This window comes from Synchiropus splendidus, chromosome 18 (assembly GCF_027744825.2).
Source record: "Synchiropus splendidus isolate RoL2022-P1 chromosome 18, RoL_Sspl_1.0, whole genome shotgun sequence".
NCBI lineage: Eukaryota > Metazoa > Chordata > Actinopteri > Syngnathiformes > Callionymidae > Synchiropus > Synchiropus splendidus.
This window is the reverse complement of record NC_071351.1, coordinates 7,302,087-7,505,348: the sequence shown is the minus strand read 5'-3', so window position 1 is coordinate 7,505,348 and position 203,262 is coordinate 7,302,087. Positions and strand designations below refer to the sequence as shown.

Here is a 203,262-nt window from a genome sequence, read left to right as displayed (position 1 = left end):
CCCAGCTGAGGCGCCAGACGGAACCAGGTGGAACCACACGCGGATGGACCGAGTCTGACCGGCGTGGACGGTAAGATACAACGCCGCAGCGTCTTAAATAACATGAACAAGTGTTGCGTATCATTTAAAGTGGCTGAAAGAGTTGACGAGTTCAAGCTAACTGGCGGAGTTGACTGGTCGCTGGAGAACGATAAAACTGTTGACGCTTTTCTCTCCATGAAGGAGTTAGTGAGCGGCAACTGGAAGCTTTAAGTAGCTCAAATGTGTTACCGTGTTTGGTTCCTAAAGTTCATTGATATGTTTTCATGAGGCTGTGAAGTGAGCCGTGACAATGAATGAAATTTTGTTGAAGTTATTTAGCGTCATATATGTCAGTTTAACAATACTCATTCGTATTGTTTTGACTTTTAAGTGAGTGACACATTTTAGCAACTTCCGTTCATTTATTTTTTTATTTGGGTTTATCAGTTTCCACACCCATATTGAGTCATTTCTTTGACTAAATCCATCTTTATCATCCCTCAGAGGCCAATATTCATACTTAAAAATTACATTTCTGTCTTCTCCTTTTATTCGTTTCCCTAAATTTATTTTTTTTAATAAAATGTGAATCCATATGCGCAAGCAATGATGTTCCTGTCCTTGTTTTATTTGAATATTTTCAACTTTTTACAAAGTAAAACGCTTTGTATTAAGCAATATATATTTACAGTAGCCTACTGTTGTCCTCAGCTTCCCTTTAGTAAATGAACTTAGTGGTTTATAAGTGAATCCATTCCTGTAATTTTCCTTACAGATTTGAACTGGAAGACATTTGCTGCTCTGCTGCACGACGACGACAATCCAATCCTTTATTCCGAAATAGCAGGTGAGATAATCTGCACTGGTTTGGCTCTGGAGGTCAGTTACATGGAGACGTATGACGTGTTGACAAACCAACGTGCACTGGCTCACGCACACCCAGACATCGACCCATGAAGTGTCTGCTCTGAGTCTGAATGAGCACGATCGATGCTCATACTTTAAAGTGGCAGACAGTTTTGACCCTGATGCAGTTGCTTCAGCACACCATTTTCATGAGTGGTAATAAAACAGTGTCCTGCTGGTGTTTGTTGTTGGATGAAACACTGTTTATCGGTGAGCACTGATTTAGTGTGTGTGTGTGTGTGTGTGTGTGTGTGTGTGTGTGTGTGTGTGTGTGTGTGTGTGTGTGTGTGTGTGTGTGTGTGTGTGTGTGTGTGTGTGTGTGTGTGTGTGTGTGTGTGTGTGTGTGTGTGTGTGTGTGTAATTCCAAACCTGTAGTATTCACCGTTCGCAGTGTGTGACCGGGAGCTTCTCCCCTATAAGCAGCTGTCTCCGTCTGTCTGTCTGTCTGTCTGGCTGCGTCTTCTCTGCGTCTCTGTTGTGTGGTCAAAGTTATAAATAAGAGGCTTGGGTTTTTGCGTGTGTGTGTGTTGTTTGAGCAGCTGCTTGGGGGGATTGTTTGTCTGTGCGCAGGTGAAGTTGCTGTCCTCTAGCTGTGGCTCTCAGATCAGCACTTACCACCCAGCTTTTACCTCAGTGGCTGCCGTTGTTTGTCCCAGATCAGCGTCACCTGTTTCAGCTCTATCAGCTCGATTCCTCAGTCTGAGACCCTGGTTCTCAACACTGCCCACTGATCTTTCTGGTCAGGCCTCTGTTTTACCCCTCTGAAGAGAATATTTTTCACATAATCCAGAAAACAAACCCATGCAAAGATAGCAATTTGCAGCCACTAATAAACACAAAGTGACTCAGGAACCGTCGTCGTCTAAACCAACACGTTCTGTGAATTCTTCCCCAGTTATTCATTGCTTTCTTAGAACTAAAATAAACAGTAAAAAAAAACAGCGTATTGCGGGAGCTAAATAGTAAGGGCTGGAAGTTCTAAATATCTGAAAGAAAACGCTTTTATGCCCCGAGAATGTGTGTGTTCCCATCTAGACGGGAAGTAAAGGGGGAGGTGGTTCATGAGAAACTGACCCTTGCAGACCACCAACAAAGGAAGTGACATCAGACCTCTAATCCCCGTCATTTATGGGCACACTGCTTTCTGAGGCGCTCATGAAAAGTACTGTGTTGTCGTTGTAGTGTTAAATATTGCGAACATACAGCAGTATTTATCACTTGGTGAAGCAGTTTCTGGATTTCACATGGAGCTAGTTGCATGCAAATTGACTTTCTCAGAGGCAGTTTCTGCGAAATAAAACCCAGCGGTCCCATAAGTTTCCCGTCACGTCTACTTCAAGTGGTCTATTTCTTTGTCAACAATGTTAAAAAAAGATCCCAGGTTTGCCGCGTCAACTCTACGGGAGGTAGTAACCGGGTCACACAGTCAGTTCAGAGGCGAAAATAGACGGCTGTCTGTCTTGTTCCTGTCGCATCGATTTGGACCTCTTGTATTTTAAATGTGTGCTCGCTGTACACTCAGGATTCCATTTCCATATCCTGGACAAGTGGGTCAGGAGGTGTTTGCTGTGGTTTGGGTTTTTGTTTCTGAGTTAAAAGGATGACCAGGCACTTGTCAATGTTGGGGAAGAACTGCTGGGCACCAATGAGATGAAGTTTCTCGTGAATTCTGTTTGACAGTTGTGTTTTAACACGTGTTTTTCTGAGAGGATTGTTCATTTTGAGGCGCTCTTGGACAGCATCTAGTGGCCCTAGATGCTTGGCAGACCCCCCCTGGCGTATTCCAACTCGCCTTGTCGTGTCATGACAGGAACTGTCCCAAAGTTGTTCATAGCATGCGCTTGACCTCCAGCGCGAACGCTTCCCCGCTATGTTAACAACCTCGCAGAATGGTAATGAGGTGCGAGCTGCCGAAGCCTGGGCTTGGAACAACGCATGCTTCGAGTTCTGAGGATGTTGGGGACGTAAATAGCTGGAGGTGCATTTGTTTCCATCACTCGTGGGGATTATCGGTCTCACCACGACACAAACGCGCCTTTTCAAATGCGGTCAGACACACAACAGTGTTACTGGCGGAGCAGCCGGATTGTTTTACCGGCCGTTTTCATCTGCTCCGAGGTGTTGAGCTGACATTCACTGTGGAGATAAATATGACAGGCGTGGACAAACAAACAAATGGACGGAGATCATGTCACAGACAGTAAAGATGGTGACTATATTGCTTTGCTGTGAAATCCTGAGTGTTCTGCCTGTCAGAATGATGGTGTCATTCTGCGCAGTTCTGATCTGCGCTTCACACAGGAGCCCTCCCTTCAATGACTCTGGAGTTATTTATTTAGACTTTTTTTTTTGCAGAATGTAATTTGCAAAGCGACCTGAAAAGAGGAGGGCAAGAGATTGGGGATTTGTTTGTAATATTTCTGAGTGAAATGAAGTCAGAGAAGGCGAGGGGGAGACCAGAGGGGCGTGTCAGGGAGTGAAAGACAGCGAGGACGACAATGCCTCAGTTGCTACCAGTCGAATCAACAGCTTCTGGGAAGGACACGCTGAGACACACACACACACACACACACACGAATCATATCCGAAGAAAAAAAGCACTCCCTCTCTGACATCTGCACATTTGCCGTGTCACCCAGTCGAGTCAGTGCACACAGACCCTGGAGGGTGATGGAAGGATGAGAGCAGTAAGAGCTGCGGAATTGAACATCACCAACACATGTTTGGCCTCCGGCTTGTTTCCCAACACATGAGTTAGAGAAACTTCAGTGTTATTCTCTGCTATGTTAAGCAAAGAGCATCTCTCTGTTCCAACAATGGCGGCTTTATCTGAAGAAGAAAGCCTCGGTTAGTTGGCGCGAAGACCACATTACTCATAGATGAGAGACCTCCAATTAGAAGAGCCTGCCATAATGAGGGTGAAAGACAATTCAAGATGATCATTACGTAACGTCTGTCACTCTGGCACCCCATCATGTTTATCTCTTACCCCCCATCCATCAACACTTCACATTTCCGCTCCAGCTCTCAGTAACTCTTTGCTGGAGGAGACGTTTTCTGCAAAAGGCGACGTTGATATTAGGAGCGGTTTGGAAATCTACTGCTCATATTGATACATACTTTTGACTGGTTCTATTTTTGGATGCAAACTCGGCAAAGAGTGGAGCGTAAAAAAGGTGTCATATTAGGTGATATATTTTTAAATCTATATATATGGTATATTACTGAATCAAATGATGGACCCATACATACATTTAAACAACAAAATATTGTTTGTTTTGCATCAGTTTGACAATGGCACAATAATATAATAATATTTAAACCTTATTTTGTGTGCGTGTGTGTGTGCGTGCGTGTGCGTGCGTATATATATATATATATATATATATATATATATATATATGTGTGTGTTCCCCTATTTTAAGTGTAAAGTACCATTTAACCATTTATATTAAAGGGATAATAAACCCAGTTCATAATAATAATAAATATTTTTATATTATTGTGCCTCTGGAAAAAAAATGGTGCCGTTTTATTTCAATAAAAAAAGTAAAGTATGTTTTGAAATACCGTTTATAAGAGTCACTTGACCTTATTTGACCTCCTAGTTACACAACCCCTGGCAATAGTTATGGAATCACCAAAGTTGGAGGATGTTCATTCAGTTGAAGGCAGATCACAGACATGACAAAACTAATGTTATTTCAAATGGCAAAATTCTTGCTGCAAGAAACACTCAAAAAAAAAAAATGTGGTAGTCAGTAAGAAAGAAAGAATTGCTTTTTTAGACTAAGCAAAGGGAAAAAATATGGAATCACTCCATTCCAAGGAAAAAAAATATGGAATCATGAACAACACTTTACCACTCAGCAAGAACTGTTTCTACAAAATTAAACAACTGAATGAACATCCTCCAAGACTGGTGATTCCATAATTTTTGCCCGGGGTTGTCGGAGTTTATTATGTGATGTGACCGTATGTAGATGCCAAAAAGTAGTTCTCACCTCATCATCCTTGTCCTGTCACGACAGAGCTGCTCTCCAGTGTCGGGACATGTGAACTCACACATGACTAATCCAAGTCTGCGCTGCTGTGCCATTGGGTTTGTTGTTATTTTAAGCTTTGTATAAATATTAATGCTACTGTTTGTGTCTTGGTGAATCTGGTTCATGTATGGACCTCCTTCCTTCCTCCCCCCCCCCCCCCTCCTCCGCCTCCTCTCAGCGCTCCTCACGTTGGGTCACGCTGGCCAATTCAGACAAACACAGCAGCAGCCAGAGCCAACACAGGAGCTGAGATGGGAGCGTGGAGGAAACAGGAGAAATGACTGACAAGATCAATCTCACATGAGGATTTGGGGAAGGAGGCTTACTGCTATTTCTGACCCGGCCTTGGATTAACTGTCAATGATTTCTCTGTCTTTTGGGATTATTCCTGAGTTCCACACCAACGATGGGCGCTAACAGAGACGGGAACAAACATGGTAATAGTTGATATTTGTTGAAGCTGAAAGCGAGTGGAATGACCCGCTAACTTTGACTGAAATGTCGCGACGTATCTGCTGGTGAAAGTTGAGGTGGAGATTTTTCTGTTGGTGTTTGGATTGATGTGACTCGGGGACATGGCTGAAGTTCCAGGATTCATGTTCACAACAGAAAATACTGACCCTAAAATAATCTCTTACTGTAACTGTGTGTTTGCCATCATGGAAATAGCCTGACTGTCACTGCTGGCTGGCGTCGCAGCCATGACAGGACATGCAGTCCAACGGTGCGCCCCGCTCTCCTGCTACATAGCCCCTCGTAGCTGCTGCTGCTGCTGTTGTGACTCAAGGTGAGGGTTTCAGGTTACTGAGCATTAAGGCCCATTTCACAAACCCGCCACTGTATCTGCCTGCTTCCTGGATCCCCTCTCTCTCTGGCATGTGAGTCATGCAGCAGCAAGAACTGATCCAATGTGAGGAGATGATCCTGAGAGCACAGGAGATGTTGGGGTGTGTGTCAGATGGATTAGAACAGGGAAAGTCAAACAGCGGCGCGCTGCACTCCTGAATGGACGTATTGAACGCAGTGTCGCGCCCCGGCCGTCTGCACCGAGGGTGTGTTCCACTTGTAAATAAGGCTGAGTTTGTTTGGCACAGACTGGAAGGATGTGATGTAAGCGTGTGGATTTTTTTGAAGCCAGCTCTGGGGTTCATTTGGCGGGATGTGGCGCTCTCCTGGGATTCACCAGCTCTTTCCCCTGGTGACCAGTGGTCACTCTAGTTTGAGGCAGGGCTGTCTGTGCGTCGATGCGTCGTGTTGCTGTTGGTGTAAACGCACACACACTGGCCGCGGTATGGCCATTGAGAATTGGTTGTCATTGAGGAGCCGCAAGAAAATATCACCTTCTCTGGAATCATAAAGTATATAAAGTCAAAATATGTTCATTTTTGTTCCTTTCATTGGTTCCTGACTGTGGTCCGACTCCAACTGGCCCAGTTTTCAAGAACTGGAGCTCTCGGTCAACTGCTTCATGGTTTATGCTTCACATGTTCCAGGATTATGTGTCATAATTTTAATATACTTTGGGTCAATTATTATTTGGTTTTGCAGCCTGCGGTTTCAATGTTGCTGCTCACTTGCTGCATTACAGTTTGTGCGACATTACTTCAATTTGTTGAGCTCTACAAAGTTTGATGGGCCTTGTTGTGAGCATAGAAGTATTTTTTTGAGGCAAGAATTCCTGATTTTTCATGTGGACTGATCTGCAGTAGTGCAAATCTCATTATTTTATTCACATTTCTTGCTGGCTACAGCGTCACTGGAGCCTCATATAAACTATACGTGCAGCAGCTCACGTCGGTGCCTCGGGTGTGAAGCGCTCACATGTTGGTTTAATCCGCAACTGTGACTATGTCGAAGCAGATGTCAATTACAGATGCTGGTGGAAGCTGCACTTTTATATAATAACATGACGCGTATGGACCCGCTGGCTCATTCATAATTCTGTGACGTGTCCTTCATGACTTAAGAGCTGCTGCTTCACAGCCACGTTCGAACAGCCGCGCCGATCAAGGCTGCCATGATGAGTGTTTGCCCTCCGCAGGCTGATCCCAGTCGAGCTGTTAACTATACCGTCTGGTCCATCTGGAGCCCCAGTGGTCATGTAGTCGCTCCTCTCATCCCGGTGTTTACCACCGCTGATGTCATTTGGCTCGCGTTTCACCACATCAGGTGAGGTCAATAGAGATGTTGCTTTCATCTACTCCCTGAGAGTGGTTCAGCTGTACTTTTATATTTGATGTGACTCATCTCTCTCTTCCTTTATGTGAACATTTAAGATTATTTATCTGAAATATCTCATCCTCTTCAGCAGAGGTGAGGTTTGTCCTTGCTAAACCAGACTTTTCCACAACTACAGAAGCCAGAATGTCAGTGGGGAAAAAAATGACTTCATCATTGGGAAGATGATGATCTCAAAGCTGACAAACTTCAGACACAAACACAGGAAGCAGCTACTTCCAATGCTTGTTTAAAGTCTTTATCAGTCTCTTCGTGGGCTCTTCTTAAGTTCCCCTACTTAAGATTCCGTTGTATTTCTCAGGCTTTTATGGACGCAATCCACATTTTCCTGTGGACTCATCTACTGGGGCTATTTAAAATGAAGAGATTTAGTGTCGCAGTGGCCTTTGTTTTTGAATATATTTCCCAGCACTGGATTTGTTTTTGCTTTAAAATTTCTCTTCTGCACCATTGTTGGCTCCGGCGTCTGGTCATCTAAGGTGTGCAGCCACCGGTGCTCCCGAAAAAAAAAGGTGTAACCCTGCCTGGCTTTGACCAGAGCCTTTCTTTTTTCCAACATGAAATGCTCAGTTCTGATCCAGGCCGGAACTAGCTTGACACGCGGTATGCACAATGACTATTTCTGTTTCATCATGATACTGGGCAGAGATACTTGGACCGTCCGCGGCTCCCACACTGGGACATCTTATCCACAGTAATGTGACCGTTTATTTCAGTGGCCCAGTGGGAGAGGGCTGCTGTTTATACTGAGCTGCGCCGATTTACAGTAGCATGAAAGTAAGCCACGGTTCCCAAACTGCTTTGAAATGTCAGGAAATGGCTACAACGCTATCATTTAGAAGTCAGTCTAGTTTCAGTCTGCAGTTTTTCAGTCTCTTTCTAATAGTGAGATGTGTTCATGCGTACCTATAGTGTCGTCGTTCCTTGAGTTCTATGCTGTAAGCTGGTTTTACATTGAGTCTGAAGGTCAAAAACTCCTCTCTTCTCCCAATGACATCTGTGTTTGCTCTGACAATAGAGTCTCTGAGTCACAGTTCGGCCCCCGGAGCCTCATTACCCGTGATTTTAACAGGCTGCGAAGGCGGGCGAACAAAAGTAACCGGAGAAGAGGATGGATTCTTCTAAAATCATTAACACCTCACATTAATCTTGCTCTATTTTTAATGAGTTATGAAAGCCCTTGGAACTAGCGCCTACTTTGCGGATAAGCCTGAAGTGATTTTAATCCTGAGGTCGGGCCGTTCCCGGTGCAGATGACCCCCGTGCTGCGTCCATTTATCTCCTGCAGATGGTCTGCAGCGCGTGGATATACATTCACCCCAGCGGATCGCTGCTGCAGTCTTTGCCGGGCTAAATAAAGGCGAGCCTAAAAGCGGGTTTGGCGGTCCGCGGGTTCAGGTCAAAGGGAATGTGAAACAGTAAACCCGCTGGCCTTGAGAGCTCCCCTGTTTACTCCAGTGTGTTGTGGCCGCTTCACTGTGCGTTGTCATGTTTGTGTTCCAGTTGGAGAGCGTTGAGGAACAGAGCTGTGAAAGCACCTGATGGTTTTTGTTTTGCTCCACGTCATTGAAAACGCATTTTTAATGTATGTTTTATCTTGTTTTCGCAGAACCCTGAGACTCTCGAGGGGTCCATCCAGAGCGTGCTGTCAGTGTTGTACCCTCCCTTCGAGTCAACTGCTCCCGTACTCCTGAGTCAGCTGTTCCAGGTGATCGACAGTCGCTATCAGGGTGACGCTCTGAAGTGTCTGCTGGACTTCCTGGTTCCAGCCAAGCATATTCTCGACACCGTCCAACAGGCTGCGTGTGTAAGTATCACCTCACGAACATATGAGTTGCGTTTGTAATAGATTTAACAATGTGTTTCCGTCCTGCTCCAGGCTCAGTACTCCAATGTCCTCTTCGTCTGCGAGGGCTGGCCCCTCTGTCTACACGATAAAGTCGTAGTCCATCTTGCCTCCATCAAACCGCTGTGTCTCCAGCCTGGTGATTTCTACCTCCAGGTGGCGCCATTCTGTGACCAATCTGCCCGCATCCTTGTCTGCAGCCTCCTGGAGGAGGAGGAGGAGGGTCCCTGCTCTGACTTGGTTGAGGAGACCCCAATCCCAGAAACGTTGTACCCTTGTATCTTCAGCCTTGACTGGTTAGTGGAGCTCAACCGGGGTCGCCATGGGACGCCCCTTAGCCAGTGCCTCCTGTCCACAGAGCAGGGTGTGGTGAGAATGCCATGGGAACAAGTGGCTCTGCCACGTTTTTTGGATGAACCAGAGTGTGCCCGGAGTAGCATGGCATCTGCCCATTCTTCCTTCTCTGGACCGTCTCCGTCTGTTCCTCGCTTTTCCTCTCCAAGCTGTCTGTTTCTCAGTCCGTCGTCTTCTTCTGAGACCAGTCACAGTTCATCCTCAAACCCGTCCGCTTTCTCTGTGCAGACAAGAATCTGTCCGGCGAAGCACGGCATCGCTGTCTCCCTCTATCTTGTAGAGAATAGCACCAAAGTCGCCAAGGAGACTGAGGCGGCGGCAAAGTCTGACTCTCATATGACTGGGACCTTTCCACACGCTTGGACAAGGTCAGACTCCGCCGCAAGCGCCAGTGAAAATCCGAAAAATACAGTAGCGACAGGCAGAAGGGAGCCAGCTGGACAGGTCCCCGCAGAAGGCGACTATATTGATGTTCTGCAGGCAGCTTTGCTTTTCGGGGGAGCTGACACAGTAGCTGAGGGACAGCAGAGATCCAGTGTTGCGCTTAGGCACCAAATGGAAAGGCAAACACAAAGGCATCAGCACGCACAGATGGAGCCCTCACACAGACAAGCCCCTCCCCTGTCACCCTGTCAATCACGATTACCTTCCACACCTCATATGCACATTCGCCACTCGGAACCGTCTGCCCGGCCCGATGTGTGCGTGGAAGCGGGGCCGCCATTTCCTCTCCATCATTCCTATCCCCATCATGCTGAGCGTGTGGAAGCCCCACAGTGTGTCAGAGCGGTCCGCTTCTTAGAGACGCCCTGCACCCCGTGCATGAAGAGGAGACAGGGGGCAAAGGTCACCAAAGCACAGGAGCTGAGGTGCCGATATAGAGACTCCTACCAGGCCGCCCTTCAAAACCCCGTCAACATAGGGCGGAACAATGAGAGAGACATGACGACTGTTGTGGAAGAGGACCCAACGTTCCTGCAGTGTGGTCCCAGAAAACCACAGAGCGAATCAGAGGACGCACCGTGTCAGGCTGGAAGGGTTTGGCCTGATTTTGGGGCGCATAAACAAACACCCTCAGTCAATGGATTCATCTGTCAAGAGTCCGGCGAGCAGACTGCTGCTCCATGTTGGAAGCCAGAAGACATGACATGTATGGATCACGGCAACAATAGTGCCTTGAAACGTGAGGGTCAAAGAGAGTTCACGCACCAAACCTCTACTGGGCCCCTTAGGGAGCCTCCGCCTGATCATTATGACCAATCGAATGGTCACTGTAAACATGTGGCCAGTTTAGCAGCGCCACAGGGAAACCGTGGTTTTGCTGTCTCCAGCAGTGCTGCACAGCCAGATTTGATCCTCACACCACAGAATAGATCGACCGCTTTGGGAAGAAGCACCAGTGCTCCCGAGCCCCAAGAAGGTCCACACGCACAAACCAGTTCAACTGGAGTGACCGCCGACTTTTCTCAACCGCAGAGCAGACGGGAGTCTGTGCCAGACGGCAGGTGCTCGTCTCTCTCCACCGCTGTGGTAGAAACCTCAGAGAAGTGTGAACTGGTCATTGTGGAGGGTCGAAATGTCAGGAGACGGGAAACTGCCGACTCCTGTGCGGAGATTCCGCAGCTGCATGTGGTCAAATTTAAAAAAAGCACGGCCTTCAGGCTGGTTTCACCCAAGATCAGCAGAAAGAAAGTCCCTCTTGCAGGTAACCTGCTTGTTTTGTCCTGCTCTCTTTCACCGCTAGTCCTGACATCTGCTGACCTTTTACAGACGATTCTAAAGCAGACAAAGTGGACCCACCGGGATGTCAGTCGCTTCTGGGACCGGCTCGAGTCGCCGACATGCAGGGGAACCTCCAAGCTTCCACTGCACGCCCCAGGCCCAATCACCTTCCCCTGGGCTCACCGGACCCCAGAACCCACCCGCTCTATCTGGGAGTGGCTACTTTAACTGGTAAGCATTGTTTTTTGTAGCCTAAAAATAAATGAGTAGCAAGAGCAGTAGCAGTCCGATAATGTGAATACAAGTGTGCAACCGGCCGTAACTTTACCTCCTGTGAGTCTTCAGGTGGACGAGACAAGACGGGTAGAGCTATTGTGGAGATTTATGGGGACCACCCAGGGTGGAGGTCAAATATAACCAGTCAGGAACTCCAGCACACGCTGCTCTACTTCTACACCATCACGAGGTACGACGCGAAATCCTCCTGCCAAAATACAGACAGGTCGCTTCAGCAAGTTTACTGTCCGCAGGAGAGAAGTCCGAGTGTCTGGAATGACACTCCTTTTTGATGCGAGGAAGATGAACCCACTTCCACAGTTCTATAAAGCTCTGATGTCACTACAGGTGAGAGGAGTTGTGGAGTTCAACGGATGTATATTCATTTTTCACTGTCGCTCGTGAAGTTGTTTGTATTTGCAGGAGCAAAATCCTCAAGCCGTCAATAGTTTGGTTCTCATGGTGGACAAAGGAAACCGCTTCAGACCTGAGACCTGCCCCGGCATCCAGGTGCTCATTTTGCTCCCAGAATTTCGATTGTTTGCCTCGCAAATCATAGTGAAGTTATTGAGCTGCGTTCCTCTCCAACAGACTGATGTCGTGACCTCACTGAAGTCTTTGGTGAAGATCGTGGAGGAGAGTCAGCGAAGCTCTCGCCTGGAGGGAACCCTCTCTCCGAGCTACTGTGACTGGACCGAGCTGCACCAGGTGGGACAGCGGCAGCCTCTGTCGTCATGCAGCGCTGTGGCTGATCACTGTGCGTTTATGTTTTTAGAAACTCTTCCCGTTTGTGTGCGACCTCCATGAAGCCTCAGGTCTGCTGCTGAGAGCCATCAGGAAGTTGGAAGAGCCTCACTGTGTGGACTCGGTGCAGGTAGTTTTCATTGATGCAACGATATAATAGTGAGTCATTGATGATGAAATGTGCCATCAGTCAGTGAAGCAGTGCATGCTGAACCAGAGGACTCTCATGAAGGATGTTCTGGAAGACAGTCGACTGGTGGGCCTGCAGAGAGAGGGCGGGGCCATCCTGGCTCGACTGAGGAAGGAAAGTGACTTCAAATACCCCGACTGTGAGAACCTCAGGTCTGCTCTCACTTTGCTTTCTGGTTTGGTCTATTCATGTCCACTGACCTGCTTCTCCTGAATCCAGCGATGCAGTGGACTCGCTGACAAGCTTGTACAACTTCGTGGAGGAGCAGGTTCATGTTGTCGTTCAGAAGTCCAATGAATCCTTGGAGCATCTCCAGTATCTCCAGCAAATTCGAGAGATGGAGGGACACTTCACCCAGGTATTTCCTGGTGTCCTGTTGTTCACATCAGGCTGCTTTGGTTCTGACGTTGGTGTTTCCCATCAGATGCAGCAGTGGTTTCAAGTGGAAGGTGAGCACCACCTGCTGGAGGCCCAGTCTGTGGAGGAATCTGGAGAGCAGCTGGAGCAGATCCTCAATAGCTTCACTGCTTTCCTTATTGAAGCAAATGTATGTTGAAATTTGACTTATTGTTCTCCTTATTTACATTTTTGTCACGCTACTCCTCCCAGAGCTTTCGGCGTAGAGACCCAGTTTGAAAGCCAAAATGTTCGGCCGGATCGGGAATGGCGTGCTATTTTTTTCTCTGACCTAGGTGCCAGAATTCCAGAGATATTCCAGGTTTTGTGACCAAAACAATTTGCCTCTACTTCAACGGCTCACAGCTCCCCCACACTTTGGGCTAGAAATTCTGTGAAAAGCTCCAAACGCGGCTGCACTCGTCCTCTGTCGCCTTAAAAAACAGATCATATCCAAGTAGTGTTGTTTGTCTACAAAATTGAGCCGGAGATTTGGCAAAAATGGAAAAGTTAGAGTGAGCATTCAGGCTAGGTAGAAGGGAGCAGAGCACTCGAAATCCGGTCATGTTCGACTTTCTAAACTGTGATAGTGGCCAAACATTGGGACGCAGAAACATAAAAATCTCCACTTTTGTAGTCGCACTTGTCCTCTCTCGTAAAATGTGCTCAGAATTACTGTAGCACTTTCCAAATTGGTGTGAGAGTCGCCAGCGCGAGGTAAAACCCATTTTTGCCCCATTGAAAATGCATTGGAGCACTGTGGCTGCTGAGGAAATCGCGGCAAAGTTAGTCGCCATCCTTGCCAAACCATAGACTGTCGACACATGATATTCGGCTCAGTTAGACATGAAAGCCTCAAGATTCTCACGGTGCACTCGGTTTTTCCCTGTTTATTCATAAACAGCAGCGTCTAGTTGCTAGTTTACTGACCACCCTTCTTACCTGTCCTATCACCTGCCAGGATCGCCGCCATCATGCCATGACTCTAGCCTCTGAGGCCGAGCGACTCCAGCAGGCCGGGCTGGAGTACCCAGAGACCGAGGCCTTCAGGACGCTTGTCTCCTCCTTCAGGTCTGGACTGGAGGACTTCCTGTGCAGGGCCGAGGCTTGTGGCCGGGAGCTGCAGATCATGGTCAACGTGTGCGACTTTTGTGACCAGGTCATTGTTGATCTGATTTGTTATCATGTTCAAGTGATTTCAATGTCAAGCTGTGATCCATTCGTATTGATGTAGTTGCTCATCTAGTGGCAAATATTTTATTTACAATCACTTTTCTTGTTCTCCTGCGACCAGGCTTCTGCTCTGGCTCAAGAATGCTGTGACTACCTGGAACATTGTCCATCGAGGGGGCCCAACACACAGGACTGTAGTTGCCATCAAACCAGGACCTCCCTGCAGGACCAGGTTTCTCTGGCTGGTTCTGAAGGCCAGGCTGCTTGTACAGCTGATGTTTCTGGACCAGACAGTCACAACTCCGTTCTCCAGTCGTACCTGAACAAGTTCCTTCAGTTCAGTGCAGAAAGGTTTCAGGAAGTCAAGACTCAGGCCAGTGCCCTGCGTGGCTCCAGGGGGATGCAGGTTTGGAACTCAGCCTGGCTGCGCTGCCAGGAGGCCCAGCAGCTGCTCCAGGAGAGGGTCCAGGAGGAAGACTACCACAGAAGGTCGAAGTCCAGCAACTGCTGCGAGCGTCATTATCTGGATGTGGTGAGCACCAATGCGCAGACGGCGACACCTGCTGGCCAGAGTGCGGTGGTGCAGTCAACTCCAGGACCTCAGCATCCTCAGTGGGAAGGCTTAGTATCCGGAGCTGTGGATTTAAACAGAAGACCCCTTATTGAAGACAGTGGCCCAAACGTGTCCTCAAGAGCTGACAGCAACAATACACCTGCAGAACTCAACCATACTGGAGGAAATGAGGGATCAAACGCCACTCCACCGACCCCTCACAGGTGATGATGACTTCTGATAGGAGCACTGCAGCTGGGCTGGTTGTTTTTGAGAAAATAATTTGACTACTGCAGGTCGTCGAGAGGAGCAGACAGGGAGGCTCGGAGGAGACAAGCGATCCGAGCCCGAAGTGAAAGAGACGCCGCCGCCCTCTCGCAGTCGCACACGGTCGGCTGTCAGTGGTTTCCCTGGAGTCGCGGCCTGAAAGCCAGAACTGCGAGCCAGGACCCGGCTCCCACCGAAGCAGCGGCACCAGCCACGCCTCCGGAGGAGCGAGTGCGGTCTCCGTCGTCCTGTTCGCAGCACGGTCCGCCTTCCAGTCGGGTCCTGCAGGAGGCGCAGAAGTTCCAACTCTCCCGCCACGGCAGCTTCTGTTCCGAGGACTCCTGCGTGAGTGACCAAGGCGCTGCAGGCGGAAACTCCGCTGTGCTCTGCAAACACTCCAGTCTGCCGGCTGGGCGGTACGAAGGCGTGTTCGGTGTGACGGGTCCTCAGGAGGGCGCCAGCACTGCCCTGTAAGTGCCCCCACGTGGGTGGTTTTCCTCTAATGTTCAGATATTCTTCAGCTCTGTGGTCTCCTTGCATCCCTACTGAACTGTGTTGGCCTCTTTCGTCTCCTAGCTTGCAATGAAAAACGTCAGGTAGAGTTCCTTCTGCCTCCTGGTTCATAGATTCTAGGGAAACACCGATGAGTTTTCCTTATTTCCGTGGCAAAGCATGCTGTCTGTTAGCATCTGCTAGCATGTGTTTTGAAGTCAGCATGCAACTTTTTCTTTTTTTATCTTGCTATTTATTAAAGGCAATATTTCACTCTGGTGTGCAGGCGGCTGCAGAGGGTTTTGGAGGAGCTGGTGTTCACGGAGAGAGAGTACGTGCGCTCGCTCGGCTACATCCTCACCCACTACCTCCCCCTGCTGGACAGTCCAGACGTCCCTCAGGACCTGCGCGGCAAGAGGGGAATCATTTTCGGAAACTTGGAGAAACTGCACGACTTCCACAGTCGATACTTCCTCCCCGAGCTGGAGGCCTGCCAGCGGGAGCCTGTCATCGTGGCCCGCTGCTTCCTCAGACACGTGAGCGGAAAATGTCCTTCTCTTCCTGAAGAACTCATGATGAATGTGTCCCGTCTGTCTGCGCTCAGAGTGAGAGTTTCGGCCTGTACGCTCTCTACAGCAAGAACAAGCCTCGCTCCGATGCCTTGATACTTCACCGTCGCCATGACGTCTTCAAGGTAAAGCTGTCAGGATGGATTCTGCTGTTACGGGTTTCTGAAGTCGGTGCTTGTTTGTCTGCTCAGAAGAAGCAGCAGGAGCTGGGTGACCTGATGGACCTCTCCTCGTACCTCCTGAGGCCCATCCAGAGGATCAGCAAGTACAGCCTGCTCCTGCAGGACATGCTGGCGCTGGTCAGCTCCCGCCGACACAAAAGCCACCTGCCAGACTTGGGCTCCAGGTCCAGCGTGTCCGGGTTGGTCCCCGACTTGACGCAGGAGATCCACGACGCTGCCGAGCTGGTCCGCTTTCAGATGCGTCATGGCAACGACCTGCTCACCATGGACGCCATCCAGGACTGTGACGTGAGTGTGCCGGCGAGCCGCCGCCCTCTGAAACCCCCGCTGGTGATCTCTCCTCCCTCAGGTGAATTTAAAGGAGCAGGGGCAGCTGATTCGCCAGGATGAATTCACAGTTCTCTTCAGGAAGAAGAAGTGCGTGCGCCGGATCTTCCTCTTCGAGCATCTCATCCTCTTCAGCAAAACCAAGAAGACCGACGTGGGAAACGACGTCTACGTCTACAAGCAGTCCTTCAAGGTGAGCGGCTCCGCTGTCGGAGTGTCTGACAGCAGCTGACAGAACTCCTCTCCTCCAGACCTGTGACATTGGGATGACCCACAACTCCGCCGTGGGCAGCCTTTGCTTCGAGATCTGGTTCCGCCGGCGGAAGAGCCAGGACACGTACACTTTGAAGGCTCCCAGCATGGAGATGAAGAAGGCCTGGACCGCCGATCTGGAGCGGATACTGTGGGACCAGGCGGCTCACAGCAGAGGTGACCTTAGAGCAGGTCAGAGCGTCCTCTAGATTCAGTGGTTTCTCAAGCTTTCGTTTGGCCGCAGAGCTGCGCATGCAGGAGAGAGTCTTCATGGGCATGTGCCGCAAACCTTTCATGGACATTCACCCGAGCGAGGCGGCCATCCGTGACCGGGCCATCGCTGGAGTCCAGCCTGGGAGAAGTGAGTTTTTTTTTTGGTGTGATGCCTCTTTGTTGTCATTGTTTTCACTAAGTTTTGCAGTCATTTGCTTGCCTCCTCATCCCTCGCTCACGCAGCTCATGCTTTCTCCTCAATGACATCTGTGTGCGTCAGTCCCTGTGGCGTGTTGTTCACACAGGAGTGTAGAATTTCCACGGCCGCACTCCATCGGCTCCGGCAGCACGGCCTCCACCACCATCAGCCAGTCCTCCTCCTCCTCTGGCCGCGGCTCGCTGCCGCCCGCCTCTTACGCCGGAGCTCAGCTGCTCGGAGCGGACGCCGGCCCGGCCGTCTTTTCCTCCCCTGAGCCTGCGACGGACAACGAACTCAACCATCTGCATCAGCACCTTCATCATGACTGCGATCGATGGAAAAACACTCGGCGCCCTCAAGGTATTTTGCCAAAAATGCTTCTCGTTTCTATTGCACCAGCGGGGAATACTGTGGCACCACCTAGTGGTGGAAGCGGCACATTGTGATCATGTGTCCTGTTTTCCAGTGTTGGACACCAGTGACTCCTCAGCTGAGTGCAGCCAGTTCAACCCCTCGGACGGCAGCGTCCTGTCAGCTCTGGGCGGAGACGTGACAGACTCATCCTTCGCCTCCCGGAACTGCAGGTCTTGTACACCACTGTCCCGCACACCGAGCCTCAGGATCAACGGGTCACCAGCCGTCACGAGGAAGAGAGCCGTCGCCCCCACACCTCCACCGCTCACTGCAACTCAGGTACAACTGAAGGAGAAGGTGTGAGTTTACAAACACAAACGTCTGTGTTCAATATGTCTTTTTTTTTTTTTTTTTTTTATTCCAGAGCGATCTGATCGGCAAGTCCACCGAAGTTTAGATGCCAAGGGTGAACGGTTTATATGATAGCAGTTAAATCTGACTTGAGCTGTCAGCACTCATGTTATCGCCGTACACTGCTGACATTCCTTCAGACAGAGGTCATCTGAGGTCGCCCCACTCATGGCTGCTTCGACCCACAGTTTTGGGAAACACACAGGTGTCAGCTTTGACGGCTCACGAGGCTGTGTGTGTTGTTTGAGGTGTGCTCTGTGTGTGTGTGTGTTTTAAGCTTTTCTGTCCTTGTGAGGACCAATTTCCAAACCCCACAAGGTGAAGCCTCAAATGGAGGTCGAAGACTTCTAAGCAACAAGGTCATTTTAGTAGGTGTGTGTTCATGTGGTCGTCTGTAGCGGCGAGAAAAAGTGAAACTATGAGCTGTAAAAACATCTGCTGTAAATATTCAACACCTTGACTGATGCAGGAAGCAATGAATGAGAATTGAAGATCAAATAGAGCCGTTGAGAGAGTTTGGCTCGATGTTTGGTGCCACTGTTTCTTATTGATCTTTGAAATGTTTGAATGTTTGCATTATTTATGACACTTTTATTGGAACTTTATTGAACTCTGTTTCGCCACGCATGTGAGACGGAAGAGGATTTCTGATCAGGGAGAGACCACTCGGGTGGTGAGGGTCCACTTGTTGTATTGAAACGTTGTTGGAAAAATATAACTATTGTCACATTTCTGTCTGTCTCCTGTCTTTTATTTACGTTGAGTCAGAATGTAACAATAAAAATCATGTTTTTTTTCAATAATTTAGCATTAAAACAAGTGTGTAACACCTCAGATCTGAGGAGGCACTTGACCTTGACCGATCAAGGTCAACCGATGGCTCCATCTGAAGAAGCATCAGAGCAGTGTTGGAAACATGTCACGGTCTGAAGCAACCATGTTCATCACTGAACATAGCTCCTTATGACTGAAATCTCAAGGTCACCCCAAGGGCAGACAGCGCCACATGCTGATTACTCCCTTGAAGGGCCCTCACTCCAATCACAGCAGGAGCGAGAGCCCTTGAGGTGGGTTGATTTGAAGCCGAGGGCACTCGGAGTGAGGGCACACACACGACCGGCGCCGACCCGCTTCTTCCTCCGAGGAGATTGTCAGGCGCAAAATGGACAGCAACTCAACCGTGGACTCGCGTCTGGCGTCTGCGTTTCAGTTCTTCAACTGCTCCATCCTCATTGTGACCCTGCTGCTGGGGCTCCCGGGGAACCTGTGGGTGTGCTGGCTGGTCTTCAGAACCAAGAGCCTTCAGAACTGCAACAACGCTCTGCTGGTGAGTTTAGCCGCCAGCGACCTCCTCAAGTGCTCCGTCGACACGCCGCTCTTCCTCTTCTCCTGTCTGTGGTCGGGGAAGGAGACTCCGGGGGTGGTGTGCAGCGTGCAGCAGTTCGCCTACTCCCTCAGCAACTGTGTCCAGCTGCTGACCCTGGTCAGCATCAGCGTGGAGCGCTTCCATGCCATCGCCTTCCCTTTCCATGTGGAGAGGAGGAGACTTCGCGTTTCCTTGTGGATTCTCTGCATCTGGACCTGCGGGTTTCTTTTGGGGGCAGTCTCACTCTCCCTCTCGGGGAGGTCTCCGTTCCACGTCCTCTGCAGTCCACACAACCAAGAGCAGCAGTACTGGGATCCCTTTGGACCTTATGTCCTGGTGCCACTCTGGGGATTGTCTCTGGTGGTCATCGTGATCCACTATGGTAGAATATTCCAAGTGGTGCAACAGCACCGAAAGAAGGTCTTCTGTTTGGGAATCGAACCCAGTCAGGCGGTGTCCAAAGACGTCTGGGCGTGGAGGAGCGACCAGCGCCCCCATCTGCAAGCACCGCCGCTGCTGCTGGTGGCAACAGTGGGGGACTCTTGCACCGGAGCAGCTGGAGCCAGACCCCCGGAAATCGTGGGGGCCGTGTGTCCCCTCAACCCAGGGTCCAAAGAGAGGAGGAAGACACACATGGAGGGGAAAGTGGCTCAGCGGTTCGGCTACATCATCATAGCCTTCACCCTTTTTTGGCTTCCCATCGTGCTGATGTTGCTGCTCAGGGCCACCAAGTGGCGCCACACGAACAGAGTGAGTTCATCCGGATCATACGGGAATATCACTGACTCAATAAAGCAAAGAAACGAAATCTTGAAATCTCGTAAAAAAATGCAAATAGTTAATATTGAAGTCAAAACAATTTCACCCAATTTATTTAAAAATAAATACTAAATTGATCTTTTTTTTCTTTTTTTTTCGGTTGATATGCAACGGAATTTTTTTTTTTTTTTTTTTTTTTTTTTTTATATTTTTCGGTTTCATATCAATTTTTGATGCACTCTGCTTCCTAGCAACTGAATTTCCTTTCATTTAAAATTCAATTTCCAAAACCAGAAAAGCGCTAAATAGATTTTTGCCTCCATAATTCAACGCCTTTTTTGAGCATTTCAAACGCCACTGATAGACGCTGTACTGCAGAGGGAAGCACCGTCCCAGAAAAGAACTTTGCTTCTGAATTGTTTCACTGACAGATTCCCGCAGCACCGTTATTTAAAACTACTTTGTGTTCTTTCTGCTGCAGCTGCTGATGGAGCTGGAGACGTCGGCCATGGTGCTGACCTGCGTCCAAGCGGCGGTCGACCCTCTCATCTACACCTTAGTCACACGACAGTTTCGCTCGGAACTCCGCAAGATCTTCTCCTCCGTCCGCCGCTGTCCTCTGAAACTGAGAATGTGAATTTAGCCTCCGACAACCATAAAAAACGAGACACATATAGATGGTTTTCCACAGTTAAGACACAAGACAAGGTCAGAAATAATGTCCAACACCTGACAGGACAGCAGTCGTCTCAACAGCAAAGAGTCCAGAGAGGAGAAGACGACAGAGAGAAGCACCGTCACAGACCTGTTGCTGTGGTTTGATGCGCATTACAAACTTGAAATGACATTTAACGCCACTTTACTAACACAAATGTCGACAGGAATATCTCGTCTTTGAATTGACTGGATCCTCGCGAGCTGCTTTTTTGGGGTTCAAATAAGGTGAGCGCTGTCATCATATGTACCATTTCATTTTCATCGTCTGAATGACTGCCACTTCAAATAAGAGATGTATTACACTAAACCATTAAATACCGAAAAGCTGAGTAGATTACCGAACTTTTTTGTTTTCATTTTGTCACATTGCAACTGGATATCGCTGGGTTTGTGTCATTTCTGATATTTGGCAGAAAGTTACACGATCGACACCATCTAGAACACTAGAGAATCAACACTATATCCAGTTAAAACAAAATGTTGTGAAGTCTGAATTTGTGTTTCAGTCAAGAGCTGCTTCCCCACTCGCCGTGTCTCCATGACCTTGGAGAAGGTCAGCTCATCCTGATCTCACTGAGGACTAGCGTACATCATGTTTACTACTCACTGGATCCACTTTCTCTACAAGTTTCACAGAGTGCAACTATTAAACTTTACACCTCCAAGTGGGGTGTATTTTCTAGCTGCTGTGCAGCGAGAGAGCTTTCGCCATCCAGCTGCTCTGTTGCTGAAGTTCTGTCCTTCCTCCAGGAGCTTTTGTACAGAGGCCGGGCGGCTGCTACCTTGAATGTTTTTGCAGCCGCCATTTCGGCAGGACACCAAGAGAGTGAGGGACCTGACAGCTTTGTCAGTTAGCCAAAGGTGCATGTGGTTTGGGGAGGATCAGACGTCTGTGACGCTTCATCCGAACCCAGTTTTGTTACTGCCTCTTATTGGTCGCAAGTACTGATGCTGAGGGTGTTTTATTCCCCGCCTCATCAGACTGACCATAAAGCTAGGATGCACCTGTTGTGTCCGGTGCAGGCTCCAGCTTGCTACGTTAACTTCCGACTGACTGACTCAATCGAAGTCTCAAGCCGAGGCCAGTGCCTCGAGGTGGATTAACCAATAGCGAAGGCCTGCTGCAACAAGAGAGAGGACGTCCGTTTCCTCCAGATCAGGAGGTAGAAGCAGGTGTGGGGGAAGAGGAAGAGCTGGGAGTCCTCCGACGCCTTAGCGTCACCAGGTATTTGCATGAAAGCTCTCCGCATCTTAACCCGGCGGATGAATGCCAGCGCCACCTATGCCCTCGCTGAGCAAGATTCACAACCAGAGGGGCGGTGCCAAAACAAGTTCAACAGGCCATTGAAGCTCCACACTTCTCAAGTCAACTTCTACAGTCGAAGAACAAGATCAAACGCAGTACTTACTCTCGCTGAGTATCAGTACTTCTTCAGTGCGTGAAGGAAAATGGAGCACTGTTATAAGCAGTTGGATATTTTGCCCCTGGCTGGGTGGCGAGTTCTTGGGTAGCAAAGTTGGGGACCAGTTTGGCGACATTATAGATTTAGAAGCTATGAGATCTGTTCCACCTGAAAACTTAAGTGTCAGCGGAACAGTCACTGCTCTTGACCTGATCACTGCACAAAGAGAGACGCTTGAGCTCAGAGCATTTGGAGAAAGCAAAGCTTCGCGCCTGCACAACACATAAAAGGCAATAAAGGAAAATCACAGTAAATATGCTGCACACAAACTGGTCGTGAGCAGTGAACCAACAAGTGACAAACTCATACAGACTCACCCAAAACAAGCTGCGGCAGAAACAGTCAAGAAGCCGCTGTCTGGCATCCAGGAGTGTGAGGAGGGGGAAGTGCTGAGTGCACAGGTGAAAGCAATTCATTCATTCAATGTGGGGCCAAGTTTCCAAAATCATCCGCTGGGAAGTGGAACTGAGGAGCTGAACACAAACGTACATGTCTGCAAACAAACATCTGTGTTGCTGTGCAAAACAAAATATCATTTTAATGATGTTTTCATTTTATTTTGTGGCCCACAGCCTTCTGTAGTTAGCACGTTTGATTCTGACTGAGGATCTTTCTGGGTCAGTGCTGCTCAGGCAGGAGCTACCATTTGAATTCATGAGCTACCTTCAGAGCACGGTAGGTGGCGCTCTTCGTGTAAAATAATTCACATATGAGAGACGCAAGGTTTGAAGACGTATGTCAGGTAGTGGCGTCTCTTCTCCACACGGGGGCAGCGCTTGATCGTTCTGACACGCCAGTCTCGACGGTGTTACGTCATGTACCTCAACTGTTGTCATTTCTTTTGTTCTTTGGTGGTTTTATAAAAGATGTAAACATGTTTGGCTTATTTAAGACTGCAGTGTCCCTCACTGTCGGGAAGAAGAATGGGTTGAAGATGAACTACAGAGGGCTTTAACAAAATATATTTCTTTATTCAATATGTGCCTGACAAAGTTACACTCATAGAAAAACTTGTTCTTCACCCGTGCTGCTGCTGCTGGGAGTCCAGGTAGCACAGACACAGCTGCTCCTTCCCCACCAGGACCAAAGACTCTCCGCTGCAGTGCCACACCAAAGACTGGACCTGGAAGTTCCCTGCGGATCAGAGAGACACGCTAACTCGACACCCGCTCCGTTTAGCTGCGTCAATCGAATGCCTTACCCTCGTGAGGAATGTTGACCGACACACAGCCGGCGGGAGACCACAGGTGCAGTTTGGAGTGACCGGTGCAGATGGCCAGACGGGGGCGCTGAGGGTCCCACTGGAAGCAGCGAATGGCAGCGGTGTGATCCAGAACTGCCCGCAGGCTCATCTTGTTCATGTCCCACACCCACACCGCCGTGGCCATGTTGTCTGAACACAACCGCGACCGGCTCTCAGACACAGTTCATCTCCAGCTCACAACGTCCTGGAAAACACCTCACCGTTTTTGGTGGCCAGAAAGTGGCTGTCGCAGCTGAAGGCCAAGGATGAGACGCCAATTTTGGGGTTGGCTCGATCAGGATCTGGTTTGACACTGGAAATGTGGACAGGCTGTGCGCAGACTTCATCTGTGGAGAAAGGAACAAGTCAGGATCAGGTTTGCAGGAAGACCAGAGCACCACTTACATTTGGTCAGCGTGCTGCAGCGCGGGGCCGAGGGCCGCAGCGGCAGCTCTTTGCTGACCGGTGCAGGAGTAACCAGCTCCTTGTAAACGGTCTGGAACCAATGGATGTTAGAGGGGAGTTTTTGGAAACACAGATGTTGATGGAGGTTTTACTTTGCAGCCGTTAATGTTGGCAGGATGATCAAACTGGGTGACCTTCTTCCAGGTGACGTGATTCAAGATGCGGACCTGCAGGTTGTAGAAAACGCTCAGAGACACAAACCCTGTGAGAGACCAGGCCGTCCAGAAAGCCATGGCCCAGTGGGGCTACCTTCTCATCGTAGCTGCCGATGGCCAGGAACTGGCTGCTGGGGCTCCAGGTGACCGACTTGATCCCGAGTGACCACTCGTAGGCGCTGTAGGTGGACAATAAGCGACCATCCAGCGAGTACAGCAACACCTTGTACTGCAGAGAGAGAGAGAGAGAGAGAGTTCCCATTAACTCTCCATCCAAGTGTGACACCTGACAGAGACACAGACGAAGACACGCACCTCCAAGCAGCTGTCCCACACTGCCAGCACACAGCCATTCGGAGACCACTCCAGCCCACACAGGTCCTGCGTCTCCGTCTCAAAATGCTGCCCGGTAGAAACCATGCGTGAAGCTTAACAAAACACGACTAAATGTACTCACTAAATGACTGAAAATCACCCGCAGCAGATGCCAGTCGTCGCACACAAACACGCTGACGTAGTCCTTGCAGTCACGGCGTTCAGCCAAGGCCATGTAGCTGCCATCTCTGGTGAAGTCCATGCCTGGAAGACAGACACACGTCTCCAGTGACGGTGAAACCGAGGCCGCTTTCCTTCCCCAACCATTCATCAGTTTACGGCCTCATGAGTCCAGACAGCTCAGAGCGGGCGCAGACTTTGAGACATGCATTTAAAAAATGGGGAGAGTCCCGGACAATCATTCTTCAGAGCCGCTGACAGGTCCGCTATGAGGAGCATGTCGGTTTACTGACGCAGGCACAGCTGCCGGAGCGCACCGTCACAAGGTAGAGGACGGCATGTGATCCTGAACCCGCCGGCGCCCTGTCCTGACTTACTCCGAGAGGTCCAAACAAACAAGGCTTACCTTTGTGGCACGCTTTGGGATACTTGATGTAGGACACCGCTTTAGTGCACAAGGACCAGACGGTGATCCTCAACTGTCCAGCACAAGAAGTTTAGAGACACAAGAGTTAGAAAACAGTCACAACAAAACACAGACATCCTCCTACTGGCCGAAGTGAAATGCTTGCACGACTGTGAGAACTTAACAGCAGCAGAGCAGCTAGCGACTGGTCCCATTAATGAGTGGGGCAAGCACAAGCGGACCTGACACGTGGGCCACGCGTGCACGTGCTCCTGTCACACCAACGCCAATAAAGACAAGAACAACCTTCTGAGATTTACACGAGTTTAGAAGCACATCGCTGCCTGCCACTCAAAAGTGTGGGACGGCTCTAAAAATGATTGCAGCTCTACAAAGTCACATTTGAGCCTGAGCTATGTCGAACAAGCTTGCATCATCTCACCATGTCCACACGGACATTTGAACCAGCGTCTGTCACCGAACAAGCCTGAAATGTAGGTCGGACTGTTTGGCCAAAACCGTGTGGACAGCGTCCTCCGTGTTGCCATGGCAACGCACTTGCAAACACACAAACACCGATGGACCTCTTACACGCAGATCCAGACCTCAGCCAATGTATGACAGTGGTGAAGGTTTGCAGGTCCGGGGCACAGCACAGGCAGGAAGAGTCAGTGGATCAAGAATGTCGATCATCCACTCCTGCTGTGCGACCGATGGGCCGACGCATCTGATGCCGCGCAGATCTGTCAGCAGGAGATTAGACTGACGGCGTTCCCCACAGGACCCATCTCAAACCGATATAGCCCATTTCTCCTGTTACCGCCGAGGAATCGGATCCGCCGAGCCGACACGTACAGAACCATTGTCGCGGGCAGCTGCGTCTGCTTATTCCAAACAATGCTTGGCCAGCTCCAGAGGGTCGGGCCAAGACGGCCGCAGCTGATCTGACACCCAGCGATTCAAAAACCATTAGGGAGCTGCCCGCGACTGAGATCTCTTATGCATCGCTCATCTCCACACCACTTGGATTGAGGCGTATCAGAGCAGCGCTTTGTGAGAGCTCGAAACTCACCGCGAGAATTCAGAAGTCAGAACCCGACTTCAGCAAAGCAGTCAGTTCTGGTATCATTCAACTGCAGCTTTAGTTGGCGACTTTGACAGCAGCTCCAGAAAAACACCGACAGCGAAGCAGTTCCACAAACACAAGCATAGTTCACACCACAGGCAGCTGTCCCTAAACAAGTTATTATAGCTGGCTGTTTATGAGCAGAGATGAAACCCAACACCAACACCATACGGCACAGCCTGAGCAAAGGGTTGAAATAAAGTGCATCTTTAAAACTCAGAGCAAAACTATAAAATCTCTTCTTGGCTTGGGCAACGACGGCGGACTGACATAGTCGTGACAAAAGGCAGAAGTAAACACACTGAAGAGGCTCCTATTCACACCCTCGTATTCACATCTACTCAGGAGCGAGGCGATGCTTCCACACCGCCCGACAGAGAAGCTCAGACTGGGGGCACCCTGCTGGCTGTGAATCTGACTCCAGGAATCATCTGACAGGTGTCGCAGCCAAACACAACTGTGTCTGGTCTGCAGGGGGCACAGAGTGCAAGTGTCTGTGGCATTTCTGTCTTGTGTCTGCCTGATCTTCCAAAATAAATCAAGAGGAAACGCTGCAACAGCGCCTTCCCTGCGCAGCTAAACGACTCATAACACTGTGCAGTGAACAGCACTGACTAAAACGTGATTGAAGAACACGATTTCACCAGAGTCACTGGACACGCTTGGATGACAGGACGCTAACAGGAGAGCGACTCTGAAGTCGGACTTGAATACAGCGGCGAGTGGGGGCGTTCAAGGAAGGCTCTGGTGTCTGGCTATTTTCAGGTCCTCCTTCTTGGCAGGCCAGCAACAGTTGGGACCAGACAAGCATACGCATCGTTTGAGTGCAGATGAACGCACGAACCAACTTCACACTTACATGGAACTCGGTGGTGTTGAGAATGTGACGTCCATCTGGACTCCAGCGCGAGGCCACCAGTCCGATCGAGCCCTCATCAATCTTACAGTGCCAGTCCGGTTGCTCAAGAGACCACACCTCGAGAAGAGAAAAGAGTGGGTGAAGGATAACCACTCCGGCAAAAGCAAGTATGAGAGACTGGCGATGGATCCCGCTTCAGAGGTAAACAACACAACGAAAACACACCACACACCTTCAAAAACATACCTGCACAAGACCTCTCTTGTACATGGCGCAGAGGATAAACTGCGAGTCAGACGACCACTCCATGTGGGATATCTGGTCCAGACAAGTGTACAGATGGAGAATCTGCAGTGTTTCCAGGTCCCGCACCACCAACCTGTACTGCACGCAGGTGGCCTGAGCGGCCAGGGATACAGAGGAGCACAACATTTAACAGTGACACCACAGGAATCTTTTCATGCAGCAGGACACGACAGAATAAGTTGGAGTTCAGCATGTCGACACCAATTCATTTTAGTCTGGGAATAAAACCTAAAATACTTACCAAGTACTTCCCATCTGGCGAGAGTTTGCAGAGTTGGTTGGTTTGCTTGAAGAATTCCGAGAAGTTCATCCTGCTGCTTCTGAGCACAAGGTTCGGTTCTTTTAAGATCTCAAGTGGTTAAGTTTGGAAGAGAATCAAACTTCGAAGTAGTGGGTGAAAACATAGAAGCTTTGATGAAAATACACACACTAAACATTCCGGGAACCGAGTAAATAGTTTTTTTTTATTTCAAACGTAAAATGGTAAACAGTGGATAGTTTTCCATTCAGAACTCAATGCAATGAAAACTGAAGCTGCTATAAACAAAAGCTAGCATCGGTGGCTAGCAGCACGTTAGCGTTGCGTGTACTAACCTTTGTCACCGCCTGGAAACGAAGTCAAGCAACTCCATTGGGTGTCCTGGGTCCGCAACACCGTCTGGTGAATCGAGAATGTCCTCCTCGCCACTTTTATTTTCAAATAAAAGCCGGTCTTTTTGGTAAAACGGCGCTGCTGCTCGACCGATGACAAGCAGGAGACTTTGACTCTGTCGTCCAATCGGCTGTCGCGGGTGTTGCATCATGGGATATGTAGTCAAAAAACGAACTACATGTGCAGCTCAAAAAAATCATTTGTCATTTAAAAGGGTTTATGGTTATGACGAAAGACTCGTCGTGACTCATCTGCTTCTAACGTATCAAACGATACATTTTCTTCAAATTCTTTCTGCAAGTACCCATGGATATCGAAATGGATGAAGAGCGGCAATAAACTACGAACCACACGAATAATAATAACAATAATAACAATAATAATAATAATAATAATTTCCCTCGTGTAGACGATGACGAACACAATAAATATCATGAGTAGAATGGAATTAATCCACAAGGTTCACGCATGGTTTGATAAGCAGTTTAACAGATTCCTATTACAATATAATATAATAAACAATATAAAAACCACTCCAGTCAGTGACGGGGTTCCCGCGACAGTGGGACCAAATCGCGCCGCGCCCGCTCCACTCCCGCCGCCTCCTCCGCTCCCTCCCCCTCCTCCTCCCCAGCTGAGGACCCACTTCCCCAACATGCAAAGCTGCTCCTTATCGCTCACTAAAAGTCAATCATCTTCAGTTTGTTGTCAGCCTCGGTTTGTTTTGGGAGTCTTGATCCAATATTTTTTTTTATGGCGGCTCGCTTCTTCATGATTCACTACACTCAGTCTGGATCTCAGAGAACCGTTACTGCTGGAGATCTGGAGTTGGAGAACAGTAAGGTATGTCTGCGTGATTGACATCGAAATACTCTGTAATTACTTGGTAATAACTTGGTAATAACAGATAATAGATCAGATAAGGACATGAAATGATGGTCCAGATGGGATCGAGCTGACAGTCCACCTGACTCTGGCCTGGCTCAACACCAGGTTTATTATTCCAGAAATGAAAACATCACTCATGAACGGATTCAATTTTACGTTTTATTTATTTATTTATGTCAATTCTCGTCGAGTTAAATGTTTATTTGGTGGCTGCTATAATTCGACTCTCAAATCCACATGAAATAGATTCTTAACAACTGCATAATTAATTTACATTCAGCTGGGACGTTATTCTAAAGTCCAATTTCTCGTGGGAGAAGAATATGCTTTGTGCATAAATGTGTGTGTGTGTGTGTATGTTTCCATGGGTGCTGTCACCTGGGAGTGGGGCACAGAACATAACAACGTCTTTATAATAGTGACACGAATATATCACATTATTCTTCTGCTCGCAAATGGAATCCACAGACTATTCGTGTTCATTCTGAAGTTACCATAACGCAATACAAACGACTTAATAATAATAAATAAATAAGAAATGCAACAATTCTTTACGTTTAGTTTGAGAGAAACAAAAAAATATCATATCATAACGTCGGAGTTTTAGATTTATTTCTTGTTTCATTCCCAGCATTTTTGGGTCGTGATGTTTGTATTAAAAGGCAACTCTTTTTGTTATGGAATTCATGTAATTCTCCTGAAATATATATTTTACCGAACGGAAATCTCAGTGTCAAGGTGCTTTGTGATTATTTGATGAATAAGTAGTTAAATGTAAATGTATTCATTCATGACAATTACAGTACGTTTTCTCAATTTTTATTTAATGTTCACTAAAGTCTTGTCTTTAACTGACGCCGTGATCGTAACTGTAGGTGAGAAATAGAGAGATTTTTATTTATCAAACAAACGCGAATTCAACTTTGTAAATACATTTTTAAATTGAAATGGATTCAAAGCGCAATACGTTCAACATCATGCATGTTAAATGTAAACCCTTTTTTTCAATCATGAAAAGGCTATTTTTAAAGTTAAAAACGCCTGAACGTTTAAAAGTAGTTTTCGATGACGATCAACGCGTTGATGCGCTCGGATCTGTCATGGTTTCTTCTCCCTCTCAAGTCCATCCAGCACCTGCGTTCACGCCTGCTGACTATTACGCTGCATGACAATGACAGACGTCTCAAAATCGTTCCATCCTTCGATAGATTTGAACGGTGATCGATGCCGCTTGCAGGCCTTCGACTCAGCATCGTCAATTCAGAGATTAAAATGTTAAATCTTGAACGAAAAAGCGCGACTTCTTCATGAATTAAACGACCTCCATGTGGACTTCAATTGGCGTTTTCCGTGGCGGGACTCGTGGCGGTGGCCGCGGGAGCGTGTGGTTTCATTGTTCGCTTATGAAATCCAGGTTCACGAGGTTCAAACATGTGATGACTTTCTCTTTATCTTCGATTGATAAAGCACTGAGAGCGAAGTGAGACGTAAACAAGACAGATTTCGAAGAGGAAAAACACAAAACTGCGGTCTGAAGTGAAGCGTCATACTCTCAAGAAAGGTTTTTTTTACTCATATTAAATAACTGAATGGATATAATTCTCCTTTAAATTGACTTTGGGGCCCTTTATTTTTCATGTTGAGGTTTAAACACCATTTGCTGGATCATATAGTCAGCATTAATATTCCTGTAAACATTTTAGAAAACTTAGTGAAGTTGGTACATTTGTTTTATAGGGAGCCATCGGGTTTTACTTTCCGTTCATATGGTATTTTTGGCTGTGTGTGAGTGTGTGGGGAGAGCAAGAGATGGTGTTGGGCTCCTGAAGCGGGCAGGCCCAGACAGGCCCAGGCCCCCTGACACTCTGCCACCTCGCTGGAACTACATTGGTGCGATCACACCTGGATAAAGGTGGAAATTAACATCAGGATATCCAGTATATGAAATTGTGTTTGTCTTCGTTGTTTGACATTCTTTGAGAAAATGTCATTTCCAATGGTTCCTTTGCTCCTCAGAGTGGTCTGCACCCCGCTGGATTACCCGACTTCTAAAATGTCCCAGTCGGTCACCACTGAAGAAGGAGGCACCTACGAGCATCTGTGGAGCTCACTGTGAGTTTGTGCACGACACCTGACCGTCGCAGTGAGGCGACGGAGGCTGGCCTCAGAAGGCCTCAGAAGGAGAGAGCTGAAGATGATAGCAGGGGCTGAACATGTGGCTGACGTCTGCTGGTGCATACATGAAAATGATCTACAGATTTCTGGGATTTGAAACTAAGCAACACAACAGCTCACCATAGAACCATTGTCAAACCCAACTATTTCCCAAGTGAACCCCGGGTGTCCTCTTGTGTCCACAGCGAGCCAGACAGCACCTTCTTCGAGCTTCCTCCAGCCACCCAGCCGGACCAGAGGTCCGTTCCTTCCACCTGCACATCAGGGAACCACAGCAACGCTGCCGAGATCTCCATGGACGTTTACCACATCAGGGACATGAACGACAACGTGATGGTGAGAACCAGCTCAGTGTTTGTCTGCACCATATTAGAGGAAGTCAGTGGAGCTGGTGGATGGAGTGGGAGCTTCCCCGCAGCCCAGATTCCCTCCACAGCGCAGTGATTTCCCTCTCTTCCTCTCCTCTGGGACGCCTGAGGTGGGGGGGGCGGTGCTAATTAAAGACCAAAGGTGGACCCCTGACTGCTCCAGTGAGAGACCATCTGTGGACTGGGTGTGTCTGAAGCGTGCACACACAACATCCAGTCACAGTCGCGCTAAAGTTGGCCGTGATCCACAGTTTAGTTCGGGTTCAGATTTGTCTGTTTCAGTCTTGCAAGACACTATATGAGCAGAAAGTGGGTTGTTGCCTGCCCAGGGACTTTGAAGCGTTATAGCTAAGTCACTGAGATGAACGGAGTCGTTCAGTGCAACATATTAAGCCTGTTATTATCATTTTATTTTCATTTTGTCACCACTTCAGCAACTATAAACTCAAGTCACAACTATATTCCTGACCAGCTAGATCATCTTTGACACTCAGAGTAGAGCCCCTGCTGCAACCCTTGAGGAGGTTGTCTTGGACTACAATGTGCTTGTACCTCCAGGGATGTCCGAGGATCCCCAAGCCAGAGTTTGCTGACGTAGCTGGGACCTCAAACATCCTCTACAATAGATGACATTATTTGAAATACTCAGGAATTCAGTGCATTCCCACGATACCTAGTCACTTTTCCATGCGGGAACAACCGGAAGGAGTTGGACATGGCACTGAACCGACCAGCTGTTGTGGCACGATAAACACGTCCAGGATATTTCAATTATTCTGAGGACCAGAGAGCAACCAAGTGGTGTCTCCAGACTGTCCAGACGGTGGCGTTCTCTATTTTGTGTCAATACCACAGAGGAAGTTGGAGTTGGAACATGTTTTGGGCACGAAAATGGTTTTCTTGTAGCACTGAAGGAAGCCTTCAGTTTGTACTATATATATATATATATATATATATATATATATATATATATATATAAGTAAAACCAGCATCCAGTTGAGTCAGTACAGAGCTGGATTCATTGAGAGTGAAAATAGTGTCAAATTTATGGTGAACAATAATCCAAATTTTTGTTCAAAAGCATGGTAGGATTTCATCCTCATATTCTTCATGCAAGCACGTTTCCTCTCACAAACAGATCTGGGCGTCCCCCACCAGTCCAGGCCGAGCAGGAGCTTTTGAAATTAGTCAGCAGGGGGCGACAGTCAAACAAACTTTGCTCTCCAAGAAACACTCCTGCTGCTAAACCTGCTCTTCTTAGCGCAGTTCATTCGTAATACATCACACTAAAGCCACTTCTCCTTCCTCTGTGAAGAGGAAGTGCTTTCAAACATCCCATTAGCAAATTGGTCTGCAGGTGAACTGGCCTCAGGATGACTGACTGGTTAATACTTCTCTGACCCATTTCACTTCGGCTGACAAGAGTGTGTTGTTGTGCAGTAGTTATCCTCGAATCTTCAACTTTTAAACCTTTAATGCTCAGTTTGAATGGCAGCTGCCCACAGGGGAGAAAGGGTTTAGGGTCTGAGTGGTGGAGTTCACACACACACACACACACACCAGTGTGTGTTTCATTATTTTTGTGAGGACCTCTCTTTGCCAAAATGCTTTCCCTCGCCACTTCACTTCACTTAACCATCAAAAACACATTGCCAAACTTAACCAGGGCTCTGAACCAAACTTAAACCGAATATAATAATAATATATATTAATACCTAATAATAAACTACTTTTACTCAGGTTTTACGCTCTAAACCTTATGAGGACAGGCCAAAATGTCCTCACAAGAATCTGGATTGTCAAGAACTGGTACTCACAAGTATCACTAACCCTAACAATATGGTGCACACACTCACACACACACTTACTGTCCTGCTGACACGACAGCAGCATCACACGATTTCTGACTTGAGAATAGATGCGCGAGGGCGATTTCAGAAGCGTAAACTAGTCTAAATCTCTGAGAGGAAACTCATGAATGAAGAAGACAATAATAACACAATGACTGCAGCGACTGTCGAGAGTCAACAAGGGAGTGTGTTGTTTTGAACCCGGCTACCTCCACTGCTATACCTCGCACTGTTTGTCCCCACGTTTGATCAATGTACAGATCCACAGGCACACATGTGTAGATGGCAGCAGCAGAGTCTGGGGCGTTGACCCATTCTGCTGAACTGTGACTGTGCATATCCTTACATGACTGATAGGTGGCCTGTTTAATCTCTGATCTGGTGGACATCACAGGTCCATACGGCTGCGACACACAGCGCTGTTAAACCCGGGACGATGAATGCCCAAGTGACAGTGGATTTAACCAGTGTAACATAACAATGAACAAGGTTCATTTCTTTAGAAATAGAAATTCCCAACTGCTCATATTGCTGTGTAAATGTGCTCTATGTGTTGGATGAGAAGGTACTGACAAGAATCCGGGTCCAGTTTTTGGGACTGCTGATGTAAATGGAAGTAAATCTGGATAGCCTGGGGGCCTCCAGTGAAGCCTTTGTCAGCACTCGAACTACACTTCGAGGTGGACCTCGGACAACATCTTACTGAGATTGTTGTAACCCTCACCAAGCCATGGGCTTAGAAGGAGAACAATAGAGAAGGGCTTTGCCATCTGGAGAGAGCGGGAGGCAGCCCACTACCAATCCTGGGATAGAATCTGTAGACATCCAGATCTTCTCATTGCGACATTGGTGGAAGCACTTTTAGATGTTCTAGAAGATGCTGCAGGAGGGCAGTCAAATAGTCCACAGTGGCAGAGCTCCATCCAGAAATACGCAGGGCTTTGGGTGTCTTCAAAAAGAGAGGTGAGACGGTGTGAACAAGTTGTTGAGGTGCTCCTCTGTAGGTGCTGGGACAGAGTGTTATAAGTTGGAGTCCAGGTCCTGTTTTAAGTTGCACCTCTGCCACAGAAGTATGCTGCGAGCTTCCGATATCCAGGCTGTGAACCCGGGCAACTCATTGGTTCACGTCTGTAGATCGACTTCAGGAACTGTGTTTATTCCAGAGGAGCCTTCAGCTGTGGTTTGGATCACGTCAGACACATTGTGGTGGAGAACATCTGGACAAGTCATGCGTTTGATTTCATGGTGTCTTGCTCTCTCCCTCTCTCTGCCTCCCACCCTCCCTCCCTCCATCAAACCAGACAGTGTTTACTTTAGCGCAGACCTTCACAAGGTGTTTGGGAGCATGTGTGTACTTGCACCCCGGCATTCAGGTCCATGTCCAGACATGCCGTAATTAAGAACGCTGTGCCATTTTTTGGGTTCCCATCCCTCTTTCCCTCTCTCCTTCATCTCAGTCTACCGTTTTTCTCCCTCTCTCTCTCCACGCCAGTCCTCACCTTTGTCCTGTCTGTACATGTGTCTGCTCGCATGTGTGTGTGCAAGGCAGAGAGTGTGTGGCGTGTCCACTGATGCACACCTCACTTGAACTCTCTGGTCGGGCGATGGTCCCACACTCTTCTGGCATTGCTGCACTCGGACTGCTGAGTTAGAGGATGTACTACGTCAAGAAGAAGGTAAACTTTTCTCTCTCTTCTTGCATTGCTGGCGTGTGCTGTGGCAGTGGTGGAGCTTCGTCTGTTGGAGACACATGCTGGATGCAGGGGGTCGACCAAGCGGCTTGTGTTTGACTTCAAACTGAGGTTCAGTGGCTTGCGAGTGTCGCGTGTGGAACGGGACTCACACAGGCAGCGTGAACAAGTGTGTCACCTCAGAGGAAAAGAATGAGTGGCGGCACAAGAGGGGAATGGCAGGCAATTAGGCAGAGCACCGATTATCCCCGTGTTTTACAACGTGGCTCAAAGGCCTCGGGGTAGCAACTGTGTGCGTGTCTGACCGACGCTGCCACTCAAAGACTAACTGATAGCTCGGACTAGTTCACACGATTTGGACCCAAACTGAGGCCAAACGCAGCTCACAACTCACCTCACATGTGCACAACAATTCAAACCACGTGCGACTCTGATGCAGGAGCGACATTCAAACGCTGCAATATTGTCAGCAGCACTGGACTTCACACGGACTTCACATTCACTTCCAGAAGAATCCCGCTCCCCGAAATCGGAAGGACATATTTACCATTTTCTAAGGTGCCGTTAGATGATTTTGTAGACCATTTTTTGGGTCACAGAAATATGCACGAGGTCAGTCGCGGTGCCATCAGAAGAGACGAGAAGTCTCGATGGCGTGTCAAGGTCCCCGCGGTCAAGTGAGGGGACAAGTTCTTGTTGGAAAATGACATTTTACACGTCATGGCGTATCGGCTCAGCACTGTGTCTGGGGGCTAAGATCTCCCAGAGTTTCAGCCTTAAAGGGTCCACACGACCCGCAGCTCTTCCGCTGTAACCCGACCTTCCTTCCTACGAGACTCAGAGTTGGTGTTTCCACACCACCTCCACCTCACCTGTGTCCTCCCTCTGAATCTCTCCTCCCTCTCCGCCTCCCTCATTCCCATTTCCTCTCTTGTCTCCACAGTCCCAGTACAACTTGCTGAGCAGCAGCATGGAGAGTTTGGGGAGCCGGGCGACCTCCGCCAGCCCCTACAGCTCTGAGAACGCCTCCTCGTCGGCCGTGCCCACACCCTCGCCTTACTCCCAACCCAACTCCACCTTTGAGGGCCTGTCGCCGGCGCCGGCCATCCCTTCCAACACTGACTACCCGGGACCACACGCCTTCCAGGTGTCCTTCCAGCAGTCCAGCACTGCCAAGTCTGCCACATGGACCGTGAGTACAGACGTCTCTTTCTGTCATACATCGCGGCGCCAAAACACACCGAGCATATCAAAGTAAACAGGAGAAAGCGGAATCACCCTCGTGGTTGCAGTTTACCATTTTGATGCCTTGCTCAAGGGCGCCTCTGCAGTTCCCAAATGCAGCTGCTCTGCATTTTGATTGGTTCATAGGTGACATCAGTCATGTAACTTCTGTTTAAGGAGTGAGTCAAACCAGTGTCTCCTTGGACATATGAGTAGCTGAAGCTGAACTTGAAAAATATTTTCAGAAAAAAAAACATAGTTGTTTGCTCAATACAACAAGCTGCAACATTATTTTTTTATTGTTACGTGGCTCATAAAAAGCACAAACCTCCAGGTGCTTGTGTGTCTGCGAGGACCTGCCAGTCCCTGGTCTGATGGAGTGAGGGCCTCCGTGTTTGCTCGAGGTAACCATGCATGCTGGGCTCTTTCAGTCAGCCCTTATGGATGTAAGACGATCTCATTCTGGACCTTAGAGTCTGACCTCTGCCCTCTTGCTTTTCATTCCGGGAGTCTTCCTTCCTTGGGTCTTAAAGCACTCAGGGATGTCACCTCTGGCGCCTAGAGTTTCACTCTGTCCACACCTAAAATGTATCCATCAGCTCCCGGCTCTTCTCTCCTTTGTCTTCCTCGGACACTCTCGGGACAGAAACCTGTGGCGGTGTTATGGAAACTTTCAACTGGGGGAACACACGATACACCCTGATCGGTTTGGTGTCAAAACCTCTTGTGCAAAGTTTGTCATCCGTCCATAAGTGTCAACATCGTCCTCACCTCGCACCGAACCAACCGTCACAAAGATGGACGCGGTTGTCCTTCCTCAGACACTCATGTGCTTCAGTCACACATGCACAACCTGAAATGTGCATGCGTTTTCTTACTCAACTCTGGTCAGGAGAGGAAAGGGAGGACCACAGCAACAATCCACAATTTCATTTTTCCATGTTCAAATTTCCCAGCGTGGAAGCCCATGTAAGCCAGTGTCCATCAGTTGGTGGGACGACAGTATCTTGGGTTAGCTGGTTGGAAACCTTTGCATCACGTCTGAAACATATCGAGAACATTTCAAAATTCGCCAACACCTTTCTGGATGGATGAAAGAGTCAGGTCGATGGCTGAGTAACCTTCCCCAAACATTGAGGTTCTGGCTAGCTTCTGTCACATTGTCTCTCCTCAGACACCAGGAGAATTAGCTCTGTCGAAACACACCCAAAGAGGCTGTTAATCCGACAATTGTTCACGTCAAGCAAAGGCCTGGCACCCGACGGTGATGAGGCAGCAGAAAACCATCCTTGAGAAAACCTGTCATTATTCAGATTCCTCCGCTGCTGCTGGGATTACAGCGCCAGCGAGGGACTGCTGATGGATTTTATGAAGCCTAGTGCTCCACTGTGGGTTCATCATAACTGTTATTCAGACTCAGGAGTGACTCCAGTTCCTCAAAGTCTTGAGGAGAGATTGTGAGAAGAGGCTGAGTCAGGGACTTTCCCATCAGCAATGCAGGCACTTCACAAGGTTGAGAAACCAGGAGGAATGACCAGGTCGAAACACGTGGACCGGTCCAACTCATCCGGTCTGGATTAAGGAGCGAACACAGTCTGGGCTGTTTGTGGCCTCAGGCGATGTAAATGATTTGGTGGACGGTTCCTTTGCTTCGTGCGCCTGAGCTTCATTGATGAACATGTGTCTGCGAGTCTCCCATAAATCTACTAAAGCCTGTGTTTAGTGAGTCTCACCATCTTCCCGAGACCTCCAGACTCGCACACATTGGTGATAAATGGACGGAAGCTCCTGCCGCTGGCGCGTCTCTTGAAGATGATTCCTCGGCTTAGGTGCCTGGAAATGAGATGGAGAGTCGGCCCTCTCCTACAGATGGTGGTGAGCGTGTGTGTGTGTGAGAGAGGATACAGTAGGTGACAGGAGAGGGAGGGGAAGCGATGCTTGGAGAGCAGGTTCCAGCATGTGCAGAATAGCGGCGCGTCAGAAGCTTCTCTTCCCAGCTATTAGCTTCCCTTGGTTAGGACGCGGGTCCCGACATGCCCGGGCACAATGCATCCGTCCTTTCTTTTCTCTGTGTATCATCCACTGCCACATCACGGCCTGGTCCAGGAAGATCACCACAGGCAGGAAAGTGTCGCACTGTTCAAGCTTTTTAGGCAGGCAACCTAAACCCTCCATCCACAGCTACAGTAACAGTAACCACAGCCAGCTCTGCTCTCAGACGGCACCAGACAGTGTCCAGCCAACTCATGTCACGGGCCGTTCTCGCGTGTCTCAAGACAATGCTGGTGACCACAGGTCGTCTCTTGGCTCAGCTCAGCATCCCGTCACCAATCACAATGAAATAAATTAAACTAAGAAATGTCAAAGAAAATGATGCAAAAATTGTTTGAATATTTGAAGAAAACATGTTATTCCGAACATTAAAAAAAAAAGAAGAATGTAATCCGAACGGAGAGGCAAAGCGCCATGCATTAAGAAAAGTAAAGAAAATTAAAACCCACAATTTCTTCAAGTTTTTTTCTGTTTTCTTAAAGAAAATGCCCCGATAACTGCAGTAGAGAATATGAATTTAATATCTGTGAGACGCATCATCTGTGGTGGACAAGTACACATTTGATTTCGGGGCTCAGTTTGACCCTGAAACTGACCCATTCTGACCATATCAGCACCCACCTGTTTATTTCAACAGTTGTCTAAAGAGTCTCTGCTGCAGAATGGGGTGCGATCGAGTCGCCTCTCATCGAAGGAACTTAGGACAGAAGACTCGATTGAGCGAATTCCAACAGACGTGCACAGGCACCATTGTCAGCGCCAGTGTATGTGTGTAAACACGTTCGATATTTGGGCAATTAAGCAAATTTTCATGGGGCAAGTCGGCGCTTGCATATTGCCAGAGATTTGGCAATTATCAGACCCGTCTCGGGAAACCTGTGGGGACCTGCCTGCAGCGGCCTGCTGAGGAACCTCGGGACGGGAGCCACATTGCTTACAGTTACAGCTCCAAACTACGATGGCATGAATCAGCTCCACTTCATAAAAGTTTCAACCGGAATGTTCATTCCACACATTCTCCAGCTTTGTGTGGCGCTGTTTCCAACACACGACACACTTTCTCACATGACAAATTCATTTGAAAAATTCATAGTACTAGTCATGGTTAGAGAGTGCTACTTCGAGCAGGAGCTGATCTGTTTGGATGCTGTTTTAGTGTTTGCTGCGGTAGTTGCTGAAGTTGTCATAGTTGTTGGTGTACTTGTTGAAGTATTAGGTCTCAAATAGTGAGCAGCAATATGTATATAGTGCAAGCGGAACTAGCAGAAGTGGGAGTCCAAAGTTCAAGTATGGAGTGTGGTTGGGGTTTGGAGGTGTCATATGTGGTAGTGGCTGGAATTAGAAGTATTTTGGCGTTAAAGTAGATGCGGTAGTTTTTTTAATTTGTGGTCAAACAGTGGCTGCAATACCAACAGTGGTGGAAGGAAGTATTAATATATTATCTATACAGTAGAAGTGTATCTGAACAGATTGAACCTGAAGAAGCCAGTAAAGTAATTGTATTCGTATTGTATTGTAGAACTAGTTGCAGTTTCACGTGCACATGTAGCGCCAGCCGTACCACGAGGGTGCAGCGAGACCATCTCTGTTGGTGACATTCAAACACTAGAAGTACTTTTTTATACAGAAAATTGGAGGTAACGGCAGCGGCCGAACTTCACATCTTCATGGCAAATGTAGTTTTGTTGTCAGACTTGCTAAAGCGCGGTGGTTTGTGCTGCTTTCTGAGCATGGTGAAGCTCCCTTCTCAGCACATCCACTCAGGCTTCTAAGCTTGTTTTCCAGGATTCAAAGATATCGTCTGACACGCCACAGAAAAGGCTGTGTCAGCAGATGCGCCACTCACGCCGCTGCCATGACTGCAGTGTACCTGAGTTTCTGATGGTGATTTGCAGAGTTGGTGGACAAGTCGAAACACTTCACCTGCAGCCTGGCATCTAGGAGGAAAGCAGAGCGGAAAGTGAGGCGCATGCATTTAAATGTAACCAGATCGACTCATCACCAGTCGAGTGCAGCATGTTTAGTGGTGATGTTTTTTTTGTTTTTTTTCATCGAAACAAACCACAGCGGCTTGTAAAGATGAGCTCCTTTTGTTTGGCGACAATGAATCACATGCTCCGTGACAGGTTGTTGAAAGGTGTGAGGATGTTCTCAGTCCTCAGATCAAGAAAATCCGATCACATGAGATCAGAACCAGTTGGTTTACTCCATTCACCATTATGCATCTGTTGTGAAAGTGTTTGCCGTCTTCATTTCTGAATGAAGCTTTTAAGGGGCTGTAGCAGGTTACTTTCCAGGGTGTCCATCATGCACTGTTTCACAGTCTGTTCAGAAACCCTCACAGAAAATGCGAAAAAAGAAAAAAAAACATAAATGTCAATGATGTCAACATCAATTCAACAAAAACATGAGCAGAAAATAACTAAGTTAGAAGAATGTTTTGAGCAAAAATGAATTATTTTCTTTATAAAAGATGGTTTTTAACAATAGATTTAATTCATCATATTATGTGGAATATTATTTGTATCTTTTGCTGTATCTGTAGTGACATTCAGAATAAATATTAGATGGATGAATAATATGTTCAAAGAGAGCGTTGAACTGCCGGTGTTGCTTGAAGAGACAAGTTTGTTCCATTGCGTGTTCATGGTGTGGGGACTTTCTGTGTGTCTTTGAATCACACCTTCCAGTAAGTGGCATCAGTTTCATCAAACCAATGGTCGCAGCTGACCTGTGAAGAGCATTCAATATCTCACCTGAGTGAGGTGGACAAGTCCGGACCTGAGGTACAGTTGGACCTGGGCGAGCACCTCTGACCCGTAGTTCTCAGAAGGACAGGGCTGCAGGCTGTGTCTCGCATTGTTTCAGAAACAGAGCTGAGCCAGAGGGCGAAACCTTTTAAGACACGGTGCTTTTGAGTCTTCCATCCTGGAGGCAAACTTGGAAGTGAACTTGATTCTCCTCCTCTCCAGTACTCTCCACTGCTGAAAAAGCTCTACTGTCAAATCGCCAAGACGTGTCCGATCCAGATCAAACTCTCGTCCTCTCCGCCGCACGGCAGCATCATCAGGGCCATGCCCGTCTACAAGAAGGCGGAACATGTCACCGAGGTAGTCAAGCGCTGTCCCAACCACGAGCTGGGACGAGACTTCAACGACGGTAAGGATTCTATTCGCTGCATGCCGCCGCTACCTTGGTGTTCCAGGTGAAGACCCCTGCTTGTTCTTCAGGTCAAATCGCACCGGCCAGTCACCTGATCCGGGTGGAGGGGAACAACCTCAGCCACTACGTTGATGACCCGGTCACTGGACGACAGAGTGTCTATGTTCCCTACGAAGCTCCGCAGGTTCGTGAAGCCACCGCAGACACGAGCCACTATCATCAACCATCAGCATGACACCTGTCAAACTAGCTTCACTGGCACTTAACAGCTCACAAAAACATCAATTTGAAAACATAACGCATCACAGCGATGACAGGAACACATCTGCACCAGCCATTCCTTATAAATGCAACGTGGCAATCCATGGGGAATGCAAATAACAATCCTAAAAATCCAATTTAAAAAGCATTTTAAATAAAATGTGAACTAAAAGTTCACCGGGAAACATCCCAAAAATCGCAGGTCAAACGTGTGACATCAACTCCAAGTGTGAAATGGAAATTGGTGCCAGAAACCAGTCAGTTATTGAAGTATGTCAATAAAACCTCATTTCCAAGAAAAAGATACCAGACAAGTCCGCGCAAGTTCGCTGAGAAAGATCATTATCACATGATGCTTGCACCTGCGGACGCGTCTGCCTGTGTCCCTGTGTTACACCACAGCGGCCTCCAGTGGTGAGACTTGAGAACAGCCAAACCAGAGTAAAGCAGCAGTGAGGCTCGAATTGTTGAGTGAAAGACGACTCTTGACTGTCAAAGTACCGAAGAGGATTAGGGCCAGAGAAGAAAAAAAAAAAAAAATTGGCAGAATTCTGACTTTAAAGTGAGAATTCTGACTTTTTTCTCAGAATTCTCACTTTAAAGTCTGACTTTAATCTCAGAATTCTGACTTTTTTCTCAGAATTCTGACTTTTTTTCCCTGTGAATTCTGACTTTAATCTCAAAATTGTTACTTTAAAGTCTGACTTTAATCTCAGAATTCTGACTTTAAAGCCAGAATTATGACTTTATCTCAGAAGTCAGAATTCTCACCTTAAAGTGACAATTTTGAGATTAAAGTCAGAATTCACAGGAAAAAAAGTCAAAATTACAAAATAAAAGTTAGAATTTTGAGAATAAAGTCAGAATTCTAACTTTAAAGTCAGAATTCTTGGGGAAAAAAGTCAGAATTCTGACTTTAAAGTGAGAATTCTGACTTTAATCTCAGAATTCTGACTTTTTTCTCGGAATTCTGACTTTTTTTCCTGTGAATTCTGACTTTAATCTCAAAATTGTCACTTTAGAGTCTGACTTTAATCTCAGAATTCTGACTTTAAAGCCAGAATTCTGACTTTATCTCAGAAGTCAGAATTCTCACCTTAAAGTGACAATTTTGAGATTAAAGTCAGAATTCACGGGAAAAAAAATCAGAATTACAAGATAAAAGTTAGAATTCTGAGAATAAAGTCAGAATTCTCACTTTAAAGACAGAATTCTGGGGGAAAAAAGTCAGAATTCTCACTTTAAAGTCTGAGATTGAAGTCAGACTTTAAAGTCAGAATTCTGAGACTAAAGTCTCACTTTAAAGTGACAATTTTGAGAAAAAAGTCAGAATTCTCACTTTAAAGTCAGAATGCTGAGATTGAAGTCAGACTTTAAAGTCAGAATTCTGACTTTAATCTCAGATTTCTGACTTTAAAGTCAGAATTCTGCCAATTTTTTTTTCTTCACTGGCCCTAATCCTCTTCCCGAGTCAAAGCCACACCCACACGAACGCTAAAGCTTGGGATGTTGTGGCAGTGACTTGTGGAACCATCAGCAAAGAGGCGCTCACCATGACCACGACGAACATTTGTGGCTGTGCTCTGCAGGTCGGAACAGAGTTCACCACCATCTTGTATAACTTCATGTGCAACAGCAGCTGCGTGGGGGGCATGAACCGAAGACCCATCCTCATTATAATCACTCTGGAAACCCGAGAGTGAGTTCACACGTAATTCCCCTTCTTCATCCAACCTTCAACCATAGTTTTTGGGATGACTTTGACGCATGAGAATTATTATGCGTCTGTCCGCAGTGGTCAAGTGTTGGGCCGAAGGTCATTCGAAGGTCGGATATGCGCGTGTCCAGGAAGAGATCGCAAAGCCGACGAGGATCACTTCAGGGAGCAGCAGGCTCTGACCGACAGCGCGGCCAAGAGCGGCAGCGCCAACAAGCGCAGTGAGTTCAAGTGGACGGCAGGAGGGGAGCCACCGAGAAACACTGTCTCACTGCTGTGTCGCCTTCAGACTTCAAACAGAGCCCCACCACGATCCCCAGTCCAAACTTGAACATGAGGAAGAGGAGGCATGGGGACGAGGAGGTTTACTACATCCCTGTGAGTCACATCTCAGATGAAAATCATTTTTCAACTGATGTTCAACATATGTGCCGAATCTGAATAAATATAAGTTGTTGGTAAAAGTCGATGCAAAGTAAAGAAAAACAAAATAAAATAGCAGCCATTGACGCTGACGTGTTCGTGAGCAGGTTCGAGGTCGGGACAATTTCGAGCTGCTGATGAAGATAAAAGACAGTTTGGAGCTGGTGGAGTTGGTGCCACAGCAGCTGGTGGACTCGTACCGGCAGCAAACACAGCAGCAGCTCATGCATCGACCGTGAGTCTCACACTGGTGACCGCTCGCTCCCGAGCCATTTGCGTCTCACTCACTCTCTAACTACTATTTTCAGGAGCCATATATCGTCACCCACGTCGTACTCTTCGCTGTCCAACATGAACAAACTTCACAACCCTGCAGGTCTCAGCAAGTCCCCCTCCAACCAGCTGGTTGGCCAGCAGTCACAACAACATCACCCCGCCCCCCACATGGGTGAGTTCATGCCCGACATGCTCAAGTCCACCCAGCGCATCCGCGGGTGTGTTTGGGATGAGACAGAGCTGATGTCCTGCTCATGCTTTCATGGTGTATTCCTGAGATTTGTCAGGAGAAATTCATCATACCTGGACTGTTCTTTCTCTCGAAGGCCCCAACATGATCAGCAGCCACCACCTCCAGAGCAACGGCGACATGAACGGGGGCCACAGCAGCCAGACTATATTGTCAGCCTCACACTGCAGCCCACCCCCTCCATATAACCCTGACCCCAACCTTGTCAGGTACCTCACCCTCCACTGAAAATATTGCTTTGTGTCATTTCTGAAACGCAGAGTCAAGCTGCGGGTCAGTTCTCAGTATTGGGTTGCAGGCGGTCTGTCAAACAGACGTCTGACTGTGGAAGAATCACCATGGCCCGCTTGAACCGGACGCCGTATATATGTCCGGTGTCTGTGTCTATCACTCTCAGTCTCACTCTGGGACACAGCCTTGCATTTATTCCAGCTTCAGGAAGTTGCAGAGTAGCTCACGTGTGGCAGCACGATTGAAATCCAACAATCCAAGTCAATAACTAAAGGAAGTTTGTCCGCTAGTGTTGAACCCCCAGACTCATAGCAAAACCTCCCCTGCACTCATGCGTTTGGAGGGAAAGGATGCCGCGAGGGTTGACTTCATGTCATGCGGCTTCACAGCCAGAAGCTTTGGATTGTTCTTTAAGTTTTCAGTCACTGCATGGAGGCTTTCTTAGAAATCCACTGCAGTGAGTGACTGAATCCATGGCTTGAACTGGGGTCGGTCAGCATTGTGTTACGAGCGCAAACATGACCGAGCGGCTCTTCTGTAACCGTGGTACTCTACGAAGTTTTCACCAGGACACACAGGAGTAAAATAGCAGCCTTGAAAAGGTTAGCAAAGTTTAAAACTGCCTGTCTCAGATGCATCCTGGATTCTTTGTTTTTCGTCATTTACTATTTGTTAATATGTTTCTTTCTTTGTTTTCTATTCCTTAATTTGTTGTACGCTCAAAGTGCACCTTTTTTTTTCATTCACGTTTGTACAACAACAAATCGACTGTATTTATAATAAAGGTTCTTGAATCAAGTTTTGTCTTCAAATCATTTGAAGTTTGGATTTGGCTGTTGTTGAATTGAAATCTTACACCGACTCTAAACATTTATACACAGCCCTGCGTTTCTCCCCATGCAGTTTTCTAACGGGTCTGGGCTGTCAGAACTTCATCGACTACTTCACCTCCCAAGGCCTGCAGACTATCTACCACCTTCAGACTCTCTCCATGGAGGTAAACAACCAATGCCTCTCCTCTCTTCTAAACTCAAGACTCTGATGTGAAACCCACCCAGACACTTTGAGGGTCAAGTACCTCGCTGTTTCCCTGGTGCCGCCTGAGGTGCTGTGACACTGACTTGTCTGAAGCACCTCAATTTCTCTCTGAAGAAGGGTTTTGGTGTAAGGATCTGATAGCATCGACACTCCACCAGCTTCTTGTTTTAGAACCTCCAGGTCTGCTGCTTCGCTCTCAAAGTGAGCCGTGTCGATCCTGACAAACGTTTTTAGACGTTGATGGTCACAAAGGTGGCCAGAGGTTCCGGGACCGTCACCTAGAGCGCGAGAAGAAGTTCATGTTTATCACTTCATGCTCGCAATTGAGGGACAAAGGCGTCCGAAATTGAACAAAACAGTGGAAGAGGTGGCGAGTTCTTGTTGACTCTCAACAAACGCTCGCTGGTTTACGTTTTACTCCTCTGTAAAGCTCTCTCTTCTTCTAACTTCACCAGGATTTGGGTGCGCTGAAGATCCCGGAGCAGTTTCGCATCGCCATCTGGCGAGGTCTTCAGGACATGAAACAGGGTGCTTCCTTGCAACTTCCCACCCCGACTCATCACCATGACTACCACGGACAGCAGCTTCTGCGTTCCAGCAGCAACATGGCGGCTTCTGCCATGGCGGCCATCGGGGCTGCCGGCGGCGAGCTGCAGCGTCAGCGCGTGATGGAGGCCGTGCACTTTCGCGTCCGCCACACCATCACCATACCCAATCGCCCTGGCGTGGTGGGACCGCCCGGGATGGCCACGACGACGGACGAGTGGGCCGACTTTGGCTTTGACGTACCAGACTGCAAAGTGTCTCGAAACAAACACTCTATCAAGGAGGAGTTCATGGAAAGTGACGTCCACTGACTTCCCGAAGGACAGAATGTTCCACAGCTTTTGGTCACATCTCCAGTCAAAAGACAGACTTTATATAGTATAGTATAGAGAGAGTGACTTGTGAAGCTCAAGGCCCATGAGCCAAGTCCTTTTCTGTGGGCGCTTTAAAGATGTCCAGGTCGCTCACAGTTCAAGTCAATACTTTGAAGCTCACCTCCAACCCACGTTGATAGAGTGACCTAAGCATTTACCCTTTGCATGACTGAATCCTCCCTGCATTTCAGAAAGAACACAGCCAGGAATACATTTTAAAAAGGCGTATAATACATGCATTTCATTTGTTCTTTGACAATAACTCGACCAAACAGAGAGTAACTTTAGTGACTGGATAGTAGACAGACGACAATAGTTCAGTCTACATTTGTCATTTCAACAAGTCAATTTGGGAGAAGACGTGCAGAATCATCTCGGCAGTTATTTATTGTCCGTCATCTACATAACATGTAAATAATCTACACTGGACTTGTTGTACTTGAAGTGGTGTTGACAAAGTTAGGATTAGAAAAAGACGGTTGCCACTTTTCATATTGTTTAATGTGAGGACCTCAATTCTTTTTTGACTGACGTTTCATTGTCCGGAATGTTCTTGCAGCTTTGAAATGTATTATAAGTCTGTCAACAATATGTTTGTTTCTTTTGTGTCCATACAATTTCATGACCATTGTAGAAAAAGAAATATCCGTGTTTTAGACAGTATTAAAGTAGTAAGTCCTGAAGTGCATTGGTCAGTTGAGAATCATGTGTTTGACCCACGAACCTATTTTTAATTGCTCTGTTATGGCACTTGTTCAGGAAAACGTTCCGGTGACATTCCAGTCTTACAATGTTGCATATTGTCTTGAATTTTGTGGCAACAAAAGATTTTCCCGTTTCACTCAACCACTGGTCTGACAAGGAGCACTTTAATACTAATATATTGACAAGGCTTTTTTTGTGCTTATGATCAGTATTATGTATTTTGATGTGAATGTTCCATTTAGTTTTTTGCAATTTTGTGCCCACTCGTTTGTATATTTTTGTATAAATTATAATGTGTACCTCGAAATTCATTAGTCTCCTCACATTGTGAACGTTTGCCGAATAGATGTAAAAAAATAAAAAAAAAGACATATCAACACTTTCTCATCTGTCCTTATACTAAAATAATATCAACCAATTTTTTTGGTTTTTTTTTTTTTTTTTTTTTTTTGAACTGCATCATAACGCCTCTCTTCATAACGTATACAAGGAAAAGATACAAGAAAATGGACGTGGAATGGAATGGATCGGAAGATTTTGGTTTTTGTGTAGGACTACACGTTTAAGTCGCAAAAAAAAATTCAATTTGAGTTGCGACAGAGAGCGTAAATGACTCTAAAGCAAAGTTAACTTCGGTGGTGGTGTTTCACCATGAGCGATCGGTGATCGATTACAATGACTTTGACGTGCTCGATTGCTCGCGGAAGCACTGACGTGTACACACTGGAACCGTGGCTAGTGTAGCTAGCTAGGTAGAGCCGGTAGTGACACAACGGCCGTTCCAGGTAAGACAGCGATGCTTTTCTTCTGTTCCCTTTCAATTCATGAAATACACCATCGAACGCCGAGTCGTACTATTTTACTTGCAATATGGAGCAGTATTTCTTTTAGTGATTCGGCGCCCTGTTCCTCAATAAAAGGCGTTTTTACTTGGTTAGCTTGTAGCTTCGATACCGTAGCCAACGCTTTACCGGAAGTGAGTTGTCAAATGTAGCACTGCACGCTGGAGTTTGTAGTTCGCCTTTCGCCTTCCTCTGTCGGAAGCTAAAGGAGTCGTTGTGCATGAAAAAACTACAACTCACTGCAGCGGATTTGACCCCATCTTTTTTGGGCGATGTTGGAAATGTAGTCCTACAAACGACCTCACTCGGAAAATAGAACGCGCGAGACTCAATAAAAAAACTACACGTCCCATTGAAATAGCGAAATAGGCCGAAGTTCAACAAGAGAGCTAGGTAGCCTCCAAAGCCTCATCGAGAACTAACGCAAAAATAAGTCGTTTTACACGATACATACGTCGGTGATGTTTGTGGGACACAACGACGGGTTTGGTTGGACTTTTAAACGTAGTCAAGAGTATAATCTAGGCGATGAAAACGAGGATTTCCCCCCCCGACTTCTTCCAGTTGACTGCTAGTGATCGCTTTAAGATGGAATATAATATGTATATAAATGTAATTACGGTTTCAATTTCACACCGTTTTAGTGAAGGGCCTACAAACGCTACGATTGAAATGCGAACTTGCAGTAGTTTCGATGCTAGGAAATCGAAAGTGCTGTACCAAAGGTGGTCTGCTGGATATGTATTTCCTGAGTTGTACCCCATCGTCTAAAGGTTTGGTCTGACATCAATGTTTGATGACGTGGAGATCATGACACTTTGGATTTAGCTTCAGAAGGTTAAATATTTGTAGAATTGTGTGACTGATTGTCTTCGTAATGCATGACTTATAAGTGTTGCATGGACACTACTTTGTATCCTAAACAAAACATGCGATAGTAGCCAAAATGTAATAGAACAATGCTGTTCCCAGCAATGATTCTAAAATGAATGGCGGAGCCTCGAACACAAGATGGGATTTTCGGTGTTATGGCCCATCGAATAACCCAGGACCAGTGTTGTTTTGAAGTTCTATGAGTCACAGTTGATCTCATTTATATATATGTGCGCACACACAACGCCACATTGGTTTCATCCTATACTATACCAAGGTAATGTTAGGTAGTTTGATGTGAAAATTGGTCGATTTGTAGTTGTGTTTTCCGCCAGAAAGTTGTGTGATAGAATGACCATCAAATGAATATGCCATCTGCTCTGAAACAAAACAGCTTTTTCTGAGCCACTGACAATTTCTAATGCTGGTCTCCCTTTTCAGAATGTCAGAAGGGGACAGCATTGGGGAGTCAATCCATGGGAAGCCATCTGTAGTCTCTGCCCTTTTCACAAGGATCGGACAGGTAACTTGAGGGTCAAGTCAGAGCTGATGACTCATGAAAAGATCTGAAAAATTCCATGTATTTGCCTCCGACGTAAAAAGCTCACGGCTCTAAATGGAACCGACAGCCTACCTTTTTTTAAATTTAGCGCACTTGACAGAAGCATCCACCAGCCGAGAGAAAGAAACAGAGTGACACGACTTTCTTTGGTCACGTGATGCGATTGTGCCTCAGAAAGGTTGTGGAAGTCATGCAAACAAAGGAAGGCTGCAAACAAATATCCACCTGCTCAGACAACAACTGACTAATGGAGAGCTGATGAAGTGGAAGAGGTTGTGTGCTGTGATCCTGTCTTGGCCATTGCTTAAGTTGAATGTCGCGCTGACTTAATGTCCGATGCTCATCTCTGTGTTGATGCACGAGGACGTGAACCGTCCGTTGATGGACCAGTTCGACGGGTCGGTCTGATCGATCTGATCTTCTGAGTCACTAGAATGTTGTTGGGCCACTTGTCCATTAGCATAAGGGTCTTTTCTTAATGCAAACAGCGCTGTTTACAAACCAACAATCCGACCAGTGAACTGATGCTCCATTCATTTGTGCTTGTGCGACAGATCTATCAATCATGGCTGGACAAGTCCACGCCGTTCTACGCAGTGCGATGGGCGGCGACCCTTCTACTAACTGCAATATACATGATCAGAGTGTACATACTACAGGTATGGAGGCGGCGGCTTTTGCTTTTTTTCCTTGGCATCCTTCGAGAGAAACTGTCCTGTCTTTAGTGTTTAGCTAAGACCTGCCAGAAGAGGGAGCTGCAGTGATTTGAGTTGTTGCTGCTTTGTGTTTCAGGGTTGGTACATAGTCACATACGCTTTGGGAATCTACCACCTCAATCTCTTCATTGCGTTTCTGTCGCCTAAAGTGGACCCCTCCCTGCTTGACGAAGGCAAGTCGACTTGAACTGCGCCGTCTTGGAATGCAGGATTATGTCGTGAAACGAAAGTCAAGTCCGGGCACATTGCGTGGTTCAGTATCACGAGTTTTCACGCTATGATTCACCCGTCTGTCCTGCAGATGAGGGCCCATCCCTCCCCACCAAGCAGAACGAGGAGTTCCGTCCTTTCATCAGGAGGTTGCCGGAATTCAAATTCTGGTAAGGTTCTCTTTCAGGCTCTGTTTCTTTTCCGCGGATGTCCAGGCCGATTGCAAATCACATTCATGAGATGGAGGTCAATGTTTAACATAAAACCAAAGTGGCTCGCTTGAACTGCTGCGATCCCATGGACGCTTATGTCTCGTCTGGTTCTGCTTGTGTGTTTGGGCCTCTAACACGCGTCTTCTTTTCTTCGCCAGGCACTCCGCAACAAAAGGCATCATCGTCGCCATGATTTGCACATTTTTTGATGCCTTCAACGTGCCAGTGTTCTGGCCCATACTTGTTATGTACTTCATCATGCTCTTCTGCATAACCATGAAGAGGCAGATCAAGGTAAAGCTGGCGAGGCCGCGCACGTGTTCTGCTCGAAATCAGGTGCTTTGTTCTCAGCTGAACTCTGTTTCCTCCGCAGCATATGATCAAGTACAGATACCTCCCCTTCACGCACGGGAAGAGGACATACAAAGGCAAGGAGGACACAGGGAAACCGTTTGCTAGTTAGATTGCCACTCGCTGCGGGAGGGGGGTGCTTGGGTTTGGGACGATGACACGACAACAAACAAAATAAAGATCACTGATCCACAGCTGGCTGCGTTCTCAGAGCAGGATAGACGTGTTCTCCAGAAAACTGCCTTCATCAAGTCACCCTTTCTGTTGCTCTGTTCTGGCCTGCATCCGTTCTCACTAGTCTGAAACTCGGTTCTGCCTTTTGCCTTTAACGCCCCTCGACGGGTGAGGGGGCGGCTCTATTGGTCTGTGTATTGATGATTCCAAGTTTTACCGCCCAAGTATATCAGCCATTTTTTTTTTTCTATCTCATTTTTTGCTATACATAAAAGTCAGTAGTGTAGAGTAACGCTAGAGAAAAGAGATTAAACGTGAAGGAAACAAGAGTATTGCATTGTCAACGCAGAGATTTAAAGTCACAGTAAAGTAAGTGGCAGTCAATCGTCTGACTACTTTAAGCTTACTTGCAATTGATTCAATAAAAGGTTTTTTTTTCCTTGATCGACTTGTCGAGGTCACGAGGCTGGCTCTCTTCCGAGCCTGTCGCTTTCTGAGCTCAGTATTTTTGTTTCCAAAAGATAAAGTCATTCCGAGCTTCACGGGTACTGAAAGCTTCTCAGCTCAGTCTGCCGTGAACAAACCAACCTTCGTCTGGTACCAGAATGATTTGACAGTGAGTGAAAACATGCAGTATCTGACAAGACACTGGCAGACTTGATCTTGAACTATTATTGGGATGGGCCTCTACCTGGCAGAGGGACGGGATCTTCCTGGAGGATCCTGGAAGACCGAGCTTCTGCCACCTACCTGCAGAAGACCAAAGCCAAACGGCACCATTCTTAGTTACTGATAAGGTCCAAATATGTCAGTGTCGTCTGGTACTTCACTGAAGAACCCTCAAATGTCTTTTTCTTTATGAGCAGCAGCGGCATTTTTGAGCTTGTGGTTGAAGCCACCTGCCCCTCGCTTCCGCGCCCATTTTTAGAGTCTGCCCACTTGCTTTCCTGTAGCTCTGCTGTTGTTATTATTTGGGGGGATTCTTACGCCAAACTCTGGCCCTCACTGAAGGAAGGGATCAAATCATATTCCTGTAAAAAGGTTGTCAGGAGGATTTGTATATATATAAATATATTTTAAAATATAACTTTTCTTTTTTTTTTCTTAGATTTTTTTTTCTTTAACCACAAAACTATTTAAATTGTTCATTTGAAATTCATAAAAAAAAAGAACTGCTTCATTTGGCTCTCGATTTGACGGATGATCATGTTCCTCATTGCATGTTATTGTTTTCTTGTGCGACAGTCAAACGAAAAAAAGATACCGACAAAACTTGATTTTATTAACTTAAGTGTAATTTTTCACTCCAAATGCTATTAAAGAGACTGTGTTCCTTGAAACAGCGAACGTGTGTCCGACTGGTGATTTGGGCAATGTGGACTTGTGGCCGTCAGTAAAATGGTGGTGTCATTTCCTCTATTACACAGATGCAGGTCTAATAAATGAGAACAGTCAAAGGTCAGGCGACGGACAGTCCTGAACTCCTCAGGAGGAGCGAGTGCACGAGTGATGACGCGCCGCTACTGGCTCCGAGGCTGCAGCGTCCCATTGCTATCCAATAAAATGGTTTGACCTCTGGACTCAATGGTGGATACCTTTTGTTCTGTTCGACTCGGAAATCACCAGAACCATACGACTACTTGAGGTCCTCATTGAGGCCGACACGGTGTGGAGAGACACGCATCTGAAGATCAGTTGCGAAACAGTTTCTAGCTCGGATGTGAACAAGGTTGTTGGTCAGAAGAGCAGTGGTTTACCTGAAGACTTGATACAGCTCTGGACTGTAGAAAGACCCTTCTCCTGGCTCCCCCCTGGAAGAACTGAAGCGTGTCCATCTGGTCTCTCTAGAAGACAAGACAAAGCTTGTGATTTCAACTCTGAAATATCTGTGTGGATCCAGAAAAGATCAAGAGTGGAAACCAGTCTCAAACTCCACCCATCAATGATGGTGCAGCTGGATATCTAACAGTCTCCACCGCCCTCACCAGAAGGTCAGGGGGTGAGAATAAAGGTGGGGGTGCTCCAACATGTCAAACTGAAGGACCCGCTGGAGGTTTAAATACCAAACTCCAATGCTTTAATAAATATTTATTGTATAGTCGCTGAAAATAAATCTGCAGGGGCACCACAGGATCCCATCCGATAAAAACTTCAGACTAGATCTTGTCCTCAGTCTGCATCCTCCTTGGACCAACAGCGTCAGAGCTCAGAAGTGATCCTGATTTGCCTTCTCCCATCCATCAAGAGCTTGGTGGGTTTGAGGCGGAGCTCACACGCCACAGGCGAAGCGGTGAGTGACGTCGCCGCAGGACTTGACGCAGTCTTCAGACGCTCTTTGCATACAGCTTTGTGAATCCCTGACAACTCCAGAATGAGCTTGTTATTTTAGGTGTTGCCACCGCGCTCTGTTATCTTCTGGCCACTTGTAGAATGAAGCGCGCTCTCGCCGCTCTCCAGCTGCTGGGATACGTCTGCCACGCCGTGAGCGAGTGCACCTTGCCGGCCTCAGAGTTCCACCTGGATGGAGATTATCTGATCGGTGGAATCTTTAAAATCCACTATGTCTACCCAGCAGTGCCGCCTCATCGACGGCCGGAGAGCCTCCTGTGTTCCAGGTAGACGACCAGGCCAAGATCAACTTCCTGCTCGACCTCTGACTTCCTGTCTTTTCCACAGCCAGCTCTTCAGCCCCGAGGATTATCTGCGCTTTCAGGTGATGAGATTCTCCGTGGAGCAAATCAACAACTCGACTGAGCTGCTGCCGAACGTGTCTGTTGGCTATCACATATTTGACCACTGCCACAACGCAGAGAACTTCCCCAACGTCCTCGACCTGATCTCGGTCAACGGCTCCATCAAACCGTGGGAGGAGGTGAATGGCAACGGGTCGGTACCCCCCGAGGTCATCGCGGTGTCGGGTCCGTTTACCAGCACAGACACCCTGACGACGGCTCCGCTCTTCATGATGGACCTCTTTCCTCTGGTAAATCTGTGGCCCTCCCTCACACCAGATGGCCCAAGTTGAATTTGAATCGTTCTGAGCGACAATTCCGCGGCGTTGTATTTTTGAGGTGCAGTGTGGGTTGATAAGGCTGCAAGCATTGAGGTTGAAGGTCGCAGACCAGTGGTTTGTCTTTTGTTGAGAGCAATTGTTTTTTTTGGGTAAATAAAGTCTAAAAATGTCCTTCAATGTTTTTATGATAATGTCTTCTGGTTCATTTTGTTCTCAAAAATTGAAGCGGGTATTTCGATACCTTTAAGGAGCACAAGTCAGCTGACATTTTTGTTGCACTGCGGTTTGTTGTTTTGGAGTTGTGGTCGCTAAAGTTTCAGGTGGCGCCGAAGAGCTGACGCCACTGTTTTGCAGTTCAAATTGAGGGTTTGCTTGGTGTTGACTGAAGTTGTCGCTCTCCCTCCAGATCAGCTACGGAGCCGCCAGTTCCGTCTTATCGGGGAAGGCCAAATACCCGTCGTTCATGCGCACGGTCTTCTCCAACAAAGAAATCATCACCGTCATCGTCAACATCATCCAGCACTTCAAATGGCGCTGGGTTGCTTTTCTCCGGAGCGACGAGAGTTTCGGCAACAACGGCCTGGACCTGTTCGTGAGCGCGATCCAGGGCACTCAGATCTGCCTGGCCTACAGCAAAGGGCTCCGGTCCGATTCCAATTACACCCAAATATTCCAGCATATCGAGCATCAGAAGATCAACGTCATCATTGTTTTCGCGCCACAGCTGGCGGCCGAAGATCTGGTCGGCTGGGCGGTGAAGCACAAGGTCAGCAACAAGGTCTGGCTGGCGGGAGACACCTGGGCGCTGAGCAAGAAGCTGCGGGCGATGGAGGGCATCGACCAGATCGGGACGGTCATTGGGATCTCTCAGAATGAGAAGACCATCCCTGGATTCAGCGACTTCATACACGCCACCAGAGGCAGGAGCTACGGTCCACGTCAGCAGAAGTCTTGCAACCAGGTCTGTAACTGCAGCAGCCTGACCCCGGAGCAAATCCTGGCCTCGGATCATTCCTTCACCTTTTCAGTCTACTCCTCCGTGTACGCCATCGCACACGCTCTGCACAGGCTGCTGAACTGCAGCGGCGGCTGCCACAGAAACGCCACCGTTTATCCATACACGGTACGCGCAACTCGAGGAACATTATTCTTAGTTTTGGCAGTAGCTAGCAAAAAGTTTTCCAAATAATAAACCTAAGGGGACATGACCAAAATAGAGATATAGCCATCCATCCATCCATCGTCGTCCGCTTAGCCGTTGGCGGGTCGCGGGCGCAGCAGCTTCAGAAGATCAAGCCAAACGCCCTTCTCCCGAGCGACATCCACCAGCTCCGACTTGGGGATCCCGAGACGCTCCCAGGCCAGCGTAGAGATATAATCTCTCCACCTGGTCCTGGGTCGACCCCTCGGTCTCCTCCCAGCTGGACGTGTCTGGAACACCTCCAAAGGGAGGCGTCCAGTGGGCATCCTGATGAGATGCCCGAACCACCTCAGCTGACTCCTCTCAATGTGGGGAAGCAGCGGCTCTACTCCGAGCCTCTCCCGAGTGACAGAACTTCTCACCCTATCTCTAAGGGAGACGCGCCTGCCATCCTCCGGAGAAACAGCCGCTTGTATCCGGGACCTTGCTCTCTCAAAGCTCATGACCGTAGGTGAGGGTCGGGACGAAGATTGATTGGTATATAGAGAGCTTTGCCTTCTGGCTCAGCTCTCTCTTATGGACAACAGTGCGGCAAAGGGATCGCTACCCTTCCCCTGCTGCCCCAATTCGCCAAATCCCTAATCCCCTCACATGAGAACAACACCCCGAGAAAACTCAACCTTGTCCACTTGAAGCAAGATCTCAGTCCCAAGATCTCAATCCATCCGTTTCCGGTTGAGAACCATGGTCTCGGACTTAGAGGTGCTGATCCTCATCCCAGCCGCTTCACACTCAGACGCGAACCGATCCAGCGTGAGCTGTAGGTCACGCAATGATGAAGCCATCAGAACCAAATCATCTGCAAAGAGTAGAGACTGGATCTTCAGACCACCAAACCAGAGCTGCGCCTCGAAATCCTGTCCATGTAGACCATGTAGCAGAAATAGTAATATTTTTTTTATTAGTTTGAAGTGACGTCGTAACTACTTCCTGAGCAAACCACCGTACCGATGGCGAGTCAGCGTCCGTGGGAAAGTTTCATTGAATGTTATTTCGAAATTGGACTAAAATATGAGGACACACAGTCCGTGCTTCGTCACAAGGTTTTGGTCCTCCTCCATGACTCCTCCACTTCTCGAAGCAGAATCAATACATTTGAATGCCGTGAGATGTTGCATAAGTATTGCAGCGTCTGCTGGTAGTCGACAAAAACAGCCGTTCCGTAGTTGAGTTTCTTCTTTTATTTCACTCAAACACGGTGTTGTGGTCTCCAGAAAACAGAAACAACTGCAGCCCCCCGCTCTCCTCAACAACTCCCAAAAAACAGAACCGTCTCTCACCCTCCGCGTAATAACAGTAGCATAAAACCAGAACGTCACAGTATTGCGAGATCTCGCAAAACTTTTGCAAGTTCTTTTTTTGGGTCATGTCCGCTTAGGGGCTCCGTACTAACCTAACCTGACTCAAATATTTCATTGCATTATTTCATTTGACCTGCTTTTTAAACGCAAAGTTTAAATGTATATAATATATATATATATATATATATATAATAAATTCACTTTCACCCTTTTCCATTTCATCGCGTCACATCACTGTCTCTCTCTCTCAGGTCCTCGCAGCTTTGAAGAAATCAAACTTCACTCTTCTAAAGGACAGAATTAAGTTCGACCCAAACGGAGACCCGCTGTTTGGCTCCTACTTGCTGGTTCACTGGAACAAGAGCTTGGATCCGGATCCCATCGGCTATTACAACTTGGAAAAAAGGGTCCGCTTCTATATCAATGACAGCAAAATCGAGTGGTTCACGAATGCGGGCGTAAGTAATGAGCATGTGCAACACAACTCCCCTCTTCCTCCAGTGTCCACTCATGTCACCCACAGTGCCCGCATTAGCACGTGCTGTCGACTTTTCAGAGTAAAATCTGATGCTAAAATATTAGCGTTTTGCTTTCAAGATTTACCACGTTGGTTCTCATCGACTGACTTCCTGTCTGAACCATCCGCTCTTCTGTGGTGCATACGACACACCAGGCCTCAAACGCTTGTCTTTGTGGTGGATCTGTGGTTTTGCAACATTCAACAAACCATCCCTCTCCTGACGCCACTTTCTCCACCAGCGGAAAACACTCGCTCTCACTCACTCACCAGACCTGACTCGGCAACGAAGGAGGGAGTGACTCACGTTTCTCTCTGCAGGTGCCGACGTCACTGTGTTCTGAAGAATGTTTGTCGGGATACATGATGAAGCAGGATGGAATCCACAAATGCTGTTTCACCTGCGAAATGTGTCCTGAAGGAACCTACGTCGACATCACAGGTAACAAGGGAGGAAAACACCTGTCAGTCGCATGAAATAGCTGTCAAACGTGACACATAGATGCGTTTGTTGGTGGTGGATTCGATGATGCGTCAGCTTCTCAACTCTTCAGAAAAGCTGTTTGGTTTCTAACTGTTGCAGTGCAGTATGAGACATTTATGAGATGCCTTGAGGGCGACTTGTCTGTGGGACTCACCGCTGTCCACGTCTGTCTCCCTCAGAGGATCCGTACCAGTGCAGCGCCTGCAACCAGACGCAGTGGTCAGCAGCTGGAAGCATCTCCTGTAACCAGCGGAGGCTGGAGTTCGTCCCCTTCTCCGACCGATGGGCCATCCTCATTCTGTTTGGAGCCGCGGTCCTGGTGGCCCTCATCCTCGCCGTGTCCGCCGTCTTTGCCGTCAACTACAACACGCCCGTGGTGCGGTCCAGCGGCGGACCCATGTGCTTCCTGATTCTCGCTTGCCTCTTCCTGTCCAGTCTGAGTGTCAGCTTTTATTTTGGCGAGCCGGCCACGTCCTCCTGCTCGCTCAGGTTCCTGCCCTTCGTCTTGTTCTACACCGTTTGTCTGTCCTGCTTCGCCGTGCGGTCCTTTCAGATTGTTTGCATTTTCAAGATGGCCAGCAAGTTCCCCAACCTGCAGAGCTACTGGGGGAAGTACCACGCTCAGTGGCTGCTCATCGCCATCACGGGTGCCACTCAGTTCTTCGTCATCGTCGTCGGCTTCGTTCTCGACCCCTCGACCCCTGAGGCCGACACCTCCTGGTCCCAACAGGAAATCATCCTGAAGTGCGTGTTGAACTTCAAAGGCTGTGTGGCTCCAGCGATGCTGCTGTCATCCCTGTGTGCTCTGTGTTTCGTTTTCTCCTACATGGGGAAGGACCTCCCCAAAAACTACAACGAGGCCCAAGCCATCACCTTCTGCCTCATGCTGCTGACCCTCACCTGGGTCACCTTCATCACCATCTTCCTGCTGTACCAGGGCAAACACCTCCAGACTCTCAACGCCCTGGCCGTGCTCTCCAGCCTCTACTCCTTCCTGCTGTGGTACTTCCTCCCCAAGTGTTACATCATCCTCTTCCAACCAGAGAAAAACACACCGCAGTACTTCCAGGGTCTCATCCAGAACTACACCAAAACCATCAGCCAGTAGTGGTTTGGTGGCGGGAAACTGTGGCACAGTAGCGCTGACTTTGGGCTGCATCTGGCGCCACCTTGGGGTCCAAACATATCGAGTTGCAAGCAAGTTTGAGCAACAAAATCGACAGGTTTCAGTCCAGCACAACAAAAACATAGGTGTACTAACTGTTGTTTTCTGATTAAAAACTCCTCATGATAAAGTGTGTGTGTGTTGCTTTGTTCGGGTGATATTTCAACCCAAACTGCTCACTTTAGCTTCACAGCCGCCCTCAGAATGAGCATTCAAAGAATCCCAGGATTTAACGCTCTCGAATGACCCACCAAAATATTTTCCGTCCTGTCTCCCCCTTTGTCACTTCAGATCACAACGTCATCCAAGAACATCATGGTCCATCAGTATGTCTGAACTTTCTTTCCAGCACAAAAGACAACTAAAAAAAATATGATAACATGAAAATAAAATTGTGTTTTAACCATTTCAATTCTCAGATATCTCCATGCCAGAGAGGTTCTAACCATGGTGCAAAAGAGAATAAACTGCAGAACAAAAAATACGGATTTTTTTTCCCTTACGCACCATTAACATCTGAACTTCATGAATCAACATGACTTTTTCATTTCCACGGAAGCTGCTGACCTGGACGCAGTGTGTCGGTCTGAAGCCACATGCAAACCGTAAAGGTTTTCAGGTTGCAGGCAAATGCAGCCAGCAGGAACTTTAAATCAAAATAAGCAGTGGAAGTGGTTTATGGGCACAGTTCATTTGTTGAAATGTGGCCGGTTGTTTTCGCATGATCGGATCACCTGGGAGAGTTCACGCCGGGTCGGAGGGAAGAGTTGAGATGACAAGCGAGTCCTTCACACCCACCAACTCGGAGATGACACAAGAAACAACCTTGAAATGTAACTGCATGTGGATAAAAGGAAGCTGGCAGAATGAAAACACTGAGGTTCACTTTCACTTCCCGTTGCTGCTTTCCTTTTCCTCTACTTCATCAATGTCCCCTGGCGACTGAACTTAAGTGTCACAGACTCGGAAAAACGTCCCTCGCGATGACTGAACTGACGCTAGTTTCAAGCTCTGGTCGCAAACCAAACAAAGCGGAAAACAAACACCTTATTCGATCTAAATCTGCGGCGGTGATATCAAAGCATTTGCATCCTGATCCTGTTCATTTCCCTGCAGCCATGTTTCTGCCGACGGCACCTCTTGGCATGTAAACCATGAGGTTTGCCGTCCACTGGTGCCTGACTCTCAATTACAGCATTAATCCAACAACAAAAGTAATCGGCCGGCAGCCATGAGTCGGAGCGCAGACTGGTCGCGTCTTGTCGGGAGCCTGCTGAGCGCTGCCTGTTGTTGTTGCGCTGTCGTGGGGTCGGAGTTCCATCTGGATGGAGATTATATCATCGGTGGGCTCTTCAGCGTCCACCTGGCTGCTGGACCTGTTTACCAAAAAAGGCCAGAAGTCTCAGAGTGTTCCGTGTGAGTATCTTTGAGCCAAAACTTTAGCCCAACGCTAGTTTGTGTTTCCTTCTCACTCAGGTGACTTTTGAAAGAGGTGGTTTATGATGTGTCCAGATTTTTGGACTTCACAGAGGGCTATTGGGTCCAGTAGGGTGCAACTGTCTTCATCATGCAGGCTTGACAAAAACACGTGACATTCTGTCGGGATCCGTCCACAGCTACCCGTTCCAGCTCTCCCACTACCGGAGGTTCCAGATGATGCGATTCTCAGTGGAGCAGATCAATAACTCCTCCCACATCCTGCCGAACGTCTCCATCGGTTATCAGATATTTGACCAGTGCGCAGATGCGAAAGATTTCCCGGGGATTTTTGATCTGGTGTCTGTGAACGACACCGTCCATCCCTGGTGGTCCACGAGTCAAGGTCGGTCCAATGTCATCGCGGTGTCCGGCCCGTTTTCAAGCACCTTCACTCTGACCACGGCGCCACTCCTGATGGTGGACCTGATACCAATGGTAACATTTGCTCTGATTTATCAAAGAGTCGTGTTGCAGGTTGACTCAACAAATCTGTTCCCCCAGGTCAGCTACGGAGTCACAGGTTCGGTTTTCTCCAACAAACTGAAATTCCCCTCCTTTCTACGAACGGTCCATCCCAACCAGGTGACCATCAGCCTCATGGTGAAGATCCTGCAGCACTTTAACTGGCGCTGGGTGGCGTTCCTCAACAGCGCAGATGATTTCGGGAGGGACGGCCTCGACTTGTTCACCAAGTACATCAAAGGCACCAACATCTGTCTGGCCTACAACAAGGGCCTGACCGAGCACTCCCACTTCCCCTCCATCTTCAAGGAGATCGAGGCGGCCAAGATCACCGTGGTGCTAGTCTTCGCCCCGGAGGTGACCGCTGAGAACCTGGTTTGCTCCGCCATCCAACACAACATCAACAAGAAGGTTTGGATCGCAGACGAAGGCATGACCCAAAACAAGAGACTGCAGACGGACCCCAACATACACAGCATCGGGACCGTCATCGGAGTTTCCCAGGCCATTGTGACTATTCCAGGCTTCAGCGACTTCATTCTCGCAACTAAAACCCAGACTCTTGTGGAGGACGACCAGCAAACGCTTTGCAATCAAATCTGCAACTGCAGCGGCATCACCCCGACAGCCATCATCAACGTGGATCCCTCTTTCGCTCTGGGGGTTTATTCGTCCGTGTATGCCATCGCGCACGCCTTACACAACGTGCTGGAGTGCGAGGCAGGACGCTGCAACACCAGCATCACCGCCAACCCGCAAATGGTGAGTGTCCTGTCTGCAAAGATCCTTCCGGATCTGAATGATAACCTGACGTTCTGAGCCACACCAGGTCTTCACCGAGCTGAAGAAGTCCAACTTCACCCTCCTCAACTACACTGTACGATTCAACAAGGACGGCGACCCCATGTTCGGAGCCTTTTCCGTGTTTTACTGGAACCGAAGGGGCGAAGCCGAGGAGCTGGGGCAGCTGGATCTGTACTCATCATCGTCCTTCACCATCAACAGCAGCAAAATACAGTGGTTCACGGACGAAGTATGTCTGAGCCAACAGAGGGAGACCTGAAATCTTCTCACCATCATCCTCTCTTCCAAGGTGCCCACCTCACTCTGCTCCCCGGAATGTCCTTCTGGATTTGCCATGAAGCAAGATGGAAGCCACCACTGCTGTTTCTCCTGTGAAAAGTGTCCGAACGGCACGTACGTCAACATCACAGGTACGGAACGCCAGGACTAGGGTCATGAAGGAATTCTGTTTGTCAGACGGCCGAACCAAAACAGTCAAACTACAGTAAATGAAGTGCCACTGTGTAGACTTTACTGAAATGGTTCTTTCTAGTTTAGCAGTGGCAAATATTATCTGCTCGATTTGTCATAGATTTCTTCAGGAGAACGTGCATCAATTCAGTGATACTAACACTGCATTTGAATGTTTTTTTTGTATTTTAATTTTACTCTTAAAATGTGTCTTTACATTGATAAAATAATGACTTCAACTGAGACAAAAAATGTTTTGCAATTCTTCTCTTTTTTCTTGAGTAATTCAGCACAATAAATGGGGGAAAGTGATATTTTTTAAAAAAACATATAACAAGTGACAATGCTTTGAATTCAGCTTAGAAAGACAATTGTCATTGCTGATTTTTTTTTTTTTTAATCGGTCTATGAAGTGAGAATCCCGCCAATTCAGCAGCGAAGGACAGTTACTCTGCAGATGTTTCATGAAATGTGGCTCAGCAGATAAATGTAGTTTTATTTCAATTGAAGAATACAAATAAAACTGTTCAGAAGAGCAAGGGTTTTCTATAGAACTAGATGCAAGAGACTTGGTTCCACATCATAAATGCAGACTTGCATTGAAGACAGAGCAAAGGGTGCAGCAGCTGACAGACCTCTGGAAAAATACCAGCTCCAGGTAGATGCTCCTCTGACTCAGCTGTCTGTGTCCTTCATGCTCACCAGAGAACCCGTACAAGTGCACCCGGTGTCACGAGACAGAATGGTCACCAGCTGCCAGCACCGCCTGCATCCCTCGCACTGTGGAGTACGTGCAGTTCTCCCACGGCGCAGCCTTACTCACCATGTCTGCCATGGTGCTCTTTGACGTCCTGATCGTCGCCGTCGCCGCTCTCTTCGCCGTCCACTTCAACACACCCGTCGTCCGCTCGGCCGGGGGGCCCATGTGCTTTCTGATCTTAGCCTGCCTCTGCCTTTCCGGCCTCAGCATCAGCTTCAACTTCGACGAACCCACCACGTCCTTCTGCTTCCTCAGGCTCTTTCCCTTCAGCTTCTTCTACAGCATTTGTCTCTCCTGCTTCGTGGTGCGCTCCTTCCAAATCGTTTTCATCTTTAAAATGGCCAGCAGGTTCCCGAAGCTCTACAGTTTCTGGACGGCCTACCACGGCCAGTGGGTGCTGATCTCCGCCGTGTTCACACTGCAGACGTTCCTGTCCATCATCGCTTACTCCATCGGGCCGACCACACCCTACCAAGACATGTCCTCCTACGAAGACAAGATCATCCTCAAGTGCAACTACGCTGTCCAAGCCACCACCGTCGCCGTGACTTTGCTTGTATTGTTGAGTCTCCTTTGTTTCGTTTTCTCCTACATGGGGAAGGACCTCCCCAAAAACTACAACGAGGCCCAAGCCATCACCTTCTGCCTCATGCTGCTGACCCTCACCTGGGTCACCTTCATCACCATCTTCCTGCTGTACCAGGGCAAACACCTCCAGACTCTCAACGCCCTGGCCGTGCTCTCCAGCCTCTACTCCTTCCTGCTGTGGTACTTCCTCCCCAAGTGTTACATCATCCTCTTCCAACCAGAGAAAAACACACCGCAGTACTTCCAGGGTCTCATCCAGAACTACACCAAAACCATCAGCCAGTAAACTGCCGCAGCTCAGCACGTTCACAAATAAACATCAGAAGTTCATAACCTGAAAACCAGCGTGAGAGAGAAATGCCAGGCGAATGTGCTCTCTGCTGGATAAAAACAAAGACAGAGCAGGTACTTCATGTCATCACTTCTCATGACTGCAAGTTCTAGAACACACAGATTAATGATGTTTCAAATGCTAAAAAAGGCGTCCCACTCTATATATGTATGACTATAGCAGTGGGTGGACATGAGCTGCTTGGCAGAGGTCTGCACTTTCTGGAGCTCTGGAGGTTTTCGCAGTCCCCCTTTATCAAACGGTGTATGAGCAGCAGCAAACTGATGAAATGCAGTCATTTTGACACATAGATTCAGAGATCTTTTCAATTTAAAATAATATGGAATGTTACTGTTGATATACTTTTTATGTGTATATTTTTCTGTCTGAACGCAAACCAGTGTGGACAGACCTCAGCACTTGGGGTTTCTTTCTTTGGTCCAGTGGGTTGTCACTTGAAACTAAACTTTCCATATTCCATTTTCCAACTCCACCTGATTTATTCAAATTCACCCTTGACAAATATTGGAATCAGTTCTGAGAAATGTGTCACTTTAATCCATTTTATTAAAAAAATAAAAAACATTTCCAGTATAATCTATGACAATAAACATTTTATACAAGACAGTGCAATATTGGTCAAGTCTCTACCACGGCCTCCACATCTGTCCGCTCACATCTTCTCTCCCGGAGTGGATCTTCTTGTCGACAGACAGTGGCCTATCTTGTTTGGCTGGTTTGGACCGTGTGGTCTGGTGACAGGATGAAGTGTGAGGTTTGATAACTGCAGAAGGTGACTTCAGATCTGCCGGGAGCCACTCTGTTCCGCTCTCCATGGTGCTGGAAGCTTCTCGAGCGGTTCCTCCGCTCAGCTTGCCGGATAACTGGGTCAACATCTGGCGGTCCCGACAGTTGAGGTTCTCAGCCATCATCAAGTAGTGGTGGAAGTTTGCAAGGCAGCTGTGGAAGCCGGACTGGAGCTCCGACGCCGGCGCTGAAACTTTAAACAGACGGCTGGATTAAACAAAACATTCAAAGTGGAAGCACACTTCACTGAGGTTCAAGACTCACAGGTCTGATTCTTCTGCAGGTTCTTGAGATGTTTCACCGTCAGCTCCAATATATCCGCTTTTTCCAGTTTGCGTTTTCGAATCTGATGGAGAAAAGTGATCATGAATACGATGTTCATATGTAAATCACTGTAACTTTTTGTGCAATAAATATTGATATTGTGTTTCCTCCATTTTCTTGAAGTTGCGTGCAACAAAAGAGAGACAAAGTAAGAGAAAGGGTTGGACTCACGCTGCTGCTGTAGGAGCTCTCCAGGAGGGACTTCAACTGATCCAAACACTTGTTGATGCGAGCTCTCCTCTTCTTCTCCATGAGCGGTTTAGAAACCTGGAAAATTAACCAGGATTAATAATCCACACTCAGATGGGATGAAGAAACTTTGACAAAGCCAGCGCTTACTTTGGTTCCAGTGAAGGACTTGTCCTCGCAGTCAGTCGTGGCCACCATCATGAGCGCTGCAGAAGTCACCGTGAAGTCAGCGAGTGAATGGGAAGACCCCCGAGTGGCTTTATAAGCAGGCACCCACTTAACATCTCAAAGCCGAGAGTCCCGCCTGTTTGCGTGGCCAAAGTGAGCAACAGCGACGTCATTTGACAGCCAAAAGTGAAGAAAGTGGAGCAGAATAAACTTCCCAGAGGAAATAAAACTACTTCAACTGTCTTTTGCTTCTGCCTTTAACCACTATGTGGAGTTTAAAACAGTTCCGAATAACAAATTATTCTTCTTTCCCATTTATTTTATCTCAATATTTGACTTTTCTGTGCCACAGTTTTGACTCAAATGTTTTTATTGGGATTTTCACACAGGACTTCAGACAAAACCATGGAGCTACACAACATCAGAGGAACATTTGAATCTTGAGATAGTGGACTATTTTGGGGGGCACCATGTGGGGTAGACAAACCGATGAAAAATAGCGTAAAGGCAACATAATGCTGGATCATACGCTGCCACTTGCTCAACAGTCCTCTGACTATTCAGGCTTTTATTCGGGGGTTTCACGCCAGCGGGGCGAAGGCAGCACCGTGGTAATTCCTCCGTGTCAGCACAAATTTGGATTTTCTGCCTCGGACACGACTCTCTCACCTGACAGAGTCTGGGTGTCTCCCTCCCCCCCAATCCAGAGTGCAACTGTTGTGTTTAAAAGCCCCGCAGATGGACGTTTACACAGTTGAGATTGAGAAATTAACACTTTCGGGTTGGGTTTTGTTCAGGGTTTTTGTCTACTGGTTGAGGCACCGAGGAGAATCGTGGGCCGCCCCTCGTCCACGCTCCCTCGCCCCCTGATTTTCCACACTTTCCATGAAAGAGGCAGCGTCTTGGGAAAGTCAGAGCAGGAAAAAAAAGAGTTGACCAGTCCACTGGTCAGCTTTTACGCACCATTTTAATGAGTCCCAGCAGAAGGAGGGCTTTTGAGTCCAAACAAACCAAAGAATTTATCAACTTGTGCTGAAATGAAGGTTTATAGCGGAGGACCCTGTGTCCTTTCTGTGACTGGTCCATGTCATAATCCGCGAGTGGGCATCAAAGAAACCGCTTTCACTTTCTCCACCTGCTGGTTTCTGCACCAAATATGAGTGAATCAAACTTCTTCTTTGGAAAAATGTTTGGGAAATTTCAAAAAGGATAAAACATTAGACACATGAGATGTTCTTTAGGTTGTACTTGGACACAGTCATTTCATGTAACATGTTGAATGTAGTCATATTTTTGGATGAATGTTTCATGATCTTAAACGCTAATAACCAGAAAAATATAAGGGAGCATAAAACTCAAAGCAGAGTTGAAGAGAAGGACAATATTATTCTTGGACATCTAAAATATTTGCGCCCTGTAACTTGGAAGAGCTGAAGATGAGGTTTTTTTTCCCCCAGAAACTTTCTGGCGACCTTGCGCGTAAAAGACCAATAACGTCCAGTTTAATTGACCTAAACACGCCGTGTCTCCTGCTGCGCGCGTGGACGCCGACGAGCATGTAAAGTGCGTTTTCTTGTCGGAATCTGAAGCTTTTAATTGCTATGAAATGTGGCTGAAGTGGCGACGCTGGTGCTGATGCGCACTCCTTTGTCTCCTTTAGAGTCTCCGCGGTCAGAGTTTTCCACGCCTGCCGGTCACGCAGGGCCCCGGAGGCATCACAACAGCAGCGTGTCGCCTGATTTGGGGGGGAATTCCCCGCTTATTATTCGCTATAATTCCAATTAGTGTTCCTTTTTCACCTCGGCGGGAGTCGCTTTTATCAAAACACTCCTGGAAGACCGGGGCAGTAAAGTGGTTTCCCTCCAAAAACGCTCCTGCGCATGAGAAAAGCGCGAGGAGCGCCTTGGGTCTCGATGAAAGCTGCGCTCGTTAAACAACAAGTTAAGTGCCTGCTGGTTAAAAGGCGCAAATTCTGGTGTCGTTTTCACTCTCCAGCCTCAGCTCATCCATTCAGCGGGCCGGACCTTTGTCATGGATGCGCCGCAGCAGCAGGGAGCCCAGTGCGGCCGCAGTCATTGCGCTATTGGGGAACTTGTTAACAACAATTAGTGCGGCAATTATGCGATTACCGCAATAAACTTAGCGCTTCCTCACGCGCATTAGCAAACCAAAGGAAGGAGCGGGAGCCACGCAGGACGATCTTTTATTTTCATGTTAGGTAATAAGTCCTTTCTGGAGATAGGAACAGAGCAAGAGGTGCTGTTTTTCCAAGTGGATGTTTGTGACCCTGCGACCAAACCTAAACTCTCCAATATGCGCTTTGAATGAAGAGGACCTCCACACATGGTCCCTCTCCTACACGACTCCAGGAAACATGAATAAGCAGCCACTCCACGACACTCGGAAGGAGCGTCTTCTTCGCTTATATACTCTACTGTCCTGTCCTTCTTCGGTCCTTAAACCTTGGGTGGGTGCAAGTAACTGCCACCTTCCGACCGCATCCATCATCTAAGACCTTCAACTATAACCCTCAAAATTCAGTCAGGTACATCAGGATGACACAATGTTTCTTTGACATGCGTAGGAATATAGGAATAACATATTTAAACAATGAAAAAGATATACATATTGAAAGGATTAAAAGGAAGCATTCACTATGAATAAAAAACACAACAATACTTGGAGTTATTACGCATTATTACAGCAACATTTAGCCGCTTTAAGGTCTCTATCTTGACCCAGACGCCGAGGTTCGGTCGTGTCTGGACTCTGAATGAAGATGAGATATGCCAACAGGCGCTCAGTTCGGCACAGTGAGCGGAGCAAATCGATGATCCGCCTTCCATTCAGGTGGCTGCTGGTGTGACCAAAGGCACTTTTGTGCGCGACATCAGCGCCACAGAGCAGGTACAGGTGCGCTCTTTCTGGAAGTACATGAGCGCCGTGAAGCCACGCGTGGACCCAGCTCGGATCAAACATCAATGAGAGAAGTGGCATCATGAATTTCTATAGACTTCTCCTTTGGTTACTTAAAGGCTTCTCACTTTGGTTTTGGGGGACAATAGCGTCTGTTCTTCAGTGGGCGCGGGGTGAGAAAGGAGCAGCATTAACATCGCTGAAGCTTTACTCAGGGGCGCAAATGAAGTGACTGCAAAGTAACTTTATAACTCGCTGGAGGACCGAGCCCTTTGTGGCGCTGCGAGCTGAAAGACACCAGCGGGACAAAAGAGGGGGCGCTATTGTTGGAGACTAAAGGCGCCGGAGCATTGATGCGCCTTCAATTGCAAAACATCTGCCATTTATTCTCTCAAACACTTGAGGCTGATTTGAATGAGAATCCGGAGCCGGAGTTGAGCGCACCGTCCGAGTCGCGCGTAAAAACAACACAGCGCGCAAGTGGAGGTGATGGATCTGCTCGGAGATGAAGACGAGCTTCTGGAATTATGGCCTTCTACCCTCGTCCATCACGAGTAGTGTGAAACGTCACATTCAGAAATAAGCGACAGAAAGCACGTGCACGCGCAAGGAGTCAATGAAAGTTCTTCATTCCCTTCAACAGTGATATTGTTGAATCCACATCCAAACATCATTTCACTGGATCAAGAGACCCAAGTCTCCCGTCAAAAGCGTCTGAGCAACTGAAAGGCACCAGTTGGGTTCCAGTTTTCCCAGGCTCGGCTCTTTATCCGGCCCAAGTGGAAAATTGGAGAAACAAGTGAAAGGCTTAGGGGGCGTGTCCCCAATTATCCTCGCTCCTTATTTTGCCGCACAGAAACTCGGACTCATTATCCGGGAGCGGAGTCGCTGATCACCAAATAATGGACGGTATCAAGAGTAAAAAAAAATATATCATGTTTGCTTGAGCTCCTCAGAAAAACTTCTGACGATGCGCACGTTTTTATTAATACACAACATTCCTAAAACAATTCGACAACTCACATCTCTGTTCTTCAAATAATAAACTGCCCAGGAAAGTCAGACTTAAAAAAAAAACTCGAAATTTATGTTTCAATGTTCTATAAAGATGACCAGTTGGGGTTCTTTCTTGAAGGCACACTACCTTTTTGCGAAAATTAATAGGGAATTTATTTTTTTAAGTGAATAACAGGAAGCAATAAGAGCAAAAAGTCTCAAATAGTTGGCAACATTTGTTGGACTTCCATCATAATTCCACATTTTGTTATTGAAACATGTATTTAAATTGAATTTTTACTTCGAATTTGTGACTCAGAAAGCGTCATGATGCGTCAAAATGCGATTTTTGTGAGTTTAAAAAAAAAATAGATGAGCCATTTTAGAATAGTGTGAGGCCAGTATTTTATTCTCAGTCAATAAAATTCCAGCGGATGTGATGTCAAGTCACCCAAATGACAATATTGCCGAGGCACCAGCGTGTGTGGCGACTTGAAAATAGGTATGAAATTGTCAATTTGTCGTCGCCTGGTCCTGCGCTCCCGCAGCGGCATATGCCTCATGCCAAGCTCCTCTATTGACCAATTGGTTCCTAGTGTCACGGTCCGGCCTCCTCACCTCCCGCAGGAGCTTGAATGGCAACAACAAAATGGCAATTTGGTCGCAAACCTCCCCCCCGCTGAAGGACCCTTCCGTGTAACTTGGAGACTTTGACTTTCATAAGCAGCGATCGCCGTCAGTGACATTAACATTTTGGCTCCTTTAAAAAAATCCCTCCGGCACCTGTTCACCTCTGCGAGTCTCATCGGGCGGGCTGGGGGTTTTGGAGGGGGGCGGGGGACATTTGAGGATGGCACCTCGCAGCGAGGAGAATCGCTTCAAACGCCCACTCCTCCTCCTAAAGTCTCGGAGAAAGGATGGGAATGTGAAAGAGCGCTCCTTCCTGCTCCAGTCATGGATGAAGACAGTCAACAGATGGGCCTCTTCAACCTCACGTTTATCAGAATTAAAAGTAACTTTTCCATCTTATACTCATAATAACTTTATTTATTTAAAAAAAAAGGAACTTTTTAACAATTTTAAATCGACTTCAAAATTATGTTTTTATTTTTATTATTAATATTTTTTATTATTATTAATATTATTTAATTTGATTGATAATGTTGTAAATGTGAGAAATGAACCAAATTTGTTAAAAATGTAACACAATTACAAATTTAACTGTTGGAATATTGATGGAGTGAATTCGGGTCCCAGACTTCAGGACTAAAGATGATTCTGCTTATTTATTGGCTCGCTCTTTAGCGCAGCTGCAGATATGAGGATCAGCTCGGCAGGATTTCCTTCCTCACGCGACACCGAGACGTTTGTTCAACCTATATGTAAGAGATTAATAGTGCAGCAAACATGACACTAAAAAAGAAAAAGTTGATCTGAACTCTTGTCACAGGAGCCGTGACGAGAATCTTTCATCGCCATCTAGAGGACAACACGAGTATAACAGCAGTGGCAGCAACAGTTTCAAGTACTGGATTGATACACAGTATTTCAAGTTCCGTTAACATGAAGCTATTGGAGATTTGTTTTTAAAATATGTCCTAAAATATGGAAGACTGTCCTGCTGACACACCGACTGAGCGTTGGGGATCCGCGGCCCCATCTTTCTGAGGCTAACTGAGGGCCGTACCATGACAAAAACGTTGGGGTTCAAATTCAAACTGAGCTGCAAAATCGCGGAAACGTTTCAACCGAAGCATCACAACACCGCAGTTCACAACTGATGCCCCCGGCCCGTCAACAACTCCCCTGTTTCTGCTGACTGAGCAGAAATGTGGGGATGTAATTTTGCTGCTGGAGCATCATGGGAATCCATCACCATGACAACAATGGGCTAATGCCCTGCTGACTAACCGCCAGAGCTTCACTCCCTCTAACTCTTCTTCCTCTTCAGAAGCCTAAATCACCACTCGGCCACTTCCTCTGACAGGACACTGCTCGTCTCTGTCAGCACACAAACACACACGCACACACTCTTAGTGAGGGCCGTCATTGACATACATGAGCATCACCCTTTCCCCAGCCTCTCCCCCGGAACCCAAGCATCTGAAGCACACCTGAACCAGGACTCTCAACCAAACTAAAAACCAACGCTATTTTGTCGTTTTAACCTTCAGACTGAGGCTTGACAAAGTGAGGAACAGCCAAAATGTATTACAAAACTGTCCTCACTCTGTCATGCAGGTTCAGAAGTACAAGATCACACACACACAAGCAAGCACATCTCCACAACGTTTTTTAGCAAGGCTTTCTGCGACTCTGTTGGAGGAGCACATGGGGCAGACCCAGGATTTGCACCTTGACTTTACTGCCCCCTGCAGGTGTCCTATAGGGACTGTTGACCCCAGCAGCACAAGTGATGTGTAGACCAGTCAGCGGTCATGTCCACATCCAGCGAGGTCAGCCCACATTCAGTCAGGTGTTCTCCTGAAGAGGACTCCTGAGTCACCAGGTCTCACCGATGTTCCGGATCCGATGCCAGTTGGTCAGGTTCTGACCTGACTACAGATGAGTTCACGTCATCAGTGGCCATTTTATTTCACCAAGTTGTCAGCAGTTTTCCACACAGGCTCCCATCTCAGGCAGAGATCCAGGAGGTGACGCGGCTGTCATCGGGCGAGTTACAGAAGATTCATCTCAACAAGGTCCGTCTCAGACGTAGGGAGGGAGCCGACCGGAGGGAGGGGTGGAGAAGGATAAAAAGAGCAGGGGACGGTCTGGCTCTTCTCAGGAGTTCTGGGAACCTCCATGAGTGACGTGGGCCGTGCTCTTGCTCCGGGGAGATCCGTTCAGTTCTGCAGAGATGACGGCGTGGACAGTCTGGAGCCTGCAGGGGCTTCTGCTCTGCCTCCTGCTGGCGACGCTGAGCGGCTCCAGAGGGGCCATCATCACAGGGGTGAGGAACCACGCAGCTCCAACTGCAACTTCTGCTCCACTTTATTCAAATTCTTTTAGTCATATTTCGAGGAATATAAAAATTAAATCCTTATATTTAACTTCAAATGCATATATTTTCAGCTGAATATTAATGTGTGTTTGTTGCATCCCGGAAAGGCTATTGCTTGTTTAAGAAAACCATGTTTTTTGGTGTTTTTTTTGGGATGAATTCACCCAAGGATGACAAATTTGGATTCTAAACGCATTTACAGTCCGATTCCTTACATTGTATCAGTCCGCCAGATGTTTCATGTTTATTAAATCGTGACATCGGCAGCGTCGCATCATGCTTTTTATTTAATTATTGAAATTGCAGAGCACACAATTGATGGTCACTCACACATTTTCCACCACATGTGCCCTCAGAGGGGTCACAGGAGGGTGGAGCTTGTCCCAGCTAGTTGGGGTGAGAGACAAGGGACACCCTCCTGTCCACCACAGGACACACTAACACAGACAATTTACAAACCTCGAGCACTTGGGTTCACTTCAAACCCAGAATTGACAGAGCCCGGAATCGAACCAGCGACTTGCTCCATCCAAGATCCCTTGAAATGGATTTAAGATGAAACCACATGAGCTTTGAAACTGTCCCTCCAGTTTGACTAACATCAATTCACCCACCTCATGGTTAAATAGGAGAATCCTGTCCATCATATTTCACCGCTAAACGTGACTGCGCGAGGCCACAGGTCACGCGGGAAGTTGGTCCACAATGACTGAAAACCCGAGCGGGCGATTTCCCAGGTCTTTTGGCTTCAACGAGAAAATAAGTAGCAAATAGCGGAGCTGCCTCGCGATGATAAATTTGTTCAATGAGATTAGAGCTGGAGTCTGGCGAGCGCATCCTGGAGACGCGGGAGGAAACTGTCGCTCTCTCAATTGATATGCTTCTCTAACCAGGTTAGGAGGCGCGGGATGAAAGAGCAGTCAAGGTGGAAATAAAAGCAGCTGCTGATGGAGTGTTCTCTCCACAGGCTTGTGAGAGAGACCTGCAGTGTGATCTGGGCTCCTGTTGTGCCGTCAGCCTCTGGCTGAGAGGTCTGAGGGTGTGTGTGCCTCGGGGTGTGGAGGGAGACCAGTGTCACCCCTTCAGCCACAAGGTGAGCTCTGACCCATCACTCGCTGGGGTGAGGTCTGCCATGACAGAAATGAAGATGATATCTGAAAGAGGTGACAGCTTCACTGGAGGAGCGGCCGATAACTGCCGCCGATATTGATCCAGCCCGGCCTGAATCATGGCCATGGATCAGCACGGCGCTCCTCCTGTCATCCACTGCTCATCTACAGTATGGATCTGTCCGTGACAAACAAGACCTTGTTCAGTTCAGTCTGGCGAAGATGACCACCGAGCTGACAGCTTTAAAATCAGGACCGACTGATGTGAGAGGTGATAATCTGATCATAGTGAATCTGATTTTAAGAGAGAGAAAGTACAGGAAGAAGCGATGGACAGGAAAGAAGGGCGGTGAAGAGGAGAGTCCAGGCAGGGCGGAACCAGTGGAGGTGAGAGCAGCCATGATGGATGGCAAGGACAAGATCAGAAATGAGTCTGTCACAGGGACAAGTTTGGAGACCGAGTTGGGAAGAACAGATGTTTGGACAGGAGGAGAGGAATAAGAGGAAGAAGGAGGACCATGATGAAGGTGTGACGAGAAGATGACTGTGGTGGAAACCACCACGGAAACAGAGAAGGAAGCTCAGCATGAGCACCTCCTCTGGACATCACAGGAGGTCCCAGATGTGAGCCTCATTTCCCTCTGTCTTCCAGGTTCCATACCTGGGGAAGCGCCAGCACCACACCTGCCCCTGCCGCCCCCACCTGGTCTGCTCGCCGTACTCTGACAACAAGTTCCGATGCACCGATGACTTCAAAAGCATTGGCTTTTAAGGGCTGCAGACATCACCAATGCACCAAACCTTGAATGTAAAAAAAAAAAAAGCACTGTGGGGTGACACCCAGCACTTTCCCTCCAGAATCAGAGTGGCTTCATTCTCTCACGTTTTATATCAAGAGGCTCCAGACATGTGAAACTCCTCCTCTGATATCATTAAACTTGTAACCTCCATGACTAGGCTCCTCCCTTCCAAGTGTGTGACGTTCTACACGACAGACCACTCGTGGTCACCTTCCGAAGACGAAGCCCGCTGTAGATGAAAGTGCACCAGTGCAACTACGCTCGGATAAATCTATAGTCCTAAACATAAGATTCTGGAGACACACGGGTAAATTACAGCTGCGGCTGTAGGCCTGGTTTTAGGACCGGTTGAGTGTGAAGCGGCCGGGATGAGGATCAGCACCTCCAAGTCTGAGGCCATGGTTCTCGACCGGAATAAGGTAATAAGGTTTGCTCTCTCCGGGTCGGTGGAAAGTTCTTGCCCCAAGTGGTGTAGTTTAAGTATCTTGGGGTCTTGTTCTCGAGTGAGGGAAAAGGGGAGCGTGAGATTGATAGACGGGTTGGTGCAGCGGCAGCACTGATGCGGTCGCTGTATCGGACTGCTGTGGTGAAGAGGGAGCTGAGTCACAAGACGAAGCACTCCATTTACCGATCGATCTACGTTCCCACCCTCACCTATGGTCACGAGCTTTGGGTCATGACCAAAAGGATGAGATCGCGGATACAAGCAGCTGAGATGAGTTTCCTCCGCAGGGTGGCTGGGCGCACCCTGAGAGATAGGGTGAGGAGTTCGGTCATCCGGGAGGAGCTCGGGGTGGAGCCGCTGCTCCTCCACATCCAGAGGAACCAGCTGAGGTGGCTCGGGCATCTGATCCGGATGCCCCCTGGACGCCTCCCTGGGGAGGTGTTCCAGGCATGTCCTACCAGGAGGAGACCCCGGGGAAGACCCAGGACTCGCTGGAGAGATGATGTCTCCGGTCTGGCCTGGGAACGCCTCGGGATCCCCCGGGAAGAGCTGGAGGAGGTTTGTGCGGATCGGGAAGTTTGGGCTTCCTTGCTCCGAATGCTGCCTCCGCGACCCGACTCCGGATAGGAGGCAGAAGAAGGTGAAGGTGAAGGCTGTAAGCCTGTTTCCAGTCGTCCAACTGCACGTTTCACGGCCCACTTTAGAAGAAGATGAAGCAGAAGAAACAGACTGGAGAAGGAGTCTGAAAGTGCGCAGTCGTGCGTGCACCAGTGGTGTTGGGTGAAAACCTGGAGCATGGAGCCGTCTGTGCCACAGCATCACCAGGCTCACCAAAAATGAAAGTCAATGTGGAGACACTGGTGCCCACTTTACGGTGCTTATCAAGTTCACAACTCACAGTAACACAACAGAAAAAAACAATCCAACGACTCCTGACCTCTTATCTGTTTAAAGTGAGTCACGCCCAGTCATGGTTCGCAGCTCCATTTTGTTAAGACTCATGTCCAGTTTAAAATACTGAAAACAATGTGACACAACTGGCTGCTTCACCGACATGTCCCCAGGTGTATTCTGGGTATCGACGTGTGGCGCGATGCCGTGATGGTGTGAGGCACAGCAGGAAGCGTCAACATTCCACTGAACTTCATGAGGTGGCTAAGATGTTTCTCGCCGATTTAATGGCCCAAAGAGAACAAAAAGATTGTGTCATTTCAAATGTTGCCGTTTTAAAAGACATGAAATGGTGGAAAAATGAGTCAGCGTTATTGTTCAACATCACTGGGTTTATACTCCAATAAAAGCAGATGATCCATGGAGGATCAACCATGTTCCTCAGGAGACTGTTGCTCAAAACAGTGACCTCAGCAACCTGAACGCCTGACCTGGAGCGCCAACCAACCATCGCAGCGAAGTGACTCACTCCGCCGTGCCATAAAATGAGCGGAGGATTTTCCAGCTCTCGCTGGAGCCCAGAGCAAACACAGGCGTCGCGCTGTGACGTCAACATAAGGCAACAAAAACAAAGGTAAGCGCCAATGAATACAGTGAGAAGCTGCCACTGGGCTGCCAGAACCATCACCATCATCTGGCGTCATCACACTCCGCTGCTTCCAGGCTCTTAGGTTCAGCCTTAAGAACATAAGGAAAATGAAAAATCCATCTATGACATGAAGGATAGATGAGTCCAAAACATTGTCAGCTGCTGTGTGAAACACTGAAGTGTAAGATGGTGAGATTTGTGATAAGATTTGAGCTTGAACTGCACGATCATACCAGCACTGACCCGGGCGGGAGGGTCGAAAATGAGACGTCTGCTGGGGTTTTGAACACACACACTTGGTCACTGCACCTCTGTCACAATCGTAGATCATTGCATCGAGCAACAAATGGTTTTATTTAGTTAAACCAACCACCAACCGATGGCTTTTATTTCCGTCACAGTGTGATGTTTGGATGTGCAGAAGCAAAGTCGAACCCCCGACTCCAAGAACGCGCTGGGTTTCCACAACTAACAGTGACGCTTTTGACCTCATTCAGTACACAGTTGCTTTTGCACCAAGCCTCACAACAGGGTTTTATGAGTCTAAACCAGCGGTACTTTACAGATGAAACCTCAAACAGCAAGAAATGCAAGTGGAACTTACATGTCAGTGAAGGGTCCGCAGCCTTCGGCGTCGGCCTTGGAGACTCAGGAGTCACAGTCAGATGAGTCGGAGATGAGGACACTGCTGTTGTCTTTTGGGAGTTACTGGAAAGGACAAGAGCAGACATGAGTCTAACAGAGGGAGAAGTTTGGAGATACAGATAGGGAGTTCAGACGTGAAATGGACCAGGAATGGTGAAGCTGCGTAACAAAGGAGGTCGCGGGTCAGACCATGTTTTGGTCCGAGCTTTGTCCTGAAATGTCACCGCGATAAGAATCAGCAGATTTTATTCCGTCTCTAAGAGAACACGACACTTCAGAGGTGACACCAAGTTCATCAACGCTCTCCAGGGAGCTGAAGAAAAACACGAGGGAGCTTCTTCTTTTTCACACTGAAATGTGGAAGGAAAGTCCACTCAACGTGGGATTGTAAGCATCAGTCAGAGGAAACCAATGGACTTGAGAGTGAAACAAACTGATTCAAAACACACAGTGTGTTCTCATTGTTCGCATAAACACTCCAAATAATGTACCTGTCCTCGCTGTCATTCACAAATCGCTCCATGCTCCGCAAAGTTCCATCAGCAGGTGAAGACAATCAGCAGCACATGACGCCCCCTGCAGGACGTGGATGGACAATGCAACTCGATATTTTGACAAAAAAAAAAAATCAATGTGGGGTTCCCGCTGTGCCAAAACACATTTATTTTATGTAGATTGATGTCTTTATTTTTGCTCCATGTGATACAGCTTTGTCAACAAAGTAAGAGAGGCAGCTCAGGTGACAGCCCTGTGGTCACACTGGCCTGAAGGAAGTGGTCATTTCAAACATCAATTTTTAGAACAAAAGAAAAGGGAAGGATGAGTGCGATTCAGCAGTTCGTCGTCTGTCTGTGGTGGACCGCCACAGTGGAGTACTCCGCCACGTCCCGCTCGCCCAGCCAGGACTCACAGCTTTCGTCTTCAGTCCTCAAATCTGGGTGTAGCTCTGGCTGTTTGGGCTTGAAGTCCACGGTGGCGTAGACTACTGCTGGAGTGTCCTGGACAGAGACCGGATTGGTCAGTGAAGAGGAAGTGAGTGAGTGGGTCACTGCTGCACCTGCCTTGGGGGTGTCCACAGCTGATGAAAAAATCACACTCTGAAGAAACATCCGCGATGTCGTGCGAGGATAGTCACCACCTTCCTTTGAGCGCCTCCTCCTCCTGGCGAGGACGCAAACTACGGAGCCCAGAGACACCGCCACGAGGGTCACAGCGACAGACACGACGGCCACCAGGGTCCAGTGAGGACTCCAGCCCACTCTGGACAGAACACGGGTTACTTGGAGAAACGTGGTGCCTGAATTGAAAGGAGCTCAGGAACTCAGCGGGAACCTGGAGCTGTGGTCTTCGTGAGCCTGAGCTGGCTCCGTGAAGCTGACCGGGACGGCTGTTTTTTGAGCAGGGTTCCGATGATACGGAGACGCTGAAAAGGAACAGATGAAATGGTAGCAGCAAAACTAGACTCGATCCGTTCCTGTCAGTCGGGGAAAAAAACCACGAGGTGGAGAGGAGAAATCACAAAGGCCCAGACCTCGGTATTGACACTTTACAAACCAGACATGCAACGCATTTCCAGATCAGATTCATTCACTACATTGAAAACCTCCTCGCGTGGAACAGCCCAGTGATGTCTCCTCAATAGCAAAGGTCAAAGGTCATTTGAGCATCTTTACACTTTACACTAGGCTGTAATTCGAGCCTGTAATTCGAACTCAGCGTCTGTGTGAGTCAGAATCATTCAGAGCACAGCGGCAGTTTCCATCACACACACGTGAGGAACCAACTCACCGATCACTCTGACGTGGTAGTCTTGGTAGAGCGTATGCACATAACACCTGTAGTAGCCGGTGTCCTGAAGGCGCGCGTGAGATATTTTGAATTCGATGGAGGTGGCCGTCTCAGTCTGGGTCACCCTGCCTCTCAGGGTGTCATGAGTGAAACCAGAACTGTCCAGCAGCGGGAGGTACAGAACAGGAAAGAGTCTTCCACAGGACTTGGTCAGACCGCTGAACGACGAGGGGAAGTCCAGTCTGAGCGTGAACTGACCGAACTCTGTCACCCACAGTTTTCCTTCAACAAGTGCAACTGGATCTGGAAGTAAACGGCTCTCAATGATCTGCCACTTCAGCCAATTCATCATGTTTTTCTCACCTAACAGAAGGAGAAACACAACAATCCACTTCATCGTGCTTCACTTCCACTCGGCGGCAGAGAACTGGTGTGATATATCTGGCTGCTGCTCTTGGCTGAGCTATTGAGGAAGTCACTTCAGACTGAAGGAACCATGATGATGTCAACAACTGTTGTGTCTCTTGGTGACACAACTAAGACGAACGATGTCACTGAGACAGCAAAGTTGATCACAGTCACTTTTGATGAACCCCCCCCTTCTCTGGACATCATGGAGCAGGACGTGCTGATTCAGAAAAAGGAACCCGTTTCAAAACAGTGAAAAGTCAAAGATTTTTTTATTTGTCGTCTGCCAGCCACCAGAAGACAAGAGCAAACATATTTACACATCATTGTCATCACCACTTGAAAATAAACACCTGCGTCCTGGACTACCATTCATGAAGAAAAACAAGAGCGCTGTCTCCTGGCAAACCGGCGACCACTCTTGAATTGTCCGGCAAATGAAACGTGCTGAGGCGGCCGGAGCACCGTTGAAGTCACGACGACTGGTCAGAAAGGTCTAACCGAGCTACTCCTCCCCGTAGGTGATGACGTCGTAGTGGATCCCCTGCTGCTGCATCTGCTCCAGCTGCTCCGGAGTGGCTTCGGTGTAGACCGCTTGCGTCACCGCCGCGTCTGCCACTGCTGCAGACAAACACCAGCTTTCATGAGAGCGCAACAAGAGTCCCGGGGAACGGGTTTAGAAGGAAAGTGCTGCAAGCTCCAGGATGAAGTGCAGGCCAAAATACAATGTTTGGAGTTTCTTCACTCAATATTGTTGCCCGATATTTACTGTTCAATAACACTGACTGCGACGATCTCAGTCAGACAGCAGATGGCAGCAGCTTGACCTGCAGCACCTGCACCTTCTGAATAAGAACTGGTGTTGCGACCAGCAGCGCAACAGAACAGGACAGGAGTGTAAAGAACGTAAGGTCTAGAAATGAGTTCGTGCATCGAACCTGTGACAGCCGAGTGAGCAGCCGCCTCCAGATCTTCTGGACACACGACCTGTTGCTCCGCTGTGATGGGCAGATACAGCGTCTGACCGTCGTGACTCACTGCGATCTGGAAAAGAGCCGACTGAGTTGGCATTTCTACTCATCAGGGTTTCTCAGGTTGTGATCGTCCTCACCTGCTGCTCGCCCACGAAACCTCCTTCATGCTCGTACTGGATGATGTGACCTTCTGGCATCTGGAGGTGAAAGAATAGGGAGAACATTATGTGGTGTGCAGCGACGGAAACGGAGAGCTACTTTCAGAAGAGGAAGGCTGGATTTCAGATTTGTGGTGAGCTTCAGAAGAACTACCTGAATATGGCTGCCATCTGCCAGAACCATGTACTCCTGAGGGATCAGGTGTGACACTCCATCCTGCGAGATGATGTACTGGACCTGAAACATGAAGACCTCAGCCAACTGGTCTCAGCTAAGAAAGGATGATGGTGGACCTCTTGTTCTGTTAGGTCAACAGGTGGCGCCAATGAGTTCAGGTTGGCTGAATAGAGGCTGCTGAACAGTGAACATGTTTAGTCTGTGAGTGTGAGAGACGGCTATCGAACCTCTGCACACTGGTGCTTCATTTGAGTCACATCCTTAACACCGGTTCATTGGAACCTAGTCAGAATTATTGTTACCCATACTAATGAGCACCTGACAGCAGGGGTCAGAGGTCGTGCAGCGGGTCATTCATTCGTGTGCCGTTTGGGTGAAACTGTCAAAACACGGGACAACACACACACGCCACTCTGACTTCTCGGTTACCTCAGTCACCTGGTTGTCCCCAGTCATGAGGTGCTGGACTGTCTGCCCATCTATCGTGGTGATCTGCTGGATGTACGTCCCCTCCTCCTGGGGGAACACGGCCATCATTACAAGTCCAAACGACCTTTGACCTCTCAGGTCGCAGGCCAACTCAACGCCCATGATGAGCGATAAGAGCACACCTGGTCTGACAGCGCCTGATCTTGAGCGACAATGATGTGTTCTTCTGCCTGCATGTGTTCGGGAGCCATGACTGTCTGAGCCTGCAGCGCTGTCAGACACAACACAGAGTTTCAACAGTTGTTTTCCCAGCACTTCTCTTTCAGGATCTCAGGTGTCCTACTCTGCAGAGTGGCCAGGGCCTCCTCGTCGCTGTTGACTATGATCGTCTGAGGCGGAGGCTCCACTGCCTCCTGCTTTATGGTCACAAGGTTCAGGTGGTGCAGACGCTCCATGTGGAACTTGAGGTGACCATTGCGGTTGAACCTGAACCCATGAGATCACAAGGAGCGGTCAGCCAGGGACATCAGCATCCAGGCAGTGTCTGCTGCCCACTCTCACACCTTTGTCCACAAATTTTACACGCAAACGGCTTCTCGTTGGTGTGAGTCATCATGTGGCGCCGCAGGTCTTTCTTGTTCTTGGAGGCGAAGGTGCAGGACGAACACTTGTGAGGTCGTAAGTAGGAATGCTGTTCCATATGTGTCTAGAAACAGAACCAGATGAGCTTCAAGAACATCAGGAAATGCTGCGGGAGGATTGAAGACACACCTGGACCTCCGGCCACGATGAAGACTGGAAGTCACACTCGCGACACTTGAAGGTATTTTGATCCAGGTGCGCCCTCTTGTGGTTCTCCATGTCAGAGCGGTTGAGAAAGGTCACCATGCAGATCTTGCAGGAGAACATCTTGGTGCCCTGACTGGCAGTGGCCACGGCAGACGTGGAGGCCAAGGCGTCGCTGCTCAGCTGAGGGACGACAAACACGAGACTCAGCGAGATGAATCGGACTGGGACGGCGCTCGGTTGTTTACCTCCACCTGCTGCTGGACACCGTCAGACAGAGCTGAGGCCACGTAGAAGGCGTCTTTGCTCTGAGCCTCAGGCGCTTCCACGGTCTGAGTGGTGGCGCCCTCTACAGGACTGTGACGGAGCACATGGAGCATTGAGAAAACTCAGTTTATCAAAGCACGGGGTCTTTAAAAAGCCATACGCTGCACTGGAGAACTCCTCAGCGGCCTGCTCCACCACGCCGAAGTCTCCCTCCCGCTCATAATCTTCTATGGCAATCTGCGTGACCTCGGACCCCGACGTAGCAGCCTCATAGGCCTCTTGTACGACGGTGCCGCCGTCCTCCGTCACGTGGACCGTCAGGACCTTTTGAGGCTGACCAGGTGCTGCAGATACTGCCGTCCACGTGCCCTTTCCCAACCCACCGGCTTCGGTACCATCATCAGATTTCAGCACTGCCACCTAATGAACCAATGAGGAAACTCATGTTGATGTTGCACAAACATACAAAACAAAAGAAAAACACCAACTTGAAGCGAGTTGCCGACAAGCTCTCTGGCGTTGCTCATGTTCAGCAGCAGGTCTAGAGCATTCTGGGCGGACAGATCCAAAGATGCACCTACAAACAAACGTCATCTCACTACTCCGCTGCATCGTCTGCAGAGTCAGGTTCATGTTTCTCCAACCTCACCTTGCTCATAAATGATGGTGGTGTTGCCCAGAGCGTCCTGCGACACAGAGGCACTTCCCATTCCTTGGATAGCTTCTAGTGTGGCAGAATCCACTGTCACCTGAGTGGAACAGCATGACTCATGTCAGCAATGTAGGAGACCGCGCTGGTCTGGCTGGGCCAATCAGAAACTCACAATGGCGTTCTGTAGGTTTTGAGCCTCCTCATTGTTTTGTTTGAGCTCCTCCATCTGCTGCAGGGTGAAGAACGGCCTGCGCTTCCGGATGAGCTCCTCGGGGTGAGCGACGCACCACTGTTCAAAGGCCTCTGGGTGGCGACACTGGACGTGAAGGCGCAGGTTCTTCCTGTGCTTCGTCATGAAGTGGCACATGTCGCAGGAGAAAGGTTTTTCTCCTGGAAAGAGTTGTGAGAACAGTGTGATGCGCACACTTGTGACACAAACCAGAATAAAGTCAGCAACAGGAAGATGCTTGGAACGGACCAGTGTGTTTGATGGCCATGTGAGAGACCAACAGCTCCTCTTTTGAGGTGGAGTACTTGCAGTAGTCGCACTTGAACGGCCGGTCGTTGGTGTGAGACAGCTGATGGTTCAGCAGCAGCCTCTTGTTGTCGCACGTGTACTCACAATACTCACACTTGAACCTGGAATGGGGCGGGGGGGTTAATTTCTGGTCAAATGAAACCAGCTGAGCAGCTTCACCAGTTGCACTCAGGAAGTCAACGAAAAGTTAGACTCACTTGCTGTCCCCGATCGTCTGGATGTGGGTGAGAAGGTGCATTTTGAATGTGTATCGCTTCTTGAAGGATTTCCCACACTAGAAAACAAACACACATATAGCCATTGACTGAATAACTGCAACATTTGAAACAGGACGAACTACATTTACGCTCTGACACGTAGGGATCAGGATTAACTTCTTCAACATATTGAAGACACAGTGAACTCATTTTAATAAATAATAAAGTCGTGATTGTAGTTGCAAAATGTGCTACCTTGTCACACATGTGTGGTTTCTCTGTGCTGTGGGATTTCATGTGCTGAGTCAGCCTCTTTTGCACGGGATAGACCCGGCTGCACAGCGGACAGGGGAATTCTGAGGCCTTCGGAACCTGCAAAGACATCAGAGCCTTTAGAAAAAACAAATCAAGATAAAGCATTTAACAGTTTGTCTTCGGCCGAACTTCTCACCGATTCCTTTGCTTTTGTTCTGTGGGATAGAAAAAAGAAAGAATATATGTTAACAGTTATGATCTCCTCCTGCTGATCAATGAGGCGGACTGAAGAACATACTCATCTTTGGAGTGAACGGCAGAGTGTCGAACCACGTCCTTCCGGTAGACACTTGTGTAGTCACACTCCTCACACTTGAAAGGCTTGGTGCCCGCGTGATTGAACATGTGCTCCTGTGAGACAAACACCTTCATGACACACCGCTCATACGCTGGGCTCCTCTGCCAGTCGCACCTTGAGCGAGGACCAGCGTTTGCAGTGGTAGCTGCACTGGAGGCACTTGAAGAGCTCCGGGTTGTTGCCTTCATGAGATTCCACATGGAAGCACAAATCTTCAGGTGTGAGGAAGCGAGAGCCGCAGATCCAGCAATTGTGGGGCCTCAGCAGCGGCTTGAGGGACTTGAAGTGTCGACTGGTGGATGACAAAAGAAAGATTCAGGTGTTTGTGTGGTGGAATTAAACCTATTCGACACATACTTTCGGTTCATGTACTTCTTATATTTCTTGCGCAGGAAGCGCTTGGAGGGTCGTCCTCGCTTCCTCGGGAAGAACTCCTCCTCGCGAGGCGAGTTGGACGAGGGGTCTTTGTTCTCCGAGTCTGACTGGCTGATGGCCGTCTCGGCCATGTCTCCGTCCGTCACCACAGCACCACCGTTGTTGGTCAACCCCGAGGAGCTGGCCTCCTCAGGAGTGCTGGCGTCATCAGCCAGACGGGGCTTCTTGGCGATGCTTTCGGCTTCTGTAAAGATGATTTTATTGCTGCGAATGAGCAGCATTTACAAGATGCGCCTTACCTTTATCATCATACCCCTCCTCCAACAGCCTGTATTTCCTCGGGCGGCCGACTTTACGTCGCGGACGGGCTTGTGATGAAGAGGAAATGGAAGATGTGGTCTTCTTCTTTAGCATAACTGGTGGTCTCCCACTTCTGTCCTCCTCCACAGGATTGTAATCGCTGTCCACTGGTTTTAAAAACACAGAAGAAAATGGATGTCATTTGCATTTCTGTAACTGTTTCTTCAGTTTTAATGACGTGGCGATTTTAACATGACAACTGAATAAAAACGGACCCTCAGGATCATCGATGGCACCAGCATCGACCACATCGTCATCCTCTTCCGCGACCTTGGATTCCGCCGCCGCCGATGCTGCGTTTCTCTTCTCGCTTTCTTCCAGCTCAGACTGACGACGCGCCAGAGTTTCAAGCTTCGGTGGTCGTCCACGCTTGCGCTTGCTTGGCAAGGTTTCTAGACAAGTGAATGAAAAGTCCTTTTAAGCCACAACAGTTCTTCATCTGTCATCTACTGCACAATCTCACCAGGGTTCCTGCAGTGTTTGTCTCTCATGTGGTTGATGAGAGTGTCTTTGGAAACGCTCTTGTACGGACACATCTTGCACTTGAACTGCTGCACAATCACCACCTCTATCATCTCTTCCAGCTCAGCCAAATTAGGGGTCCGCTCCCGCAAGCCTTCTGCCGCCGGCTCACTCACAGGACTGACCCGCTCTTCCAGTCCCTGGGACCCATCATGTCTGGGTGAGTGCCGGGAGGGAAGCTCCGGATCCATGATGGGTGTGTACGTGCCGCTACTGCTTATGTGAGGTCCCGACTGGCTCTCGCTACACTCCATCGCCTCTGAAAGTCCATTTGAACCGGCGGTGTCTGCCACGTGACGGTCCGAGGAGGAGCTTTCGTCAGTGTAGTGTGAAGTCTCTGGACCGTTACTGCTTTCCATGTAGTGCTGTTGTGAGTGCTGCGGTTGATCTGGATCCTGCTCCTCGTCGTCGTCGTCATCATCATCTACTCCTCGGTACCGAGAACAGCCAGGCTGCTCAGAGTCTGCAGCAGTCACACAGTCTCCCTGATAATCAGCACTATACTGTCTACCAGTCTGAGTCCTGTGGTCGGCGCTGCTGTCAATGTAACTGCGGGAATGATGCGACTGATCACCATCGTCCTCTAAACACTCCAGATACTCCACGCTACTCTGACCTAAATAGTGGCCCCTACAGTTGGGGTTCGAATCTGCACCGCTGCACTCCACATAGCCAGGCGGATCCTGGTTACTGTTGTCCCCACTGTAGTCAGCGAATCCAGACCGAGAGCGCGTCTGGTCCGGCTCCTCGCGCGAACACTCTGCATAGGAGGATGAGGAGGACTCTCCGGTTTGGTCGGGCCCGTCCACACTGCAGTCGACGTACTGGGAAGGGTGGGAGTGCTGAGGCTGGTCCGGTTGGCTGTTGCTATCCTCCGCGTGGTAACCAGAGTGTCCAGGCTGGTCGTCCGGTTGATCAGGCTCCAGGTTGCCATGAAGGTCTCCTTGGTCCAGACAGGTTGACGTGGGACCCTCCGCGAGAGCGTCGATGGATACACGGTCTGAGAGAGCTGACGAGGACATCTGGGCGACCATAGGAGCACCTGCAGCACAGGGAAGCGCCTTACATCAAGCATGAAAGATGGAAACTATTTCCGAGTTTTTCACTGAGTAGAAATACCATCGTCCGGCCCTTGTAAGATTAAATATTCGGCATGTCCATCTTCCGCACTGGTCACGGCGATGCAACCTGGTTGGAAGAAAGGAGCAATAAATACCTCATGGTACTGCATGCAGGGAACTAAACATGAAACTTCAAATCACCATTAAACTCATTACTCCCACTCCTACTTGAAATTGCTCTCTGTTTTCTAGTGAATAAAATAAGAAATAGCAATGAGGGAGAGGGGAGTACCATTCATGATGTCAGGTCCAATGGTGGACTCGATGATCTTGTCTATGGCTGAGCCGAGGTCCGAGGATGTGGAAGCGGTTGAATCTGAGACCATCATGGCTCCTTCTGAAACAGCGCTGGAGTGAACCGACATGTGCGCTGACTCGGACACCAACACTGACTGAGTCACTGTGGAAACGCTGGACACGCTGGTGGACTGGGCCACCGAGGAAGAGTCTGGGAGGTGGACGGATGACACCCGGACATCGGTGCTCGAGCTGGTCTCAGGGATGAAGACCTGGATACACAAAAGTGAACGCAGCTTACCTCTGGCACAAAACACATTGTGGTGTATTCTTTTCACATCACTGATTGTTTTTAAAAAAAGCCTACCACCAGTCCCTCTGAGCTCTGACCCACATGGCAGTCAGACTCTGGCGCCTGCGTGTGTGAGGCAGCTGCATCACTGCTGTCTGCAGACATGGCCTCAGAAGACTCCATCCCGAGGCCACTCTCAGAGGGCTCCTCCATCCCTGCAGGTCCAGCATCACTGCTGCTCTCCACCTCATTTTCGTCTGAATCCATCAGTGCCTGAGAGAAGACTGATCTTAGAGTTCCTGTGCTGTCATTTTGAACAGACACCAAACAGTGCATATTCAAAGTACATTTCAATGTGGTGGCTCAGAAAACGGTAAAGATGTGTCAACTCATAAAAATAGTAATATCGGTATGAATAAAGAAACAAGTATAAAGAAGTAAAACAATACTGCGATCGCAGTCCATTGAATTACCGTAAACATTTTCACAGAAAATGCATTCAAATGATACGCAGGTTAGAAAGGGTGGTTGAGAAACGTAGTTACACGAAATAAAACGAAATACTTATTTAAAAGAACATGACTTATTTTGATATATGCAGCTTGTGATAAACGTATTCATCTTCAGTCACAACCACCGATGGCACTGGGCTTCAAAGTTGAGACAAGTCAGTTGAATGATACAGTTTTTATGTTTATTGTTCGATGAAAGCGCTTAACTCTAACGTGAAACACAAATGTAACTTGCTTTTCATGCTGTGTAATGCTGTAACTTCATCACGGAAGCGTTGTTTTTGAACAAGCTAACCAGCCGAGTAAATATAAACTCGGAGTTACGGGTTTTATCGCGTAACCGACAGCGCTATTAGCCGTTAGCTCACGGTGTTGGTTAGCTTAGCTGCGATGCTTATCATCTGCAACTGTTGGAAACTCTATCCATTTAAGTGACTTCAGGACGGTGAGAATAATGGGAACAAGTCAGGCGTGTTCTGGGAGACGTGTTCTCGGTGGAACAGGATCCCTGACGTGTTGCAGCGCTGTTTAAAGGGCCCAGCTGCCCGCTACCCTGCCTGCTCAGCAGCGACCATTTCTTTCCAGTCAGGCACTCTCAGACTTCTACTGGGGACCTCAACGGCGACAGACCGCCCAGACGCTGCCCCGAAATAAATTCAAGTCATTGCTCCACTCCGCGCTAGAACCGCTCGTAATTTTTTTTCTTACCGTGTTTCCGTGAGTTCAGACGATATCCTTGTCTTGTAGGCTTTAAATAACACTCGATATTCTAGTCGGGCGCCATGAGAGTCTCTCAGCTTCCTGTCTGTCGAGCCGGATCTAATTTATTGTTTTTATTTTCGACACAGTTTGCAGACCCGCGTCTGCTTTTGTTGATTTTTTTGCTCTATGAGCATTCGTTTTTATTTGTGAATTTCCCTTTATGAACTTCGGTCCCTATTGTTAAATGTTGTTGAAGACACGCTGGACTATTGTCTTTGGAGGAAGCCGTGTTACGCAACGGGTTGCGGAGTGATACGCCACGACGACGAGTGCCGAGACGTCGATCATATTTATATTATTTGTGCTGTGTTTAGAATCAAGAATTGTGGTCCAGTCATTTGATACAACGCTCCATGTATGATGTGCACTGATCCACAAAGTATAATAACGTTCTCGAGACAAGAGACGAGGTGTTTCTCAAGGATGATTTATTGTATCGAAAGTTCAAAACATTTAAATAATCTCTGTCATGCATGGTCATCCAGTGCAGGTCATTGGCGTGAAGCCATTTTCAGAAATATACACATAGTATACAACAGTCAGAAGCCAAAACACAAAAAAATACTAAGCTTTAAACGATAAATACGAAAATAAAGTGTGTTATTTTTGGTGTCTGAACCTGTCAGACAAGAGGAAACATAGCACATCTGGACTACAGTAATGAAAAATGTTTGTAGTCATTGCCAAAATAATTTCAATTAAACTTTAGTTTTGACTAACTAACTGGATTTGAATGTTCATACAAGATGTCTTGTGAAGCCCACTGTGTATTCTGGAGTGACAACCAAATCAGAGGGCATCAATTTCTCACTGCTGACAATCTAGAAATACTATGTTTCATTATTCTACAAAAAATATCCTCAGAGTTCGTATCCCGATACTTCACTGATCTCTGAATGCTGTGGCTCTAATCCTGGCCCAGCTCCCTTTTTTAAAATCATTCCTGCGTTGGTGGGCCCAAAATATTGGGCCAATATGATCAGAAAATTCACAGATGACGGCACTGTTGCAAAGATGCATGAGCTACATCCTCCACTTGCCCACACATGACATGTACACAGGCACAATACTTGTGATATCAGGCTGCCTGACTCTTCAATGGCAGGGTACCGTGTCACAACCATGTTTGTCCCTGCTTGGCCGTTTCCTAAACGCTCCCGCTGGAGGAGTCGGAGCACTTGAGCAGGTCGTACTTCACGTAACCCACACGGTCCACCTGGCGACGGGAGTTCATCCGCCAATAGAACCGGTCCCTGCAAAAGTAGATGTGGCCTGAGAGCAGAAACACTTCAGTTAAAATGTGTTTTTTTTTTCGTATTTGTAACTAGCAGAAATGAAACCGTGTGCTCACTTTTGTATTGGAAGACATCGTGGGCATCATTGGGGACCCCTCCAAAAACAGCATCTGTGAAGCGGGGGTAGCCCTTGTCGATGGACTGGCCTTTAACGTCGAGCCTGTTGGATCGAAGGCAGTAAATACCTCACCATTGTCCTGCGTCCAGACGGGATGACTCTGCACTTTTATGAAGTCTCACCTCCAGTAGTTTTCTCCACTGAAGAGCAGAACTTTGCCTTTGCCTCTCTGCAGAGCTCCCTCCACCTTTTGAACACTGCTATCAAGACCAAGCTTCTCCAGGCTGCGTGGACCCAGGACGCTCTTTCCAGTGTAAACCCAGAACCTTCGCCCTGAAACGGATCAATCAGAGCCGGTCCGTAAGATCTGCGTCGCACCAGAGGCATGCTCACATGACTACCTGAGAAGAAGTACAACTTCTTGGTGAGGAGATCTTCAAAGGAGGCGTCTATCACTGCGGGCAGAGCCGGCCACTTCTCAGAGACGGAAAACGGCCCCTTGAGGCCGCTGTTGTTCAAGCTGGACGTTCTCCAGTACAACCTGAAGAGCCAGATGATTACTACATGGAGTTACAGGACCAAACAGAGATGATCCGATGAGACTGACCCATCTCTGAAGAAGTGCAGCTCCTTGTCGATGACAGTAATGGTGTCAAACTTATCGATATTACAGGCATCCTGGGTGGGATCCACAGGCCGCGTGGTCGGGTCAACGGGTTCAGGTTCATCAGTCGGGTCTGGGGAGGAGGCGGTTGTGGGAATAGGGCCTGGAGGGGTGGGATCCGGGCCGGTCTTGCTTCCTGTTCCAAGTATCAGACGTGAGACCAGTTTTTAAAAATGTAAGTGAAGATGTGGGTCTCACCGTAGAGGTACTGGATGCCTTCAATATCATCGGGGTGCAGAGAGAAATCCTCCATGTAGGTGTACATGGGGTACATGAGAGCCTCCCGGATGTTGGAGTGATCCAGACCCAGGGCGTGTCCGAACTCATGTGCAGCCACCAGGAAAAGACTGTAACCTGTGACATACCGACGATGAGTCTTCATATGGATGGTAGCGTGAAGAAAGGACTGCCCAGGGAATGGGCAGTCCTGGGCGTGGTGATGTATGCGTCTATTATGTCGTCTCTCTCACCCTGGTCACGGCAGAAGCCCCACTTCTTGTCGTTGTCGTAGTTGTTGGTGGTGCTGCACCACAACTTGCCGTCCCCTCGGCCCTCGCTCGTGCAGGAGTCGTACGACTTCCCCAGGAAGACAAAAGGGAAGTGGCAGGGCTCGCCAGCTGAATTCCCACCCGTCACGGCAGAGTCTGGCAGAGGCGAATGAGACCAGGTTCAACGCCAGCTGAGAGCGGCTCCGGGTTTTCGGTCTCACTCACCTTGACTGGGACAGAATCCAAACTGCTTGTCGACGTCAAAGTTGCTGGTGGTGGCGCACCAGCGGTACCCGTCGCTGCGGCCCTCTGTGGTGCAGGTGTCGTACTGCACTCCGAGGAAGACAAAAGGGAGCACACACTCGGCTCCGTTGGCGTTCCCTCCAAACGTGTACAGAACTGAGGAGGAGCAAAACCGACGCTCAAGAACTTAAATGCCACTTTAATACACTCGGTCTTCACACTCACGTTCGCTGGGACAGAATCCAAACTTCTGGTCCCTGCTGTAGTCAGCGGTGGTGGCGCACCACGGCAGGTTGTCAGTGCGCCCCTCGGTGGTACAGCTGGAGTAGGATTTGCCCTCAAAGGTGAAGGGGAAGTGACACAATGCTCCTTCTGCATTCCCGTAGCGAGTCTTCACAACTGTAAATCATGGATGGAGGTGATTGAACGTCATGCTGGAGCGGGTCTCAGAGCAGAGTCCTCACCTGGGCCTTTCCCAAGCGTCCAATTTTCATCATCGTCGAAGTGGGCGTCGCCCTGCAGGCCGTCACCGGGGGGGTACGCATGAGCGAGGAGACCGTCCTTCCCATCGAAGGGGTACGGGTCTCCATGATCTGAGCAAACAGAAGCACATTTCAAACGGCGCACAGAGAGAGAGGGTTCCCTCACCCCAGCAGACGTGCCAAGGTCAAACCGAGGTGATGGTTTCGAGGCCAAGCCGTACCAGCACTTCCAAACGATATCATGATGTCGGCCGTCCCATCAAAGAGGCGTGTAAAGGTCAGAGGTGTCACATCACTCCACACCTTGAAGGCTCTGGCAAATGCATCATCAATAATGGCGCTGTCCATGTCGGGGGAGTAGTTGACGATCCTGCGGAGGAGAACAGACGGACATGAGTTGGAGATGACATCAATTATTCACCCATTCCTCGCACGTACCTGTAGGTGACGTCATTATGGTCCCACTTCAGGTCTCCGTCAAAGGTCTTGTAGTTAGCCACGTCAGCCACCCCACAGCGAGGCTGTTTCATGGCAGCCAGCGTGGCCTTATCCAGCTGCCCGGTCTCTTCCAGCCCCATCTGCCGCTGCATGCGCCTCAGAGCTTTGGAAGTGGACTGGAGGCCGCTGCGCTGCAGCGGGTTCACGTAGCCAAACTTCTGCAGATAATTCTGGAGAAAACAACACGGTAACAGGGAGAATTACAGGGGGGCTTTAATACAGATTGAGAAGACAAGGAAGGAATGAACCATCTGCTACTCACTTCTGCCAGCTCCACATCACTCATGTCACTGACAACATCTCCGGGGAACTTGACATGGACCGATTTGAGGGGATGGCTCCATCCATCCTGCAGGCTCATTCCCAACATTAAACCCACAATGAGAACACAGCAGCCCATGACCGTGCTTTTAAAGTCAGAAACAAATTTGAAAAAGCAGAAAATGCCGTGTCAAGGAAAAGCTCTTTTCCTCCTCTGGTCCCTGGTGGAGGTGGAGGACTATTTATGCTACCTCAGGTCTTAGTCACTTGACATCATCCCGCCTACTTCTAACCTCAACCCTCCCATCTCATTTTGAAAGCAGAGAACTTGGGGAATTTCCAAAATATTCACACTCACCATATATGAAGAAGTGGGTCAATAATTGCCTATTTCGGTCATGAGGGGAAAAAAAAAAGCGATAAATAAAAAAATAAATATTGAGGTTTGTGCATGGAGCAAATACTGTTAACTGGACAGTTTTGGCAAAGTTTGAATTACTGTTAGCAGTTTGCCAAACTTCATTTTCACAAAGAACTCCATTAAAACATGCAACAAAGAACAAACAACAAAAGAAAAACAAAGAAAAAATAAAAACCACTTGTTTAGCTGTGTCAGGTGTGTGACTGTCCTGTGTTGTTGTCCAGGTTGATGACCTGCTCCGATATTCACCGCCACCAGCTGATGTGCCCCTCATGAGCCAATGCAACACATCAACCAGGCTGCTCCATCTTTGGTCATCACTGGCCCCAGATAGAGAAATATATTTCTGTCCACTGAAATGACGCTCATCATGGGACCGGCCAGCCAGACACTTCTGCTTACGTGGGTTCTAAATAAAGGTGTTAAAGCAGGCAATAAAAGCTAAAAATAGCTCATTTGTTTGACTCGATTCCACAGTTGAGCATGAAAAGACATTTTTTTTGGTGAATACACTCTGAATTTACTGAACTAATAACATCACTGTCTGACCTCAGCTATGTTAACAGCCATGCTGGATAATGCCCAAGAATTCTGAGTCATTCTATCACGACAGTCAACTGCGTTGATCAAATCTCCAACACTGTTTTATTTTACAATACCGTCTTGTTATGTCTTGTTACAGATGTAGTCACTTTTTTTACATGAATATTTTTTACTTTTTTTTAAAACATAATTTATATCAATATTTTCATTGGAATCATACCGATAAACAAATCTCCAATCGATTCAAAAAGAAGATGCAATTGAAATGTGACAGGAAAAGTGAATGCCATGGTTTTCAGCTCAAAGAACAACACACTTCAGCCAACGTCCAAAAGAATTGAATTCCTGACTTCAACAGAAAGAGGTGATAATACATCAGTGGGAAGGAAGACAATAACAACCCGAGCAAAGCAATGCATTTTTCAACTTTCAGTAGCAGGTAAACATGAACATTTCCGCATCAGTAGAATCCCTGTCTTCTGCTTTAATTTGGGAAATGCATTGCAGACTGAGGCAACAGTAGCTGTAGACGTTTGCTGATGCAACAGGCTCTACTGGCATCACCCACCACAATGATTCAATCTCAGTTACAAATCTCTAGTTTACCACTCAAGTTTTTTGCTTTGTTTCTGGAAAAGCGGAAACCCGCCGTTGAGCCATCATCACGACTTGCGTAAGAGCTAATTCATCTGCAGAATAGCACCAGAGACCTCTTTGTTTTGGACTTGTGGTCTGCTGAATTGTTTGCCGACTTGTCATGACTCACAACGGCGAGATGCGGACTCCAAAACTGCAGATGGGGCTTTGTAAATAAGCAGACTGCTGACGCTCTTTTTTTTCTTGGCAAACATGTTTTGTATCTTGCTCTATATTCAGCTGCACAGATGTGAAAACACATCCAGTACTCATACGCCCCAATGACCACATACTTTCTAGACAACCGTCCAGGCAGTTCATTCGAAAAAATGTGGTGTAACAGCGCCATGAAGCATTTAATCCAACCTAAAACCAATATGGGAAGGAGACAAGATGATGCCTCGTGCTGATCATTTCACTGGAGCGTGTGTACATGCGTGTACTTGGTCTGACGGTGTCACGCAGTGTCTCAGCTGCCGTGAAAATGGGCAGATTAAAAGCATCCAAATGAGGGTGCTGTTGTGATCAAACATCGCATGTCGACTCGCTATTTTAATCGTGAAAGAGGCGCAACTGTAGCATGACAATAACAGGATTCAATTCACGCCGCACCACGCAGCCAGGGTGACTTGTCGTTCTTCGTTCACTCCAAACACCTCCAACCACACTGACATCTTCCAGACACATCCATATTTCTGTTCATATTTCAAGAAACTGTAAGTTAGAAACGGCGGTGAAAAAGTGCTGACACCAGCCTCTGACGCAGTTACTGTGCTCTGTCCGACCGTCACTGGGTTATTTCTGGTTATATAGGGCTCCTCGGTGGATCTCCACACTTCCTTTGAAGACATCTGCCAGCCATTTCACTTGGCGTCAAAGGCTTAATGAACACGGCTCCATGCATTTTAACAAACGCCACATTTAAATTGGCCTCACCACTGGAGAGACGTCTGGCACAGGCCTTGCATGGCACCGCGCCACCAATGCATTGTGGGCTGTAGGGAAAGGTTATGTGAGCAGAGGAGCAGGCCAACAGCATCACCAGGCTGCTGCGTGATGTCACAGCGGAGTCGACACCATCCAAACGCAAGAGGCCCACAAATGTTCCCCGTTTGTTCCCAAATTCTGTGGCACTTGTCAAGCCTTCTATTTTCTTTCTAGTAAGCAGTTGAAATGCTAGATTAACTTCCTGTCTGCCAAGTCCGATGTGGTCGCTGGCAAGCGTCCGCCTTCAGCAACCAGTTTGTTTACCTTGTGGTGGGACAGTGCGACTGTGCACGGCTGCAGACCGTGACTCTCTTTGATGTGGGGACGGGGCTCACCAGGTCCAGGTACTTTACCCAGTTCTGCTGACTTTGCTAAGAGTCCAGTTATTCTGGGTGTGTTTGTTCTTGTAACCCACTAAACTTACTGTATGCGACATGCTTCCAGGAAGTTCTGATCCGTGTTCCGTCGTTCAGCCTCCATATTCTTTCACTGAAGCGCTCCACCCTCCTTTGTTTATGATGCTGCCTGCTTCAGTTGTACACACTTGAGCCTTGTTTACTGGATGTTCAGTGTCGCACACAACTGTGGATCACCCCATTGTATCGCACCTCACTGGAAGGCCTATTTTTCTTCATCCAAAACTATATTTAAGGAGAAAAAAAATGTAGTACCACACTTTTTTTCCCCTCACTGTCCATGACTATAAACAGTGAAAACATGGTTATAAATATGGTTTTTAACATGGCATGTTATTACACTTTACCTACTTCTTTGGAACACAAAGCTAAGATGAGCTAAGAGAAAATGTTTCCATGGCAATGTGACATCGATGTGTGCTTCAAGCGTATGTGTTCAGTGGGAAAAAATTTTAAACCTAAAAAACAAAAAAACATACAATTCTGTCGATAACCTAGTTTTCATTTGGATCATTTAAAATGCTTTTTGTCATCCTTTCTAGGTCTATTTATTAAGTTGGACATTGAAATTGTATGTGACATTTAAGGCACAGATGGCAGAATAAAAAAATTTAAAAAAACTTGCTTATTCTGAATCAGATGGCGAAGAGGAAAATGATATCATTCTGAATCAACAGGCAAAACAAACAATAAATCACCATTTCAACTGAAGTGCCGTCACTCATCCCACTGTCGGAGTGCAGCTGTGTTCAGCGTTGACTCACATCAGTCCAGCTGCCCTGACTGATCCACATCTGGACGACTAGTCACCGGGAATTTCTTTTTCAGCAGCGGATTGATCATGAACGCTTGAGCAATAAAATGGTCCTGACTTCTGTATTTGCACTCCTCCAGGACACTCCACCTCTGCTCGGCTATTTCGATGCCTCCGCAGGGCAAAAACAATCCCACGTCACAGGATTGTGACAGAGGACTGCAACAGGATATGACCAGAAGTTTGAGAACAAGTTACGACGTTCGGTAACTGAATATAGAGTGGATTATTCCGGTGACGTCTTGAGTAACCTTGAGACACAAACATTACATAAGAGTTGCTGTGTGACGTTTCCCATGGATAACTTCGCAAGAGGACGATGTGATAAGCTTTTGGAAAATGAAGATGCAACAAACTCCACGGGCCCTTTAAGTGTTTCAGACAGGCGAGTGAGGCGAGTCGGGGGTGAAGCAGTCAGCCAAGAGTCCACGTGGGCCTTGGTGGTTTATAAACGCGTCCATAATACAATATAAAAGTGCTATTTGTAAAAGCTAATATAATTATATAACATAACCAGAGAGAGAGGTGGGTTTGGCCACAAGTCAGGAGGCTTTTAAAGGGCCTCTGCCGAGGCGTTGGTCCATGCAGCCGCAGTTTCTGTTGACTTTACCGACCGCCGTTGTTAAAAAATAATCACTACCAGTCAAAGTTGCCTTTACAGACGTTTCAAAACACAGCAGGGAGGGGAAGTGGCCGAGGCACTATTCTTCACTTTAATACACTCCAAGAAAAGAGTTCATAAATAACGGAAATATCAGAGATATGCTCCAAATAAAAAGCTCCGTCTGTCAGTGGGATCATTGTGGAATTTCCCCTCCTGATACCAGCAGCTGATCGCCAAAGGGAAGTGAGTCAAGATCAGCACCTCAGCACTTTGCTCCAGACTTGTCAAGGCGTGCCAATATTACCACTTGAACGTGTTTGCTGAGGTTCCATGTGGGGTTTCTGAGGCTGTGGCCGCAGAGGACTAGATAAAAGCAAACCTAAATGAGCTGTAAATACAGTGCTCTTTTCCTGGAATGAAACGTAAAATGCTTGTATCCATGCAGAAGACAACCACCGGCAAGATGTGTCAGGACAGCTCAACAAGACGAAAACCGCTCTCAGCTCTAAGCTCAGTTTCAAATGCATGTACATACACTGCCCGGCCAAAAAAAAAAGTCGCCACCAAAAAAAAGGGTCATACACTCTAATATTTTGTTGGACCGCCTTTAGCTTTGATCACAGCACGCATTCGCTGTGGCTTTGTTTCGATAAGCTTCTGCAATGCCACAAGATTTACTTCCATCCAGTGTTGCATTAATTTTTCACCAAGATCTTGCATTGCTGATGGTAGAGTCTGACCGCTGCGCAAAGCCTTCACCAGCACATCCTGACCAACTGACCTATTTGCTGAGTTAAATCCAGGTGGCGACTTTTTTTTTTGGCCAGGCAGTGTATGTATAAACAGGGACATGTAGAGTGTTGAATGCTGCATTAACATACTAACCTTCGGTGAAGCTGTCTGCTGGAGTGGAAGGCATTGAGCATCTTGAAGGTTCCTCAGACACAACAGTTAAGGAACCCTGGGGCTCAGATAGAGAGCGACCCCCACTCTGCATAGGGAACGTCTCATTGGTCCAGTCATGGCTGACCTGACCTGATCACACGAGGAAAGATAGTGTTAGGAATCAATCACAACACAAAGCACACGCAGTTATCTGACCAAATGTTATGGTTAGGTTACGTTTTCGACTGCATCCCTTTGTTGCTGAAGGGTTCTTCCGAAAGATGTCCCCGTCCAGTCACATGGTTAAAACATTCTTGACAAAAACACTGTCCTCTTGGGGACCTTATGTCTTCGTGGGGACCTTTTGCCGGTCCACACAGGTTCGAAGCTGAATTTGAGGATGAAGACTTCAAAATAATGTGGAGATTCTAACTGGGTTCCAGTTAGGTTCAGAGTCCTGGGTCAGGTGAGCTATGTGTTTTGGAGGGTTAAGTTAAGGGTGAGAGGCTGGGGAAAGGGTGATGGCAATGAGAACCTCACAATGTCCCCACAGGGATAGCAATACAAGTATGTATGTGTGTGCGTGTGTTGGTGGAGCGTTTTCACGCGACTGCCACCTGCTGTCCGACTGCCCACACGACTTGTATTTTCAAAATACACAACATGCAGAACAGTATCAGTATCGCAGTATCTGTAGAAATGGTGGAGGAAGGCGCAGCTACCGCAACTTTCTAGCTGTAGCAGTGACAGGAAGCTTAGCTAAACTAGCTAAGCTCAGTTTAGCAATATCTTGTCACCAAAACAATTTACGCCGACATTTAAGTGACTTAAAAAACACATACAAGCCAATACAAACGATTCAAAACAGAGATAAACCCACCTAATTTGACAGCTTCTTCGTCAGCTTCAGAATTTTTATACACCCGTTGTCATATATTATCGACTTCACACTTTACTAGTTAGTTCCGGTTTGATTGCTTTCAAAATAAAGGCACAAACACGTATCTGTTGACAAAAACAAACTGAATTCAATTAAAATTTAAAAGGATATCAGATAGTATATTTTAATAAAAGAAAGAAATTAATAAAACTGATTTAGTGTGAACATCTTACACATCTTTACAACTGTAAACAAATTGGTGACTCAAAGGCCTCTGAATGAGCTAACTGACGCTGAATTGACCATCAGACTCATGAAGAAGCAGATGTTCCCACAGTTGGACTCAAACACGACTCACACAGTTTCCAGCAGGTGGCGATCCGACACCAGGAGAGTCGCCGGAGAGGCCGAGCGCGAGCAGAAACTAGAGCACTGGCTCAGGGACTTCCTGTCACGCGGAAGAGAATTTATGCAGCCAATAAACAATGACGGCGCGCGCTCCTTCTGTGTTCAGTGACAGCGTTTATTGCAGTACAATCCACATTCGCTTTTCTTCGACTCAAGAGGAGTTTCATTTTTAACAATTGCGACGTAAAGACAAAGAAAAATATAAAAGGTTTTGCGACGGTGTGTTACGTTTAAGCCACCAAAACTCTGACATCCTGGTGGGAAACAACTGACCTCTGCGGACGAGTGGAACAGCTGGTGTCACCCAAGGCACGATGTCGGTCCCTTTTCATTTTCAAAACCATTGATCACTGATAACTCATTGAGTTTGGCAGATAAACGTTGGTGAAGAACACCAGCAGCTGCTTTGGGAGTGAAGATGAGTCCACAGTCGCAGAGCAACGGCGAATGTGGTGACAGTCGATCTGTTTAAACGACTCGCTTCATTTGTCGCCGTACGCACCCATTCATCATTCAATCTGCTTCCAGCTTGTTTTCCTTCCAGTGATTCCAGGTCATCACGCCATTTGGACGCCACGTCTTTCCACACTGCCAGAGTGGAATTGATGTTCACGATCTGCCTCATCTCAACGCAGATGCTCCTCCAGCAGAGGCAGAATCGCTGGCCTTGTTTTCATGACTGACTGCACCTTCCAGACATTTGGTGTGGGAACAGCACGTGAAGAGGCTTGTGCCGTCAACCACGCCACTCTGGCTCCACGGCTGCGCTCCACAAGTCGTGAGACGGATTTTATACATGGCTGTCGGCAACTTGAATCCAAAAACCAAACACGTCAGCTGAGAATATGGAAACATAACTGGGAATATACGCAGATGAAAACTGCAATAACATCAGAATTGGGAACCAAGCGACTCAAAAGTGGGTATTGTGAGGCAACCCTGGTCTCTCTGACTCACCAGTGACGGGTGCCACTTCCTCACATCCAACATCACACAATCCAGCAGTTTGTCATGAAGCAGACACATGAGCTTGATTCGCGAGACGGACGTCAGCACTTGCTGACCAAAACAAATGAAGTCAAACTATATATTCGGATTTTTTATTTTTACTAACTTACGTATTTTCTTTTTACAATGTTATTTACATTTTTGCTTCCAGTACTTTCACCTCTTCCTTTTGGTTTGCAGTCCCTGTATATGACTTAAATGCCCACCCCTGAGCTCGCGGTGAATTTGAATTATTTTCTTTACGAACATAGTATCGCCACACAATATTGATAATGCGGGCAGCAGCATGATGTCTAGAAGAGATCTTTTCAACTTTTAGCGTCCTTGTTGTGATGATGCAGCGAAGACACAGACTGCTGCTGAAACAAGCCGCCTGACTTCCTTCCCCCAGAATCTGCGGTTAACATCCACATTAGCCTGAAGGGCAGGAGGGGGCCGTAGCGAAAGGTCACCTCTACTCGGGCTGACAAACACTCCTGTAGCTCCTGTGCAGTTATTTCTATCTGAATTCAATAGAGCATCCTTCCCTGAAACGCAGCCCTGGAAGCTGCCTTGACCAGAATAGCCTTTAATGTAGAATCTCACTTGATACTTTTAGTGAATGGTCCAAATATTGATCCGCCCGACACATGGCAGGACACGCTTCCGTGGCGGGTCTGTGCTCCTGCCTGGAGGTGAATTATAATTGTGTTTACTGTGAGCGTCCCCACACACCTGCACTTGGAATTTTGTGAGTTCATTTTTGAGGACAAAATTGTAGTCGTAGCCATGGCAACACACCCTTGCCAGGACAGGGTTCTCAAAAAGAACCATTTGGTTTGCAGAGATAAATACCTTCCCTCCAGCCTAGAGTCCAAGCCTTTTTGAGAAGTTCAATGTGTCGGCAGCAACTTCACCATGTAAATGAAGTGCTTCAGTGCTTCACTGAGCATTTCCATGAACGTAGATTTGAATTTTATTTAGCCGCAAATGGCCCCAGGGCCAGACCTTGGACGTCCCTGTCTTCAGAGGACCAGATACAAATGTCATCTCTGCAAGTCACTGTCTGTCCTGCAGGTAGCAACTGCAATAGTTGTGTTTTCTTCTCTGTCTTGGCAAAGGCCAATGATGGTATTTCAGTTCGTGGTTTATTTCGGAAAAAAAAAAACAACTACCATTTATTTTACTGTGATAAATGAATATGTTGGTCTACACAACTAATCCACTTTTTTTTTGGATTGGTCTTGGTCTCTGCACGCTCCAGTCTCGACACAGTCTTGACCAAAACACATTGGGAAGATATGGACTTCACATTCATAATTTTGACTTACTTACTTACATCAAAGTTTCCATTTGTTTTTGCAACAGTCAGTCAAAACTCTTGCGATGACGGAGTCGCACGTGAGATGAGAAGGGTTTGGAAGGACTTGGTGAGAAACTATTTACCACTTGCATCTGGAAACAGAGAGCAAGCGCACGCTCTTCCAGTCTCAGAGCGTGTTCACCGCTACATTTCAAAGGAAGGATGTCACGGCGTTTGAGGAGAAGTAGGTTATTGGAGCTGTCACAACTCTTATCTAAGAGCAGCTCTCTTGAAGGAGAACTCCGACCACGGCACAGATCCGGGCTTAAGAAAAAATAATTACATCTGAAGGAACCCGATGTGAAGTGAAGACTTGATCCCCTGAGGAAATGTGTGCCTGCCCCTCATGCTATCTTACTACCACAGAGACAAATCCACCACTGCTTGTAGTACTATTTCAGCTTTTACTGCAACGACACCTAGGGAGGAACAAGGTGGTCTTATCAGTATTTTAAGCGAGGTACATCAGTTGTGTGTTAACACAACACGTGCAGTCAGTAGCAGTGTAGGCAGCAGTGCTGTATCTGAAGCAACAATAGTGACAGTAATGCAGTACGTTTATTATTGTTACGAGCAGGAGTAGCATTGATGACATTAAAGGTAACAGCTGAAGCAGCAGTCATCGCAGTAGTACTAGTACAGGTGGTAACTGAAACTAGATTAACAGTGCCAATGTACTTTTAACAGCAGTGCAAGTCGTACAGTTATATGGAAAGAACATGGGTGATATCAACCTTCATCTAGCTCTGTGAGTACTATAATGTTGAGTACTAGTACTCAGTTTTAGTGTAAAGTAGCATCACAAAGAACCAACTAGGGGGAACAGCTAGCATTGGTGACTTACCTTCAAAATAAGATACAAGACGAGGCGTCGTAGTTGAGCCCCTTCTGATGTTTCCTGGTTGGTGTTGCACTGCAACACCCCACGCTTCCTCACACGTTGTTAGATGCAATGGACAACCAGAGAACCACAATGACAAATCCTTGTTGGAGCTTTCCTGAGACAGGAAAGACTTTCGTTTCGTTGACTATGTTGAGGATTGAAGTGTTTCATTTTAGAAGTAGCAGTGCAAGTAGTAAAGGGGAAATGAATGGTACAGTCAGCAGCAGCAGTTATGGAAACTCTGCAGGAGCCAGCTCCACGCCCGTTGCAGCAGCGCCAGTGGCGACTGGATTGTATGGATGGCAGCACAAGGAAACTCTCCACAAGCCTTTTCTTGCTGTGTTTTCGTTTATTTGTGCCAATATTTCCTCTGGAAGCTGAGATGTTGCCACACACTCATGATCCGTTTACGTTCGGCGCAGCTCTCCATCGCTCAGCCGAGGAGCCGGCGAGCTTGTCCACGCCTTGCTTCCATCAGCAGCCTGTCGATGGCTCAGCCTGTGTGAAATATGATTGTGCGTTCATGAAGCAGCAATTAGCTGAGGGCCCACAAGGATCCGACGATCAAAGAGCAAAGGCAGTTTGGCATAAACATTAAGAGTATTGATCACGGCGTCTCTAAACAGGTCCGACGTGCCTCTGCATCATCGTGATGAAGAGTAACGGCATCGCAACAGCAGAGTCGGTTTTTATTGATTTCCTTGTTCAAGTAAGCCGAACATCTGGCTGCTGGATTGAGTATAAAAGTCTAAATACACGGTAGTGTTGGAGTAATACTTGAAACAAGAGCAGTTTAAAAGACATTCTATTACACTGTTAATACCGCAGCAGAGTTTACTACCTAAAATACACCCTGGTTTCAAAGGAGCACAAAGAACAGAAGGTGAGAAAAGTTCAGCCCGGGCGAATGAAATCCTGAATAAGGCCATGGGAGCCGGCGTCCGGAGTGGCGAGCTGCGGAGAGTCTGGCAGAGAGCGTGCTCCCAGAACCAGCGCCTAGCGCGGGTGGCCAGGAGCTGCTGCAGCAGCTTGTCTTCCTTCCTCTGGAGGAGCTGTCAGACTCGGCACGCAGCCTTTTGTCTCTGCCCAGCTGCTGGTTTCTTATCCAGCCCATCGTCTGGTGTGGAATAGTGCCTCCTCTCCGACAGAGGCGCAGATGAAGTCCCTACTGTGAGATTGAGACGCCGAAGGATAGAAGAGTCCTGAGTGATGTCTCCTTCAGGGTGTTCAGCGCCGCCCGTCCAGGCAGCACGGGTTCCACAGACATGTGTTGCACCTGTTTCACAGTGTAATCCAAGAGAAGGTCCCGCTCCGAAGCGGAATCTTCTAACTCCATATCCCGGAGGGCTAGATACACGGATCCGTTGTGGCTGCAACAGAAGCTAACTACTTGACTGGCGTCGCTTTATTCAGGTTCTCCTGAGGTAGATGAGTGTTTCAGGTGTCACCGCGATGCAGTTTCAGATCGTCTCACAACAACCCAACTGAATGATATGTTTTCTTCATGGATCACGAACGACTGTACATTGAACAGAGGGCTCCAGCCTCAGCCTCCTATTTACATCATCGAGTTTACATTCACGACCCTGAAAAACCCAGCCAAGTACGAACAAGCAGTTGAGTGGAAACCTCTGGTTCACGCCCGACCCGATCTCTGCAACCAAGTCACCACGAACGCAGCACGATGTCAACACTGCAGTCAGAACGTGACTTAAAGCTGAATGTTACTAAGATAGAAATGAAGTCCTGCGGTCGGAAGGACTTCCATTATTGCAGATGATGGCCTTGCCGCCTCCCTCATTCTTTTACCTTGACATTGTTCAGCTCCAATAACGGAGACTGTTCCTTGTGTGGTTCGGCCCGACGTTCCGGAAGCTGCTCATGCAGAGGAAGCGGCTGCTGCCGCGAGGGATCAGCCGTCTCTCTTTCCAGCCGAGCTTCCAGGTTGGGCATCTCCTTCCTGTCGCTGGGCTGGATCTCCAGAGCCGGCGTGTCCTTGCAGCAGAAGTACTGCTGCCAGATTTTTCTGAAGGCTGTTCGGAATTTCTTAATGCGGAAGGCGTAGACGATGGGGTTGACGGCGGAGTTGCCGTGCGTGAGCAGGATGGCGATGTAGAGCAGGACGATGGGCTTCTCACACTGCGGGCAGAAGAGCGTGATGCAGTTGATGATGTGAAGAGGAAGCCAGCTGACGGCAAACAGGAAGAGGACCAGGGCCAGGGACTTGGCCAGGTTCAGCTCCTTGTCATAGTACTTGTTGGGGTCGGAGTGACTGCTGGTGAACTTTCTGCTGTTGAGCTGCCTGTGGATCATGTAGAAGATCTCGGCGTAGATGAGCAGCATGAGCAGCAGGGGGGGCAGCACCCAGCCGAAGAAGTTAAAATAGACCATGTACTCCATGCTGATGACGTTTTCAAACTGGCAGGTGATCACCAGGTCGCCGCTAATGGAGCCGTTCTCCTGGAGCCGCCGCAGGTTGTTCCAGCCGAGCATGGGCGTGAGACCCACCACGAAAGCCACCGTCCAGCAGATCACCACCGCCAGGCCAGCGCGGCGAGGGGTCACCACTCGTTTGTACCTGCCAGGGAGGAGAACAGCAATGAGCCCCGACACCGAGTCTGGCTGGTTCCCTCGCGGTTCCCCAACCTCCTTAATAACCCGGGTCAAGCCTGGCACCTCCACAGTCATCCATATGCATTTGAAAGTCCATTTCCTGTGATAACTGTCTCAGGAGAAACGGTTTTATTCACACGTTTTTCTTCGATTCACACCCCAGAGACCCATAAAGGACCACCTCATCTAAACTTAGCTGCCTCATTACTTGCTAATGATTCTGCTGGAAGCTCCACCTCGCAGTCTCCTGATACATATTTACAGAAGAAGATCCTTCTAGTTGGCAGAGCGATTCTGCCCTGCGTTTTGGGGCTCCTTCTTTAGGGGTCTGAGCGTTTTAAAAGCGTGTTATTGAAGTCGCACCTCACGGTTTGCACCATTCGAACGTGTACAACCGCACCTGTAGTTTGCCGAGATGAAGCGCAGTTTGGGTTGTTGCCAGTCAGACCATCTGTTCATTCATACATCCGTAGGGATGCAGTGAACACTTGGCCACCGATAATACACGTCTGAAACGCGACTGTCAAGTTAAAGCCAACATGTCTGACATGTCAAGCACTCAGCCACGGTTACAATGGTATGACAGACATCTTATCTTCAGGTAGCCAGCGCTTAGTCCTGGTCAGGGTTGAGGGTCACTGGGCCAGAGGCAGGACTGCGGGAGGAAACCAGATTACCCAGGGAAAACCCACGTGCACACGGGGAAAACATGCAAACTCCACCCAGAAAGGTCCAGATGGGAAGCCTCTTGCTGAGAGGCAGCCGTGCCAACCACTGTGCCCCACTTGGCAATGAGCATAATTCAGTCGCTCTTCCAGTGTTTCTGGTACATCACTCGTCCGCATGTTTGGTCGTTCATTCATTCGCACCTTCATCGGTGTGACTTATCCATGACTAACCCACGACCCTGGATTACATAACAAAGGAGAAGAGGCGAAGAGCTCACCTACCACTACTGGACTGTGTGCACACCTGGGCAGCTGGGACAGTCCCAGAAATAAGGTGGCTAACTGCGCTGTGTCGGGGAGGGTGAGAACGATCGAGCTCTGCAGCATCAGACCAGGCTTCCAGCCCATAATCCTGTCACCACCACAGAGCCTCCACTTTGCCTTTGGAGACACTTTTCCATCTCAAATCCAGCTGACATTTGAAAACAGACAGGTGAAGCCTCAAGAAATGTCTTCCCTTCAGCACCAAACTGTGTAGTCTGAGCTGAGCTCAGAGCCCAGGGGGCGCTGACGAAGACAGGAGCGACCGAAAGACTCCAAAGTGTCAAGTGGACAGTCTGAACAGGAAGGCAGAGGGAAGGAAGTCATTAGTCTCCAGCACCATACAAAGCCTCATGATCTGAAGTCAGAATGCCGTTTCAAGCAGAGATGACCGGGTGGGCCGGCAGCAGGGCCAGTGGCTGAGGGCCGCTAGCACACAGAATACATGAATGTGAGAGTCACATGACCTTCACAGAGGTCAGCCTGGTGCCTAAACCTGAGTGTTGCCTGATGTGTGCGTGGGAATGGGGCGGGGAGGTATGAGACACCTGGTGCTGTAAACATGAAGCTGCGCCTCCGTTTCCACCGATTCAACAGACTCTCCGTGTCTTAGAATCTGTTTTATAATCTGTCTAATATGTGTCTTTACACGCTGACTTCAAGTGAGTCTCCAGTGAGACCGACTGATATACGCTGATATACATGCTTCTGAGATGAACAGCTGTGAAGATGTTCCTGTCTCTACTGGCAGGCAAAGACGCCTTATCTAGCTCTGTCTTCTGTTTCAGACAGTCAGGCGTCTCGACCAGCAGCCAGACTGAGTGAAACCAAAGTTCATCCAAGCGAAAAAGAAGGATACGCGACCAACTGCTGTTGCCACCGGGCATATTTCAGAATGATAAACAGAGTTGGACGGAGGCCCGGCAGCGCCAAAGTCTCACCGGCTGGTCGATGTCTGTTGCAATACAAGCAGAGCGTGAAATATCCATTCCAACTTTGGATTGAACCACATCACAACTAATCCATGTCGGACTCAACCATTCAGCGATCGGCTGGGACGCCGTGTGCCAAAATCACCTTCTTAATGCACCGCCCAACAACCGAGTGTGACCCCGTCATGGATACATCAATGAGGAAACACTTCAGTGGGGACCAATGACTCGTCCATGCTAAAGTCTAAAAAAAAGTTTTAGCAAACACATCTGTCAAAATCCTCCTGTAACATCTAAAAGCCATGATATTTTGCCTTGAAAAGGGAAGAAGGATTTGAATATGAACAGAGGTACTTCAGAAATACATCCGTTGCTGCTGAAGGGATAAACAAACAAAAGTAGGGCTTCCTCACTGTTCTCCACCCAGAGTCTGAGGGAGTGCTCCTGACTTGGATTTGACTCATCTGAGTGAGTCAATGCGACACCTGAGCTGGCTGCAGCTGCTCTCAGTCTTGACCAGGTTTAACTGAGCTTCAACAGTACAACATGAGGACAGTGGTATTGGGAAGGAGGAAGAGGTCAGAGGTGCTGGACTGCTGAGTAACTGATGTACCAGCTGGAATATTAAAGACACTTAATAGGACGGGTCATGAGCTTTGGGTCATGACCGAAAGGATGAGATCGTGGATACAAGCGGCTGAGATGAGTTTCCTCCGCAGGGTGGCTGGGTGCACCCTTAGAGATAGGGTGAGGAGTTCGGTCATCCGGGAGGAGCTCGGGGTGGAGCCGCTGCTCCTTCACATGGAGAGGAACCAGCTGAGGTGGCTCGGGCATCTGATCCGAATGCCCCCTGGACGCCTCCCTGGGGAGGTGTTCCGGGCATGTCCTGCCGGGAGGAGACCCCGGGGAAGACCCAGGACTCGCTGGAGAGATGATGTCTCCGGTCTGGCCTGAGAACGCCTCGGGATCCCCCGGGAAGAGCTGGAGGAGGTTTGTGCGGATCGGGAAGTTTGGGCTTCCTTGCTCCGAATGCTGCCTCCGGGACCCGACCCCGGATAAGCGGCAGAAGAAGGTGAAGGAAGGATGGGATTAACTCATAGAGCCACCCATCCATTGCTTAGCACTTAGTCCTGGTCAGGGTAGCGGTCACTGAACCAGAGGCAGGAACACACATATACACACACCGAGAGTGTCCAGTTAACCTCGCCAGCATGTCTTTGGACTGTGGGAGGAAACCAGAGTACACAGGGAAAACTCCACCCTGAAAGGTCCAGATTCTAACCCTGAACCCTCTTGCTGAGCGACTCATAGATACTATTTGCTAAATAGTGTCTATTCCTCCTCATGCCGGACGTGTGTGTGTGTGTGTGTTGTGACAACGTCGACATCCTTCCTCCCACTACAGGATCGTAATTGATGCAGACTTCTTCCTGTGAGAAGACGAGTCTAAAATGTCACAGATTGGATGCGTGAAAAGCTTTGTGACATGTCCACCACGGTTCATTCACAGTCTTGTTAAAAAGTCATATATTCTCTGGAGATCACGGCAGCTCAGCGTGGGAGTGACGTTGGTTTCCTCATCAACACCACCTCTTCGTGTCCCTAAATGTGGCTACAGCCAAGTGCCATGACAGTGAAAGGCAATACTGCATGTAGAGGGAGGACTTGAGAGGTGAAACGGAAGGAAGGAAGGAGATAAAATGTGTGAATCACACTCTCGAATGCTTTACTGGTGCATTCACATCATGTCAACACCCAAATGCGGTCACTCAATAATAACCTCGCAAATGTTTCTTGGGACCTTTGCAGACGAATAAAGACGTGCAAACTTTCAAGCATCAATTTGTAGTGTTCATGTAGAAACACTTGCTCACATTCAGTTCATTCAGGCGAGGAAATTCTGGCTCCTAAATGTAGGTTTGACAACTGCAACACGACTGTCCCGGCATGAGACACCAAGGAGCGGTGTTCGGCGAGCGGTGTAAAAATAGACCAGGCACAATTCCAGTCGGTAGACTGGGGTTCTTGGAGGAATGGGTGTGTTCCAACCTGCGTAAATGTCAGGACACAAGTGGAAACTTTCTTCAGCTCATAAAAATGGAAGGTCGCAACCTGACTTTGACTTTAAAAAGGAAAGAAGCCTGTGTTTATTGGTGGCGTGCGATCGTACGCACGGCACTTGCTCAAGAACATGACTCATGGTAACTGAGAAGAAGAATCATCGTGATGCTGCACACAGCTGGATTTTGGGAATTAGCATGCCGAGTCAGTGCAGAAGAAACAGCACAGCGATATCACAGGATGAAGAGACTCATTGTCCTCCTTCCACTGCCCCTGTTTGAGCTCAATTATGGCGGCGTCAATTCAAATAAGCCTGGTGAAGCACTGTGTAAACGTACACCGGTCAATACCTCACTAGAGTTTAGGGAGATAAGCCTGTGCACTGGACCAACAGCCTCACTTCCCAGTGAGGAGACAGATGTTCCCATCTTGGCAGACCAACACAAATGATCACCATGAGTCGAGATCAACCAAGTGATCACCTGTCTACACAGTGGGACTGATACTGTACGGACACAGAGTCAATGTTTATTTTGAAGTGATTCGGAAGGCAGTGCTACACTTTGACAGGGATCCAACATGAGCCCCTCATTTGAAGTGGAATTTTAATGTGTGCTATTTTGGTGTGAGTCTGTCACATCGATCATTCTGGAGACACAGGCAAGTGTGGCCCAGGGGCCACAGCAAGCCCTCTACATGCGGCCCTATCATTTGAATTCTAAATAAATCAACAATTTTAGGACTTTAGGCTTTCTATATATTGCTATATTGAAATGCTAGAATGTTAAATATATATATATATAGTATATCTCAGTCTTGACCAGGTTTAACTGTGCTTCAACTGTGCTATATATATATATATATATATATATATATATATATATATATATATATATATATATATATATATATATATATATATATATATATATATAAAATCTTCATTTAAAAGCATTGCTTTATGAAAATAAAAGTATATATATAATATAAATTTTGTAATAAATGTATATCATGTTGCTAAGATACGATTCATTTACATTCATTTTTTATAGAGAATCAATAAACAAATGATGTAAAAAAAAAAAAAAAAAATTTAAAACAGGACAGTAAGTGAGTGACATATTTGAAGCATATAATGCCATGGTGTAATTACACTTTCCCCCTACTTATATAATATTTAGCCACAAAATGTAAGTTACATTTAAGAGAGTCTTGTCACTTGTTTTCTTCTCACGTATCTTTTGGCTTGATGGCCCCTCATAACAGTCAGTATGATGTGGCCCCTGAGGAAACTGAATCGCCCACTGCTGCTCTCGAACTTATCTAGATAACACACGTCTTTGCTGTGGTTTCAATCTCTATTCGTTGCTGTATGTTGGGGCGCTTCCTGCGTAAAACCATAGTCTTTCGGGTTGTCAACTTGATCATGACAAACGGGACGTTTCACGGTCTGCTCTCATGTTGGTGCTGAGCTCTCAGGTAGATCTAGAGGTCATTGAAGCAGCCTGACAGCGAGGAGGTCACACACAGCGCGTCAGCCTCGACACGTGGCGCGACGGAACCTCATCGTTACCTGGTGGGAATCTTGACCCGGAGGTAGCGGTCAATGGCGATGGCCAGCAGGGCCAGGATGGAACTTTGGGTCAGCACCAGCACCGTGCAGGCCACCATCAGACAGCTGTAGAAGTGAGTTTGCAGTCCGATGCTGATGGTGATGGCCAGCGGGATGACCAGGGCTCCCACCGCAATATCCGCCAGAGCCAGGGAGACGATGAAGCAAAACGTGGTGTCTCGCAGCGATTTGTTGATCCTCACCGCCCACACCACCATCACGTTACCGATCACCGACGCCAGCGCGATCACAACCTCCATCCCGATGTAGAGGGACTCGGCGGAGACGGGCGCCCCGGGCATCCTCGCCGCCGACGATGCCGAATGTCCTTGGCGAGAAGAAAAAGGGTGGCAGCGTAGACCGGCGCAGCTTAGTTTCGCCCCAATGTCCTCCAGAGAAGTTGCCTCAGCAAGGCAGAAAGGGAATCCATTCGGAGGGAGACAAGCCGGAGAAGAGCGGACCCCCTGTTCGGAGCGCATCCACTCGGGTCGAGTCACCTGCTCCGGAGCGCAGCATCCTCACATCGCGTCCACACACACACACACACACACACGCACACGCACGCACACAACACCCGGTCCACCGCCGATAAACAGGTGAGGTGGACGAAAGCGCACACTTGCCTTTGCGGCTCCTGCGCAGGCGCCCCCTCCCACCGTCAGTAAGTGCGAGATTTCCCAAAATAGCCGCAGGAGTCTCTCGCTCCTCTCCGCCCCAGAGTCTTTGTTTCGCCCGACTCGCGTCAGGAACACGTACCAAGCGTTGGCTCGGACCGTCCCGGGGAAGTTCCTGAGACCGTGATACGCGCGACGCTTGCGATGCGCACACACACCTTTCTGGACCTTGCTCACTGGGCTTCAGGTCCGATAAGAGCTTGCAGCAGGCGGCAGAATCGCTGATAAAGCCGTTCCAAACCAGCGTCACCGCGTATTCATATTTCTGTGGGTGATGATAAAACACAGTTCAGAATATTGCGCAGCCAAATTGTTACAAAAAACAATGCAGTTTGGACTTGTACCCTGCTGAATGACTGAATGCAGTGGATTTTGTTTTGCTTCAACACAGATTTCATTTTTCTAAAACAAATAAATAAATAAATATTTATTAAATTATTATTTTTTAATTTTATAATATTTATAAAATAAATAATTATTCATCTTCATGACTTTCTCTCATTTTCAATTGCTTTTTTCCGTGGACAGCAAGTGTTATCAAACCCGAGGCCTGGGGGCCAAATACCGCCCGCCGAGCCATTGAATTTGGCCCGCGAGTGCTTTCATCTCACAGCACGACAGGTTATGGACTCGTGCTTGTTTGTTTTTGGCCTCTTATATGAATTTGACAGCTACGCAGATGCTCCCAGCGACACAGGGCAAAATGCGGGCACAACTTGGACAGGTCCATCACACACAGACACCTATGGTCCATTCAGAGTTATGAATTGAATGCTGTACACTGTCAGACTGTGGGAGGAAAACAGAGTCTCAAAATGGATTGAGAAATTAAAGCGACATGGGAGGACCCCATGAACCTTGGCTGAGACCACAGCCTCCAAGATATTCCTTGGTCAGAGTGGAGGTTGAATAATTTAACTGAAAAAACAGTGTAAGATAAGATCAGCTCTACACTGAGGCTCAGATGACTGAGCTCCACACACCTCTCTTTCTGAGAAAGCATGAAGACTTTCTTCGTAAGCACCAGGTTGTCACAACGCTGGAGGAAAAGAGTGGCGGGTCAATAATATGTCACCACACCGAAACACAAGCAGCAGACCATAAACTACACGGCTGCCATCTTGAGTCTCCCTGGTGAGGGTCAGAGGTCATCTCGCTTGAGCTGTGACTGCGGGAATGGCTAACAAGGACGAGTCATGTGCAGAACACAGAAGCTCACTGGACTGTGAAGAGCCAGAGCTCCAGGTTTGGGGAAGTGTTTTCGCACGAGAGGAAAATGTGAGATGGCGAGACGGCGGGAATCAGAGGGAGATGAAGGCGTCCTCCGTCTGTGGGCAGCGCCGCCGTTCCAGCCGTCCGCAGGGGTCCGGAGGACGACGCTGCCATATGCTGGTCTCATATGTTCATCTCATTTTATCAGCACCCGAGAGGCTGGCGACACGCTAACAAGAGCCAGGAAAACGCTGGAAAAGGTTCAAGGTTCAGATGGTTTTTTCATTCTGAAGCCCTGGAACTGGAGGGGAACGCGTTGGATTTCATCATATTCTCAAGTGTGAATCAACCCCACGATTTTTAATCGACTTTTTAAAGCTATAAACTCAATTTCCTCACCCATTTTTATTTATATGCGCATGACAAAACAAATAAGAAGAATCATAAAAATAACTGGGTTTCATTTTGTATTTTTATATTGTGTATTTATATTTTTTTTAATCTTATTTTCTTGCATAGTTAATTGAATAGTTTGCTTGTTTGCTTGATGTCCATTATTTAAACTAGTTTTCCCTTTATTTCCCTTTAATTCTTATTTTTTATTACGAAAAGGAGAAAAACATCGCTTAAAAATTACTTATTACACTCAATCAAAACATTTGCAGCAAAACAAAACATTCATCACTGCTATGTGAGGAATGTGACTCATATTTTGTCAGTTCCGATTCAAGAAGACCACGGACCACAGCAGTAGCTCAGCCATCTGTAAAGGAAAGACGCTCGCGAGCATCAAGTGGACGTGGTATCACTGTTGGCTCAGTGTGTCTCCGCTGCGTGGAGAGGAGCAAACACAGTCTTCACCGACAGAGTCATTGAGGCTGTGTGTTCTTGCTCCGGGTGAGTGAGTCTGAGCGTGTCATCCGCTCCGGCGAAAATATGTCCAGACTAATAGCTCTGACAGCCCTTGGGCAGGAATCTTCTCCAGCCTTCCCAGATAAACGTGTGAGGATGGATCTCAAACTCTTCGGAGTCCCATCAGACCCTCGACCTCAGCTGCAGCCAGTGCTGCTGTGAGACATGAGAAGCTCACAGTTTCAGCAGGGTTTGACTCTGAATTCAAGGACAGCGTTTCTGGTGAAGGAAAGAGCCGGTCTCCGAGGGGCCACTGATCCTGACAGCAGCAGGATTACTGCGGCTGACAGCCACGGAACCTTTTCCTCCCCTCAACAATTTCTCTCAGAGAAACTGTTTCGCCGTTAGAAACAAGACGTGAGGGACTTAAATCGTGCGGCTCTTGCACACACACGGGCGGCGGTGAGATAAGACGGATTTCTATTTGTCCCAATCGCTCAGAGGACCTTCAGCAAGAATGTAAGAGCAGAAAAACACATTTATCACACAGTCCTTGAGGAGATTCGACAAACCTGAGTAATCGTTGTGCTTCCTTGAATGACAACATGGCAAATAAATGACAACAAAGAGGCGGAGTTTGACAGAGACAAAGGAAAAGATCCAATAAATCAAAGACAAAATGGACTTCGAAACATCCGAGTGAAGACGTATTTGCTGGAATTACAATTCGAGCACAGGTTTTTAGGGCTTCATTATTTTTCCATTTTTATCCAGGCAACAAAAAGAATCAATTATTCAGCAGTATATTAAAGTAAGTTATATTTCTCTCTGACTGCAAAATGTAAAGTGCTCATCCTGCAACATTGAAGAGTGTAAATTAGAAAAAAAGGAGGCGTTTGTCTCAAATATTGATCACTGTTGACTAAACCGTGACAAGGTGCGGAGCATATGTTGGAGTGACTTTGGAAGGAGCGTCTGTTTCTGTGTGTGTGGGATGAAAAGCTCGGAGCGGTGCTGCCAGCTGGCTGTGCCACGCACTCTCCCTCCCTCCTGAAGTGACAAATCATTCAGCCTGTCCATTTGAAGTTGTGAGCGAGGAGGTGTCTGCAGGTGGCCCATCTGTCCGTCATCTGACGGCCTGCCTCTCATGGGAGGGAGGAAATCAGTGTGCATCAACTGGAGGAGAGAATTTGGAGCAACTCTTTCCTGGCACGACCGTGTCACTCCCCTCTTGGCTAGATCTGAGCTCACTCTCCAGTCTGGTCAGAGCAGACGGTACATGAGAGCTGTTGGAACATGTTTCTAAAGTGAACGTAAAGAGCACAGAATCTTTTAGCTGACGTTAAACGTAGTTGTAAAGGAGCAGTGGCCCAAGATGGAACCTTGAGGAGCTCCACATGCAATGGCTTTGGAAGACTGGACTGCAAAGTCATGAGGTTGAAAAGCAGACCGAGCAGAAGGAAGGCTAGTAGCTGGCGGACACCCTGGAAAGCTCATCCATCGGACCATGAGACACAAGACAGACAATTTAGAGCAACCCTTTTTTGGGGTAACTGTGAGGGCACAGAGGAAAGTCTGAACAATTCAAGTTAGAAATGAGCAGGGTTGTCTTCATCTGGATGACAAGTGAGGACCACATGAGCAACAGGGCTCCGAGATCAAATAAACGTAGGTTTTTGGCGACCGATTTTGGTGGGGTGGGGTGAACCTCCTCAGACAGCAGGGCACCCCAGGGACACCAGCCTCAGAACACCTGACAGGAGGTCCATCCTCAGTGTGGAGGGGCTGCACTTTGAGCCTCTCCTGGATGGTGTTGCTTCGCACCCCGTAGCGAGGAGAGTCCCAGACCCCCGGCAGCAGCTTGCATCTTCTTGAAGCCCATGCAGACCTCAGATGAGACTCTAACTGACCGGTAAATGGACAGCTCCTTCACCTGGGGAAGGCTCTCATCATCAACCCAGACAGAACGTTCCAGCCTTGTCCGACTGAGCGCTACGGACAAAGCTGATCCTCACAGCACGAGCGGAGCTCACCAAAGCCAAGACCCTCTCCTCCCTGGCGCGCCACTGAAAACAAGAAGCTACAGTATCAGAAGCAGAAGTCATCATCCTGCATGGAGCGCAGCCCCCCTCCTGCTCCTCATGATCTCAGCACTGATGCTCTGAAACAGAGAGAACAAAGGTCTCCCTTCTAGAACTCACCAGTAACACACACGTGTGTTTATCCCAAACAAGTCCTCCACTTCATAATGAGCATCAGCATAAAGCCAAGTGCAGCGGGAATGAAATAATGACGTCTTCGAAATCGCTACTTCCGTTTGAAATCCTGTTCCTGTTTTCACTGACTGCCGGAGACGCAGAGCAGAGGAAACATAATTAGACGGAGGAGGAGAAGAGATGGATGAGGAGGGAGGATGAAAGGGAAGCGGTGGAAAGAGTCGGCGGGTTAATGGGAAAACTCTGAAACTCATGTGTTTCGCTGGAAGCCATCGGCTGTGGATGTGGGGCTGCGTTCGTCCAACTGTGGATGGGAGGAGAGGAAGAGCAGAAGTGGGTCAGATGTGAAGCTTCGGCTGCCAGTCAGGATCCGGCGTTGTCATGGGAGAAAGAGTGAACAACTGCTCCTCATTCCTCCGAGGAACCTCTTTCACTTGACAGCCTCCCGACAAGTCGCCTTCATCGTGTCCTCTCAGCAAAACAAACACACACACAGACGCGCGTGCTTCACTGAAGACCTCTTCACCTATTGATTCCTCTGACCTCCACAGTTATCCTTGAATAACAAGTGGGTTTTTAAGACCCTCTACAAATATCCCAGAATCAAAAATCCCAGAATATTTATCAGTGGCTGTCAGTCTGTTTCTGTTGCGTTTTCTATGTTAAATCACTAAAAATACCAAAATGCAATGGCAATAAAACAAAATAAAAATCGTCATTCTTTGGCAGCTCCTCTCCGTCAGGAGTTTTGACACTCAAAACAACTTTGGCGACTTTGGAACAATTCCCCTTCTCTGCATTATTGAGGACATTATGGCGAAGAAGTGAGAATGAATTCAAGAGCCGTCCACTTCTCCGGGCCCTGAGTGCACTTCATCAGCAGCGCGGCGCACATCTCCTCATTTATTAATAAGATTAATCCCCACTTCGGCGGGCCACTAGCCGCTTCATTTTAAGAGCAACTCTGCAAACCCTCGGCGGATCTGGGAGTAACATCCGACCATTTGACGCGACTCAACGGAAGAGGGAAGATTAAATTGAGCGAAGTCATAATTCTGGTCTGCGTTGATCGTCTGGGTCCAGACAAACAAAGACGTCATGATCACGCGGGAGCAGGTTTGCAGAGAAAACAATGAAAGTTGGAGGCATGATGATAAAGATGATGGGGTCAAGGGGGCAGCTGAGCCAGCAAGAGCGCCACAGCTTCCTACTTCCCACCCAGGTGCAGACTGACCAGAGACAAAGACCAGCAAGAGCAGGTATCAGCGGATCTTATCCAGACTGATCCTGATCTGAGACCTTCTATGAGCTGCTATAAATATCTTGGGGTCCTCATAGACAATAACCTGGACTTGGCTCGGAACACTGAGGCCCTTTGCAAAAAAGGACAGAGTTGTCTCTACTGCTTAAGGAGGCTGAGGTCCTTCAACGTCTGCGGGACAATGCTGAGGATGTTTTATGAGTCGCTGGTGTCCAGTGCAATTCTGTTCGCTGTGGTTTGCTGGGGCAGCAGACTCAACAGACTCAGACTCGCAAAGCTGGTGATGTGGTGGGGGTGAAACTGGACTCCTTGGAGACGGTTATGAAGAGAAGAATGCTCCTGAAACAAAGGAGCATCCTGGACAACATCACCTACCCCCTCCATCCGCTCCTGCTCCAATACAGAAGCACATGGACCGACAGACTGACACTACCCACCTCAAAGACCGAGCGCCACAGGAGCTCCTTTCTTCCTGCGGCAATAAAACTGTCCTTGTCCTTGCATCTGCTATGCTCTTTTGTATAGCTTTTTGCACTTTTTCTTTCTATTTCATGGTGATATGTTGTGTACAGAGCATGTTACGAACATAACTTCCCTTGGGATTAATAAAGTTTTCTGATTCTGATTCTCCCAGAAAGACATCTCAGCGCAGACCTGGCTGAGCAGTGCAAACCACTTGTATTTGAAAGTCTTCTTTCCACACACTCTGTCACTTCTGACACTTTGACACGCTCAAATCACATTTCTACAGCTGTCACACAACTATTATCTGAAATCACCATCATGAATATTCACCGCAGCGCTCGATGGCGAGGAGGATTTCTCAACCGAGCGGTCGCACGCTTGGCTTCATGCCCTTGAGTGGTTGGTAGAAATTCATGGCGATTGCTTCCTGACCAACGTGGCGGCGACGCTAAAGCTCTAGATGAAATGCTTTTCTTCGCGCCTCATGGGCAGATGGATCTCAGCCCCCTCATCACCTCCCACCTCTCATATGTGATGTTGGTTTCCATGGCGACGGCATCAACGTGACAACAAGGATCTTGCTCACGCTGGAGAGCCGTCACTCTGCTCATCAGGAGTCACTGCTCTCTTCAACAGAAACAACCGTCCAAGGTAAACAGACTCCGCTGCTGAAACAATTCAGCCAGAGAGAGGAGGAAACTGGAAATCCCAGAGAGCCTCGCCGCCTCCAAACCAATCAATGCCAATTCTTGTCAGGAGACAAACTGCTGACTGGACGCAGTCCGAAAGCCAGGCCAGGCATTACCATATTCATGTTGGAGAGGCCGTTGTGCCTTCTTTCCTCCCCAGCCGTGGAGCATCTCTTCACCACCAACACCAACAACATGCATGTGTTCCAGCGGCGCTGAAAGCAACTGAAGGGATCCTGAAGAACATGGGCATGTAGGATCTGTTTGCTCCTGAGGCGCACAACATGAATGAATGATGAACACATTCACAGATGAAGAACAACAGCACGTGCGCGCTCAACAACACTCTGACGCAGCTGAATATTCAACACGCGAATCAACCTGCCTGCTCTGGTTCCCTCTGACGAAACCTCTGCTGCAAGTAAAATAGCACATTGCGTAACTGGAATTCATTCGGCAGCAGAGGTTTGATGGAGAAGTATTTTGCTCCTTAGAATGAAAGCCTTAGTGCAAACCGATCTCTGGGTTCCACTTCCCCTGAACTTGCCTATGTCTTAAATGGAGAACTTGAAAGATGCGACTGTTATTGTCGGGGAAACAGCAGCAGAATAGAGAATTGAAAATGACCTACATTCACGCATTGGACGGAAACACGACTAATCCTGGCCTTAATCTAGTTTATCAGACCGACCACAGGCCTGAGTCTGGAACTGCGGCGAGCAACAAAACACATCAACACAACCCAGGGATCAGTCTTAGCAACATAAAGCCCATCATGTGGTCGCAAGCTTGACAAAACAACTGGGAAAAGAATTCCATTCATGGTTCTCAGTCTCTTTTCAGCGATGTGGCCCATGTCAAACCCATGTCAAAAAGCAGGAGAGCAGCAAGAAAGAAAAGAAAACACAGACAGACTCAGACTCGGCCGGAGGAGCTGGGGTGGAGGTGGGTTGTGCTGGCCAGCAGGATGAATCGTGAAGCAGGTACCAAGTGAAAATGACATTGACCCAAACATCGAAAAACAAAATGTATGCTCAGAATGACTGTTTCGGTAAATATGGTTTTAGAGACATTGTAGTTCAGCAAATAAAACGTGAACGACGGAGAAGTCAGGTCTTGTTTTGGGTCTTGAATCTGTGGATGTGCATCATGATGTCACTCACTTGTAGACGTTCTCAGTCAGGTCGCTGTGTGGAGCGGAATGCTAAACACTCTCCCCACAGAGGAGACACAGTTTTGCACTAAGTATTCTCAGCCCACGTGTGCCGTTGTCCCGGTGCTCTTCATTACCTCGCTGTAAATGCGCATAACTAACCAACGACAAGGTCACGGTCGGCTATCAATTCCACTCTGACGGATCAACGCGTGTGTCGGGGGTCTTCGCTGGAGGGCGGCGTTGGTCCCGTGCATACTGACGACTCATCATGTTTGTGACCTTTCACAAACACAGAACACCTCATCCACTGCTGACCCTTGTCTAGTCCCATCAACCCTGTGGTTCGGCTCACAACCGTTCCAGTTTGATCTATACATCTAAAACCTCAATTTCAGTTTCAATAAATCCAATTTCATGTCCATGATTTTCAGCAGGACCATGTCCAGCACCACATGGCGGAACCAGATCCACGAGGTGCTGCATGTTGGGTCCTCAACAGCAGCAATTTCCTCTGTCCTCAGGCAAACACAGATATGCCGGTCATTTCCAAATAGCCACTGAAACGCAGCAGCTAAAACGTGACATCGAATTAGCCACTGCTGACAAGTGTGTGCTTCAGTCAACTCAAGGTTTATGGAGAGCAAAGACACTTCAAACAAAGAGTCGCGCAAGTGCGATGCTGGAAGAGACACCTGCTGACTGATGCATCTCCTGGACGACACAGAGTGCACAGTCCTGCTGGAGGTTTTAAGCAACAGAGGCTCTTCTGGATTAATATTCCATCCCTTTTTCCTTGCATCTTTCTTCCGCTCTCTTGCGCTAGCTGTCTTTTTGTGATCCTGACAAGACTTCTGCTCCATCAGGGTACGGACCGGGCCGAAGCTCTCGCCTGGGGCCCTCCGAGACCAGTCACAGGTCACGCCAGCCGTCACGCTGAGGAGGCTGACAGCCAGGCGGCCGATTCAGCACCGAGAGGATTTGGATTTTCTCCTCTTCCTGCCCTTTCAGATAGAAAACTGGTGCGAGTCGTCATCGATCGGCGCCAAGTCTTCTCATTATTTTTAGCTTTCTATCTTCAGCGCCGGCGTCACGTGGCGCCCTCCGTCGCCGTGACACTCTCCCTCTCTTTCACCTCCCTGCTGCTGACTGGAGGAACTTGACTGGCTAATGTGAGCGCCGGCTGTGAGCCCTGATCGCTGTGGAGCCGCTGCTGCATTCATTTGATCTGTTGATGCAAGCGTCATGCTCGAATTGGTTGATCCCTCATTTGTCCTCTCACAACTCTGGTGACACGTCTGTGGCTCTGCACGCCGTCACCAAGTGACGCCCTCAGAGGCCACCTCTGACTCCAGCTCCCGCGACATGAGCTGAAGGACTGGTGGGCCTTTTCACAGAGGGCTGACAGTTTCAAGTTCATTCATTCACAAATGAGTCCCCGCCTCCAGTCCTGTTCCAGCAAACTCAAATATGAATCATCATTGTAGAGTAGGTTAGAGACGTTTTCGCTCCGTTTCCAACATGCAAATGTGAAACCACCTCCTCCCACCACCGCCATCACTGACAAGCTTTCTTTTCCAGTGACCTGCATGGCTATGTCACAGATATCGACAGCTCCTTCACTCAGTCTTTTGATTCTTTTTTGTCCGGTAATGTGCCTCACAAACGCAGGTGTGAAGCTGTGAAAGGTTTCCTCCACAGGGAGAGCTTGATAGAAGTAAGTGGCAGGCGCTGACATGGACAGAAGTGGAGGCAACATCAGCCAGAAACACAGCTGCAGTAGAGAGATATTGTCATGACGTCAGTGAGCGCAGCAGTGAAGCTCTGACTCCAGGAGTCATCTATCCCACGAGAAGGCCCTCAGTCAAGTGTGTGCTCCCTGAATGCACTAACAACAACCACGTTTCATCTGTAAATAGCTGCCGCCCATTTTTGCTCCCGGACTTCGAACAAATCGGAGTCCGAACAAAAATTTCGAGATTTTTTTACTTCTGATTTCGAACGATAATCCAGAACTCGAATTCTGGAAAAAAACATAACGTGCGCGGACCAACCAGCTGACCCACGACGCACTTTGTTATTGTGTATAACTCAGCCTCTGTATGCAGACGTGTCCCGTTAGCTACATTTACTGACTGTTTCTTCTTCATATTGAGGTGTAAAACCTTTCCTGTCTCCACACTGGACCCTGGTAGAGTGTCACAGGGGAGGTGCAGGGTTTGATGTCCTGTTGTGGGCTGGAGCTGGGACAGGGATGAGGCGAGTCTGGGACAGAGCGTGACTTGGTTTATGACTTTGTCACAGCCAAACTGCACAGAAGCGCACATTCAGAGCTGGACACGCACCGGGCACCTCTTCACTTCTGGAGAGACGTCACTCACTCGGCAACCCCTCCCACATGCAGCGGCCACACACATAGAGGAACAGCCACCTGCAGCAGACACTCTACATTCACTCCTACAAAAGACTATTTTAAGGCTTGGAACGCATTAGTTCTTTTTCCATTCATTGTAATGGGAAAAATCAATTCAGATTTCGAACAAATTGCTTCTCAAAAGGCCATCTGGAATGGATTGTGGTCAAGAACCGAGGTACCACTGTATATACAATTCCCACATAACCATTACAAGAGTCTTTTAATTCCCTGCCTGACACTGCGGCTCAGAACCTTGCTCCACACATGCAACAAGATCACGACAGAAGGTGCAAAGACTCTGTCCCTGGAGAGCGACGAGGAGATGCTGCTCAGCAGCTTGGTGGAGGACTCGGCAATGGAGCAGGCAGGACGTGTTCCACTCACGACTGTGGTGCAGGCAGGGCAGATGTATTTATAGCGCACAATTCACACACAGCTGCAGTTCAAAGTGCCTCACGGAAGAAAGGAATCCATAAATATGTGATGGGGATTGCAGAAGTTCATTTGGAGAAGCAGGACCCACAGAGCAGGAGGAGTCGGGATTGAATCTTGGAGAAGAAGAGAAGAAAGACTGGAGCAATTGACTAGCAGGGGCAAATCCACCATCAAGAGAGAATCCCAAATGAGCAGATGCGGTCTAAAAACAGATGCCAGAGGAGAGGAGAGTAACACAGGAGAAGATTGAACCCTCGACCAGCAGGTGGAGGTGTTGATAGTGGACACAAATCCGTCCATCCTTCAAGTCTTGTTTAACTTTAGGATTTAGGAATCGACTCAACACAAAAAGGTTTGGAGTTACGCATTGAAAAGAAAATGTCAAAACCAGTCGGTCACCCTGGGGGGGAGCTATCGACCTGTTCTCACACTAACAAAAAACATCACAAAGGTCAGTTCTTCTGCTCCCAGTCTCACAGACAAAGACCAATGATGAAGCCAACAGTGACACCGATCAGAGTCAACCAACAACAAGGTCCATTGATGATGATGATGGATGGATCTTTATCACAACCATCTCCCTCCAGCGAGCGGATCAATAAGAGCCGAGGCAACAGGGAGGGCACAGGACTTCATTGGGCAGCAAATGCTTGTACATGGAATATGCACATTCAAAATGATACCAGCCGGTAAATCGATAAGCTCCGGGGATTGTTGGTTCGAAGAGCCGACCTCTGACTTCAGGAAAGTCGCAGCACCACGCAGGACAAATGCACGGTTTTGTGTTACTGAAATGGTTGTTGTGCTGCGGCACAAATCCAGACATGAAAAATCTATAGACATAAATGCTGCCATACAGTGAGTGCTCTTGATCGCATGAATATTTAATGCTCACATATGCTGCTCTTGAAATAGTCGAGCGTCAACACGCCAGCCGAGGCGAGGCAGAAAGGATGTTGGATCACATATCGCTCGGATCAATACTTGGACCACGCAGAGTCGATAACTGTCTTTCATCATTTCCTCTATTTTTTCCCTCTAAAAAGTGAGATTAAGAAGTGAAACCGGAGGTGGCTGCACAGCAGGCTTCAGGTGATGAGGGACGCGGGGCAGAAGAGCCATGATCAGCTGCAGGAAACCATCAGGCTGAGGAGCGGCCGGAACCTGGAGTGGATCAGAGAGAGTTTTGAAACGTTCTTCCATATCATTGGACTCATAATGTTCAGTTCTAGTCTGGAAACAAACTGGAAAACCCAAGGAGAAAACATGGGTTCGAGGAAAACTCATTCCAGATTCAGAATTGTGGCTGCACTTGTTCCGCTCAAGGTGCTAATGCTAGCGCATGAGACAAAAGGTTGGTGCTTTCATGTCTAACCGTATGAAGGTTCTGCTCCAGTTCGACACAATTAAAGCTGCGACTCTGCAAGACGCTGATGCTGGTTCAGCACATCATCTCTGCTCTTCCTTGCTGGGTAACAGCTTGTGAAATGAGCTGAGGCGTCGGGAAGTGTGTATTTAGTCCCATAGAAAGTCACCTTTAACAACAGTCCTGTTCTGACCACTGCATTCCAAGTCAGCACCATCACTTCCTGTTCTTCTATGAATAACGTGCACCTCATATAAGTCTAGGTTTCAAAGGACAGGTCTGTCCCAGTCAAGCAGATTTGTCTGAAAGTCAAAGCGATGTAATAGCAAAGATGTGTGTTACTACTTTGTAATAAGCTCAATTTAAATGAGCTACAGGATTTCAAGTTTTAAAAAAATAAAGAGAGAAAAATCTATAAAATAAAGAAATATAACCCTAAAATAAAGTTTTTCTTTCAAAATGGCTTTGAAAAAAAATCAGAATTATTCAACGAGAAGCCATTAAAAAAAACATCAAGTGTTAAAAAGAAAAAACTTTGCACAAAAACATTGTGGTGAAAATAAGCAGAAGAGCTAAATCCATCGCTGCTCCCCAACAATGGGTTCCCAAAATGACTTTTACAGATTCCTCCAACTCCTGAACTGGGGCTGAGAATATTTTGTTTCATCAGTTTGGTTGTAATGTCCAATCCAACAATGCTGCGCATCCGCGCCAGTCTCCACCCCGAGTCATCATAGTAAAGCAGCAGGTAATGACTTCCATGGCGCTGCCCAATTCCCTGGTAATGGGGCTGCAGCGTGTCGCGGCACCAGGACTTGTTGTTCTCTCACGTCTTGGCAGAAAAATATTGTTGCTGCCGGTGTTTCAGAGCGAGCGGCACGGCTGCTTCTGAAATTGCCCTCACTTTCCAATTGATTTTTCAGACTCCTGTGCCCCCCAAAGACGGCGAGTCTGAGCTGGGGTTGCAGTGAGGCACCAGCTGGTGCTTGAGCCAGAGAAGTTCTCAGCCCAGTGAGAGCGCAGAAGTCATGGCCCTGCAGCTGGAGAGCAGGCTCGCAAATACCAACTGATAACACTGACATTTTTCAGTGCGCTCCCTCTGCTTCATTGGCTTTCAAGAGAATACTGACCGATGGTCCATTTCATGGCAGATGACTCATGTTCTCCTCAGACGTCCTCAGATGATGAACCACTTGCCCCTCAGCTACCTGGAATATCTTGGTCCAGGTTCACCACTAACTTTCACTGTGTGTCGGGTTCCAAAGTGAGCATGAAATCCACCTCAAATTCTCATCAACACTAACATCCAAGTATTTATTTCCTGAGGAACACCTGCTCTCCCACGCTGCCAGCACCAGCACCAGCACATCTGAAGTCAACGCTTTCATATGACAGAAAAAAATGGCATGACTCACAAAAAAAATGGTCCGTTTGACACTGGACTCATCAACTTTCATGTGTCTATTGTGACAAAACATATTGAGGAATTTCAGAACTCTTTTGCAACCCTGGGATCCGGGACATCATCATCATCATCGTCCCCCCTAGAGCAGAGGTAATGTCCAAAGCACCTGCCTTTTTTTCTTTCTGTTTGTGTAGAGACGATGGCCTTGGTGTCTTCTCAGCGCGACTTAAATCTGCAAATGTACATCGGTGGAAATTGAGCTCTGAAAATGAGCAGGTCAAATGAGCCTCTCCGAATGGAGCCAGCAGGTGCTGCAGGTTCCAGGCAACGCAAGTGGGAGCCATTGGCGGTTAATGTCCGGACTCAGGAGCCACTTAATCCACGACTGTGTCGTCCCTCTCAGAGCACAGGCAGTTTTGCTTCATGACATGGTCCTGTGAGGACCATTAAAGTGGACACCCGGCTCGGCTCATGCCTCCTATCGGGGAGCGGAAAACCCTTCCTGCCGTTGGTACCCCGGTGGTGTGTGCTCTTCCACTGGGTTCAGTTTGTGCAGAATCGCAGGTGTGTGATCCAGGAAGAAGAGCCAGGTGCAAAAGCAATGCAACCGATGGCGTCAAGGCACTGAAGTTGACGGGTCAAGTGCATATTCGATGGCTTCTCTTTCTGGTTTGGAAACAGAAGTTTGCTCTGTCCAGACAGGCAGGACAGACTGGGGGACTATTTCAGGGTCACCCTTCACTGTGGGGGGATCGTAATATGAATTATTTTCAACAGAGCAAGCGACATGAAAGACTAGATTTGGGAAGAAGATCAGACGTGAGAATGCAAACAAACAAAAGCTCCCTCCTGAAGTAAGAAGGGGGAGCTGCAATGAAAGGAGCTTTCAAGTGAGTCAGCATGAATAATTTTCACAAGTTGAAACCCCATTTTTGTATCAAAGGAACTTCGAAAGTAGGTTATCCAAAAAAAAAATCTAATGAAGGTTTGGGCCAGGTTTGAGTGAAAAACACTGAAGTGAGAGAAGCACACGAAAATAGCAGATGGAGGAGAAGCAGAAGACGGACGGATAGAAGAGGCCTCTGACGGAGGACGAAGAGCAGATGGTGACAGAGAGGTTGTGGGTTTGATCCCAGCTCCAGAAGGTTTCGGTCAACTCCTAAAGGAGGTGCCAAAGTTAGTCCTATCAAGAGCCTTTGAGGCAGAAGAACCGGGGGAGCACCGTCCGACAAAAACAGAAGACTCCCAGTCAGCACTGGGAAAAACTTGAGAACAGGAGAACAGCCAGCACCAGTCTGTCTACCTCCCCTCACATACTGTATACTCAAGGTCCAGTCACACAGGATAAAGCCATGGCCAGTGGCTGCAATAAAACATCAACGTGGTGCTGAACACCAAGACAAAACTGTAAAGGGGACCTTGGAAACTTGCCCCTGAGCGTCGGAGCTGCATGTGTAATTCTGAATACATTTCAATAAACAAAGAGAACGCAGGGAATTTGATCTAAAAATACCACCACTGGCTTTTCTTCTAAAATAAGAACAGTGTAGGTCGAAGCAGAACCGGGGGGAGGTTCCACTAGCTGCCTAATCCCACGGGGCGGAGCGTTACACTCCGACCTGGTGATTTTTAAGAGATTACAGTCAAATGCAGCTCAATGAATGAGCCAAAAACATTAGAGATCAATCTCCAGCGCAACATGAGAGTGAAAGGAAACTTGAGACAGACAGGCGCTAATCCGCTTCCACCCTCTTTCGCGAGGTCACCAGGGAAATTTTTCAGCTCTCCGATCGGTTCCACAACTCTAGGATCCTCATAGTACTGCAGTTATACTCTGAATAAAGTCCTCCAGAGCTGCACTTCTTCTCCAGAGCAGTACACCTTCCTCGGGTCTTGAGGGAAACTATCTGTCAGATGTTTCAGCAAGCAGAAGCATGGCTGCTTTTCCCTCAGCGCCCAGTCAATGCTTTGATGCTTCAGTGGCGAGTCCATTTCTATTCCAACCTATTCCATTGCACCATGACTTGGTGAGCAATTGTCATCCATTCAGTCTCCAGGAAGCGCCACTGAAAAGCGAAAACTGAAAAAAAAGTGGACTGGTACCAGCAGTAATGATGTGTTTAACAAGCACCTGCTGCCTCGTGCAGATGACTGACCTGATGCCTGGGTTCTTATCGGGCTGCTATTACTTTGCATAAACACTCTCCCAAGCTCAGAGGGGACGTGTGTGTCGGTCCAATACACACGGGCCCAGGAGTGTGTTTGCGTGCGGGCCCTTGTGCCTCATTAGCAGCAGGCTAGCGTGTTGTCCTGACGCTAATCCACCGCACCAGGTCGGCCTCATTCATCAGCAGCTGCTTGGTGCCAACCTCCTTCCAGGATGCTGGGAGCAACCCAAGCCAGCAACATCCGATAACAAGCTGGGCTTCTCCAGGCGAGGCCGGCTCGCCGGGTCCGGTTTCACACGCATTACACACTCCGGGAGCACTTTGCTAAATCTCCAACGAAAGCATCATTTGCCCAGCACATTGATGCGATGGAGCAGACTGCTGCCATGTCAGGTTCCTTCTTCAGGGCAGGCACAGGTTATATCGGGGTCCAGTGTGCAGGGCAGCGCTTAACACGGAGCTGCGCAGGAATCATACGCAGTTGAAGGTGGAACAATGGAGGGAGAAGGCAGAGGCAGGAGGACACCCTGGACAGGCATCCAGATCAAACCAGACCCTGGAGCAGCCTCTCGGAACTCGTGTCCCTGGAAGAGTGGATTTCACAGAAACACAATTAAATTCATCCTTTTCTCAGAGCGAGGGAGGAGGGGGGCGGGGAGGCTTTCACGCAGCCTCTTAAAACCACACTCTGTGCAAGTCTGCCGGGGATTTTAGGGACGCGCCGCTAATGAACTGGGCTAAACAAATCAGAGGCAAATAAATGGGGACAAACATAGAGGTTTGAGGTGGGTGTTCTCCCGACGGCCTCGCCACACCCAAAACCACACAATGGATGACTTGAAAATCTTCATGTGGGGGACCAGAGTCCTGTCCAGAGTGTCCCCTCCACTCCTTCTGCCACTTGAATTTTTTCCTTTTCAATCTTTTGTGTGCTTTTCTTTTTTAGCTTTAAGATATACACTTGAATTATTGAAGCGCTGACCTTTCAGCTGCTGTGAGGTTTAAGATCAGAGGATGAGAGGCTTGCTGCCAAGGTGATTTCACAATGTGAAATCTGTGGAAGCTTGATAAGGTCAAATGCATATAACCAGCTTCCTGCGTGTTTACAGCAGGCATTAAAAAGCTGAGCTCTGAGGATCTCAGTCGGCGCTGCCATCTGTCTGCAAAGCCCAGGAACTTTTGGCTCCCACCAAATCTTTCACAGTGGTAGAAGTTGAACACCAAAGTCAGAAAAACAAACCGCTCGACAAAGCACCGCACACTGTCGGCGAACAGGAAACACAGACCAATAAAAGAAGCACAACAAGCCACACACAGGAAGGAAAACAAGCCAAGAACAAAACCCTGAGATCAAATAAACACAGACGCACACAGCAACGTGCTAAAACCATCATTCCTGATCAAAACAAACACAAGTGCAACATCAAAATCGGCAGCAACTACAACCCCGTGTTTAGGGAAAAACCCAATCACGACAGGAGAAAATCCACACTAAAAATGGGGGCAAACAACAGGCACAAACACACCTCTCTAAAAATCCAAACACACTAGTACCCTAAAGTAGAAAGTCAAGAACTGCAGTTTTTGCTCCACCAACACTGGCGAGGAGTGGTTTTGCTGAGAAGTGAGAAGCGTTCGGAGACTCCCCAAAGATCCAGACGTGAAAAAAGCCACTGAAATAAAAACTTTATGTGCTTTTGTTAAAAGTTCTGTTGAAACGCTTGACAGTGTTTTTAACCACGGAATCTTCAGCCACAGCTCATGTTTACTCCACGAATGTTCAAGCATCAACAGCCTCCACGGCCCGCTCACAGTCACGCTTCTCCGAGACATGGAACATACATCCTTCCGACATTCCCTCGGAGGTTGGTTGTCATTAGTAAGTTGCTGACTCTTGATAGTACAAAGCAGCCGGCTGTGACCATCACAAGGTACGAGCTGAGTGGGGGAGCTCTCTTCTTCTCCTCATCCACACCATGTCTTCCTTCTCTCTTGTAAAGTTGGGAATGTGAGTGATCAATGTACCGGAGAGCCTTTTTTACAAGACTGTGCAGGTGCCGTGCCAGTTGTGTGCAAATGTGAGGGGGGCGACTGTCAGCCGCTGTCACCATGGCAACCCTCCCATTACACACCACTCCGTTAAATTGCCAAAAAAAATGGCACATATCTGCGTGTCATCCTGGAACCTTTGATGTGACTCATCTGTATTCATGGTTGTGTACGCCAGTGTTCATATTGCCTTGAAAAACAACATCATGCTTGGGCAGACATTGAAGACGCACTGAATTCAGCATGGAATTGGGTTCATCTGGATGGAGTCATACGTTGAACAAAAGCCAGTCGACAGAGAACAATTCAGTTTTCGGCTTCAGAAAGTGGAATACAGCACTTACAGTTTGGCTGTTTCATCAGCACCAGGCACCTCCTGGGTTCCCGGATCTCCCTGTGAACAAAGACAACCAGGTCCACGTCAGAATTCTACATTCATGATTGATATTGTCCAGACCATAAACGAAAGTCCAAATCACTTTTTGCAGCAGATTAATGGCTTTTAGGAGCGGAACTGGGTTCGGCTGCCAGTCCCAACCTGAAGTACTGATCCGACCCAGGTCGCGTTCAAGTAGAACCACTCATGAACAAAGTGCTCAAATGTGGTGAAAGAAATGTGGTGAAGGTGACGTCACAGATGCCGCCGGGGTCTTGTTTTTAAAGCACTATTATTATTATAAAAAAGCATTATAAAAGCTCTAGAAAAATGGACTGTTCGATCCTCTTCCCTCTGGCAGGAGGCTATTGTCATCCAGACCAGAACCTCCCGTCAGAGGAACAGCTTCTTCCCCCTCGCCGTCAAACTGGTGAACTTGCGATCAGCCTTTGTGGTTTATTTATTTTGTGATGTGTTTGTTCATGACAGCACTTTATTCCAAAGCACTTTCCTAGTTGGTGGGATCCCCACAGACCATGGCAATAAAGAGAATGCTGCCCTCTGCTGGCCGGTGGCGTACACTGCCGAAGAAAGCAACTCGGTCCGACTTTAATTCCTTTTATTGAATCAACGTTTATAAATAAATAACGGGATGTATGGGGGCTACTAAATGAAACGCTTCATGTTTGGAAGTTTTTGTTTATTTTTTATTTTTTTGATGTTAGTTTTAAAGTCAGGGGTGGAAATGACGCAACGTCACATGCACGTTTTCCTTGTTATTTATTATGGTTGTATGAAGGTATAATGACGTGGCTGACAGTGTTATTATGGTCTGGCCCCGCCCCTGATTCTGATGTTGACGCCAGAGAAGAAGCCCGTGACCTCCGAAGGCTGGCGTCCTGAAACTCGCCCGCGCCAAGCCGTCCGTTCCCGGGTCCACCATGTCCGTCAGACGCGTCCTCAGCCGCGGCCTGGAGCTGGGACGCTCGGTCGTCCAGCTTGGATTCGCTAAATCAATCGGCCGGGTCACAGCGAAGTTCCGAACCGACCGCCTGCGTGCAGGCCCCGCGCTGCGCTCTGTCCAGCCTCGCGCTTTCCTGCCCGCGCGATACCGCTACTACCGCGTGTCTCTGCGCGGCGCGGCTGCTCAGCTGCAGGCGGCCGCTTTCAGGAGGGGCTTCGGCGGCGGGCCGCGGAACAGGGCTGCGCTTCTGGCTTTCGGTCTCGGCGTGGGGCTCATTGAGCAGCAGCTGGAGGAGGAGCGAAGCACCAGCAGGACCTGTGAGGAGATACAGGTGTGACGTCATCATGTCTATGTTTCGCGGTGATTCGTCCAGTCCAGTTTTGAAAATTCAGATTCTTGATGACTCGTGGCCGTAATTCTTAAACAATGACTCTCATGATTCTTCAATAATGTCCCTGAACCCAGGCAGTCTTCAGGCAACGGAAGTTCCAGACCCCGCTCAAGCCCTTCCGCCATGGATACAAGCTGGACGACTATGTTGTCGGGAAACAGATCGGCAAGGGTTCAAATGCGGCGGTGTATGAGGTGGCTCCTGAGGAGGAGGAGACGAGTCCCGGTCCGTCCTGCTGCTCGCTGAGAAGCTTCCCTCTGGCTCTGAAGATGATGTGGAACTTTGGGGTCGGTGTGGGTTTATTGAATGCGACAAAAGCAACCGCTCCTCAACACGTCTGGTTTGCAGGCAGGGTCCTCCAGCGAGTCCATCCTGAAGTCCATGTCGCAGGAGCTGGTTCCCGCCGCTCCTTCTGCGCTGAAGCGGGAGCTCCTGCCGGACGGGTCGGCATCCTCCACAGCTGAGGGAGTCACTCCCCGCGGGGCCTAACAAAGCCTTTCCCCCTCTGCTCCTCAGGCACTTCGGAGTCCTCCCCAAACGTCTGTCGCCGCACCCCAACGTGATCCGCGTGCACCGCGCCTTCACTGCTGACGTCCCTCTGCTCCCCGGGGCACAGGAGGAGTATCCAGACATGCTGCCGGCCCGCCTGAACCCGGCCGGCCTGGGGAACAACCGCACGCTCTTCCTGGTTATGAAGAAGTGAGTGAGGTCTTCTAGGCTGAGAGTGAATGTGACGAAGGTGTTGCGTGTGTCTGCAGCTACCCCTGCACGCTGCGTCAGTACCTGCAGAGGTCCAGCCCCGGCCGCAGGCAGGCCACCCTCATGGTGCTGCAGCTCCTGGAGGGAGTGGACCACCTGTGCACGCAGGGCGTGGCTCACAGGGACATCAAGTCCGACAACGTGCTGCTGGAGTTCGACTCAGGTCCGGAAGAGCGAGCCACATTTGTCCACTTTGCCCCTAACCGAGTGTTTCCTGCAGCTGGATGCCCTCGCTTGGTGATATCTGACTTCGGCTGCAGTTTGAGTCGGAGCGACCGCAGCCTGCTGCTGCCCTTTAACAGCATGTGGGTGGACCGAGGGGGGAACGTGTCCTTGATGGCTCCAGAGGTAACAACACAACCACTTGCTGCGTACGTGTGAGTGATTTATTCATTGGTGTGGCACCAAGGTGGCGTCCGCGGTGCCCGGCTCCGGTGTGGTCATCGACTACAGCAAAGCCGACGCCTGGGCTGTGGGGGCCATGTCCTATGAGATACTGGGTCAGACGAACCCTTTCTACCGTCCCGTGGGCCTGGAGAGCCGGCGCTACCATGAGCATCAGCTCCCTGCGCTGCCACCCAGCGCTCCTGCTGACCTGCAGTTGGTCATTCAGGTTCTTCTGAGGAGGAACCCCAGCCAGGTCAGTGCTCCTGATGAAGTGGTCCAGAAGCCCCGATGGTAACGCGCTCATCTCCTCAGCGTCCCAGCGCTCGAGTGGCTGCCAACATGCTCCACCTCAGCCTCTGGGGGCGCCAGCTGCTGGCCAGTCGGGACGGCGTGGCCGTGAAGAAGCTGGTGGACTGGCTGCTGTGCCGGTCGGCGGTGGCTCTGCTCAAGGGCTGCCGCGGACCTGACGGGACTCGAGTGGAGGCGGAGCTGCAGCGCTGCTTCCTGTCCAACCTGGAGCTGGAGGACCTTCGCACGGCAGTGGGCTTCCTTTTGCACGGGCAACACCAGCGGCAGGCCAGTCTGCCGCCGGCGTAGACAAGCTACTGCAAATAACTGTGGGTCTCCTCAACAAATAATAGAATAGAATAAGGATCATTCATTTAAACTACTTTTCATTTGTTCTGCTGTTGCAAAGATGTTGCAATAACAGAGAAAAGAAGTACAAGTAGAACACATGTAGTTGAGAATCAAGGGGTGGCGTCACTGATAATGTCGCGGATACATGCATTTCTTGTATTGGAATGACGAACACTATTGCACACCATGGTGTAGTGTAGTACTCTAGTGACGCACGGCTTCCTAGTTTCATCCCTGCTGTGTGAATAAAGCACTTTTCTAGTGAAGTCATTTTTGCAATGTTTTGGACTGATGAGTGAGGTTTCACAGGCGTTTGAAAGTGCTGGTTGTTGCCAAATCCCAGTATTTTTGCACACGAAGAAGCTGCTAATAAGCCCGGCTCTGGTTGGAGGTTTGGGACTGTCGCACTTTATTGTTATTGTTTGGTTTGCAGGTGACATTTTCTGTTTGTGGTGCTTTATTGTGCACTGTTGAGCCTCTGATGATTAAACCGCTGAACCAAATGGGTCTTTTTATCCGTGTGTTTGTCAGTGATTTGACTTCTATTTTTCACTTTTTAAATCCACCGCTACACTTCCTGGTTTTCTTGCTTCAGCCGCTGGTTTCCACTCACTCTTAGCAGTATGTTAGCTTCGTTAGCTACCTGTCTCTGCCATCACCCGGAAGTACATGGCGTCAGGCTCGTTCACACCGAAATGGAGCGACGTATTTCAGTAAAACTTTGGGGGCGTGCTTTAGATGAGCTAACCTGGAAGTAACTCGGTGATGGTGTGGGTTCTGTGGGTCCTTTTGGATGAAAATAGTTCTGGAAATATTCCCCGGTGCGTCTCAACTTAGAGGAGGCCGATCACGTGACCGGCGTCAGCGCAAACGTCAGACAACAGACTTGAGAAAACACATCGAAGCACAACATTCACGTGACCAGGGCGACAGAATGTGGATTGACCAACGTTTGGAAGGTGCTCTCACCCTTGGAGCGGCCCTGTTGACGCGCCGCCTCGTCTTCGCGTCTCCTTCACGCTAGTGCCACCTGCTGGCCGAGTGCGCTCAGTGCACCCGGGACATTTCGAACGCCAACATGTGAGGAAAAGCCAAATACTCACTGACATTCTAACCTGGACACCTGACGGAGCGCACAAGGCAGAAAACATCACCGACTTTATTCCGTTAGATCTGTTCCTCAGTCACTCAGCCCCGCCCCCGTGACGTCATCAGCACGTCCCCTGTCTGCGTTCACGTTCAAACATCACTTCCTGCTCCAGCGGAGTCATTTCCTGATGGTGGCGCTGTCGCTGCGCTGGTAGAAGAGAACGTAGGCCTGACTGCTCTGGAGCTGCTTTGGGGAGACCGGCGTCACACTGGGGGAGGAGAAGAGGGCAGTCAGGACCGCCAGCAGGGGGCAGTGTATCAGCCATGACGAGGGGAGGTTTGGGGACCTGGAGTCGTTGTAGCAGCACCAGCCGCTGTCGTCGGAGCAGCAGGCCGTGTAGTGGCCCATGTTGACCGTGCCCACGTGGTTACAGACGGCGTACAGGTGGTACAGCACGGGACCTGAGAGGGCGAAGGGGGGAGAGCGTCAGGGCTTGGCTTCCCCGTCGCCCCGCCAGCCGTCGCGCCTCACCACAGTCCATGGGTCCGTACGGCCCCAGGTCCAGGTCGGTGACGGGGAAGGAGACCTGCACGGCACTCTTGCTGATGGACCAGCGCGAGGTGGTGAAGCGGTTCAGGTCTGATGCGTGGGTCAAGCGTCCACCACACTTTGGAGAGCGACAGAAAGAGTCGGAGCGCTGAAGGATACGGATGACGACGACCTGGGGGAACCTCTGGATGGACAGACGCTTGGTGCTCTCCGTGTGGCGGTTACACCTCTCGCACATCTGAAACACACACACATGTTGACACCGTGGCTCGCAGGCCTCGGGGGCTCCGCCCACTCACCGGAGAGTTCTCCTTGTCCAGTTGCTCCTCCTGGGAGAAGAGGTCCAGACACTCCTTGAGGGTCACCTCCCCGCCGCAGCTGCTCTTGGGGACGGGCAGCGACAGGTCGCAGAAGACGTCGAAGGTGTTGGAGTGGTGGGAGCAGACGGAGCAGTGCAGGGAGCTGCGCAGCTGCCCGGAGAACAAGTCTGCGGCCCAGAACCAGCGTGAGATGGGCCCGCCGCGCCACAGCAGGCTGCCGTCCTCTTACCCACGATCCTGCTGTCGTCCTTCTCCAGGTGCTTCTTCCACAGGGCCGCAGACTCCTCGGAGATCCTGGAATACAGAAGGACTGCCATCACGCACTGCCACGCTGGCGCCCCACTGGGAGGCCACGGTCACCTGAACCTGGCGAACTGCTGCTCGGGCTCCTGGGTTGGCCGCCGCACGCACGGCCTGCGGTTGATCTCCGCGTGCAGCCGCTCCAACAGGAAGCGCAGAAACTCCTGAGCGTCCTGCTGACTGAGAGCCGAGACATCATCAGCTCCATGTACAACCTGAGCCAGAGCCGGCAGACCTGTAGCCGCTGAAGTGAGGCACGGCCTCTCTGAAGAGGTTGTAGAAGCGTCGAGGGTTGACGTCGGCGCCGCAGTCGTTCTCGCGCCACAGGCCGGACAGCACCTGAGAGAAAGCTGCGACAGGACGGGAGGTGAGCGTGCAGTGGCGCTGGAGCAAAGGCGGGTTGGAGCCTACCTTCCGTCAGCTTGGCCTCCTCCCTGGAGAACTTGTCGTGGCGGTAGGACTTGAGGAGACAGTAGTCCCGCAGGTCCCCGGTGTGGGACAGACACTGCACGATGGCGTTCAGGAAGCACTGAAACCGACATGTCATTCCGTGTCGCGCCATCAGGATTTATTTTATTTATTTTTTACCGTGTTGCCAATGTTCCTGAGGCCGAGTCGTCCGCTCCCCAACGTGAGCTCTTCCCCCTGAGTTAGACACGAGACGTTTGTGTGAGTAGGGGGCGAGAGGTCCCCCGTCTGTCAGTCCGAGCCCTGGTGAGGCTCTGCAGGACAGATTTAGTCGCCTTATCTTGTTAACATAACAGGACTGAAGGAGGTCAGCGGGGGTCATCATCCTATTAGGGAGCAGGAGTGCTGACATGTGCTGAAACACGTGTGTGTGTGTGTGTGCGTTTCTCCTCCATCATCACAGGTTCATTCACTTCCCTGTCCATCCCTCCATCCACTCTTTCAACCCTCTGTCAGTTATTCATTCATTCATCCAACCCGATACATGAGCCAACTTCAGTCAGTTCTTAGGCCCAAAGTATTGATTTTTTTCAATCTAAAAATGGTGTGGAGTCATTGTTCCGACCTGCTGTGAACAGGTCGCCGAGGTCCCTCGGAACATTAGTCTCAGACTTGAAACAGAGGCAGCGGTCAGTAGACGACCAGCGTCTGAGGAGGACGCGGCCTGGCTCACCTGGTTGTCGGCCACCAGCAGCAGGCCCATCAGAGAAGTGTAGAGGACGGAGCGGGAGATGTCAGCGGACTCCTTCTGCAGGCCCTTCTGGCTCACCAGGGTGCGGCACAGAGCCTGACAGGAGCCCTCCACGCCAGCGCTCTCAGCGCCAGGCATCACCTTCCGCTGGGCGTCGTCCTCGGGAAGGGTCGGGGGTCACCACCCGGCGGCCATCCGGCGCTTCCCTCCACCGTGAGGAGGAGTGAAGTCAGAGTGAAACACACACTCACCTGCCGAGCAGTTAAAAATGCATGAGGAGGCGGCTCCTGTTCCAGTGTGTGAGGCCGCTCGCCATTGGTCGGTGACAGAGAGCGGGAGGGAGGATTATCGCCTCTAATCTCTGCAGAGCTAAGCTTAAACCTCACAGGAGTGTCGCTGCAGCGACAGTTGACACGCCGCCCTCGCTGCTGGGGATTGACTCTGGAAACCACAAGATCAGACGTGGGGTTACACACAGTTACTCCTCGGACCTCGGAATCGAACCCACTACTGTGAGAGACGGCGCCAACGAATCAGACTGGAGGACGCGTGAGAGGAAAACAAGTCACTTTATTGGAGGGAGACACCTATTCGTCTTCCGCTGCTGCTCTGGCTCAGGAATGTCACTGAGTCCAGAAGTCAACACCAAGCTGGGCCCGGTCAGTCACTTAAATCCATTGATGCCAGAGTGAAGTTCACTTTCAACGGCGTCACAGTTTGAGCGGCCGCTAGAGGGCGCCACCGCTCACCAGATGACTCGGTGTTTTGTCACAGGAAGAGGGGGGGGGGGAACCTGAGGTCCGTGATGCCACGAAGCTGCGCCGGTCAGTGGCCGCCGCGGTCGCTCATCTCTGTGTCGGAGCTGAGACTGAGTTCGGCCATGTGGTAGAGGGCGGGGTCAGGGGGCGGGGCCACCGGCGACCTGGCGACGGTCCGGTCTCTGGACTGGACGATGGCCTGTCGCAGGCTGCTGATCCACTGCTGCCTGCTGAAGGAGTCGTTGGCCTGCAGGTTGTAGGAGTGCGCCTTGGAGCGCCCCCTGCTGCTCACACGGAAGCAGTTCCTCACTGAAGGGAGGAGGACACACGATGGGGCCACGGGAAATCATACAGGAGGAGCACGGCACGGGTCAGTGTTACCTCGATCGTTGCCCCCGGTGAAGTGGCCCCTGAAGCTCCCGCCTCCAGCCTCTCCGTCGGGAATCTCCTCCAGGTTGAGCAGGACGTTGGGCAGTGGCTGTCGGTACACTTGGAACACGCTGCCTCCGTCTCGGTCCTCCCCGGCCCGGGTCAGCACCAGCGCCAGCTCGAACAGGAACACGTGCAGCCGCTGGCGCACGAGAGCCGAGGCGGTGAGGAGAAGCAGGCGGAGGGGCTCCAGGTCCCACTCACCTGGCCTTTGCTGCTCTTCAGCTCGCCGTGGCAGTAGAGGAAGCGGGACTGCTGGATCTCAGGGAGCCTCTGGTTGCTTTCGGAGTAGTTCAGGGCCCGTCTGTAAAACTGACACTCGGCCTCCCCAGTCTTCTCGTTCACCTCCGTCACGATGCTCTGGATCAGCTCCAGCTGCAGAGAAGAATCTGACCTCAACAAGCTGAACACGACAGCGTCAGTTTGAAGGTGTAATGTCTCCTTGTGCTGGTTCGGGTTAGGGTTAACCCTAACCCTGTGAAAGGAAAGTTCAAGAGGCTTGTGAGGGGAGTCTGAGTCGTACAGCATCAGGCAGCGTGTCCTCGTCCGGGTGCTCTGGAGGCGTACACTTCTGGATCTCCTTCACCAACAAGGGGTACTTGACCAGACGGCTCCTGGGCAGATCCAGGAAGTTCCAGAGGTCCAGTTTGCGGCTGAAGGAGGACTCCTGGCACAAGCGCAGGAAGTGCTCCACCCTCTTCTCGCTCTTCTTCTGGTCCAGCAGAGACTTGGCGCCCACCTGGTTGCAGCAGTAGGTGACGTAGGCCTCCAGACACGGGAACTGAGGCGGGACAAGCTGACATGAGAAGCTCTGTCGTCGGGCCACTTGGTCCCCGCGGTGACACTCACCCAGTTCAGCAGCGTCGGTGCCACCTCTCCCACGGTTTTCTCTGACCCTCGCAGACGCTCCAGGCGGCTCAGAAGATCTGGGTCAACGAGAAGGAAGGTCTGAACTTGTGAAGGTCCTTAACCTCATCTGGAGGGTCACCTTGGTGAAGCGGGATCAGAGAGTCCAGCGTGCCGAAGATCTGTCCGAGCTCGCTCTCCGTCAGGATGTCCAGCTTCAGCATGGGCTCGTAGTAGACCTGCAGCAGGGCAGTCAGGCACGAGCTGAAGCTGCACTGGAGCCTGCTCACTCACCTTGGTGACCAGGCTGAGGTCCGCGATCAGCTGTCGCTCCCCCTCCGTCAGCTCATAGATGACCTGCAGAGGAGGACAACAAGGGTCACCTCCAAGACACCGCCATGAGCGAAAGAGGTTCACCTCTTGTCTCTTGATCTCCCTGGCAGTGAGGTCGGGGTTCTCCACCGTGTCGCTCCAGCACTGGCTGTTGCGTCGCCGGGGGAAGGACGAGGCCTTGCGAGCGCGGAGCGGCGGCGTGGGCAGCGGTCGCACGTCCGTGCGGAAGCTGATGGAGCGCTGGAGACACACATCCAGGAGACATCAACCTCAAACTCACCAGGGAGTGCTCTGCAGGAGCGGCTACCGAGATGGACAGGCCGATGCGCTTGAGAGCCGGCGTCTTGACCGGACTGATGACTCCGGTCACACTGTTGGACTTGGCCACAGGTTTGACCCGCTTGTTGCTGGGCTCCTGCAAGTCACACACTGCTGAGCTCAGCGTGCCATCGCAGCAACACTCCATCATCTCACCTCTGAATCTTTGACTTGGCACACGGCGTCACCTTCATCCCCGTCTTCATCACCCTGGCATGAGAGGGGGAGGAGAGCAGAGAAGTCACTGGGTGCAGCGTTTCCGGTGTGAGCCTTGTAAAGAGGAAGAAAGTGCGAGTAGTGAAACGGAAAATGGCTGCGTGTTTTTTTCCTCTTTAAGCAGAGCAGCGGTGCAGCGTCATCACAGCGCTGATGGGTCGACCCACATTCTGACATCCAGCCATTGCATCTCTGCTACTGAGAATACAAATGTCAGGTCATGAATTTCAATATTCAGAAGTGATCTGTGGGGATGCCAGACATCTGCCCACTCAAAGAATTGATGGCAGGGAGTCAACTAGCAAGAAGAAATGGAGATAATGGAGCAGGGGAGGTAGGGAAGAAGGTCACAGAGAGAGGAGAAGAAACCATGAGTCAGTGAACTTTCACACTGGCGCAGTGAAGTGAGGGCAGAACACCTGACTGGAGACACACGATCAAGCCCAGAGTCACCATCTTTCTCCTTCTGCACTCAAGCAGCTGAACTTGCGGTGGAAAAGGTCGGTCGACTAACTTCCGCTTGCCGCTGTGAGACGACAAACTCACCTCCGTGATTCTGATCACCAGGTCTGGCATTTGATTCTGCTTCCTCTTCTTCTGGAGGATCAAACAAGTGTGAGAGTTAGTCGTGTCTCTGGCCAACACGGGCAGATGAGGAGGTCGGCGGCTCACAGCGCTGTGGTCCCAGTTGTTGGCCTCGGCTGACTCTCTCCTGGTCACAGCAAACAGGGTTCAACACAAAACACCAGGCTCAAATCTCAACATCTCCTTCGGCAACTGACCAGGAAGTCCTGACTTTGCTCTCCTCCACTTCCATCCTCGACTCAGCGCGACATGACACGTCCAGATATCATTTTAAAACGGTGCAACAGTGCGTTTCCGTAGCAGCGGTGAGTTTGTTTGCCGAGCGTCAATGTCATTGTTCTTCCTCCTCCTCACTTTCTTCCTCATCTCACACTCAACCACATCCTTCAATCAACATCTGCCCTCTTGCAGAACACGAACGCATCGCAACCTCAAACGCTGCAACTGCTCTTCCTCCAAGCAGCGGTGACAACCAGAACCTTTTATTTAAAAAAAAAAAAATAACTGACAGCACCAACAGTCCTCAGTGATGCCTAGCAGCATGTGGTGGAACCTATTCTGACACTGGTCTCTCCCTTGACTTCAGTGTTCACAGTGATGTGACTTGGTCCCACGTAAGAACAAAGTCAAAACTCGATTTAACGTTTTACAACAATACAAAGTAATTCACCCTGGGACTTTTAAAATCCCAGGTAGCAAACAAAACATTGACGATCCACGTTTAAAAGAGGGGGCACTAGAACACCGGTTGACAGCTACATCTTCAGGAATGTGGCGGTGGACCGGACAACCCTGATGGGTCTTTTGCAACAACCGTTACAGCCAACTGCGCTCACTTCCTTCTGACACATGACAGGATGCACGAGAGGAAATTGTAAGTGCTCAGAGGTAGTGTGATAATGGGACCTCGCGAGTCTTCCGTACCTCTGTGAGCAGACTCGTCTATGCAGGTCCTCTCACACTTCAGTAGTTTGACACTTCTAATGAAGATGAAGAGACACACAAGTCAGACCCCTCGGGAAGTGAAGAGGGGACACGAAGGGCAAACTCAGGTCGGCAGGTTGCAGGCTGGTGACCTACCTTCAGAACAGCAGGAAAATCAAGACGAGGAGACGAGTCAGTGTTTTATCAACGTTTATTCACTACCACACTAAGTGCTCCCGACAAACATCACATCTCGCTCTCACCGTCAGCTTGGAGTCGAGTAGAAAGAGAAACACCGTTCATCATCTACAGGTGAGTGTGGAAGAGAACTGCCCTTCAAATCAGGATCGGGGGAAACAAAATGTAAAGAGAATAGAAAACAGAGAGCTCCTCCAGAGACGCAGGGTGCCGCTCGAGGACCGGTGGGTGGCGGCCGTGGGAGAGACGATCCAGTCAAGATTTTAACACTCGTGTGGGTGAAGATTGAGGGCAGCGACGACGTGTTGGAAATTTGGGTTTCTGGGCTTTGAAACGAGGATCGGGGGTTTAACACGGTGGTGCGCAGGAGTGTGACGATGCTTCAAAGGGACACTAGAGGGGGCTGTGGCGCACCAGAAAGTCTCCGATTTTGTGATGATTCTGGACACGTACATGTGTCCCCTTCTTCCCGCCGCACCCCCGCAGCTGGATCCTCAGCACACAGACGGGAATCCTCCAGTCAGCTGACCGGGGCTATTTACACTCGGACCCTGTAAGGCCTAAACAAACCGAGCCCAATACAGCTGACCTGGGTCGGCCCCCTCACCCACCCCCCGAAGAAATCAACTCTGCACTGAAAAAACATCGATCCCCCTCTGTGCCCCACCAGCCCCCACCTTTGCTCAGACGGGCAGGTGGGTGGGCGGGTCGCTCAGCGGATGGTGTACCGGACGTAGGGCACCTCCACGTCTTCATCCGACAGGTCGTTGCAGCAGAGCTCAAAGACGAGCGCCTTCACGTGCTTCCCCAGCTTCTTCTTAGACACTTTGGTGACGATCTCAGTCATCCTGGTGGAGCAGAGAAACTTTAGAGCCATGGAACAGGACCGGAACAGAAGAAAACATCATCATGAAGTCTTGTGTGAAGAGCAAGTACATTTCTACAGGCCTGTGTTTAGCCTCTGAAATCTCCACAGAACAGAAAAGGACTCACGGCATGACCAGTCTCTCGTTGAGCTTGGCGTTGGGCATGAAGAACGAGTAGAGCATCGACACTCCCTGAGAAAGCATGGTGATCTCCAGCTTTTGCTCGTTCTAGGAGGAAATTACAGAGGAAAGTTGAAGACAGTGCAGCACACAAGCAAACAGGCATCCATCAACAGTTACAACAGTGTAACTGGAAACTGTCCAAACCCACTGAATGAATAGCTAGGGGGCGCTACTGCCCGAGTCTTGACTGCTAGGAATGAAACCAAACATCACAGATCATACCAAGGACTCTGCGTCCAGGAGAGACGAGAAGCACCAGGAACAGTACGAATCATACATGCAACACTAATGCGTGAGGAAGAACAATACTGCTGAGAGGCTATTCACAGTTTCATCCTCAGAAGAACCTACTTTGAAGTAGTCCAGAAACTGCTGAAGGGTCATCTCCTCTCCGTTCGGTTGGATCCCTGTCACCTCGAATCGATCCCACAACGACCATTCATTCTCATAGTACTGAAAGAACAACAACAAGGTCAGACTTTCGACGGGCACAAATCAAAAACCTCAGCTTCCTAGTCCTGGCTAAACTCAGGGACAGTAGTGAAAATTGTTCTCCTCAGTACACACGCCGACACTGTCAGCGTGAGAAGGAAAGCTGAACGCACTTGCACCCAGACCAAAAGAGTCTGGTACATCAGTATTAGCATGGCTGGATCATCACAGGAGACAACTGTGCGTCACTTCTCCACGATACCTTGTGTTTGGGAGCAGCGATCGGTTCAGAGAAGGCAAAGAAAGGAAGGGCCAGGTTCATGAAGCCGTTCTTGAAGGACTCCAGTTTCTTGTGTCCTTGCACGATCTTGAGGAGCTCCAAACAGACCAGCCCCACCACAGCGGCTGTTGTTGTGGCGATCGCCGGGATGATCTTCCCTGCAATCAGTTTGCTCTGCGTGGAAGAGAAGAGGGAAGATGTTCACACTCCGCCAACAAGGAGGAGACAGCTTCTGCTTCCGGGAGGACGCACCTTGTGTCTGTCTGTGGGTGGAATGTCGTAGTTCTCTGCTCTGAGATTTGAAGCAGCTACAATGAAGTCCATGTGGAAATTATCATCATCGTCCTGTTGGAACCAAAAGAAAAAGGTGAATCTGGTTTGTAAAGCGACGTATATGTTTTGACAAGTAATGCTTACCTTCTCAAAATCGATGGGGCAGAGTCTGAACTGAGCGGTGTCGGGGTTCGGCAGCTTGTCCTTCAGCTCCTCCAGTCGGGTGTCATCTGCGCGGCGAGGGACGAGAGGTTTGAGAGGAACAACGATTTAAGCACGACGAGGATGAAACTGACCAACAGAGGAATTGCTGTTCTGCAGCTCCTGATCTGAGACGTGGATCTTGACGCCTGAGCGCGGGGTGAATACCGGCACCTGGACCCCCTCCAGGATCTTGATGAGAGCATCTCTGTCTCGGCTGCCTTGCAGGCCGTACGTCTGAGCAAACAGGTTGGCACCAGCCAGGACGTAGTCCATGTGCAGGTCCTAGAACAGGACAGCAGTCAGCCCAGACTACTCCCATCTCACAACCCAAAATGACAACTTACGTTACTCGTGCTGAATTCTAGGGGGTGAGGACATCTCTTTGGACCCGACCAGAAGGGGGCACCAGAGCTGGTCAGCTGAAGAGAATGAGCAGAGCAAACATAAATGAGGGTAATGAAAGAGCTCCGTCAAGATTGACCTGACTCAGAGTAGAAGTGTTTCTCCTCAGCACACACTGAAGACATCAGCGTGAGAAGATGGGTTGAACTCACATGCACCCAGACACTCGCCTGGCGCATCAGTATTAGCATGGCTGGATCATCATAGGAGACTTCTTACCATTCACCTGTCCACATTCTATGCTCAAATCTTCCAGAGACTGAAACTATTCCACCCACACATCAGTGAGAGGCCAACGTTTATCTTCAGTTGTGTTGTCGTATAACAACTAAAACTGTTAAAGCGAACCATGTCATGAAGTTCACGTTGGTACCTGGTCTGGGGGGAAGTTGTGCAGAAGTTGGCGGATGTTGTTGCTGTACTGGACTTGCCAGTGCTTGCGAGCCCAGGCCACACAGTCAGCCCAGCTTTTGGGGCAGTCCCGGACCAGATTGTTGAAGACAGCCTCCAGAACCTCAACAGGCTGAGCACCAGGAAGTTTGAGAGTGCGCTCCATGAACTTGGGGTCTCTGAAACGCCAGGAAATGTTAACATTTAACATGTATTCTGACGAATACATTCAGACACAAACATCAGTGGATCACTACTAGATCCATACAAGAGCAGCTCGACTCACTGGAGGTACTGCATTGCGCTCTCTGGTGGCTGTTTGAAAAGTCCTTCGAATTCATCACGTGCCCACTGTGAAGGAGGAAAAGTCATCGTCATTTCAAATGAAATGATGCTATTTGTGCCTGCAGAGAACAGCTCTTCCTAGCGAGCGCTGTCGTGTTGTTTCCGCCCACAAACCTGCAGTGTGTGCTCGATGGCATTGGGGAAGTTCTTCAGCGTGCAGATGGGGATGGACTTTTCTGGCGGGTCCTGACTGGAGCTGTATGATTCGGTGATGAACGGGATCACCACCTGGACGTTGCCTTTTGTGCCAAGAGTGCCAGACTCCAGAAGAGGTTTCCGGTAGTACACACACCGTCTGTCCATATACATGCCTGCAAAGCGAGCGGAGAAGAAGAGATGAAAACAGAACGACCACATATACTGGACCCTGAAAACAAAAAGGCTACTCACGAGCGTCAACATTGTCGAGTGCGTTCGCCACCCCGTCGAGTCTCTCAAAGAAGTCGTCGTCATAGAACTTCTCTGTTTCGGGGCCGACCCGGTTCTGGTGCCCTGTGATCCGGATTGATGGGTTCATCTGTTTCACTGCAGCTGCGGCCGTATCACTCTTCATTTTCTGAGAAAGGATCAGTCATGTCATCAAAGAGCTTCAACCGATCTTCAGCTCTCCTTCCTTCTGACCCGTCTTCAGTTAGGGTTCATATGAAACAATAGTCAGCCGCCTGCCTCTAACAATGGGGGTCACGTCCAGGTCTGATTCTGTGTTCAACTGTGCATATGGCGCCTGACTTACTGTCACATCAGCTGGTCTGAAGAGGAACTGTCTGTTCAGGTTGGACTTCTCGATGGTGTCCATGTCTGTGACGATGACCTCACCCTCTCCGGAAGCCAGCCCGATCATGGCAAAGTTTTTCAACAGCTCACAGCCGATGGCACCGGCCCCCACCTAAAGCGGCAGCACTCGCTATTGTACGCTCAACAACAGGACTCAAAAACGAACGTTGATATCGCAGCTTACCAGGAAGTAACGCTGCTTAGCCAGAAGATCCTGGAGCTTGGTGCCAAACACAGCTATCTGCCCATCATACCTGCACTGCCTCTGAAAATTGAAGAGCAGGACGTTTCAGACTTCAGGTTTCGTTTGCAGCGGCACAAGAGTGGCTGAGCGACTCTCAACACCTACAGGGGCGCACTCCTCCTCCGTGGGCATGACTCCATCGTCCTCAGCAAGGCACTCCAAGGCATCGAAGTACAGCCACTGCATGATCGGCATGAACTTCCCAGTGCAAGCCTGAGCAAGACCATCATGTCATCTACGAGCCATAAAAGCGATCAATTTGATCAAAACTGCAGGCAGATCTTGGCACCTTCATCACTTCCTGCGCAGCTAGTCCACCAATGAAAGCATTAACCGGTGCCAGATCTCCAGCGGACACAAACGCCAGCTTCTTGATCAGAGCTTCATCCAACTGATCCAGTTTTGCCGAGCCAGTCTGGGCGGCGTTCAACTCATTGGCCAGAGCAAGCAGTTCATCACCATCAGCCTGACAGAAGGAGAATGAAGGCATTATATTTCTTCCCTGAGAACACTTGGCGATGAGGATCACTGATGATTGTGATCAATTAAAACGATCCAAGTGTTTCCCATACAGCAGTGGCGACGTCACTCACCTGGTTCCAAGGAGCCGGAAGGCGGTTGTGTTTCGCCTGGAATGCATGAACAGCCTGGAAGCCAAGATGCAGCTGACCTGGACGGTCAAACTTGGCAAAGTCGGTCATGACAAATTCTGGCTCAGCCATGGAAGAAGAGAGTGATTTCTGGGCACAAAGACAGGCCTCGGTCAGATGGCAAGCTCACTCTGATAAGACCATCAAAGGAGCCAAAGTCCACACTTATTCACTTAGCAGCAGGAACTTACAAAACAAATGCTCTTGGGCACTTTGACCTGGGAAACTATCCCTCCTCGAACGTAGTTTGAAAAAGCAGCTGTGTCACAGATGCTGAAAGTATATGGACCTGTAACGTGGAACCCAGACATGTCAGTGACACTCTTGAACTGGCTGATAAGACAGGAAGTCAACTCACCGAGGACCTTGATCTCAACTGGCTTGTGGCCATTAAGCTCTGTCATTCCCTGAATCTCACTGAAAGAGACTTGGTCCCCAGTCTCGAAACCGTGACGGGCCTCATCCAGACATGTCACAACTCCAGGATTGTCCTGCAGAGAAAAGTGACATAACTTGAGCAACACAACTTGAACAGAATGGATATCATTACAGGGATCAAGAGTACGGGACATGTTTCCCATGCTCATGCAAGCATCCAAAAGTGGTGACTCACCAGGTACGTCCTATCTTACAGAAACTCACCTTTGTGATCATTGAAATCATGGCACTCAGAGGCTGCTCCCCATTAGTGTCAAACACCACCATGTCATCTCCGAAGTCGCAGAAAAGCTGCCTGTAAAACAGTGCAGAGATGAAATCAGAAAACAGCAGAATAAGAAAATGTTCATCCTTGGACTCATACCCGAAGAGACCACGAGTATCTGCAATGATAAGCTTGATTCCTTTCTTGTGGCAGAACTCCCCAAGGTTCTTCTGCTCTTCTAGTGAGGAGATTGTAAGAACCACTACCTGCAATGCACAAACAGATGAAACTAAACCAGCAGATTCAAATCAAGGCAGCAATATAAGGCTGTAAGACACAGTACCTGGAACTTTAACAGGTAATCCTCCGTCAATGTTCCTGTGTAGGCAGTCACAGGAACATAGTTGTTGAGCTCAGCCAAACGAGGCTGACTAACCTCAGCCCGGTTCTTTCCCAGATCCTCCTCACGGAGGTAAAACTGACAGAACAAGAAAAAGCAAAAGCAGTCAGAAAACATCCACCAGAAACTCTGAACAAGAAAGGTGAAACTGCTCCAACTCTTCTACAGAAGCACATGCATCTGCCATGTACTCTGTTCTTTCAATCGGCTACAAAGCATGCTATTTAAAGAACGCACTTCCTGAGACTGCCACCTGGGCTGCAACCAAAACAACTAACACAAGGTCACTAGAGGACAAAGAACACACAGACAGCCAACACAAAGTGATGCTTTTAACCACAAATGAAATGAAACATTTTTTGCTGAATCACAGCAGGCCACACAGCCTCCCTGTAGATCGAGGGAGCCAAGAAACACCCAACCATATTTAAACAACGCAAGGGGCACGAGAATTTCAACGAAATAAATAGGTTCAATTATGCACAATAATAACCGTCAGACATTGTTTTGCTCAAGAAACAACCTGACATAGCATCAAGGAGAACTTTCATTTGACAAAAGAATGCAGCAGCATGAACAAATAAAATCCGAAATTGAGATTATGGACTTCAGCTTTAAATCAATTCATCCATGAGGTTTCACATAGTCAAGAGCTGTGCACTTGAAGAACAAAAGACCGAAATGAAAAGGGACGAAAAACACCAGCGATGATAATGGCCAGAGAGACCCCCCACTGAATGATATATTAAGTCAGTCATTTGTGGTCGGTCGAGTAGGCATCATGAGAGCAATTCAAATTGAGCTTGAAAAAGACATGGAACATACCTGAGAGGAAAGGTCCCTCCATTCTGCAACACCATCGTCATGAACAGTGACACTGCGAACCCCACCAAGGATAACATTCTTGGCAATCTCCACTCCAAGACCTCGCATTCCAGAGATGAGGACATTGGAGTTCTGCATGCGCTTCATCGCATCATGGCCCAACACATAACTGTGAAAAGAAAACAACCCATTTGTTTAGATTTGAATAATTTAGATGGATGGACACACAAGAACGTAGACATCGCAGCATCGGAGAACGCAATACAGTTAGGGTTTCTGTTTTTTAGCTATTTTATTCAGAACAACAATCTGCCAAATACAAAATATATTGACATGTACAATTCAACTAAACAAAAAAAAGCACATTTTCTTGAAATATAGTCAAAATTGGGAAACTCACAGCTGTCTGGAGTACAGGCCTTCATCAATCTCAGCATCATTGCCATTCTTAGCCATGCCCTGGAGAGACAGTGAAGCACTTTTAATCAGTTAATGGAACCAGCTTCAGCAGTATGGGGTGGGTGGGTGTGTAAGCACTTACGTTGGCAGGTGTGTGGGACAGATCAGTTCTGACAGAGTTGGAGGAGGAGCAATGGGATCCCGTCTTCGTCTCTGATCCTGACAAGCGACGCTTCTTGGACAGCGGCGAGCTGGACATCTGCATTCCACCAGACATTACACATTTTTAAATGGGTTGCCAATAACACAGTAACAATAAATCATGATCATAAACACCTTGTGGCAAACGTGACTAGCTGAGCACACAAACTTAATTTAACCTTGCAACTTCAACTCTATGAATAATTCACCGCCATGTTTCCTCACTGAAAGCCGCCAATCCTCTCCATGATAGAAAGGATTTCTATCTAGGGAGCAGCTGGGCTGGCTGCCGTCCAAAAACAAATCTGTTCGGAGGAGAACTGGAGCTAAGAAGAGAAATGAAAAGCAGCACTGTGTGTCCCTTCATTACACACAGACAGTGCAGACTTCTTTATGCAGCCCTGTTGTCTGTTATGGCACCACTGATGGCGACCATCATTATTTCAACAAAAACAGCTGAATCATTAAAGTCCACTGCAGTAAACTGAGCTGCATCTCACAGCAGACTGCAGGTGTAGACACAAGCAAAACCCTGTCAACTTCCTGTATAATTCATGAAGGAAACAATTACCAACGATGTCATAAAACATGCATCAACTACACTAAAGAAAAATGCCAACCAACAAGACACAACTCAACTCGACTTCAAAAACTTCTCCGCGAATTATCCGCTGAAAAGGAATCGTTTTCAAACGATGACTGTCCAAACTGAAACCGAAAGGATCGCGGCACGGTTAGCTGTCATTTTCAAAAATATATAATAAAACATTTGGGAGTAAGATCGTAAAGAAAACGGCAATTGTACACGCGAATCTGATCTCACCACCTGCGGCGAGAAACGGTCGCCACCCAACTAAATCAGTGACATGAGTTGGGTCCACTTTGAGCAGAGAAGGCGGAAAAGGAGGTGAATGTGTGAAGCGCTTGGCCGCGGCCTGCAGCAGCCCCGGTGCGGAACACAACTTTACGAGCTTAGCTAGCGGCCGTGACACAACCTGTTCGGAAAACACAGCGATAGCACCCTGCTGCCTGGGTATCGCCACACAAACCTCACATATCACAAGAAAACTGACAGTCAGTGTCATGTAACAGCTGCCTTTCCCGACGAACATCATGTCTGCAAAGCGAGAGAGAAGCCATTACAGTAGTGCTTCATTGATTTCCCTGCTCTCACCAATAATCCTTCTCGGGCCCTTCCCAACGCGAACCCGCGCCTCTCCCGCGACTGTCAGCGGCAGCGAATGGGTTCCAACTCGGTCGTGGCGACAGAGAAAAGGACGGCGACGGCAAGGGTGAAGGCGGCGGGCTGTTAGTGCCGAGTCACGCTGCTTATGTCGGACAGTCTCGGAGGACTGGAGCTGCTGCGGACGGGAACAAAACCAAAATGGCAGCTGGGCAGAAAGGGGCGGGGGACGCAGTGACGCCACAGCTCAGAGAGCGTGTGAGAGCAGCTGATTGGACAGCACGACTTGAGGACCCGCCCAGTCAGCGCTTGACGACACATGCGTGTTTCACTGTACAATGAACTGCAAGACCTCAGCAAGAACCGAAAACAATGAGACTTTCAGCAGCGCAAAAAAACACTTGCAACAGTGCTGTCACTTTTGTCTAACAGCTGATGAGTACAGAATGCGAACGACAACAAATTGAAAGACATTTTTACATTGTCATTTTACAAGATTGGACCGGGTCTTGGGCCAAGCCTCTGCAGTGGTCAGTGTCCACCCGGAGCACCAAACACTTGACAAATCTGACAGGTCAGACTCGACAAGACAACCTCTCCACTCAGGACAACACTACTGAAGCAATGTAATGCACAGGGCTTCATAAAGGCTTTATTCAACCACTCGAAAAATATTGTTTCACACCCCGAAAATGTTTGACAACTCCAGCAAGCCGCTGAATAAAAAAACAGCTTCTTGTTCTGAAAGTAACAAGTCAATAAAGGTCTGAGTCAGCCATCAGCGAGACACGACAACACTAAAGAAAATCTGATCATTACAATCGGAGCAACAATTCCGTTCAGGCAATACTTTGTGCTTCCTGAGCAATATCCCAAATGAATGAGTGGACAAACTGACCTGCTGGTTTACGGACTTGTTAACTCGCTCTATTGACAATTTAGGAAATTCTACACCACGCAAGTGTTATACTAATTTATTTTCTTTACCCCCTGGACTTCCTTTTCAAAATTCAAATAACAAAGGCAGCCTGACATGCAGGACATGAAGGACATTAAAGTTGAAAGAGCAGGTTATTTGAGAGTTTTGGGGACTACTTAAGATCTTTGCATGGCAGCTGCCTGAGAGTGGTCCTCATGGTCTGGAGGAGTCAGAGGTTGTTTCTGGTCATGGAGGCTGAACTGAGAAGGATGCGGCCGGGAAGACCAAGGAGATGCCACTTCTCCGGGATGGAGATAGGCATGCAAGATAAGCGGACTTCACCTGAAATAATGGGCTGATCACGCTCACGTATTCCAAGTTCTTTCAACTTACAAGACCTGTTTAGACTCAGAAACACAACCTGTATCGACTGCCAGTCCTGCTGTCTACTGGACTCCTACCACCCAGTCGGGTGCAACAGCAGACGGGCGACAAGCCAGTCCGGGATGCTGAGGCTTCAGTCCCATCGAGGTTAGGGGTGAGCATTCCTTGCTGAGGAGGAGTATTGGGGGAGGGGGTGCCTCGTAGATGACAAAGGCCCAGGAAGAGAGGGCCGCATATTCCCGGTTACACGGGCAAGTGGAGGTGATGCTCATTCAAACCTCCCTATTGAAACCCATTCCGCCAATGATCCACGAGTGAGAAACGATTGAAGGAACTGGGGCTCCAGGCTACAACTCTGGCTCTGCGCCTCCATGAACCGGTGACAATCCGAGCGCATCCAAAAGGGAGCCGAGCTCCTAGCGAACGGTTCGGGAAGGAAAGCAACACAAGTGGTCCACCCAACATCCATTGTTGCAGCCTGCGATACTTGAACGCGCTGCATGGAAACGGCAGTGAAACACCTCGAACGGGGCAGCAATGAATCGCTCGGTCGCACACGGGCTACACTCATTCAGGGACGCCCGAAAAAGTCACGCAAAGAACGTCTGCGGAGCACAAGGAACGACTGCGTAGTTGCTAGCATGTGTGCGGCTAAGCGCCCCGGCTATCGTGCCACCCAGCGACTTTTCCCTCGGTGTTAGCTCAGGAGCTAACGTTAGCCGGGGGCTAACACCACCAAGACGTACAAAGTGTGCACAACTCACCACATCCGATATTGGCCGGCCTGATCTGGAGTACTAAAAAATTCGGCTTGTGCTTAAGCAAACAAATGTGAGGAGGCAACGACGACGAAGGCAGTCTGGAAAGTGTGTCAGGCTGGCGGGCTGGGTGAGTTTTTTTTCCGCTGGACGGCGAGCAGCCCGGCTGGTCCAGAAGCGTGTTCCCCCCGACCGACTCTGGAGCGCAAAGCAAAGCAGCAACATGTGCACGTTACTGGCCATACCACCCTCTCCACCCGGAGGGGTGGCGCGAAGATATCGCAGAGGCGGGTGGCGCAGTAGCATCAACACGTTCCACCATTGTCCTTAAAATACCCTGGAATGTTGCGTTTTCGACATTTAATTCACGTTTATAGCAATAACTTTGCGCTAGTTCTTGCACCCATTTCGCTGCGTAATGGGCTCGTCTGAGCTGCCCGCATGGCATCATGGAACTTGTAGGCAAACGCACAAACTCTTCAATGAAACGCTTACTTAAAGTGAACGCAAAAAAATATGTATTTAACGCAATGAATGACCGATATGACGCATTATACATTACTATCTACAAAAAACAAAGATACCATTGACTTGTTATGGATTATTTTGAATGTTTAAAAGCAGTTGGAGAAACAATTGTGTAATTACAAAGTATTATCCCTGTGTAGCACTAGCTGAGCTGGTAGGGGTCAGAGAGTTTTCCTGAACTCTCTCAGAGATTGGGTGAGGAGGTACGCCACTTGGGAGAGACTCTGAGTAGTGCCGCTACTTCTCCACCTTGAAAGAAGCCAGATGTGGTGGTTCGGGCTTCGAATAAGGACGCCTCCCTTTGGAGGTATTTCACCTGGGTGGAGACAGAGGGGCCGACCCAGGACTCTTCACTGGCCTGGGAGCGCCTCGGGATCACAACCTGGCGACGGATAAGTGGGCTTGGATGGATGGATGGTAGGGGACCTCTTGGACACACACTTCCAGAGCCCCCCAAAATATATCTTTAAAATTGCAATCCACAAGGTCTTGGTACGAAGGCGAAAACCACCTCCTCCTCCATTTATAAGGGAAAAGAACGCAGAGCAATATTAACTGTGTTTTATTGAAAGACTTGCAGACAGTACAGATCACATGAGGGAAGAACAGACAGCTGCAGTAACTGTACACATGAAGTGGAGAAGGAACGTACAACATAAAGAGTCATCTATATCTTATGTGCAATGAAAATACAATAGAATGTTGGGAGGAATGTGTCTATTTTTAATATACACTATCGAACTAGGGAGGGCTTCAGTCTTGTTTCGAGTGAACGAACGTGTCGGTGGTTTGTGGAGCAGACCTCTACTTCACAACAGAAAATAAAGAAACACGGTGAACCACAGTCGACTGTACACAAGGGAGTTCTGCAAGTGCGAGTGAAGCAAGACGATGGATCGGCCATCTATTTACACTCCTGCGCCACAGTAAAGGTTAAAAGAGGTCGGTGCCCAGAGGTTGCATGGATAAGACATTTAATGAGCTGCTCTCGAATCGTTCCTCTTCAGCTGGAAGTCAAGTTCTCTCTCAGAGGAAGAGCTTCAGATCAAGATGTCAAACTTGATAGTTCATGCAATTCAGAGCCCCCGGCCCATCCCGGCCCTCGGTGACTGGCTGGAGCGAGCGGCCCTCCTCTGTCCGTCCCGCTCCTCACGCTCGCCCAGGGCTGCGGCCTGAGTAGGCGGTGACGGCGGGGGGTAGGTGGGAGGGGGGATGGTGAGGCGCGGGAGGGACGGCATCCCTGGCCGGGGAGAGGTCGGGAGAGGCGGAGGGGGCTGTTGCTGCGAGGTGCGCGAGCGGCTGGTGGCGGGAGACACGTTGGCGCTCCGGAGTCGGGGCAGTTCTGGGGGACAGTCACTGATCTGCTCCAGCAGCGAGGGCATGTCCCCCTCGATCTTCTCCAGCACTGCTGCCATCTGCTTCTCGATCTGCTCGATCACACTGTCCATCTGCCAGTCGCCTGACGGAGGATGCAGCCCGGTGCCGTACATCCCCAGCCCCCCCCTGCTGTAAAGGGTGCTGTACGGACTGCCGTAGCTCCCCGCCAGGTCCGAGCGGTACGGTGTGACGTGGCGACCCAGGCTGGCGGAGCTTCCGGCAGCGTAGCAGGCCTGTCCCACAGGAGGCGCCACCCTAGTGACAGCAAACTCAGCACTGTGTCTGTCCGTCCTCCTGGCGTCCCTGTCGCGCCTGGCCCCAGGGCTGCAGTCCCCCCTCAGCTGGACGCCGGTGCTGAGCGCCGGGGAGACGGGCCCAACGGCGGAAGCCTCCGCCACAGCTTCAGGGAGCTGAGTCTGACACCAGCTGCCGTCACTTTCCACCTTAGGTGCCTGCGGTCGCTTGTCTGGTGAAGCCTTTGGCGCGGACACCCCAGACGGCTGAAGAGCAGCTGCGGTGCCGCTGGATTGTTCGGGTGCAACTTTGTTCGGAGGCAAACTCGCCGGCCCCTTTCTCGCTCCTTCGCTGCTTCTCTTCACCTCGGGCTCTTCCTGGGGCGAGGCCTCGGGATGGCAGGCAGGCTCTGACACGTCTGGAGGCACCACTCTGTCCACCTTGGACTTGTCTTCGCCTAGCTCCATCGACGGCGGCGTGTTCTCAACCGTCACCTCTAAAGACACGCTGCTCGATGTCACCCCTTCCTCTCCCCGCCCCTCCCCTTCTCCTGCCTCCTTTGTCCCGTGGGCTTCAGCGGAACTGTCCGTCAAAGCCTCCGAGTTCTTCAGCCGCTGCATGAAAGTGGTGACGCGGATGGCTTTCTGTAAGGCACAGAGAGGCAACACGTCAGCAGCTAGCATCGGCGCCTGAGGCTGAGCGACACACCACGCATGATCCAGTCATGACCAAAGCAAATGTGAGTCAGTGCGGAGAGTCCTGAAGTGTCCAAGTTTGAATCAATCTCAAGGGCTTGGTTCAACTCCCCCGTGTTTGCTGTCTCGTGAGTGCTACTGTCAGCACTTAGGGTCTCCACCTCCACAGCCTTCGCGCTGATGAATCATGACTTCAAGTGAGTCTCCTCTTGATCATGATGCCTCAGCCGATGACTGGTGTAATCGAGATATGAAATGCTTCAACAGTGACCTGTAACACCCAGGCGGGACTACAAACATGGCGGGAGTTGTAGGCAGAATGAGCAGACTCCTTTGGGCGCGCTCGCCTGTCCTGTCCCAAAGAGTCGCAGAGTTCAAACAAAGGCGTCAGAGCTTCCAGCATCACACGTCTTCTGAACCTTTGTTGGACACCTGCTCGAGCTGTCACCAGGTGGCTTCCAACCTGCTGCTCCGCTCGTTCGGCGGCATTCCACCAGAGGTCAGAGGTGACCCCGGGCTCCCACTGAGCATGACAAGTCAGCATGAGATTGTTTCAAACCCTGCGGAAGAGACGTGTTAGCCACACAGAGGGGATCACAGGAGAGGAAGGACAGAGGGCCACACACACAGCTCCCGCACAACCTTTCCTTCCCCTCCTCATCGGCTCAATGAGGCGGTCAGAAAAGGTGGACCACGCTAGTGAGGAGAAGCGGAGCAGTGTGAGGATGGATCTCTCCTGGGACCAGTGAGTCCACAGCAGGCAGGGCCAGAGCGCGAGAGGAGCGGGTCAGCGGCCCACCGTCCTCTCGTGCTCCGTCCCGCCGCCCCCTCTCCCGCACTACGGTACCTTGAGCTCCTGGAGATCACATGGGGGAAAAAGAGAAGAGGATTGCGGCTGTTAGCGATGCCGCCGAGTCAGCTTATTCATCGATAAGTCATTTGCAAAATTGAATCTCAGCAAACCTGACTCTGAATCACTGAAAATGAAGCGACTCTAGTTTATGATCATCTAAAACGCTGACTCCAGATCATCGTTATCAGAGGTGCCATAAAACATGGATCCATACCCTCCACTTGGCTTTCGCAAAGTTCTTCTCAAACTGGGCGCACACGCCGTCCTTCAGGTTCTTTTCCGATGCACCATTCCCAGCAATCCTGGCAGAGCATACGTATGAGGAGTGGGGTACCGTGTGTGTGTGAGACAGAGAGATCGCTACCATTCATGCCACAGAGCATCCTGGGCGGTGATCCTCAGCATCTGGTCCACTTCCATGAGGCGGCAGACGAGCTCTTTGGCTGAGAACACAGAGGAAGCGACTCACATAAAGGATAAGAACAGACGCTCACAAAACCTGCATTTGCTGCCATCTTGCGGCCGAGCGTCGTACCTGCAGGCGAAATGTCGTCCCAGTAAGGGGAGTCGAACTCGAAGTCACCAGCAACGATGCGACAGAAAATGATGCGATTGTGCAGATCAGTGTTTTCTTCCTCGGTTTCATCGTAGAACGGAGGGTTTCCCGATAAGCTGGAAAGGGACACGGAAAAGTACCATAAAATAATGCTTGTAATTGTGTATTATATTTTTTTTTCTCGTAATATTTGTACTGAATTGTTAGTACTTCTCAACACCAATGTCTCGAGGGTTATCTATATATATATATATATATATATATATTTTTTATATCTTTACACTCAATTCTTTTTTTTTATTTGATTTTTTTTATTTATTTTGATTTAGACAATTCAGAGATTTTGGGGATGAGAACATGAGCGGGTGGAGAGTGCTGACCATAGAGACTCACAGGATGTACATGATGACGCCCACCGCCCAGCAGTCCACCGGTCGGCCGTACCGGTGCCGAGCCACCACCTCTGGAGCTGAAGAGCACACAGACAGAGCGCAGCTCATGGACTGAACCCCTCCAGTTCACCCCTCTCAGACGCCCTCGCCTATTGATGTGCCGGGCCCGAGCACCGCTCTGCACTCCAGCATAACCCCACTTTAATTTTGGAGCGGAGGACGACCGCCAGGGGGTTGAGGAGTGGAGGGCGCCGTTTTATTGAGTCTAATAAAGTGCAACCACTTCCCTGTGACGCCGTGAAGTGAAGCGACACGACCGAGTCTCACCCACCGAGGTACTCTGGTGTTCCACAGGGCTCTGTGATAGGTCCATTCTCAAACCTGGAGAGGTAGAAGTCTCTCAGAACGACTTTGTTGTGGTTGTTTTCCGTGTAGTACATCAGGTTCTCCAGCTGCGGGACAGGATATGATGAGTTCAACAACAGACTGCAGTGTTCGAGCTCCAGATTTGACAGACATGGACCATGAAAGCGTCGATGCTGGAGCGTATCGGAGTGAAAGCTGCACTTTCCTATTACTAACACAGGTAATGCATTTGTTCCGAAGTATCTCCCACACTTTCAGTTCCTCTCTTTACTATGTAAGGTCACACAAATGATGAGGCATCCATGCATGGCGTCTACTGTTTGTTTTACAAGCCATTTTCCAGATGTTGAATCACATTTGGGATGACAGGTTCCAGTACCCACCAGCAGAGGGAGACGGGAGGCAGCGGCAGACACGAAGATCACAGGGATGAAGATGTGAATGTGTTGATGCGAGCTGCCTCGCTGGAGACTTCATTAAGTCATAAAGACGGTGTTTACTCCCTCGACATCAACGTTATGGAATGCGGAGTCATTAACTTAAGATGGTCCTCTAATGCGTTTACGACTGGCTGCAGAGCTAAACTCCAAATCCACAAGCAGGGGAGCGGACAGAGAGCGCGCCCACCTTCAGGTTCCTGTGCACGATGTTGAGCGAGTGCAAGTACGCCACGGCCTCCAGCACCTGCCGAATCACGTTGGACGCGTCCTTCTCTGTGTAATTTCCCTGATCCTGGATCCAGTCGAAGACGTCGCCTCCTGTGGCGCTGCAATAGAAACATCTGAGGTCAAGCTCAAGGACAAGCGAGTCTCCTCATCTCCAGTTTGAGTTCTGTTTGGTTCAGAGTCTTGGTTCAGGTGAGCCATGTGTTTAGGGGGAGAGGCTGGGGAAAGGGCGGTGGCCATGAGAAACCTCACAATGTCCCCACAGGGATAGCAATACAAACACTGTGTGTGTGTGTGTGTGTGTGTGTGTGAGTGAGTGAGTGAGAGAGAGAGAGACAAACGTCACAGCAACACTCACAACTCCTGGATGATGAAGTATTCTTTCCTGGTCTCAAAGGTGTCGATCAGCTGGAGGATGTTCGGGTGGGTGACCCTGAAACACCAGACAGTTTTGGGTTTCACAGAGTCAGAAGACGAGGCGGAGCAACAGGCACCGTGCGATGGAGGACACTCCACTGTTCATCCATCTGTGACCTTGACTTGTACGTACAGCTTCAGGATCATGATCTCATTCTTGGCTGCTTTGCGGACCTTCCTGCCGTCCTTCTTGAGGAACTTCTTGCAGACGAAGACCTTCTCGGTCTGTCTCTCCTTGACCAGACACAGCTCGCAGAACTCCTTCCTGCAGGCAGAGAGAGTGGGTCAAGCCTCGATAGGTGGAAGCACAAAGTTTGGATTGGCAGATTTGTTGTGACGTTTAATATAGCTGGGAAACTAAAATGGGAGCAGTCGACAGCTAGACAGGATCTGGACCCTTCAACCAATGGCCTCGGTCAGGGAACCCTGGATCATGTCCATCACCTAATATCAAATATCCCTTTATCAGTTCCAGAAGTGATGGAGACTGAGGTCCTCATAAGAATAAGCTCGAGGATCAGTGAGAGGGGCTCAAGCTCCAGAGCTTGTCCTCAGGCGTCTCTTGTGAGGTGTTCTATTCTCTCTCATTCCGCTCTTTAGATTCTTCTCCCTTACATTTCCTTTGAGCTGGCCCAGCGTGTGTTATGTCATCGGTGCGGCCAGATGTTGATCTGCCATGTGGCCTCTTTCACTGGTTGGTGTTTGTCCCTGTGTCTGTCTGTGTGTGTGTGAGAGCACCAAGCCTTGACATGCCACCTTCTGGTGAGGACATTTTGGCCTGTCCTCACAAGGTTTAGAGGGTGAAAGAGTTCAGAAAGGTTCTAATGAGCTTCTAGTCGGGTTGAAAGTCCTGGTTCAGGTGAGCCGTTACGTTTCAACTCCATCCCTGTTCAGTCAAACAGCTCAGTTGGATGCGGTGCCTTCACACCAGGGAGAGGAGCAGAATGTTACTCTGTGGAATATTTGCTTTCTTCTGGCGCTCCATGTTTCCAGGGAGCGTCGGACATGCTTTCTCTCGGCCTCACATTGGACTGATACCGGAAGCTCATCAGATGTTCTTCTGTGGCCTTTTTCCGTGGCAGTTTCAGGAAGGAAAAGTCCAGGTTCTTCTTGAGTCTAAAGGACGTACAGTCGTTGCACAGCAGCGTCGGTGCTGCAACAATACAGCCAGAGCTAAGGGCAGTCTGAAAGCGACCCAGTACGATCGAGGGTCAGCCGACATCACAGGGTCACCAAACATGTCACACCATGGATCCAGATACTGGGTTCTCCTGCTCCTAGCTGTTACACGTGCAGGGATGCTGAACGCTCGGCAGCAAGCTAGCGGGAAATAAACGTGAATATGACCACAACAATAATCCACACACTTGAGGTCGAAGGTCATGCCAAGACTTGTCGGTACTTACGCTCGCAGAACCTGTCCAATCTCATACTTGTCTGTGATGTCAGAGAAGGCGTCGTACGTCCGCCCATCTCGCAGGGCAAGGCACCCAAATGGCATGACAGCATTCACCTGGAGAGAGCAAGCAGTGGTGAGCACGTGACGCCTGGCTGTATTGAAGATGGAAGGGCCCGCAAGATTGGCGCTGACTGGACAAGAACAAGAAAAGAGGTCCTGGTGAAACATGATGAAAGTTTCCGGCGACAGTGAGCTGCTCTACTCTCCACGCCTTCTGTCCAACGCCTGGAAAGCTCACATGAAACTTTATCGAGAAAGATCAGCTCTCCTGACCTGAGTGACCCCGGCTCCATCCATTCACACATGCTTCCATCCACACCTCCGTGACATCACCCAGCTTTCTACCTCACTGATCATACCAGAGGTTTTCAAACTGGTGGCGCGCCCCCTAGGGGGCTAGCATGAACACTTCACTACTGAGCTACACCCAGCAGACGGCGCTGTTTTCACCACAGAGCATGGTACAAACACCACCACAAGAGGGAGGTTCAAAACTGTAACACTTAGTCACGCCTGCATGAGAGGACCACCCACTGAAGGCAAAGCGGAGGACAGTGGTGAGGACAGTGGTGAGGACCATGGCTCCAAATACCACCCGCTGACAGCATGAGGCCGAACCACCCAGCACATTCATCCCTTCATCGCCCCATGGATCCATCTGCCAGTGGTCCTTTGGCAGGCACCTCTAACTCCAATCCCAAAGTGTTTTCTGTTGAACATCGACTTGCTTCAACAGCCGACTAAAAACAGCGCTCCGGCTCTTCAACACCAAAAACAGACATGATGTTGTGATGTCTCCCCTAAAATAGAGCTCAGCCCCACAGGAGGTTCCAAACGCCCAGGTAGGAAAACAAGAATCCAGAAAGTGAATCAGCAATCGATGCCGTCCTCAGGCAAACCTCACCCACATCCTCTCTCCATCAGCACAGCCCTGCTCCTTTCCCGTCTTCACTCAAGTTAACACCTTCCTGGCCAGATCACCGTCTCCATTGTTTCCATTTGGTGGAGAAACTCTGGCTTCCGTTGGTCTCTCGGCCTCCGCCGAGCGACAAATCCCATCCATCCCAAGCGCTGATGTCGTGGGAGGGGCGTGTGAGGCGCCGCTTCTTCAGGACAAGCCAACAGAGGGAAGGCGCGATAATTTGTGGTGAGAACGAGGATGGGTCTCGGAGGGAGAGACATTAGGAGGCAGCTCATTACAGATTATGGCAGCGCTAATGAGCGGGCCGAGCGCCGATGGATCCTTTTTAATCAAATAATTATTACTCACAGACGTGGGGAAACAAACAGGTGTTTCAGGCTGTGGGGCGGTTAGAAAACCAATGAGCAGCCAGCGCTTCCACACCATCCATCATGAGAAGCATTTGCTCTCATTCTGAGCAAAGCTCGGGTTTGTTCCCTCCAACTTCAACACAAGTGACGTGGCCTGCAGCAAGTAGGGCCCATCGGGTCGGCTCGTCCTTGCAAGCACCGACCAACGGCACGTCTGTCTGTCTGTGTGTGTGTGTGTGAGTGTGTGTCTTTGTGTGTGAGAGAGTGTGTGATTCTGTGTGTGTGTCTGTCTGTGTGTGAGAGAGTGTGTGAGTGTGTGTCTCTGTGTGTGAGCGTGTGTGTAGGTGTGAGTGTGTGTGAGTCTGTGTGTGTGCGTGTGTGTGTGGGTGAGTGTGTGTCTGTGTGTGTGAGAGAGTGTGTGAGTGTGTGTGTGACTCTGTGTGTGACTCTGTGTGTGTCTCTGTGTGTGTGAGTGTGTGTGAGTGTGTGTCTTTGTGTGTAAGTGTGGGTGAGTGTGTGTGTGTTTGTATCTCTGTGTGTGGGTGAGTGTGTTTGTTTGTGTGTGTGAGTGTTTGTTTGTGTGTGTGTGTGAGTGTGTGTCTGTCTGTGTGTGTGCATGTGAGTGTGTGTGTCTGTGTGCGAGTGTTTGTTTGTGTGTGTGAGTGTGTGTCTGTGTGTGTCTGTGTGTGTGCATGTGAGTGTGTGTGTCTATGTGCGAGTGTGAGTGTGTTTGTTTGTGTGTGTGTGAGTGTGTGTGTGTTTGCATGTGAGTGTGTGTGTCTGTGTGTGTGTGTTTGTTTGTGTGTGAGTGTGTGTGTGTGCATGTGTGTGTGTGTGTCTGTGTGTGCATGTGAGTGTGTGTCTGTGTGCCAGTGCGAGTGTGTTTGTTTGTGTGTGTGTGCATGTGAGTGTGTGTGTCTGTGTGCGAGTGTGTTTGTTTGTGTGTGTGTGTGAGTGTGGGAGTCTGTGTGCGTGTATGAGTGTGTGTGTCTGTCTGTGTTCGTGAGTTTGTGTGTGTGCGCGGGTGTGTGTGTGTGTGTGTGGACCACAGGCCAGAGGTGCTTTTGAACTATGATGGGGGTGGAGTGGTCCAGTACGATGTAATCTCAATGCTGGCCCTAATCTCTAATCTGGATTAGAGCACTGAGATACATGATGTGTGTATGTGTGTGCGCATGAAAGCCCCAGTGAGTGCAAAGGTCGATGTGTGCGAGTGCGGGAATGTTGAGGTGGCTGGATTACGTCGGCATGACAACGTTCCCATGATGACTGTGAAAGTGATGCAGGCTAGAAGGGAACAGGCTGTGGCCAGAGAAGCGCGGCACCTGCAGCGTTCTGTTGCGGCGGCGACCTCAGCCGTTCCCTTGGTCAATGACAGAGAGCAGACCTTCTTTCTACGATGCCCCTCTAGACAGGTGACAGAATGCAGTCACGCCGCAGAGGTGCATGGCTGGTGAAGATCCAGGATGGTCTCGCCTGCGCCATCATCTAGTGGACCTGAACCACTGGTCAATACTAGGCTCTATTCTCTGGCTCCACCGCCCAAGTTGAGCTTGTTGAGCAAGGTCGCTCTCAGTCTCAAGGTCTCTGGCTTGGTTCCAGCGTGACTCGACTGCAGATGACTTGGCCATACACGCAGCAAGAAACAAATATTTCACTTTGATAAACTGACCAGAGCTTCTGTGTTCTGGACTCCCGCCTGTTTCATGATGACCTCAGAGTCACAGAACAGTCTCACCTCCTCCCACCTGAGTCAGGAGGAAGCTTGAAGCCGACACGGAGGAGCAGGAAACACGTGGAGAGAAAGAGGCAGGGAGATGAGAAGGAGGAGTGGGAACAGAAAAGAGGTGATAAACAATGCAAAGAGAAGAGAGAGGCGCTGCGACAAAGTAAAAAGGTAGATGGAGTGGAAGCGCAACTGAAGAGGCAGACCTCTCAACCCCAGAGAATCTCCCAGGTACCTGCGTGTGGACGTGCATGTCTCTGGCTCTGTTAACAGCTTCACTTCTTCAGTTGGCGGTGAGTTGATGAGGGAAGCTCCTGAAGAGCGGTTGCTGCGTCACGCAAGAGAGTTCTCCAGTAGCAGACAATTCTTGATCAACTGTGGGAGTCTGCTCGCCTCAGGACGAGGCCTCGGCCGACGTGGTGGAGTCTTTCTCCAGGGAGGAGGGAGGAGCACGTGCAGGAGTGAGGTCCAGCTGCCCTCTGGTGAGCCAGGCCAGAAATGCTCGCTGCTGATGCATGGAACTCCAGCCAGTCCCCTTCAAGGTTCTATCCAGGTGCCCTCATCTCATGAGGTCTGACGGAGGAGCATGATGAAGCTGGATCTAACGTCTGCTAACTGAGAGGCAGGTGTGAAGGCGCCTCACTCTGTCTTCACCACCTCACATCTGCTGCGTGTCTGTGTGTTTGTGCTCCTTCACAAGTGTGAAGTCTTCGCAGCAACGAGGCTTTATGTGACTCAAATTCAATCGGCAATCGCTCTATCAGCTCCAAGGGAGAGTGTTTGAGAGGTTGTCGTGTCAAGGTTATTCTCAGTCTTCGCCTTTCACAGACTCGTTTTTTCCAAGCGCCATCTCGCTGCAGCCGAGGAACATGAAGGGAAACCTTGTCTGTCGGTGCTCACACGCTTGTTTGTAGCTTCAGTTCAGCGGCAGCCATGGATGTCCACCTCTCATGCTTGTCCTCGCCTCTCAGCCAATATATCAGCTGTGACGCACCACATCGCAAAGCGCCTCGATAATCACATTTAACTCTTGTTCAAACCTTGACGATTCAGAGTCAATATCCTGCCATTTTTCAATCAACTTCAAATGTCAACATGAAAAATGGAATGACGTGGACAAGGTGCGGGATATGGATTTGTTCCAGTGCTAAGACATGCACTGGTGCAGCAACAACTCAGGAGTCCTTTCCTCCATATCATCACCTGACGGTCGGTGATGGACAGGTGAAGGGAGATGAAGAAGAGAGAGCAGGCAGGACGAGCCAGAGAGGAAGACACTGAAGGTGAGAGAGGAAGAGAAATGAGTCTGTCCGAGGGACGTGTGGACTTGTTTGGTGGCAAAGTGAGGGAGGCAAGAGGTTCATGGAGAGACAGTGCTGGACCAAGGGTGCAGCAGACAGGTGAGGTCAAAAGGTGAGGTGAGACAAAAGACGCCCAGACAACAGTGTGAACAATGCTGGACGCGCTGCATCAGGCGGGCTCCTCGCCTTCACTTCCAAGAAGGTAAACATCTCAGCGCTGATCTCCCTCCAGCGTCTCAGAACTTGAGAAGATAAAGCCCTTCATGTCCGTCAATTAAAAATGAGAAATGCTGTGTAAATAATTTAGAGCCTGGTAGGCTGCCGAAGCCGATTCATCCGTGGCATGGACTTGACTCTGGCACGTCAATGACGTGATCAATGAAGACGTTGGCGAGCCCTCCAGTGCCCGGGGACGCTCTGAACTCCTCAGGTCCCATCTTCCAGAGGTCTGCACCTGAGCCACTGACACGCCACTGGACTGACAGACACAGTATAGTTACGGCTCACTAGACTCTTGAACATTCCTCTGGTATAACCTCCGAGTCCCATCAGATGAGCCACGTGGAGACAAGCCGACAGAACCATACAGCGAGCAGGTACTTAAAGTTAAGAATAATAGACGGCGTTCAGAATCCGAAAAGCTCAGCGATGAAAGATGCATCAACATTGAACAGGATTAGCAACGGCCATGGTCGCTCCTCATTGGTTGGCAGATCGGCACCAGCCCTTTCGCCCGTGTCTAACCAGATATGACAGCCACGCTGCTGATGGGTCCCCAAGACGTCCATCGATTGACTGGACAGTGTGCACTGGCAACCTGAAGCTTCTCCTCTTGATTCGATTATAGTAGGATTGCACTGAGCAAGTGAAACCTGCTTTCACGACACCAACATGTGTAGATTTACATCACAGAGTTTGAGCTATGGTCAGCACTCGTGTCCGTCATATGAAGCCAGGAGAAGAAAAGGAGCACCCATCCAGGCTGGGATTCCATGGTCACGTACCATCCAAGTCTCTCCTGGGAGGAGAATGAGTCTTCCGCTCTCATGCAGGCACGTATCATGTGACTGGTCTCACCTGCTCAAAAGTCTCAGCGACTCATTGTGTCACTGTGAGATCTGCTGTGATTCCGAACCCAACAGAGCCGCAGATTCCACCAAGGTTGCACTCTCCTCTTCACCTTTCATAATTGATCACTCTGAGTGATTGAATCTTCACTTCCTTTCCTCCGTCTCACAGGCCTCCCGTCACAGAGTAGCTCAGTAAATGATCACCAAAACCCAACTTCTTGTCCCAGTTACGACAGGCGCTGAACCGAGTCCCGGGTGACAGCAGTGCCCTCCACCCCAGCTGCCAACGTTGGTTGAAGCCTAGATCTAGATGGCCAGACACGGAGGTCTCCCAGGTCACTTCCTTGTCAGGTCTTAATCCAGGACCTTCTCTGGAAACACTGAGAGAAAACCAGAGAAACTAACTACTATGGACAAGTGAGAGGGGAGCAGCGGCTGGAGGCCGGAAAGTGAGGGCCTCACCCTTACCAACAGGCAGTGGTGTAACATGGCTGCCCAAAAAAAGCCGGACAACGCTTTGAAGGGAAAGATGGAGATTAAGAATGAAAGAATTAGAGAGAGGTGACTCCAAATGATGGAGGCAGTCCTCTCAATAGCAACGAGATCATGGAGACAAGCTTGATCTAAAGCAGAGTTCACCTCCAGCACGGATCCAGCTCCGCTCTCCTCCTAATACACCATAGCTTGGTCTATTTTGGGACATCATGTTCCTGTCCTGGTTATAATGGGTCGATCTGGGGCCTGGAAATACATCTGGGGAGCGCCGCGGCTGCCAGGAGTTCAGCAACTTCTCAGGGAAAGTTCCAGCAGAGAGGAGGTGCATCTGCAGCACGCTGAGTGAGTGACACCGTGGAGCAGCTAAAAATAAAAAGTGCAGCGGCTTTTCCATTTTCTGCAGTGATAACACACCATTACCTGTGATCGTCACCTCTCGTGCTCAAACTCCACACTTCGCTTCAGAGTGTCGGATTCCACACTTCGGTCTTGCATTCTGTTGAGGAAAGGAAAGGGCCGAAGCCCTCTGACGCATGTCTTTGATTTGACATTGGTGACAGTTGGATTCAAGAAATGCGCCTCACATCCCTAAAAACTGCTGTGCACAAGCACGGAAGCACTCACTCAGTACAGTCGCAGCAAAACCTGCATACTACAGTACAGCCAACCACAACGACTGGCCAGGCTTCTCTCTCTCCAACAGCCCGGACCCAATCTTCGGTGAAACATCCGAGAGCTTCAGGTTCCTGGGCTGCCCGTCTGATGTGGGAATGATGGCAGTCTGTGTGTGTATTGTTGTGTTGTGCTTCACAATACGTCACTGCAGAACTCCAGCTTGATACTGCAGCCGGTCTAAAGCCTCTTGACTGGGTTCAGCTCAAACAGCAAGGAACCCTGTTGGCCGTGAATGGAAAGCTGAAAGATTAGGTCCTCATGTTTGTTACTGACCAAGCCTTCCACCAGGATGCTGACTCAGCCATTTAGAGCGCCGACTGAACCTTGCACTTTTGAATACAGAATCATCAAGCTTGTTTCCAGGTAACCAGCAGACGGCTCCTCGTCTTATTCAAGGTGCCTGGAAAACGTTTTTGAAACGTGCAGTCGACTCCAAACTCAAATCTTAGGAGGCAAAATCCGGAATCATTTTATTCATAACTTTGCTTTTCATTGACTCCCACGTCTCACCAACAAATCTCATCACGAGTGAATGAGAAACATCACTCGGAGCTTGTAATGTGCGTGTCTCCAGGCAAACTCAGCAACAACACAGCGGCCGTCACAGGCAGAAGTTGCTCATGAATGAATGCACACACTCGCTTACGCTACTTCACCAAAGTGCGTGTAGTGACGCCAACCCGAGCTCACCTGCATCAACCAGTCTCAAGAGACAGCACAGTGATATTTCACATCACCCTCCTGAACTTTCTAGTCAAAAAAGTGACAATCAAATTCATTTATTCTACAGCGAGTGCGAACCTTCAGCCGCATGAACCGACTGAATTATAGATGACTGGTGTGATTGAGAAGCCAAAGGGAGGCAGGATGGGCAGAGAGACGCCAGGGCCGAATCAATCCTCCTCAACATGGGGAGGCTATTTTGAAGCCTTGGCTTTTCATGTGTCAGGAGTCCACTCATCTCTTATTTGGTTGTCAAGGCGATAACTTCAAATGAGCGCCGTCATTTGCTGGATCATTTGGACGGACAGGTCCAGTCCATGGAGGTCAGGGAAGACAGTGAACCGCGCCAGCATTTCAGAGGCATGGCAACATGATCTTTGAGCTCCAGGTGTAGTAGACTGTGCTTCACTCTTCAGCTTGATATGATCAGTCACATGGTGTTGGTGAGTCTAGTGGCTGCTGTCACGTCAAGTGTCAGAGCAGAAGCAAGGAACTGGAACAGCTTGAATGAGTCACCTGTCCTAATATGAGCGAGGGTCAGCTCCTCAGTTACACACAGTAACAGGCCGGACCAACAGCGTTTCTGATCTCAGCTGAGCTCACACAAAGAGGAGCCCTGGTTGGCAACACACACACACCCAGCCAATAATGTCTCATTTGTCCTGTCCAGCATCAATAGGATCTTTACATGATGCATTCATCTGCTCCATGGTTGCCACTGATGCCGCGCGAGCGCAGGCTTCAATAGTGGCCTTGAAACAGCTCCAAACACCTCCAAAGCTCAGCTTTTATCACATCAAAGCCGCTGCAGGGAGACAGAAACAGCTGCGATGCTGCGGTTGATTATCAAGTGATATTGCCTGGTACGATGGGGTCCGGCCTCCAGGGATGACGCCATGTCTGAGTTAGAATCTAGCTCCACAAATGTGTCTTCAACTGAAGCCTTGAGATCATTCTTTTTGATCCCAGCCCCATATTGTGCAACACCAGGAGCACTGAGAGGATTTCATTAAATTCACATTGTGCTTTTCACTACTTGTGATCTTCCAACTCTGGCAACAGCTTGGCCGAGCGCGTGGGCGCCGTGTGATGAGAAGACGTCTGCTGGAGTTGGAAGCAAATCAGCTCATCTGGTCTCACGGGAAAGTTGGAGTAGGAGAGACGGAAGGTGAAGAAACAGGGCACAGGGAGGGACGGGACTTGAGTCTTAAGCTGGCCACATGACACCTGTTGCTACTGAACAAACACAAGACAAGGAGAAGAACTTGTCCGTCACCCGCAGCACACTGCACTTCCCGCTCACAGTGAAGAAGTCGGTCAGAGGCACAACTCTGACGTCACCACACAGTGTTCCTGGTTGGAACCACAACGCCAAACACTGCTGGCGGCTGACACTCGCAGACCATCAAAGTTGGCTAAAGACCAAGAGCAGGACCAAATCAATGCGCTCCAGGGTGTGAAGAGATGAAGACTGGCCGCTGATATCATGTCCAAGATTTGTCAGCCAATTCCCTAAACCAGAATAAAAGCATGCAAAAGAGATTGTGATGAAATCAAAAGAGTTACTTGAAATAAAAAAAAGAATGATAGAGTTGGATATGATACAGACACTTGGGATATAACACTGACAGAGCACAAAGGTGCGTTGGCCGAGGTTCCCGTGGTGGCGAGCCGTGGATTAGAAAAGGACGAACAACACTGATCTGTTGGATCCTTCAGCCTCCACTTAGCTTCTTCTCCTTTCCTGGCCTGTCACCGTGAAATCATCTCACCCATATTGTAGGGCATATAGATGACCTGAGGTTGAACTCATCGACAACCTCAGATGCTCTTCTTAGTCGCTTCTTAGCAATTCAGTCAATATTCAGGACAAAGCACATAACCCAATAGGTCCCGGACCCTTGAGTCGTGTGTCTGCTGTGCTGGAAAGTGACTGAAGAAAGTGCGAGTGTCGCCCCAAACTTGCATCCAAACAGCCACACGGCTGCTCTGTACACTCACGTTCCAAATGTCCAGCAGCACCTCCGCCCGGACAACTTTGCCAACAAATAAAAAGAGAAACGACCAAGTCAGCAGATGTGGCAATGATCTACCTTCAACATTTCGCTGAAACTGAAGAAACAACAGGCACCATCTGTGTTCACAACTACAATTGTCACAGAAAAACTGGATCGTCAGACAAAATGACTACAACAACACAGCAGATTGTCCACTGAAGATTTCGTCCTACTCCCACGTCCCAAGAGGCTAAATACTCATGTAGCTGAAGCGTTTCCAGAAGAAAAGTGGACTACCTTCTCTGTGGTGTGATGGTCCTGCTCCTGTCCTCACAGCCTGACCACATGCCGCCACCCTCCCTGCTGCACTCGCTAGCACGGAGGCCGTCTGACTCCAGCTCCAGCAAGTCTCCTTGATAAAAAACAAACCCCACACGTTCTTGCCACAACTTTCCCCAGTCCAATCCACTTCACTTCTTTTTGCCAGCTCATCGTAAAAGACAGACAGCTGAGCTACTTGTTTTGTTCATGACGGCACTTTCCTAGTTGGTGAGCTCCTCGCTGACCTGCTGCTGGGTCAAGCTTTCATTCCAGCTCAGGTTTGGACACATCCAAAAAGTCTCACCGGGATCCAGTGGATTTGATATGCACAGTAAAAAGAGAGACTTGGAAACACAATCAAATCCTGTCTTGTGATCTAAGGGAGGATCTGTAAACGGTGCACTCATAAAGGCCTTGCAACACTGCGGCGCCGCGGCTCTGGGCTCATTCGATACCTCCGAGGCACGTTGGCAGAGCTTTTTGACAGCGAACACAATATTAAACCTCGAGCAGCGGCAAAATCATAGAAAGCAGGAATTCACAGGCGCACGCTGAAGACACAGCATTCACTGCATAAATGCATGAATAATTCCAGCGCAGTTCTTCCATTAGGATAGACTTGTGATCTGCCGCAGCCTGGGTCATCCCACACTGGGGCAGAGAAGTTGAGCAGGAATGACTGTCGAAGAAAGGTGTCCCTCTCAGGACTGGGATTACGATGGATGAGAATGGCAGACAGCGGATGTAAGGAGTGCTGAGACTCCTGTGAGAGAGTCGGCGCTACGTGTGCGTCTGTGTGTGTGTGTGTGTTAGTCAAATATTCAGTGAGAAAGACGACTTTGCTCCCTGCAGAGAGAAATGGGAGGCAGGGATGGGCGGAGGAGCAGAGAGGAGCAGGAGAAGGCCACACTGACCTGAGCTTTGGATGAGAAACATGAAGAAGCTTGGTGTGGGACTGCTGAGGCTGGCTCTATTTTGAGGCATGTGTGGGTACACTGCTCTCACCTTATACCTGTGGAGCGCGCAGGTGCATGGAATCAAAGTCGGCGCATCAGACGTGGCGCAACGTGCGAAATGAAAAATAACGCAGCAACTGGGACAAACACTTCCTGTTTGTGAGCAATTTGCCAAGCTGATGACAAAGTCAGACCTGTCCGAGTCCTGCAGGACCTTCGTCCATGCTCTTCCACCTGCTTCCTCACTCATGAATGGTGGATTGGAAGCAGGATCACAGGACGATGAAGCTACAGTGCCAGAGCAGCGCTGTAGTTGGACACAAGCCTGGTGCACGTGGAAACCTTGGAGATGACTATATTTCACACACATGAACAGTGACTTCACCACTTATGACGTAAACCTCCCAGAGAAAGAGTGTGTTTTTAAGCCAACCCCCTATGAAGCTATTATTTACCTGAATGATCTTGACCAACAGACCAACACAGCAGGCCCATCTCAGTGTCTCACACACACATTGACACCCTGAGACTTCCTCGCCGGAACTTCCTGACTACTAACTGTGGCGCCCCGGGTGGAGTCAGCTGAGGTCATTGAAGCAGATGTAGGGGCGTCACATGACCTCACTCTCTCCCAGGAGGTGACATCTCCACCGTGTATATTTGAAATCATCACATCCCTTCTGACACTGCCAACATGATTTGGCTAATGTGGGCTTTTAATCCTCGGCAGACGCTTGTGTCTTGCTCGAATCTCTTCAAGAGAAAAAGCATTTCAAATGTGTCTGGGTTTGTCAAGGCTAGCGATCAGTGTTCTTGTCGAGACACATTCACTCAGGTACAATCACCTATTTATTTGGATTCTGCTCTGAGACATTTCCACTTCTGCTGGAGAAATGGTACCAACCTTCTGACCTCTGCTGGCTTCTGACCACCGCTTCCTGCTGGAGCCGACGCAGGCAAAAACCCTGTTCAAGACTGGGACCAACACTCTCTCGGAACTACCCGAAGAGAATACTTCCACAATGTTACGATGCCTTCAGGGCCCCTTCTCCAGCAGGAATAGTTTTACTCTGCACCTGCCAGACAAACACCAACTGCACTACTTCCACGCTCCTATTAAAAAAAGCATGCTGTCAGAGCTACTGGCTGCTGCACACCAAAACGCTCCATCAATACAGTGTGGAGGTAATGGCAAGCGTGTAAAGTAGGCGGCTTTACTGTGGAACCAGGTCAGAGCACAAGCGGAGCCAGCCTTGGCTGGTCTCCTATTTCACGGCTTCTCTGGATATTTTGGTCTCTTCACCTCAAATAATTTCGATGAGGGTGACTGGGCTGGAGGAGTTGTTTTCACAAACAACCACAGTTTCAACCGGCCTGGGATTAAATCCAAATTTTGAAAAGTCAATTCAACCATCCGTGAATCAACAGCTTCCACAACACTTGCCAAACATGCGGGGGGGGGCACTCACGACCTCTCCCATCACCGTGTGGTTGTCCGCTGCAATTGAAACCCACTGGAGGTTGAGAGGCTGTGTTTCTCCGTCCGCTGTGTTTCCTGATGCGGCCGGAATGTCAGAGCAATTCGCAGGCCAGGGCACCTTCAGGTGCTGGGATCCAGACTTGGTGCCACCTTCTGGGCAAGCTTCTGGTCGCAGAAGGCACTGGATGGACCAAACAAGGTCTTAACAGCACGGGCAACAGAGAGAGCTCGTGTTTGACAACGCTCTTTCTCAACGTTCAGAAACGCAGCGGCAGGGGAAGCTTTGATTCAATGCATCAACATTGGATGCAAAAGTCCACCTGTCGATGGTCAGTCTGTCGTCCCTGAAGAGCCAGTGTGTTTTTTCCTCCTGCTGTCAGCCTCGCAACACTGCTCTCACTCGGCACATCCTTGTTCACTTTCATTTGTTGCACCCAATCCAAAACCAAACCACTCTTCACAAGGCAATAATGCCCATCGCAGTTCAACAGTAAACAAGAAAACCACTATCCTCCTCACAGCAAGGCAGTTTTCAATACCAGCCTAAACCATCGGGTTGTTATCAGTTTGAAGCCGCCCTGGTCATTGAATCTGTTTTTGCATTGGAGAACTAGCAGAGTGCTGAGATCACCTCAGCGTTCAAGAGAAGAAGATGAAGCACCCACCACGTGGTGACACCAGGAGCAGAGAGAGAAAAGACACGTGTGACTGGCTCCATCTCCAGCAGCCTGGCCTCCTCACTGGTTTGCATGAGCCTTCTCTGCAGACAGGTGAGACCAGAGTGACCCGGAGTCAGGCGCAGCAGCGCGTTCAACAGCCCTGAATGCCGGCACGCTCGAGGATGAGCTTTTATTAGCTTCAGTCTGAGCGTTTTTCATTTGAGCCGTACAAGCAATGGATGCGAGAAAGAGTCTGGGAACAGGGAGAGGGGCTTGTTGAACAGAAGTGAGGGTTAAAGAAGCAGCTTTTTTATTTGAACCGGCCCGGGTATTAAACCCATCCATCCTGGGTGAGGAGGAGACGGAGACCATCTTCGGCTGCAGTCATCTTTCACCTGTGGCTGCCAGAGATCTCCGCTTGCATAATGCCACAGCAGAATAAAGCCTCCATTATGACCAGCTGAGCCAATCAATCCACATCTGTCCTGACCTCGTTTTCTTCGTCCCCATCTTTTCTTCAGTGTCATCCAAGCATTACACAGAGCTTGGGGTGCTGACGCTGGTTTCTAATCTGTGTGTGGATTTTCCCGTCTCATTCTGGTGGTGTCGAGGATTCTGTACTCTAAACTCTTGTGGATGCCAAGCTTCTATTGTCTCTCAAGCTGCTTTAAAAAGCAAGGTGGACCTGCTGGGGTCGGACCTCAGGTCGGTGGAAATCTAAATGCAATTGCAGCCCTTTACTGTGGAAGCACGGCGAAAGGTTTCTGGTTCCATTAGATCCGTCGATCAACAACCAGCTTCTCTGCCATTTCCCGTCTTCTAGCTGATGAATTTTCCCTCTTTGCATGCGTCTCCATCTCATTGGCTAATGTGCCGTGACCCCTGCCGTCATGGAGGCGGCGACCCTGTCACCCCACACGCGTTACATTTCCCCCTGCCTCACTGTCGCGTCTCTGCATAGACTTGTGTGGACATAACTCTAGAGCCAGGGCGTGAGGCCAGTGTGTCCAGAGATTATGTTCGGAGGATTCACGTCTACACCAGAGTCAGCTGAGCCTCTCACACACATGAAGTTTACCAAGAGCCACCAGGATGTAACATACACACAGCAGCCCACAGAGTAAATCATGCATTGTGTATCTGCTGGCTATCTGCAAGAGCAGTGTCATGTGCCTGAGCTTCACCAAGGGAAATCCAACCACCTTCATTCTCCTCCTGAACTGCACCACCGGGGTTAAAAAATATATCATTAATAAGCCGTGTTTCAATACATCTATTGACCCGTCATTGGACATTCAGTTTTTTTACACATGACCTGCACGTTGTTTTTTTTAGGTCACTAGCCATTGACGGACATTTCCCACCAGCCCTGCGTTGGTCAACACTTTCTGATCTACGGAGACAAACACAGTGATCGAGGACACAAGAGGTCACCACCGTATCGCCCTGGGTGCCGTCACAAACCCTTCTGAGTGGGGTAGGAATGGAGATTGAGCCAAGCCATCGTGTTGTTTTATTGGAGTCATCGATAAGGCAGTGTCATGTTGGAGCCACTGTTAAAGCAGATTGGGCTGTGATGCAAGAGGCGCTGGTTTGTGTGGGGGAAGCAAATCATGAATCCCCAATACAAATATAGAAATCAGTGAGTGGCATAATGACCGGATTGATACCCAGGCTTTTATGTTTTATCATCACCATTACAACACTAAGCAGGATTACAGCGGGTTTCATCTGTTGCTGATCTGTGTAGCCGGCCCACTTTCCAGCCCAGTTTGCACACGTGAGCCAAGAGTGTGTCCAGCTATCAGCCTGCAATAAAAACCCAATTCTAAGGTGAGTTGACTTATTACATGGGAGATGGCTCTTGGTGGAGTGGGCCACCTCGCCTCAAGGGAAAGAATGGCCACTTTCATTTTTCCCTTTCAGTCCACAATAGTCTAATGACACAAATAAATAAGGCGGAGGTGTAAAATTGCCTCGAGGAAAAGACCCATGTGTTCCAAAGATGAAAAGGCTCAGGGGTGCAATGGTGCAGCTGAAATGACAAGGGCTGTGTGTCACTTGGTTTGACTTTTATACAGGTAGGAAATCGATGGCAAGAGCCGCACTTTGTAGCTGGAAAAACACTTCCAGATTTGTTAGTGAGGTCCCACAGTACCAGCCCATATCCGGTCATTTTACAACACAGTCCAAGCTTTACCTTGGTTAGCGACTCAGACAGAGCGCGAGATGCCATGGTGCCACCAAAAAAGATGTCTACGGTGCAGATAAGATTTCTAAACTTCGCAAGACTCCCAGGCCACTGAGGTCTGGTGAATGTTTTTGGGGTGTTTTCTTGAGCCAATAAAAATGACTCCAGTGTTGGATCTACATGACTGGCCCATAATATCGTTCTTCACCATCTCTTGGGTTCTGATTCCAGTCACCTCCCACCGTGATTGGTGGGTGGCATCCCATAAATTATTGGTGGCAGAGACGGACCAGACAAAAGACAGACCGAGGAAACTCGAGTTGTTTTTTGTTGTCTCAGTTCCAGGCCCTTTCCCTTCAGCCAATCTTTTACGCTTCATGTTCAATACTCCAGAGCCGTGAGGATGGGATAACTCATTACTAATTCATGGTTGCTCCCAACCGTACATTCTACATTTATATAGGAAGCCTTGAATACGGTAGAGTGCAGTCAATCTTTGAGTTTTAAACAGCAACCAACCCTTCAGAGAAAGAGAGGGCGATTGTTAGGCTCCACATGGGCATTTAAAACAAGCGGTCGCTGAGCTGAGGAAGGTCAGGGATCAATGGTGATGCCTCAAACCAGCTTCTGAAATTATCCTTACATGAGACGGAAAAGGAATTCAACGCAAATGCTTTTTCACCTGAGGTACAATGTGCATATCATGAATGTAAAATGAAGACGTATGCACCACTCACAGACGAATTGGTGCATCCTTCTGCTGCAAGCGGAAAGAAACCATTGATTTAGGGGTCTCATTTGTGCCCAATTCCCACACGCCAAGCAAAAGCTCCAAGACTTCTCATTACATAATCAATTTCTTTCTGAGTAAATAACTCATTCAGCTACGTTTCAGAGAGAACTTAAACAGTCTACCGCCTTTTTTCTGAGTACCAAAGCCTTAAAAACAGTCCGAAAGTGGCCTCAGTAAACATGGAAGTGGACGGTAAAATGCCTTCACGCGGCTGAGAGAGCAGCAGCGGCCAGCAAACCAAGGAGTTCAGTTTTGCCGTAACAGGTCGTTGCAGAATGTGGTGCGAACAAGAACTAGCCAAGCGTTGCCCAAATACAAAGTGGCAGCCAGTCACTGGAACAGAAAGCAGCTGGAATTTGAGCAAACAGGACGTAGCTTTTTTTTTCACATTCCCTCACATATTCTTTTTTTGCAATGATCCGTGTTCCAACGGAAGCTGAACCATCCCATTCATTAGCATCAACTAAATTGATGTGAATAATTCATCTGCATAAAAAGTTCTTTTCGCTGTTGCCTTGAATTCCACAACAAAAGTACAAGCAATAATTGAAAAACAAGCTGCTGCACAACAGATTCGTCTGCACCCAGCAAATTTCCAGATTTGAATCTCAGCTCTGCGTGGACTCCGATCTCCCGGGAGCCAAACAGGCTCATTGGCACATTTGGATTTATCGCGATAATTAAAGTTTTGTGATTTGTCCCCGGCCGGACTTGCGTCCTTATTTTGCCAATGAATCATTCGGAGACAAAGGTGCTGAAATATTCTTCGGCCTGTAAGTGGATTATAAAGTACCTCCTGACACAAGCTGTCACCACTGACTTCACCTCAGCTTCAGTGTCTTAGATCTGCATGAAGACAAGCTCCCAGCAATGGACTTACTGTATGGTGGCGCTCTTGAGCAAGTGTTGACAATGCAGTGGGTTTTGACTCTTTCCAAGCAAGTGTATTTCTATTGTTTATCACTAGGGGTGGGAATCCATTAAAAGAATTAATCCAGTTAATTATACATTACAGAATAAAATGATGGGCCCATACATACATTTAAACAACAAAATATAGTTTATTTTGAATCAGTTTGACAATAAATATATTCAAGTTTTTATATCACCTTATTAAAACTAAAGCTCTTTTAATGTCTTGAAAATATTTGTAAAAGAATTTCAATTTTATAAGAATTTCAAATATGTCATTGTGGAATGAAAAACATCCCTGAAAAAAAGCAAACAGATGCTTTTATTTGCTTTTGTTCTGGGATTCCTCCATGTTTGTTGTTATTGTTATTGTTGTTGGACCAGAAACTCCTGCACTTACAAAGGTTCTGTGTTGTCTGGAGAGCAAACTGCTAAATTAAATTACATTAAAATGACAATTTTCCCACCACTATTTATTACATTATAAAAAACCACTGCTGGGGAATTGAGCGATGAATGACGAAACATCTGTGCAATTCTCTCTAACTCATCCAATCGCGTTGCTCGCATGATATTATACCCAGTTGAGCTGAGACAAGACGTGGAGTCAAACTCTGCTTTCTCGAAGTTGCTCTCTGTCGCAGCAAGCCTAATGCAAAAGTAGCTGAAAATAAGCTATCGTCTTTTGTCTGGCTGAGTGCAACACGATGCCACGCCAATGTGTCTCCAACAGTCTGCTCATGTGAAGGCTGAACGTTGCTCAGATGTATTGGAATGGCAATTACTGAGCACTTATCTGAGATCAGAGGCTCTACAGTAGATACTAGCTCTGAGACCCATCAGCCAAAGTGAGGCACAGTGACTAAGACAACGGAGTGGAAGTACATATGCTTGATGTGAGTGGAGTCATCCCCTGTTGATGAAGGCACAGACCCAAGCCCTCAATAAGCAAGCTGGCTCTGGGCTATGAGCAGTGAAGTGGTTTCTCCACACTTTTGGGTCTTAAAAGTAACACTGGATTCGCAAGGGAAGCAGTTCCCAAGCAAGTGTTGAGTGGAATACACACATGGAACCTGCTGGAGCAGGTGGACCCAAGCTCTCAGCTGGCTTCCGGAGGGTTCATGGGTACTTTCTATGCTTCCATACGCGCACTGCCGTCTGCTCTGCTCAGAGTTGCATCCATTTCTCGTGAGGATTGGACTCTTTCGCCCTTTTGTGAAGCGTTGGTTCAGACTATCTATGAAGAGCATCCCTGTACCGTAGCTTCTGAAAGGTACTAAGTGAATTGGCCTCAAGATCCGATATGGGTTTTACAGAGATGCAGCCATCTTATGAGCTCCATCAACCGTGACCTCCCAATGAAACAGCAGCCTGGTGGCGTAAAGAGGTCATCACTTCATCGAAAACACAAACATCTCCGTGTGTGGTGTGAAACCCGTCCTTCTAAAACAAGATGGATGAAAGTAGCTCGGTAGGTTTGAAGGTTGCGAGGCCACAGCTGGTCGAAGTGGTCGTGTGCGAGAGAGGGAGCAGAAGGAGGGAAGGACGCGAGAAACTCACTTCGGCAAACAGATGCTGCGTGTGCAATTTATCCTGGAGCTGACACTTACATAACGTCAGACGGCTGTTTTCAAACGCTCAAATTTGTGGATGATTTTGCTGTTGTTGTCTTACTAATGGTAAACACTTATTCATTTCTTTCTCATTTTCCAGACAGCACTTGCCGCTAACATGGTTGACAGCCACAGCATTATCTCCAAGCCCCTGGGGCACATAAGGATCATTAATGGCCGACAAATGTGGTGTCACAGAGTGGCTGCTGTGTTACAGTGCACTGAGGGTTTTGGGGAGTCACAGTGATGGATCTACACAGCCCACAGTCTCTCGCAACCCTCCGAAAAAGCTCACACTTTTGAAGATGGAGAGGCCTCTTTCCAAGACGCTTCGATTCTGCCGCACCAAAACTCCTGGGCTGCCATCACAACTCCGGCTTACGTTCGACTATAATGAGATATTGATGTTCACATCGCAGCAGCCTCTACACAAACAGGGTGTTGGCTTACTTATTGATCAAATCATAAATCTGAAAAGACCAGGACGACTGTTTTGTGCACTCCACTTTTTATCAATATCAAAGCATGCTCATGCGTCCACGTGTCAACGCTCCAACCACAAGAAGCCGCTGCACTGCGTCATATACAGATTTCTTTTTTGTTCCTCAAGAACAGTTCAAGCTGAAAAAGAAAACTAAGAGGAGTCACATGACTCTGAAGAGGATTAGTTCAGCAAATTCAAGCCTCTTTGTCCACGGGTCTATCCATCTAAGGATGAATCCGTATGGTAATCAAAGCAGGTCTTAAAACAGACGAGGATGAAGAAGGAGTCAAAGTTTTAATTGAGTTCAGGCCTGGTGATGCCTTTACTGACACCAACTTTGCTGCGTCACTTCACTTTGTTCTGAGTTACACACCAAAGTGTGCAGGTTAAGCAACAAAGCAGCTGGAGAGTGAAACCTGATATGTATCGTGCACAATGATAGAAAAAGCTGATGCTTCCTATCACTTTGATACCTACGATTGACAGCCGCCAACTGAAGAATCTGAGTCCTGCTTATACAGTGCTGACGCCCAGAAACACACCTGAGCAGCCAGCGCACCGCGGGCTGAGCCGTTGTCTGGCCCAGACCAAAACTGACTTTCCCTTCCATTTACAGGACTGTGCTGTGATGTTGTGCACCAACGAGCAAAGAGCATTTTGTTCCTTAGGCTGCAGCTCTTCCACAAACTCCAAATGAGGTCTCGAGAGACAGGTTCAATCAGAGAACACCAGAGCAAACAGGTTGGCTTCAGGGGGGACCGCGGTAACAAAGACGTCATCGTCCAGGTCATCCGATTCAAACTGAGGAGGTTCACCGAAGCAACATGCTCAGACCACTCAACTTCTAGTTTGCACCCAAAATTGAACGTCTAATTCAGCCAGCGAAAGAAACCAGTATTCAGGTATTTTGGCGTCTGGTTTCATAGATGAAAGGAATGTCGTCCCAGGAGGGTTTGGGGCGAGCGTGAAGGCACCAGAGTCTCAGATGTCTCTGTCAGATAGAGGCTGTATTCAGGAACCAAGTGCTTCCTCACTTCAGGTCTGGGCTCCATAGTTATCTGCTGCTCATCACCTCTGTGATGAAAGTATTGACGCTTCATGATATGACACAGAGAAGGGCCTTATGACAGAACAGCTGCTCGTGCATGAGACCTCCACCATGTGGAGACACACAGGTAGATGATCTCGATGCAACATGGAGCTCATGATTGACGCCCCGGGTAGATGAACAGTGCTTCAACATGAACATACGGAGCTTGAGCAGTTACACATCTACAGCGCATATTATCCCATCTTTCTTTATTTTGCTGCGAGAGCACGGCCGTGCCCCTACTGGCCTCATTAACTTGTTTTATAGGAGCTCGAGCAATTTGATAAACGCGTAGAGCTGAGGAGGCGAAGGGAGAGAGAGCATCGGCGGAAACTAGCACAGGCGCTTCAGTACTGCACCCGAGAGGGAGAGGGAGTAAAGGAGGTTGTTGAATTGAGAAAGTGAACTGAGTCCGAGGAAAAGAGGCTGAGGACGATAAAAGAGAGGGGGAAATGGATAAAAAGGATAGATGGCACTGTTTACACGCGCAATGATCTCGGCGTAACACTACCAGGCCCATTTTATTGCAAAAGACGACGGCGCTGACTTCTCCACTGCATTACTACACACACACACACACACACACACACACACACACACACACACACACACACACACACACACACACACACACACACACACACACACACACACACACACACACACACACACACACACACACACACACACACACACACACACACACACACACACACACACACACACACTAGCTCCGATGGAGGAATATTGTAGCCTAAAGTGATGTGAAAAGAGCCGACAAAAGCCAACAACAGCTTGTGTGACTGCACGCCCAAGGGAGGTGTGGTGACTAAACCTTACGAGAAACTATCTCTGAGAGGCCAATCGCTCCTCAAATATCAGATACTGTGTCCTCACAACCCACCTCCCCTCAGCTCCTCCTGAGTCACGTGACCATCATCAGGTTGTGTGCGTTCCTGGCTCACAGTATGAAGCTAATAATACTTAGCCCATACTTCATCAGAAATATATACAGTGCTTCCATTTGTATTTACATCGAAGGACTTGTTTTCCCTTCATCTGTGTTGCTGTGGCTCTTCATTTCCTCAGATATTAGCGCGGGATTCTGAATGTATAATTATTCTCTGAAGGTCAGAGGAACTTACAAGGCTGAGCTGCTTTCAATAGGAACACGAGTGACTCAGAGTCAAACTGGGGCCGCTTCGACAAGACAGTGGAAATATTCTGATCTTTCGATGTTTATTGGTCAAGTGTTACATGGCATTTCAGTTGCATTTATCAGAGATGGTTCAATTTGCCTTGCTATAGTCCAAACATTGTTATCAGTGAAATAAATCCTCAGTCAAACATACCTTTAACATAAGGGCAGCTCTGCTTCGAGTGTCTTCCTGACGCGTAGAAGACGGTGATGTACAGTCGAATGAGCATTATCAGTGCGTCGCCTACTTTGCAGTCTCACATTACCATGCGGTGAGATGGTCTCCCATTTAAGAGATGCTGAGCCTCTTTTCAGCCCCTTCACCACTGACTTCTGGCTAGTTAGCCAGCTACGCTAGGATAGTTAAGAGTAGTGAGTTGTATTAAGTTATTCAACTTAAAACCATGTTATACACAGTTATTTTTAAGACGGTTAAAGGCAGAGGAGAGATGGTTTGGACTATGTCCAATCACTGATGTGGTGAAAGAGGATGAAGATGATGGGGTTTGCTGTTGAGAAGAAGAAGACGCTGACTGATCTGTTGGCCAGGCAAGTTACAAGGTCTTCCAATAAACACGTGTCTTACTTTGAGTTCATTAAAAAGATATACTGATGTTCCATAAGCCCTGGCTGCTAAGAGGATTCCATGCTCAGTCTCCCGTCATCACTTGCTGTGACCAACAACTGTGATATGAATGTAAGCCAATAATGCGATAGAACTGGAGTCGATTCTGTCCTTTCAAGATGGAAATCTGCTGCTGATTTGAATTTGAAATTCTGCCCTTTGTGTACAGAAAAGTTCGCAAACAAATCAACAAGTTCGGGCAGCCAAAAACACTTTCTCTTCTCGCTCGGCGCCAGATGGAGAAAGCAAGTGCAGCTGTTTTACACGCGCCTCATCACCATCATCCGGAGCAGAGCGGCAAAAGAAAAACATTATCTCTGCGCATCGCTACTTAACGCCAGCGGCTCTCCTCTCTCCAGCTGCTGACGCTAAATCAGTTCTCCCCACTTTGTCCTCCGTGTCTCTTACCTGGAGTGGTCGCTGTGATGGAGAACTGTCGGAGCGTGTGTGCGCAGCCTCTTATCCAAAATGGAAACTCTCCGTGCGGCTTGATTCTTGACTGGAGGGAGGAGAAAGAACGACAGAGATGAGGTTGTTAAAGAGGTGAAGTGGAGCGCGGCTGTAGCACGACTGTCTGTTCTGTAGTGTTCTGACTCCCTTCCTCCCTCTCTCCCTCCCTCCATACCTCCCTCCCACTCACTGACTGACGGTCTCCCACCCAAGAGAAATAAATAATCTTTCGTGTCTCTCACTCACTCCATCTCTATCTCCATCTATTTCAGAGCGAGATTTTTATTTTTTTTTAGGCAACTTTGTGTTCAAAACTCCCCACCAAACCCCCAGTACTGATGTACTCACTGACCGTCATGACATTTCTGTCGGTCCGGTGTGCGGGCAGCAGATTGGGAGTGGTCAGGATTAAACCCTGGGATTATACCTCAGTGTTCATCATTTCATCCCAAACATGACATCAGCCTTTGGCCCAGATGAAGAGAGAGGGGAGGACAGTATGGCAGGGAACCTTTCCCCTCCCAGAATGATGAAGCCCACTGAGGAGGCAGGAGCGTGGCTGAGAGTTGTGTGTGTCTTCTCCAGGGAAAGTGTGTGTTTGTAGATATGCAGAGCAGCTGATGTCCGGTGCACGAGCCTCCAGACAGATGGCCGATGTAATGACGCAGGATCTAACTACAGGGTTCCTATGACTCCACCAATGATGTCTTTGGGAGCTCGTTGTTCCTGGTTTTGCTCCTGTGTGTCCCGCGTTCAGTGAAAAATAGGCTCATTTAAGCATCGACCGATGAACAGAAAGTCACAGGCATCATTTGCCACGTTCCTGGACAAATCTGCGAGAGACATTCACGACTGGAAGATAATCCTGCCCTGACATTCCAAATGAGCTTTCTTTTGATTGATTCTGCTCGAGTCAACTGAAGGGGTCCAAGAGTCGACTTCAAACGTTACACGCCCACTACACTGGACTACTGACACAAGACACTATTTCATATTGGGCAGCAGTCATTGAAATCACACCAAATCCTACACCATCTCCAACACAGCTGCAGTGCTTTTGGTGTTTAGAGGCTAAATTGATGTGAGACTTGCCAAAGCAGATGCTCCAATGATACAGCAGGGTTCCAGCTGCGCTGTGTCGGGGGGTGCTCCCTACCTGCTCTGTATTCTCCACCAAAAACAACAATGGCAGGAGGCAAGATCTCGGAACGCTCAGCATCTCACACACATGATGATGTGACCCACGACTTCGGCTGTCACTCACATTATGGCCCCTCGCGCGATGTTAAGAGAACACAACTTAAAATGGTGGCATGAAAGATGCATGCTCCGTGGAAGGTCCGATATAACTGGAATACCAATGATCCACAGCTGAAAATCCCAAGCAGCAGATGCAGTAGATGGCAAACATCACGTGTCAAGGAAAAGTGCCTCTAGCAGGCAGAAACCTTAGGAGAACCAGACTGATGCAGGCAGTCCTGCTTTAACTGTCACTGCAGTTGAAGCTGTTGGCTGCAGCGATGCAGTATATCGTGATGGGACTCCAAAGAATATCACCTGGGATACCGGAATAAAATATTTGATTCAGCAATGTGAAACAAAAGCTGTTTTCCAACAACACAAAGGAGGCAACAGCCCAACTTTGGTGAGGACAATCGTGGATGGGTTACAATGGTAAAGGAAGGCACAAGGAAGGTTACATATTGAGAATTTCAAACTGTTAAATCCCGCTGATCAATACAAGATGGACTCTGATGGAGTGACAGCAACAGCATTTCGCAGTCCCCACTGCCAGAATCCAATCAAAAGAGAAAAGGTGATGACCATGGCAATGTGAAAGAGCGGCAGAGCCACGCAGCCGCCGGCATGAAAGTAAACTACACTGCAGCTTGGTGGAATAAGAGCAAAGATCCTTGAGCCATTCAGAGCTGTCAGGATTCAAGGCCGGCAGCCATCAGAGCCAGCGCTCTGGCACATTTCTGCCTCACTTTGCTCTCACTTGACGCACACTTTCATAGCTATTCTTGGACTTTGCTGCTCAGTCGTTTGGCTGGAAGCACAGGAGCATGCGCGGCTTTTAAGACAAGGATTGGTATTTGTCAGGGTTGGAGTGTGACACCGAGCCAAGTCATGAGTCTTACTCACCCAGGCTAAACAATAGTATCCACACTGCAGTCCCTATCAGCAGCACTTTGAAAGTGAAGGCAGAGTGGGCTCCACAAATGTAGAATGCAGCCCATACAACCTTTCCTGGGTATATTTAAACATCTGGCATAAGCTGCCTAATGCTATTAACTGCTCCTCCTGCCACAGTGCATCTGTGTTGGTGTGTGTGTGACACACATGCACTTGCTCCCTATGTGTTTGACTGGATTGTCTCCAGCTTCCTATTGTCGGAAGCTCACCCTCCCGCACTCCTGCCTGGTTGTCTCACCATCTTGCTCTCTGCCACTCAGCTTCGCTCCTTGGAGATGTACACAACCCATTTTTTGGGTTCCATTTTTCAAGTTGCCAGGTGGTTCTGGCCCAGACAGAGATTCTGCGACACTGGGAACACACTGCGCCATGTGGTCATCGCACAACTATTGATGCCGGAACCAACCGACAACACAATTTCACACCACAGAGGTTGTGGTCGGTAGACGTTTGTGAGCGCGACTCTTTCGCACTTACTCAAGTTATTGATCCAAGGATATAATAAAGGAGGTGTTGTGCTGCAGTCAGTGGTTGTTCCAAGTGTAGTTTGCTATCTTATATCCTGGCAACATAAACTCAATCAACACACATCGACCTCTGGTGAGATAGCACACTGTGCATGTCACACAGCAGGAGACACGGAGACGTGCAACCAGCTGGTACACTCTGGCTCTGTGGAATCAGAGCCAAAGTTGCACAGCTCAGCTTCCTTTACCTTCTGAGATAGACCAGTCAATGAGATTAAATTGTGCTGCAGGACTATTTAAATTCCTCTGGAATGGTACACAGTTATAGGATCAAGTGAGTCCCGTCATTTTGATGTTTGGCTAAAATAATACGCCACTTTGTCCAGTCGTCTGGTAAGTGTTGGGATGACCTTTAACCTTCGCTAGCCAAGATCATCAGTACTGACTTGTGTACGTTGCATCACTGCCGCCCGTACTTTGTTCTACAATTACAAGTGTTTGTATATATTTTTGACAGTATGGACGGTATTCACCGAGTCACTTCTAAACCAAACACATGCACAATAAATTGTGTGTAGCTAGGCTGCCACCTTCTGATGATGAGAGGACACGCAGGACAACAGAAGGATAACTGACCTGGAGATATGTCCCTTGTTGATGACATCACACTGGTGCCAAGTGAACACAGGACAGTGGAAGATTTAGAGGTAGCTACGTGTGTCACGGTCTGCACATTCATGGACAACATGGAGGAAGAAGAACGACAAAACATTTCAGCACCAATGGGTTCAGCTGTGGATGACCAGTAGAGGGTGATGATGAAGAGATGGCTGCATCAACCCAACATCTAGGCCATCGCTACTTGTTGAAACGACTGAGCCGACGGGCAAACACCCCAGCAGCTTCCTCCATCTCTGCAAACCCAGCGCAGGGTCTGACTGGAGTCAGTAGAAACATTCGTCCCAAGTCTGCTCACACGACACAATCCATGAGAACCAGAGCCACAGAGCTATTCAGTCAGACCCAACCCGAGGCACCCTGAAGCCCAGCACGCTGCTGCCGCTAAAAAACGTATGGCGGCGGGAAGACAGAAGACTTCTTCAAGTCTTCAGGTGCTTCAGCCAAGCCTCCTGATGAAACTTTGAACACCCCGTTTGAACTATTGAAGAGGCGCCGGCTTCACCGTCAGCTTTCAGGTTCTATTTTTACCTCTGCTGATCGATGTTACCTCCTCAGCTGTCTGAGGGCCACAACTAACCGAGACAGGGCCACCAATTAGGGAGTGACACTAACCTTTCTGTCTTTCCCTCCGCAGCAAGGTCTTATACACCAGAAAATGAGTCATAGCTTGGCTTAACCGTCGCAGGAATATCACATGCTTAGGTGAAAATGCCAAATTGCAGCTGGATGTTGAAGGGGAAACACTGCAACCTGAGAGAGGTTGTGCCTGTTACAGTGTGTTCTCCACAACACACCTTCACCCGGCGCTGAAGATTCACTGAATAATTCACAAGTTTTCATCCAATTTCTTTCAAAACTGGCCTCCTTTCTACGCATCATTCAAAGAGGTTCCAGCCGAAACATTCAACCTAAATTCTCCTTTATCTTCTGACAAACTCCAGAGGTCCTCACTGAGCGCTGACCCAGGGGCCTTGTGGTTCCTAACCTCTAAATAACCACAGCAAAGGCGGAGTCATGCGTAAGCGAAGGCATCAGGCACAGAGACGCTGAGTGAACATTCAGTGTAGCAACAACTAAACCGATCTGACAAGTGGGCTGTCAACGAGGAAAGGAAGAAAGTGCAAGTGCTTTTCCTTCATTCAGACATGAACATATGGTGACGCGCTTCGATTCAACAGTAAAACCATCAAGACCATGCAAATAGAACTGCCAGTTTCTTCGCTCAACAGCTCCGTCCCTCATTGACTTGATGAACTCGGAACCATTTTGATGTCTGAGCAGACACAAGTCCCGAAAGAATCCCCTGCAACACCAGTGAATTCACAAGGAGACGAGGCAGCGGAGCTGGCACCCATCTGCCGCCACGTTCTAAGAGGGATGCGCAAAAAAGGTGTTCTCATTTCAAACAAAGACAAAGACTTGCTTCATTTGACGCCAACTGTCGATCACCATTTCTTCAATGCAGTCCAGGACTGGCGATGGCAACTATCATTGACTATGAAAAGAGTGGCCGACAGGTTCATAAGTCAACAAGTTGTGATGCCATCGCTCTCTCCACAGGAAGCTGAGGCTAGGGGATCATCGCGACCAATTTACAAAGGACACATCAAAGGACACACACTGTTCACGCCAAATATTGAGAAATTGAAATTCATATATAAAGTTTCCAAACAACATCTTACTTTTTTCCCAATTCCTATCCACTACAACCAGAGATGTTGCGTACACATCATAAGCAGACTTGTTGACTCAACGTTACAGTGGTCGGTGACGAGTCATCAATCCAAACAGTGGTGAGTCGCAGCCCCATGGCATCCACTGCTAGAAACACTAGTGCAGTGGATGAAACAGTTAAACACATTCTTCATCCCAACTCTACTTTTCTTTAAACTGGGTTATTATTTTAAGATCTGTGAGATTGATTCCCTGGTCCTGTGGGGGCTGGGCGAGCGTGTGAATGAAGGCGAAGGAGCCCGCAGAGCCGAAAAAAAAGGAGTCCAAAATGATAGAATGAGGAAGAGCACAAGCGAACAGTCTCACGATTCCAGAGGTCATTAACAAGTGAGTCAAGGACGTCACGATTTGGCTCACACTGTTTCCTTCTGAGGTGAATCAGTCAGTGAAAACCACCCAAAATCAGGCGATACATTAGAATGTGACAAAAACATGACACGATCAGTCATTCACCCTCAAACGCAGTGCCATATGGACTCTGGGCACAGCTTCACTAATTCCAATGAGGGTGGGAACACAGTTCCCTGTGGGCTTATGGGCGCCAGCTGTGTCATGAAGACACGTTCACTTCACCCAAGTCCCACTGAGCCGCGGAGTTAGTGACATCGCTTCACATAGTACCTGAGAAGCTGCTGGAGTTCAGCTGCATGACCCTGCTCACCATAACCTCTGTGACCGTGCGCCATCTAGTGGCTAAACTCTGTAGTGCGCTATGTAAACACGAAGAGTTCTGAGGGCGTTTCAGGGCGTCGTAGTCACTGTACCACCAGAATAGACAGTGCCAGGCCCCAAACTGGCACATACCGAGATGGTGTATTCATTCATGAGAAATGTATTCTTCTCAAAACTCCATGACTTCTTCAAATACAGGTTTGAACATGTGTTTGAGCTGCAGTTTGGTAGGACTTCTCAGGCTTTCACTGCCAATGCAGTGCAGTGTAAACACTCCGCGCTATGAAGGCTTTGCTCCTGTCTATCACTCTAATCTCATGAGCTTTGAACAGGCCCAAACGAATGGTTTCGGGATGCTGCATTACAAATATGTCACCAGGTTCATGTCGTACTGGAACACCTGAAGGTGATGTAGCAACAAGACAAATTCAGGGACGACCCGGATTCTATCATGGATGTGCAAGTTCTCACAAGAGAGAGAGCAGCTCTGCTGACCAGAGAAGGAGAAGCTTGCCTCTCCTCCATCTGCTTCTGAGTCCATTTGACTCCCACTGAGAGTCACATGGCACTGCTCCGTGTGGGACACATGACCGCGGATGTCACATCTTGTTTCTGTTCAATTCCTTTCTGACCTGTGGCTGCATTTGGAGGAGACACAGTGGATCCTGGTCACAGGGGCTCCCTGGGTTCTGGTGAGGAGAGTGGAGAGTTTCCTTCGAGCACTCTGGTTTCCTCTCACTGTCCGGACACATTGCACACATTCAAGGGTGACTCAGAATAGTGTGTCTCCTGATGGTGTGGTTGAGGCCCTGTGCCTGTAGAATAGGAAACGGCAAGAAACAATGAACCAGTGAACAGGATATATTCACAATAAAAAGTAATATCTACCTGTGCTTCAAGTCAGAACATGAAGTTTGTTCTTAACTCGGCAGCATTTCTCACCAAAGGCTAATAATGAATTGTCTTATTGTATCTCCTCAACCAGGTGTAGTTTATCAAGATAAACGATTATTTATGGGGCTTTTAAGGGGTTTCAAGTGTTTTACCATGCATTTAAACAATGCCAAACTAAGCAAAGACGACGGGTTTTAGCTGAGTCGATTAAAAACACTAGCAACTAGGCTAAGTAGCCAACTAGCACGGTGACGTCAGAGGCAGAGGTGTGTCCGCGGTCACAACTCTCACTCGTTGTTACATCACACTCACCTGTATTTCCAGGTGAGCGATTGGCTGCGGGAGAAGGTGTGGCAGGTTTGGCAGGCTCCCGCCGCCTCTGTTCCTCCTGCAGCCTGAGACGGACGGCGGTTCGACTTTCCAGCTCCAGAAGCGGGATTGGCCGGTCAGTCTAAAACTCGGTGCCACTGCAAAACTGCGTGGCATCTTGTGTTTCTGGCGCGCGCATACTTCCGATCTGTTGTGGTGGATTAAATGTCAGCGAATAAATGATGTCTTCAGGGGTTCAGTTTATCGCCCTGCTCCAGTTTTGACTGCGTAAAGGTTAACGGTTTGTTAATCCTATTTGAATACTAGTATTTCATGTTAAAATATAAATCTACTTTCTGCATTTCAGAATGCTCAACTTGACTCTTCAGTGAGGTAATATTGGAAGTTTATTTAAAGTCGTGTTCATTGTTAATATTGTTATTTTGTTTTTGTATTTATTATAGCCTTTTTATTAATGTATTGTACAAAAATGCGTTTGTATTAACATAATAGCCTAGTTTTAGTTCCTTCCCGGTTAAATATTTGTATTTCATTTGGTTGATTTCCATCTCTGTATGTAACTGTGTTGCAGTTACATAAATGATTTTGTTAATAGATACATTAAAACTGTACATTTTAACAAATGTATTTTTAGAATGACTCATTCTGTGATCCGCTGCTGTAATATTTATATCATTTCCCTCAGAGACCAATGAGCTTCTCCATGTCGTCCTGCTTGTTTGGAGTGTATCGTTTCAGCTCCGAGACTCAGTCGGCAGATGAATCACTGGAAGCTGTTTGGCTTGTGCTTTGGCTGCTAACTGATATTGTGGCGAGCAGCGGAGGGGGCTCGCTGCACTGCAGGCTGATTGGAGTCCGATCTCTCCGGAGATCTGCGTAGCTATATATACAGCCCTGATCCACTCTCTCTGCTTGCCTTGCTCAGTGTCTCTCCGGGACTCTCAGGCTGCTTTTCCATCTCCGGCCTTCACATTGACGCGGAACCAAAACCCAGCCATCAAGAACCAGGAACCAAGCATGGCTCAGCATCAACAGATCAGGCAAGACCCCCTCAGACACTTCACATCACCATGGTTTTACTGCGCTGTGTGTCACTTTCAGGGCCAGTAGAATGGAAGCTGATGAAAGAGCTGCTGGTTACTATTACTAGTACTACGACTGTTGTTGTGTCCAGCTGTAATTTAGATTCATCTGTGACCTTGAGTTCCATGTTCTCCAAATGAACAAAAGTAGTATTTGTTTCTCGTGAGGGAACCCTTGAAATCACACTCAAGCAAGTTCCAGACTGACTGAAGATATGGTGTTCTTCTGTTAAGCGTGATGAGAAACCTTTCTCAGACAAATAGCAGTCGGTCGCTTCAAGTTCAAACAGAGTCCTCATTTTAGTAGAGTAGATTAGTGCACATTAGTTTGGACCTGGGGGCATCCGGTGAACAGAAAGCCAAAGCTCATTCATGTTTCAGACGTGCGAGTTGGAGCTTCCTCTCTGGACGCAGATCTGTGATCTGTCTGGAATTACCTTGACACGCTTAAATGGGAGCTCAGCTCAAAAGTCATGTATCGACGGTGAAAAGTGAAGTCACGTTTGAGGGTGACAAGTCATTTCAGTGTAGAAGCAAGCTCTCAAATGTTTCACTCGTCGTCACTCGGCGCTGTTTTTCACATTTTCTTCAAGATGTTTGGGGCACAAGCAGCCACAAGTGTCGGCCTTATCCTTGCATAATCTGCCCGACTGTTCTCACTCCACAGGTTATGTCATGCTCCATATGGCCCGACCTCTAAAATGTTTCGAAAGTGCACTGACTGACGTGCTGGCTCATCTCTGCGCAGCCTCCCAGCCAAACTGATCAACGGAGGCGTGGCCGGCATGGTAGGAGTCACCTGCGTGTTCCCGATTGACCTGGCGAAGACCCGCCTGCAGAACCAGCGCGGCGGGCAGCAGCTCTACAAAAACATGTGAGGAACAGTCCCGCGGCGCTCGGCTCACATTTCCATCTCCTCGATGGGTCTTCGATTAAGTCAACAATCGCTCCATTCATCAATCACCATCCAGATAAGTCACTCAGCGGAGAAACAAATGTGCAGTGCAGCATGTTTTGAAATCACTTACAAGGCGCCGAAGTTATGCGTTTGGACGGTCCACCAAAGCCTCTACTTTTACTGTCTGAACTGTGGAAGTGGGAGAGATGACAGACAGAACACCTTGGTGAGGTAGAGTGAGGAAGAGAGTCGGTCATTCAGCGTGAGGTGAAGAAGAGAGTGCAGCCAGGGTGGCGACGACTGTGGAGCAGCAGGAGTGAAGCTTGGTCGTCGAAGACAGCGAGGGAGTCATGAGCTCATGTGGAGAAGTTTGGAGGCAGAATATAATGTTTTTGAGGAGCAGAGAGAAGGCGAGGAGGACAACCAGATGTGAAGGTATGAGGAGAGGATGATAAGATAAGTAAGATGGAAGTGTGCACACAGTGAGTCCATTCTGCATTCTGGAATCCAAAACATCTTCATGTTCCTGGGACTGACGACTTCGCTATTTCCCTCCCAACTTTCACCTCAACACCGCAGAAGGTTCTAGCAATATGAAGCGAGAAGCTTGAAACCCCCTCCACTCTGTTTTCAGGATGGACTGCCTGGTCAAGACGGTTAAATCCGAGGGCTACTTTGGCATGTACAGAGGTACGGCTCTCACAACAAGCGGTGAGCAGGAAGTGACCGTTGCCTGTGGTGCCCAGGTGCTGCTGTGAATCTCACCCTGGTGACCCCGGAGAAGGCCATCAAACTGGCAGCCAACGACTTCTTCCGCCACCAGCTGAGCAGAGACGGGTGAGCGGCGCTGCAGCGCGGCCTCAGGTGCTCTGCCAGTGGTGCTGAACTTGTCACATCCCTCTGCTCCCAGTGGAAAGCTGACAGTCTCCAAGGAGATGCTTGCAGGTTGCCTCGCCGGGATGTGCCAGGTCTCCATCACGACACCCATGGAGATGCTGAAGATTCAGCTCCAGGACGCCGGCAGGCTGGGTAAGCTCTTCCACGCTGGGAGGAGGAGGAGGACGGAAGTGTGTGACCGGCGCGTGTGCTCCGTCAGCTGCCCAGCAGAGGCTGATGCCCAGCGTGGTCAGCGCTCTGAAGATGGGCGGGACCAGCGCCCTGCTCAGCCGCTCCTACAACGCCAGCCCCGCCCCCGTGGTCAGGAAGGTGTCTGCCACACAAATTGCCTCTGAGCTGCTGAGGACCAAAGGAGTGACGGGACTGTACCGGGGACTCGGGGCCACGTTAATGAGGTGAGACCCCAGTGTTGGAAAGTCCTCCCTGACTCACCGCCATGTTGTTTCCGCAGGGACATCCCCTTCTCTGTCGTCTACTTCCCTCTCTTTGCCCACATTCACCAGCTGGGCCAGCCTTCGCCGGGGGTCACCACCGTGCCTTTCTACTGGTCCTTCCTGTCCGGACTGACCGCCGGATGTGTCGCTGCTGTGGCTGTGAGCCCTTGTGACGGTCAGTCAAACCTGAACGGCAGCGTGGTTGACCATCGTCTGGCACTCGCAACCAACCTCCTCCCCTGCTTCGGAGTTCTGGGTTGGGTCGCCACTTGGCTTGACTGAAATGGAGTCGACTTTTTCGGATCAATATTTGTCAGCGCCTGAGAACTCACAGTGAGCAGAGGAACAAGAGCTGGTGTCAGAGGCGAGGAAACAAAGCAGCTGTGTGTAAACATGAGGTTGACAGGAAGTGGAGGAGTGTTTTAGTGATGACACTCAGGACTTAGTTCCATCTGATGTCTGCAGAAAGTCCTCCAACTTCTGAGCCCAGTTTAAGCTTTTTAAAAGACACGTCGTGCAGGTCCAATCTCAAATCTCACACACTCTTTTGCATCAAAACGTAGTGTCATTGACTTAAAGTGAGCAAAATGGCTGCATGTTCCACGTGACCAGAATGATCAGCTTCAGCTGTTCATGAAACAAAAGTGACTCACAAGTCTTCTCCTCTTCTCCTGCAGTGGTCAAGACGAGGCTACAGTCCATAAGAAAAGGAACCAACGAGGAAACCTACAATGGAATCGTGGACTGCATCAGGTGAGGTACTCTTCAGAGGGCGTGGCTTTCAGAACATGACAACCACCTTTTCCGCCCAACTGCAGGAAGATCCTGCGGAAGGAGGGCCCCGGAGCGTTCCTCAAAGGTGCAGGCTGTCGAGCACTGGTCATCGCTCCTCTCTTCGGTATCGCCCAGGTTGTCTACTTCGTCGGAGTTGGCGAGTTCGTGCTGGGCTGCACCCCCTACAGCATGTACTCCTCCTGAACGGGTCACTCCCCTGTCCAACTGCACCGGCAGCTTGTGTACGTCACTTCCTGTGAGACGAAAACCATTAAAGCCTGAAAGGGACCAGAGAGATGCCGTTCTTATTTCAAAGAGGTTTTAATATTGTTCATCTTTGCAAGACCATCAGAGCACTGTTGTGTTTGGTTGTTCTGCGCTGGAGCCGTCAAGCATCGACCTGCTACTAAGTAAGAGGATCACACGGAGGACAAGAGCAGCTTCACTGCAGGATCAAACGGAAGAAGAGGAAAGTCCTCCTGGCATATCCGATGAGAGGCTCGGTCATCCACAGCTTCGGCCTCCTCACCAAGAGATCATCTGCTGGACTGAATGGAGGAGAACCTGCTCTTCGTCTCAAACTTGGTCTCATCTCTTCAGCAGAAGAGACCTCGCTTCCTGGCTCCCTCTACTTCGTTCATAGCGGAGGCCCTGGACCATAAGCCCAGCAAAAGTGAGACACCAACATAGGAACACCATGACCCAGCGGAGTCACAGCAGGTTGGGTTAGGTTCCTGACTCTTCATGAGTCAGTCTGTAATGGCTCTCACACCGCAGGCCTCCAAAGTCACTGGCTCACCCTCAGACACTTCCTCTGGGTGAATGTTTTTGCTCACTCTTCACAGCCACTTTCCCCTCCATCCTGTTGGTTCAAGAACAACATTGTAAATGTGTGGTGAATAAATCTTTGTCACCGGTGTTGTGTTGTTTGTGGAGGAAGTCCCCTCGGGTGCAACTGTGCCTCAGGTGGAGCAGCTGAAGCGCCCATGCTGCAGGGGCAACTCGGGTGAAACTCGACCCTGGGAAGCCTCCTGCCTGCATCAAGCACATAACTGTGCACTGCCGAAGGTTCAGCTGTCCGCTCCGCTCAAAGCCCAGGGATTTGGATCCTTGACAGCAGTTGCATCATATGGAGTTCTTAAGAGACGAGCAGTCATTCAAGAGTATTTACCCTCATTGTCACGCTGCAGGTTAGCGACACACAGTCACCGTCACAACGCACTGGGATTTGAACCATCACCCGGCTGCCCATTAAACAGTGCAAACTCAAAGATGAGCCGCGAGGGCCGGCTGTGTTTTGTTCTAAGGAAGAGAGCTGGAACATATTGGTCTCCTATAGAGGGTTTTCACGGCGCGTCCTCACTGCGTCATCCAACCCGGACGCCGCCATGTTAGAGATACTCTTTGTAAGCACCCCCATATGCTGCGAATGGAGTGCGATGGAAAAAGACAAAAGAAAACAGAAAGGCTAGTCGAAGTGAGTTGGGAGTGACAGGACATACAGAGAGGGACTTAATGAACACAAAAATGTGTGACACTAAACTCAACGAAAGTTGAGCTTCACTGGTGGTGCAGACCTGTGATCCGGACAGTCTGCCGTCGTCTATACACCGCCAAGGACCTGAAATGTCTCCGCAGTTTGGAGGCGTACAACCAGATGGTGTGCGGATGGGGCAGGAAACTGTTATACCAAGTCATCGACGACATTTGCACCTTATATGAGAATGTGACGTATTTAAATATTTTGACATTTGTGTGCTATTTTTGTTTGTGCTCAAGTATTTTTTTGTGTGTTTGTGAGATAGCTTTTTAAAGGAACGTTCTGAAAGCTGTGTGTTGGCATCAATAAATATGTTCTGATAAAGGTTCTGCCAGTTTTGCCAGGAAGGTCCTGGTTCAGCTTCGCTAACCACAAGCGCCTCCTTTCTTGTGACAACTTCTGGCATTATTCTCCTTGATTTGTAATAACTTTTGAAAGTTGATAAAATTCCATATGTTTTTCACAATCGGAACGATTCGTACGATCCAAAACACGACCCTAATTCACCATTTTTTCAAGGAAAAGAATTGCCTTCAGTACCGCTCTGTGCTGAGCAGTGACTATCTCCAACATGGCGGCTCTCCAACCCTCTATTAGTTTCCTATTGGAGCCGAGGGTTAGAACTGTGTTGGTGCAGCAAGATGACAGTTGTCCACACACGCACCCTGCCAACTATGGCAACTGCCCGAGGACAAAATAAACTTCTCCACAATTGAGAAGGAACATCCGGTCACGTGTCCTGCACCAGTTAAAACAAGTACAAACTGCATGTTTTGACTCCATTTTATACAGAACACGACTCATATTAGTCCACTATGATTACAAAACCAACGTGCGCGCTTAAACACGTTTTCAAATGGCCAAAGAGCGAAACATGACAACAGACGAACTATACAACATACAGGACACAACTTGAACAATTCCTACGCAGTGAACGTTTAGACATCTTAGCTTTGCAAGACACAGAACACGACCGGGCCCTTACCTGTCCCATAACGATGTGTGGAGGAGCTATGACTTTGTGACAAAATGGTCATGAATTTACTTTACGTTTTGAAAGGTTGCGCGTTCCATCTTCTTCGTGCGTGTAATGTTATAGGAAGTCCGTAGCGCTGCTGCCATCTGCTGTGCGATTGCGCTCACTGCACTATTCGGACAGTAAAGGATCAAGTCTCCTCCCCCTGGCTGACTTAAGTCAACAGCAAGCCACTTGAGATTCAAACACTTTATTCAAACAGCTACAGGATATTCCTGAGGAGTCTGGAATGGTGGTCAAAATAAATAAGCACACAGTCAACTATGAAAGGCCAGAGGGCGTAAACAGTGGGAGCTTATGGCGACGGCAGGGTTCCAACAGTCAACACAAGGCTGTGTCTTCTCGACTGAACCGCTGGAATAAATACCGGTACAAGAATGAAGACGAGCAAAAGGTGTTTACTCGACTCAGCAAATGGAGCTTTCAAGTACACGACAGCCACGTCATGGCATGCAAGAGCGGCCGCCACACGCTTCACCAGCAGTGAGTCAGTTTGCAAACGCTTCCAATGCGTGGCGTCGATCCGGGGGAACACAAAGTGAGGAGCCGGCCGTGGGCCACTGGCTTCTGAACGGGACCTTAAAGGAACACACTTGGCGATAAAAGCGCAGGGTAAACTCGTACTTTTGTTCGGACGTCAGCTTGTCAGAAAAGGCACGTGACTGTTTTGGCCCTTGGCTGCGTGGCCCCTCCAGGCCATGACTTCCATCTACACAGCTTCTTTGAAACTATTCAGAGACAATCAACCACAAGGGCAACTACAACACACATATTTACAAACGGAAGTGCTCGGACTAAAGAACGACCTCACAGCTCAACGTGTCGGACCAAAGCTCAACACTCCACTGCGAACCCACCAATCACAACCCCTGGCTTATTTTTGGATAAGTACGCTCTCAAATAGCAAAAGGTGTGTGTTGGGTTTCCCACAGCCCGGGGGTCAGTGTCACGGCTGTGTGAAAGACTCTTGACGCAGCAGTGAAAGTATCTGGGTTACAATCCACAGCCAAACACCTACGAGGGGGCACAGTTTTGGGGGCTATAAATAGTTGAGGATGTTATGAAATGTACAGTAAAATACAGAGGGAGAAAAGGACATCAGGGCCTCGGCAGACGGAGGGTGGACACGTGAGCTGAGCTGAGTCTTCTTCAGGGCGCAGCTTAGATGACCTCCCGGCTGTTTCTTATGGCGCAGCAGAGGACCATGCTGAAGATCATCCCGATGATCTGTCGAGAGAAACGCTGGTGAGGACGAGCCGACCAGGTTGGGTGGTCGTCCTGGACGGGACTCACCATCACCCCGGCGATGCCGATGCCCACGTAGCCGATGATGTAGAGCTTGTTGTTGAAGAAGTCCTTGATGGCGCTCTCGCAGTCCTGCAGGGAGACGGGCAGTGTCAACACACCAAAGTGAAGTCCAAAACACCTCTCACCTTGGAACCCGGTTCTGGTTCAGGGCAGGAGCTGGCCAGAGTCCCACAGCAGTTGAGCTGAAAGTACAAATCATGAGTGCTTTTTACAGCTCAAACCCTTGCATCATTGTTGTTATTATTATTAGTAGTAGTAATACTATTTACTATGATAAAGATTACACTCATTTTGGCAATTTTCCGCTGCTTTGGATCAATAAACGCAGTAAATGGGCAGAGCATCATATCCGGTCATGTGACCAGGCAGAAAACGTATTAAATTATATAAAACACAACAATTATAAATCATCCTTCATGTGTCTATGGTGCCAAAATGTGGACATTTGGATTTTTTTAATTTCAACTCAGCTGCCTCTTCTTCACTCTCACGTGAACGCCGTAGCTCTCTACTGCCATCTGCTGACAGTGTCTTCTCATTACACGAGGAATATTTAGCAATCTAGAGGTTTGTTATATAACATTTCTAACATCATTGAGACATAATTACAAAACCGATCTACTAAAAAAAGTATTTTCAATGTTCTTTTTAATTAGTCGGAAGAACAGTTGAGATATATATATATATATATATATATATATATATATATATATATATATATATATATATATATATATATATATATATATATATATTTGATCCCTGAAAAAGGGAACAGGAATCGTTCCAATAAAAAGGCTCAGAGGCTAAAATAAAATAAAATACAAGGTGGAAATAAATCTGAGCGACTTAAGGAACAAAAGAAGGAAGTTGATATTGATCAAAGACTCATGATTTACTCTCTGTCTCCTGGTTTACTCCAGGTGTATGTGTCATAGAGTAGAGACAATGAAGCGTCACTCACAACTCGCTGGTAGGTGAGGATCAGCGTGCTGTTGTTGTTGTCGTTGTACGTGGTGGAATAAAAGTTCTGAACGTCCTCGATGATCTGCAACAGCGAAGCGTTGACAGTCAGATCAACATCACGCCTGGAAATGTTTCATGAGCGCACCTTGTCTTTGTTTAAGAAGCCAAAGACCCCGGCGGCCACTTCAGCTCCGAAGATGATCAGCAGACAAGTGAAGAACTGACAAGGAGAGGCTCGATGTTAGAGGTGTTTTTGGTGCTGGTTAGACGTGAACATGGGTTCTGTTTTGTGACACTCACTGAGCCCAGCAGACACTGCGACTCTCGGACGGCTCCACAGCAGCCGAAGAAACCCACCAACATCACCAGGCTGCCGGCGCCGATCAGGATGTAGACACCTGCAGGAGCCAAGGAGACAGACGTGTGTGTATAAGTACAAGTGTACAACATGTGTGGAGACCTCCTGCACCCACAGGACCTGCTGGCAGAAGGTCACAACAAAGCAAGTGCACACACACGCACAGCAGTCCTTCCTAAGCAACAGTGTTTTCTGTCACGAAATACAACTCCTTTGTTGCGTCATCAACTGAATGTAGTTCTAAATCCGGGCTCTAGATGGAGGCAGAGATTGAAGGATGAGGTCCATTTCAGAGCCTCTTTTCTTAAGGAGAACATCACATCACCTGAACATCACATCCTGGTCTGCAGGGAGCAAACAGATGCCGTCGTGACTGAGGTCTGAAGACGACATGCCACACCACTTCAGAACAAATGACTTGTTTTTTGTTTTGATTGGACCGCTGACATACTTAGGGATGTGTCCACTGTGATTTTGTTTTGCCTCCCTTGAGAGCTTGTCGCTACGGCGACCAGTCAAAACAACCTCGGCGGCTCTCAGCTGTCTGCAGGGACGTCTCTCACTGTCAGATTCATGTGGAACAAACACTCAGAGGACCTGACAGAGGCCACCTGCCCCGCGAACTGGTCCCAACAAAGAGGTTTAAAAAGTGTTTTTTAAATGAGACAAAAAATATGGAACAATGAAATAAAAAATGTTTAATAATAAAGAAAAAACGGTTGAAGCGTGAGAGAGCTTCTGGACTCACCGATGAAGAATGTGTCTGGTGCTTTGTCACCAGTGAGCAGCAACACGGTTTCTGGGTCGAAGCGGAGCCACAGTCCCACCGCCAGAACAAAAGAGCCCATCAGCTGCGGAGAGAGGAGGCCATGATGAACACGGCTGCCTTTTACACTAGTTTTCCGTTCAGACTGTAAAATCTGTGGCGCTGAAAACAGCAGCTGTTGTTTGGTCGTTTATGGCATTTATATGAAAGTGCATATTTCCATGACCTTCCCTGTGTTTTCCCCTGCAGAACCAAAGAAACGATGACATGAACTTTCCAGAGCGCCTCCACGCTGGCATCCCAATAACAGTCCTCATCAGGCCTCACTCCCTCACGTGCGTCCACATTCATTGTGAGCCTCTCAGACTAATGAATTCCTCTCTGAAAAGCGAAAAAAAAAAACCGCTGTCTGTGTCCGGCAGTGGGGAGGAGGTGACCTGCCGCGTGGCAGGAGACGTGGCTCCAACAGCTTCCACAGAACCCTTCGCTGTGCTCGGAAATGTGGCTCTTCAGATGAAGGTTCTGAGAGCATCAAAAGGGCAGCTTTTCCACGACGATGGCAGCTTCACGGCAGAAGAGCATCTCCCACCAGGAACAAGTGAGTCAGACTCCTTCTGCCGAGAGGTGGTCACCACCAGGATGAGAGACATGTTCAGCAATTTGCAGACAACTAAGTCGCGAAATCACTTCTTACTTGTGACACGAATATGGACAGGAGCAGAAGCGTCTTTGGAAAGCTCATGAGTCAAGTTTAAGTTCTGTGGAGCTGCATCTTCATGAGCTCATGGTAATGATGCCGTCTACCTCGGACTCCTCTTTTCCACTGCTCAGCGTCAGAAGGTGCTGTGCTCCAGGATGAGGACGGGAGCAAAGGGTGTGAAGTTGGACTGAGGCGGTCAGTCGGAGGTGGCAGATATGAAGGAAATGATGAAAGCTACCACTGCTACCAACATCCAACACCTCGAAGAACAAAAACGGAGAGGAAGATTTCACCATGTGACGGACATGTCTGACTGCAAGGACCGCGGCTCCTCCATTTTCAGAGGCAGGAAGCATTGGAACAGACATGAGTTTAAAAGCTTCCACTGGCATCTGCGGGCACACGGGAAAGTCCAGGTCAATTCTTGAGGCCAGCAGCTGAGACCGCCATTTCCATTTGGACTCCCTGTGTGCACTTGACACGAGACTTTATGTCCAATGAAAGGCCACTTAGAAACACAACCGCACATTCTGAACGCGTCTCAGATTGGTAACGCGACAGGAAATAGAACCAAAGTGGGTTCATTTATCTGAACTGAAGCCTCCCTCCTCTGTCACAACACCCAGATCACGCTAAGTGGACTCTGACCATCCCAGAGGTCCCATTAAGCCCCTCACTACTTACAGCCCCCCTGCTTCTTTGTCTGCCATCATTATCTTCCCTGACACCAGACACACCCCACCCGTCTCCATCCCCCCGACTCACCTCCCGCTCTTCTTAACCCCTCCCCAGCCTCACCCACAGGACAAAGACCCAACTGTCTCTGTGGGACTCCACGCAGCAACACACAATGGAAGGAAAAACACACAAACAAGTCACAGAAGGAAGAGAGACGTAGCTGTCCATGAATCATTTTTATCACGACTAAACTGGCGCTGACACTTTCCTGAGGCCTTTTAATGGAGTCGGACCTACTTTATTGCTGCTGTTAAACCTGCGTCGAGGGGCTTCCCGTGCAAAACCACGGCCCGGACCTGAGGTTCACTTGTTGTAAATAGAGGGGGTTCCACAAATATGGGTGTTGACGGCAGATGTTTGGGAAGAGGGGCGCTGGGATGAGGGAAAGTGGAAATAATCCCATTGTCGTCTGCTCCGTGACGAGAGCGCGGGGGCGAGCGTCTTGTAAACTTGTTATTGCTTCAGCAGGAGAACGAAGACACACACTCTGACGGTTCCTCAGACGCAGCGGCGAGCACCTCGGTCAAGCTTTTAGAACGGGCTCATTACGGGACGGGACAGCCGCACATTAGCTGCAGCACTTTTTCCATTATCTGGATGGAATGTCACCGCTGCCACTCCCTCTGTCTTCCCATCCATCGCGACCGCAAACCTTCAAGGCCTCCACAGTTGTTACTTAGGCTCCTCACTGTCCAGCTCCACCTGACTTTCTCCATCACTGAGGACCGTTCGTTCGCTCCTATTTTTCCACTGTATTTTATTGGTTAAACATCCATGTTAAACAGAGAGGCCTGTGGTGGAGGTGTCTGGTGTCCACAGGCAACCTGACACTTCCGCCTCACTGGAGAGTTGAAAGAGTGTGTGTGCTGAGAGCCCGACGTGGCAGAAGGAGCCGCTCATGAGGGGCACATGGCTGAGTGGGCGGGGGCTCATCGGCGGAAGTGAGCAGTCTTGGGTCCGATGGAGCTTCTCTGAAGTGGCTTTGCTGCGCGTGAGAGCGTGAGCGTTGCAGATGATGCCATTGTTTCCCATCCAATACTCACAGAGCACCTGCCGTGCAGCGTAAATATTGACATGAAAGTCTTTGGATGAAGCCTGTGTTCCTCATGAATCTGCCACCGCACACACGCCTCACTCGTGGTCAGTGTTCAGTGACCTCAAGCGGGTCCCCCTCGGGTGATGGAGTTTGGATTCTTGTCATATGGGATTCCCCCACGTCAACTGGAGGTCCAAACACATGCTGCACCGCCCTGCTTCTAGCTTGCACTCTCACCAACTGGAGCTGACGTAACCAGCAGCAGATCAGTCAATTCTGAGTCCACCTTTTCTGAAGATGAGGACCAGCCTCCCCGTTTCATCTTCCTCTCCTCTTCAGCTCACATCCGCGGAGACGCTGGCACTCTGCAGCCATGACAACACCTCTGTTTGTGACACGGATGAAACGTCCCGCCACTGATCCAGTTTCCATCTTTATCTGGGTCAACTGTCCGTATTTCGCCATGTGACGAGCCCACGCACACAAACATCCCTCACAATCCAGCAGTGACCTTTTCTCTCCCGTCACTGCTGGATGCACCCGTCCTGGATGCGGGTCCCACTTCTCAGACTGAAGTCATGCTATTGTCCTGCTGTCACAATGGCTCCGTTCTCGCGGGCCTGGGAAATCTCCCTCCACAGACACACAAAGGACCGTGCCCCCTCGGAGTAGAGGCGGCTCGCTCCTAAATAAGCAGCCAGGTTATCCAGGGGCCTGAAGGTGCACGTGTGAGGCATGTGGGCCGGACACACACCTTTCACGCACACATGTCCGGGGCGGCTCTTGATGCTGCCTTCGAGGACTGAGGAGTGTTGCTTTGGAAACGTCTCCACCGACCCTTACGACCCCGACAGTTTTCACCTTGCTTCTCTCTTCTTCTATGCAGTTATTTAGAGGAACCAAGTGCTGCAGTACCGAGCTATCCACACACGTTCATTGGCCACAAAGTGCTTTCTCAGGGTGGATGTTTGGGTCGTCCTCACAAGCCTCTGTTTATTCTCATTGTCGTAAACTATGTCAACAAAGTCGAGCCTTGCACAAGCAAAGCTGTCTTGGATGGAAGTTCGACCCACCAGTGCTCACTCACTCAGTCTTTGGTCCAACACATTCCACACCATCTTACAAGAAAATTACTAAAGAGTATGTGATACAAAGTCCTTTTTAAAGATACAAAGGCAAGCACAATGCTCTCTGCTATCTCTTAACAGAAAAGCAAGGAGGCTCAGTCATTTGTGTTGCCGTTTCAAATTCAGCACTTTTAGATGATATTAGTGTAAAAAAATGTATATTTCTTTAGAAAGTTGGGTGAGAACATTTTCCTCCTTTGATGTTTGGAGGTACTAGCACTACTTTTTCTTGACGTTCCGGCACGTCAAACAGAATAGTCGTCATTCGGAGCCGAGCAAACGCCACTCACGCTTCACTTTATCGCAGAAATAAACGAAGCAACACAAACAACTCCATGTCGTTTTAAAAATGTCCTGTCAACAGAATGATAAACCTCTTAGAATAGTGGCATCGTGGGATGTGGACTAAGAACCTCTATTTTGGTGAATGAATGGAAGAGGCGACGCGCTGAACAGTGTTTTCCACGCTGTCGCTCCATCTCCCGCTTTTCATTCAGCCTTCCGTTCAAAAACACGCTCCAGTGAGGAAACAGGGCGTCTGTTTTCCTCTGTGGAAAATGTGATTTGAAGCCCCGCGTCACCCTTTCGTTGCCACGCGCGGTTCCCGCAGAAGGACGGCGGGGTGAGGGCGACAGGGGTCGCGCTCAACACCCAGACAGAACAAGTGGGTGTGAAAGTGGCGCACTTGCTCGGATCCACTCACCCAGAAGATGAAGTTGAAGACGAACAGAAGGTACTTCACGCATTTCATTCCTCCTTCCACTTTCCCCATCTCGGCCAGGCTGCGTCGGCGTCCGCTCTCTCGCGACGATAATCACGGTCCACAAACACTCCGGGTCTCCCTCCCTCCCCGTCTGGCTGATACCCACGGGCGCGCGCGCGCGCACGCCCCTCACCGCAGGATCCGCTTAGACTCTTTTCCAGACCGCCCCCTGAGGAGGAGGGGGCGGGACCACACGACAACGTCTCGCCTAGCCAGGCGCTAGTTCGAATCCAGCTTGAGGCTCGAAACATTGCGTTTCCTCTGGGCACTCAGATTTCCTCCCACCGCCAGAATGTAACGTCAAATATGTTTTATTCAACACTGATTCTCGATTGTCACAGTCATTTATGATGATTTTGCTTTTCATTTTCAGTTGTTTTCATTGAAGAAGAAACGGTTTAACAAAGAATGAAGCTTAACAGTTGCAAAAAATGGTATGTTAAACGTCATCCTGAAACAGGCAGTGATGCGGTCGCTGTATCGGACCGTCGTGGTGAAGAGGGAGCTGAGTCACAAGACGAAGCACTCCATTTACCGATCGATCTACATTCCCACCCTCACCTATGGTCACGAGCTTTGGGTCATGACCGAAAGGATGAGATGGCGGATACAAGCGGCTGAGATGAGTTTCCTCCGCAGGGTGGCTGGGCGCACCCTTAGAGATAGGGTGAGGAGTTCGGTCATCTGGGAGGAGCTCAGGGTGGAGCCGCTGCTCCTCCACATCCAGAGGAACCAGATGAGGTGGCTCGGGCATCTGATCCGGATGCCCCCTGGACGCCTCCCTGGGGAGGTGTTCCGGGCATGTTCTACCGGGAGGAGACCCCGGGGAAGACCCAGGACTCGCTGGAGAGATGATGTCTCCGGTCTGGCCTGGGAACGCCTCGGTATCCCCCGGGAAGAGCTGGAGGAGGTTTGTGCGAATCAGGAAGTTTGGGCTTCCTCGCTCCGAATGCTGCCTCCGCGACCCGACTCTGGATAAGCGGCAGAAGAAGGAAGGAAGGAGAAGGACTATCGCGAATTACTACATTTCCTGAACAAAGCTCTTTCGTTTTAAGTATGAAGAATATTAAGACGACTACCATTTTTATTTATACTTGATGATTTTGAACTGGATGGTTTTGAGGTTCGATTGTGTGCTCACATGTACGTGTGTCAAGTACTTCAGAATCAGAATCAGAATCAAATTTATTGCCATGGTCAGTGGGGAGCCCACTTGTGCAATGGGCAAAAGGATTGTTGAGAAACTTGTGAGGGTCACGTGGCGTTTCTGCAGTTGACAACATCCTCTCAACTTGAAGCTCAAACCCTGGACAGCGACAAGAGGCAGAGAGTGCGGCTGTTGTGGATAGGAATGCTGCTGCTGCGGCTGTGATCAATGGTGGTGTGAATCCAACCCACATATATGGAGGATTCTCAGGGCCTCTATTTATACATTCGATTCCAGATATGCGACCAGTCGTCACGGCTTGGACGGCATCCAGGAGAGAGACCGAATTAGAAGCCATGAGTGGAGAGAAGTCAGCAGGAATGTGGATCGAGTATGAGCAACATTTTGATGGTGAACAAAGACTGTGACGGGTCATGAACTTTCAACTGGACTCGTCCTGATATTTTCCAGTGTCAAGCCACATCATGAACGCGTCAGTTATTGGTGCAAAAACATCCTCTCGCTGTGGTTTAAGTTTGTTGCCTTATTATATGGTAATATATTATATTATATCAATAGGAAAACTGCCATTCGAATATTCAATAACTTTATAAAAAACAAATATAAACACAAATATCCATCCAATACTCGAATGAAAATGTCACTCAATAACAAAGTCCAACATCAAAAATAGTAACCAACTCGTCCATGAATAAGCCCAACAAAGCTTGAGTCGTGGCTTGGGGCCTTTGCTCCTAAGAGGTCATTGGAGAATAGAAATAAAAAGGTACCTGGCTGAAGTTCTCAGAGGAGGTTTTCACAAAGGTCTTCAAGATATCCGGGTCAGAGTCAACCTGACTCACGTCTGTCCTCGGCAGAACTCC

At 48.8% G+C, this 203,262-nt stretch overlaps 20 protein-coding genes, 1 long non-coding RNA gene and 2 other non-coding genes across 52 annotated transcripts; 9 read left to right on the top strand and 14 right to left on the bottom strand.

Annotated features, from left to right (window-relative positions):
- The first annotated feature begins 5,204 nt into the window (after positions 1 to 5,204).
- LOC128750072 (uncharacterized) lies at positions 5,205 to 18,453 on the top strand. Of its 3 annotated transcripts, XM_053850225.1 has the most exons (24): positions 5,205 to 5,410; positions 8,821 to 9,018; positions 9,091 to 11,116; positions 11,182 to 11,364; positions 11,479 to 11,599; positions 11,664 to 11,757; positions 11,833 to 11,919; positions 12,001 to 12,117; positions 12,185 to 12,283; positions 12,344 to 12,495; positions 12,563 to 12,701; positions 12,768 to 12,890; positions 13,701 to 13,898; positions 14,034 to 14,689; positions 14,762 to 15,202; positions 15,511 to 15,760; positions 15,829 to 15,918; positions 15,985 to 16,263; positions 16,325 to 16,495; positions 16,554 to 16,731; positions 16,799 to 16,915; positions 17,048 to 17,326; positions 17,433 to 17,659; positions 17,745 to 18,453. In XM_053850225.1, exons 1-24 carry the CDS (start codon positions 5,408 to 5,410, stop codon positions 17,775 to 17,777), a joined length of 6,261 nt encoding a protein of 2,086 aa, XP_053706200.1. In that variant the 5' UTR covers positions 5,205 to 5,407; the 3' UTR covers positions 17,778 to 18,453. The 3 variants fall into 3 exon arrangements, 2 of the variants coding, with proteins under 2 accessions (XP_053706200.1, XP_053706201.1); XR_008413012.1 differs by lacking the exon at positions 17,745 to 18,453 and having other exon boundaries at positions 17,011 to 17,326; positions 17,433 to 17,578; XM_053850226.1 differs by lacking the exons at positions 17,433 to 17,659; positions 17,745 to 18,453 and having other exon boundaries at positions 17,073 to 17,211.
- Positions 18,454 to 18,893: 440 nt separating this feature from the next.
- Positions 18,894 to 20,493, top strand: LOC128749792 (D(4) dopamine receptor-like). The gene is made up of 2 exons (XM_053849709.1): positions 18,894 to 19,847; positions 20,338 to 20,493. The coding sequence occupies exons 1-2, from the start codon at positions 18,894 to 18,896 to the stop codon at positions 20,491 to 20,493; spliced, it is 1,110 nt and encodes a 369-aa protein (XP_053705684.1).
- Positions 20,494 to 22,837: 2,344 nt separating this feature from the next.
- wrap73 (WD repeat containing, antisense to TP73) lies at positions 22,838 to 27,852 on the bottom strand. Of its 3 annotated transcripts, none has more exons than XM_053849827.1 (13): positions 27,686 to 27,852; positions 27,333 to 27,408; positions 27,032 to 27,184; positions 26,786 to 26,902; positions 24,801 to 24,873; positions 24,375 to 24,478; positions 24,215 to 24,301; positions 23,994 to 24,128; positions 23,837 to 23,911; positions 23,685 to 23,775; positions 23,501 to 23,626; positions 23,238 to 23,337; positions 22,838 to 23,170 (listed from the first exon to the last, which is right to left on the bottom strand). In XM_053849827.1, exons 2-13 carry the CDS (start codon positions 27,399 to 27,401, stop codon positions 22,942 to 22,944), a joined length of 1,359 nt encoding a protein of 452 aa, XP_053705802.1. In that variant the 5' UTR covers positions 27,402 to 27,408; positions 27,686 to 27,852; the 3' UTR covers positions 22,838 to 22,941. The 3 variants fall into 3 exon arrangements, with proteins under 3 accessions (XP_053705802.1, XP_053705801.1, XP_053705803.1); XM_053849826.1 differs by having other exon boundaries at positions 22,839 to 23,170; positions 27,333 to 27,411; XM_053849828.1 differs by having other exon boundaries at positions 22,953 to 23,170; positions 23,238 to 23,429; positions 27,333 to 27,411.
- A 6,649-nt stretch (positions 27,853 to 34,501) lies between these two features.
- On the top strand, positions 34,502 to 47,316 carry tp73 (tumor protein p73). The gene is made up of 12 exons (XM_053849825.1): positions 34,502 to 34,700; positions 35,659 to 35,907; positions 40,964 to 41,150; positions 41,222 to 41,337; positions 43,004 to 43,113; positions 43,210 to 43,352; positions 43,421 to 43,509; positions 43,662 to 43,789; positions 43,863 to 44,002; positions 44,157 to 44,289; positions 45,215 to 45,308; positions 45,805 to 47,316. The coding sequence occupies exons 1-12, from the start codon at positions 34,680 to 34,682 to the stop codon at positions 46,204 to 46,206; spliced, it is 1,812 nt and encodes a 603-aa protein (XP_053705800.1). The 5' UTR covers positions 34,502 to 34,679; the 3' UTR covers positions 46,207 to 47,316.
- Positions 47,317 to 47,678: 362 nt separating this feature from the next.
- Positions 47,679 to 52,479, top strand: rer1 (retention in endoplasmic reticulum sorting receptor 1). Of its 2 annotated transcripts, XM_053849327.1 has the most exons (8): positions 47,679 to 47,759; positions 49,131 to 49,212; positions 49,806 to 49,910; positions 50,044 to 50,140; positions 50,269 to 50,347; positions 50,548 to 50,683; positions 50,763 to 50,817; positions 52,342 to 52,479. In XM_053849327.1, the coding sequence occupies exons 2-8, from the start codon at positions 49,132 to 49,134 to the stop codon at positions 52,392 to 52,394; spliced, it is 606 nt and encodes a 201-aa protein (XP_053705302.1). In that variant the 5' UTR covers positions 47,679 to 47,759; position 49,131; the 3' UTR covers positions 52,395 to 52,479. The 2 variants fall into 2 exon arrangements, with proteins under 2 accessions (XP_053705302.1, XP_053705303.1); XM_053849328.1 differs by lacking the exon at positions 52,342 to 52,479 and having other exon boundaries at positions 50,763 to 52,256.
- Positions 52,480 to 53,344: 865 nt separating this feature from the next.
- On the top strand, positions 53,345 to 58,599 carry LOC128749871 (taste receptor type 1 member 2-like). Its single transcript, XM_053849848.1, has 6 exons — positions 53,345 to 53,529; positions 53,591 to 53,897; positions 54,334 to 55,050; positions 56,681 to 56,887; positions 57,268 to 57,388; positions 57,610 to 58,599. Exons 1-6 carry the CDS (start codon positions 53,345 to 53,347, stop codon positions 58,536 to 58,538), a joined length of 2,466 nt encoding a protein of 821 aa, XP_053705823.1. The 3' UTR covers positions 58,539 to 58,599.
- A 311-nt stretch (positions 58,600 to 58,910) lies between these two features.
- On the top strand, positions 58,911 to 63,619 carry LOC128749791 (taste receptor type 1 member 1-like). Its single transcript, XM_053849708.1, has 8 exons — positions 58,911 to 58,921; positions 59,678 to 59,712; positions 59,903 to 60,011; positions 60,212 to 60,509; positions 60,576 to 61,298; positions 61,366 to 61,569; positions 61,630 to 61,750; positions 62,496 to 63,619. The coding sequence occupies exons 1-8, from the start codon at positions 58,911 to 58,913 to the stop codon at positions 63,422 to 63,424; spliced, it is 2,430 nt and encodes an 809-aa protein (XP_053705683.1). The 3' UTR covers positions 63,425 to 63,619.
- Positions 63,620 to 64,116: 497 nt separating this feature from the next.
- Positions 64,117 to 67,033, bottom strand: her3 (hairy-related 3). The gene is made up of 5 exons (XM_053849707.1): positions 66,982 to 67,033; positions 64,940 to 64,995; positions 64,772 to 64,867; positions 64,541 to 64,622; positions 64,117 to 64,469 (listed from the first exon to the last, which is right to left on the bottom strand). Exons 1-5 carry the CDS (start codon positions 67,031 to 67,033, stop codon positions 64,117 to 64,119), a joined length of 639 nt encoding a protein of 212 aa, XP_053705682.1.
- Positions 67,034 to 71,729: 4,696 nt separating this feature from the next.
- prok1 (prokineticin 1) lies at positions 71,730 to 73,820 on the top strand. Its single transcript, XM_053849706.1, has 3 exons — positions 71,730 to 71,822; positions 72,841 to 72,966; positions 73,635 to 73,820. The coding sequence occupies exons 1-3, from the start codon at positions 71,730 to 71,732 to the stop codon at positions 73,752 to 73,754; spliced, it is 339 nt and encodes a 112-aa protein (XP_053705681.1). The 3' UTR covers positions 73,755 to 73,820.
- A 3,236-nt stretch (positions 73,821 to 77,056) lies between these two features.
- On the bottom strand, positions 77,057 to 78,704 carry LOC128749972 (uncharacterized). 4 transcript variants are annotated; one of them, XM_053850023.1, is made up of 5 exons: positions 78,564 to 78,704; positions 78,201 to 78,503; positions 77,745 to 77,835; positions 77,474 to 77,672; positions 77,057 to 77,410 (listed from the first exon to the last, which is right to left on the bottom strand). In XM_053850023.1, the coding sequence occupies exons 1-5, from the start codon at positions 78,595 to 78,597 to the stop codon at positions 77,243 to 77,245; spliced, it is 795 nt and encodes a 264-aa protein (XP_053705998.1). In that variant the 5' UTR covers positions 78,598 to 78,704; the 3' UTR covers positions 77,057 to 77,242. The 4 variants fall into 4 exon arrangements, with proteins under 4 accessions (XP_053705998.1, XP_053706000.1, XP_053705999.1 ...); XM_053850025.1 differs by having other exon boundaries at positions 77,551 to 77,672; XM_053850024.1 differs by having other exon boundaries at positions 77,057 to 77,412; positions 77,557 to 77,672.
- A 159-nt stretch (positions 78,705 to 78,863) lies between these two features.
- Positions 78,864 to 87,671, bottom strand: znf335 (zinc finger protein 335). 3 transcript variants are annotated; one of them, XM_053848357.1, is made up of 28 exons: positions 87,528 to 87,671; positions 86,383 to 86,580; positions 86,011 to 86,287; positions 85,777 to 85,845; positions 84,599 to 85,699; positions 84,351 to 84,527; positions 84,075 to 84,242; positions 83,758 to 84,019; positions 83,515 to 83,692; positions 83,341 to 83,453; positions 83,239 to 83,257; positions 83,043 to 83,159; positions 82,788 to 82,864; positions 82,531 to 82,691; positions 82,225 to 82,442; positions 82,050 to 82,149; positions 81,889 to 81,977; positions 81,561 to 81,820; positions 81,382 to 81,490; positions 81,119 to 81,316; positions 80,911 to 81,053; positions 80,691 to 80,833; positions 80,530 to 80,618; positions 80,348 to 80,434; positions 79,895 to 79,978; positions 79,720 to 79,779; positions 79,547 to 79,652; positions 78,864 to 79,229 (listed from the first exon to the last, which is right to left on the bottom strand). In XM_053848357.1, the coding sequence occupies exons 2-28, from the start codon at positions 86,572 to 86,574 to the stop codon at positions 79,114 to 79,116; spliced, it is 4,713 nt and encodes a 1,570-aa protein (XP_053704332.1). In that variant the 5' UTR covers positions 86,575 to 86,580; positions 87,528 to 87,671; the 3' UTR covers positions 78,864 to 79,113. The 3 variants fall into 3 exon arrangements, with proteins under 3 accessions (XP_053704332.1, XP_053704334.1, XP_053704335.1); XM_053848359.1 differs by having other exon boundaries at positions 80,348 to 80,431; XM_053848360.1 differs by having other exon boundaries at positions 83,773 to 84,019.
- A 307-nt stretch (positions 87,672 to 87,978) lies between these two features.
- On the bottom strand, positions 87,979 to 101,495 carry mmp9 (matrix metallopeptidase 9). Of its 7 annotated transcripts, none has more exons than XM_053848369.1 (15): positions 101,359 to 101,495; positions 96,877 to 97,026; positions 91,572 to 91,665; positions 91,250 to 91,479; positions 91,033 to 91,181; positions 90,794 to 90,922; positions 90,555 to 90,728; positions 90,312 to 90,485; positions 90,069 to 90,242; positions 89,797 to 89,952; positions 89,542 to 89,734; positions 89,336 to 89,475; positions 89,117 to 89,267; positions 88,933 to 89,036; positions 87,979 to 88,853 (listed from the first exon to the last, which is right to left on the bottom strand). In XM_053848369.1, exons 2-15 carry the CDS (start codon positions 96,915 to 96,917, stop codon positions 88,729 to 88,731), a joined length of 2,034 nt encoding a protein of 677 aa, XP_053704344.1. In that variant the 5' UTR covers positions 96,918 to 97,026; positions 101,359 to 101,495; the 3' UTR covers positions 87,979 to 88,728. The 7 variants fall into 7 exon arrangements, with proteins under 7 accessions (XP_053704344.1, XP_053704343.1, XP_053704346.1 ...); XM_053848368.1 differs by lacking the exon at positions 101,359 to 101,495 and adding an exon at positions 97,757 to 97,847; XM_053848371.1 differs by lacking the exon at positions 101,359 to 101,495 and adding an exon at positions 97,093 to 97,669.
- A 1,698-nt stretch (positions 101,496 to 103,193) lies between these two features.
- LOC128749118 (adenosine receptor A1-like) lies at positions 103,194 to 110,418 on the bottom strand. Its single transcript, XM_053848380.1, has 2 exons — positions 109,566 to 110,418; positions 103,194 to 103,975 (listed from the first exon to the last, which is right to left on the bottom strand). The coding sequence occupies exons 1-2, from the start codon at positions 110,081 to 110,083 to the stop codon at positions 103,195 to 103,197; spliced, it is 1,299 nt and encodes a 432-aa protein (XP_053704355.1). The 5' UTR covers positions 110,084 to 110,418; the 3' UTR covers position 103,194.
- An 11,249-nt stretch (positions 110,419 to 121,667) lies between these two features.
- On the bottom strand, positions 121,668 to 128,783 carry LOC128749122 (uncharacterized). The gene is made up of 3 exons (XR_008412901.1): positions 128,445 to 128,783; positions 128,310 to 128,359; positions 121,668 to 122,141 (listed from the first exon to the last, which is right to left on the bottom strand). It is a non-coding gene; the product is annotated as an uncharacterized LOC128749122 (long non-coding RNA).
- A 242-nt stretch (positions 128,784 to 129,025) lies between these two features.
- Positions 129,026 to 131,982, top strand: pink1 (PTEN induced kinase 1). 2 transcript variants are annotated; one of them, XM_053848374.1, is made up of 8 exons: positions 129,026 to 129,636; positions 129,771 to 129,983; positions 130,045 to 130,139; positions 130,213 to 130,395; positions 130,455 to 130,618; positions 130,676 to 130,803; positions 130,865 to 131,095; positions 131,155 to 131,982. In XM_053848374.1, the coding sequence occupies exons 1-8, from the start codon at positions 129,283 to 129,285 to the stop codon at positions 131,437 to 131,439; spliced, it is 1,653 nt and encodes a 550-aa protein (XP_053704349.1). In that variant the 5' UTR covers positions 129,026 to 129,282; the 3' UTR covers positions 131,440 to 131,982. The 2 variants fall into 2 exon arrangements, with proteins under 2 accessions (XP_053704349.1, XP_053704348.1); XM_053848373.1 differs by having other exon boundaries at positions 130,455 to 130,803.
- A 644-nt stretch (positions 131,983 to 132,626) lies between these two features.
- On the bottom strand, positions 132,627 to 135,222 carry usp21 (ubiquitin specific peptidase 21). Its single transcript, XM_053848381.1, has 11 exons — positions 134,882 to 135,222; positions 134,329 to 134,385; positions 134,152 to 134,269; positions 133,976 to 134,090; positions 133,801 to 133,920; positions 133,670 to 133,734; positions 133,420 to 133,607; positions 133,280 to 133,358; positions 133,103 to 133,210; positions 132,918 to 133,032; positions 132,627 to 132,839 (listed from the first exon to the last, which is right to left on the bottom strand). Exons 1-11 carry the CDS (start codon positions 135,035 to 135,037, stop codon positions 132,749 to 132,751), a joined length of 1,212 nt encoding a protein of 403 aa, XP_053704356.1. The 5' UTR covers positions 135,038 to 135,222; the 3' UTR covers positions 132,627 to 132,748.
- Positions 135,223 to 135,435: 213 nt separating this feature from the next.
- arhgef3l (Rho guanine nucleotide exchange factor (GEF) 3, like) lies at positions 135,436 to 138,780 on the bottom strand. 4 transcript variants are annotated; one of them, XM_053848376.1, is made up of 13 exons: positions 138,582 to 138,780; positions 138,472 to 138,511; positions 138,346 to 138,393; positions 137,740 to 137,853; positions 137,573 to 137,680; positions 137,350 to 137,505; positions 137,227 to 137,289; positions 137,075 to 137,171; positions 136,936 to 137,012; positions 136,610 to 136,867; positions 136,291 to 136,461; positions 136,039 to 136,228; positions 135,436 to 135,966 (listed from the first exon to the last, which is right to left on the bottom strand). In XM_053848376.1, exons 1-13 carry the CDS (start codon positions 138,614 to 138,616, stop codon positions 135,725 to 135,727), a joined length of 1,599 nt encoding a protein of 532 aa, XP_053704351.1. In that variant the 5' UTR covers positions 138,617 to 138,780; the 3' UTR covers positions 135,436 to 135,724. The 4 variants fall into 4 exon arrangements, with proteins under 4 accessions (XP_053704351.1, XP_053704350.1, XP_053704354.1 ...); XM_053848375.1 differs by having other exon boundaries at positions 135,437 to 135,966; positions 138,346 to 138,396; positions 138,582 to 138,779; XM_053848379.1 differs by having other exon boundaries at positions 135,437 to 135,966; positions 137,740 to 137,793; positions 138,582 to 138,779.
- Positions 138,781 to 139,493: 713 nt separating this feature from the next.
- uba1 (ubiquitin-like modifier activating enzyme 1) lies at positions 139,494 to 150,479 on the bottom strand. The gene is made up of 26 exons (XM_053848361.1): positions 150,268 to 150,479; positions 146,959 to 147,075; positions 146,818 to 146,876; positions 146,418 to 146,586; positions 145,536 to 145,670; positions 145,352 to 145,458; positions 145,192 to 145,282; positions 144,908 to 145,040; positions 144,741 to 144,838; positions 144,493 to 144,639; positions 144,189 to 144,365; positions 144,005 to 144,112; positions 143,840 to 143,920; positions 143,615 to 143,767; positions 143,272 to 143,437; positions 142,996 to 143,192; positions 142,823 to 142,887; positions 142,520 to 142,715; positions 142,089 to 142,163; positions 141,837 to 142,026; positions 141,685 to 141,770; positions 141,520 to 141,612; positions 141,250 to 141,441; positions 140,907 to 141,008; positions 140,500 to 140,600; positions 139,494 to 140,354 (listed from the first exon to the last, which is right to left on the bottom strand). Exons 2-26 carry the CDS (start codon positions 147,073 to 147,075, stop codon positions 140,219 to 140,221), a joined length of 3,174 nt encoding a protein of 1,057 aa, XP_053704336.1. The 5' UTR covers positions 150,268 to 150,479; the 3' UTR covers positions 139,494 to 140,218.
- Positions 141,107 to 141,221, bottom strand: LOC128750323 (small nucleolar RNA U6-53/MBII-28). Its single transcript, XR_008413125.1, has one exon. It is a non-coding gene; the product is annotated as a small nucleolar RNA U6-53/MBII-28 (small nucleolar RNA).
- On the bottom strand, positions 142,247 to 142,356 carry LOC128750322 (small nucleolar RNA U6-53/MBII-28). Its single transcript, XR_008413124.1, has one exon. It is a non-coding gene; the product is annotated as a small nucleolar RNA U6-53/MBII-28 (small nucleolar RNA).
- Positions 150,480 to 151,335: 856 nt separating the features above from the next.
- On the bottom strand, positions 151,336 to 187,735 carry camkvl (CaM kinase-like vesicle-associated, like). Of its 3 annotated transcripts, none has more exons than XM_053848364.1 (13): positions 186,791 to 187,735; positions 186,217 to 186,399; positions 179,793 to 179,883; positions 157,751 to 157,857; positions 156,478 to 156,609; positions 156,286 to 156,360; positions 155,890 to 156,028; positions 155,228 to 155,348; positions 154,898 to 154,973; positions 154,484 to 154,620; positions 154,313 to 154,391; positions 154,163 to 154,250; positions 151,336 to 153,044 (listed from the first exon to the last, which is right to left on the bottom strand). In XM_053848364.1, exons 4-13 carry the CDS (start codon positions 157,843 to 157,845, stop codon positions 151,866 to 151,868), a joined length of 2,121 nt encoding a protein of 706 aa, XP_053704339.1. In that variant the 5' UTR covers positions 157,846 to 157,857; positions 179,793 to 179,883; positions 186,217 to 186,399; positions 186,791 to 187,735; the 3' UTR covers positions 151,336 to 151,865. The 3 variants fall into 3 exon arrangements, with proteins under 3 accessions (XP_053704339.1, XP_053704338.1, XP_053704337.1); XM_053848363.1 differs by lacking the exon at positions 186,791 to 187,735 and adding an exon at positions 186,473 to 186,678; XM_053848362.1 differs by lacking the exons at positions 186,217 to 186,399; positions 186,791 to 187,735 and having other exon boundaries at positions 179,793 to 180,022.
- LOC128749120 (mitochondrial glutamate carrier 1-like) lies at positions 186,804 to 191,800 on the top strand. 4 transcript variants are annotated; one of them, XM_053848382.1, is made up of 11 exons: positions 186,810 to 186,923; positions 187,155 to 187,180; positions 187,734 to 187,848; positions 188,639 to 188,764; positions 189,423 to 189,478; positions 189,535 to 189,625; positions 189,699 to 189,817; positions 189,885 to 190,080; positions 190,137 to 190,294; positions 190,797 to 190,872; positions 190,938 to 191,800. In XM_053848382.1, the coding sequence occupies exons 3-11, from the start codon at positions 187,826 to 187,828 to the stop codon at positions 191,095 to 191,097; spliced, it is 1,005 nt and encodes a 334-aa protein (XP_053704357.1). In that variant the 5' UTR covers positions 186,810 to 186,923; positions 187,155 to 187,180; positions 187,734 to 187,825; the 3' UTR covers positions 191,098 to 191,800. The 4 variants fall into 4 exon arrangements, with proteins under 4 accessions (XP_053704360.1, XP_053704357.1, XP_053704358.1 ...); XM_053848383.1 differs by lacking the exon at positions 186,810 to 186,923 and adding an exon at positions 186,956 to 187,088; XM_053848384.1 differs by lacking the exon at positions 186,810 to 186,923 and adding an exon at positions 186,976 to 187,081.
- Positions 187,866 to 201,321, bottom strand: LOC128749121 (tetraspanin-2-like). Of its 5 annotated transcripts, XR_008412900.1 has the most exons (10): positions 201,172 to 201,321; positions 196,850 to 196,952; positions 196,044 to 196,141; positions 195,889 to 195,963; positions 195,742 to 195,825; positions 194,903 to 194,959; positions 194,763 to 194,846; positions 193,419 to 194,696; positions 191,693 to 191,755; positions 187,866 to 191,147 (listed from the first exon to the last, which is right to left on the bottom strand). XR_008412900.1 is itself a non-coding variant. In XM_053848387.1 (8 exons), exons 1-8 carry the CDS (start codon positions 201,238 to 201,240, stop codon positions 194,631 to 194,633), a joined length of 636 nt encoding a protein of 211 aa, XP_053704362.1. In that variant the 5' UTR covers positions 201,241 to 201,321; the 3' UTR covers positions 187,866 to 194,630. The 5 variants fall into 5 exon arrangements, 1 of the variants encoding a protein (XP_053704362.1); XR_008412897.1 differs by having other exon boundaries at positions 187,866 to 190,439; positions 190,773 to 194,696; XR_008412899.1 differs by having other exon boundaries at positions 191,693 to 194,696.
- Between the last annotated feature and the right edge of the window lie 1,941 nt (positions 201,322 to 203,262).

Bases quoted from the DNA above. Each gene is read 5' to 3' on its own strand.
- LOC128750072 (XM_053850225.1), top strand. The intron at 11,758-11,832 runs GTGAGAGGAGTT...TTGTATTTGCAG, and splicing joins AAGCTCTGATGTCACTACAG to GAGCAAAATCCTCAAGCCGT. The intron at 12,118-12,184 runs GTGGGACAGCGG...TTATGTTTTTAG, and splicing joins ACTGGACCGAGCTGCACCAG to AAACTCTTCCCGTTTGTGTG.
- LOC128749792 (XM_053849709.1), top strand. From the start codon at position 18,894: ATGGACAGCAACTCAACCGTGGACTCGCGTCTGGCGTCTGCGTTTCAG. The intron at 19,848-20,337 runs GTGAGTTCATCC...TTTCTGCTGCAG, and splicing joins AGTGGCGCCACACGAACAGA to CTGCTGATGGAGCTGGAGAC.
- wrap73 (XM_053849827.1), bottom strand. From the start codon at position 27,401: ATGAACTTCTCGGAATTCTTCAAGCAAACCAACCAACTCTGCAAACTC. The intron at 24,129-24,214 runs GTGCGTGTCTTC...CTCTCTCTGCAG, and splicing joins TGTGGGACAGCTGCTTGGAG to TACAAGGTGTTGCTGTACTC. The intron at 23,171-23,237 runs GTAAGGCATTCG...TCTGATCCGCAG, and splicing joins GGTCAACATTCCTCACGAGG to GGAACTTCCAGGTCCAGTCT.
- tp73 (XM_053849825.1), top strand. From the start codon at position 34,680: ATGTACTACGTCAAGAAGAAG. The intron at 43,114-43,209 runs GTGAGTTCACAC...GTCTGTCCGCAG, and splicing joins ATCACTCTGGAAACCCGAGA to TGGTCAAGTGTTGGGCCGAA. The intron at 45,309-45,804 runs GTAAACAACCAA...TAACTTCACCAG, and splicing joins TTCAGACTCTCTCCATGGAG to GATTTGGGTGCGCTGAAGAT.
- rer1 (XM_053849327.1), top strand. From the start codon at position 49,132: ATGTCAGAAGGGGACAGCATTGGGGAGTCAATCCATGGGAAGCCATCT. The intron at 49,911-50,043 runs GTATGGAGGCGG...TTTGTGTTTCAG, and splicing joins TCAGAGTGTACATACTACAG to GGTTGGTACATAGTCACATA. The intron at 50,348-50,547 runs GTAAGGTTCTCT...TTTCTTCGCCAG, and splicing joins TTGCCGGAATTCAAATTCTG to GCACTCCGCAACAAAAGGCA.
- LOC128749871 (XM_053849848.1), top strand. From the start codon at position 53,345: ATGAAGCGCGCTCTCGCCGCTCTCCAGCTGCTGGGATACGTCTGCCAC. The intron at 53,530-53,590 runs GTAGACGACCAG...TCTTTTCCACAG, and splicing joins GAGAGCCTCCTGTGTTCCAG to CCAGCTCTTCAGCCCCGAGG. The intron at 53,898-54,333 runs GTAAATCTGTGG...CTCTCCCTCCAG, and splicing joins TGATGGACCTCTTTCCTCTG to ATCAGCTACGGAGCCGCCAG.
- LOC128749791 (XM_053849708.1), top strand. The intron at 61,299-61,365 runs GTGAGTGTCCTG...GAGCCACACCAG, and splicing joins TCACCGCCAACCCGCAAATG to GTCTTCACCGAGCTGAAGAA. The intron at 61,751-62,495 runs GTACGGAACGCC...CATGCTCACCAG, and splicing joins CACGTACGTCAACATCACAG to AGAACCCGTACAAGTGCACC.
- her3 (XM_053849707.1), bottom strand. From the start codon at position 67,033: ATGACTGCGGCCGCACTGGGCTCCCTGCTGCTGCGGCGCATCCATGAC. The intron at 64,996-66,981 runs GTCCGGCCCGCT...TGACTTCTGCAG, and splicing joins GCGGCGCATCCATGACAAAG to CGCTCATGATGGTGGCCACG. The intron at 64,868-64,939 runs GTAAGCGCTGGC...TTAATTTTCCAG, and splicing joins AGTCCTTCACTGGAACCAAA to GTTTCTAAACCGCTCATGGA.
- prok1 (XM_053849706.1), top strand. From the start codon at position 71,730: ATGACGGCGTGGACAGTCTGGAGCCTGCAGGGGCTTCTGCTCTGCCTC. The intron at 71,823-72,840 runs GTGAGGAACCAC...TTCTCTCCACAG, and splicing joins GAGGGGCCATCATCACAGGG to GCTTGTGAGAGAGACCTGCA. The intron at 72,967-73,634 runs GTGAGCTCTGAC...TCTGTCTTCCAG, and splicing joins GTCACCCCTTCAGCCACAAG to GTTCCATACCTGGGGAAGCG.
- LOC128749972 (XM_053850022.1), bottom strand. From the start codon at position 78,597: ATGAAGTGGATTGTTGTGTTTCTCCTTCTGTTAG. The intron at 78,504-78,563 runs GTGAGAAAAACA...GTTTACTTCCAG, and splicing joins TGTGTTTCTCCTTCTGTTAG to ATCCAGTTGCACTTGTTGAA. The intron at 77,673-77,744 runs GTTCCCGCTGAG...TGTTCTGTCCAG, and splicing joins CACGAAGACCACAGCTCCAG to AGTGGGCTGGAGTCCTCACT.
- znf335 (XM_053848357.1), bottom strand. From the start codon at position 86,574: ATGGATTCAGACGAAAATGAGGTGGAGAGCAGCAGTGATGCTGGACCT. The intron at 82,865-83,042 runs GTAGCACATTTT...TTTGTTTTCTAG, and splicing joins AACCACACATGTGTGACAAG to TGTGGGAAATCCTTCAAGAA. The intron at 81,491-81,560 runs GTATGGCTTTTT...GCTCCGTCACAG, and splicing joins GAGGAGTTCTCCAGTGCAGC to TCCTGTAGAGGGCGCCACCA.
- mmp9 (XM_053848365.1), bottom strand. From the start codon at position 91,709: ATGGGCTGCTGTGTTCTCATTGTGGGTTTAATGTTGGGAATGAGCCTG. The intron at 89,735-89,796 runs GTGAGACCCACA...TACTTGGAACAG, and splicing joins AGGCATCCAGTACCTCTACG to GAAGCAAGACCGGCCCGGAT. The intron at 88,854-88,932 runs GTGAGCACACGG...TTCTGCTCTCAG, and splicing joins CGATGTCTTCCAATACAAAA to GCCACATCTACTTTTGCAGG.
- LOC128749118 (XM_053848380.1), bottom strand. From the start codon at position 110,083: ATGCGCTCCGAACAGGGGGTCCGCTCTTCTCCGGCTTGTCTCCCTCCG. The intron at 103,976-109,565 runs GTAACGATGAGG...CCTCCCTGGCAG, and splicing joins CGGGTCAAGATTCCCACCAG to GTACAAACGAGTGGTGACCC.
- pink1 (XM_053848373.1), top strand. From the start codon at position 129,283: ATGTCCGTCAGACGCGTCCTCAGCCGCGGCCTGGAGCTGGGACGCTCG. The intron at 130,140-130,212 runs GTCGGCATCCTC...TCTGCTCCTCAG, and splicing joins CGGGAGCTCCTGCCGGACGG to GCACTTCGGAGTCCTCCCCA. The intron at 131,096-131,154 runs GTCAGTGCTCCT...TCATCTCCTCAG, and splicing joins TGAGGAGGAACCCCAGCCAG to CGTCCCAGCGCTCGAGTGGC.
- usp21 (XM_053848381.1), bottom strand. From the start codon at position 135,037: ATGCCTGGCGCTGAGAGCGCTGGCGTGGAGGGCTCCTGTCAGGCTCTG. The intron at 133,921-133,975 runs GTCTGCCGGCTC...CTCGGCTCTCAG, and splicing joins CCTCACTTCAGCGGCTACAG to TCAGCAGGACGCTCAGGAGT. The intron at 133,211-133,279 runs GTATCCTTCAGC...CCCACGCATCAG, and splicing joins CCCCCAGGTCGTCGTCATCC to ACCTGAACCGCTTCACCACC.
- arhgef3l (XM_053848375.1), bottom strand. From the start codon at position 138,616: ATGGAAGTGGAGGAGAGCAAAGTCAGGACTTCCTG. The intron at 137,681-137,739 runs GTGAGATGATGG...TGTGACTTGCAG, and splicing joins GCCAAGTCAAAGATTCAGAG to GAGCCCAGCAACAAGCGGGT. The intron at 137,506-137,572 runs GTAGCCGCTCCT...GTGTGTCTCCAG, and splicing joins GCATCGGCCTGTCCATCTCG to CGCTCCATCAGCTTCCGCAC.
- uba1 (XM_053848361.1), bottom strand. From the start codon at position 147,075: ATGTCCAGCTCGCCGCTGTCCAAGAAGCGTCGCTTGTCAGGATCAGAG. The intron at 145,671-146,417 runs GTATGTTCCATG...TTGTTCTGTCAG, and splicing joins GGAGGGACCTTTCCTCTCAG to TTTTACCTCCGTGAGGAGGA. The intron at 145,283-145,351 runs GTATGAGTCCAA...ACTGTTTTACAG, and splicing joins GATACTCGTGGTCTCTTCGG to GCAGCTTTTCTGCGACTTCG.
- camkvl (XM_053848364.1), bottom strand. From the start codon at position 157,845: ATGCCATTTGGGTGCCTTGCCCTGCGAGATGGGCGGACGTACGACGCC. The intron at 154,974-155,227 runs GTGGGTGAGACT...TGTGCTCTTCAG, and splicing joins TGGAACACCAGAGTACCTCG to CTCCAGAGGTGGTGGCTCGG. The intron at 154,392-154,483 runs GTACGACGCTCG...CTGTGTTCTCAG, and splicing joins GGACGACATTTCGCCTGCAG to CCAAAGAGCTCGTCTGCCGC.
- LOC128749120 (XM_053848385.1), top strand. From the start codon at position 187,826: ATGGCTCAGCATCAACAGATCAG. The intron at 189,818-189,884 runs GTAAGCTCTTCC...GTGCTCCGTCAG, and splicing joins CCAGGACGCCGGCAGGCTGG to CTGCCCAGCAGAGGCTGATG. The intron at 190,873-190,937 runs GTGAGGTACTCT...GCCCAACTGCAG, and splicing joins GGAATCGTGGACTGCATCAG to GAAGATCCTGCGGAAGGAGG.
- LOC128749121 (XM_053848387.1), bottom strand. From the start codon at position 201,240: ATGGGGAAAGTGGAAGGAGGAATGAAATGCGTGAAGTACCTTCTGTTC. The intron at 195,964-196,043 runs GTGAGTGTCACA...TCTCCTTGTCAG, and splicing joins CGCAGTGTCTGCTGGGCTCA to TTCTTCACTTGTCTGCTGAT. The intron at 194,697-194,762 runs GTGAGTCCCGTC...TTCTCTCGACAG, and splicing joins TCGGCATCGCCGGGGTGATG to ATCATCGGGATGATCTTCAG.